The sequence below is a fragment of the Protopterus annectens genome, chromosome 4.part0, assembly GCF_019279795.1.
Source record: "Protopterus annectens isolate FY-2018-M chromosome 4.part0, PAN1.0, whole genome shotgun sequence".
Classification (NCBI taxonomy): Eukaryota; Metazoa; Chordata; order Ceratodontiformes; family Protopteridae; genus Protopterus; species Protopterus annectens.
Genome location: NC_056733.1, coordinates 1,367,002,922 through 1,367,291,279, shown reverse-complemented (window position 1 = coordinate 1,367,291,279; position 288,358 = coordinate 1,367,002,922).

Below are 288,358 nucleotides of genomic sequence, written 5' to 3'. Positions count from 1 at the left end.
CCAAAGGCAGATGTCTTGTCTGGTGGACCCCAGCCATAAACAAACTATACAATAGAAGGAGGAGGCTACTACATGATAGAGCAAAATCCCATAAAGGGATGGCATCTCTGATCAGTATTAGCAAAAAACTAAGGGCACTCATAAAATCGTCTAAGGCCAGCTTCGAGAGAAAAATTGCACAGGACACTAAGGATAATCACAAGGCTTTCTTTAGTTATGTTAGGAACCTGGGTGGGAATTCCCAGATATGCTCAGAATTAGTCCAAAATAACAAAAAATACACCGAACCCACAGACATTGCCAACATCCTAGCTGACAGATTCAGCGCAAACTCCCCCCCGACCAAAAGGGCAAATATCTATCCCAGCAGAGTGCTGCCCCCCTGACATCTCAGATGCTCAGGTAAGAGCCGCCCTCTCCAAAGCAAAAAACACAGCATCAATGGGACCAGACGGTGTCCCGGGCTGCACCCTACATGAACTCCAAGAAGAGTTAAACCCAAACATAAAACTACTGTTCAATCTCAGCCTTACTACAGGATATGTACCCAAAGAGTGGCGTACAGCAACAGTGGTCCCTCTCCACAAAGGTGGTGCCTCAACAGACCCTGAAAACTATCGCCCCATAAGCCTGACTAGCTTGGTCTGCAAAGCTATGGAAAGGATCATCATGGACCTCATAAATAAAGATATTGGGGACCTACAGACACTGGATCCTACCCAGTTCGGCTTTGTTAAGGGCAGATCCTGCCTCTTAAACCTGGTCGACTTCTTTGAAACAGTCACCAAGGCCATTGATGAAGGGAAGGTGGTCCACACAGCCTACCTGGACCTCGCAAAAGCCTTCGATACAATACCCTACTCAATAAACCCCTATGTCACTAGATGGGTTGCAAACTGGCTCAAGGACAGAACCCACATGGTTAGAATTGCTGGAGCCATGTCAGACTCCAAACCAGTTACAAGTGGCATCCCACAAGGCTCAGTCCTGGGACCTCTCTTGTTCGGTATATATTTCCTCGGAGGTACAGGCCAACACAGAAGGACTGTGGCTGACCAAGTTCGCAGATGACTGCAAACTGATCGCCATAATTGACTCTCCAGCCGACACAAGCATCCTCCAAAAGGGCCTCATAGAAACAGACAACTGGTGCCAGAGCCATGGCCTCACGCTAAATGCCAAAAAGTGTATAGCCATCCCCTTTGGCAAAATCAAAGTGCCCACAAATCACCACATAGGTGGTAATCCATTAAGTACAGAAGAAGTAATTAGGGACCTGGGGACCCAAGTTGATAGCAATCTCTCATTTGATAACCATGTGGCCAAAGTGGTTAGAAAAACATTTTATATAGCCCACCTAATCATGAAGGGATTCACATCTAGATTAGGGGAGGTCATCGTGCCTCTTTACTCATCCCTCATCAGGCCCATAATCGAGTACAATGCCCCTTTTGGGATGTACCTTACCAAACACCTGCAGCAACTGGAAAGACCCCAAAAGTACCTCACCAAGAGGATCAAAGGGCTCAAACAGATGCCATATGCTGCCCGGTTAAAGAAACTCCAGCTCTACTCAGTGGCATACCGCCTGCTCAGAGGTGACCTGTGCCTGACATATAAATCCATGTCCAACCCGGAATTAAGGGACATGCTGCACCTCAAGAAATCCAAATCCCATCGAGTTACACGCTCGAGACTTGAACCTCAGCACTGAAATAAATAGGACATGCTGGAGGGACAGATTCATAACCCAGAGGCTCCCTTCACTCTGGAATAAAATCCCAGTCCAGGTTAGGCAGAGTCCCTCAATGACTCTCTTCAAGAGGAATCTTGATGAGTGGAAGGGAGATCATAGGTTTACTCTGGGTATCACTTCTGTGTCACTGTTAGACAGAGGCACAGTATACTAACCTCAAAAAAGGGCATAGCAAAATTAATTTAAAATGGGTGGCGAAAGCCAAACATACTCTGGCTAGGCTTATAAATGCCCTAGGGCAGATAGCCTAGTATGAACCTATGAACTTATGAACCTATGATTTAAAAATACTACTGCCTCGCAGCAATACCTAATCACAGTGAAGTCTTCAGGAAAAATCTGGAGATGGAGCCCCTAAGGCAGTTGAGGTTGTACTCAACCTCACTCTGGCAGTCATACCTCTCAATCTCTTAGTGCAAGAAATCTGGAAAAAGCCTAAAGTTATGGGGTGGGGGGGGGCAGATGCCCAAAAATAGGGGCAGATGTTAAACATTGCTCTTATAAACTTAGACAGTTGTTAGAATAACAAGGATTATGTTAGCATGCATTTTTTGAATAATATGAAGTCTGAAACTGAAATGTATGTAATTATTTAGTGACTTCTGCCCTCAGTAATTTGCCAGAAAACCACAAATGATATGAGGAACATACCAAAAATATAAAGCAAAAACCTGGATATTCATAGGTTCATAGGTTGGTACGAGGCTATCGGAAAATATGTATAATTGAGAGGTATGCTGACAGTTCCTGTGACAACACTGATGCCAAATTGTAATGGCCTTGCCTCGGATTACATCAGTGACTTGGGGAGGGGAAACCTGCTGCTGGACATAAGCTGTTTCTTCAACATTCACTTGCTGAAGCCTGTGCCATGGAGAGAACACTCCAGCTTTGCTTTGTAAGTGGTGACACAACACAGGAAGCAACAGTTACTGGTGATAAGTCAATGCACTCAACTGGCATAGAGTGAGGTGTCTGGGGCAGTTTCTAGTGGTGGGAGATATCCTTTTAACTCACTGGGTAGCTACTAACCACCTTAAGTTGGACAACCCCCATCCAAATAGGTGCTGCCTCACCATGGTCCACTTGCTCCACTGGGTGTGTGAGGATTAGGAAATCCACAACAGGTGGATTGTTAACAATACACCTGGAAAAACAGAAAAAAAGACAACAAAATAATCCAGCCTTTATGAAATATAAGGATGATGACTCCAGGCCTTACTGAAGATCTACAGAACATCAGTGATGCTCAGAAGATAACAGTCATTAACAACAAGCTGTTTCCAGATGGACATTGTAGATCTCCAGGAATCAAGATTGTCATCCATTGACTGTCTCAGAGAGAAGGAGTTTACTTTTTTCTGGCATAGTAAGCTTCCAAAGAGACTGGGTAACATGGTGTCATTTCCATATTCAGAAATAACCTTGTTGGCTCAGTCATACTACCAAATATGGGAAATAAGAGAATGCTGAAAGTTCATCTACAAACACCAGTGGTCATGGTCAACATATTCAGCTTCTATGCTCCTAATTTAACTTCTACCCAGGAAATCAAGATCAAGTTCTGTGATGAATTTAATGCTGCCATCAATGATGTTCTATGAACCATTATTCATTCTTGGTGACTTTAATGACAGAGTTACCAGTGACCACCACAGCTAGCTATCCTGTCTGGGATAGTTTGGAACAGGAAAGATGAATGAAAATGGACAGTGTCGCCTTGGACTTTGTTCCCAATATGACCTCTGCATTGCCAACACTTTCTTCAATGACAAGCTCCAGCACAAAATTTCATGGTGACACCCAGGATTGAAACACTGTCACCAGCTTGACACCAGCTTGACACTGTCCTCACAAAACACAACAGTTTAGGTAGTGTCAGGGCAGCATGCCATTACCACAGCACAGACAGTGATACTGACCACTTGCTCTTGCTTAGTAAGTTGAACATCTTGCTGTAGTTAAATCAAAAGTTGCTTCAACAAAGTATTGGTTTAAGGGTGAGCACACTTATGCAATGAGCTTATTTTATGTTTTTTATTTTTTATATTTTTTCCCCTAACAGATTTGTTTGTTTTTCCATAAAATTGTACAGGTTATAGGTCACATTAAAGGTGGGAAAAGTTTTGAAATTATTTATTGTGGCCTAATTTTTTTATATCACAAAAACCTGGCATTTTAACAGGTGTGTACACTTTTTACACTGTATATGCAAGGCATAGATTTCCTCTGAGTAGTCTGTATGGAATTCACCCCGGGGATCACATCAGTCGCCCTGCTAGACAGGGGCCCAGGGAAGTAAATAGTGTGGAAAGAAATAGCCAGGGAATTGTTATAGCTAGGCTTGTATAGGCCCTAGGACTGATAGCCTAGTACCAACCTATGAACCTGTAAACAGAATAAAGTGACATTGATTTCAGATGATCACATAGGACAGATGCTGAAGACCTTGAATTTTCCTTGTGAGGAATCTTTGTGGTCTCTCCAATTGTAGGTGCTTGGAAAGATACATACCAAAAGGGGTGCTCTACTCAATTGTTGGCCTGTTGAGGGAGGAATACAAAGAGGTTATAACTTCTTTTTTTCTGGATGCAATTCCCTTACTTAAGAGATGTGCAATATAGAATGCCATTATTACCACTGTGGAGACATGGTGATAAAAGATAAGGTTGCTGTCAACCTGTGTATCCAGGTATCTCATCACTAAGTGGATACTTAGGATATTGTTATTGATGTGATAGTTAGCAGGAGCATCACATTATCCAAAAGAGATGATAATACACTTCTTTTTGCATTGAGTTTAAGGATACTCTACAAAAGGGCCTTACAGAAACAGATGCTTGGTGCCAGAGCCATGGGCTCAAGCTCAATGCCAAGAAATGTATTGTTATCCCCTTTGGGAAAAAACATGTATCCATGAATTACCATATAGGTGGCAGTACACTAAACACAGAAAATGTGATAAGAGACTTAGGGACACAGGTGGACAGCGGTCTCACCTTCGATAACCACATCGCCACAACAGTCAGGAAATCCTTCTATGTAGCACACCTCATCACGAAGGGCTTTTCATCCAGAAAAAAGGAGGTCATTGTCCCACTGTACTCATCCCTCATTAGACCCATTATAGAATACAATGCCCCATTTGGTATGTACCTCTCAAGACATCTGCAAATACTGGAAAGGCCTCAGAAATACCTCACTAAAAGAATTGCAGGCCTAAAGCAGATGCCCTACGCTGACCGCCTTAAAAAACTCCAGCTATACTCTGTCGCATATCATCTACTCAGAGGCGATCTCTGCTTAACATACAAGGCCATGTCAAACCCAGAGCTGTTGGACATGCTACACTTAAAGGGATCCCAATCCCTCAGAGCTACACGCTCCAGGGATCTAAACCTTGTCATCACAATAAACAAAACATGTTGGAGGGATAGGTTCCTGACCCAGAGACTCCCCAGACTCTGGAATAGATTGCCCATACATGTCAAGCAGAGTGCCTCTTTGGACCTCTTCAAGAGGAACCTTGACGATTGGATGGGAGAAAGGAAATTCACCCCAGGGATCACGTCAGTCGCCCTGCTAGACAGGGGTCCAGGAAAGTAAATAATGTGGGAAGAAATAGCCAGGGAATTGTTATGGCTAGGCTTGTATAGGCCCTAGGGCTGATAGCCTAGTACCAACCTATGAACATATGAACCTATGAACCATGACTTTGGCACAATCATTTGTTTGTGTAGGACCCTCTTGTAGGATGTTGACATCATTTGGAGATTCTATAACTGCTCCCAGTTTGCAGTTATCAGCAACTTTTTCAGCCACAGACCTTTAGTTTTAGCTTGTACTTTGGAGCAATATATTCCAAACAATAGAGGTCCCAGGACTGATCCCTGTGGAACAACACTGGTTACAGGTCTGCTGTTGGAGGTGGATCCCCTATTTTGACTATATGGGGTCTATCAGTGAGCCAGTTAGCAACCCATCTAATAATACAAGGGTTGATACCTAGCTGGGTGAGTTTGCCAATGATGCCTGAGTGGGGAATATTGTCAAAAGCCTTGGCTAAGTCTAGGTAGGCTGTATTCATAGCTTTCCCCTTGTCCAGGCCCTTGTTGACTGTCTCAAAGAAGTCCACCAGGTTTAACAGGCATGATCTCCCTTTGACAAATCCAAACTGAGTACGGTCAATTGTTTGGAGATTACCTATATCTTTGTTGATAAGGTACATGATGATTCACTCCATGGCCTTGCAGATAAGGCTAGTCAGGTTAATTGGTCTATAGTTCCCGGGGGTAGTGGAAGCACCACCGTTGTGCAAGGGGATAATGGTGGTCATTTTTCATACAGCGGAGATGAAGCCAATGCTTAGACTATTACTGAAAAGAGTACCCAGTGGTGTTGCCAATTCTTGTTTGAGCTCATGTAGGACACAACCTGGGATGTTATCAGGTCCCATAGATGCTGTGTTTTTGTTCTTAGAAAAGGCATTTATGACCTCCTCTTTAGAGACACAAGGTAGAGGACAGGTGGTAGGGATGTCATGGTGGTACATGTGGTGGGGACAGGGAAGTGAAGTTTTCACAGAACCTATCAGCTAACAGGTTAGCTATTTCCACAGGCTCGGTATATGTGGTATCATTAACTACCAGTTTGGCACAAATCTGGGCCTTTCCTTTTAGGTTATGGATGTAACTAAAGAAGGCCTTATGGCTGTCCTTAGTTGAAGAAGCTAATTTGGATTCATAGTTTGCTTTGGAGGACTTCACAAGAAGTCTTATTTGTTTTTTTATGAAAAATTATATGACGTCTTTCTGTTTGTTTCTTGCTGTGACTTGCATTTGCATGCAGGCATACTAAAGTATATTTAACTACTTATTGTGATCAAATAGTCTTATTACTCTATTGTACTGAGTACAATAAATACACCGAGACAACTGCTTCAGTTAATACGCTTTCTATTACATTTTCCTTTCGGATCTACAAGCATGCAATACAGATGCTGTCAGCTCTCTATGGCAAATTCCCAAAGCTTGTTTACTGTTACACTCATATTTACAACAAAAAGTCTGATATTTTTTCTCAGAGTCTGATGTATAACAGTTCTTTCTTTGTATAACAGTTTTCCTTTGTTCCCTTGTCCTTGGTTCTTTGTAGTTTGATGATCCATGGAAATTCAGTCTTGCATTATCTGAAACGTGGTGTACCAGCACTACCTGAAACTTGATGTTGCATCTCTTTACTTCGTTGATGTCCTTCCAGCTACCATCTGTGCAGTTATTTTTACAGACTTTGTTTCTCAATAACATATTCCTTTACATGGATGCCAATATCTAAGCTATGCCAGCACACTTACTACTTCTTATTTCTCAGCATTTTATACTATTTCTAAATTAACCCTTTATATTTCATGTTATTCTTGCAGCTTTTTATTCAAGCTAATCATGCTAACAGTTTAAATGGAGACAGAATACTATTTTCTTTCATTTCCCCATTATTTTATTATTTTGAGGAATGGACTAAACTTCAGTTAAAGAAAAGACTGCATTTGTTTCATCAGCATTGCTATTTACAGCATTTACCACTTTGCTCATATTTACAATCATAACTTGTTACGTTATTGTAACTCTTTGTAACCTGCAGCATATAAAACAATTCCAAGCTGACATTATTATTATCCCTAAAACTACCAACACAGGATGTATTAACTGATTTAGCAATTTGATTCCAGATTATGACCATTCTCTGAATATATTCCACTAATTATGGCCAGTGTCAGCTTCTGTTTTTGTCTTTTACTATTAACACTGGGTTATTTGAAACCGCACATACAAACTGTGGTGTCACTTTAACAAACTTTTTTAAATTTGAAGGCAATATTATTTATTTACATAGCATTTTGTTAACATTAGTTACATTAGTACTAAATTGTAATCTGTTTATCAAAGATACTTGTAATGACTTACTTCCATTGTGCTTGTAAATGTACAATCTGTGAGATATCTTGTTTTACTAGTTTTTATATCAAGCTCTTTTAAATCTGCATTTGGTATTTTTAAAACTTGGAAATGTAATATTGAAATGAAATATTGTTTTTTGGTATTGTTGTCCTATCATAGGTTCATAGGTTGGTATTAGGCTATATACAAGCCTAGCCATAACAATTCCCTGGATATTTCTTCCCATAGTATTTGCTTCCCTGGACCCCTGTCTAGCAGGGCAACTGACATGATCCCCGGGGTGAATTTCCTATCTCCCATCCAATCATCAAGGTTCCTTTTGAAGAGGGCCAATGAGGCGGTCTGCTTGACATGTATGGGCAGTCTATTCCAGAGTATGGGGAGTCTCTGGGTCAGGCACCTACCCTCCAGCATGTTTTGTTCATTGTGATAATTCACAAACCAACTCTTCCTGCGCGTGGGTAATGCACAGCCCCCAATGATAGCAATACAGCAAAAAAACAAGATTGGAGCCAGCAAATAGTGATAAAAAAAACTGTATTAAGTTAAAGCATCACAGCAGAAAAAAACACATACCGGTTTCGGCTTGTAAATTACACAGCCTTCATCAGTGTATTAAAACTCAAAGTATTTCCTGCCTATTAAATATGTAAGCATACAATCCCATTGGTGGAAACTTTATAAATATTCATTAAGTCCTGGAGGGAAAAGCCCACCCAGCTTAATGATCCACTTTGTTTCTCTTCTATTTAGAATCTCATGCCAACCAATTTTATTTCTACGGTCACCCTGAATCACATCAATAATTGTGAATAGAAATATTGCTGATGGGTGTGACAACTGGTGTTTATACAATGCATTCGTAAGCTTTTTCTGTTTAATATTACTATAATGTTCTGAGATACGTAACCTTAAACATCTGGAGGTTTGTCCAATATAAAATGCACCACATTTGCATGTGGCCATGTAAATGGCCCAATCACTGCTACAGTTGCAAAAGATATAGGTTCATAGGTTCATAGGTTCATACTAGGCTATCTGCCCGAGGGCATTTACAAGCCTAGCCCATAGTTTTGTGGCTTACGCCACCCCTTTAGTATGGGGAACTATACCCATTATTTTGCTGTGCCTCTGTCGAGCAGTGACACTGAGGTAATCCCTGGGGTATATCTGCGATCTCCCATCCATTGGTCAAGATTTCTCTTGAACAAAGCCAGCGAGGTGCTCTGCCTCACATATACCGGGATTTTATTCCACAGCATAGGGAGTCTTTGGGTGATGAATCTATCCCTCCAGCACGTCCTATTAATAGCCGTGTCGAGGTTTAAGTCTCCCGCCCTTGTGGCTCTGACGGATCTAGATTTTTGAGGTGAAGCATATTCATCAAATCTGGGTTTGACATGGCCTTGTATGTTAGGCAAAGGTCACCTCTGAGCAAGCGTAGCGACTGAATAGAGCTGGAGTTCTTTCAGTCGGGCAGCATAGGACAGATGTTTGAGACCCTTTATCCTTTTGTTGAGGAACTTTTGTGGCCTCTCCAGCTGCTGCAAGTGTCGGGTCAGATACATTCCGAATGGGGCATTGTACTCAATCATTGGTCTGATGAGTGATGAGTATAGGGAGACTATGACCTCCCTTGATCTAGATGAGAATCCCTTCATGATAAGGTGGGCAATGTAGAAGGTCTTCCTAACTACTTTAGCTACATGGGTGTCGAATGACAGACTACTATCAACCTGGGTCCCCAGGTCCCTGATAACTTCTTCTGTGCTCAGTGGATTGCCACCTATTTGGTAGCTAGGGGTAACCTTGCTTTTCCCGAAGGGTATGACTATGCATTTTTTGGCATTTAACTTTAGGCCATGGCTCTGGCACCAGTTATCCGTTTCTGTGAGACCCTTCTGAAGGATATCTGTGTCAGATGTGTTTTCTACTATGGCCCCGAGTTTGCAGTCATCTGCAAACTTTGTCAGCCATAACCCTCCTGTGTTTGCTTGTACTTCGGAAAAGTAGATGCCAAACAAGAGTGGGCCCAGGACTGAGCCCTGTGGTACACCACTTGTGACAGGCTTTGAGTCTGACATGGCGCCAGCAACTCTGACCCTGTGGGTTCTGTCACTCAGCCAGTTTGCAACCCATCTTGTGATGTATGGGTTAACATTTAAGCTGATGAGTTTTTCAATGATACCCGAGTGGGGTATTGTATCAAAGGCCTTCGCTAGATCAAGGTAGGCTGTATGGACTGCCTTTCCCTCATCAATGGCTTTGGTGACTGTTTCAAAAAAGTCAACCAAGTTTAGAAGGCATGATCTGCCTTTGACAAAGCCAAACTGGGATGGATCCAAAGTCTGCAAATTCCCTATGTCTTTATTTATGAGGTCCATTATGATCCTCTCCATGGCTTTGCAGATAAGGCTTGTCAAGCTAATGGGCCGGTAATTTCCAGGGTCGGTGGAGGCACCGCCTTTGTGAAGTGGGACCACAGTTGCAGTGCGCCACTCCTGGGTACGTATCCAGAGGTAAGACTATGATTAAACAGCTGTCCTAGCTGTGGGTTTAATTCCTCATTGAGTTCGTGGAGCACACAGCCGGAGACACCATCAGGTCCCATGGATGCTGTGTTTTTTGCTTTGGAGAGAGCAGTTCTCACTTGGGCGTTGGAGATGTTTGGGGGGCTGCAATCGCTTGGTATAGATATCTCTCCTTTTGGGGGGGAGGGGGGGAGAAGTTTGCACTGAACCTGTCAGCCAGTATGTTGGCAATGTCTGTAGGATCAGTAATCTTCACATCATTTTGAACTAGTTCTGAGCATATCTGGGAGTTTCCACCCAGGTTTCTAACATAGCTAAAGAAGGCCTTATGATTGTCTTTTGAGTCTTTAGCTATTTTTCTCTCAAAATTTGCTTTGGATGATTTTATGAGAGCTCTTAGTTTTTTACTTATAGTGATCAAGGGTGTCTTACCTTTTAAGAATTTTGCTCTATCTTGTAGTAGCTTCCTCCTTTGGTTGTAGAGTTTGTTTATGGCTGGGGTCCACCAGACTGGACGCTTGCCTTTGGTACAAAGAGTCTTTGTTTTGCTTGGGATTGCCTTATCCATGCAGTCCTGCAGGTGCTGGTAGAAGGCATTTGTAAGTGATTCAGCGGCTTGAGTACTGTTTTCCACCGGCTCGAGGGCCTTAAAGGAGACCACACTAGTCTTTAGAAGTGTGAAGTCGGCTTTCGAGAAGTTCTTTACTGTGGTCTTTTTTATTTCAGGTGGGGGTGGGATGAGGACCTCCAGCGAGATTAGTTTGTGATCTGATCTCACCAGTGAGGGTTATACTTCCGGTGTTGAACATTGTGCTCCCATGTTCGTGATGATGAGATCAAGTATGTTTTCTCCTCTTGTGGGGATGGTGACTAGTTGTTCCATGGCATTTGAGTTTATGAATTCCAGGAACTTTTGGGCTAGGGTGTTTGGGCTTGAGTAGTGTTCCCAGTCTATATTAGGGTAATTGAAGTCACCTAGTATGATGGTGTTTGGTGATACATTTATCCCCTCTAGTGTTTTCAGGAAGGCCATGTGAGGTTCCTGAGTTTGTGAGGGTGGCCTGTAACATGCTACAATTTGCAGAGCAGTCTTGCCTATGGTTAATTGCACCTGGATGGTCTCCGATGCATCGTGCGTTGCCACCAGTCTTGAGGTGTGGGTGTCCTTGATGAATATGGATACCCCCCTCCTTTCTTGATATTGTCCGGATTTTGGGGCCGGAACGCATGATAAGAGGTAAAACCTGATAGTGCTGGGGTGCTCTCAGGAGCCTTGAACCAGGTTTCTGTCACTGCACAGACATCGATGTTCTCCATACTGAGAATATCAAAGACCTTTGAACAGTTGCGACTTGAAAATTCCTTTGTGGTACATATATATTTGCAATTTACACAATGACCACAAGGGAAACAACCATACAGACTGTGTCCAGAAATAGTAGTTTGTATTTTATCCCTGCCCCTCCTGTCCCTAGTTTTGTAATGGTTGAAATAAGAATTCAAGCTTTTGCCATTTCTGTATGAACACATACATTTGTCAGGGATAATCCCTGCAACTTCTGGATCACTCTGCAAAATATTCCAATGACGCTGTACAATATTGACAAAACCAATGGTGTTTCTCCCATAAGTTGTTGTAAGTCTAAGTGGATTAGATGATGTATTGGCCTTATCCTTGTCCTTATATTGAAGCAACTGACTACGCTCCATGCCTTGCACCTGACTCCTAGCATTTGCTACAACCCCTTCCTTATAACCTCTTTGCTTGAACCTATGTATAAGGTCCTCCGAATTTTTATGATATGTTGAATGTTGTGAGCATATCCGTTTGGTTCTGATGAATTGGGATTTCGGGATGTTATTGGCTATGTGTGGAGCATGAAAACTTGTAGCATGCAGCAATGAATTGTACTGAGGGAACTTCCTATATGTCTCACTCTCAAGTGTGCCATCAGAGAGTTTCCGTATGACAACATCCAAAAAAATCATCCTGTGGGTATCATGTTGTTCCGTAAACCCTAGACCCCATTCATTGTTGTTCAAATATTGTACAAAAGCCAACAAACTGGACTCAGTACCCCTCCACACTAGCCAGATATCATCAAGATATCGTCTCCAAATATCCATTTCTGAAAGAAAAGTATTTCTTGTGGAATCATAGATTAACTTGGTTTCGACATAAGCCATAAAAAGGTCGGCGTATATGGGGGCAAAAGAAGCCCCCATAGCCATGCCCTTAATTTGCCAATAACAATTGTCTTTATAATAAAAAACATTGCAAGTAAGGACATATCTAGCCATGTCGACCAAGAATTAATTGAATGTAGAACCATATAGACCTGCATATTCCAACCAATATGCCAAAGCCTGAAGGCCAGCTTGGTGTGGGATATTGGTATATAAGGCACATACGTCAAGCGTACATAAAAACCAATCTTCTTCCAACTGAGCATCAGATATGATTTGTAAAAAACTTGTGGTGTCATTTAATCTTGACCGAAGAAAACCCAACAAAGGTTTAAGATGTTTTGTCAAAAACAAAGACAGGGGTTCAGTTAGATATTTTCTTCCAGACAATATAGGTCTCCCCGGTGGGTGTGTAAGATTTTTATGCACTTTCGGAAGAAAGTAAATGTATTGAGAGTTACAATCCTTAATTGTAAGTTGAAATAAAGTGTCTTTGGAAATTACACCCCTATCCAAGGCATTTTTAAGGAAAAGTTCGATACACTTGGTGAATCTATGTACAGGGTCATTAAGCATATGGTTGTAATATCTAGTGTCTGATAACTGTCTGTAGGCCTCACTGTTGTAATCATCCCAATTCTGTACTACAACTGCCCCACCTTTGTCTGCTGCTGTAATCACAATTTGTTTGTTTTTCTGGAGTTCCAGCATAGCTTGTTTCTCCCTAGCAGTTATGTTATTGTGTTTCCAGGCCAAACTTGAACCATGAAAATGAACATCCCTAAGAACACTATTTTGAAATTGGTGAACCACAGCATTCATAGGTGGGGAGAAATTAGATGGATGATATGTAAATTTCCCTTTTTCAAAATCCAGACCAGAATCTCCAAAAAACATTTTCAGGTTAATCAATCTACAAAAACTAGACAAATCTTGTGCAAATACGTCTTCAGAAATGATGGTGCCAGGTATAAAATTAAGGCCTTTATTCAAGATTTTCACATGTAAATCAGACAAGACATAATCAGACAAATTTAGAATATTGTTAACAGTGTTTTGATTTAAGTCCCCAATGCCAACTCCAATAGTCCCTGTACATTGTGTATTCTTTTTGTGTTTATGCCCACCCCGTCTACGTGTGCTCCTAAAGGGGCTACCCCCGGGCTTCTTTTGGGCAATGGTGATCCTGTTGCTGTCAGGGATTCATTGTCAGTACCTGATGATGTATCATCACATGATGAGGTAACATTGTAATTACTTTTCCTCAAGATGGATCTGGGTCTTTTCCTTTTTTTTTGTCTGACATTGGGAGGTTATTAAATCTCACATGCTTAGATTGAAAGGAAAATGGGTTACCCCGGGAATAATCCTCTTGGTCTCTATTGAATTTTTTCATCTTACGTAACCGTAATTCAGCATCAAATTTTTTCAAATCTTGAGCCACTCTATTCAATTTGCCTTCAAAAGAAGGCTCCTGTTCAAAGTTTTTTAACTTATCTGCCAAAATCATGATTTCAGACAGCCCCTTATCTATAGCTCGATTGTGGAATTTGTAAAGTTGGACCACAAAAGACATTGTGGCCTCATGTTGTATTTATGTCCATTGTGTGGTTAATTCCTCATCTACATCACTCACATGCGGAATAATCCTTATTCTTAATCCCCTTGGGGTAATGTTTGCTGCCTGATAAGCCTTAAAAAGCTTACTATGCCATACATTTGCTCGTAGAGCCCTTAATAACCTATTCAGGTCCTCAATTAACTTTTGACTTGTAATATCTGGGTTACTGTTCCCCAACAGATCTCCATTCCCATCTTTGTTTGGGTTCAAGCCAAAAACCCCTAAATCCTCTCGATCAGCCACTAATCCAGAAATGAGACTCGACAAATCCATAATGGCAGGGATAATAACCACAAAAACTGTGTAGCTGTCAATAATGGTCAATCAATGATACCACGACAGCAAAAATAGGTTATTGATAAGGACAATAACAGCTTCCAAAAATAAAATTTCTGAAAAATGTTTTAGAGAAAACAGCTGCGTCCAAAATAAGACTACTGGGAGATTGATGTGTATTGATGCAGAAGATGAAAACAACCACCCTATAGTAAGAAGCCAAAAAAAGGGGGGAGGCTGTAAAAACCAAAGCTTCAGCTCAAAAACTGTAAATTAGAGTGGATTAAGTTTTGAATTAAACGAAGCTCAAGTGAAAATCAGGACTTACAGTTCTAGTCCAATCTAAAATGAGGACCCCTAAGTATTGGTAAAGCCTCTTGTCCACTTCCATAGATTGTAAAATAATACTATGTTAACCATTAAATTGGTCAATTTTAGTATAATTATGAACCAAACACAATTATGTACCTTAAATGATAAAGGCACAATATATAAAAACACACAACTGTCTAATAGGAAACATATAACATGTAAAGAAAGGCCAATGAATCCTGATCCTGTGGGGATATTTCCTATTACAAAACAAATATAAATATACTATCTTGTAAGTCCATGTCCCAAACCATTATACTGACCATTACATTAATATAACCTATAAAGGGCTTAATCCACCATGAATATCCCAAGTCTGCAATATGTACTTAGAAGTGAGTGAATATTATAATATAATTAAGATATTATTGGTTTGGCCAAAAATATCATTATTCAATATTCATTGTGATGACAAGGTTTAGATCCCTGGAGTGTGTGGCTCTGAGGGATTGGGATTTCTTTAAGTGGAGCATGTCCAACAGCTCAGGGTTTGACAAGACCTTGTATGCTAAGCAGAGATCGCCTCTGAGTAGATGATATGCCACAGAGTATAGCTGGAGTTTTTTTAGATGGTCAGCATATGACATCTGCTTTAGGCCTGTGATTCTTTTAGTGAGGTATTTCTGCAGCCTTTCCAGCTGTTGCAGATGTTTTGTGAGGTATATACCAAATGGGGCATTATACTCTATAATGGGTCTAATGAGGGATGAGTACAGTGGGACAATGACCTCCTTTTTTCTTGATAAAAAGACCTTAGTGATGAGGTGTGCCACATAGAAGGATGTCCTGACTGTTGTGGTGATGTGGTTATCGAAGGTGAGGCCACTGTTCACCCGTGTCCTTACGTCTCTCATCACACTTTTGGCCACCTATGTGGTAACTCATGGGTACATGTTTTTTCCCAAAGGGGAATAACTATACATTTCTTGGCATTAAGTTTGAGCCCATGGATCTGGCACCAAGCATCTATTTCTGTAAGGCCCTTTTGTAGAATATCCACACCATTTGAGGATTCAATAATGGCTCCCAGTTTGCACGAACTTTGCTAGCCAGAGTCCCATAGTGTTGGCATGTACTTCAGAGAAGTAGATGCCAAGCAAAGAGCAGTCCCAGGACTGAACCCTGAGGTACTCCACTTGTCACTTGTCTGGAGATGGATTTGGAGTCGGCTACTTTTACAGTCTGGGTTCTGTCAGTAAGCAAGCTGGAAACCCATTGAGTGTTGTAGGGATTTATGCCCAGCCTAGTAAGTTTATGTATGATTTCAGAGAGGAGGATGGTGTCGAAGGGCTTGGCGGGGTCTACATAGGCTGTGTGGACCACCTTACCCTCATCCACAGCTCTGGAGACTGATTCGAAGAAGTCAATCAGGTTCAGGAGACAATATCGGCCCTTCATGAACCCAAACTGGGTGGAGTCCAGTGTTTGAAGGTTGCCAATGTCTTTGTTTATAAGTTTCATGATAATGCGTTCCATGCCCTTGCAGATCAGGCTCATCAGACTAATGGGACGGTAGTTCAGGGATCCAAGGTGGATGCCCCCTTGTGGAGTGGGATAAATGTAGCTATGTGCCACTAAATGGGCATGAAGCCTGAGGTGAGGCTATGATTAAACATGACACTCAGGTGAGGTGCCAGTTCATTTTGTAGTTCATGTAGTACACTGCCCGGGATGTCATCTGGTCCCATGGATGCTGTATTCCTAGCTTTGGAGAGTGCGATTTCTACCTGTGTGGCTGTGATTACCGGAATTTGGCAATCATTTGGTATTGAGATGGGTCCTTTAGGGGATGAGAGGGGGGTGAAGTTGGTACTAAATCGATCTGCCAGGATATTGGCAATATCCTTGGGATCAGTATATTTAATGCCATTCTATTGTAGCTCAGAACAGATCTGAGCATTGCCATTTAGATTCTTGACATAACTATAGAATGCCTTGTGGTTGTCTTTGGAATCTTTGGCAATTTTACTTTCGTAACTAGCTTTTGAGGATTTTATGAGGGATCTCAGCTTCTTACTGAGACTGGTAAGGGAGTTTTTTGCATCCTGGAATTTTCCTCTTTTCTGCAACAGTTTCTTCCTTCTCAACAACACCACGAACTCAAATAAATATAGCAGCAACGACCACAAAAAAGAATACCAGTGAGAAACAGCTCAACTTTCATATATTTAATACAAAAAATATATTGTACTTCTCTTAGCGCCTCGGCCAACAGCCTTTACAGAGTAGAAAAACAAAAAGCACATTTGAAGTAATATATATAGTAAAAAAGAGACCAATTAATGCATATAAGCAATCAATTAATTATTCAATTATAAAAACTATCTTTTAACCTTTTAAAGTTACACTAATCATATAAAACTATGCCAGTTACATTCCTTATTTAGTCCATAAGGACTTAAAGTGTTATATTTCATAATTAACAAAGACTCCTTTTGTCTTAACACATTTTTTTGAAGAGTAACATTATTAAAATGTAATGGTACATGTTCTAAAATAGAAACTTTCATGCATTTTAAACTACCATCATGTTCATTATTAAAATGTTCTGCAATGGGACTGTTCATCTTTTTATTTTTCACATCTCTTATATGTTCCTTTATTCTCTGAGATAAAGTGCGTTTGGTTTCACCAATATAATATTTCTTGCATGAGCAAAAAATAACATAAATTACCCCCGTACTAAGACATGAGTATTTTGCTCTATTTGTAATTTTTTTTCCATTAATTTCTCTTATTTCCTTATTTATAAAGGGGCATATGGAACATTTATTACATGAAAAAGTGCCCACTTCTTTAATATTAATTAATATGGGGTTTTGCTTTTCTTTATACACACTGTGAACCAGAAAATCTTGTATATTTCTACCTCTTTTATATGATATCACCAGTTCTACATTCTTTAATGAAATAATTTCTTTTCTAACAAAATCCCAATATTGTTTTATTATATTATTAATCATAGGGGAAAAGTTAGTATATTTAGTTACGAAAAATAATTTATCTCCACTCTGTACTTTATTATTATGTTGCCCTGTATTATATTTATTCTTAAATTTTTTATCACCAAACACTTCATTATAGCTATTCATAACATTTAATTTGTTATAACCTCTATCAATAAACAAATTAGCTGCTTTCAAAGCTTCATCAGCTGCTAGAAACGCATCACTACTCAATCTTTTTATTCTGATAAATTCTCCATAGGGGATGGCTTTCAATGTGTGTATCGGATGACAACTGGTGCCACACATTTTCCAATTCATCTCATTGAATTTTCTGTGTATATTTGTAATAATTTTGTTACCATTACATCCAGTTAACGAGATATCCAAAAAATTAATTTTATCTCCTATACAGGTATCATCAAATTTGATACCAAATTCGTTATTATTTAAATCATTAATAAATGTAACAGATGAATCATATCCCCCCTTACATATAAAAATTAAATCATCAATAAATCTATAGTACCCAATGACATGTTTCCTAAAAAAAGAATGATTGTATATGTACTTGTTTTCAAAAAGGCCCATAAATAGATTGGCATAAGCTGGGGCAAACGCAGCCCCCATCGCTGTTCCTTTAAGTTGTCGATATAGGATGCCATTAAATTCAAAAATATTATGGGTCAAACAAAATTCTATTAGTTCTACCATAAAATGTGTTTTAGGGTTATCACCCATAAATGTTACTATAGCTTCTAAACCAAATTTGTGTATTATACTCGTATATAGGCTTACTACATCTGTAGTAATAAAGTACATATTTTCTAGCCATGTAATATTTTTAATTTTATTCAGGAAATCAAAAGAATCCTGAATATATGAAGGCAACTTTACAACTTCCTTTAGAAGATGTTCATGTAGTAAGCCACACAAGTTATATGTAAAAAAATCAAAGGCAGACACAATTGGTCGACCCGGAGGTCTTTCCATATTTTTATGTACTTTAGGTAGGCAAAAAAATTTTGCCACCTTACTATTTTTAACTATAATTTTACTATCCACATCTGATTTAGTAAAATAATGCAATCTAACACCTTTATACAATAAAGTTTTAAAGTCTTGTTCCGCTTTGAATAAGAAAGCATTATTAGTCACTGAATAAGTGTCTTTTTTACTCAAATGTTTCATACACATTTCATAATAATCACTGTTATTAAGAACCACCAATTTCCCACCCTTGTCTGATGGTTTGAAGATAATATCATCATTCTTACTTAGTCGCTGTAATTTATGCCATTGGTCTTTAGTCAAATTAAAACATTGTTTTATACATAAAAAATCTTGTAATTCTTTATCTAGTAAAGTGTTAAGAAAAATCCCAAACTGGGTGGAGTCCAGTGTTTGAAGGTTGCCAATGTCTTTGTTTATAAGTTTCATGATAATGCGTTCCATGCCCTTGCAGATCAGGCTCATCAGACTGATGGGACGGTAGTTCAGGGATCCAAGGTGGATGCCCCCTTGTGGAGTGGGATAAATGTAGCTATGCACCACTAAATGGGCATGAAGCCTGAGGTGAGGCTATGATTAAACATGACACTCAGGTGAGGTGCCAGTTCATTTTGTAGTTCATGTAGTACACTGCCCGGGATGTCATCTGGTCCCATGGACGCTGTATTCCTAGCTTTGGAGAGTGCGATTTCTACCTGTGTGGCTGTGATTACCGGAATTTGGCAATCATTTGGTATTGAGATGGGTCCTTTAGGGGATGAGAGGGGGGTGAAGTTGGTACTAAATCGATCTGCCAGGATATTGGCAATATCCTTGGGATCAGTATATTTAATGCCATTCTATTGTAGCTCAGAACAGATCTGAGCATTGCCATTTAGATTCTTGACATAACTATAGAATGCCTTGTGGTTGTCTTTGGAATCTTTGGCAATTTTACTTTCGTAACTAGCTTTTGAGGATTTTATGAGGGATCTCAGCTTCTTACTGAGACTGGTAAGGGAGTTTTTTGCATCCTGGAATTTTCCTCTTTTCTGCAACAGTTTCTTCCTTCTGTTGTATAATTTGTTTATGGCAGGGGGTCACCAGATTGGCTTCCTTTTTTTGGAGCAGAGCATCTTGGTTCTATTTGGAATGGCACAATTCATTCACAAGTGGATGTGCTTGTACAGTGCCTTAGTGTAGGATTCACCAGTCGAACGTTCAGATCCCGTCTGCATGGGTGTCATAAAGTTTGTCACTTCTGACTTGAGTAGCATGAAGTTGGTTTTGGAGAAGGTTTTTATGGAGGTTTCCTTAAAGGGGGTTGGGGTGGGATGTAGATGTCATGGGTGATTTGCTTATGGTCAGACCTGACCAATGAGGGGGTGACAACTGGTGTGAAGCATCTATATCCCATGTTGGTAATGACCAGGTCTAGGATATTGGAGCCCCTGGGGGGACAATGGATTAGTTGATCCAGGGCATTGGAATTTATGAATTCCAAGAACCACTGGGAAAAGGTGTTGGTACCTGAGTAGTTTTCCCATTTAATAGCAGGGTAGTTGAAATCACCCAGTATTAGGGTGTTTGGTTGTATCTTAATATTTTCCAGTATGTTTAGAAAGGTGTAGTGAGAATCTTGGGACATGGTGGGGGATCTGTAGCAAGCTACAATTTGGATTGCAGTCTTACCTAGTGTTAGTTGCACCTGGAGAATTTCAGATGCATTGTGTTGGGCAACTAACCTGGAGGTGGAAATATCCTTGGTGAATATGGACACTCCTCCACCTTTAGTGTTTTGGTCTTGGTTTGGTGGCCGAAAAGTGTGGTAAGAGTTGTAGCCTGGTATTGCAGGGGTGCTCTCTGGAGCCTTGAACCAGGTCTCAGTTACTGCACAGATATCGATGTTCTGATGTTCTCCATTTCTGAGTGCCTCGAGAGAGTGAATTTTGACATTTAGACTTCTAGCATTGAGTAACATTACCTTCAGATTTTGCATGCTTGTATCTGTTATGGTGATGGTTTTGTCCTTTGAACCTTGCCTAAAAAAGGCACTATAGGGGTGGAAAGAGATTTAGCCAGTAACCTGTATCCTAGGGGTGACAGGTGCAGACCATCTCTGGCAGAGCATCATGGTTTGTCAATCATGTCTTTCCAGGCAGACAGATACTGGATCCCCTTTGAATGACACCAGAAGCTTAACAAATTGTTGAAGTGAATCATTTTGTCCTTATACTGTGGTATCATTCTGGGCAAAGGCAGGATGCTACTCAAGGCTAGAGTCATACCTGCCTGGGCCACATGATCCGAGAGCTCTTTCATGTCTCTTTTCATGTAGTCCGGGGAGGTACATCTCAAGTCATTCACTCCAACATGGACAATGACTGAGTTATATTTGTACTTATTGTGGAGTGACCTGAGTGCATGCATTATGTGGTGGATCCTGGCACCTGACAGGCAGCTGACTGTAATTTTATCCTTGTTCAGCCTGTTGAGTGGGACATCAGTGTGCCTGACTATAGAGTCACCTATGACTAAAGTGTTGGGTGCATTCTCTTGCCTTAGGGGCTGTTGTTGGGTGGCACACTTGTTTTGTGAGCTATGCGTCACTTTGGTTGTGACTGGTGTTTGTTTGCGTTTCAGCTTTGGGAGTCCTTGTTGCTTGGGCAGGTTAATGTTAAGGGACTCCACATATGTGGGTTTAGTGTTGCTATGTGTTGGTGTTGATGATGTCGGTTTTGAAATGCTATGTGTTGCTATGTAGTGCAGGTGTTAACCTTCTCCTCTTGACTGTCTAGCACAATCTTGGCTGTAGAGAGCTTTGCTTCCAGTTTGGCTATATAAGTGCATCTCTCACAGGTTGTAGTGTTGGGTGGTAGGAGGAGAGGGTTGTCTGTGTACATGAGGCAGTTGCCGCATTGCCCCAGTATGCCCAGATTCACCAAGTGGACAGGAGAAATCACCGGAAGCTGACCATTGGACATGTCTGTTTAGGTGCTTTTTTTGTAAAGTACAAGAGCTGTTTTCCCTTACCTTTGCAAGGTGCTTTGCAATTATAGGCTGTTTAGTGCCTACAATTAATTTCTCCTTATTGTCAAGGAGAGTTGTGTGCTTGTATCAGTTTCAAGCTTCCTAGTGCTTTCCAGCAGGTTTTAGAGCAAGTGCTAGTTGCAGGGGTTCAGATTTTAGTGCTACTACTGAGAAACCAGGTAGTTCTAAGAGAAAATTTGAAGAGCAGACTTTCTGGCACCTGGAATAGTTTAACCATAGCCCCGCGGTGCTGCACGATGTGAAAAGTGCACAAACACACACATTTTTAAGCCAGAACATTTAAAGGGATAGAAATCAGCCCAAAAAGGCTAATAAAATTACAATTTCATAGCTGGAAACCACTCCTCTAGTGTTAGATAGGTAGTACAATGCTCACCACTCCCACTGGTAAGCAGTAGGACTTCCCTCTAACACAGCAAGGTCTGGATAGCTCTGAACACAGAAAACAAAGTCCTGAGAGTGATGTGCCACTTTGGTTTAGTGGTAGGATTTTTGGGGTTGGGAGGGGGACCCAATAGTTAAGGTGTTTGCTTTGCAAGCACAAGTTGAAGGGTTTGAGTCTCACAAGGGATAATTGGCTAGGCTTAAAATGGCTCGCAAGGGCAGTTAGCTTAGTACTAATCTATGAACCTATGAGACAAGCAAAGCCTGGGATCTGGACTGTACTGGCTAGGAAAGGTGGGAAATGAGCAAACAAGATAGTATTTTTTTTATTAAAACTGGCTAAACAATGCAATAATACAGTAAAGAAACACATAAAAGGCTAACACATTTGAGTGTGTAGTCCTAAACAGTAAATGCAATTAAAACTCTACAAAATTAGCAATTTTAAACTTTTTAAATGAAGCAAGGCAAGTGCACAACTGGCAAATGATTTAAGAGGCAGTAATATAGTAGAATAAGTAGCTAGTCTACATATACATAGAAGTCTATATATATACAGAAAAGCAGCTAAACACACTTAATTCAGATAGTATAAGTGGATGGTATTTTTACCATTTGATCTGTATGAAGTATTGGACTGTTACCCAAAATGGTAAGTATTTTAACCCATGGTCCTTTTTTTATATTACTGTGTTGTTTATACAAATAAAAAGAGTATTGGTAGAAATTATACCCTTTTCTTCCCCTGTTGAGTTTATTCTTATTTTTGTGGTATTGTCTACACACTGTGACATTTTTGCATGATGTGTTTCCTTGTCAGAACTGTTACATTTTTGAGGTAATGTACAGCATCTAATAGAGATAGAGCTGTTTACTGAAATGTTTGTCAGTCTTTGATTGTTTCTCTACTTTTATGTATGCCTAACCTTGTTTAGCTAACCATGCTGTTATATCTGTGTTAAATGTTATTTCCCAAACGTACATGCTGTATGCTTTCTACAACTGAAATTGTCTTGTGTTCTATTTTGTGTAGCATGTTTTAACTGTTTCATTTGTGAAATATTGTAATTCCCTCTGTTTTGATGTTCAGAATGATGCAAATGGAATGCAGATGTCTGTGTTGAATGTGTGTGCCTTGTCTCACAGCTGCATTTTTATCTATAGTCCTTAAAGCATGTTCCAGACACTGAACATTTAGCTTGTCTCAAGCTGTACCAGAATATATGTATGGTAACAAACAGAAATACATGCATTTAACTAACTATATTATTTCTACATATATTATAGCAACAGATGTGTATATGCATCTATCTAGCAAATTAATGTGCACATGCATTTATACATTTTTAAACATATTTATCACTCTATATATTCCCTCTGTTTTATTTTAAATAAAACTGTCTATATTAGTATGTACATTTTAGTTAAGTTAAATAGTTATTAACTAGAAACACATTGGGAAACAAAAGCTTTAGTTTTCTTTTAATGCAGCAAGTTAACACAGTTTTATATTATCAAAACAGTGATGACAACCTTTACTATTAGAACTGAATGAATCTGAATATGACTCTATACAGTGATGTCTTATAGAGTAATTTATTAACAATACTTGAGGATTCTATTGCAAAGGAATTGCAGTCTTATTTTTTGAAAAAAAAAACATATGCCACAAATGTCAAGCTTTGACTTCTTACTCTATTTACATAGATAAACCTTTTTACTATATACTGTACAGAATATACTTGCTTGTATAGATTGTTTTTGCATTTGTATATGCATGGCTGTAATGTGCACTCAGTCTAGTTTTTAAACTTAGTATTAAACTGAGGCCTGCTAATTACATTACTTGAAACATTAAAAATGTAATTTTGGTATTAACACTTTGCACTTTTACTTGAGTCCCTTTTGCAGTACTGTTTACACAGTGTAAAATTGAAAGTATGCACTTCCCCCTGTAGAATACATCATTTTATTGCAGTATTGTTTATTTGCTTTATGCTGTGAAAATTTAATGTATGCTTGCCCTTTGGCTGTTACCTAGACTGTGACACTTTGGTCTTATACATTTTCTTATTTTTTTCACCATTTTCAAAAACAGAAAATATTTTTATAAAGCTTTTTTCTGTTGCCTATACTGTCAAAGCTGTAATAGGAATCGCTTTTATCCATTTTGAAAAGACGTTTACTGTTACTACTAGCTCTTTGTACCCTCTCTTTTTGTAAAGGGACCTGCATAATTTATTTTAACTGCGTACCATAGCCCATGTACTGACTGTACTCAGTGTAGTATTTACTTGCAAACAGATTATTAATGACGTGTATGCACAACTGTGATATCTTATTACAATTGCTAAACAGGATTAGACTTTTGTGCTTTTTGCTTAATGCTGTACATGAATACTTAACAATAATGTTTTAGAAAAAATGTAAGCCATTTGGCCTGGCAACCAGTCTTATTTCTTTGACCTTATAAATTTCAGTACCAGTAACATTTTATGTTATGCAACATTCTTTGTAACTGCCCATTCCAGCCTGGAAAGATTTGAGCTCACATACATTTTTCTTTCTGCGCATTCCAGACGCTTAACCCATAACTCCTTTAGTACTTACTCGTACTTTCAGTCATTCATTAATATACTTGCAACTTGATATTAGAATGTAGTTGTAAAACTCTTAGAATTATAATAAACATTAACTTGCTTAACTCTGCATAATATTGTTTTTGAATATTGTTTTTGCTGGAGTCTGTGCTATTTTTATGCTATCATACGATTACAAAATATTGTAAGAAACAAAAGAGATATTGGCTTAACTAACACATGCTTAAAACAGATATATTAACATGATTTACATTTGCTGTTGTGTGCCTTTTGCTGCACTTTAGGTGAAAAGAAAATACATGCATGTCAGTCTTGTGATGTCATGTCTTTTCTGCATTTAACTACTTTTATTTGATTTTTATACTCTAAAACTGTTTTGTTATTTGAAATGGTTTTAAAATTGCTATTTAAGTCCCTTGCTTTAACTGAATGAAAATTTGTGCTGTGTACGCTCAACCATTTTTTAAAGGTAGAATACTATGTTGTAAATTATTTTTTATCAGCGTAGTTAACTGCTGTTGTTTTAACTCTTTATTAACCAGATTATATTTGTCAGTATTCTGTTCTGCTGACTTTAAAGCTCTTATGCACTTCTGAAAAAGTGTTTGCATATGCTGTCTGAACTTTTTGAACTCACTCTTTGTCTTAGAAGTTCATTAAATGATTTTGTCAGTTCGCCATGAACCTCATCTCTGTTTTTATCTGTTTTGTAATGCACAGTGGTTTTATGCCACTTTTGCCTAGCAAGATTTACAGAAGATTTTTTTAAATAACTGACTTGACTGATATTGTAATTCTGAAATTAAAATTGTACATGTGGTGACAAGACATTTATGACATTGCACACAGAAAGCAGTTTCATATAACTTGCATAATAAACATTTACTGTCATACAAATGATGTTGATGTTTAAGATACCAGTCAAACGTAATGCATTTATATAAAACATTGACATTAACTTTACCTAGTAAAGTAGTACATGTGCTACAGTTACGTTTATACCAATCTTTAAATCCTGACCATAAATGTGCTGGACTGTTATTACTGTCTACTTGAAAGGTAGTCTTACATTTTACAGTTCTTTTGTTTATGGCATCCATCCTGTAGAATGAGAAACAAAAAGAGAATTACCAGTTTGTGTATGGAAGGTGGCCAAAACTCCCATCGAGAAAACGTAGAAAGCCTCTCGTTGATTTTCCCAAAAGGTGGTCAAACACAGCTGGCAGATTCAACTGAGTGAATGTACAGGACCTGTGGAACTTGCAGAGATGCGCAGTTCTGCTACTGGATACTGTACATAAGAAGGAGGCAAACATTTGCACTGGAGTGGAATGTACTAACTGAATAAAATAAAAATGAAACTATAGTTGTCACAATAAGAAACCATTAGGTCCGTCAACTGTGGCTCACCATTGAAAAGTATATGATGTCTTCTGTTTGTTTCTTGCCATTACTTGCATTTACATGCAAGCATACCAAAGTATGTTCAACTACTTATTGTGATCAACTAATCTTATTACTGTATTGTTATAAGTACAATAAATACACCGAGACACTGCTTCAGTTAATACACATTTTTTACTATTGCATTTTCCTTTTGGATCTACAAGCATGCAACACAGATGCTGTCAGCTCTCTATGGCAAATTTTCAAAGCTTGTTTACTGTTACACTCATATTTATACCAAAAAGTTTGATATTTTTTCTCAGAGTCTGATGTATAGCAGTTCTTTCTTTGTATAACAGTTTTCCTTTGTTCCCTCATCCTTGGTTCTTTGTAGTTTGATGATCCATGGAAATTCAGTCTTACATTATCTGAAATGTGGTGTTCTAGCACTATCTGAAACTTGATGTTACATCTCTTTACTTCATTGATGTCCTTCCAGCTACCATCTGTGCAGTTATTTTTACAGACGTTTCTCAATAACATATTCCTTTACATGGATGCCAATATCTAAGCTATGCCAGTACACTTACTACTTCTTATTTTTCAGCAGTTTATACTATTTCTAAATTAACCCTTTATATTTCATATCATTTTTACAGCTTTTTATTCAAGCAAATAATCATGCTAACAGTTTAAATGGAGACAGAATACTATTTTCTTTTAGTTTAAACCAGGCCAATGAGGAAGTGTTTCCAGTTTAGGGCTCACTCCCTCTTACTCTTAGCAATGTCTTCCTCTTATTGTAAAGCCTGTTAATGGCAGTTGTCTACCAGTCAGGTTTGTTCTTCCTTGAGGAGCTTGTTTTGATCCTATCAGCTACTGCCGAGTCAATGCAGTTATACCGGTGTTTATATAAAGCACTGGTGTAGAACATGGCATATTTGCCAGTTCCATCTGACGGGGGAGATGCATTAAAGCTATTTTACCATTCCATAAGAGGTTATGGTCTGCTTTGTAGAAGTGTTTTAGTTTAGTTGCTGCTGGGGGGTCAGGTCTGATAGTTACTTTGGATATGAGACTGATTTGTGGTCAGATCTCAGTAGGGAAGACCTCATGGTGGGTTGCTACAGTGGTCCCTCATATTGGTAAGCACCAGATCCAGGATGTTGGCACCCCTTGTAAGGCTGTCAATCAGCTGGTCCAGGATGCTGGTGTTAACAAAGTCGAGGAACCTTTGGTCAATTGAGTTAGAGCACAAGCAATTTACCCAGTCAATGGATGGGTAGCTAAAGTCACCCAAAAGCAAGTTGTTCAGCTGTATCTTGATAGACTCAGGTAGATCCAAGTAGGCAGAGTGCATGTTGTCCTGATTCATGGAGGGGTCTTGTAGCTGGCAATGACTTGAATAGGTGTCCTACCAACAGTTAATTGTACCTGAAGTATCTCCAGGGAATCATACTGTTTAACCAATCTGGAGGTATATTTATCTTTAATGAATATCGATACACTGCCTCCTTTAGTTTTCATGCCTTCAGTTTGTGGTCTGAATGTGTGGAAGGAGGTGTAGCCCACTATGGCTGGGGTGCTCTCCACAGCCTTGAACCAGGTCTCTGTGACTGCACAAATGTCTATGTCTTCCAAGGTTAGCAGTGCACTATATAAGCATTTTAACTTACCCTAAAGCTGAATTTTTATTTATATGTCTGGAAAGAGTTTTTAGCTTTTTGCTAGTTGCCTGCAAATGCTATTAATGCTAAGGGGAGATGGTGTATTCATAGGTTCATAGATTAGTACTAGGCTGCCTGCCCTTGTGAGCCATTTTAAGCCTAGCCAATCACCCCATGTGAGAATCAAACCCTGCATATTGTGTGTATAAGGTAAACACCTTAACCATTATGTCAACCTCCCCACATCTGTATTGATGTGTTAGGGGCATTGCTCTATTCTGGATTAATAGATAGTTTATAATAAAAAAAAAATTTGTTATTATCTATTTATATCTAATTCAACTGGTTTATATTGTGTGTATATATCACTAGATTTCCTGAATATCTATTACATAAACGGATGCACTTAAATTTCAAATTTAAAACATTCTTTATATCATTACTACATCTGACCACTAGATGGAGATATTTGAGATTATATATTTATGATATTACTTTTTTTGTACATTACTATTACAATTAACCATTTGATGGAGGTGTTTCACTTTATTTAGCTTGCTGGATTTGCATATATGCTATAGATATTTTCTTTTGATTTTCACATGGCACTGAGTGAATATTTCATGCTTTTCAATATTTATTAATGGAATAAGCACAGTTGGTATTTTCTTAAGGATTGCGACATACAGCCATCTCATACGTAGTTTTGATATTACATATTATCTCCTTTTAAAGCTTAATATCGGCATGATAAATTTGCTATAAAAATAGATTTGAAATGTTGACAACAAGTTCACAATGTGCAGTTTGTCTTCTGTTTAAAACTGCATAGGACTATTTGGATTAGGGAATCACACAATCTATATTGCTTATTTAAAGTTTTTTGGTCTCATGACGTTGAGAAACCCCGGGTCTGTTGTGAGGCATTTGTTGTAGAATGTTCACATTAAATATGTACATTTTTAAATTTATTTGTACTGTTACATTTTATGGTTGTTTATTACTTGAAACAAGCATTATATCTTAGCCTGTGCATCTGTTTGTGTCTCACTCTTACTCTCATCATGCATATATGCATAGGTTCATAGGTTCATAGGTAGGTACTAAGCTATCTGCCCGAGGGCATTTATAAGCCTAGCCAGACTGTGTCAGCTTTCGCTGCCCCACTGATTAATTAACTGAGCCTCTGTCAAGAAGAGCCAATGAAGTGATCCCAGGGTTGTATTTTCTGTTACCCATCCACTCGTCAAGGTTTCTCTTGAAGAGTGTTAGTGAGGGGCTCTGCTTAATGTAGTTAGGAATTTTGTTCCAAAGCATGGGGAATCTCTGTGACAGGAAACTATCCCTCCAGCATGTTCTATTTATTGTTGTGGTGAGGTTTAGCTCACTAGAGCAAATGGCTCGCAGTGACTTGGATTTCCTTAGGTGGAGCATGTCCATCAATTCTGAGTTGGACATGGCTTTGTAAGTCAGGCAGAGATCACCTCTGAGTAAGCGATATGCCAGTGAGTACAGCTGGAGTTTTTTCAGTCGGGCTGCATAGGACATATGTTTGAGGCCAGTAATCCTCTTGGTAAGGTACTTTTGTGGTCTTTCAAGCTGTTGGAAGTGTCTTGTGAGGTACATCCCAAATGGGGCATTGTACTCTATGATGGGTCTGATGAGTGATGAGCAGAGGGGCACTATAACCTCTTTATTTCTAGATACGAACAGTTTAGTAATTAGATGGGCTACATAGAAGGATTTCCTAACTACTTTGGCAATATGACTGTCAAAGGAGAGATTACTATCTACCTGGGTCCCCAGATCTCTTATTTCCTCTTCCGTATTAAGAGGGCTGCCACCTATGTGATAATTCATGGGTGTTTTGTTTTTCCCAAATGGGATGACTATGCATTTTTTGGCATTTAGCTTGAGACCATGACTTTGACACCAAGTGTCCGTCTCAGTAAGGCCCTTTTGGAGAATGTCCGTGTCAGCTGGAGAGTCAATTATGGCTCCCAGTTTGCAGTCATCTGCGAACTAAGTTAGCCATAGTCCTCCTGTGTTTGCCTGTACTTCTGAGAAGTATATGTTGAATAGTAGGGGTCCCAGGACCAAGCCTTGTGGGACACCACTTGTGACTGGTTTAGAGTCGGACCTGGAGCCCACTATTCTTACCATGTAAGTTCTGTCTGTAAGCCAGTTGGAAACCCATCTCGTGACGTAGGAGTTTATGTTCAGGCTGGTGAGTTTTTCTATAATTCCCGAGTGGGGAATGGTGTCAAAAGCTTGGCGAGGTCAAGGTAGGCTGTGTGAACCACCTTCCCCTCATCTATGGCTTTGGTGACTGTCTCGAAGACGTCAATCAGGTTTAGTAGGCATGATCTGCCCTTAACAAAGCCAAACTGGGTCGGGTCAAGTGTTTGGAGGTTCCCAATGTCTTTGTTAATGAGTTCCATGATGATGCACTCCATAGCCTTGCAGACCAGGCTAGTCAGGCTAGTCAGGCTTATAGTTACCAGAGTCAGTTGTGGCCCCTCCTTTGTGGAGCAGAATAACCATTGCTGTGTGCCATTCTATGGGTATGTAGCCTGTAGAGAGGCTGAGGTTGAACAGTGTGTTTAGGTGGGGGGTTAGTTCATTCTGTAGTTCATGCAAGACACAGCCTGAGACACCATCTGGCCCCATTGATGCTGTGCTTTTGGCTTTTGAAAGTGCTGTTTTCACCTGTGTGTCTATGATTTCTGGGACACTGCACATTTCCGTTATTGTTGTGGGCCCTTTTGGGGGTGAGAGGGGGGGTGAAGTTTGCACTGAATCTATCTGCCAGGATGTTGGCAATATCAGTAGGTTCAGTATATTTTGTGCTATTTTGCACTAGCTCAGAGCATATCTGTGAGTTGCCACTTAGATTTTTGACATAGCTAAAGAAGGCTTTGTGGTTATCTTTTGAATCCTTGGCTATTTTACTTTTGAAGTTAGCCTTGGATGATTTTATGAGGGACCTTAGTTTCTTTCTAATACTGATCAGGGATGTCTTTCCTTCTTGGGATTTGCTTTTTTTCTGAACTAGTTTTCTCCTTCTATTGTATAGCCTGTTTATGGCAGGGGTCCACCAGACTGGTTTCCTTCTCTTAGAGGAGTGAGTCTTGGTTTTGCTAGGGATGGCACGATCCATGCATCCTTGTAGGTGCTCATAGAGTGCATTTGTAAAGGTTCCTGCATCTTGGACTCTGTTATCCTTTAGCGTGGCAGCTGTGAAACTTACCACCTCTGTCTTAAGTAAGGTGAAGTTTGCTATAGAAAAGTTTTTCACTGTGGTTTCCTTGGTTGGGGGTGGTGGTGTGGTGTGGACATGCAGAGTGATTAGTTTATGGTCTGATCTAACCAGTGACGGGTTGACCTCTGGTGCGGAACACCTGTCGCCCATGCAGGTGATGACCAGGTCCAATAAGTTTTCACCTCTGGTAGGGGAGTTTACCAGCTGATCCAGGGCATTTGAGTTGATAAATTTCAAGAAGCACTGGACCTGGGAGTTTGTACTTGAGTAGTTTTCCCAGTTAATGGTAGGGTAATTGAAATCGCCCAATATCAGGGTGTTTGGTAGGACCTTCATGTTTTCCAGTGTCTCTAGAAAGGCGGAGTGGTAGTCCTGGGTCATGAAGGGTGATCTGTAGCAGGCCACAATTTGCATTGCAGATTTGCCCGATGTTAGTTGCACATGGATGATCTCAGAGGTATCATGTTGCGCCACTAAACTGGAGGGGTAGGTATCCTTGATGAATATGAATACATCCCCCCTTTTGTGTTTTGGTCCATGTTCTGTGGCCGAAATGTGTGGTATGAGTTGTAGCCCGGTAGTGCTGGGGTGCTCTGTGCAGCCTTGAACCAGGTTTCAGTTACTGCACAGATGTCAACGTTTTCCATACTGAGGAGTGCTTCGAGTGCGTGCATTTTGAGATTTAAACTCCTGGCATCAAGTAGCATAACCCTCATTTTTTTATTTGTGCTGTTTACGGAGGTGGGTTTGACTTTTGAGCCTTGCCTGAAAAAGGTATTATGGGGGCAGAAAGAGCCTTGGCCAGTATTTGAAAGCCTAGGAGTGACAGGTGCAAGCCATCTCTTGTGAAGCAATGAGGCTTTTCGAGCATGTCATCCCAGGCTGACAGACACTGGACCCCTTTGAATGACACCAGAAATGTATCCAATTGTTGAAATTGATCATTTTTTCTTAATACTGCGGTATCATTCTTGGTGAGGGCGGGATGCTACTCAGGGTCAGGGTCATACCTGCCTGGGCTACATAATCAGAGAGCTCTTCCATGTCTCATTTCATGTAGTCCAGGGAGGTACGTCTCAGGTCATTCACACCAACATGAACAATGACAGAGTCGTATTTGCACTTGTTCTGGAGTGACCTGAGTGCTTGTGTTATGTGGCAGATTCTGGCTCACGACAGGCAGTTAACAGTAACTTTCTTCTTGTTCAGTCTAGTGAGACAGACATCAGTGTGGCTGAATATAAAGTCGCCTATTACTAGCGTGTTAGGTACGTTATTTCGCCTTAAGGGCTGTGATTGTGTGGCACACTGATTTTGTGTTTTATGTGTTGTCTGGTTTGTGACGGGAGGTGCAGGTTTTTTGGGTGTCTGCTTTGGAGGTCTCTGGTGCTTTTGCAGGTTTTTATTTAGAGCCTCCAAGTATGATTTCGTGTATTTATGTGTATTTTTTGCCAGTGCTGGTTTAGTATGTCTATGTGAGGTTGGAGGTGTGGTGCAAGTGTTAACCTTCTCCTCATGACTGCCTGTTCCAGTCTTGGGTGGAGAGAGCTTAGCCTCCAATTTAGCTATATAATTGCATCTCTCACATATGTTAATGTTTTGTGGTAGGAGGAGAGGATTGTCTGTGTACGTGAGGCAGTTGTATCATTGCCTCAGAATACCCAGGTTCACCAGCTGGACTGGAGAGTATACCTGAAATTCCCCTTTCGTCATGCCTGAACAGTAGAGTGAGCTGCTTAGTCGCTTGGTTGGTGAGGGCTGAATAATGAGCCTTGCCTTGCTGGGCAATCAAGTGTTGGGGTATATTAGTGCTTGCTATTAGGTCTGAGAAAGTGCTGGACAGTAGGATGCTTTTTAAGTGCTTAGGTTGAGAGTTAGACTACTTTCATGGGAAAAACTGTAGAGGAGACTTGGTGTAGCCAGGAATAATTTAGCCCTAGCTAACTGGCGCTTCCCGGACGTGCAAAGCTGTGCAAACTCAGTTTTTACAGCAGGGAAATGAAAGAGATAGAAATTAGCCCAAAATGGCCTATAAACTACTAACTTCTGGGCTGGAACCACTCCTCCAGGGACAGATGGCTGTTCAAAACTCCCTCTCTCACAGGTGAACAGAGAAACCTCCTTCTATCCAAGTAAGGTATGGGCAACTCAGAAACTTGTAACACAGCCCTGAATTCAGCACTAGCCTGAAAACTGGACTATACTAGCTTAGAAAGATGGGAAACAAGGAAAATTTTTTTTTTGAAAAGATGAGGCAAAAACAGTAAAAAATACACTTAAAACAGCTTTAAATGACTACAAACAGTAAAAAAAAACACTTAAAACAGCTTTAGATGACTACAAGCAATCAGAAAAGGCTTTTAAACAAATTACCCAATTAACCAGTAAAAAAATCTGAAAACCGAGCCCTGTTCCTGTAGTCTTCAATCAGACAAGTTCTAACTGCACACTCCTGCTACTGGGGTGCAGGGGAACCTTTTCCAAAAAAGAAGGCCTGGATTAGTGCTCAAGTTATACAAACAAAGCTAGATTCAGCAGGCCTGGATCTAGTCTATGCTACAGCAAATAAGGCGCACCATTTTCAGTAAGAAACAGTTCAAATATGCAGGCACTATAAGCCTTTAAACAGAAATTCTCAGCTCAGAAGGGCAGCGTACAGCATCTCCTCCCACAGGAGTGCAGAACACAAACCTTCTTAATGTAAAATAACTGCCCTGAACCCCAAGTGCTTAAACCAGAACTAATACACTTTTTGAATAACAGACACTGATCCCTCAATCAGCAGTACTCAACTTAGAAGGATGTAAGCTACCTGTCCTGCCACAACAGTGCAGAACACAAACCTGCTTAATGTAAAACAACTGGTCTGAAGCCCAAGTGCTTAAACCAAAAGGCTTAGAATGATAGCTACACTTTAATCAGGTTACTACCAAGCAGTAATAAATACAATTGAATACTTTTAAGAAGGCCTGGATTAGTGCTCAAGTTATACAAAGTTCACTAGCTATGCCAACCTAGTAATGGCAGATTGGGGGAGAGAAAAGCTATTTTTATTGGATAGTTTTAAGAGGCATGTTACTTTTTATGCTAGGTTTGTAGATGACCTCTTTCTTTTATGGACAGGATCTGATGATGAATTACAAAAGTTCTTTTATGAAGTTAACTCTTTGACCCATTTTTTGAAGTTTACAATGGAGAAATCAGCTTTGGATATCCTACCAAGATGTATACATAGAGAGGATGGACAGTGATTTACTCAACACTGGTGTATACAGGAAATCATGTTACAAAAACTCTCTCTTACACAGAGGTAGTATGCATCTTCCCTTTGTCTTTCATAACATAGTGAGAGGACAAGCTATATGAGCATTATGACTGAATCCCACAGATGAAGGGTTTGAAAATGAGTTATGTCAGCTATGTTAGAGGCTAGTCTCTAGATCGTATACATTAGATGAGATAAACCTAGGGATTGAAGGGATACATCAGTTGAGAGCTCAGTCTGCATGACCATATTTTTCAGGCTCTTTAGATTCGAGAGGAACCCCAGAGATACCTCAAGATAGTACTATGATAACTAGTAAACCTACAGTTAGAATTTCTTTGAATTACACACAAGATATTAGTTATGTGAGAGACATTTTTTATGGAAACTGGGGAGTCCTAACAACAGACCCTAGGTTAAAGAAGATAGTAGGAGAAAAAACTGAGTTTGCATACAGAAATAAGTCCAGTTTGCATAGACTACTTTGCTCTCCTAGAGTTTGTTACATCTGAAGAAGTCAACACAACACAGTGTACTAGACCTTGTCAGAAATGTAATTATTGTCAATTCGTGTCTGATGATACTTGCTTTTTACAACCTATCAAACTGAGACAATTTCGTTTTAATACCACAGCTAATTGTGACACACAACATGTAGTCTATTTAGCTAGGTGCATGGCTTGCAATGCATTCTATGTAGGGAAAACTGATAGATGCCTATGTGAAAGGATACGAGAACATTTGTATAGTATACGTATAAGATCCCCTCATAATGCTCTATCAAAACATGTAATGAACACAGATGATATACATAACTTTAAATTTCAGGTACTACAAATCAGCACTCCCAACTCTAGGAGTGGGGATGTCAGGAATTATACAGAAATAATAGAGGCTAGATGGATTATTATGTTAAGGGCAGATCAGAGACCCGGACTTAATGACAGAGTCCCTACTAAAATCGACCTTGAAAAATAGAAGGCTTATTGCCAGATGAAAACTTTTTAACAGTGAATTTATTTAGATAGAATGTATGTTATACTATAAATTGCATATGTTTTTTTATATAGTGTTTTTTATATGGTGTTTTCTAAATCGTAATGTTATATGTACAGTATTATATATATATATATATATATATATATATATATATATATATACTTACATATAATTTATACATATTGTATGTTCATTTCTTATACTAGAAAATGATTTTTATTATACAAATATACTTTGGGTTTTTTATATGAATATCCCCCAGGTTAATTTGTTATACAATGTTACTTTTAATTATAATTAACAGCAATAGATGAATTAATGATGTCATGAAGGATTTAATTTAAATATTGGTAGCATCTGTTGTGAAGTGTAAAAGGTCTGAAGAAGCCCGTGGGGGTGAAAGTGCTAACCTGAATTGTTTTATGTGCGACTAATAAACTTCTAGTTTACACTTTTTTCTGAGCTTGGATTTTGCTGCAAAATTGAACTTTGTTTTTGCATGTGCTCTTGTTGCCTTGGAGTGCTCTTGTGCTATTTTTTATTTTACACTTTTAGAATAACAGACACTGAGCCTTCAATCAGCAGTTCCCAACTTAGAAGGATGTAAGCTACCTGTCCTGACACAACAGTGCAGACCACAAACCTTCTTAATGTAAAACAGCTGGTCTAAACTCCAAGAGCTTAAACCAAAAAACTTAGAATTATAGTTACACCAAGCAGTAATAAATACAATTGAGTACTTTTAAGATAACGCAAAAGCAAAATAAAATAATAAAGTAGAAAGAAACATAAATACAGTGAAAGCAGATGAATAAAGTGCATTTTTTTTTTTAAAGTGAGCAAATGAGATGGGCCGAGGAGTATGCAAATGCAAATTCACAAGAAAGGTGGGCAGTTTCAAAGCCACCAAGATTAACACCAAAACAAAAGCAGGGAGGGTAGGTGGGAAACTAACAGAAAAATTGGAGCCACAAATTCCAGCTAGATAGTATTCAATGCAACACAAATAAATCAATTTAAATGCTGTATTATTTGAAAAAAAGTGCAGCTAAAGATTTACTTAAATTTACTTATACGTCCAGTTGATTGCAGGTAGGTCTTAGCCAGCCAAAGCTCAGAGTTTAATTAGAAAATAATCCAAAATGTGCAACTTATATAAGGAAGAAACTGAATATTAATGACATAAAACTTCCCCCACTTATCACTGGCTATCCAGGAATTCTAACTAGCACTAAATTCTAACAAGCATTAACTGAAAAAACAACGCCACAACTTCCAGCTAGATAGTATTCATTGCAACACAAATAAATCAAGTTAAATGCTGTATTATTTGAAAAAAGTGCAGATAAAGATTTACTTAAATTCACTTATACATCCAGTTGATTGTAGGTAGGTCTTAGCCGGCCAAAGCTCAGAGTTTAAGCAGAAAATAATTCAAAATGTACAACTTATATAAGGCAGAAACCGAATATCAATGAAGTGAAACTTCCTTCACTTATCACTGGCTTTGCAGGAATTCTAACTAGCACTAAATTCTGACAAGCATTAACTGAAAAAAATAGAGCCACCGCTTCCAGCTAGATAGTATTAAATACAACACAAATAAATCAAGTTAAATGCTGTATTATTTGAAAAAAAGTGCAGATAAAGATTTACTTAAATTCACTTATACATCCAGTTGATAGCAGGTAGGTCTTAGCCAGCCAAAGCTCAGGGTTTAAGCAGAAAATAATCCAAAATGTACAACTTATATAAGGAAGAAACTGAATATCAATGAGGTGAAACTTCCCCCACTTATCACTGGCTATGCAGAAATTCTAAGTAGCACTACATTTTAACAAGCATTAACTGAAAAAACAGAGCCACAACTTCCAGCTAGATAGTATTCAACGCAACACAAATAAATCAATTTAATTGCTGTATTATTTGAAAAAAGTGCGGATAAAGATTTACTGAAATTCATTTATATGTCCAGTTGATTGCAGGTAGGTCTTAGCTGACCAAAGCTCAGAGTTTAAGCAGAAAATAATCCAAAATGTACCACTTATATAAGGCAGAAACTGAATATCAATGAAGTGAAACTTCCCTCACTTATCACTGGCTATGCAGGAATTCTAACTAGCACTAACCTCTAACAAGCATTAACTGGAAAAACAGAGCCACAACTTCCAGCTAGATAGTATTCAATGCAAAACAAATAAATCAATTTAAATACTGTATTATTTGAAAAACATGCAGATAAAGATTTATCTAAATACAGTTATACATCCAGTTGATTGCAGATAGGTCTTATCCGGCCAAAGCTCAGAGTTTAAGCAGAAAATAATCCAAAATGTACAACTTATATAAGGCAGGAACCGAATATCAATGAAGTGAAACTACCTCCACTTATCACTGGCTATGCAGGAATTCTAACTAGCACTAAATTCTAACAAGCATTAACTGAAAAAGCAGAGACACAACTTCCAGCTAGATAGTTTTCAATGCAACACAAATAAATCAATTTAAATGCTGTATTATTTGAAAAAAGTGCATATAAAGATTTACTTAAATTCACTTATATGTCCAGTTGTTTGCATGTAGATCTTAGTCAGCAAAAAGCTCAGAGTTTAAGCAGATAATAATCCAAAATGTACCACTTATATAAGGCAGAAAACAAATATCAATGAAGTGAAACTTCCCCCACTTATCACTGGCTATGCAAGAATTCTAACTAGCACTATATTCTAACAAGCATTAACTGAAAATACAGAGCCACAACTTCTAGCTAGATAGTATTAAATGCAACACAAATAAATAAATTTAAATGCTGTATTATTTGAAAAAAGTGCAAATAAATATTTACTTACATTCACTTATACTTCCAGTTGATTGCAGGTAGGTCTTTGCCGGCCAAAGCTCTGAGTTTAAGCAGAAAATAATCCAAAATGTACCACTTATATAAACAGAAACCAAGGATCAATGAAGTGAAACTTCCCCCACTTATCACTGGCTATACAGGAATTCTAATTAGCACTAAATTCTTACAAGCATTAACTGAAAAAACAGAGCCACAACTTCCAACTAGATAGTATTCAATGCAACACAAATAAATCAATTTAAATGCTGTATTATTTGAAAAAAGTGCAGATAAAGATTTACTTAAATTCACTTATATGTCCAGTTGATTGCAGGTAGGTCTTAGCTGGCCAAAGCTCAGAGTTTAAGCAGAAAATAATCCAGAATGTACCCCTTATATAAAGCAGAAACCGAATATCAATGAAGTGAAACTTCCCCCACTTATCAGTGGCTATGCAGGAATTATAACTAGCACTAAATTCTAACAAGCATTAACTGAAAAAACAGAGCCACAACATCCAGCTAGATAGTATTCAATGCAACACAAATACGTCAATTTAAATGTTGTATTATTTGAAAAAAGTGCAGATAAAGGTTTACTTAAATTCACTTATACATCCAGTTGATTGCAGGTAGGTCTTAGCAGGCCAAAGCTCAGAGTTTAAGCAGAAAATAATCCAAAATGTACCACTTATGTAAGGCAGAAACCGAATATCAATGAAATGAAACTTCCACCACTTATCACTGGCTATGCAGGAATTCTAACTAGCACTAAATTCTAACAAGCATTAACTGAAAAAACAGAGCCACAACTCCCAGCTAGATAGTATTCAATGCAATAGAAATAAATCAATTTATATGTTGTATTATTTGCAAAAAGTGCAGATAAAGATTAACTTAAATTCACTTATACATCCAGTTGATTGCAGGTAGGTCTTAGCCGGCCAAAGCTCAGAGTTTAAGCAGAAAATAATCCAAAATGTAGCACTTATATAAGGCAGAAACCGAATATCAATGAAGTGAAACTTCCCCCACTTATCACTGGCTATGCAGGAATTCTAACTAGCATTAAATTCTAACAAGCATTAACTGGAAAAACAGAGCCACAACTTCCAGCTAGATAGTATTCAATGCAACACAAATAAATCAATTTAAATGCTATATTATTTGAAAAAAGTGCAGATAAAGATTTACTTAAATTCATTTATACATCCAGTTGATTGCAGGTAGGTCTTAGCCGGCCAAAGCTCGGAGTTTAAGCAGAAAATAATCCAAAATGTACAACTTATATAAGGCAGAAATCGAATATCAATGAAGTAAAACTACCCCCACTTATCACTGGCTATGTAGGAATTCTAACTAGCACTAAATTCTAACAAGCATTAACTGAAAAAGCAGAGACACAACTTCCAGCTAGATTGTTTTCAATGCAACACAAATAAATCAATTTAAATGCTGTATTATTTGAAAAAAGTGCATATAAAGATTTACTTAAATTCACTTATATGTCCAGTTGTTTGCAGGTAGATCTTAGCTGGCAAAAGCTCAGAGTTTAAGCAGATAATAATCCAAAATGTACCACTTATATAAGGCAGAAAACAAATATCTGTGAAGTGAAACTTCCCCCACTTATCACTGGCTATGCAAGAATTCTAACTAGCACTATATTCTAACAAGCATTAACTGAAAATACAGAGCCACTACTTCTAGCTAGATAGTATTCAATGCAACACAAGATAAATCAATTTAAATGCGGTATTATTTGAAAAAAGTGCAGATAAATATTTACTTATATTCACTTATACTTCCAGTTGATTGCAGGCAGGTCTTAGCCAGCCAAAGCTCTGAGTTTAATCAAATAATAATCCAAAATGTACCACTTATATAAACAGAAACCAAGTATCAATGAAGTGAAACTTCCCCCACTTATTACTGGCTATGGAGGAATTCTAATTAGCACTAAATTCTTACAAGCATTAACTGAAAAAACAGAGCCACAGCTTCCAGCTAGATAGTATTCAATGCAACACAAATAAATCAATTTAAATGCTGTATTATTTGAAAAAAGTGCAGCTAAAGATTTAATTAAATTCACTTATATGTCCAGTTGATTGTAGGTAAGTCTAAGCTGGCCAAAGCTCAGAGTTTAAGCAGAAAATAATCCAGAATGCACCCCTTATATAAGGCAAAAACCAAATATCAGTGAAGTGAAACTTCCCCCCTTATCACTGGCTATGCAGGAATTCTAACTAGCACTAACCTCTAACAAGCATTAACTGGAAAAACAGAGCCACAACGTCCAGCTAGATAGTATTCAATGCAACACAAATGCGTCAATTTAAATGTTGTATTATTTGAAAAAAGTGCAGATAAATGTTTACTTAAATTCACTTATACAACCAGTTGATTGCAGGTAGGTCTTAGCAGGCCAAAGCTCAGAGTTTAAGCAGAAAATATTCCAAAATGTACCACTTATATAAGGCAGAAACTGAATATCAATGAAGTGAGACTTCCCCCACTTATCACTGGCTATGCAGGAATTCTAACTAGCACTAAATTCTAACAAGCATTAACTGAAAAAACAGAGCGACAACTTCTAGCTAGATAGTATTCAATGCAACACAAATAAATCAATTTAAATGCTGTATTTGAAAAAAGTGCAGATAAGGATTTACTTAAATTCACTTATACGTCCAGTTGATTGCAGGTTGGTCTTAGCCGGCCAAAGCTCAGAGTTTAAGCATGTTTATCCATCTATCTATCTATCTATCTATCTATCTATCTATCTATCTATCTATCTATCTATCTATCTATCTATATACCAGAATATAAAAAAATAAAGAAAACTGCACATTGAATAATATTCTGCTGATCGGCTTACATTAGTGGAATGATTGTATAAAAAGCAATGTTTTTGTGGCGGGGAGGGGGCAAAATGTCCCTGTATCTCCTTACCCTTATGTGCTAACGTTAGTCCTGCCACTGCCACTAAACCCAAGCTTACACATTACCTTGCCAAACAAGAAAACACAAAAAGCAAATGATGGTTTTGTTTTTGTGATTGGTGTAGGTTTCTTTTTCTTTGTTTTTTTCCAAAGATAGTGAATTTTAATGTGCAGTAACTGATGTCATGTGCATTCATATTTCTCATGTCAGTTACTGATAATAGACACAAAAGCCAATGCATACAAATATATTTTATAATATATTTATACACATAATTTTGAAGTGCATAATTTTATGTAAATTGCACACAATGTTTCTATGTAAAATTCAACACAATAAAAGTAACCCATGGCAGTACATATGGAACCCATATATAAGTGTGTATGACTATAATAAATATATGTATGTCTAATGTCTAACTCCTTGAGACTGTTAACAATGTCTGAGTGAGGCATTGTATCAAATGCCTTAGTCATCTGAAGGTAGGCAGTATGCACCATTTTGCCTTCATCCATTGCCTTGTTGACCTTTTCAAAGACGTCTACCATGTTCAGTAGGCATGAACTGCCTTTGACAAAGGCAAACTGGGTTGGATCCAGTGTTTGAAAGTTTCCAGTGCCTACCTTTCCCTGGCTAAGGCCTTTGATACAATACCCCATTCAGGCATTGTAAACAAATTTATGGAATTAGGCATTAGCCCCTATGTTACATGCTTGATAGGCAACTGGATCTTGAATAGGACCTGGGAAGATAGGATAGAGGAGACCACTGCTACAAAGAAGCTATTGCCACTATTCTCTAGTGGCACCCTTTAGAGTTCTATGCTGGGGCCCACTCATTTTTGGCATTAACTTCTAACAAGTCAAAGTCAATGTCAAAAGCCTCTGGCTGACCAGTTTTGTGGATAAGCAGTCATAGAATCCCCTCAAAACACTAAAATCCTACAAGAAGGACTAACACACAGAAATGACTGATGCCAAAACCATGGCTTAAAACTCATGGCAAAGAAATGCAGAATGTTATTCTTTGGGAAGTAAGCCACCCTAGAAAACTACAGTATTGATAACACATCCTTAAGAGTGGACCCAGTAATCTAGGATTTGAGGATGTATGTGGACAGTAAACTGGCTTTCAACCAACATGTGTCTAAGGTAATGAGGAAATCATTTTATATTGCTTAACTTATAAGCAAGGGCATGGCATCTAGGTCTGAAGAGGTCATTGTTCCTCTCTAGCTGGCCCTCATCAGATCCATCGAGTACAAAATACAACCCCCCCCCCCCAGTATGTACCAGAGGCACATGCAGCAACTGGAAAGTCCACAGAGGTTCTTCAAAAAAAAAATACAATTTGCAAACTACATGTCCTATTCAGATTACTTCAAAGCCGTATCTCTGTGCTGTTTCCTACAGTCTGTTAAGAGGTTATCTGTGCCCTGCACATAAAGCATCCTTAGATCCCACCCTGATGAACCTATTGCACATACACAAAACTAATAGCTTGCTACTCAGTTTAGGGACTTGAACCGTGCTTGAGACGTAAATAGGACATATTGGAGGGACAGGTTAATGGCTCGGAGAATTCCCCATCTCTGGAACAGGCTTCCTATCAATGTGAATCACAGTTCTTCCCTAAACCTATTCAAGTGTAATCTGGAACAGTGGATAAGAAACTGGAAATTCAGTCAAGGTCTAGCACAGATGAATCATACTCTTGCTTAAATAACCCCTTAAAATAACCTGATCTTAGGGTCACAGCCTTTTGAAGTTTGAAATTTTGAAACTTTGAGCTTCTGAAAGGAGTCTGAGGGAGAACCACCAGCTGCAGATGGAGGTATGCACAGTATGCCTTGGCTCTTACTAAGAAGCAAAATATAGCACACACAGTCGTTACCTAGGTCAAATCCTAAGATCCTACAGACATACATATTGGAAAATTGATGCCTGTCAGACTCCACAACCTTTATTTAAGCACATAATGGCTGTGTTTTGATAACAACAGAGAGGGACAGCCCCTAAGGATACAACTGCTACCTGCAATAATGAATAGATAAGTGTGGAACATGTTAAGAAAAATAAAGTTATATTACTAATTAGTCTCATATGGAAATATTAGTCTCATATGGAAATACGTATAGAAGTAGAGCATTTGTCTAAGGTGTACAGTTATGTCAGTAATATCTCCCCTGTAAGATGTTTGCAACATACACTTACATATTAAAAATGATAATGTGCACTATCCATAAAACATGGAACAGGTCATTTATACCCTTATCTGCAAAACTATACCAAGAGGCAAGAATGAAGTAACTAATTCTTCCGCTGCTGAAAGGACAGTATTAACTAAAATATGGTGCAGTTCAACAATTATAGAAATAATCATTCACAAATGAGTAGGAACAAGAAATCAACAACTTTTGGTCTGCAACACATACTCATAAATACAATCTTGTGAATAAGATGTTTGTGTGTGTGTGTGTGTGTGTGTGTGTGTGTGTGTGTGTGTGTGTGTGTGTGTGTGTGTGTGTGTGTGTGTGTGTGTGTGTGTCAGACTTTTATGCAACCCTAAGTCAGAAAGACATATGCAAAGGGCAGGACACAGTTATCATCATTTGCACAGAGTTTGACGGGGGTAAGGGGGCAAGGCTAGCAACAAAGAAGTGAGTGTTTGCGATTAAGAAACACATGCATCTTTAGGAGTATACAGCAGTGATAGCCAGTAACAGCAGACATATAGCAGTCAGCAATGCTGTTGTTTGTGTATGTGTGTAAAGTGGTACAGATGAGTGAGTTACATTTTTATATGTATCTGTCGGCGTGTACACAATCAAACACTATGCTAGCACTACATCCTGGCATCCTGAACAGGTGTGAGCCATGCATAGTACACTACTCAGTCCAGCATCATCACCTACAACTATGAGAACCACCTCCACCATGAGCTGCAGTGCTACTTCCATGGCCCTGGCTAGATGTCTGTGTGCTAACTGAATGTGAGCAACGTCTGCTGGCTGATCTAACATCAGAGCTACTGTATATCCAGAATCATGAACCCATAGCCTACTATGGCTGGGTGTGAACACTGCAATCACTGAAGGAGCAGTGGCTACAGTGTCACTGCAGGAGCGCGATCTTACATAGCCACATCTGCTAACAGCAGAAGATGTAGAGGCTCTCCAGCCACATGGATGCCCACCAACCCATAACAAATGTTCCATCATAGAAATGACCCAATACACTGAGTCATTCATCCTTAGAGTTTTCTACATGGTTTAGGGAGCTGCTTACTTCAGAAAGCATGACTTTCAGTAGTCGGCGTACCTCTCAGCTGTACAGATTTTCAAAAAATGTTTAGATTTTGCATCATATTTTTGGTCTTTTCCTCATAAACATTGTATTTTTTGACAAATCACTGGAATGATCTAAGGATTAAAGTCACTAAATAATGACATGCATTTGAATTTCAGATTTCATTATCCTTCAGAAAATGCAAACCCTGTTATTTTATCAACTTTTTAAAAATATATAAGAGCAATATTTAAAATGTGTCCCTATTTCTGGGCATTTGTCCCCAGTTTATGTCAGGCTTTGTCCAGATTTCTTGCACTAAGAGGTTGACAGGTATAATAGTTGCACTATCTCTACTGAGGTCCAAGTGGAAAGTGCCTGTGCCTCCACTAACCAACCCTCCTGTGTGGCACCACTGGAGTAGCCACACTAGTTTGATCCACTGTGCCAACCTCAACTAGTCCTATATCAGAGGTCTCTATGCCCTGGGTATGTGTATTCATACTGACAGTTGTCTGAATCATGAGCAGGAGATGTAGGAGTCACATCCTCAGTGTCAGATGGACCCACTGCATCCCCATACTGTCCCTTTTCATCACCACCACCACCATCATGATCAAAGACTACAGATACTCCAATATCAGGTGGTAGGAGTTCCACATTGTCACTGTTAGGATAATCTATGATAACAAGAAATAAAAACAACAAACAGAAAAATGGGAAATAAAACTGATCACATATTTTCCTTAAATGAAAGGTATGTTCAAATTGTTAACAGATGCTAAATCAACACAAATTTTCCTCTCATACAGACCTGAATCTACCTTATGTACAGTACTAACAATAACCAAGTGTGTGTTTACCATGTACAGGTGGGCTGGCAGCCTGCAATCCAGAAGTGCCTGTATGTGAGGCATGGAAAGGAAAGAAGTCTGCTAAGCATTACAATGCACATGCAACAGAAAAAGAGAACAGTACCCTTCAGAAGTGCAAATTAAAAAGGTTCTCATAAAAAAAAAAAAAAAAAAAAAAAAATCGAACAGATGGATGTGCCCCCCCCCCCAACCCCAAAGCAAACTTCACTATTTCTGTATGGCCGAAGTCTGAATCAGGTAACCTCTGGCTCTATATATGTATAATATATATAAAGACATAACAATGGCACTTGCTTTTTGCATACCTGGAAGGTCTGCTTGTAGAACTCTGGGACTGTCATCCACATCTGCACCAACTTCAAGGATACTGGCAAAACCCTCTGCAAGCTATCTGGATCTCTGACAGTGAACAGTAAATCCTCAGTTTCAGTTAGTGGCGGTTCAGTAGGAGAACCACCCCATGCATCTACCTGTTCTCAGGGAATTGCAGTGCCCCTGTGATGAGAAGAGGTTATTGTGTCAGTTGCCTGGTGTCTTATCTGGAAGTAGGTTTTCCTATGCCCTCTGACAGCATTAAGGTCATCAATCACCTGCTGCTGTATCCTGTTTCAGATGGCTTTGTCACTTCTAGGTCTCCCTAACAGAAAAGCCCCATGGTGATGTAAAGCCTGGATAATTATTACATTTTCTGCATCACTATAATGTGACTTATGGGGTACAGAGTTTCTTGGGTACAATATCCCTGTATGACATGAAACAGAAAGCAGACATAAAGAATTAAATATATAATAAACATACAGAATCACTGTGAGCTAATTTATCTGTGACTGTATGTATCCAACATGCACACAAACAATTTCAATGTGCTAAGTGCTCATTATTGGCTGCACACAAGTTAGGCCTCCTCAGCCCTCCATCAAAGAAAGAAGTATATTTAAAACTCAATTATCAGCACAGATCTCATAGCACTTCTGTAATGGAGGTAACAATGTTTTAACTTTGTAATACATTGCTACTTTAACAATAACAATTATAAATGCAAAGGGTAGCAGAGTGGCACAGCAAATAGCATTGTTGTCTCACAATAAGAGGTTTACCACTTCATTTCTTGGCTGGGGTGCCTTCTCTGCGGAGTCAGTATATCCTCCCTATTTTCACATGTGTTTCCTCTGGGAGCTCTGGTTTCATCCCACATTCCATAGATATGCAGTAGGTGAAATGGATACTTTAAATTGGCCAAAGGCGTTAGTATGCATGCAATAATGTGGTGTAGAAGAACTACTGCAGCAACAGGGCTAGCCACCTAGTGGTGTAAACTTTGGCCATAGGTGACTGTCCACTGGTTAAGTGACACCCCAACACCATATGCAAAAATGGGATAAAGGTGTTGCAGGTGTGTAGAAAACTAACATCAAACTGTTCTGTAATTGCCATTTCCACTGCTGTTGAGTTCAGTCCAGTAGAGATATACCAAGAGAACACGTGTTTTTTTTTTTTTTGCTAACATAGATAAAAAAAGCCAGACCTTATTACATACTTACAATATAATCATCTGCAATAAGTGCACAAATAAGACATGCAAAATAAAATAATTTGTCATGTATCATTTAGTGGCATAATTGTAGAAATGCAGCCATGAGTATGGCAAAGGGAAGTGATAAGAGTTAAAAAATAAATAAAATGATACAAGTGCTTTTCAGTGGTTAGTGTATGTCACATTTTAATGTTAAACTTAAAGCATTAGTTGAGAAATAGCAACATACTTTAATAATACAGTGCTGTAGAAAACAGATAAATCTCCCAAAGTCTTCTTTTACTAGACGTGTCAAGCTCTGTGTTCCAAAACAGTCTCCCGGTATGACACAAGACACATTAGCTACCCAATTACCTTTATACAGTGTAGTCAGCCCTGTGAGCACTGTGAGTATGCAAATAAGGTGTGAAATAATTAGCATTTCTGTAAACAAAAAAGCTGCACTAAGTGCATTGAATGCAAACATGATATAAGAACCTACATTATTACATGCACATGCCCCAGTGATCCAAGGATGAGCATTGAGAAGCATCCCGTGGTAATGGCTTGCAGGTGTCTGATTTCCCTAACTGAAGGAACAACCAGCTTTTACATTCTCCTCCTTTGATGTACATCGATTGAGACTGTGTCAGGAAGAAGAGTCTTAACAAAAAGTCGGAAAGTACACTGAGTGATTTAGGAGATCAACAGTCCTAACATTCAAATGTTGGCTTTAATGACCATAGTTACTGGCCTTTATCAAGAAATGTTGTTCATGTAAAAGGGATTGCTATAAGCATTGCTAAATATAACATATGGCAATAAAACAGAAATTGAATTTCTATTATGAAAGCATAGATTATGAAATGAGCCACCAGAGAGAGAGAGAAATGGATACACTTGCTGTGTTTACCATCTTTGTTTAATATTTTGTGAGAACATACCTATGCTAACTGCTTGCAATATCTCAGTCATCCAGACATTCACTGTTAAATGTGAAAGGACATCTATCTTTACTTGTTTCTTCTGTTGCACTTTCAATGTGACTTGATTCAATGTCACATTATCATTACATCTAACCTCTGTATCACCTTGCTAATATATGTCTTTGTCTGTGGCATCTCTGGGAAATAGAATGAAATGAGTAATTTCAATATCTTTGTTTGAGTGTCCAAATCCATACAGGTCCCCGTTGCATCATAACAAACTTGGTTAAACATGTACATGTAAAGTATTTGATCTACAATAATTCTTTATTTTTTTTTCTTGTATCCTTTTTGCACCACTTGGCTTAAGGATACCATAGGCAGAGCAAACAGGACTGGCAACATTGAATCGGTCGCAGCACTCTGGATAGTTCTCAGGGAAGAAAATACACATCAAAGGTAACTTTCTTTGTGGCACAAGATGTTAAGTGCAGTGAGCTTATAGATAAAAGATATCTGATGCATAGTTTGAATCCACTTACATACTTTTACAGGGGGTTGTCTAAATACATATTTAATTACATTTTGTGATACAATTGTGTTGCTTAATAATCAATGATGTCACTATTGCTAACAACATGGGATCATTATTCTGTACATTTTCACATTATTTGTCATTAACTACAATATTGACAATGTGTTCCACAAATATATGTTGTAAAGAGATGTGAGAAGAAAGAGATTTTCATTTGCATGTACTTTTTAGTCTGGTCATTAATACATCTATGCATGCATTGCATTTCCTTTACTTTCTGTAGTTTTCTCTATCACATATTCCTCTTCTAATGCATTTTCCATTCACTCTCTACTTGGTAGCATACAGACATGGTTCAATACCTAAGGAAAATGTGAAAAATTAAGTTTAGGCTGCCTTAGATAGCTCAAACATGCTTAGCTTCATTGCCGCAACCCCACCCCCTGCATGTACCTGACAGATGTCAAATTCAATGGTACAAGGTGGAACTGAAGTGAATCAAGAAAAATAAAGCAAAATATGCATTGATCAAATTCTGTTTAGAGAACATTTTGCAATTTTTAACAATATTTACTGTCCCTTTTTTTTTCATTTTAACGCACATTTGTTATCCACTTAGCAGTGAGCAAACATGGTTCACTACCTAAGGACAAAAGTGACAAAATTTTGTTTAGGCTGCCTTAATAGCTAAAATATGCCCAGCATCATTACATAGCTCCCAAAAACAAGGAGAGAAGTTACTTCAGTAAATGCATTTGACAGATGTCAGTGTCTGTGGTAAAAGGTGCAACTGGAGTGAATCAAAGGAAATCACGCACATGAATCATTGCTTGAATGTTGCTTAGAGAACACTTTGTAATTATTAACAATATTAATTTTCCAATTTTTCTTTCAATCTAAGGTACTTTGCTTTCCACTTGGCAGCATGCAAACATGGTTTACTACCTTGGGAAAAAGTGAAAAATTTAGTTTAGGCTGTGTTAGATAGCACAAACATGCATGGAAATGATGCAGATTCCTAGAACTCAGGACAGTACTGAAAGGAGAAATTCCACCTATCACAAAACTATCTCTGCAGCACAAGGTGTAAGGGCAGTGATATTAGATAAAAAACACAGCTTGTTAAGGGCTCATGTCCAATTAGAAGATACTTCTTTAAAATGGGTGTAAGAAGCCCATTTCTCACAACTTTTTGAATAGAACTGTAATATAACTCTGTCATTGTCCATGTTGGTGTGAATGACCTGAGACGTACCTCCCTGGACTACATGAAAAGAGACATGGAGGAGCTCTCCGATCTTGTAGCCCAGGCTGGTATGACCCTAGCCCTGAGTAGCATCCTGCCATCACCCAGAATGACACCACATTACAAGGACAAAATGATTGACTTTAACAATTGGCTAAGCTTCTGGTGTCATTCTAAGGGAATCCAGTATCTGTTTGCCTGGGATGACATGATCGACAGACCACGCTGCTTTGCCAGAGATGGCCTGCACCTGTCGCCCTTAGGATTCCGGATACTGGCAAAGGCTCTTGCCACCCCTATAGTGCCTTTTTTAGGCAAGTTTCAAATGACAAATTCACTACTGTAACAGGTACAAGCAAGAAAAATCTGAGGGTAATGCTACTCAATGCTAGAAGTCTAAACCTCAAAATGCACTCACTCGAGGCACTCCTTAAAATGGAGAACATTGACATCTGTGCAGTGACAGAGACCTGGTTCAAAGCTCCATAGAGCACCCCTGCATTACCAGGCTATAATTCATACCACACTTTTCGACCACCAAACCTGGACTGAAACACTAAAGGTGGAGGTGTGTCCATATTCATTAAGGATATCCACACCTCCAAATTAGTTGCTCAGCATAATGCATCCGAGATTATCCAAGTTCAACTAACTCTGGGCAAAACCGCAATCCAGATTGTGGCTTGCTACAGACCCCCCACCATGCCCCATGATTCCCACTCCTCTTTTCTTGATACATTGGAAAATATTAAGGTACAACCCAACACTCTAATAATGGTTGATTTCAACTACCCTACCATTAACTGGGAAAACTACTCATGTACCAACTCTTTTGCTCAATGTTTTCTGGAAATCATCAATTCCAATGCTTTGGATCAACTTATCCACACGCCCACCAGAGGCAGCAATATCCTAGACCTAGTCATCACCAACATGGGTGACCGGTGTTCCACACCAGAGGTCAGCTCATCGTTGGTCAGATCCGACCACAAGCTAATCACCCTAGACATCCACATCCCACTCCCACCCCCCATTAGGAAAACAGCCGTAAAAAATTTCTCCAAAGCCAACTTCACGCTTCTTAAGACAGAAGTGGCAAACTTCACAACACCCATGCAGATGGACAATAGACGTATGACTGCTGAATCCTACACAAATGCACTTTATAAGCACTTACACGAGTGCATGGATCATGCTATTCCTAACAGAACCAAGATGCTATCCTCCAAAAAAAGGAAGCCAATCTGGTGGTCTTCTGCCATAAACAAACTCTACAACAGAAGAAAGAAACTGTTGCAAAAAAGAGTAAAATCCCACAATTTGAGGAACTCCCTGGTCAGCCTCAGTAAGAATCTGAGATCCCTCATAAAATCCTCCAAAGCTAGTTATGAAAACAAAATTGCCACTGATTCTAAAGACAACCACAAAGCATTCTATAGCTATGTCAAAAATCTCAATGGCAACACTCAGATCTGCTCTGAGTTACAGCACAATGACACTAAATATACAGAACCAACTGATATTGCCAACATCCTGGCAGACAGGTTCAGTGCTAACTTTGCCCCCCTCTCACCCCCTAAAGGGCCCATCTTTATAACGGAAGAATGCAAAGTTCCTATAATCACGGCTGCACAGGTAAAAACTTCACTCTCCATAGCCCAGAACACAGCATCCATGGGACCTGACAACATCCCAGGCTGCATTCTACATGAACTACAGAATGAACTGGCATCCCACCTAAGTACCATGTTCAATCATAGCTTCACCTCAGGCTTTGTGCCCATTGAATGGTACACTGTGACAGTTATCCCACTCCACAAAGGGTGGGCCACAACAGACCCTGGGAACTACCACCCCATTAGCCTGACGAGCCTCGTCTGCAAGGTTATGGAACGTATCATCATGGAACTCATAAACAAAGACATTGGAGATCTCCAAACTCTGGACCCCACACAGTTTGGGTTTGTAAAAGGCAGATCATGTCTCCTAAACCTGATAGACTTCTTTGAAGTAGTCACCAAAGCCATAGATGAGGGTAAGGTGGTTCACACAGCCTATCTAGATCTCACCAAGGTGTTCAACACCATCTCCCATTCTGGAATTATAGATAAACTCACTAAACTAGGTATAAATCCCTATGTCACAAGATGGGTTGCCAACTGGCTTACTGACAGAACCCACACCGTGAAAGTAGCAGACTCCAAATCAGACTTCAGACCAGTGACAAGTGGAGTACCACAGGGTTCAGTCCTGGGTCCTCTCCTGTTTGATATCTACTTCTCTGAAGTACAGGCTAACACAGAAGGTCTTTGGCTAACTAAATTGACAGATGACTGCAAACTAGTAGCCATAATTGAAACTCCTAATGATGTGGACATCCTACAAAAGGGCCTCACTGAGACATATGCCTGGTGTCAAAGACATGGGGCCGGATTCACGAAGGGTTGCACGTAGTCTAAAAGTAGAGTAAGACTCCAGACAGCCAATATGTCTGCCGAGCGATCCAGGAACAGCCGGCATGGGTGTGCATGAGGGCTCCTAAAACTACTCTTGCATGGACAGTGTTAGGTTATGCAAATTACCTCATTCGCTGCTGAAAGCTATGCAAATGAGGTAAATTTGCGATCCAGGAAACACTAACCTGTCCGAGTAAGAGTAGTGTTATTTGCAGAAATGTACTCGGTTGGTAACTGAGTACCATTCTGCAAATAGCAAAACAGAGCTATGACAGATCCAAATAAAAGATGCATCCAGTAGAGGAAGCATGCCAATGTCCAAATATAAGGCCAATGGCATTGTTATCCATTGCAAAATAATAAAAAATCATATTTTTTCCCTGATCGCTGATGTTTAAGCGCAGCGCAGCACCACACAAATGTGCGGCGCTCTAAAAACCAGAAAAAAAATAAAATAAAAGGCAAAAATAGGCATTTTATTCAAAATATTCATCTGCCATGCAGGTGAATGGCAGGTTGAAGACAACATGTCTACTGAGTAGTGGTTGCTAAGGGGGGAAGCTCAGTCTGAGAGATGTAACCAAGCATTAGTAGGCAATCCTATGCAAATGAGTATAAGGATAGTGAATCCCAATTTTCCCTACCATGTGAATTATGCCCTTAGAGTGTAAGAGTAGGATTAGGGGAGTAACAGAGTAGAAGATAGGTGACATCTTGAGGGGGTATGTATCAAAGACTGTAAGCTTATTGGAGCAGAGTGGCATGTGTTTGCTGTGAGTTTATTAGGACTGGAAGATGCGTGTCTACAGTTGTCTAAACTGAAACCCAGAAACCGAAGGTGTATGCCGTGGCTATCTCTAAAGTTTCTTGCAAAGCTGCTTACACTGTGTGCGCGCGTGTGCGCACCTGTAAACCCATCTAAGCCTTGTGCGCATGTGGCGCCCGTGTAAGCCTGTGTAAGGCTGTCTAAGCCTGTGTGCGTGGATGTGCACCCGCCTAAGCCTGTCTAAGCCTGTGTGCACGTGTGTGCACTCATGTGCGCATGTTTGCGCTTGTTTGAGCGGCGCTGCCCCCTGTGGAAACAGAAAGGGAAAAGGAAGGAAAAGTAGCAGTAGGAAGTTAACCAAGGAGAACTAGCAGAGCTGCCAGGTGAAATCAATCAGAATCAGCCAATTACACAGGCAGTACACTAGCCCAGCCCAGGCCAGCACTTAAAACTCTGCAAAAATCATTCCCCCATGTTTTTCTCAAAAACACTGCAGCACTGCAGTCTACAAAGAGAAGTGAAAACTTAAAAAACTTAACTGAGACAAAAAAATGTTAGGGGCTGCCATTGCTATTATAAGCCAACATGTGCAAGATGCTGAGGGTGGTGCTATTGCGAATGCTGCTGAGCAACCCACAGTGAGGAGATGGAGAAGAGTGTACAGACCCAGGGTAACCTACCAGGGGCTACATGAGCTGGATATAGTGGAGCGCTATAGAGTGGACAGAGAGCTCCTGCAGCAAACTGTTGAGCTGTGCAGGCCACGCCTCACACACAGAACCAACAGAGGGGAACCCATCCCAGTGGAAACCAAGGTATGTGTTGGCCTAAGAATACTAGCAACAGGTACCTTCCAGAGACCAACTGATGATATGATGGGGATTTCACGGGCATCAGCATCTAGGGTACTGCACCAGTTCCTGAATGCCATGTCAGCACATGTCGGTGATCATGTATATTTCCCCAATTCCTGAGAGGTATTGGCCAGCAATATGCGGCTCTTCCAGCAAATAGCAGAATACTTTGAGGTAGTCAGTGCAATTGACTGCACGCACATACACATCAAAGCACCAGCCGGTGAGTGGGGTAGGGCCTACATCAACTGCAAGGGCTTCCACTCCATCAACTGCCAGGTCATGTGTGATGCTCAGGGCATAATACTGAATGTGTGTGCTGGCTGCCCTGGAAGCTACCATGATTCCCATATCTGGCATCTGACACAGCTGTACCAGACATTTGCCAATGGGTACATCCCTGACGGCCACCTAGTGGGGGATGTTGGATACGCACTAGAGCCGTGACTGATGACACCCATCAGAAATGCACACACACCGGAACAAGAACTCCATAATGAGACACATGCACAAACATGAAACGTAATTGAACGTGTGTTTGGGATGCTCAAGTAATGGTTCCGGTGTCTGGACACATCTGGTGAAGCCTTGCAGTACTCACCAACTACATGTACCCAAATTGTCATGGTATGTGCAATGCTACAGAATCTGATCCTGTGAAAACAGCTGCAGCAGGAACAGCATAGGGCAGGGCCAAACAGCCCCCCACCATTGCCAAGGCCTGCACAGGCACAGCGTGACTCGGAGGAGGAACAACCTGAGCCTGCCCCAGTAGGCAGAAGGAGGCGTGCCCAGTATGCCTTGGCCTTGGAAAAGAGACAACGCATAGCACATACACTGGATCAGTAGGAACCCTGGAAATGATACCTCTCTCTGACTCACACATAAAATAAAAGGGATGCCTAACTTGACACTATCTGTTTCCAAACATGTATAGGGAGTGTAGTATGTGCATCCGACATAGGCAGCCCTGCAGCACCACCTGAGGCATGATTGCCATGTTTTAAGCAATATATAGCAGTGTTAAGCAGCTTTTACCAATATTTAGTATATGTAAACAAAATTGCCCATGCTAACTAGCACAACATCAGGCAACGCTGAGCAATGTTGGGCAAGGTCAGACAAAGCTGAGCAAAGTCAGGTAAACATGCTCATATTTGCTTTACTGTTCCTTAAGCAGTCTGGTCTGCCTAGCATGAAAATAAAAAGCAGTGACAGGGCTCGAACCCAGGATACTGTGTACTATAGTCACAGTACTGAACCACTAAGCTATGATAGCATTTCAGTAGCATTGACACAGCAGGACAATTGTACACTAATGCAAACACAAAGAAATGCTGTATCATGCCCCTAAAGAGGCATATGGGTAACCTCCCCCACAGGTCTATGCAGACAGAGAACATCAGGCCAGGCGGTGTGATTTGGATTGTGTAGGCTATGAAGTCACAATGTAATATACCTGACATTGGACGCTAGGATCTGTAGCACAGTAGTATGCCTCAAGCCAGTACAATAGGAAACAGTACAGACTGAAATGGTGTACCGTACATAGCAGTGCAGGCATAGCAAATGTGTATAAGTATCAGTTGAAACCCTCATCCTATGTACACCCACAGTAACAATCAGGTGTGCCCCCAGGTAGAAATGTACAAAGAATAGCTGTCCCCCCTGTATGTAGAAATGTTGATATGTCTATGCAAAGTGTCTCATGGAAGCCCTGCAGGCACAGCATGATCCCTGTTGATCTATGACACAAAGGTGAGCCCTGCTGTAAAAATCCAACTTGATTTTCCATACACATATAGTATAAATGTCTATACCGGGTGTGATCACACACACTCCAACAAATGTAGTGGATTTCATTCAGCATCACACTGAAAGGTCATAATGGGCATGCTCACATACTTGGGCTAAAAACGGATGTGATAATAAGGGATCTATGGAAAAATGTGGATAGTCATCTCTACTTCCAGAAACACATTCACAAAGTGGTCAGAAAATCATGCTATGTGTTTACACAAACTGCCAAGGTCTGTGCATGTAGGTCAAAGGAGGTTCCCACTACTCAGCAGTCATCAGACCCGTCAGAGAGTACCACAACACACTTGCAATGAATCTAACTAGGCACCGTTCAGCAGCCAGAAAGACCACTGAAGTACCTTAACAAGAGGATTACTGGCCTCAGATAGTTGCCCCATGCAACAAGACTGAATGTAACCCAATCTGTACTCTGTTGCATACTGTCTACTCAGGAGATCTCTGCCCAACAGACAGGTCCATGTCATGGTTACGCTCAGATCTCTTCTGAGTTACATCTCAATGGCACAAAATATACGGACCCAACTGATATTGCCAACATCCTGGCAGATAGGATCAGTGTTAACTTTACCCCCCTCTCACCCATGACAGAGCACATCTCTATAATGGAAGACTGTAAAGTTGCTGTCATCACGGCTGCACAGGTAAAAAACACTCTCCAAAGCCAGTATCACAGCAGCCATGGGACCAGATAACCTCCCAGGCTGTGTAGTATCTACTTCCCTGAAGTAAACTTTAAAATGGAAGGCCTGTGGCTACTGAAGTTTCCAGAGGATTGCAAACTAGGAGCCATAATTGTAAACACTAAAGATGTGGACATCCTACAAAAGGGCCTCACTGAGGCAGATGGCTGTTGTCAAAGCCATGGGCTCTAGCTCAATGCCAAAAGGTGCATCATCATCCCCTTTGTTACAAACTCTGTAGCCAAGAACTACAACATAGGTAGTAGTATACTTCACACTGAAAGTGTGACAAGAGACCCTGGGTCACAGGTGGACAGTGGATACAACTGTGATAATCACATTCCCACAGTAGTCAGGAAACCCTCCTATGTGGCACACCTCATCATAAAATGTATCACATGCAGAATAGAAAAGGACATTGTTCCCCTCTACTCACCACTCACTAGAACTATAATAGAGTACAGCGCCACTGTTGCTATGTACCTCACAAGACAACTACAACCACTGGAAAGCCTGCAGCCATACCTCACAAAGTGCATTAGCGGCCTGAAATACATGCCATACACAGACCATCTCAAAATGCTCCATCCGTACTCCCTTGCATATTGCCTACTCAGAGGTGTTCACTGCCTAACATACAAATCTGTCAAACACAGAGCTGTTGGACATGCTCCACGTAAAACACTCACAATCCTTCTGACCTTCTGTCCCCAAACCATGAGTGAAATACAAAAGGAAGGGGTGTACCCATTTACCTTATGGATACCCACACCTTCCGGTTAGTGACATAGCATGAGGCCTTGGAGACCATGCAAGTGCAGCTAACATTGGGCAAAGCTGCTCATCAGATTGTAGCCTGCTACAGATCATGTACGTTGTCTCAGGAACCTCACTCAGTATTCCTGAGAACAGTGGAAAATATAAAGGTCCTATCAAACACCATTATATGAGGAGATTACAACTACCCAAACATTGAGTGGGAGAATTACTTGTGTACAAAGTCCTTTGCCAAATGTTTCCCAGAGTTTAAAAACTCTAATACCCTGGAACAGCTGGTCACCATGCCCACTAGAGGTGACAGCATAGTGGACATGATCATCACCAACATGGGGTACCAGTGTTCAACAACAGAGATAAACCCCTTGCTGGTAATATCAGATCATTAAGTAATCACACTGGACATTCACACCCCCCCCCACCCAGTCAATGAAACCACTGTGAAGACATTTTCAAAAGCAAACTGCACACTTCCCAAGACCAAAGTGGAATGTACCAAAGACCTCTTGCTATAGGATAATGGTATACAATCTGCCGAATCATTTACAAGTGCATCCTATGAGCATCTACAGGGATGCATGGAACGAGACATCACAAATAAAACCAAGATGCACTCCTCCAAAAATAAGACAACAATCAGGTGGTTGTTGCCCATAAATAAGCTAGATAACAGAAGGAGGAAACGAACACATGATAGAGCCAACTTCACTAAAGGAAAGGCATCACTGATCATTATTAGGAAAAAACAATGATCGCTCATAAAATAATCCAAGGACAGTTTCTAAAGGCAAATAGCCAAGGAATGTAAGAATAACAACCACAAAGCCTTCAGTAGCTATACCAGACATGTAGGTGTCAACTTCCAAATATGCTGTCAGCTACTGAAAAATGGAAAGAAATACACTGAACCAACTTTCATTGCCCACATCCAGGGGGACAAGTTCAGTGTAAACTCCCCCCCATCACCCCCTAAAGGGCCTGTGTCCATCACAGAAGGATGCAGAGCCCCAGACGTCATGGACATGCAGGTAAAGACAGCCCTCTCCAAAGCTAAGAACACAGCATCAATGGGACTGGATGATGTCCCAGGCTGCATCTTACACTAGGCCCAAAAGGAACTACAGCCTCACCTACATACACTGTCCAGACTCAAGTGTACCACAGGCTATGTACCCACAGAATGGCATACACTAACAGTCATCCAGCTCCACAAAGGGGGTGCCAGAACAGAACCTGGAAACCATTGCCCAATATGTCTACACAGCCTGGTCTACAAAGCTATTGAGCAAATTGTCATGGAACCCATAAACTGAGACATTGGAGACCTCCAGACACTGCACTCTACACAACTATGCCTTGTTAAAGGCAGATCCTGGCTCCTAAACCTAGTTGACTTATTTCAAACAGTTACCAAGGACATAGATGGAGGTGAAGGTTGTCCACACAGCCCACCTGGACCTCACTATGGACTTTCTACACCATTCCCCACTCTGTCATCATGGACAAGTGTACCAGCTTGAACATTAACAGCTATGTCACAGGATGGGTGGCCAAGTGGCTCACAGATCAAACACACATGTTCAGAGTTGTGGGTGCCATGTCCGACTCTAAGCCAGTCACAAATGGCATCCCACAGGTCTTGGTCCTGGGACCCCATCTGTTCAGTAGATACTGCCTAGAGGTGCAGGCAAGCATGGGAGGTGTATGGCTGAAAAGGTTTGCAGATGACTGGTAATTGTGGTCCATAATCGACTCTACGGCTGACACAGACATCCTCCAGAAGTATCTTACAGAAACAGATACCTGGTCTCAAAACAATGCCCTCAAGCTGAATGCCAAAGAATGCATAGCCATCCCCTTTGGGTTAAACAAAGTGCACACAAATTACCACATAGGTGGTAATCCAGTATGTACGGAGAAAGTCATTATGGCCCTAGAGACACAGGTAGATAGTAAACTCCCCTTTGATGATCACATGGCCAAAGTGTTTAGACATTCCTTCCGTGTAGCCCACCTTATATCACCTAATGTAACCTACTTTGTATAGTCTGATGATATCACCATCCTACAAATATACCTGTGGAAAAGATACCTCCCAGTAATGTGTATAGCATGTCGTGTTAATGTGTACTCCTCTAGTATCATGAAGTATTTAAGTAGGAGTTTGAATCCTACACTTGACAAGTGTGTGTTTGTGTGTGGTCTCCTTGGGGAGAAGCAACCATTTTTGAGAGTAGTAAAACTTAAAAGTGGTATACTAATCTTTGTCAAGTCTGAAGATGTCACCATCCTACAAATATACCTGTGGAAAGGAGAACTCCCAGTAATGTGTATAGTGTGTCGTGTTAATGCGTATTCTTCTAATATCATGAAGTAGTTAGGTAGGGGTTTGAATCCTGTATTTGGTGAGTGTGTGTGTGCTCTATGTGTGTGACACTGTTGGTCAATGTGTTGTGGGTTTTGCTTTTACTACTGTATGACATATCAGTATGCATTGCACATGTGAGGTAGCTGTGTGGCAAATACATATACGTACATGTTACCTCAATTATTGCATGTGTGGGAACCCTGCTTTCTCCAAGAACACAGCTGTCATCTTTGCCAGACTGTGCTGCTGCTTCCCAGACCTTAGGTCACATCTGTATGCTTGTGACAAGGCCAGCCACTGCAGTGATCCCTGGCCTAGGTCATCCGTGTCACACACACACTCATTACAGTTTCTATTGAATTGTGTGAGTGAGGGTTTATGGCCGAGGTATATGTCAGACCTGTTCAAACGCAGCAAAGTCTGTCAATGATGACTATTCATTATAGGTGTACAACAATCTTTGTGGATATGCATGCAGACCCCTTATTGCTTATGTGATCCACCAAGGGATTTCAAAATACCTTTGGAAATGTGATTATCAAAGGTGAGATGACGTAGCACTTGGTTGCATGTACACATCGGTACCTGTTCATCATGTTGTTGGCTACTACCTATGTGGTACTGTGGGGATAATATGTTCCGTATAGGTAGATGACTATGCTTAGTTTGGCTTATAGCTTTACAGCATGGGTTTCACAACAGGTATCTGTCTGTATGATACACTTGTGGAGGATGTGTGTGTCATCTGGAGAATGCATTGTAGGCCACAGTATGCATTACCAGACATGGACGGACATATCCCTACTGTGATTGCTTGTACCTAAGAGAGCTATATGCCAAACAGGAGTGGTGTCAGTAATGGGTCCAGGTGAATACCACTGGTTATTGGCATAGTATAGTACCTGAAGGATCCAAATGTTGCTGTGTGTCCTACATCTGTGTGTCAGTTGTCAAGACATCATCTAACAATTGGTTATGGTCAGACTGTTGAAGTTATGTATACTACCAGAATGCAAAACAATGACAGATAGTAACAGTATCACCCACAGCACAGTGTCAAACCATGTCATACACACATGTGTAGTCAGGTTCCGAAATGTGTGTAGTACAATGCATGCTGGCCACCAATAGAAACTATGGAGTGTTACTGTGTAATACAGGCCATGTCACCCTGCCCATGTGTCCACTATGCACGTACATGCAGACAGTGCAACTCCACCATGTTCACAAATCTACACCTGCAAATCTGTGCTAAACACATCCCACACATATTGTCCACTCTCTAACACATGCTGCCAATACTACACACATCAGCCAAGTGGCACGTGGGCGTACTATACACTTTTGGAACTAACCCTGGTGTAAACAATACAACATTGACAATCATAGCTTTAATGCATCAAGCCTGCTCAGCTACACCTTCAAGCATATCATTGCCCTCTACTGCTGACAACATGCTAACACTGCTATACTGCTATAAAGTCACCCTGTTCCTGCATCAATGTTACAGATGACAGGAGGTGGCACAGGTTTCATCATATGCACAGGGTGTGCTGTTGGTTTGCCAAAGGCCTTCAGTGAGCCATCCAATCGACATGTATGTGTGTGTGTGTGTGTGTGTGTGTGTGTGTGTGTGTGTGTGTGTGTGTGTGTGTGTGGCAAGAGCACTGCTATGGGCCAATGCTGATGTAATGTGTGCAGGTATGTGTTAGCCTTAGGTGTCTGGTTTATGTGTGAGTGTGTCTGCATGTACACAGTTCCACCATGTGGCCGCCATATACAGGTATTTGTGGGACAGCCACAGACTGTACCTGCCAGGCTTTACAGATCACAGTCTCTGGCCATGGATATGGTACCTGTGGCTGGCAGGGTTGCTACTGAAAATATCAGGTACTAAGCCAGACTGGGTACTATCCGCAGAGGTAGATGGATGTACACTGGACCTAGGTCCCTGCTGGGACTGTCCAGAGCCATGTGCACATGGTCTTCCCGGATGTTCTATGGACAGCCCACACCCAACATTGCTGGGGCTGGTACTGGCACTACTGGAGCAGCTGTGACTTGATGGACGTCCGCGGCGACTGCCAGCTGCTGATGTTTCTGGCATACATCCACATCGACAACTCAACCGTCTCGCACTGTCCTGACACGTGGACATGACATTGTGGAGGACATCTAATGTCTCTTCTCAACGTCTATCAGTGACCTCGGTATAATTACAGATGGCACCTGCTAGGTCATGGATACTGTCAATGACGGTGGTATGTGCCCTCTGTGCCCTTAGTCCCTGTCTGGTGTACCATTCCATACGTGCCTGTGCATCCATGACAGCCTGGAACATGCGTGGGGTTGTAAGACCTGTGGCAAGTTTGCCAGTGGCATGATGAGCAGCAGTGCTCCGACGAGAACCCCTGGACATCTGCCTATGTGGTACCCTTCCAGACATCTGGGTATGGCTGCTGTGTCAGGATGCATGTGCCATGGATACCACACTGTCCTGGCCAATGCTGACTGTATGCTGTCCCTCAGCTAAGGGCATTGGTGATGGATGTATTGGCAGTATGACTGTGTGCATGGATGGGGTGGACACTTGTGTACTGTCGATTGGTGGCCCAATGACAGACCTTGGCAAACATGCTTGTGCTTCAATACACCTATCATCAGTATCACTATTTTGCTCAGTGACATCAGTTTCCCCTGCTGCAGTGAACCAGCCCAAAATCAGCACCTGTGAGAGGAAGACAGGAAACACACTTTATGACCTGTACATGATGCCGGCACACATGCACACATGCACACATGAACACATGCACACATGCACACATGCACACGTGAAAACATGAACACATGCACACATGAACACATGCACACATGAACACATGCACGCATGCAAACATGCACACAAATGCACTCCTCACTAAAACGGAGACACACACACACACACACACACACACACACACACATACACACACCACCAGCAATCCAGAACATACTCAATAGCGGGTGATGGTGGGGTACTGTATCACAAAGCAAACAGTTATGTCACATGTGTCAGCATGCAGGATGTGTGTTTCTCAACAGCATGCAGTGCGGGTGTAGACAGCCCTTGCTAATAACAGTATACATGGCTTTGATGCATGTGTGTTGTTCAGTGATTGGCCTCACCCTGGAACGCACTGTGTACATGGACATGGCATTGCTGTGCAAGTATTAAAAGCTCTGCAATGTCCTGTGCACCATCACTTGCAGGTATACATAACATGGCTGAATGTGTATCTGTGCGTCACATAGATATTCATTTCTGATTAGAGCATCTGTGTCTTTAGCAGATAATTGTGGACACAGGTTTAGCATATGCATGCTATGTATACACACAGGATGAGTGGTGCATTTATACCTGATGGAATACCATTGCTCAACATAGCCATTGTACAGTGGTTATGGTGAGTGTAGGACATATTGTGGACATGCCAGTGCCAGACATGACATGGCATGCTACAACACAACTGCAACATTAAACATCACACATACACAGTGTGTGTCATGTGACCTATACACTCAATAGCATTACAAGACATATATGTGTCACTTTGTGCAAATGGTGATTGCTATGCATATTGTCTATAGGTGCATATGTTTGCACACACAGAACATTGAGGTGCATAGCAGTTAATGCTATTTGTAGTACTGTGGTCACAGTAACTGGACGGGGTGTACTACCATGAGCCATCATCATGCAGCATCATGTGGTCACTCAAGGCTACTAATGTGTGCCAGACAGGCACATACCATGCTGTACCAGAACTGCAGTACCATGGCTACATTCACCATTTCACAGCCAGTTGTTACATGGGTTTGTAAAGTGCCCAATAGGGGGCATTGCCTAACATGAATGTGCTATGTGTTGAAGACTGTCACACAACCACATGTGAGGCATCTACCCCTCAGTTATATTATGTGTGCTGTGTGGATGACATTTGGGATACTGTAGTGTGACCTTACAGCAATTGTCTGAATACGCCATGTGTAGCATGCTAACGTGTACTGCGTATGACAAAGTTGTGTATGTTGTGTGCATGTGTATCGACTCTGCCTATCCAATGTCCACTACAGTGTTGCCACAATTGTGTGTGATGCTCTGTGTATTGTATGTGTTTTAGGCAGCTACCCACATTACTCGGATGTGCATAGTCTCACAGCAAACATACACAGCATGCATTATGCGTAGGTGTGTTACGTGTACATGGCCTACACCTCACCTATGACATGCACATTTAATTAGCAATATTAAATGTAGAACACACTCACCAGCATGGGTCTGATGCCTTGCTGTCACACCAGAGGGACCTACAAGGATATGAGACACTTAGTCAGTGGCAACAACTGTGGCATTGCTACTGTGTGTTTGCAATCTTACAGCAGTACAATGGTTGACAGTCACAGGCCTACAGATTATATTCCTAATTATTAGTATTGCAAAACACTAGGCACCACATTGTCTAACTACACAGTACACACATCAGGCTCTGGCCTCCATGAAGATACATGTTACTTGTTGTTGTTGTTGTTGGCCAGGAGCCACCTGGGTCAGGAGCAGCTCCTCCACTCTGGTGAGGGGGGGATGGATGGCTATCCCCCCACCTGTGGCAAGCTGTTGTCTGTGGATATCAGATGCATGCCGCAGGACATGTCTAATTAAATCACTGCAGTGATGGCGTACTTGCTCCTATGTCCGGTTATGTATGCCTATGTCATTTACCCTACGGACAAGATCTTGCCACAGCATAGTCTGCTCATGCTGGTCCTGGCTGGTTCTGGAGAACAGCAGGGCATAGTGCTGCACCATGCTTGCCATGATCTGTTCCTCCTTTGCCGTGCTATAGGCAGGATTACGATGGTGGGACATGACCCTGGAAGACAATGAAACAATATGTGTAAGCAAGTCATGTGGCACACGTAAAATTCTAAAGTACAGATATCAATTAACTGCTATATATAGCAACCTCTTGGCTGTCAGAAGATACACACTTTCAATACCACATATCAGCTCTCAGCCCACAACTGCCTGACAGTGCCTGGCACACTCTATATATCAGACCATGTTATGCACAGCAACAAAGTTAAACCAGTATGTAAGACTATACAACAGTACATGGCACACTGTATGTGACACAATGCACCACCTAGCCACAGGAGGTATATATCAAGCTAATGCATCAAGAAATATGTAATCCATTGCAATGATTGTAAAGTCCAGTAACAGTATTACCAGTATACCACACTAGTCGTTGATGGCAGACCCCTGCTAACATATGTGCACATTCGTTAATATAGGTGGCATACTGCTGTACTAGACTATACATGTTGCTAGATACGCACTTATATCCTGTAACACACATATGACCGAGGCCATGGTACAGGCATACCCACACACACATCAGACATACATACCAGACACAAAGGTATGGCAACCCAGGTGACCTTTACCTGTGTACCTTACAGTACTGTGTGTCAGTAGTTACAGACCTTATGCCTGAGGTATGTGATCTGTGAGGACTACAGGGAATACACAAAACAGTGGTTCCAAGAAATGTGGACATACACCATACTGTGCTGTTTACGCATACAGTTTCAGGTAATACTACAGTTCATACAGGAGTTGGATTCACCAGCAGTAGCACTCAATAAGCATACATGTACTGCTTTAGCCTACAATGGGACAACCCAGTCGACAGCAAGGGACTACCTCAGACCACATGACATACTGCTTTTTCTGCCTAACAATTGCCTACACATCTTTTGCTGGGATCACAGCTGGGAGACATAATACCATGACAGAAACAGTTTCCCACTAAGCTATCACACATATACAGAACTCTGACACATTCACCAACACATTCACCATCACACTCAGTCAACCTCACATAGCAATTATTGCAACAAGTGCATGTGGGTGTGTATCGCTTCATAGGTAGGTAATAGGCTATTGGCCCTAGGGCCTATAGATGTCTAGCCATACGCTACCATGGCCTTTGACACACAGGTAACTACATTTCACGTGGCCCTGTCAAGCAGAGCCACAGAGGTGATTGCCTGGGTGTATTCACTATCTCCCATACAATCTTCAGGATTATTTATGATGACTGCTAATTAGGAGCTTTGTTTGCTATGGATAGGTGGTTTGTTCCAGAGTATGGGATGTCTCTGAGATAGGAATCTATCCCTCCAGCATGTGCTGTTTATTGTGGTCAAAAGGTTTAGGTCCCTAGAGCATGTAGCTCATAGGGATTGTGATCTGTTTACGTGGAGCATGTCCAGCAGCTCTGGATTTGATAGTTTAGTATGTTAGGCAGAGATCACCTCTGGGTAGGCGGTATGCAACACAGTCCAGTTGTGGGTTTGTGAGACGGTCTGCATAGGGCATCTGTTTGAGGCCAGTATTACTCTTTGTGTATGAGGTATGTCTGTATCGTTTCCAGTTGCTGTAGATGTCTTGTGAGGTACATACCACATGGAGCATTGTACTCTATAATGGGCTTTATGTGTGATGAGTAGAGGGGAACACTGACCTATATTTCCCTGGATGACACACCTTTTGTGATGACATGTGCCAAGTAGACAGATAACATGGCTAGCGTGGCACTGTAATCATCAGTGGGGAGACTACTGTCCACCTGTGTCCCATGGTCTCTTATCACACCTTCGGTGTTAAGTAGACTACCACCTATTTGGTAGTTAATGGGTACAGAGTATTTGCAAGAAGGGATGCCAATGCAGTGTCAACATTGAGCTTGAGTCCATGGCTTTGTCACCAGGCATCTGTTGCAGTAAATACGACCCTGTCTCTCTCTCTCTCTCTCTCTCTCTCTCTCTATATATATATATGGTTATTGGATATCTCGTTGAGTCTTTAGTTTTTACCGCCATCAACAGTCTCTATCTAATTCGTATTTGACAGACATTTATGGGCATTATCGTTTTATGAAAGCATATATTTTCATATATATATTTTTTATATAAGGATTTTTATGTATTTATCATCTTTTATATAATTGTTATATCCTATGAGGCATGTGCAATATGTATGCGATTTTATTACAGTCAGTGTGCACTATTTCATCGTTTGACATATGTTTCACTATTGCACGCTTTATCGTTAGTAGGAACATTTGAATAGATATGTTAAACTACACTTTGGTTTACATGAAGATTGCAGCTTGTAGTATGAAGCATTGGTGGTTTTAGCGACAAGTTTATGTGGAAACTTTTGTGGTTTTTTATTTTAATTTTTATTCTAGATTTTATGTAATACAAAATGTATATTTAACATAGCTTAGAGTCTGTAGCACTGGCTCTTTAAGTAATGCAACGAGGTTGATAGGAGGAGACCTCTGTAAGCTGTTTTAAATTTGGTGCCTTAACAGCGCTTCATTGTTTGTTTGTCTGAAGAAGCGGCTATCATTTTGCCGTGAAAGCGCTCACAGTAATAAACGTTTACATCATAACCGAATGGTTGGATTTATTGAAAACTATCAAAGGTTTGGCTTGTGCTAATTCATCGAACATTTTTAGTGAGGTTCATTTGCCTACGCTCCTCTGGGTCATTTGGCTTATCATCATATCCTTTCTGCATTTGGTTGGTTTTTCTAATATATATATATATATATATATATATATATATATATATATATATATATATATATATCAAGATATATATATATATATATATATATATATATATATATATATATATATATATATATATATATATGTATATCCATATATATATATATATATATATATATATATATATATATATATATATATATATATATATATATATACACACACACACATACATATAAACATCCATTGGTGTACATATAGAGATATATATAGGCACATATACAGTCCACCTTTCATGGTGGGAATATCAATTACGCAAAGGTTGTGAGGTATACAGTTATGTCATAATATTGCATCTTACATACTCCATTCCATGGCTACCTACTCAGTAGTGGGGCAGTATCATTCCCACGGGCCTCCTGTATCCATTGATTCAGTTGGTCCTGCTTGCGTCTCTTCAGGTCTGCATGGTTGTATCTGTCCTGCTCACCAGTCCGAGGGACGCCTGTGGCACTGGTGAGATCATGAGCTAGATGGTTCCAGGCTTCCACTTTGTACTCAGTGCCTTGAAACTGGCCCTGCAGGAGTCTTGCATCATGATGATGGACTAGGAGCCAAACCATCACTTTTGACTCCTCAATACCCCACCGTTGCACTCGAAAATGAGAGCTCTCTCCAGCACTGGCCATTCTTACGGCAGATGGGAGCTACAACTAGTTATGGCAATTATTCCCACTTATGGAGCTTAAATATGCCTCATTTCCCACACTTATTTGTGATTGGCCGGTTTTGAAAATTCTCAGCTGAGTGCACACCTGCTTAGCACTGAGTAAACTTTGATTAATATGTATATGTATGTTGACAGTGCATGAACAGCAAATGCTGTCATGGCTTAGTGGTTCAGTACTGTGATTATTGTGCACTGTATCCCGGGTTCGAGGCCTGTCATTGCTTTTTATTTTACTACTGGCCTGACCGGCTAGGAGGTGTGGCTGTGTTTAGCTGACTTTGCTCAACTTTGCCCAATATTGCTCTACGTTGCCCGATGTTGCCTGACATTGCCCGACGTTGCGCTAGTTGGCGCTGTGCGGAGCTCCACGCAAACATGTTTTGTTTGCGCTAGTTGGCGCGATGCACAGCTACGTGCAAAGCCATTGTGCTAGTTAAAGCAGTGCTTAGCTATGGGCAATTATTCTTAAATGTGCTTAATACTGGTAAACGTTGCTTAGCAGTGCTTCACATTGCTTAAGATAGGTTACTTATGCATTCATTAGTATGCATGACCATTTCACCTTCTTATATATATTTAAAATATCGTTCACTACTACATAGGCCATTTCAATGCATTTTAATAAAATTTAAAGGTAAATGTCAGAAATTATTTTTATGCACAGATTTCCTACACAAAATGGAAAGGGGAGTGGTGGGACTCGAAGCGGGAATGCCTCCTCTTTGTGAGAAGGCTCTACCATTACGCTACTGCTATTTGGCTTAATTTGCATATACGTGGTTTATTTTCCTCTTTGATGTCTTAACTGCTTACTGTAGCTAAGCAATGGGCACACCTGCGCACACACGCGCAAATACGGGCAGCTATATCGGGAATAATAAAAAAAATATTGTTTTAAGTTTTATTTCATTTGTACAGGGATTTTGAATGTGGGGGAGTGTAGTGTTGGGGATATACACATTTGAGCAGACTCACTCATATCTGGTGACATTTGCAGATTTAGGCACTTGCAGGGGCGTGGATATTTGGACTGCTTTGCAGTCTGACACGTCCCCTGCACTCGTACTCACTCCGTGTTAGTCTTAGAGTTGAGTCAGCATGCCATCATGAATATGCATGGCACGCTGACATCATACTCTTAGGCTGCCGTTTCCGAGTAGGACTTAGTCTTACACAGAGGATTACTGAATCCCCCCCTTGGTCTCAAGCTCAATGCCAAAAAGTGCATTGTCATCCCCTTTGGTAAAAACTCTGTACCCATGAACTACCACATAGGTGGTAGTCTACTTAACACCGAAAGTGTGATAAGAGACCTTGGGACACACGTGGACAGTAGATAAACACATCGCCACAGTGGTCAGGAAATCCTTCTATGTGGCACACCTCATCACAAAAGGTTTCTCATCCAGAAAAAAAGAGGTCATTGTTCCCCTCTACTCATCACTCATTAGACCCATTATAGAGTACAACTCCCCTTTTGGTATGTACCTCACAAGACATCTACAAAAACTGGAAAGGCCGCAAAAATACCTCACAAAGAGGATTACTGGCCTCAAACAGATGCCTTACGCAGACCGTCTCAAAAAACTGCAGCTTTACTCCGTTGCATATCGCCTACTCAGAGGCGATCTCTGTCTAACATACAAAGCTATGTCAAACCCAGAGCTGTTAGACATGCTCCACTTAAAGAAATCCCAATCCCTCTGAGCTACACGCTCTAGGGACCTAAACCTTGTCACCACAATAAACAGAACATGCTGGAGGGATAGATTCCTGTCCCAGAGACTTCCCATACTCTGGAACAGACTACCTATCTATGTCAAACAGAGCTCCTCATTAGCACTCTTCAAGAAAAATCTTGATGACTGGATGGGTAATAGAAAATTCACCCCGGGGAGCACTTCTGTGGTTCTGCTTGACAGGGGCACAGGAAAATAATTTTCTTGGGTGGCGAAAGCCAGGGTACCTTTTTGGCTAGGCTTGTATAGGCCCTAGGGCCAATAGCCTAGTACCTACCTATGAACCTATGAAAACTAACGAAAACTGATAATGTTAAACCTGTTTCTTGCAAGAAATGTACCAGTAAGCTTTGCATAATGAAATTGCACTATAGCACATGTCATTAATGTTTTATAGATAACCTTCATCTAATATATGCTCAGTTTCCTAGACATGACAAAGATTAAAGTTCATATAAAATTCATCATTGCCTCATCACATATCCCAACTATGTGTTTAGGACACTATGTCTTGTGAAATATATATGTAACATAAACTGACCTGTAATAATAAGTGTGTACAACAGCATCCATCTGAACCATATTTACATGCCAAAATAATGACCTTTACATAAGAATACATTCCAAGACCTAATGACAACCACACACATGTAGGTCTCTATGAAATGTATCCCCATTCATTAAGAAATTGTTATACATCAAATTTCTACACAGGAAAGGTAGTTCTCCTGTGGCAGAGTTAGTTAATAAATTAAGTTGCAGTTTTTGCATCCTTTATCCCAAGGGTTCAATTACCAGCTGTTATAATGATATTCTAACATTGTGTAAGCCCCAACGTGAAAGTATATCAAAATTCAACATTTTTCACTTTCTAAACTGTAGCTCTTAAAAGCCATGCCCATTGTTGCATACTGGACCCTGTAATAATGTGTGGAGCATCACACATATCAGAGTTCCATGCCAAATTTCACACCTTTACTGTTATCTGGTGTAGGTAGTGCCAAAGATTCTGCCAAGGAGTCCATCTGCCGTCAGTTCTGCAAATGCAGTTGTCGTGGCTGTGCATGTCTGTGCAATACCAGTAACATGAAATCTGAATTAGGTACCAATTCAGATGTATTTTGATAGCTTTACTTTTGCAGACATGGCTGGTGAGGGAGAGAATGTTGCTAAATATAGACCTAAAAGATGGGGTGTTGAGGAATCCAGGATGTTTGTGGCACTCCTCATGAAGTGCTACAGCCATAGGCTGCTGCAGGGGATTATAGTGGGTCTCAGTAAAAGGGTGAGACTTGGAATAGCTTAGACAACTGTCATTCTACATAATGGAGAACAATGCTGTCACCACTACAGTGACCCTAAAAAGTGCAAGTATACTGATAAATAACCTGTCTGTGATATGGCAGTAATTATCTAGCCAAGTAATGCAGTTACTCATTATTCTAGATAGCTTTTCTTTTTGTGCTATACAGCTGCAGAGGAGATAGAGAACTGCAAACCATGAGGTGCACCAGGTGTGATTAACTCACCACAGAGAGGCATGGGGTAAGTATGATTCATGTAAAAATTCAAGCCGTAATGTTATTTTAATTCCATCAAGCACAAGTATTTCAAGCAGGCATACCTCATCCTTCACCTCAAGCATACATGTCTTCCCCAATAATTCTTACTGCTTGCATTAGATGATTAGACTACCATCTTTACTGTGCGGGGGTTCATTACCCAGAAGCAGCAATTACTTTTTTAATGGATAAGTATTTATAAGATATTAACAGCAGTCCATCAGGAAGAATAATATTGTGGTACTTGTAATTATTTATTTAGAATGCAAAATTCTAACTCATCATAGGGAAAAAAAGGTTTCTATTTCTTATATCAGAGCAGTGAGACTGGTTTAATGACACGTACATACTTTTCCATCCTAAATACAAGTTGAAAAGGTGTGCAATAGTAAAGGAGGGGGGTTATAATTTATTAACAATCCAATGTTTGCTGCTAAAAAATTAATGATCAAGAGGTACACTGACCTCTGCAGCTCAGCCCACCATACATCCACAAATGTCACCACAGACACCTAACACTTCAGAGTCACAACCTTTCAGTGTTGCCTCCACAGCCCTTGCCATTCCTGCTCTAAGTCCATCAGGTAGTTCTACCCTGTCTGCTGGTGCAGTTGTAGCCTCCAGAAGCAGTACTAGTGAAAGTGGCAATTTTGTTGTCCAACAGGAGATGTCAGGGCTATTGGATAATATAACAGACAGGGACCTTGGTGCACGTATCAGCAGGGCAGAAATGTCCTGTGTCACATTACACAGATGATACTATGTCTGGCACTGACCCATGGAGATACTGCAATAGACAGTGATGACAGTTCTGAGAGAGAGAGAGAGAGAGAGAGAGAGAGGACTAGATGCTCACTGATCTCAAGCTGGTTGTGGGTGCATATCCAATGTTCCTGACCTATCTGCAGCCATGGTGTTCCCCAACCTTTTTTCTCCATCATCATCTCTATCTGTCTTGTATGTCCTGTATATCTGCAGATATTTTCTAACCTACCTATGTATCTGACACTCTCCTTTAAGCAGCTTTCCTAACATTCCTCTCTCTCATCATCCCACAATAATAATTACATCCCATATGTATCTCTCCACTTCATCAGTGTGTCATTTTGATCCAATTAATATGGTCCATTTGGTCTTAAAACATTATTCTGTGTGGTCACCCATCACTAGTGTGGTGACTTTACAAAGTCGTGAAATTGAATATGCAACTGTAATTTACATTGTGAAGACGTGGATAGCTGTGTTGCCATCCCATGACCCTCCTACAAATTTCTGTATTCTTTCCCTTGTTTGCCAACTCCATTTTCACTACTGACTGATCAACCCCCTCAACACACATTATATCTAGTCAAAAATAGATTCACAGATAACACACTTGCCAAAAATGTCTCATGCAAAATCCTTCACTTTATGACCCTGGCATTTGTGCAAAATCTGGCATACTGCAGCAATGCTGAGTGACTGTGAAAGCTGTTTAACTTATTACTGCAAAAGCTGATGATTTCAATTTAATCTGCAGTGGTCTAGTTACTGTTGTACAAATTTTCTTAAATCTACTGTGCTTTGGGAATATAGAGTAAAGGAAGACTAAAGACAGTACTGTGAAACAGTTAATGAAACAGTTCTTAGACTGCTGGATGTATTAAAGCAGGAGTTCCTATGTGGCGTGTTGACATAGATACCTTGTATGTAGCCTGAAATTTTTGTATAGTGTCATGGGTTCAATTACTTCATAACACTTCATATTCCTTTTATATATTTAACTGCAGATGTCTATATTTCTCTGCATAAACCCATTTCCTTAATATAACAGTGCAGCAAGACATCATTTCAATAAAACAAAAAAAAAGATTGCAGCCCCAACTGGGAAACTTAATAAGTCAGCTATATCCTGGTCAGGTATTCAGGTTTATTGCACTCCCAGTCCTTGTTTGTATGTATATCAATCAGTTTAGTGTGCAGAGCATGACAAAGTAGTGATTATTTAATAAGTAAGATTAAAACACCATACAGATGTCCATACGTGTCCCACGAAACATATTGTTGCCATTCCTCTCTACATCTGTCTCTAACTCTCTCTGTTATCCCCTTCTGCTTCATTAAGTTGTCGGTGTGCTTGAATTTTGTCAATTTAATGCTGTGAATTTGCAATTAATTTGTTGTGTGTTGAGCTAATGCTCATATGTGTAGAAGGAGTTTTGAATAATGTCAAGGGTTCTAATCTAGCCATTAGCTAACTGTTAATGACTGTTTTTGTGCACTAATTAATGTGTACCTGTTGGCTGCATATTGTCATGAGCCACCAGTATTCTTCTTCTAACATAATCTACTTTGTCCATGCCTCCACGTCACCCTGTCAGTTATTTCTTCCCTTCTGTATCATTAATCTTCCATCTCTTGTCCCTGTCTCCATTTCACCCTGTCGATTTTCTCCTCCCTACTGTATCATTAATCTTCCACCTCTGCATTTGCGCAATGACTGGTGCCAGGCAACAAATGCAACTAAGGCTAAATGAAAATGCACGGCTTATGGCAATAGAGATTTGATTGCCTTCATCCACATTACTTTGTCTAACTTTGTGCCATGGTGCTATGCTAGGTTTATTCAGTTTAATGTAATTTTGAACAAGATGAAGAGTTGGATGTACCCATTACAGTGATTAATAGGGTAGTAAAGATTAATAAATGCCTTCATGTTTGCTGAAATCTGCTGTCAAATAGTAACTATCACAATTATGACTTTCTGCATGTTGTTCTAAGATAATACTCTGGTATACATTTTTTCTTGGCATGCTTTAAATGTTCAAATACATGTGCTCCCTTATACCAATTTTTACAGAAACGTCCTGTATGAAACACATTGATTAGGTCATCCTGAAAAAGTACACTCCCTCTCTGTAATAGAAAGACTTGTGCTATGGCAATTACAAGTCTCACATTGCTCTTTAAATTCTATAACTAGATAGGTTTGAGGTTCAATGCCCTCTGTGAAACTTGTGTGTGTGTATATAATATGTAATGCTGTCCTCACTTCCCCTGAAAAGAATGCATTGAAATGTGCACATAGCTCCCTTATACATTTATTTTACAGAAATATCCTACATGAAACACACTGAGTCCTCCCGAAAAAAAGTTCACTCTCTCTCCTTAACAGTCAAACCTCCCATGTGACACTTTTGACTAGTACATTGCTCACTAGATTATATAACTAAATAGGTGAGAGGCTTGATGCACAACATAAAAAACGTGCATGTGTGTGTCTGGGTGTTTACAGTTAGGTAAGCATGTGCTCAATCAATCAATATTCTGTATAAATGTTTTAAAATGATAGATAACTGCACCATTCTCTAAGCCCACCTATCACATCCACAGCTTCCTTGCAACTCAAAAATGTAGCTATGCATACTGTTTGTACTATAATGATTACAATTTTCTATGCATTACGTAAAGAAAACATTGATTTATTAGGCAATACTATCTCCATAAATCTGTAAATTAATGCTTCAAATAAGTTTCATGTGATGAAAACGATCCATTTAATGTCTGTATATGGAGAGTGATGCAAATATTTGTTAAGTGGACGTGTGGTGGGTAGCATGTTTCCATTCTTTAAATGGCAGGTGTTTTGTGTGGTGTTAATAAGAGCAAACAATTATGGCATCATATTGTCTTGCTACACCTCTGGTCCAGCATACTGATGAGGTCATTGTTTCACAAGTGAACTGAAGGTATGTAAATGTCAGACTTCTCTTGTAGTGCTTGCATGTCTTGCACTATTCTCTAGAATGTTTAACTAGGTAGGTAGGTTGTTTGAATGCTTAACTTCTATAAGTGTAGCTGCCAAATGTGTCATGATTTTTTTTCACAGATTTGTGGAGATAATGTTTTCAAGACCTTATTGTCTGTGAAAATAATGTGACTAGATGTGTTTCCCTGGCAATAAACTGCTGATCCCAAAAAATAGAAGAAAAGCCTGGTGAATGAGGGTTGATCAAATCCAAAAAGCAAAATTAGGCAAAGATATATGATGAAACAACCAAACACAGACAAAGTAGATCTGTTTATTCGAGTGGTGAGCGATCCTTTAAGGAGAGCATTCTAGAGCATATGGGCTATATTCAGAATCTGGATTGCACAAGTGCAGTTTATAAACATTTACATAATTTTGCCAGTCATAGTTTTAGATTTTTTGTATTTCAATTGATTGTACCTGATTTAAGGGGTGGTGATATTAATAATATGGTAGAGTTAGCAGAGGTAAAATGGAAAATGAATTTTTCTGCACATAGAGCCCCTGGCTTGAGTGATAATATACCTATAAAGCCAGCATTGAAGATCCGTGTGCTTCCTCATTAAGATTAAGTGATTTTAAATTTGTTAATTATTTGTATTATTTAAGTGGTTTTAGTTTTTTACTTTTTGTATGGTCTGAAGAAGTGCATTGTATATGCACGGAAGCTCACACTACTCAAATAAACGGATGTACTTTAGCTGTGTTTGGCTAATGTTTTGCTGATGTCACCCATTCATAGATACTGCATGTCTCAGTGTAGTCATTATTCTACTGTGGCACTGCCTACTGATAATGTGCTTTATAGGTAGTCTAAGTGGGTAGGTAGGTGGTTCGAGTTCATCACTGCTTCAATAGAGTGACAGTTATGACTGTCATATACCATTGGCCACCTGATAACCACCCTCATGTAGCCTTCTAATCATGAGATTGAATTACAGTGGAATATTGTGACACTAGAAAATTCTAGCACTGGGGTAAATAACTTTTTGGCCATACAATGATTACAGACTGCTAACATATATGTAGTACAGAATGCACAGTCTCATGTGTTGAGTGACGTTAACAGTGTTCTTTGTACACTGTGTAACTACATATTTAGGATGTTTGACCCCAGCTGTGAGTGTGTGCTTCACCCTTATACTGTGTATACTATTCTGCAAAGACATATATGATGCGTAGCTATACAGTGTTATTGTGCACTTTGAACACCTTTCATCATAAACATCTAGCTACAAAAACAGTGGTGATGTCAGCTATTTAACTGTACACTGTCTCAATTGTACCTCAACTCAGCCAATGATGTTTAGCTTGTGATCCTGGGCAGTTATTTGAAATCCACCCGTTACAGCTAAAATAACATTGCATCAGTGTTATTGTGACTGTACATGTCACTAACACTGTTGTTAAGCACATTTGGCCTTTACAAGTATAGGTGTTGATCCCCCTTAAGAAAAGTTAGGACAATTTTTTTCACATAGCAATCTTTTTATTCAGAGTAATGATGACATTTGATTTCATGTTCCTTATATAACATACGTAGAAAGTGTTATCCCCTGGCACAAAGGAATGAGGAAGCAGACTGGCTGTTATTGATGTACAACAGCAATTACAAGCACACATATCCTTTGCAGAAATAACTTGATGTATTGCCTACACATAACCACATATGTTGCAGTTGTACTGACATTTCTACCATGGTGCATTTATACTGCAACAAATCATGTATTATATGATGTCAAATGCTCATGTGTTGGACATCCTCATTCAGTGCCTGCCATTATTGTTGTGCCTTATACTTTAATTCATGAATGACATGTACCACACTTATAATGTGCCCATTTACATTGCGAGAGTTAGCCATGATCCCTTACATTTCACAGATTGTTTACCATACGTACATACATACATGCAATGTAATAAGTTAGCATAGATAGCATGTTATACCATTTATAAGACTTCCACTGGGGCACTTGTAGTTCATCCAAATGTCATTAGGCAGTGGAGTTGCATGGCTTGCTGTTCAATTCCTGAATGGGGCAGTATTATATGAATGTACTAATGTTACATAAAAAAACATTTTGTCCTGTTATTCATGTCCATTTTTATGCTGGACAATGGTATATCATCACAGGTTGTGACACATTCGATTCAGTTGTGAGATATGCAGTCAATACAGGTGGCTGGAGAGAGCCTTTTATAATAAGCAATGGTTTAAATCTGTTTACATCTGTCTGTCAAACAAATTTGATAGACAACAGTGGTTTACATGCACTTAAAGGGCCATCTTTTTCAGGCATTTTCCGATGAGGTAGGTCATCAATACACTTTAGATGGTATGATAGTGCTGTAAGCACTTCAAGGGTGTTCCTTCTTTAATGAACAATAAGCATATATCTGTAACGACCATGATAGCTATGCATCTCGTTGATATCTGTTCTGGCATGTGTTTGAAAATGACATGATGCAAATGTTGATTCTGTCATTTATTGCTCATATGCATTACCTGCTTACAAGTTAATTATTGTCTGTTTTACAAGACTTCCTCCCCACATGTCTTTAATATTGCAATTGCTTTCATCACACTATAGAGCTTAATGGCAGTTGAGTGATTCCACCTACATTCCTTACTGTATGGTATGCTGCGTGACCATCAGAAACTGTGACTTGTTCTCTTTTACAACACTTTCTATTGTGTTCCTGCTGTTGAATTGTTGTTATGTTACTTTTCCCTGTAATTGTATGTGAGCATGCCCAGTATTACAATGACAGATATGTTCAGCAATGACAAAACTGGGCTCCTGACATGTCATCCACTCTACCTTGTCATTTATGTATGTTGTTTGTTATTAGATTGGCATGAAGCATTTAAATAACCATTCAACACTTGCTTGTCTATTACATGTCCGTATGTGATGAACTCTTTCCCCACAGGTGTCACTGTCATTTCATTGTGAAAATGTGTCTATTTCTGTTTTATCTGACATTACAGCTGCAATGTCCTTTTGTTCTTGTGGTAAGATGGATAATACAGTGGTTCCATCAGCTTAAATACATAATTTCCCGCTGTATATATTTTATATGCAATAACTGCATTCTATGCGTTCATCCCTTGTATCTTCTGCCCTTGCTGTTATCCCAAGTCAGCATTTAATTAACATATGTATTGCATTCTTACTCCCTTTTGTTACACTGCAGCTTTATGTCCCTATTATAATCTTTATTAGTATGCCCAATTTTATTTATTTGTGTAAATGCAAGATTGCTATTGAGATTAAATATCATTATATCAATATTGTAGGATTTATGTAAGAAATGTCTGTTAATACACTTTCCTCACAACTGCATGGTGGATATGAGTACACATTAAACATTTCCCCTTTTCAACATAACTTATTCATTATAGCATAATATGGTGTAACAATTCCCACATTTAATTTCCCCTCATTCTGCACTGTTTCCCTGTACTTGCCCTTAATATGTCTGGGTCACAGAGTGTGCTCATATCTGAGCATTGCCTATATGCGAGCCATTTTGCTTACATTCTATGCTTATGCTTGCATGTACTTTTCCATGGATGTGAAGACTATTGCTGGCCACAAAAAGGTGCTTGCAAATATATAAGAGCAAGGAGCAGCATACATATTCAATTAGCACTCTTGCTCATCACACTAAAATACTTATATTGTGTATGTGTAGCACAACAATGGCACAGTTGTTAAATAATCCAAGGGTACATCTTTATCTAGGAGGTTCTAAGAGAACTTAACTGTGAAGGATTTGGGTGGTACATTTACTTTAGAGGAAAGTTTAATCAAAGCTCTGTGAGCTTTCTTTAGATAATAGAAAATATGTTTTTAGAGGTTCAGTGCCATAGGGATCTAAGCTGTTATGGATTACATTACGTTTTCACCCATTATTATTTTCTGAAAGGCATTGCATCCTTGCATTGTTTCCTCCACATTTGACTTTAGGTCTCCTACTTTGTTCAGTAGTTTACTACTTTTTTACGAATGAAATTCCATGTCCATTTAATCTTTTTACACCTCCTATACATCTCCATCAGGGGAATTTCTATGTCTATAAGTTTCTGGTCATGTTGCTAAAGTAAAAACTTAAAAATGCCAGTCTATTGAAAAGTGTTTGTTAATTTTATCTATTCAGTTTTGCATTTTCAACAGTTTGCATATTAATTCTTGAAGAAAAATGAGCAGAGCCAAATCTAGCACTAGGCAACCTAGGCAGTCACCTAGGACCAACTGTCTGGGAAAGGGCCCCCACTGGCCAGGGGGTTTATCAGATTTACACAGACCTGTTGATTACTTCTTCAATTCCACATTCTGCATATGCTAAATTTAAATTTCTATGCTGCTGCTTCTGTAAAGAACAGACAGTTTATCATTTTTTTAACGTAACATAGGCAATTTAATCTTCAAAGGCAGAAGGCACTGAATTTGTAGGGGAAACAATGAAATATAAAGTTGTTTACTAGCAGTAACCTCTTCATTAGTTACATATCTCTTTAATGTGGGATTATTCAGATGCCTTTTGCTTTTGCAGAGATTGTGCATAATGAATGATATTGGTGGATTGTAATGACAGAAGTTTGAGTAGACTTTTAAGGTTGAAATGTTCATAACTGGACAGTCTTGTCTTTATTGGTTCATATGTTTTTTTTTTATTGGTTACTGGAAAAGGTCAAAACTATAAATTTAAAACACACTGCAACCAGTGGTGCTGTATTATACAAGGAATATAATTTAATACAATCAGGAAGGTGAATTAAAGAACACATGCATGTATGCAGGGAGGGGGAAGGAGATGGCCTAATGATTAAGAAGTTTACCTCACAGACACAAAGTATACTGATTGATTCTCACCTTTCAAGGAATTTAGCTAGGCTTAAAATAGTGCAAAAGTGCAGCCAGCCTTGTACTTACCTATGAACAATAAATAACCTGTTATGAGTGTCTGTAACTTATCTGAAACAACCCATTGTTAGTTTATAACTTGGGTTGGGGGTTAACATAATAGTTGAGGTGATTACTTCACAGACAAGAAGGACATAATTTGATTCTCATCAAGGGGAAATCGGCTAGGCTTAAAATGGTCCACAAGAGCAGCTAGCCTAGCACTACCCTGTGAACATAAAAATGAGTGCAAAGGGTCTAAGATTTGAAAACTCCCCAAAGTTAACTTTTATCTGCCACTGGCCCGATGCATTTTTATTTAATGTGGGTTTCAATGCCATTTCAATGAATGTGAGTTTCAAGGGCAGAGAAGTTTTAATGCTAAGTCTGTTTTCATTGTGAGACTGTATTGTTTTGTTTAAAAAATGTCTATCACTGTTTGTGTTTTAAAATCTGAAATAAAAGTTTTAAATTAAATCCAAATATCTGTTATCATTGTAGAAGGAAAATAGAAAAGAGTTCATATGCCGAGAGGTTTGAACAGTATTATGATAACTGAGGAGAAATAGCCAAGTAATGAGATTTAGGAATGGCAGCAGGAAGGGGCCTGTGTATGAAGGGGGCTGTGTATGGAGGGGCCCAATGCATTACCCTGTCTAGGGCCCCATTTGACCATGATCCAGCTCTGAAACTGAGGACTCTATGAAAGCTCTTCTTAAGTGAAAGTTTTTAGACATTCTAGAGGCTCTTATCTTCTGTCAGGTCAGCAAACCAAAATAATCCAGGTAAGAACAGTGTAACACTGAATATTTAATAAATGACGTTACAAAGTCCTTTCAGTTCCCAGTAGTACTAAAAAATCATACACTTCTGACACAGTTCATGTGGTTGGAACCTAACTTTCATTTCAGATCTGAAGATCTGGAAAGGTATCTGAACACAGCCATTTAGTCAATGGCACTTTGAATTACCTCGAGTAAATCATCATCATTTTCTTGGTCATTATTCTCCAATGCAAAATGAATAAATAAATAAATACATAGATTTTCAATTCCCAGTTCATGCTTTCTTTCTTTCTTTATTTAATTCCTTTACCCAAAGCTGTTTTCATCGCTAATAACTTAGATGGTCTCATAAAAAAAAAAAAATTATTACAGTTACACAACCTGCTTTCATTCCCAACAATATGACCATTTCTACAGTACCTAGATACTGATTAACAAGGACATTTTTTCACTGTTTCGTAACTATTAACTCAAACAGCTCTTGAGTTCATATGCTACACACAAATTCTCTTGAAAGCACACACACACACACACGCACACACACACACACACACACACACACACACACACACGTACTTGCATGGAATGCTAATGTTTTATAAAGTTGCATTTCACTGAAAACTAAACTTTTTCAGAAAATCGTATATAACACACCAATGTGGTGCTCCTGCAGGCAGAATGGTAATTCAAAATATCAAATAAAACCAACTCAGATAAAAGCTAAAAAATTATTTATTAAGTTGAGCGCTTTCGCATAAAACACCGCATCATCAGACAACCCAATAAAAGCATCATGCATTTTTATATACAAATCAGCCAATGAAAATCACATAACAATTATTATAAAGCATAAACTCTTAAAGTGCTAAAACACAAAAATCATATGAACAACATGAAACTATTAAAAGTCAAAGTAAAAAAGTCAATATTTCAAAGACCTTTCTCTTAAAAATGGTTTCAAGGAAACCATATCATTAATACAAGGGAAGCAGTCTGCTTTAAAGAAAAGAATCCATTTCTGCTCACAGACTTCTGTCCTGTTTTTTAATGTTGCCTCCCCTGAAACTTTCATAAATAATTTCTAACACAAAAAATGTAAAATAGTGTTGTGTATTATTAGACTCTACATGTTTAAATAGTGTAATAGTTTATTTTTTATTTCTAATATCTCTTATATATTCAGGCACACAATCTCTCAAACAGCAGTTTGTCTTCCCAATGTAGCAGACATTACAGTATGTGCAAAAAGCATAGCAAACTAAATTCTTTATAGTACAGTCAGCATAAAAAGAATAATCTCCTGTGCACTTCTGCACAGGATGTACAAACTGGTTACCTGTATAAATGTACTTGCATGCACTATACTTCCTACAGGGTAATGTCCCATACCTATGTGAGGTAGGGGCTGATGTTATATCATTGCTTCTATAACATAGCTGTTTCTTAACAGATGCACTGTTCTTAAAAGAAAAACTAGGCTTACTGGAGACTATTTCTTAAAGCTCTTCTTTTGCATACAGAATATTCCAGTTTATATTAATTATATCACAAAAAATACCAACGTCATTCAAGTAAGTTAAAGGAAACCTAATTCTACGTATATATATATATATATATATATGTATATATATATATGGGTGTTTCTACTGGTTGCACTTCATTACATGTCTCAGAAAAGAAAGGCTCATCCTTCTTCTCTCTCTGTCAAGACTGACTGCATACATTCATCTATCGCCCTAGCCTTTTAGCCTCTCTCAACAAAATCTCTTTTAAGTTGATGAAAGGCATCACTGTTATCCCGAATTAATGGGTTATAGAGACCTTTAGAGAAATATTGAACAAGAGCAAGTGCTACTTTAATGTAAAAAGTAACCTAATTTGTAGTTTGGTTGAGATTGTACTAGAAAATAATGTTTTTATTTTTGGTGGTAACTACTAAATACAGAGGGTTGGTGTAGCAATGGGTACTGCTTATGCCAATAGCTACACCAACCTTTCATTGTCTAAATGGGAGATGGATGCAGTTTTCATCTATAATAATTTCAGTTCTTGTATTATTTGGTATAAAAGATTTGTGGATGAAGTGTTTATTTTATGGGGAGGTGATGAAGAACAACTACTATCCTTTTTTGACTATTTATCCACTACCACATCCTTTTTGAGGTTTTCACATGCCTACTCTACTGAACAGATTAATTTTATTGATGTTAAGATAAAAAGATTAAAGTTAAGCATGTTTAGGACAGGGTTGTATAGGAAAGAGACAAGGAAAAATACAGTACCACATAGAAGTAGTATGCACCCATGGCACATCCCTAGGAATGTCCTTAGGGGACAATTCCTTAGGATGGTGAGACTGCATAATAATGAAGAAGAGATGATGGATGCCTTTCATCAACTTAAAAGAAACTGTGTTGTGAGAGGCTATATGGGATATATATTCTTCTTCTTCTTCTTTCGGCTGCTCCTGTTAGGGGTCACCACAGTGGATAAACTGTTTCCATTTCTTACTGTCCTCTGCATCTTGCTCTGTCACACCAATCACCTGCATGTTCTCTCTCAACACATCCATAAACCTTATCTTAGGCCTTCCTCTTTTCCTGTTACCTGGCAGCTTCATCCTTAGCATCTTTTTCCCAATATACTCAGCATTCCTCCTCAGCACATGTCCAAACCAATGGAATCTTGCCTCTCTGGCTTTGTCTCCAAACCTTCCAATCTGGTATGACCCTCTAATATACTTATTCCTAATCCTGTCCATCCTCGTCACATCCAGTACAAATCTTAACATCTTCAACTCTACCATGTCAAGCTGTGACTCCTGCCTTTTTGTCAATGCCACTGACTCCAACCCATATAACATAGCTGGTCTCACTACCCTCTTGTAGACCTTGCCTTTCACTCTTACTGGTACTTGTCTGTCACAAATCACTCCTGACACTCTTCTCCACCCACTCCATCCTGCCTGTACTCTCTTTTTCACCTCTCATCTACACTCCCCATTACTCTGAACTGCTGATCCCAAGTATTTAAACTCATCCACCTCCACCAACTCTACTCCCTGCATCCTCACCATTCCTCCATCCTCCCTCTCATTCACACACATATATTATGTCTTAGTCCTGCTGACCTTCATTCCTCTTCTCTCTAGAGCACATCTCCATCTCTCCAGGATCTCCTCACCTGTTCCCTACTCTCACTACAGATCGCAATGTCATCTGCAAACACCATAGTCCACAGGGATTCCTGTCTGATCTCGTCTGTCAACTTGTCCATCACGATTGCAAATAAGAAAGAGCTCAGAGCTGATCCTTGATGCAATCCCACCTCCACCTTAAATGCATCCGTCACTCCCACCGCAAACCTCAACGCTGTCACACTACCCTCGTACATATCCTGTACCATTCTTACATACTTCTCTGACACTCCCGACTTCCTCATACAATACCACAACTCCTCTCTAGGCACCCTGTCATATGCTTTCTCTAAGTCCACAAAGACACAATGCAACTCCTTCTGACTTTCTCTGTTCTTCTCCATCAACACTCTCAGAGCAAACATCGCATCTGTAGTGCTTTTTCCTGGCATGAAACCTTACTGCTGATCACTAATCATCACCTCCCTTCTTAACCTAGCTTCCACTACTCTTTCCCATAACTTCATGCTGTGACTGATCAATTTAATACCTCTGCAGTTACTGCAGCTCTGCACATCACCCTTATTCTTAAAAATTGGTACCAAAACACTTTTTCTCCATTCCTCAGGCATCCTCTCACTTTCCAAGATTTCATTAAACAATCTAGTTAAAAACTCCACTGCCATTTCACCTAAACACTTCCATGCTTACAGCCTTTCCATTCTTCATCCTCTTCATAGCGATCCTTACTTCCTCCTTGCTAATCTGTTTCACTTCCTGATTCACTATCCCCACATCATCCAACCTTGTCTCTCTCTCATTTTCTTCATTCATCAGCCCCTCAAAGTACTCTTTCCATCTGCTCAACATACTCTCCTCACTTGTGAGTACATTTCCCTCATTATCCTTTATCACCCTTACCTGCTGCACATCTTTGTAACTGCGGTGGTGGTGCTGCGGTAGCATTGTCACCTCACAGTAAGACGTTGTCCTGTTCGATTCTCAGTTAGTACGTCTTCTGTGTGGAGACATGAGCGGTTGTGCGCATAGCGCAGCGCCGGTTAAACAAGGTTAAACTTTTTCTGGGTCCGCCAAGTCTGCTCTTCAAATTTTCCCTTAAGGAAGCTCTACTCTTAGTATAACCAGACTACTCACTATATTATAAGCCTAGCACTTGTTCTCAACACTTCTCTACTAAGTAAGCACTCTCGTACTAAGTAAAGCACTACATCTACTTACCACCCCTGTGAATATCCACTTCCCTTAAAGGTACAGCACTCCTTTATACTGTTCTAGCATGTCGAGTGGTAGATTACTGGCGTCGTCTCCAATTCAGCTGGTCAATCTGGGTATCTTGAGACAATGCTACAATTGTCTCATGTACACAGACAACCCTCTCTTCCTCCCAACAAACACAAATACATGTGAGAGATGCAACTATATAGCCAAACTGGAGGCTGAACTCTCTCACCTCAGGGCTGGCATGACCAGACAGGAGGAGATGGCAACCACACACACAACAATCCCAGTCCCACATAGACCTACCACAACTACAAACCAAACACATAAAAACACAAAGACATACTCGGAGGCTCTAATAAAAAACTTACCAAAACAACAGAGGCTCCCAAAGCAGACATCCAAAAATCCACCACCTCAAAACAAAACACATGCAACACATACTTCAATAAATCAGTATGTCAACCAATCACAGCCCTTAAGGCCAAACACCTTGCTTGATACACTAGTAATAGGTGACTCTATAGTCAGACACACTGATGTCCCGCTGACCAGGCTGAACAAGGAGAAGGTGACTGTGAGCTGTCTATCAGGAGCTAGGATCCACCACATAACACACGCACTCAAGTCACTCCAAAGCAAGTACAAATATGACTCCGTCATTGTCCATGCTGGTGTGAATGACCTGAGACGTACCTCCCTGGACTACATGAAAAGAGACATAGAGGAGCTCTCCGATTATGTAGCCCAAGCTGGTATGACCCTGACCCTGAGCAGCATCTTGCCCTCACTAAGAATGATACCAAAATACAAAGACAAGATGATCAGCTTTAACAATTGGCTCAAGTACTGGTGTCATTCTAAGGGGATCCAATGTCTGTCTGCTGGGATGACATGTTGGACAAGCCACGCTGCTTCGCAAGGGATGGCTTACACCTGTCACCACTGGGCTTCCGGATATTGGCTAAGGCTCTTGCCACCCCCATAGTGCCTTTTTTAGGCAAGGCTCAAAAGACAAACCCACCTCCTTAGAAAACAAAATGGAGAAAAACTAAGGGTAATGCTGCTCAACGCCAGAAGTCTAAATCTCAAGATGCAGGCACTTGATGCACTCCTCAGCATGGAGAACATCGACATCTGTGCAGTAACTGAAACCTGGTTCAAGGCTCCTGAGAGTACCCCAGCGCTACCAGGCTATACCTCATATCATGCTTTTCGGCCCCAAAACCCAGGCTGAACCACAAAGGGAGGGGGAGTGTCCATATTCATCAAGGACACCTACACCTCCAGGTTAGTAGCAACACATGAAGCATCAGAGACCATACAGGTGCAACTAACCATAGGCAAAACTGCTATACAACTGGTAGCATGTTACAGACCACCCTCCCAATCTCAAAAACCCCACTCAGCCTTCCTGAAGACATTGGAGGATATGAATGTATCACAAAATACCATCATACTGGGAGACTTCAACTACCCAAACATAGATTGGGTACATTATTCTAGCCCTAATACCCTAGCCCAAAGGTTCCAGGAATTCATAAATTCAAACGCACTGGAACAACTAGTCACCTCTCCCACTAGGGGAGATAATATACTAGACCTGATCATCACAAACATGGGGACAAAATGCTCCACACCGGAAGTATACCCCTCACTAGTGAGATCTGACCACAAACTAATCACCCTGGATATACATATCCCACCTCCACCCCCAGCACAAAAGACCACAGTGAAAAACTTCTCAAAAGCAGACTTCACTCTTCTTAAGACTGAGATGGTATCCTTTAAGCCCACTGTGCCAGTGAATACCACATCCCACAATGCCGAATCCTTCACAAATGCTTTCTATGGACATCTTCAAAAATGCATGGATCATGCAATCCCAAACAAATCCAAGTCCCTCTCCACCAAAGGTAAGCGTCCTGTCTGGTGGACCTCAGCCATAAACAAATTGTATAACAAAAGAAGGAAGCTACTGCACGTCAGAGCAAAATCCCATGAAGGGAAGACATCTCTGATCAACATTAGCAGAAAACTACGTTCTCTCATAAAAACATCCAAGGCCAACTTTGAGAGAAAAATCGTTAAGGACACTAAAGATAACCACAAAGCCTTCTTCAACTATGTTAAAAACCTGGGCGGAAACCCTCAGATATGCTCAGAGTTGGTTCAAAACAACAAAAAATACACTGAACCCACAGATATTGCCAACATTCTGGCTGACAGGTTCAGTGCAAATTTCTCCCCTCCTTCACCCCCAAAAGAAGAAATACTTATCCCAGCTGAATGTAATCTCCCTGTCATCTCAGATGTCCAAGTGATAACCGCCCTAAACAAAGCAAAAAACACAGCATCAATGGGACCTGACGGTATCCCGGGTTGCGTGTTACGTGAACTCCAAGAGGAGCTAAACCCACACATAAAAATGCTATTTAACCTTAGCCTTACTGGGATATGTACCTGAACACTGGCGTACAGCAACAGTGGTCCCACTCCACAAGGGGGTGCCTCTACAGACCCTGAAACTACCGCCCCATAAGCTTAACCAGCCTGGTCTGTAAAGCTATGGAAAGAATCATTATGGAACTCATAAACAGAGACATAGGGGACCTACAGACACTTGACCCCACCCAGTTCGGCTTTGTAAAGGGCAGATCCTGCCTTTTAAACCTGGTTGACTTTTTCAAACAGTCACTAGAGCCATTGATGAGGGCAAAGCAGTCCATACAGCATACCTGGACTTGGCTAAGGCCTTCGACACAATACCCCACTCAGGCATCATAGATAAGCTCAACAGCTTAAAAGTAAACCCTTATGTCACTGGATGGGTTGCAAACTGGCTAAAGGACAGAACCCATAAAGTTAAAATCGCTGGAGCAATGTCAGACTCAAAGCCAGTCACAAGTGATGTCCCACAGGGATCTGTCCTGGGACCCCTCTTGTTCGGCATTTATTTCTCAGATGTTAAAGCAAACATGGGAGGGCTGTGGCTGACAAAGTTCGCAGATGACTGCAAACTAGGCGCCATAGTCAATACACCAGCAGACACACACATCCTACAAAAAGGCCTCACAGAAATGGACAACTGGTGCCGGAGTCACGGCCTTAAACTAAATTCCAAAAAATGTATAGTCATCCCCTTTGGGAAAAACAAAGTACCTACAAATTATCACATAGACAGCAACCCACTGAGTACGGAAAAAGTAATCAGAGACCTAGGGACCCAAGTCGACAGTGACCTCTCATTTGACACCCACGTTGCCAAAGTGGTTAGAAAAACATTCTACCTTGCACACCTCATCATGAAGGGATTCACATCCAGATCCAAGGATGTCATTGTACCCCTATAGTCCTCCTCATCAGACCCATGATTGAGTACAATGCCCCATTTGGTATGTACCTCACCCAGCATTTGCAACAGCTGGAGAGACAACAAAAGTACCTCACCAAGAGGATTAAGGGTCTCCAACATATGTCTTATTCTGCCAGACTAAAGAAACCTCAGCTCTATTCAGTAGCATACCGCCTGCTCAGAGGTGATCTCTGCTTGACGTACAAGGCCATGTCCAATCAGGATCTGATGGACATGCTCCACCTCAAAAAATCCAAATCCATCAGGACCACGAGAGCTAAAGACTTAAACCTCGGCACAAGTATGAATAGGACATGCTGGAGGGATAGATAACCCAGAGGCTTCCCATGCTTTGGAACAAGATCCCAGTTCGTATTAGGCAGAGCCCCTCATTGACTCTCTTCAAGAGAAATCTTGATGAGTGGATGGGAGATCGTAAGTTTACCCCAGGGGTCACATCTGTGTCACTGCTAGACAGGGGCACAGTAAACTAATTCTATTATATAAGGGGACCTTCATTGTGTCACTACTAGACAGAGGCACAGTATTCTAAATTTATTCTGTACATTTTTTGTACCATTTCATGGGGTGGCAAAAGCCACATCACTATGGCTAGGCTTACAAATGCCCCAGGGCAGATAGCCTAGTACTATACTATGAAACTATGAAACTATGAAATGGGCATATCTTCGCTGAAGGTTGTGCATCAGAGCGGGCAACGCGGCACGTAAAAATCTACTCCAATCATTAGCAAACAGGAGTTCTGCTGTGTTGACCCCTAACCAGAAAAAGCTGAAAGACACAACAACATCAACCTGCTGCATATCTTTACTAGCTCAGTCCCTCTGTCTAGCCAATCGGTACAGGTCCTTTTCTCCCTCCTTAATGTCCAACCTTTCATACAACTCTTCATACGCCTTCTCCTTAGCCTTCGCCACCTCTCTCTTTGCCATGCACCTCATCTACTTATACTCTTGTCTACTTTCTTCATCTCTCTGACAATCCCACTTCTTCTTCGTCAACCTCTTTCTCTGTATACTCTCCTGAACTTCTTCATTCCACCACCAGGTCTCCTTGTCCTCCTTCCTCTTTCCAGATGTCACACCAAGCACCTTTCTAGCCATCTCTCTTACTAGCTCTGCTGTAGTTACCCAGCTATTCAGTAACTCTTCACTGTTACCCAGTGCCTGTCTTAACTCTTCCCTGAACTCCACCTTACAATTTCCCTTTTTCAATTTCCACCATTTGATCCTTGGTGCTGCCCTCACACTCATCCTACTCTTCTTGATCACCAATGTCATCCTACAAACCACCATCCTATGCTGCCTAACTACAGTTTCCCCTGCTACCACTTTACAGTCTCCAATCTCCTTCAGACTGGTCCTTCTACATAAGATATAATCCACCTGTGTGCATCTTCTTCCACTCTTGTATGTCACCCTATGCTCCTCCCTCTTGTTAAAATACGTATTCACCACAGCCATGTCCATCCTTTTTGCAGAATCCACTACCATCTGACCTTCTGCATTGCTTTGCTTAACACCATACCTACCCATCACTTCCTCATCCCCTCTGTTCCCTTCACCAATATGCCCATTGAAATCTGCTCCAATCATCAGTCACTCACCCTTGAGTACAGTTATCACTCCTTCATCCAACTCACTCCAAAATTTTTCTTTCTCATCCATCGCATGCCCAACTTGTGGAGCATATGCACTAACAACATTCATCATTACACCATCAATTTCCAGCTTCATAAACATCACTCTACCCAACACTCTTTTCACCTACAAAACACTCTTAGCATACTGTTCCTTCAGGATAACCACTATGCCATTTCTCCTCCCATCCACTATATATATATATATATATATATATATATATATATATATATATATATGTGTGTGTATATGTATATATATATATATATATATATATATATATATATATATGGTTCCCTATTAGAATCCTGAAACACTATAAGCCTGAAAGTCAAAATCCTGAAAACTAATGACTGAAAATGCAAAATCTCGAAAATGCAAAATCCTGAAAACACAAATAATGCAAATATGTCACTATAAAGACACTAATATCTACCAACTGACCCTGACCCTAACCCTAACCCTAACCCTAAGGTCCGTCACTATCGCACATTCACCTGACCCGCGCCCTAACCCTAACTCACTTAAACCGCCCCTAACGCCAATATTTGTCACTATTGCATACATGCCTAACCTGCGCCCTAACCCTAACTCACTTATACCACCCCAAACCCTAACATAAAACCAACCGCACACTCACCCGGACCCAACGCATGACCTAACACCACAGGGCTAACAATAGCAAAGCCACAATGACGTCAGTAAGTCCATTTTGTATTTTCAGGATTTTGACTTTCAGGATTTTGCATTTTTGAGATTTTGCATTTTCAGTCATTAGTTTTCAAGATTTTGACTTTCAGGCTTATAGTGTTTCGGGATTCTAATAGGGAACCATATATATATATATATATATATACATATATATATATATATATATAGATATATATATAGGACATATATGTATGGGACGTTTCCGTGTAGGAAGTGTAGTGTGTGCAAGTACATTTATACAGGTAGCCAGTTTGTACATGCTGTGCAGAAGTGCACAGTACATTTTCCTTTTTATGCTGACTGTACTACAAAGAATTTAGTTTACTATGCTTTTTGCACATACTGTAATGTCTGCTACATTGGGAAGACAAACCGCTCTTTGAGAGATTGTGTGCTTGAACATATAAGAGATATTAGAAATAAAAAGAAACTAGTGCACTATTTAAACATGTAGAATCTAATAATACACAGCACTATTTTAATTTTTTTGTGTTAGAAATTATTTATGAAAGTTTGAGGTGAGGCAAAATTAAAAACAGGACAGAAGTTTGTGAGCTGAAATGGATTCTTTTCTTTAAAGCAGACTGCTTCCCTGGTATTAATGATATGGTTTCCTTGAAACCATTTTTAAGAGAAAGGTCATTGAAGCATTGATTTTTTTACTATGATTTTTAATAGTTTCATGTTGTTCATGTGATTTTTGTGTTTTACACTTTAAGAGTTTATGCTTTGTAATAATTGTTATGTGATTTTTATTGGCTGATTTGAATATAAAACTGCATGGTGCTTTTAATGGGTTGTCTGATGAAGTGGTGTTTTACAGTGAAAGTGCTAACCTTAATAAATATTTTTTTATGTTTTATCTGAGTTGGTTTTTATTTGATATTTTGAGTTACCATTCTGCCTGCAGGAGCACCACATTGGTATGTTATATACAATTTTATTTGTTCCTTCTTTGGAGCTCCGTTTCCTGGTTTCTGCTGTTTTTATTACTGGTCTATTTTTTCAGAAAAGCAATGGTCTATATTACCAACTGTTACAATGTTATATTTATTTCATTTGATACTAATGTTTTTCCAAAAGGGCTGTACATGCCCTATACCCCCCAGTGTGAGATTTGGCCTTTCACCTCTAATTTAAATATATGCCAAATCCATGCTTGTATGATCCTGGGTAAATGGAAACAGACAGGTCATGCCCATTACGTACCTGTCTTATAAGTAATAAGTGTTAGCCTATCATTGACAAGACAGCCAAAGACCACATCACTGGGATACTACCCAGAACTAATTCTAAGGCATTAGGCAGGATTCACGAAGCCTCCGTGTAAGAGTTATAACTCATACACGGAGGCTGTAGTTAAACGGAGTGATGTCAGCATGCTCTGCATATTCATGAGAGCATGCTGAATCACACCTAAGGCTAACACGGTCCATGTAAGACAGTAGGGGGCGTGTCTGTAGGCTGAGCCCTGTAAGCGGACACGCCCCCAGAAGAGGAAAAGTGCCCAAAGTAAACACCCACGACAGAGTCCATGGAAATGTGAATAAACACAACACAACACATGCCCCCACAGACTACGAACATAAAATGTACAAATGAACATCTCATAATTTTTTTTTAAATTGCAAAGATGTTTAACAGTGAGTGCCCTCATTTGCGCGGGCGTGCCCGTAGCGCAGCCACAGTTAGCAGTCAGTGGGAAAGCATATAAGAACTAAATATGCAAAGGAAGCCAAGAAGCAATAGCGTAGCGGTAGAGATGTTGGCTGAAGAGCAGGCATGCATGGTTCAAGCCCCCACAACACCAATTTTTATTTTTAGCAAAATAAGCACAAAACAAGTCCCTGACAAATATGTACACATAAAATCACATTTTATGTAAAATGTAATGAAATAGCCCATTTATATTGAATAAATGTGAGGTAACAAAACAATAAAAAATGCCAGATGTGCCCATAGCTGAGCTACAGTTTAACAGGGTGAGTGCATCTGCCCATAGGTGAGCAGTGGTTTAACTGGTGCAAAATGAGTGCCCGTAGCTGAGCAGTGGTTTAACACGCTGAATCTATGTGCCCCTAGCTGAGCTGAGCATAATATGCGTGCTGACAGCCAAATGAGGCTTAAACCAGTGTACCCCATTTGCGCGGAGCTGCACACCATGCAAACAAGCTAAACGACGGGCAACGTTGAGCAAGCCGTATCAAAACTGCCTTTACACAGACACACCCCTCAGCTTGTCTAGACAGTCATAAAAAATAAAAAGTAGTGGCCAGGTTCAAACCCAGGATACTATACACCATAGCCAAGGTACTGAACCACTAAGCCATGACAGCAGTACCTGTAAATGCAATAATAGCAAATATATAGGAATGAATACAAACTGGAGCATGACAATGCAGGTTTAGTGAAGTTGATACAATTCCAAAATGGCCAATCACAGATATGTGCGGGAAAAACGGACTATATAAGCCCCATAGGTGGGAATACACAGCATAAACGATTGTAGAACTGACTTGCAGCCAGAATGACAGGAGTAGATGAGGGTAGTTGCTTTCGAGCACAGAGGTGGGGCATTGAGGAGTCCAGGTACATGGTCTGGCTCCTAGTCCACAATCATGAGGCCCAACTCATGCAGGGCCAGGTCCTGTGGGGAGCATATAGGGCTGAGGCATGGGACCGGTTGGCTCATGATCTCACCAGTGCCACAGGGATTCCAAGGACTGGTGAGCAGGTCCGTCACCACCATGCGGACCTGAAGAGACGCAAGCAGGACCAATTGAACCTTTGGATCCAGGAGGCCCGGCAAATGCCCAACGCCCCACTACTGAGAAAGTTACATTTAATTATTTATGTAGGAAATTAAACTAGCTGATATTATGGAGATGTGTATTCCAATATTACTTCATTTATATTACAGCTGCAGGTGTCCGTTCTGCGAACCGCAGAGCCTATGGCGATAGGCTGGTGCAGTTGCGCCACCAGGCAGGTCAGTAATCCACTACCAGTAACTGTAAAGAAATATAAAAGTATGACAGTCAGCAAAAGAGTGCAGTGTAGTCACTAAGTATTAAAATGTGCAAGTAACAGTGTGAAAGTGTTTGCAAGTATTGCTTGATTACAAAAGTGTGTTGCAGTCTGTAATCCAAACAGAAAAATGAAAATGTCTGACATAAATTCTGAAATAAAGATGCCCCACCTGTAAGAAAATTGTACACAACCTGCAGCAGGCTGAAAAGTACAGCTGCAGAAGATGATCAAATCACATGTGTGAAATATATCCCTGTTGAAATACTGAAACATGACAGAAGTGAGACTGCTGGAAAGGATTGTAATAAATACAGGTAAAACATGTCAATAAAGCCTAGAAGTAAGTACCATCCTGAATAGTAAAATGAAAACAAGTGGGAGAGTGTGAGAAAGTGTCATGAATCCAGCAATACAGTAGTAATAACCCCTGAATAAAGTATACTGCAGTCAGTACAGAATGAAATGCATGTGAGAATCAAAACCAAACAGCAAAATCTGTTCAAAGTGTTGCTGCATCTGGAATGTGTATCCCAAAATTTGGATATGTTGCTCTCAGTCTGCAATATGCAGATAGTATGATTGTCTGATATACCATACATCCACACTTGTCTATAGCTATATAAAGCAAATGTAGCAGGATGATGTAGCTGAACAAAGCTAGATATGAAAGTGTATGAAGAACAATAAAATGTATATTGATGTTGCAGTAACAGTCCTATCACCAAGTTGAAGTAGTTATCATATTGGAAACTGTAGTTAGAACAGTAGTGTGTATATATGTGCAGCTATTAGAAATGTACAGCATATGTATTGGTATTTGAAGGTGTTAATATTATTTTCTTCACCCCACCCTATAACCACATATAACCCATTCCACGTGAAAATGGTATGTGCAATCACAATTAACACCCCTGGACATTTGTCCTGTTGGGTCATATATATTTGCATGTCCGTTGATGCATCTGCCCTGTTCATACATCCAAACCTGATGGCCTGTTGCCATCAATCAACCCTGCATGTTGTTGGACTGTGTATTGCTGTTCAAATTATGCATGTGTTATGCTCGCTGTTCAATGGTGTGAATATCTGGGTGTTTGGTTAATGGGAATACTAATGCATGCTGTTACAACTAATTGTGAATGGTATTATATGTCACTAACCCAAACTGTCATGACATAATGCAAAACATTGGACGACAGGGAAGGCGGGTTCCAGCGGACCCACCTCAGCTGGCGAGTGCACCTGGCACTAGTGCCCAGTCTGGACCCTCCTCTGGTGGCCCTGTGCCACCTGCAGGTGGAAGCGCTGCAGGGGATGGGGCTCGCCCCCCCCTCTGCAAGTGTGGCCGGAGGAGAACCACCACTCACCCTCCGTAGCGTCCGGACTGTGGTGCGTAGGGAGATCCGGGACTCTGTTCTCGAGACCCTACGCCAGCTTGAGGCACAGGTAGCACAACTTACGGGCATGCCTGTTGCCCGGCCTACACAGCCCCCAGCACAGCCCCGTCCTGGGCAGTGAAGGAACAGTGGCAACTGCCTATGGGTGGGGATATCAGTTCCACTGTTGCCATCTGTGGGCTCATGGGCTCTGGATATCCAAACTTCCATCTCCGTCAATTGTGTAACCCCCCCCACACATGTCATACACCGCCCCTGTATGCGTCTTGTTTGACTTGTCTGTTTACCTACCCAACCTACCTCCCCAGCTATACCGACTTCCTTCACCTGACATACCACTCTCACCTGAAAAAAAAAAAGGGCACTCTGTACCCACAAAAAAATTATGCCCCACACATAGCTGCCCATTCAGCACACATGTCTGCTGGACATGGAAACTATCAATTAGAATTGGCTGTACAACAAGTATTATTGTTGTCCTGACACCTCTCTCAGGGGTGGAAGGTTTCAAATGTCACACCAAATTACATACATATGCACAGCTGTTGCTGATGAAGAAATGGGCAGCTATGGGCCTTACCTACATCCCTCATGCAAATCCCAAGCTTGTTTCCCTACTGTCTTACCCTCTTTGTGACCCCTTTTTCACCACTTTCCTGTCTCCACATTTTCATTTCTTTCAAAGAAAATAGCGCGGATGTGCGCCAGAGTAAGCACTGTTAAGCGGTTGTAAGTGGGTGTGCATGTGTGTGCGTGGAGCTAAACGCCAGTGCGCATGCGTGAGCTCCGCGCAAACCAGCACTAACCCAGTTACAACTGCTTAAAAGTGCCTTAGTCACTTTGATTGACAGGTCCTGTAGTCAGTTCAAAAGCAAAATAAACTCCCACTGTCAGTCCCGAACCCAGGACCTTGGAAACAGTAGTCTGTATGACCTACCACTAAGCCATGACTCTTATACAAGAACATTGTGCTAAAATAAATATAACATGTAATAGTAGGGATGAATGTAAAGGGAATATAGGATGTGTAGTACACAAAGCATGTCATTTAGAATTACTGTCAAAACTACTGGATTCCCATAATAGTAGTGTGTGAACAGAAACAGCCATGCTAGTTGGTAGCTTGTAGGTAATAATGTCAGTTAATGTACATATATAAATGTATGTATATTTACATATATATATATATAAATATACATCTATATATAGTTGTAGGTGTCATTGTGCATACACACTTACTACAGGGAACAGGAGAGAGGAATGGAGAAATGTGAATCTACAACACAGCCTGAATCATGAGAGAGATACTAACCTTTACACTCACAGAACAGTGTCCACAGCATACCAGCATGGTCCCCACCCTTACAATCTGAAAGGGCAATTCCTATCTCACATACCCTTTTATAGCACTGTCCTGAAATCACAGTGAGAACTGCAATCAGTACACAACTGGCTGCATGCAATTAGCAAATGCTGGCTTACAATTGGTGCAGAGGCCATCACATGGACCTATGCAGATACCTACAAAAGCATCCTGTACTAACACTCCACACATGCAATACATTCATTGCACTGTCTGGAAGCAGACAGAGGGAGAGAGACAGACTGAGACAGAGAGAAAAATAAATAAATAAATAAACACTCGCTACACACTGTGACTCTAAGCTGTCAGCAGTGACAGTAGCAGCAGGAAGCAGAAGCAGTGGTAATGCAACCAGCTGCGACAAACACAGGTAATGCAAAGTAGCAGGTTAATAGTCTGCATACTGTAAACCCTCCAAATGTGTCATAGGTCTGTATCTATAGGTATGTCCATGTGATATGTTGTGTGTACGTAGTTCCTCCAAAAGGGGATGACTATACATTACATGTCAATCAGTGTTAGGCCATGATCCTGGCAGCAGTTGTCTGTGCGTTGCCCTCAGCAATGGCTGTAGTGACTGTTTTGAAAGGTCAGCCAGGTTGAAAAGGCAGGATCAGCCCATCACAAAGGCAAACTGGCTGTGAACAAGTGTCTGCAGGTACCCGGTATCAATGCATATGCATCCCATACTGAATAATTCCATAGCTTAGCAGACCAGGCCGGTTATGCATATGATGTGGTAGTTCCCAGGGTCAGTAGAGGTGCCTCCTTAGTGGTGTGGGGCCACTGTTGCTGTATGCCAGTGTCCAGGTACATATCCTGTAGTATGGCCAAGATTAATTATCAGTCTTATATGCGGTTGTATGTCCTCTTGGAGTGCATGTAGCACACATCCAGGGATACCATCAGGTCACAGTGATGCTGTGTGTTCTGCTTTGCTGAGGGCGGCCCTCACCTGGACATGTGAGATGATAGGGAGGTTACATCCAGCTGTGATAAGTATTTCAACTGGTGGGGGAGAAGGAGGGGGGATACATGCACCGAACCTGTCTGCAAGAATGTTGCCAATATCTGTGTGTTTGGTGAATGTTAAGTAGGTGTGTATTAATGCAGAGCATATCTGAGGCATTTGGTCCATATGTGTAGCATAACTGAAGAAGGCCTTGTGGTTATCCATAGTGTTTGTGGCCATTTCCCTCCCAGAGTAGGCCGTGGCCATTGTTATGAGAGACCGTAGCGTAGTACCAGTGCTGACCACAGATGCCTTCCCTTAATGTGAATCTGCTCTGTCCTGCTGTAGCCCCCTGCTATTGTTATACAATCTGCCTCTGTCTGGGGTCCACCGGACCGGATGCCTAACCTTTGTGCATAGGGTCTGGGTTAAGAATGTGTGTGCAAGTTTCATGCAATCTGTGGGATGTCCGTGATAAGCATTTGCAAAGGGGTCAGCAGTGTGGGTTGTGGCTTCCACTGGCCCAGTGTGCTGCATGGATACCATCTCAGTCCTAACAAGTGAATAACTGTCTAATCACATACATATCAAAGTAGTCTACTGTGCTGGTGGTAGTGGTGGGATATGTATATCCAGGCCGAGTAACTTGTGTCCACATCACACTAGTGGATGGCGTCCCACATACAGTACCTTGGGATGAACCCACAGAGTGAGGTTGTGCATTGGACCTGTCAGTGTGTGCTGACCGATGGGGCATGCTACTATGTTGTGTGGAATGTGGCAGGTATTGTTGCACAGGTGTTGGCTGAGCACTGATATCTGGCCATGTACTTGTGTATCCACCACGAGACACACACATGCAACATATGGGAGTAGTAGTATATCACTACACATGAGTATCATGTATAGTATGCGTGCCATATATTGCTGACATATTCTGCTGATATCCTGTTTGTGTTCTCTTCCAGGGAGATGGCGCGTCAGCGTAATCCCGCCTACTCTGCAGCGGAAGATGAGGAGATACACCAGAGCCTGGTGCGGGAGTATGACATACTGTTTTCCCGCACCAGTCAGAATCAGCAGGAGAGGGCTGCACTGTGGCAAGACCTTGTCCATAGGGTAAATGACATTGGCACGCATAATTGGACATATGAGCAGGTACGACATCACTGCAGTGATTTAATCAGAAATGTCCGTCAGCGTGCGTCGGATATTTACAGGCAACAGGTTGCCACAGGAGGTGGGGTGGCCACACACCCCCCCTCACCAGACTGGAGGGGCTACTCCTAAGTGTTGTGGCTCCAGCCCCAGAACAGCAACAGCAATACACCTGCATCATGATGGAGGCTGGATCCACACAGCAGCATGACATGGAGCGTGCAGGTAATATGCCATATGTACACTTAACTGTTCTGTACACTGTTAGTTTATGCATGTGTAAGGTGTGTCCGTGGTATGTAGCTGTCATCATAGTATGTAATTGTGCATGTGTGATATTGGCAATATCAGCAGCTGACGTGTGAAAGGCAACTGGTGTACTATTGCACTGTATCATATGCAGTATCAATGGCACAGTTGTGCCCACTGACATTAATCTCATCATTTCTGCAGGTCCTTCCGGGGTTATAGCAAGGCAGGCCATCCATGCTGGTGAGTGTGTTTAACAATACCTATAATAGTCCTGATAGTGCTAGTAACACTAGTGTAACTCAGTATTGCTCTGTGTGTATACTGCGGGGTGTGCATGTGTGCATGTGTGCAGGTGTGCCTGTGCCCATGTGTGCATGTGTGCATGTAAGCATGTGTGCAGGTGTGCCTGTGTCCACGTGTGCATGTCTTCATGTGTGCATGTGTGCCTGTGTGCATGTGTGCATGTGTGCATGTGTGCCTGTGTGCATGTGTCCACGTGTGCATGTCTGCATGTGTGCCTGTGTCCATGTGTGCATGTGTGCCTGTGTCCATGTGTGCATGTGTGCATGTGTGCATGTGTCCATGTGTGCATGTGTGCATGTGTGCATAAGTGCATCACTGGTAACAATGTGTGGACACTGTAAACTGTGTTTCCTGTCTTCCTCCCACAGGTTCTGGTGCTGCTCTGGTGTCCTGCAGCAGGGAACCTGAATCTGGTGCCACAGGTACTGGTAATGATGATATCTGTGTAATGGTACAGGAAGGTGTGTCAGGGTCCGCCACTGGTCAGCCAATTGACAGCACACAGCTGTCAACCCCATCATTGCGCACAGTCATCCTGCCAGTACATCCTTTGTCACCATTGTCCCTAGGTGATGGACAGGATACAGTGGGCATTGACCAGGGTAATGTGGTACTTGTGGCACATGATTCCCCACACAGCAGCCATGGGCAGGGGTCTGCGATGGTACCATACAGACAGTTGCCCATGGGTTCTCGTGGGAGCATCCATGGGTGTTCTGCCTCTGGCAGACGTGCCCAAAGAGGTCTGTCAACCTCAGCTATGTTTCGGGCTGTCATGCAGGCACAGTCGCATATGGAAAGGTACACCAGACAGGGTCTGAGGGAGCTGAGAGCATGTCGCACAGCCATGACTGACAGTATGCGTGACATCGTGGATGCTATCCGTAATTTCACCGATGTCATAGACAGACGTTGTGGGGACATATTACAGCAGTTCCACAACCAAATGTCCATGAGCCAGGGCAATGGTGGGCGTTTGTGGCATCGACGTGGCTATATGCCAGCAACAGCAACAGCTGGCAGTCGGCGCTGATGACAACAGGCCTGCTCATGCCCCCATAGTGCCAGCAGCAGCCCCAGCAATGCTGGGTCTGTGCTGTCATTGGAACGCCCCAGGAGACCACGTACACGTGGCTCTGGACAGTCCCAACAGGGACCTGTGTCCAGTCAACACACTCCCGCTTCTGATGACAGTACCCAGTCTGGCTTAGTACTGGATACGGTCCGTAGCACCCCTGCCAGGCACAGGTACCGTGTCCGTGCCCACAGACACTGATGTGTATGACCTGCCAGGTGCAGTCTGTGGCTGTCCACAAACCCCTGTATATGGCAGCCATGAGGTGGAACTGTGTGTGTGCATACACACATGCGAAATGTTAACACCTAGGGCGACCACATACACACACACACACTGCACCAACAGTGCCCCACCCTGTACTGCTGCCCCTCACCAACACACATACACACACATGTCAATTGGTGGTATCAGTGGCAGACTCAGGCATACCTAATTCACACCCTGTGCATATGATGACACTGTGCCACCTCCTGCAATCTCCAACATCATTGCGGGAACAGGTAAACATGTTGCTGATGCACAGGGTGACTACATAGAAGTGTATTAGTAGTATCATGTTGGTAACAGTACAGTGTGCTGATATGACTGTGTGTATATCCCAGCATGCCTGATGCAGTAACCGTATGAATGTCCTGAATTGTCATCTGCACCCATAGTACGTACCAAAGTGTAACAGCTGCACATAATTGCATGCCGGTGATAAGGATGTCAACAGATAGCCGCATACATGGGTAGCACAGGGGGGAAGCTAACGCAAGTAGTGATATGCAATGGTGGACATGTTCAGTAATGGTGTCAAGTTGCCCACAACGACTATGCAATGTGGATGTTTGCATGTTGATATGTGTGCAGTACCAATGTAATCCAAATCACAATTAACTATGACATAATATCAGTTCTACCATGGGCATCTGCTGTGTATTCCTGGGTACATGTTGATAGTGCCTACATATTTGCATTGTTACTTACTGTTAGTGTTACCCCTTCTTTGTTGTACAATGAACTACTTCCAGCCCTGCTTACTGTAGCTTTGTTTGCATGCATGTTCGCTTGGGGTTCCCTGGAACACTGCTTACACTTGCAATGCAGAGTTACAGTGCTTCTGTGGACTCCTAGTGACATCTGCATAGCGTTACACGTATGTCAAGTTTACACATGACAGAACGTCACTGTCCGTCCTGTTCGCATGTACGTTGCCTGTGACACATTGCACATGTCTTACCCGGCATTTACCCACGTGTGCAGTCATATATGCCAGTGCTATGAAACAGTAGCAGTACACCCACATATACACACCTTCAGTATGTTGTTCCCCATTGGCCCTATGTGTTGGTACTCACCATGGCAATCACACTACTAGGGTAGCATGTGCAAAGGTAACCTGTGAATCACCTCTATGGTCCAGTTGTGGTTTATGTGAGTCATGTGGCAATGTCACAGCTGCCACATGTATGCAGTCAGCCATCACCATTGGCCAGGAACGTACAACACATGTGTGGGATGCCACCACATAGCCAATCTGGGGACTGAGCTCTCTGAACCCAGTAATGCCATACCCTGTCAGGTAGCATGTCATATTACAGTGACTACAATACAAGTCAGACATAGACATGCACTGACAGCAAGCTGAACACACTGGGGCATACGTGGGGACTCAGAATAGCATCCTGCCTGAGCATCACACACCTCCACAGCTGGCACACAGGCATATGTTCCATCGGAACAGAGCACATGCCACACATGGCACACACATCCCGTGTGCCACACACTCACAGCCTGTAGGGCTACACAACACACCTGCTACAGATGTGTCAGGTACCTGTCTTGGATGCTGCACTGGGGTCCTGCTCAACAGGCTGTATCTGGTGAAGGTCACAGTGATATGCCTCAGGGGCACTATGGTCCACCACAGAACACATGCATACAGGTCAGTCAGAGAAATGGACACATATGACTCACTCATTGACCATGCCACTGTGGCTGACCTGAGACATACCTCCCTGGACTACATGATAGGGAACATAGAATGGATCTCTCAGCATGTGGCACGGGCCAGTATGCGCCTGATCTTGGTTGCCAACATACCCTCACCAGGTATGCTACCACTATATGTAGGAAGGGTGTTGTATGTCGACATTCTGCACAGTCTCCAATGTCATTCATAGGGTATCCACTGGCTGTCAACGTGTGCTTACATGCTAGGGAAGCCACAATGATGTGCAAGGGTCATCTTGCACCTGACACCCATGGCCCGATGTATATTGGCGAAGCTCCTTGATACACACATACTGCCTTATGCTGCAGGACACGGATTACATAGCCACCTCCACGGGTATCACACAGTTTAGGACACTAACAGTGCTGCTACACAACACCAGCAGTGTACACCGCAAGATGCATGCACTGGACACTGTCCTCAGCACGGTGAACTGCAATGTCTATGCAGTACCAGAGTCCTGATTCATGGCTCACAGGTGTAACCCATCACTGACAGGTTATGCCTCATACCATGCCTGTCGTCCCCTACACATGTAACACACATGGACAGGGGGGTGGCATCCCAAGGCACCACAGATACACACACCTCCAGGTTGTTGGCACAGCACAAAGCATCAGGGCCTAATCATGTGCAGCTAACAGTGTGTCGGACTGTCATCTGGTTCATAGCCTGGCACACACAACCCTCCCATACACAGGAAAACCACCTATCCTCCATAACAACACTGGCAATATGACAGTCTCAAGAACTGTCTTTATATGGCTGGACTGCATCCAGCCAAACATTGTGTGTGAGCATTACTGTAGCTACAACACACTAGTTGAAGGGTTCACAGCATGTGGTCACTGAATTGCAGTGGAATGACATGTTACCACTCCCACAACAGGTGGGAACATGCAGCACCAGTACATCGACTACATGTAGACTATATGGCCCAGACCAGATGTGTATTCCCTGCTGTAGGTATTTTACCATATACACCCACACTGTATAGACACATACCACGTGCCCCTGCACAGTAAGACACAGTCATATTGGTATACATTGCAAATACCATTTATCCACTCGAGGCATGTGTCAGACATGGTAACTACTGCAGGTCACAGGTATTTATGTGTATGTGTCACACACATACATCATGTGTGCAATGCCATTGCTGGTTTAGGCAATGGCATGCATTGTTATGCACAAAGACCCACACAAGGTCATAATGTGTGACACAACCACACATGGCAGTTGTGGGTTACCAAAACATACCTATCTGTACTCTGACAATGGTAATAGACCCAGTAGCAGAGCGCACTATTGGCATTACTGGCCAACTAGCCCTGTTTGGCTGTGCTGATAGTGTGGTGACATCCCCTGTATTTACTGGGGGAATATGCAGCATCTGGTGTATTGTAGTATTTGCCAAAAGGATCTGTTCTCTCACACTTGCATTTACACACACCCTACTACCCCCACACACACGCACACTTGCCATTTTCAGGATTCATACCTCTACCTAACTAAGTCTCGACACATGAGAAAGACGCATTAGCAAAGCGCACTATTCGGATTATTAGATGGTTTCTCTTCTCTGGCTGTACTTATAGGGTGCTGACATCATCAGTATTTTGAAAGGGTAATGTGCATCAGGTAGTGTGATCTCCTGATTGCCAAAACTAACATGTTTTTCATACAGAAATGCACACACACAAACTCCCCACATCCAAACACACACACACTTGCAGGTTTCAAACCCCTACCTAAATATGTTAAGGTACTGGAGAGTGACGCTGTAGCAGGTTGCGCTATTCTGGTTACTGGCAGATGCCTCTTCTCCAGCTGTATGTATAGGGTGCTGTCATCATCACTGTTTGGAAAGGGTAATGTGCATCATGTAGTGTGATCTCCTGATTTCAAAAAAGCACATGTGTTTTATACAGAATTGCACACACACAAAGTCCCCACATCCAAACACACACACATGCCATTTACAGGTTTCAAACTCCTACCTAACTATATTATGACACTCAGGAGAAACGCATTAGCAGAGTGCGCTATTTGAATTACTGGGAGGTTTCCCTTCTCCTGCTGTACTTATAGGGTGCTGACATCATCTGTGCTGAGATAGGGGAATGTGCATCCTGTAGAGTGCTTTCACAGATGCCAAAAGGGACATCTCCCACACACAGACTTGCACACACACTAACTCCTTCCACACACACTGTGCATTTGCAGGATTCAAACCTCTCCCTAACTATGTTATGACACTTGAGATGGACGCATTAGCAGAGCGCGCTATTCGCATTACTGGGAGGTTTCCCTTCTCCTGCTGTACTTATAAGGTGCTGACATCATCAGTGTTTAGAAAGGGGAATGTGCATCCTGTAGTGTGTTCTCCTAGTTGGCAAAAGGGATATTTCTTTCATACAGTCTTGAACACATGCTAACCCCCTCCACACACACTGAGCATTTACAGGATTCAAACCCCTACTTAACTATGTTATGACACTCAAGATGGACGCATTAGCAGAGCGCGCTATTTGCATTACTGGGAGGTTTCCCTTCTCCTGCTGTACTTATAGGGTGGTGACATCATCAGTGTTTAGAAAGGGGAATGTGCATCCTGTCGTGTGTTCTCCTAGTTGCCAAAAGGGATATTTCTTTCATACAGTCTTGCACACACACTAAACCCCTCCACACACACTGAGCATTTGCAGGTTTCAAACCCCTACCTAACTATATTATGACACTTGAGAGAGACGCATTAGTAGAGCGCACTATCCAAATTACTGGGCATCAGTTCTGCACCTGCAGTATTTATAGGGTGCTGACATCTTTATTTCTACAGAGGTATGTACATGTAGTACTACCTGTCAGGTGGGGGATAGCATATATATGCATTTGCAGCCACCTACGTCAGGGTCAGATATGCACATCGCACTGGCAGGTTATGTTCTATACCATGCTTTGTGACCACAGGACCTGTAACACACAACAAAACCAGTCCAGAACACCACACCCACATCCAGGACACACACTTAGCTTCCCTGGGAACAGTGCCGGGATATGCAGGTGTTCACATATACCATTCCAGTTGTTAACATCAGGTACAGGCATATTGTGTGTGAGAACTACTCAGGCCTCTACCACTTTACCCTACAGCCACTACAATTTGTGGGTCCATGTGCTATGACAGAACCACACACCACAGCCACATGGGGGAATACATATTGCACCTGTCCATCTGCAACATGGGTACTCACTGTTCCACACCAGAGGCAGACCACCATTGTTGATATCTGACCATACCCACCTTTCCCTGGACATCCATATCCCATCTCCACCCCCAGGCAAGGTTGTCACTGCACACAAACTGTATTTAGCACAAGCAGACTCTACACTTGTGAAGACTGGGGTGGACAACTTTAGAGGACCCATGCTGGGGGACTATACTGGCCACTCAGCATAATCCTTGACAATTGCATTCTATGAGCATGTGTACGGTTTGCATTGATCATGCTATCCCACATATACCCATGACGGCTCCACAACAAGACACCTGTCAGGTGTACACCAGCCATATATGAGCCGTACAACAGACAGAGTGAGCTAATACATTGCAGAGCTGTAGCCCACAGAGGGAGGACATCTGTGAACAGTTCTGGCACGGCACTTCATTCACACATAATCATTACAACACAGTGTTGACAGTGGAATTGTCCAGAGAATGCAGATAGGGCTCCCCTCAGTCTGTTATTGATGGACACTTACTGTCAGAGATCCTCAGCAACCCTCTTCCAGCACACACTGACAACATGGCTGTGGCTTAGCACATTCAATCCCTGGGACCTCCACGGTGCCCCTGCTTGACAGAGGCACAGCTCACTAGCCTCACATGTTGCCTTCTGTGACCTACTTTACAGTGGCACATGCAGATGCCAAGCACACACTGGCTGAGCTGTCATTCCCTAGGGCAACAAGCCTAGTATTGACCTCTACACCCATATGTTCAATTGTTGGATGCACAATATTTGTTGTGCTGTTCTACTGTTTGCAGGTCTTTATTGCCATAGCATTCCCTGTTCCTATGACCAACTTGTGTATCTGTGGAAGATGTTTGCATATGACGGCGATCCACTATATCACTTATGTCTCTGTAGTCATTTACTGTGTGCACTGGGCAGATTGCTGTGTTGTGGTTGGTTCCTGGACTGACACGTACAAATACCAGATATGTGTGGCCAACTGCTAAAGGGAGATATGGCCTAAGTCTGTGAGCATGCCCAGTTCAGCCTTTCCATGGCATGTTGTCTGACATATGCCTCATTTATCAAAGTGTGCGAGCATGCCCAGTGTGAGCTTTCCATATGTTGCACTCTGAAGTCCACCACATATTTGGGTGTGTGTGAACTTCAACAATATCTCACATTTATGGTTGTGTGTTGGGTGTCATGTTGTGTACTAACTGGCCAACTGCTTCGTGTCTGCCACAACAGGGATTATACTGTGCCTGCAGGGATTGCATGGGATACTTTGCAGACAGTTCTCAACATACTTTCATAATGACCTAACACTGTAGTACCGTATAGTGTACTGGTTCAGTACTTTCACTGTGGTGGACAGTATCCTGGGCTTTAGTCCTATGACTGCTTGACATCTTCATAGTGAGCACAACAGACTGTGTAGGGGCCAGTTGTGCACATATAACCATGTTGCATTATGTTCAGATATGGACTACCTACACCAGGCTCGTCCAACATTGCTAGTGTATTCCACAACATGGGTGGACAATGGCAAACACTAGCAATGTTCCCTAGGCCATTTCTGATGCTAGTCACAGGGTGTGTTTGTCCTTTGACACACATTGTAACTGGAGTTTGCCATGACATATGTCATGGTTAGTATACTGTGCCTCCGTCTACCTCTGACATAACAGTGATACCCAGGGTTAGCCTACCATCTCCCATCCACTCATCAGGATTCCTCTTGAGGGGTGTCGATAAGTGACTCTCTGGCTGACCTGTACCAGGAGTTTACTGAAGAGTGGGGGTGCCTTCTGTGTTATGGATCATTCTGTACAGCTTGTCCTATGTATGTCAGTGCTGGGGTTCAGGTCTCTCATGTGCATAGCTCACTGCCATTCAGATTGTACAAGGTGCAGCATGTTCATTGATTCCAGGTTGGACATGTCTTCATACATCAGGCACAGCTTGCCTGTAGCTGGGCAGTGTGGCAGTGTGTGGGGCTGCAGTTTGTTTACTCAGGCAACACATGGCATCTGTTCATGCACTTTGCTACTCTTGGTGGGGTACTGTTGTGGACTTTACAGTTGATGGAGGTGTCTGCTGAGGTATATCCCACAGGGGCTATTGTAGTCAATTGTGACGCTGATGGAGGATGACTGCAGAGCCACAGTGACATCCCCTTATCTACATCTGCCAACCTTCATGTTTGGGTGGGTATATAGTATATGTTTCTGCGAACACTACAGCCACATGTTTGTCCAGTGCAGGATATCTATCACCTTTTGTACCCAGGTCTCACATTACATGTTAGGTACATCATGGGTTAACACCTGTGTGGTAATTTGTGGGCACTTACTGTATATCCATGGTGGTTGTCTATACACAGTTCTGCAATTAGCTTGCTGACATGGCTATGGCTCCAGTTGTCTGTTTGTAGGTGGCCCTTTGTGGGTTGCTTGTGTCAGCTGGGGGTCGGATATGGTGGGCTGTTTGTACTCCTCTGCATACATGTTCAGTCACAGTCCTTCCATGTTGGCCTATACCTATGGAACATATATACAGAACGGGGGGGGCAGGACCAGGCCTTGTGGGATGCCACTCATATCTGCTTTGTAGTCTGACATGGATGCGGCATGTCTGACCATGTCAGTTCTGTCCTTGGTCTGGTTTGCAACCTCTCTACTGACATAGGGGTATATATTTAAGCTGGTGAACATATCCATACTGAACTCGTACGGTATTGTCTAGAAGCATGTGCACGGTCCAGCTATGCTGTGTGGACCACATTGCCCTCATCAATGACCTTAATGACTGCTTCAAATGGGTCAAACATGTTTAGGGGCAGGATCTGCAGTTACGACAGCCACACTGTGTAGGGTCCAGTATCAGTAGGTCCACAATAGCCTTCTGCCTGCAGTACATACTGATCCTTTCCATAGCTGTGCAGACCAAGCTTGTCAGGATCCTGGGGTGGTAGTTTGCAGTATCCATTCAGGCAACACCTTTGTTGTGAAGGACCACTGTTGTTGTACACTGCTCTTTGGGTACATATCCTGTGGTAAGGATGACATTGGGCAGTAGCGTGATTTGGCATTCCATTATTCTTGGAGTCCATGTTTGGCCTCAGCCCAGGACACCATCACATACCTTTGCTGCTGTGTGTTTTGCTTTGCAGATGATGGCTGTTACCTCAGCATCTGCAATGTCAGGGGACCAGCAGTCTGCTGGGATAGATATTTTGCACTCTGGGGGGGGTGTTTGCACTGCACCTGTCAGGTTGTATGTTAGCAATATGTGTGTGTGTTTGGTATGTTGTTTGTAATATCTGTGTGATTCGGAGCATATCTGTGGATGCCCAACATGGTTCCTACTATCAGTTAGGTAAGCCTTGTGATTATCCTTAGTGTCCTGTACATTTTGAATCTTCATAGGTTCATGGGTTCATACTAGGCTATCCACCCTAGGGCATTAGTAAGCCTAGCCAGAGTGTGTGTGTCTTTCGCCACCCCTTGCTATGTATCTATTATGGCCATTTATGAATTTCTTTACTGTGCCTCTGTCTGGTTGTGACGCAGTGAAGACCCCCAGTATACATGTACGATCATCCATCCACTTGGCAATATTCCTGTTGAGGGGTGTCAGTGAGGGTCTCTGCCTAACATGGATTGGGATACTGTTTCTGGGTGTGGGGAGCCTCTGGGTTATGTATCTGTCCCTCCAGCACATCTTATTTCATTATGTGTTGAGGCTGACATCTGTCACTCTCACAGCTCCAATGGCTTTGATTTCCTGTGGTGGAGCATGTCCATTACTCCTGTGTTGGACATGGCCTTGTACAACAGACATACAATGCCTCTGTGTAGGCAGTCTGTGACTGCATTCAGCTGGGGTGTCTACAGCCAGGCAGCATATGACATATATTTCACACCCTTTATCCTCTTGGTGGGGTAACTATGAGGTCTTCCGAACCGATGCAGGTGTCACGTACGGTACATCCCATATGAGTCATTGTACTAGATTATGGGTCTGATAAGGGAACAGTACAGTGGCACAGTGACCTCTGTTGATGTAGATGTGAATCCTTTCATGATACGGTGTTCAATATCGACAATCCTCCTAGCCACATTGGCATTGTGAGTGTCACATGACAGATTACTGTCGACTTGTGTCCCTAGGTCCCTGATTACTCCTTGCATACATAATGGCTTGCCACCTATGTGGTAATTTATGTGTACCTTGTCTGGTATTTGGTGGGACATTCATACTGTCCAGTGTCTTCAGGATGTCTGGGTGGAGTTCTTGTGTGTGAGAGTGTGGTCTGTCGCATGCTACAGACTGTACAGCAGTTTGGACTACACTTAGGTGCACATGGGTGGTCTCCGCTGCTTTGTGCATTGTCAGTTACCTGGCCATATGGGTGTCTGTGCTACATATGGATACTCCCCCTCCTTTGATGTTTTGGTGCAGGTGTTGGGGCCATAACACATGATATGTGGTATAACCTAGTAGTGCTGGTGTGCTATCACTAGGCTTGCAGCAGGCTTCTGTCACTGCACAGACATAGATGTTCTCCATAATGGGAAGTGCCTCAGGGGCATGCATATTGCAGTTTACACATCTGGCATTGGCCAGCATTACCCTTATGTTTCCTACCACTTATGTTTTCTAGGGTGGTGGGTAGTCTTTTTGGCCTTGCCTACATACGGCTCTATGGAGGTGGCAAAGGCCTTATCTAGTATCCAGACACACAGGGGTAACAGGTGCAAGCCATCCCTGGAACAGCAGCATGGCTTGTCATGCTTGACATCTCAAGCAGACAGACATTAGACCCTCTTGAACTGACAGCTGTAACTGTGCCACCTGTTAAACATGATCATTCTGTGTTTGTACTGTGGCATCATTCTTGGTTAGGGTTGGATGCTGCACACAGCCAGTGTCATACCGGCCTGGGGTACATACTCAGAGGGATCATCCATGTCTCTTTTCATGTAGACCAGGGAGGTACATCTCAGGTCATTCACACCAGCATGGACATTGAGTGCATCATATTTCTGCTTGCTTTGGGGTGACCTGCGTACTTGTGTTATGTGGCATTTTGTGGCAGCCTACAGGTAGCTTACTCTACCCTTTCCCTTGTTCAGTCTGGTGAGTGGGACAGCAGTGTGTCTGCCTATACAGACACCTATTACTACTGTATCAGGCATGTTGTTTCTCCTTCTGGCCTGTGACTGTTTGGCACACCAGCTTTGTGTACTATTCGTTGCATGTGCTATGTTTGGAGGTTGTGGTTGCTTGTGATCTGCTTTGGAGGCTTCTGTTGGTGTGGTGTGTTTGTAATTAGGGCCTCCGGGAATATTTTTCTGTGTTTATGTGTTTGGTTTACAGTTGTGGTAGGTCTATGTGGGACTGGGTTTGTGGTGTATGTGGTTACCTTCTCTTCCTGACTAGTTTTGACAGTACTGAGTTGGTGGAGCTCAACCTCTGGTTTGGATACATGGTTGCATCTATCACATATATTTGTATTTATTGGGGGTGTTGTGGTTGTCTGTGTACTTGGGACATGTGTCACATTGCCTCTGGATTCACAGATTCTACTTCTTGTGGCTGGACTTAGTGGATTGTATGTGTGGACATATGTTATTGCCATACTACTGGTCAGTGATTACTTCCCTTTTTATGTTTGCTCTATCATGCGGTAGCTTCCTCATTCTCTTGCATGGTTTGGTAATGGCTGGAGTCCAGCATGCCAGATGCCTGCGTGTATGGCATTGTGTGTTGTTGTTATTTGTGATTGCATACTCCAAGCATTCCTGGCTGTGTGAATGGAATGCCTGTATAACATGTTCTGTGGTGTGTCCCATATTCTGCACTTGCACAGGGCCTTTCGTGGATTCAACATCAGTTTGGAGGGCTGCAACCTATGCTTTACACATGTTTTTCACTGTGGTATTCTGGCCAGGGACTGGGGTCGGGATGTGTATATCCAGTGTGATTACTCTATGGTCTGGTCTTACCAGTGAGGGATACACTTCTCATCTTGCCATCCAGTACACATGTTGCTTATTATCACATCCAGTATGCTTACCCCTCTTGTGGGAGTGGTACATTGTTCCTGGGCATTTTGGTTTATGGATTCTGGGAACTTTTCTCCTACTGTGTTGGTGCTAGTATAATGCTCCCAGTGTGTGTCTGGGTATTTTCAGTCAAGCAATATAATGTGGTTTGGGGGGCTTGATATATTCATGTATTCCAACATAGGCCAGATGCAGTTCCTGGTATTAGGACAGTAGTCTGCAGCAGGCTATATATTGGGAGGTGGTTTTAGCCATTGGTATTTGACCATGGCTAATCCATGCTGCTTCTTGTTGTGGTACCAACATGGGGGTGTGGTTATCCTTGACATTTATTGCTAGTCACCCTCCTTTTGTAGCTTGTTCCATGTTTTGTGGCTGTACAGCACAGTATGAGGTGTGACCTGGTAGTGTTAGGGTGCTGATGTGAGCCTTTACCCAGTTCTCTATTACAGGACTGGTATCTACATTCTCCATACTGTGTGCATTTACACTGCACACATCTTGCTGTTTAGACTTCTGGCATTGGGTACCATTACATCTAGGTTCCTATCCCTTGTGGTACCTATGAAGGTGGGTTTGTGTTTTGAGACTTACCTATTCAGGGCATGCTGTGGGTACTGACAGCCTTTGCCAGTATCCATGGGGCATGGAATGATAGGTACACGCCACCCCTAGCAAGTGGTGCATCATGTCATGCTCCGCATGTCTTCCCAGCCTGAAACACATTGGCTCCCCTTTGACTAACTGCATTACTTCAGCCAGTTATTGCACTTGATCATCCCATCGTCATTTTGTAGCTTCATGCTTGGTGAGGGTGGATGTTAGTCAGGGTGCTCAGGTGTGCGTATAGTACATGGTGTTACATTACTTAACACATGGCATTCATGCCTCAGGTGGTGCTGCAGGGCTGCCTCTGTCAGATGCGCATATTACACTTCCCTGTACATGTTTGTGAGCAGGTCATGTCATTTTAGGCATCCTTGTTATTATTTGAGTGAGTCAGAGGGGGTATCATTCCCAGGGTTCCTACTGAGCCAGTGTATGTGCTATGTGTTGCCTCTTTGCCAAGGCCAGGGCATACTGGGCACGTCTCCTTCTGCCTACTGGGGCAGGCTCAGGTTGTTCCTCCTCTGAGTCACGCTCTGCCTGTGATGGCCTTGGCAATGGTGGGGGGCTGTTTGGCCCAGCCCTATGCTGGTCCTGCTGCAGCTGTTTTCGCAAGATCATATTATGTAGCATAGCACATACCATGACAATTTGGGTACATGTAGTTGGTGTGTACTGCAAGGCTCCACCAAATGTGTCCAGACACTGGAACCGTGACTTGAGCAGCCCAAACACACGCTCTATTACATTACGTGTTTGTGCATGTGCCTCATTATGGCGTTCCTGTTCAGGTGTGTGTGCGTTTCTGATGGGTGTCATCAGCCATGGCTCCAGTGCATAACCTGCATCCCCAATAGGTGTCCGTGTGGGATGTCCCCATTGGCAAATGTCTGGTACAGCTGCGTCAAATGCCAGATGTGGGAATCGTGGTAACTCCCAGGGCAGCCAGCACACACATTCATTATTATGCCCTGGGAATCACACACGACCTGGCAGTTGATGGAGGGGAAGCCCTTGCGGTTAATGTAGGCCCTACCCTGCTCACTGGCTAGTGCTTTGATGCGTATGTGCGTGCAGTCTATTGCGCCCACTACCTCAGGGTATTCTGCTATTTGCTGGAAGAGACGCATATTGCTGGCCAATACCTCACGGGCATTGGGGAAATATACATGATCACCAACATGTGCTGACATGGCATCCAGGAACTGGTGCAGTGCCCTGGAGGCTGATGCCTGTGATATCCATATCATATCGCCAGTTGGTCTCTGGAAGGTACCTGTTGCTAGTATTCTTAGGCCAACACATACCTTGGTTTCCACTGGGATGGGTTCCCCTCTGTTGGTTCTGTGTGTGAGGCGTGGCCTGCACAGCTCAACAATTTGCTGCAGGAGCTCTCTGTCCACTCTATTGCGCTCTACTATCTCCAGCTCATGTAACCCGTGGTAGGTGACCCTGAGCCTGTACACTCTTCTCCGTCTCCTCACTGTGGATTGTCTGGCACCATCTGCATTGTCACCACCCTCAGCAAGTCGCCTATGTCTCATTATGACAACTATGGCAGCCCCTAACATTTCTGCTCTGAGTGAAGCTTTTTCAGTTTTCACTTCTATTAGCTTACTCCTGTCTTGCAGTGTCTCTTAAGAGAAACATCCTGCACTACTGTTTGCAGAGTTTTAAGTGCTGGGCTGGGCTACTATTCTGCCTGTGTAATTGCCTGCTTCTAATTGTTTTCACCTGCTAGCTTCAGCAGTTATCCCTGCTAGCTTCCTATTAATTCTGTTGCTTCCTTTTTCCTTTCTGTTTCCTCAGGGGGGAGCAACGTGCATACCAGCAGAAACATGCTCACAGTGGCTTACACGCGCACACACGTGCTTACATGGTTCAGAATCTGCTTATTTGGGTTAAAACGCATGCACACCCATGCAAACACTGTTACACGTCTGCCAACAGCCTTCAACATGCTCAGTCTGCCCTACACGGCGCACACCAGCGCAAACAGTGTTAAACATCTCCCAACACGCTCCCACATGCTCAGTCTGCCTTACACGTGCTCACACTGCCCTACTCGCGCTTCATGGTGCGCACACGTGCGCATGCACGCCCAGCAAGAAACTTTGGTGTAAGTAACAGTGTACACCTTCCATTTCTTGACTTTCCCTGAATTATCTAGTGGCACACCTCTTTCCATGATCTGTGTCTGTCATCTGTCATGTTACACTGACCTCCAATGAACTGCATTTCTTTCTACCATTCCCCCCTGTGATGTCACCTATCTCCTACTCTATTACTCCCCCTTATGTATCTCTTACACTACTCAGACTGTGCTCATTTGCTATGTGACTGTGAGATTCAGTATCCTAACCCTCATTTACATGAGATTGCATACTAATGCTTAGTTACATGTCTTAGACTCAGCTTCCCCCCTTAGCAACCACTACATGGTGGCCATGTTGTTTTTGGTCTGCTGGTCCCTGCATTGTCATTCCATGTATTTCATGAAACCCATATTTGTGGGTTTATAACCTTCTTTTTTATGGTTTTATACAGCGCAGCCCATTTGCGCGGGGCTGCGCTGGGTTTAAACATCGGCGATTGCCGGAAAAAGAAATTATATTTTTAATATTTTTGCATCGGGTTACCTTGCCAATGGCCACATATTTGGCCATTGGCATGCTGCCTGAGACATATGCACCCTTTATTTGGAGCTGACATGGCTCCGTTGTGGAATTTGCAGAAACGTACTCAGTTGTCAACTGAGTACATTTCTGCAGCTAAAACGTCTCTTACACAGACTGGTTTCTGCTTCATGGATCGCTAATATACCTCATTTGCATACCTTTTGGCTGCAAGTGAGGTATTTAGCATGTCCACGCCCAGACCATGTAAGAGACGTTTTAGCTGGTCTCTTACACGGAGTTTAGGGCTGTTCCTGGATCGCGAGGCTTGCATGGAGTGTTACACGTCTCTTACACTCCGTGCAAGCCTTCTTGAATCCTGCCCATTGTTTTGCTTACTCCAGTTTAATGAGGTACTGACATCACATTTATGGGAGTAAAAAGTAACAAAGTAGTTCTGTATGAGCTCTGCAGATAGTACAATATGCTTAGATTCCTATTACATAAGATAATTTAAATTTGAATGTCATGGTACTTGCTTCATATGTCATTATCCAAAATGTATTTGATTGTATAATTTTCTCAAGGGTTCATAGGTAAGTGCTAGGCTAGCTGCTCTTATGAGCCTTTTTAAGCCTAACCAATTTTATTTTATGTGCTATTTGGTTGATAATTATATTATTACCCCTAGTGAGAATAACTGGGATCGTACCATAAATAATTTGAGGGGACCCATGCATGGGATAAAGCATTTAGGAGTGGCCTCTGCTCATTAGTAATACTGGGGGCAGTTCTGAGATAACTTTTCTGTTTCCCATCCATAGATATAAGTTGTGCTTGAATATGGACAGGGATGAACATTGTTTTATGTGGATGGGGAGTCTGTTCCAAAGCAGTGGTATCCTCTGTGAGAGATAGCTGTCCCTCCAAAACATTCAATTGATGTTGCAGAAGATGTTTAGATCCCTAGACAGAGTACTTCTGGTAACACTAGACTTGCTGATATGCCATAAATCCATCAATAATTGGTCAGTGGATGCCTTATATGGCAGACACAGATCCCCTCTTAGCAGTCTAAAGGATTCAGAGTATAGTAACAGGTCTGTGAGTCTGTCCATTTTGGACATGTCTTGTAGGCCTTGTATCCTTTTAGTAAGGAATCTCTGTGGGCATTCTAGTTGCTGCATGTGTCTGAACGATACATGCCAAAGGGGACATTATGTTAAAAGACTGGCCTAATAAGGGCTGAGTAAAGTACAATGCCATCCCTAGACATTGACACAATCATTTTGCTATTAAGCTGTGTAGTATAGAAGGACTTTATTACAAAAACAGACACATGTTGGTCAAAAGTTAGGTTACTATCCACATAAGTTCCCAAATGCTAAACAACTGGGTTAACTCGTAGGGTAGTATTGTCAATGTGGTAGGTCCCTGAGGTAGATGACTTCCCAAAGGATAAAATAATTCATTTTTCTTGCATTTAGTTTCAGTCAATGATTTTGGCACCAGTTTTTTATTTGAGACAAACCTTTCTGCAAGAAGGCTAAGTCATTTGGGGACTTAATGACTACTCCTAGCTTGCAATTATCTGCAAACTTCATCAGCCAGATCCCTTTAGTATTGGCTTCAACTTCAGAAAACTAGATGCCAAAGTGTACAGATCCCATCACAGAAACACAGGGAACTCTGCTGGTGTCTAATCTCTTTGTGGAAGAAACTTCCCCTGTTTTGATTATCTGTGTCCCATCTGTGAGTCAACTGGCACTCCAGTGAGTGACATAGGAGTTTATTTCCAGTTTATTTAGCTTTTCTAATATGCATGAATGTGGAATTGTGTCACATGCTTTGGCCAGGTAGAGGTATGGGATGTGTACCATTTTACTTTCATCCAACTGAGATGGGTCAAGTGTTTGGAGGTTCCCTATGTCCTGCTTGATTAATTCCATAAGTCTTTCTGTGGCTTTGCATATGTGCTGGTTAGATTTATGGGTCTATTATTGGTTGGGTCTAGTGAAAAGTTCTCCGTTATGCAGGGGCATGTCTGTAGCTCTTCTCCATTCGCATTGTACAAAACCTCTCTGGAGGCTGAGATTGAACAGTGTTGTTAAAAGTGTGGCTAAATAGCTCTTCATGCTTTTTAAGATGCATCCAGGGATATTATTAGGACCCACCCATGCAGTATTTTTAGCCTTTGATAGTACTATTAGGATCTGGTCTTGTGTGGTAGCTGGATGTACACCAGTTTCAGGTCTATCTTGAAGGGTAGACAGAGGGGAAAGAGGGCTAAAGGTAGAGTTAAAGTTATCAGCCAGTAGGCTCACTATATCTTCAGCCTCAGTCTAGGTAACATCATTCACAATATTACACAATAATCTATAACTATTGTCATAATCCTCCTTTCGACTACTGTAATCAGTGGCTGATTCAAGTGATTACAATGCTATAATAACAAAATAATAATGTCAAGGCAAATTGTGTCCAATTATGGTACAGATTCAATAAAGCATACATGGTCCTCTAAAACCATGAGTGTGGTTCGCCACTACACACACAATAGCGCACAGTTTTGTATGCAGTAAGCAGATCTACGCACCATGTAGAGCTGCACAAATACTGTAAACAACGTTGCATGCTAATTACAGCATAAGCAGCTGAACTGTATGCTAATCAACCAAACCAAAATGGAGGAGCTATTGTCTTAGTGCTGGTGAAATCCAAAGCCTATTGGAATACAGCAATGGAAACTAGTCTAAACAAAAAGAATGTTAGGAACTGATGTTGCCCTTATCCATATGTATGAGCAGAAGGCCCATGTCTGTGTTGCTGCTGTTGCTAATAGACCACAGCCAAGAAGGAGAAGGCTGTTTAGACCCCATTTAACTTTTCACACTCTGCATGAGGTGGAAATTGTACAGTGCTACATGGTGAATAGAAAGACACTATAGGAGCTCTTCAAACTCTGTCATCCTCAACTGTGAGCAAGGGAAAACAGAGTGGAACCAATCCCAGTGGAGACTAAGGTATGTGTAGCACTTAGAACTTTAGCTACAGGAACATTCTAGATATCAAAAGGGGATAGTGCATCCAGGATACTACATCAGTTCCTGAATGCTATGTTAAAACATATATGTTCCCCGTACACCTAAGGACAGAGACAGAACTTTGCAAGAGTTCTACCCTGTAGCACAGTACCCTGAAGTCCTGGGTGCCATAGACTGTAAACATGTAGAAATCAAAGCATCACCTGGGGAACAGGGAAGGGTGTACATAAATAGAAAGGCCTATGACACCATTAGCTAGAAGCCAGGTCATGTGTAACACTAAAGAAATCATCCTGCATGTGTGTACTGACAACCCAGGCAATTACTATGACTCACATATCTGGCACAACTCTTAACTGTATAAGATGTTTGCTAGGGGGGATATTTCATAGGGTCATTTACTGTGGGATGCAGGTTATGCACTGAAACCGTGGCTTATGATACTTAACAGAAATGCACACACAACAACTGAAGAAGGCTATAATGAGGCACATGCTCAAACAAGAACTATCGTAGAGCATGTGTTTGGGATGCTGAAGTCGAGGTTCTGTTGCCTAGATACATCTGGGGGAGCCCTGTAGTGCAATCCCCATACATGTGGTGAAATATTCACTGTCTGTGCCATGATTCACAACATTATACTGAGAATCCAGCTTCAGCATGAACACCAAGGGAATGTGCCACACATCCCACCACCACTGACAAGATCACCACAGCCACACAGGTGAGGAGTAAAAAGGGGAGCCAGCACCTGCTGTGGGTGTAGGCAGACGTTCATGTGCTCAGTATGCCCTCACATTGGCCAAGAGGCAATGTATGGCACATACTCTCACTACCTAAAGGGCTAAAACCTTCATCATATATTTTATATATATATATATATATATATATATATATATATATATATATATATATATATAATATATGTATATATATATATATATATATTTTTATATATATATATATAAATAAATATATATATATATATATATATATATATATATATGTATATATATATATATATATATATATACAGTAACACTGATGCCAGGAAATGTTCGTAACGGGTTACTTACTCATGTAATGGTTGTGTACTGCTAGCATCAGACAGGGTCATCCCTGAACTAAAACTCTTGCAACTGCTAGTTTTCCAAGGTAAGTGTTGAACTTAGAGTAAAAAAATAATTATCTAAGAATACAAAGGAATGGCATACCCTTCCATACTGTTACTTGGTAATGTAAGTATAAGGTGGGTGATTTTTACAGCAGTTATATCAAGATGTGACAGCAGTGACTTATGTGAATACATGTACTCTATCAACTTACAGGCCTTATCTATCAAAGATTCACACATGGGTCCCTGCATGCAGATCACGAGACAAATGCCCATGAGCTACAATGCCAAAAGCAGAAGGCCGCAGCACCGCTAGATCTTAGAGCGGTGCGGCCGAAAGAGAGATATGCTGTAGGAATCTACACAGTCAGGAAAACCGGCAAATGGAGATGTCCCCTAAAGTATATATGCAGGCTCTCACCCGACAGTGGAAACAGTCGCACTACTCAGCCGATCAGCCAAACACGTGTCTAAAAAGGTTGGCACACATGTAAAACAAAAGAGCAACATACCTGTTGCCCTTCACAAGCATACAAATTCTCCACACACAACCCCTACATCAATCCATGCTGAGGGAAGCTGACAGCAAAACCAAAAGAAGCTGCAGCCGCTGCAGAGTGGTACAGTAGTACATGCGCACTGTCTAATCCAGTAGTAACAACACCACAAGCATCTCTGCCTAGATTGGCACAGACAGCCCTGAGCTTTGAAGAATATGCGTAGCCCATATTCCACATACATGTGGCCATCTGGCAATGTAGTGGAACAGCAGCACATAGCGGAGGTAGAAAAAAATGACAGACATTTGAGTTTTAGACTTCGTACCCCTCAGAAAGTACATGCTAATGCAATACCTGTTATTCTATCAACTGACTAAGCTTGTCAGAGAAGATGTACACAGTGTCCTTGTGTGTACCACCATTGGTAATGGCTGTTCCACATGACCAACCCAAAGAGGTGGAGAGGCATGCCTGCAACAGACAGACACTGTCCTGCCAGAGCCCCCCTAGTGAAGTGGCAGATGGGAACATGCCAACCCTGACAAGCACAGACTACCTACCCAATAGTATGAAAGAAACACTGTAGAAGGTAACACTGACACACAGGGGTAGCAACTCACCTCCCAGTCCACAGCAGCATGTGTGTATTGTGGGGGCCGCCAAACCCATCCAATGGTTATTGCAGCTGGGCTACGCAAGTATGCAGGCCCATGTAGATAGACAAGGGTGCTACACAGGGATACCCCCCTATGTTACCTCTACCACTGAAACTGAGACTGGGCCCCACACCCTGATTGGCCAGCAGCGACAGCTGGGGGTTAAATGGGACCTGTGCAGTACATGTAGAACCTGTGGTGCAAGCAAGATGGGTAGACTCCTACCAGACTACAATCACTTGTCAATCCCACGGCTGTGTGAACTGCACATAGAGATACCCTAGCAGACCAGGTAGTAAGAGCAAGGTGGTGTGTAGACAGCTGCACAGGGCCACTGTGGCAGGCAGTGCTAATTCAGAGGGTATAACACAAGGTGGTGTACTGCAACATACCCAAAGTCAGATAGTGACTTGTACCATAGTCATGTCTACATCCTGTTCCCTGCTACACTGGATGTAATGGATACCGAGAGGCCATCAACAAGTGGCGTTACCATGATGGAATCTATGTACCTGTATAGCCCTGGTCAGCTTGGCAACAGATACAGCACAGTGCCCAGCCAATGGGGCAAACCAATGCTGGTAGTGGAGGGATATCTCTACTATTTAGAGTGTGAAGCACCACCTAAATGGTACTGGGCATGTATCAAGTGGAAAGTAAAGGCCTGCAGAGGTTGTGCCATCACTGTTCACCAGGATGAGGAGGAAGAACTGCTGAAATCACTGCCACACCAGCACGGCCCAGGTGCAACAACAGCCCAAGTGGCTACACTGCGAGCAGAACTGCGGCAGAGGGTGGTAACCGGCAATGACCTGCCAAGCCTGGTAATGCAGAGTGTCCTAGGTACAGCAGATGATAATGTAGTACAGGAGATGCCTTGCCATGACACCCTGCATTGTAGCATAACCAGGGTACAGCAGAGGGCACGGGCATCCATGTACACACCTCCAGTAACACTTGTGGATATTGATGTCAGCCAGTATCCACTCCGTCGTGGCAGCTTTATGCTCTGAAGAAAGTCTGATATGGATGGGACTGATTCCTTGGTTCTACTAACCACAGCACAGAATCTGGCAGACCTGTGCAGGTCTGACATCATTCATGGAGATGGCACCTTCCCGACATGGGCCGATATATGCCATCAGCTGTATACGTTACATGAATGTATTGGCACTCCGACCTCAGCAAGGATTGTCCCCTGGTGTACTCTCTCATGACACAGAAATCAGAGTCTGCATACAACAATATGTGGGAGATACTGAAGGATATGGCTGCAGAACGGGGATGCATCTTGGCTCCACAGTATATTATGACTGATTTTGAGAAGGCAGCAATCTGTGCCAGCCATAAGGCATTCCCAAAGAGTATTCTGAAGGGGTGCCTATTCCATTTTGCACAGATCATTTGGCACTAGATCCAGCATCACCACCTTGTGGCCCTCTATGGTACAGACACTGCTTTCTCAATTGTCATCGGCAAGCTGATTGTGTTGGCATTCCTACCACTGGAAGATGTTATCCTTGCATTTCTCGACATTGTGGCTACCTTACCCGACTCTGCTAAGCTTATAGGCATATTTCTGGACCATCATTATGTGTGAGTCCGACTACGGAAGTATGCATCCTTCTGCTCAGCACGGCAATGCCTGCCATCTTCCTACCCTTTGATGTTTTGGAATGTGTGTAACATCTCTGACATGGACTTCCCGCAGACTAATAACCAGGTGTAGGCATGGCATCGTCAGCTGAAGGTGCTACTTTTACACCCTACATTGCAGCTGTCCAACCTTCTGTCTGTTCTGCAACAGGAACAAAACCTGGCAGATAGCCAGAGGGAGTCACTTTTGAGGGGGATGCTTGTGACACCACATAGGAAGGCTATTGCTGTAAGGGGAGCATCTCCTAAAGCACATCTTGCAACATAAGTGTGACTACAGTGATGTGCAGGATTTCCTATGTGCTGTGGCACATTTCTACAAGGTGTGAATATATTTGTGTTTAGTACACACCAAGCACTACACACATCACTTTACATGTGTTAATAAAGGCTTTGCCCACAGCACATGGGTTTCACAGTACCACTTTCATGCCCACTTGGCATCCTGTGATGACCACATGTTCGACTGACAGTCATACATGGTGGCTTCAGGGGAGTGCAGAGTGTATCACTGCGGGGTTTGTGTCTGCCACCTGTGGTTAGGGTGCAGGGGGTTCCTCTATTCCCACAGGGAATTGTCCACAGGCATTTGTCACTGCAGTTAACTGCCAACCTGCCATGTGCCCACATCCAGCTGTCCCACAGTGGGGTGTCATGCTGCCTAGGCGCCTGAACCCTTCACACATTCATATATCTTAAATATACAGATTTTTACTGATTGTCTACAGATTGGCCTCATACTTTGTACTGTCAAATCATTAAAGAGTGAAGTTAGAAAGTAATGACACACATTTCAGTTTCAGACTTTATATTCCCTCAAAAAAAACATAAAAGTAGTAATGCAAAACCTGCTATTCTGTCAACTGTCTATAAGTTTGTAAGACCACAGTTTCTAAAAACTTTCCACATCGCTGGGCCTTTGTCAGACTTTATTTATGGCTTGGTCCAGCTTTGTCAGTCTAAGAGGTTGGGAGGGATGTACACATTACAAAAACCTGGAAGAAAGCAGTACAGTTTGCAAAACCACATCACAAATGCAGATATATTAAGCACAAAGTCAACTATGCTCTCTGAGCATCGGGCAAAAGACTTATGTATCCCTGAATCCAAAAGATAGAAAACAAGGATATGGCACAGTTATCATTACTTGCACAGATGTGGGGGGGGGGGGGCAGGAGGCCTAGGTTGGCACAAAAGGTAGTGAATGCATTTGCATAAGAAAGAGAAACAGGCAGACATTTGGAGAGTGAGTGCATATGAGTAAGAAAGAGAAACAGACAGATATTTGGATAAAGTATGAAATGGCCACTGAGACAGAATGAGCTGTAAGCCTCACAAATGACCCATGTAATTGTTCTATGTGTGTGTCTGTATGGCCACTCTAGGTAATATTGGTGTGTAAGTAACTAAAGCACTACACCCTCTTATACTCCCTTTAAGTACTTGGTTCCCTATTGGTCCTTTTTGATCAGTCAAAAAGTAGTTCCTTATACTATTCTGGCATGTCCAAAAGTCAGTTTCGGGTTTACTCTCCAGTCCAGCCGGTGAATCTGGGAATCTTGAGGCAATGTTACAACTGCCTTATGTACACAGACCATCCTCTCCTCCTCCAAACAAGCTCAAATATATGTGAGAGATGCAACTATATAGCCAAACTGGAGGCTGAGCTCTCTCAACCCAATACTGGCGCATTCAGTCAGGAGGAGAAGGTAACCACACACACCACAAATCCAGTCTCACATAGACTTATTGCAACAGAAAACCAAACACATAAACACACAAAAACATACTCGGAGGCTCTAAATAAAAATCTGCCCAAGCAGCAGAGACCTCCAAAGCAGACATCCAAGCAACACCTACCACGAAACAATATCCACATAGCACATAGCTCACAAAGTCAGTGTGCCACACAGTCACAGCCCTTAAGGCTAAACAACACACCTAATACACTTGTAATAGCTGACTCTATTGTCAGACACATTGACGTCCCACTCACCAGGCTGAACAAGGAGAAGGTCACTGTAAGCTGCCTGTTGGGTGCCAGGATCCACCACATAACACAAGCACTCAGGTCACTCCAAACCAAGTACAAATATGACTCCGTCATTGTCCATGCTGGTGTGAATAACCTGAGACGTACCTCCCTGGACTACATGAAAAGAGACATAGAGGAGCTCTCTGATCATGTAGCCCAGGCCAGTATGACCCTGACCTTGAGTAGCATCTTACCGTCACCAAGAATGATGCCACAGTATAAAGACAAAATGATCAATTTTAACAATTGGCTAAAGTATCGGTGTCATTCAAAGGGGACAGTGTCTGTCAACCTGGGATGACATGCTCGACCAGCCACGTTCCTTCGCTAGGGACAGCTTGCACCTGTCACCCCTGGGCTTTCGAATACTGACTAAGGCTCTTGCCACCCCCATAGTGCCTTTTTTAGGCAAGGCTCAAAAGACAAACCCACCTCCACAGACAACACAAAGAAAAAGAAACTAAGGGCAATGCTGCTCAATGCCAGAAGTCTAAACCTCAAGATGCATGCACTCAAGGCTCTCCTCAGTATGGAGAATATCGATATCTGTGCAGTAACAGAAACCTGGTTCAAGGCTCCCGAGAGCACCCCAGCACTGCCAGGTTATACCTCATACCATGCTTTTCGGCCCCAAAACTCGGACCGAACTTCAAAAGGAGGGAGAGTATCCATATTCATCAAAGATACCCACACCTCCAGGTTAGTGGCACGGCATGAAGCATCGGAGACCATCCATGTGCAACTAACAGTGGGCAAAACTGCCTTTCAGTTTGTAGCCTGCTACAGACCATCCTCCCAAACTCAGGAATCCCACTCAGCTTTCCTGAGAAAACTGTAGAATATGAAGGTCTCCCCAAACACCATTATATTGAGTGACATCAACTACCCACACATAGACTGGGAGCACTACTCAAGCCCCAACACCCTTGCCCAACGGTTCCTAGAATTTATAAACTCAAATGCTATGGAACAACTGGTCACCACTCCCACAAGAGGGGAAAACATATTGGACCTGATCATCACCAACATGGGGACTCTATGTTCCATAACAGAGTTATACCCCTCATTGGTAAGATCTGACCATAAATTAATCCCACTGGACATCCATATCCTGTCCCCACCCCCAGCCAAGGAAACCACGGTGAAGAACTTCTCAAAAGCAAACTTCACACTTCTCAAAACTGAGGTGGAATCCTTCAAAGCCCCCGGGCCAGTGGAAAATATGGCTCAAACTGCAGAATGCTTTACAAATGCTTTCTATGGACACCTACAGGAATGCATGGATCGTGCTATCCCAAATAAAACCAAGACTCATTCCTCCAAAGGTAGGAGACCTGTCTAGTGGACCCCAGCCATAAATAAGCTATACAACAGAAGGAGGAAGCTACTACATGATAGAGCAAAATCCCAAAAAGGGAAGGCATCTCTGATCAGTACTAGCAAGAAACTACGATCCCTCATAAAATAATCTAAGGCCAGCTTCGAAAGAAAAATTGCACAAGATGCTAAAGATAATCACAAGGCTTTCTTTAGTTATGTCAGGAACCTGGGTGGCAACTCCCAGATATGCTCTCAGTTAGTTCAAAATGACAAAAAATACACTGAACCCACAGACATTGCCAACATCCTGGCAGACAGGTTCAGTGCAAACTTCTCCCCGCCTTACCCCCCAAAAGAGCAAATGTCTAACCCAACAGAGTGTAGCCTCCCTGACATCACAGATGCACAGGTGCCCTCTCTAAAGCAAAAAACACAGCATCAATGGGACCGGACGGTGTCCCGGGCTGCGTCTTACATGAACTCCAAGAAGAACTGAACCCTCACATAAAGTCACTGTTCAATCTCAGCCTTACTACAGGATATGTACCCAAGGAATGGCGTACACTAACAGTGGTCCCACTCCACAAAGGTGGTGCCACAAGAGACCCTGGAAACTATCGCCCTATTAGCCTGACTAGCCTGGTCTGCAAAGCTATGGAGCATATCATCATGAAACTCATAAACAAAGACATTGGGAACCTCCAAACACTGGATCCTACCCAAGTCAGCTTTGTTAAGGGCAGATCTTGCCTCTTGAACCTGGTCGACTTCTTTGAAACAGTCACCAAGGCCATAGATGAAGGGAAGGTAGTCCACACAGCCTTCCTGGACCTCGCAAAAGCCTTCGACACAATACCCCACTCGGGCATCATAAATAAGCTCACCAGCTTAAATATCAACCCCTATGTCATAAGATGGGTTGCAAACTGGCTCAGGGATAGAACCCACATGGTCAGAATTGCAGGTGCCATGTCAGACTCTAAACCAGTTACAAGTGGCGTCCCACAAGGCTCAGTCCTGGGACCTCTCTTGTTCGGTATATATTTCTCTGAGGTACAGGCTAACATGGGAGGACTATGGCTGACCAAGTTCACAGATGACTGCAAACTGGGTGCCATAATCGACTCGCCGACTGACACAAGCATCCTCCAAAAGGGTCTCACAGAGATGGATAACTGGTGCCAGAGCCATGGCCTAAAGCTAAATGCCAAAAGTGCATAGTCATCCCCTTTGGGAAAAACAAAGTGCCCACAAATTACCACATAGGTGGTAATCCATAAAATATGAAAGAAGTAATTAGGGATTTGGGGACCCAAGTAGATAACAATCTCTCCTTTGACAATCACATTGCCAAAGTGGTTAGAAAGACCTTCTATATAGCCCACCTTATCATGAAAGGGTTCACATCTAGATAAAGAGAGGTCATTGTGCCCCCCTACTCATCACTCATCAGGCCCATAATTGAATACAATGCCCCATTTGGGATGTACCTTACCTGACACCTGCAGCAACTGGAAAGACCCCAAAAGTACATCACCAAGAGGATCAAGGGACTCAAACAGATGCCCTACGCAGTTAGGCTAAAGAAACTCCAGCTCTACTCAGTTGCTTACTGCCTACTCAGAGGCGATCTGTGCCTGACGTATAAAGCCATGTCCAACCCAGAATTAATGAACATGCTCCACCTCAGGAAATCCAAATCCCTTAGAGCTACATGCTCCAGGGACTTAAACCTCAGCACAGAAATAAATAGGACAGGCTGGAGGGACAGATTCATATCCCAGAGGCTCCCCTCACTCTGGAACAAAATCCCAATCCATGTTAGGCAGAGTCCCTCAATGACCCTCTTCAAGAGAAATCTTGACAAGTGGATGGGAGATCGTAGATTTACCCCTGGGATCTCTTCTGTGTCCCTGCTAGATGGAGGCACAGTAAACTAACCTCAAAAGGGCTATCTTCTGTGACTTACTATACAGAGGCACAGTCAACTAATCTAAAAGGGTGGCGAAAGCCAAACACACTCTGGTTAGGCTTATAAATGCCCTAGTGCAGATAGCGTAGTATCAGCCTATGAACCTATGAACCTTAGTGTCTGCAGACAGGCATTGCACTGGCATGTCCATGCCCATAGTTAGATGCACAGCTGCTACCTGAATGTGACTGAAGTCTGCTGGACAAGCTCTCCTCAAGAATATACTAGGACCATGACCTCATGAGTGGCATAGAAAGGCACACAAATATCAGGTGGTGGGTGAACAGCAGGCCTCCTCTGAACAACCCTAACCACCCTCCTGTATATCACCTTGCTCACACTTTGGCTACGGCCAGGGTTAACAGGCATTGAAGCCATGGTAACACACTACCCTGATCAAATGTCTCACCTACACTTCCCCAATAGTGGAGGACTCACTGAAATGGTTTTGGGTAGGCTTACTGGCTGCATCTGCTGTTATTAAAGAGGATGTCAGAATGTCAACCTTAGTGCCAGATTAATCCCCTGCTCCTCAACTTTGCCTGTGTTTGCCCACCATCATCATCATTGTCTACCAATACTCGGAGATCAGGTTGCAAGAGTCTGACACTTCCACTGTTGGGATCACCTGTGATAATAAGAAATAAATACAGGAAAGAAATTAATACCTCCGCTACTGCAATTTAATATATGCTAACAAACTAACACTAGTGTCACTATCACAGACAGTACAGCAATACACACACAGTCCTGTCACCAATCTCGCATATACAAATAGATGCATATTTCTGTCAAATAGGCATCATTACTGAAATAAAAATGTTGGGCTTACCATGTGAAGATGACTCCATAATTGTTAGGGAGGATGGTCCTGGAAAAAGTTAAGCAAAATCAAGGACATCAACATCACAATAACAGTAACACAGGAGGATTTTGTTTGCCTTTATATGTCCATTGATGATACATTTAACTGAACCTTGGATAACACATTAACCCTGAGCACATGTACAATGAACCAGAATGTGTTGTTAACTGCATAAATCTATAAATAGCCCCCCACACACAAAACATGTATTAAACCAACTTAAGTATTGCTTTCAATATTTTACTATACAAGCAATTATTAATAACTGACATATATAAACTTATCTGGAAGCTTCAACTGGGATATATTTGTCCTCCCTGAAACAGTAGCACCAACATCAATCACATGCTGTTGCACAGTTTCCACTGAGCTTGCTGGATCCCTGGCAATGGACAGGAACTCTTCATTTGGAGTCAGTGGTGGTTATGTAGCAGGGCCCTCTAGTAGCCAGCTGTTTATGGGCCACTGTAGCTGCTCTCCTTAGGACATGGAAATCATATCCGTGGCACTATGATGCACCTGATCATATGTCCTGCTGTGCCACCCCCAACAGCATTGATGTCATTCATTATCTGGTTCCAAGTTTGCATTCTTCCAGATATATCCCCATGTCATCGCTCAAGCAGAAAGGTACCATGTTAATGAAAGGCTTGTATAATCATATCATAAGCTCATAGGTTCATAGGTTGGTACCAGGCTATCGGCCCTAGGGCCTATACAAGCCTAGCCATAACAATTCCCTGACTATTTCTTCCCACACTATTTACTTCCCTGGATCCCTGTCTAGCAGGGTGACTGATGTGATCCCCAGGGTGAATTTCCTTTCGCTCTGCTTGACATGTATGGGCAGTCTATTCCAGAGTCTGGGGAGTCTCTGGGTCAGGAACCTATCCCTCCAGCATGTTTTGTTTACTGTGATGACAAGGTTTAGATCCCTGGAGCATGTGGCTCTGAGGGATTGGGATTTCTTTAAGTGCAGCATGTCCATCAGCTCTGGATTTGACATGGTCTTGTATGTTAAGCAGAGATTGCCTCTGAGTAGATGATATGCTACAGAGTATAGCTGGAGTTTTTTAAGGCAGTCAGTGTAGGGCATCTGCTTTAGGCCTGTGATCCTTTTAGTGAGGTATTTCTGTGGTCTTTTCAGTTGTTGCAGATGTCTTGAGAAGTACATACCAAACGGGGCATTTTATTCTATAATGGGTCTAATGAGGGATGAGTTACTGAAGGCGGGGTTCAGAGATTGGGATGCTGGGGTATCATAGTCCTTCATAACATAAACACAAAAGAAGCACACTACACATGAATATCACATAAATAAAAGTTCTGCTTAGATGCAACACATATTAGAGAAACAAAAAACTTCAGTTATTCAAATATAAAAAAGGTTATGTGGTTGTAACATACCACAGTCATAAACAAACTAAGATTTGATCCAAAACAAGGACTAACTATAGCAAAGCAAATCTGTAAAAATGCTTTGGTTGTGGCAACACAGAAATGGCATTTAGCTTCCCACTCCCAAAACAACAGGCAAATTACATTTTATAGCAAACAAGGAATTACACATCAGTCAATTGCTATAAGAGCTTTCAAACAAACTGTCCCAGAAATATGTGAATGCATGTAGCACAGAACAGTCATTTTTATGCGATTGCCAGTCACATCTATCTGTATAAAGCATTCCCCCAGAGGTGTCTATTGGCCATCATAGAAGGCTAACACCCCTGTTTCATTGACAATACAGAACATTTACAGATCACAGATATAACATAGAAGAGTGTAAAGAGAAACAGTTGTAAGAGTAACACTTGTGATGAAAGTGAATAAGACTGTGTATCTGAGAAAGTAAAATGCCCTGACAAAAATGCCCATGCCATCAGTAAAGTTCTAAGAAGAGCATACAGATAAAATTTGCATTTGTTAATGTATATATATATATATATATTTTTTTTTTTTTTCACTTCAGAAGCTCGAAAGCTCAAAGTCTTGAATTTCAAAAGACTGAAACTAAAATCTTGAAAGTTCAAAAGACTGAAAACTCAAAAGACTGAATCTCAGAATACTGAAAACAGACAGGATACCAACACTTAGTATACTCCAGTAGAAGTAGATACAGAAACAAATACAAGACAAACCATATTATTTTTCTCCAAGTGTAAGCAGGGGAGCAAGCCCCCCTGCACCCCAGATATGGGGGCTGTACCCCCCACACCCCCTGCTACTTAAATATATCAACTTTGAGATCAAACTTCACTATACTAACATAAGTTATGTTGTAGTATTGAAAATTAGAAGGGAACATGACTAAGCTTGCAACAGGCAGTCATGAAACACATAAGGATATGTTTGCCATTTTGTTCTGTGCAGTGCGATCTTGGAGATGATATATTTAAGTAGCAGGGGGTGTGGGGGATGCAGCCCCCACATGGGGGATGCAGGGGAACCTGCCCCCTGCTTATACTTGAAGTGGTAAATTGTTTATCTTTTATTTGCTTCTGTATGTAGTTGTGCTGGAATATAGTAAGTGTTGGTATTCTGTGTGTTTTCAGTATTCTGAGATTCAGTATTTTGAGCTTTCAAGATTTTGGTCTCAGTCTTTTGAAATTCGAGATTTTGAGCTTTCAAGCTTCTGAAGTGAATATCTATATTATATATATATATATATATATATATATATGTATATATATATATATATGGGTCTACTGCATTTGACTGGAAATACACTTCACTGAAAATGAAATCAGTGGGATCACTTCACTGAAAGCCCACTTCACTGAAAACTCATTTACTCATTTTGTTGAAAGTTATATATGGCCTTTTCCCCACTGTATTGTAATTCTGGAGTTAGTATATATATTAAGGGGGTGCAGGGGAAAAGCCCCCCACATTGAGGGTGTGGGGGGTGTAGCCCCCCACATATTATAAACATTTTAAACTATACATGTTGATACTTACAAGTGTAATGAATAACTGTTTCCAGAGGAGAATATATAAGCAACATATGTGAGGACGTCATCCCCCACACCCCCCAAATATATATATATATATATATATATATATATATATATATATATATATATATATATATAATAACTCCAGGATCGCACTACAGTGGAGAAAAGGTCATATATAACTTTCAATGAAATGAATTTCAGTTAAATGAATTTTCAATGAAGTGGACTTTCAGTGAAGTGGTACTAGTAATTTCATTTTCAGTGAAGTGTATTTTCAGTCAAATGCAGTAGACCCATATATATATATATATATATATATATATATATATATATATATATTTTTTCATGGTTACATGTGAGCAAATCCAGTATATAATTGGAAAATTCAATCATACGTAATCAAGATCAGTGGTCTTCTGTGCAGATAAATCCAAATTAATAGCAATCTTCTTCTTTGTCATTCACATACACAACTGTCCTCACCTTCAGATTTCTAACTATATGGTTAAATTTTAAAGTGCGAGTTCAGGCCTGTGAGCATGATGAAAATGCATATGAGGTCTGAATTCATTGGAATTTCTGAATCCCAAATACTTGGCTCAGTGTAGCTGATGTAAACATAGTGCAGGCACTACCGCAGTGTTTGTTGCTAATGGATTGCAACTGTGAATGATTACTGGTAGGGGAAGGAAACCACAACAGCAATTCAGACTCCCTTACCTCTAGTGGGTGTCACTCTGGTTAGACTTACATAGTGTATAAGTAATTGTATAAAGGTTTTAAATGTAAGCAAGCAACAGACATTTCTCAGTTTCTGTTCAGTAATATCCAAACTCCCTGCCTTTGATGAAAACTGTATATCATTGCCATTTAATATTCTCATACATTTTAATGACAATTATAAAAAATGCCTTACAGACTTCATGTCTCAGATTACTGCTCAGGTAAGAGACAGATGAACAGTATACAAAGATAAGACAGAGATAAACTGCTGCCAATAATAGTCATAAATGGTTGAGTGATCACTCATTACATTACATCTGAAATTAACACATCTACAAAGAACTAAGAGTGTACAATGCCATAGGTCTTGTTAACACTATGGATGAAATGGGATCTGCTTGTATGCACAATGATTTGCATTCCTGCTGCAAAGATGTTTCTGTGGAAAAGAGGGATAAGACAACCTTACTATGTATTGTATGTTCATTGGTATAACATTTCAAATCCAGACTTGTGGAAAAATCTTTATTGTGTACTAACATTTATTTTATAATGTTGTTTATTTGATTTTTGTTAAATACCACCTTTTTGTGGCATGTGGCTTAGCACAAACACAGGAAATGAATAACTGGAATAAATTTCAAGTAATGAACTTCAATGATAAACAATATATAAACTACACACATGAATCAGATGAGTGTGTTTAACATATCTGCAATACACCCACACAGTACTGTATATACTATCTGTATGTTATGGTTTAAGTCCCACATTTTTCTTTTAAGGATGAAACATAATAAACATGGTTCACAAGGATATAACAAGATGAGTTTTGTCACTTTGCACATCACTTAACTTCATCAAACTTAAATTATTTGGCTATACACTAAAGCAGACAGGATGCAGACATTATCAGTTTCAAAAAGGATACATTGTTGCATCTTTAGCTTTCTATCCAGCAAACCAACTAAGAGGCATTGAGCGGTGGATAGCAACCTTCTCCAACACCTGCAGGTCTTGAACACCTGCAGACAGCAGACATTTTCAAAGTGGATACCTTGTATCCTGTATGGCTTACCATTGCACAAACATGCTAAGCTGCATTGAGCAGGATTAACAGATATACTTAATAATTAATATGAAAATATGCATCTCTTTCTTAACTGTTCCTGTGGCAGCAGGTGCAAGTGTAAGGCTCTAATCCAGCAAAGACCAAAGTTTTATTCCTGTTGTTCCAGTTTGCTTTATGTTAAAATTAACATGGAAACAATAATCAAACTTAGAAATAACTGTGTACAACAGGTGCATGTCCAAAAAAGAACTTCTTCTTTGGCAAGAAAATCAACTATATAGAGGAATATGTTTTGTCTCTAATGCATTGGTTTGAATCCCACATTCTAAAAATGTATTTTATCAGTGTGTAAAGCTAAACAAAAAAACAGTCAAGTCATAAAATGTATGCCCTCAATACGTGTCTGGATATCTGAATCAACTAAGACTTACATCAGCAACCACCCCATCAACTAATGTCAAATGTCAGGTTAACCTTCCTATTTCAACAAGTCCTTTCCTATCTGTTTGGCACTGTAAATCTTTGCTTAACATCATGGAAACTCAGTTGGCATGGTTGTTCGGGTTTGCAGATCCATAATAAATGCAATAACATGCATTGGTGGGAAATTACTTTTAACTATAGTTGTTTTCCCTGGTTGGACATGTCTGGAGGTAAAAAGGAAGGTGTCCTTTAGAGTGCAGAGCTGGAGTGTTGAGGAGTCCAGAAACTGTACTGGACTCCTTTTAAAGCATTACAACTGAAGACTTCTCCAGGGGGACTATATCTGCTCCCAGTACAAGTCTGAGGCACAGAATAGTCTGGCCAAAGCTGTCCTCAGTGTGACTGGCATTCCATATACTGGAGAACAGTGTAGGCACCACTATAATGACCTCAAAAGGCACAAGCAAGGTACACTCATCCAGTGGCTGGATGCATTAAGACTACTGACATCCCACAGCGGTGTAAGTTTACAGATGCAAAGAATTAGAACTATATAGTCAGCTGCATATATGGAAGACAGATATACTTAATGCTCTTCTCTTGTTCTCTTTTTTATTCCGCAGTCAACCAAGAGATAATGGTAAATGGGGGGGGGGGTCCATGCTGAGCATCTATAGAAACAGTGGGATGTGAGGAGTATGTATGCAGCACAATATAACTATCATTTTAGCTAAAGTATTGCTCTTCTATACAGTAGTAGCAAAGTAAGCATGCATATCCTAGCTGTGTAAGCACATATGCATGCTTCAGTCTGTAGCACAATCCAACTGTAGGAGTCAAGGCTAACACTGTAGTCAGACATCATGGGTTCAGATACCACTAGTAACAAATATATAGCAAAATAGTTTAAAATATTACATGGTAATTTCAACAGAAGTGGCATAAATGCCCCGCTGTTAACTTAATCTGTATAATTTGACCCATCATATGTGTAAAATATGCACATTGCAAGGATTACATTGAGCAATCATTAGTTATGGTTTATAGTTGTTAAGTATACTTAAATGTAAAAGTAGAGATAAATACTTTATTATTCTGATAATGCATTGTGTGTCACATACAATGGTACTAATTATCTTTTTTTTCTCTACCTCAACCCTTAACTCTTTTTTATTTTTCTATGTGTGTTCAAAACGTTTCTATCTCATCCATCTTTGACAAATCACAAAATGCTTTACAGCACAGGGAGGTAGGTAAAACCCCATGGCTCAGCCTGCCCCCACTCTACCGGCTCCAGCACTGAAGCCCAGCACATCTAGGACCCAACCTGGCAGTACTGCCTCCACTGCCCCTGCACAACCTGGACCCTCAACATCTGGTAGCACTATCCCTGGTGTTGTGGTACCTACTGGGAGTACTGGAAGAGGTGGGGATTTTTACACCCTCCAGGAGATGCCAGGCTTGGTGTGTAGGGTTGTGCACAGCACCACTGGTGCACAGCTATGGTGGATAGAGAAGATGCTGTCATTTATGTACTGAGAATATGTTAAGCACTCCAAAAGCCAGTGGAGTAAGGGGACAGTGATGACAGTCCTGCAGATGAGGACTAGATTTTCACTGTCCCCATGTTTGATGGGCATGGGCATCTGATGTCCTCTCCCTAAACCAAATCATGGTGTCCCCAACATGTTGTGACATTCGCCATTCATGTGTCTTGTCTTATTTGTCCTGTTTGCATCTGTTTCCTCACTTACTCTACATTTCTGACCCAGAAACACCTATGTCCCTTACCCAACATTCTTCTTTTACTAAAGTAAAAAAAAATGGGAACCTGAAAAATCATCCCATATATAGCTGTGCTCTCAACTTTCCACACATGTCTTCTCAACACACTTGATTTGGTACAATTGGCTATACAACATGACTGTGTTGTTGTGACCCCTCTTTGTTGAGGTGACAGTCGAAATTAAGCTAATATTATGTACATATTGTCATTTTACATTGTTGAAGAAGTGGATAGCTATGTCTCTTTCCTATCTCCCTCGTGCACAGTCCTATATTGCTTTCCCTTTGCTCCTCTCCCTGCTTGTCCACCATTTCACTATTTTCCATACTACCCTAATTTAACACCTTTAATCTGGTCAAAAATAGAATCACACACTGCACACATAAGTGAGAAAGCTATTGAAACCCTTCATGTTTTGTATTCTGTCTTTGTGTGAAGTTTAGCATCATGTACCAATGGTGTGCAACAGTGAACAACTCTCCTATGATGTGGTTACCTCTGCACAATGCTGATTAAACATTGCTTAAACATGCTGTGCTAAGATAACACACAGTGAAAGTAAAATAAAGAATACATATTTAAAACTATTAGATACACATGGATTCAAACCCTGTATAATCTAGGCTCAAAAATAGATGTCTCAATGCATTTACACCTGCTGCCACAGAATTAGATAAGCAGGAGGTGTGTTTCTTACACTCAGTACTAACTACACTGTTGACTGCTGTGCCTCTCTGGTTAACATGCGTGTATGGATTTAAGCAAAACAATAGAACTCTCATAATTTTAGCCATGAAGCAGAGGCTAGCATTTGCTCATCACTTAGCTACTCACAAACAGGGAAAGCAGTATAAATGCGCATCTCGCATATGCAAACACTTTGCTATCCATCATGCAAACCAGCTGCTCGGTGGTTTGCTATGGAAATTGCACAATAGCATGAATTACTGATGTTTACTGCCCATTTAGTCTTCATCCCATGAAAGTACATGTGAAAACACAAACAAATGGAAGGCAGTTTTTAAGAAAATAATGCATATTTACACTGCAACCATGTGTTACCTGCACCCACACACTTGAAACTTGGTCTGTTAGTACTTATTCCAAAATATATCAAATGCACTACATAAATAAATAAAAATGGTTTCTTATATCCCACATACATCCTTATACTGACAATGCACATTCAGATTTTCCAGTGCTTGTAGTAATGTGGACAGCTGTTTGCATATAGTTTGCAAAGCTATATTTTAAGGTATACCTGCACATTGGAAACACAACAGCAAGTACTACACTTTACACACTCATCAGTATAGTAATATGCAGATATTTAATATCTTGACAGTTGTAAATGGCTAGCTGTACATTTCGGACAGGCCTCCCAACATCTTCTCTCAAACATCGAGAGATTGTGTCATCCAAAATAAATTGTCCTGTGGCATTATAAATGTCAGACTTGTTCTCAATGTTTGTGTTAACTACTAAGGTCTCTAGTTGGTGTACTTAGGTGGGGTTATAACCTTCCTGTACTTAACTTGTGCATGTCTGTGTGTCTGTTTAGTCAGAAGAGCATAACTGTGTATCCTACAATCATCAGTACAATCCCATGGAGTACCAATATTTTAACAGTAGTACATGCCTACACATCTATTTCATTCAGGCCTCACATCTTCTCTCAAACATCTAATGCTGATTTCATCCACTATAAACTGCTCTGCAGAATTGTGAAAGGCAGATTTGTGCTGTGGCACTTGTGTTAAGTATTGATTTCTGTAGTTAGTGTTTAGTTAGGAAGGGGTTCTGTTCTCATTGCAGAGAACTGGTGTATGTCTTTGTTTAGTTGTTTGACATTTAAGAGACCATTTTACTTCTGTGTGTGGGATAATGCTATTACCATCCTCTTCGCAACAGACACTGCTTATGTCATCACTTATAAAGTGTTGTCCAACACTCTTCCAGTCAGACTTGTGTCATGGTGCTTGTGTTAAATACTGAGTTGTTTAGTCAGTGTAATTAGTTATGAAAGGGTTCTGTTCTCACTGGAGTTAACTGGTGTGTGTGTGTGTGTGTTTGTGTGTGTGTGTGTGTGTGTGTGTGTGTGTGTGTGTGTGTGTGTGTGTGTGTGTGTGTGTGAGTAGAGTGTGTGTTAACTTGGTTGACATTCAATAGACCATTTTACGCCTGCATGTGGAACACTGTTATTACCATCCTCTTCTCACCAGACAATGCTGATGTCGTCATCTTTAAAAAATATTCTCCATTATAACAGACAGAATTGTACTGTGGTGCTTTTGTTAATTACTGTGCTCTATAAATAGGTAAGTATGGTTTCTGATCTCAATACAGTCAACTGTGTATGCATTCAACAATCACTATGATGACAATTTTAGGACAATATGTGAGTCCACAGCTATGTCCAACCCTCCTCCAAACATTATATTGTAGTATTCAGTGATTGTGTCATCCTGTGTAACATGCACTCTGACAGTATTGAAGAAAAACCTGTGCTGTGGCAACAACATTAACTACTGTTTGCACAATACGTAATCTACACATATATGTGTCCTAATCTAACCGCAGGCAACGTACGTATATATACATACACCTATCACTTTTGAGACAATTTTACACAGGCATATGACTCCTCATCCATGCCCTACACTCCTCCCAACGTGTTATCCTCAGCATACAATGATGTTATCATACTCTGTAAAGTGCAACGTGACAGTGTTACAGTCAGAAATATGTGGTGTTGCTACTATGACATTGCATGACATTCATATTTCATGCATATACAGGTGTAATGCCTTAATCAAGCCCAGTCTACTGCTGTGTGTTTCTGGTTGGTGGTCCATTATGGTCATTCTATGATCTTTGTAGTAGCTCTTAATTTCACTATCACTTGAGGTGCCTTCCACATAGACCTATGTATCCTCCTATTTCCTCTGGCCACATCACAGCCTTCCTAAAGAGGAATAGGGGTCTGAATGGAAAGATGAAAAGTCAGCAAGCAAAGGAGAGTAGTAGTGCTGAAATTGAATTCGTCCTCAAGTCTTGGTTAGTACCTTCATGAGGTGGACTCTGTTTTCACAAAATCTCACCAAGGCAACACTGATATATAGACTGTATTTATATAGAATATATCATGGATAGAAGTAGGTTAAAAACTAAAAATGATAGCTTGGTTGCACAAGACCCAGGACAAAAAAGTGCCCAATCCTGGTATATAGCTGGGTGCACAAGACCCAGGATAAAAAGTGTCCAATCCTGGTAGGTGCACTGGTGCCAGGACTGGAAAAGATGACAGTATAGAATCCTCAAAATATGGAAACATTACTACAATGGGGCCAGGCCAGGCCCAGGGGGAGGATGGCCTCCTTGTTGTAGAAGGAAGTAGCAGTCCACAAAAATCACAAAAACTGATAGGCCAAAGAAGAGCCATAAAGACGATAGAGTGGACTATTGAGGATAAGAAATAAATTATGCATTGTTACTATTATGCAAAAAGGCCAGAATTTCCAGACACAAGATATACAAAATGATTAAGAGAGAAATTAGTGGAAAGAAAAATACTTCCACAAGAAAAACTGTCAGAAGCTTCAAATGAAAATTTGTGTTCATTAATACAACAGATTTGTGAAAACAGTATGTAGATCAAGAAACCTTAATCTTCTTGGAAAAATAAGCATCTGAGGAAGTGCAAAAATATAAACAACAAAACCAAGAGATATTTGAAAAGTATAAAAAAGAAATATGGACATGGGAAAGAAAGAGAGATTTGATATGGGGCAATATTTATGCAAAGGAGAAAGCCAAATTAATCAATGCAAAGAAGGCAGCCCCAAAGATATTTGAAGTGAAATAGAGGAAAAGGAATCCAGAAATGGCAAACTTTGCAATGCAGAAAATAAGAAGACAAAGAGGAAAAGCAGAATAGGAGATTAGTAATGGAGAAGTTAAAGAAATAGAAATTTAGGTTATGGAGTACCTGCAAAGTGAAGGATTCAGTGTAGAAAATCTAATTCAGAAAGCACAACAGGATAGAGTAATGGATATCCAAATTAAGGGGAAAACAGTAGAACAGAAAGCAATTAGTCAGGTGCCATATGAAGATAATTTGGGGCCCTCCACAGCCAACCAGTATAAATGTTCACTTGAAGCTACACAGCAAGGGAAGGAACAGGAAACTCTGGAAGCTTTGATGTAGTCAATGTTGAGGAGTGATAGGTCAGTGAGTTCCCATATGATAGAGCAATGGATGGCACAGGATGAAATTAAAGAGAATGTGCCACAGGAAGATGCTATAGAACCTTCTATAGAATGCCCACATGAAGTGGAAAATAAGGGATGTGCCCTCAGTTTGGAAAAAAATGAACTAAGAGAAGAGTGACTTGATTTAATAGACATAGACAGATATATCAAGATCAATGAAAGAACTAGACTGCAGAAGGTTAATAAAACCCCAAAAGTCAGAAGCTTGATAAAACATATGAACACAGTAATTAGGACTGTTCATACAGATCCATGCAATATTACAGAAATAAACAGGATATATTACTGTGCTGCTAAATTAATAATTGATAAGGTTCTACCAGAAGAACACATGGGTAGTAAGGGAAAGGAAAGGAAGAAATCGAATGCCATCATGGAAATATCAAACAGAGAAAACTATAAAGCAGTTAAGACAAGAAGTGTCACTGTTAGAAGCCTATAGAAGAGGGAACAGATCAACAAAAATACTAAGAAAGATAAATGTGATAAAAGCAATGCACAGTATTAGAAGAGACCAGGATCCATCATGCACTATCGCAAATAAACTAAAAATTTCAGCATAGGTGGAAAAACGTAGAAGATAAGAAGATAAATATAAATGAAAAGTACAAAATATCCAATACCAAAAAAGTTTTATAGAGAAGTTGAAATTAGGTAAATGGAATTGAAAGACCACCAAAAACAAGAAGAAATAGATCCATTTTGGAGGAGTATCTATGAAGATCCTGTGGAATATAACAAAGATGCTGAATGGATAGAAGAAGCTAAAGAAAGAATAAGAGGTTTAAAGGTACAGGACATGAAATGGGATGAAGTAACAGGCAGAGAGACTGAAACAAAGTTAAGAAAAGCCTCTGATTGGAAAACTGCAGGCTCAGATGCAGTACCTTACTTTTGGCTGAAAGTATTAACATTTTTGCACAAAGATTTAGCCAGTAAGAACTATTTATATGCACACCCCGAACAGACACCAACCTGATTAACAACAGGAAAAACAATGCTCCTACATAAGAGTAAACCTGCAAGCTAACCCAAAAGTGATTAGACCAATAACTTGCCTTCCAACGATGTATAAACTATACATGGGAATTGATGCCGACAGAGTTTATAGTCATTTAGAAGAAAACTCAATTATGGCAGTAGAACAAAAGGGCAATAAAAGAAAGTCATATGGAACAAAGGATTATTTGTTGTTAAATAAAGTTATAATGGAGAACTGTAAAAGGGGAAGAATCTAAGTATGGCATGGCTTGACTACAAAAAGCATTTGATAGTATCCCACATTCATGGATAAGAGAGTGCTCAAAATGTATAAGATACGTCCTACACTGATCAACTACATTACAGTGACCATGAAACAGTGGCAGACCACTTTGCAATTAAGCTATGATAAAGAACAAATTATTATCCCAAGGATAAAAATTAAAAGGGGGGATATTCCAAGGTGACTCTGTCACACTGCTATTCTGCCTTGCCCTTAACCCATTAAGCTGTCTACTTAACAGCTTAGGTCATCGCTATAATTTGGCTCCTAGAAAACAACAATGTGTAAAGACTTCTCATCTTCTCTTTGTCAATGATTTAAAACTGTATAGTTCATCAAATGAGGAATCAAAAGCACCACTGCAAGTTGTCAAAACTTTTTCAGATGATATAAGAATGTTATTTGATCTTGATAAATGTGCAAAAGCAACTTTTTAAAGCAGGAAAACTGCAGAACTAAGAAAACAACAGTTTAGGGCAAGAATGTGACATCAAAGAACTTAAGCAAGAAGGAGTGTATAAATATTTAGGAACTGATAAAGGATCACCAATAAAACATGAGCAAATGTGAATAAAACTTAATAAGGAATACTTGAGAAGACTTAAATTAATCCTGAAAACAGCACTGACATCTAGGAACAAAATCCAGGCTATAAACCAATTTGCTCTTCCTGTCCTAACTTAGAGTTTTGGAGTGATAGACTGGCTCCAAAACATGTTGGATAGATTAGATAGGAAAAAAAGAAGGATGCATCATGCTCACCAAATGATTTATAAAAATCATTGCATACCAAGATTATATATTCCCCATTCTGAAGGAGGGATGGGCCTCCTTGAAATTGATTATATGTATAGATCTGCAATTGTAAAACTCTACATATATCTGCTGTACTCACAAGACCCAAATGTAGTGAAAGTTTTCAAACATGAGGAGAATAAATCTAAGATGACTTCTCTGCTTACTCTTGCAGAAGCATATCGGCATCAAGCAGTAAAGGAAATCAAACCAGAGGTAGATAAAAATCAGGCAGCAACTGAATGTGCCAAAAAAACAAAAGAAAGAATATAAGGTGAAGGACCAGATGAGAAGGCAAGAAATATGGAAAAAGCATAAATATAGTTGCAAGTATAGAAAGCTTCTGGAAGAACCTCATGTTGATCAGGAACAAACACAGAAATGGTTGAGGAGAGGCAAATTCAAACCAAGAGATGAAAGGTTAATATTGGCAGCCCAAGACAGTGGGCTGCGTACACATTGGTTTACAAAGTGCATTGAACTTGTGGGAGAGACAGATACATGTAGGTTTTGTAAAACCAAAGTGAAAACAGTCGCACACTTCATTGCTGGTTGCGACATATTAATGGCAGAAGACTGTATACTGAAAGGCATAAAAATGTGGCACATTTGTTGCACTGGGGATTGTGCAAAAATTATGGTATTGAAGTGGCTAAAAAACACTGGAAACATGAGCCACAAAGCATCATAGAAAATTATAAAGTATATTTCACATGGGATCACCCATTACCAACAGTTCAAAAGATACATGCTAGAAAACCAGATATAGTGGTCCAAGAAAAGAAGACAAAAGTAGCATTGCTCATTGAAATCGCCACACCCAGTGACTACAGTGCCTTCCATACAGAGAGACACAAAGTCACAAAATATCAGGATTTGCAGGCAGAAACAAGAGCAATGTGGAAGAAAGATACCCAGACAGTTCCAATAGTAGTAGGAGCAACAAGTCTTACAAAAAAGAGTCTACAATCATAATTAGATTCTCTGTATGAATTGCAGAAGGAGTCATTACAGGGCACATTGTGGCTGTTGTGAAGAGCACTACTGGCTAACATAAAAGACTGAAACAATACTAATTTCATGAACTTTAATTGCACTTTGACTTAGGAATGCGGTCCATTCCCATCACAGTATTAGAAACCCAAAAGATTTGAAGAAATTAAAAAAGGAATGGATGATGTCCTCATGTCAGATATGCATGCACGCATCATGAAGCAGAGTCCTTGCATGAGCCTCTGCAAGCCATTTTCAGACCATTGCATGTGTGATTGCTAATTTTGTCATGGTGTGGTGCACATCTCATATGGACAGTGGCAGGATGTAATGCAATCCAACAAATATACACATACACACAATAGTCTTACTATCCTCCATAATATAGATGTTATTTACATGGTATAATAATGGCTAGGATTTCATGTGATGTTGTCCAATAGCATAATGATATCCTATGACAATATGAACAGTTGATGTGTCAATGTTGCTACCATTGACATGTGCTATACTGAGATGTGGCTTTACAGTATGGCTACAAGAGGGCATTGTAATCTGTGATGTGAGCTAATGTATTGATGGCCATTGATACCACTGAATTACATTCTCCTTCTATAACTGCTGTAGAAATATATACCCTGAAGACTGCTGACATGGTTGATGCACTTGTATGTATATTGTTGGCATATTAAGACATGTGTTGCTGTAGTGGAGCAGATCAACCATCTACACAGTACACATTCCAACATCACAGTGACACTTTCAGTAAGGTATAGGTGTGCATATGTCAACATACCATCATTACATGCTCTGTGACACACATCATTATGAACTCATATTGATTACATGGTCACATATGTCTTGTCTCATAAACATGTTGTTTTGCTGTGATATACACAACAATGTATCACATGTTTTGATACAAATACAACATTGGGGAATTCATTGTATGTGCAGTTGTGTTGCTATGCCCAAGGATTATTGAGGTGGTCAGCAGAACTTTTGTGTGATTATTACCATTTGTGTCTTGAAATGTTATGCATGAGCCACAAACCAATGATCTGTAATATGTCCAGATATGGCATGAGCATGCTCAGATACAGCTTGTCCATGAAACACATATAGGCATATGTTGTGCAACTGATGTAAGTACATGACATTGGTACAGTTGCACAACTGTCTGCATAGTACCAGTGTGCAGAATGTGATGAATGACCAAGGTTATATTTGTAAGTCTTTTCACAAATCATTTATTCCAATGAAGTTGAAATATTAAATGGAATAAACAGCTAAGCACAGATCTGCTTGTGAATGTCACCAGACACACCCAACCAGAGGAAACAGACAATCCACTATCTGACAGTTGCCTCACGTCACTACCCTGTTGCCAATGGCCATCAACCATAGTACACATGCAAACATTACTCAGTTACTATTCTAAAGTGGGCAGCACATCTGTGGTCGCTGAGCCTCTCTCTATGGCTAATAACACAGAATCAAAGGGCCATGACAACATCACTGGTTGCCTATAGCATGCCTCAAAACATGGAGTTACCAGACATGGTTGAATCCATGCTTCAACACAGCCTCCAGATGGACTATGTTACCATAGAAGGGTGTACATCAACGTGCATCTTTATGACTGTGGGGGATCATCACCTGATGTGTGCATATATAGACACATCTTGACTCTCCTCAGCTGTGAGGTAGACCAACAAGCTGTCATGGACATTTTCTAGAAGGACACAGGTCATATCCTGACTATGTGATTTTTTTTGTGACTATATCTTGTCTGTTACATTTATTCTATGTCCACAAGAAGGTCAACAAGGGCTTGTATAATGACAACACTATCATCCTGCGTAACTTTACCTGGCCGAGGCATTTGACTGAAATCCACACTGAGGCATTACTGAGATACTGTCACAAGTGGCCATATACGTCTATATCACCAAGTGGTTTGAACACTCACATACATGACAGATAAATATGTTGAAGTGTGTGAGGTGACCTATATCTAGAGTCCAGTGATCTGGTCCATACTTCAGGTCTCTGTGCTATGCCCTTTACTGTTCACAATTTAAGTCTCAGATGTCAAGAATGACTTACACATCCTTTGTCCAAACAACTTTGTGGAAGACTGCAGATTATGGACAATCATTGAATCCAAGTTTGATATTCGTATAATACAAAGAGTATCAACACACACAAAGGATTGCTACTACAGACATGGAGACACAGGAGATGAACAAAAATCAAGCAGGGATTTGTTATGTTATAAAAGCAAATATACAACCTAATAATGAAATTGACAGCACCCCCCCCCCATGAACAGACCGATTGGCATGTGACTTGTGTACTCAGGTAGATGGTATATGGAATATCCTCCAGCATGTGTCCACAGTGCTGAGTACTCCCTTGTATGTAACACAACTCCTGAGTATGTGTGGAACATCCATATCATAGGGCATTATAGTTCCAAAATTCTCAGGCATCATCACACCAATAAATGAGTACACTGCACCCTTTTTCATGAATTTCACAACACATTTTCAGGGATGAGTTACTCAAGTGTACCACATTTGCCACAGTGACCTCCCACACATGTTATTGGCCATACCAAAGTAGTTTTTTTTGTTGCATATGCATTACTGGTTGATGGTGCCGAACCCCGATCAAGGTATTATACAAGATGAATGTGTAATATGTGCACAGTAAACACATAGCTGATTGTCAACATTGATGACATGGGTTACATTCCAATGTGGATTGTGGCATATATACAAATTACCTTTATATTTAGGCAACTCATTTTGCACAGCTTCACAATATGCACCTAACCCATATTGTATATACCAACCAAGATATATATATATATATATATATATATATATATATATATATATATATATATATATATATATATATATATATATATATATATATATATATATATATATATCTTCTCCAATGTTCATGCCAGGATGATTATATCACAAAGAATCTTCTCCGTTGATATGTCACCTTGTGTGACAGTCACATAACATGTAATAGCTGTGCACTCCAGAGTCTATATCAGAACATCAAATTTGACAATGTTGAATGCTCACATGAGTGAAAAATCACGTTCTCGAAGTTTATTAATTTTGTTCACAGTAGAATGAAGATCATGAGTTTTGCTCTTTCCTCACTGTAGTGCCATATTGGAGTAGGAATATATATTTTGTTGGGGTGATGTAGCGGCGCAGCCCCCCACAATACCGTTGACGAGTATGTGAATATTCGCTCATGTGAGCATTCGATGTTGTCAGTTTCAATGTTCTGATATAGATGTGCAGTCCATACTGTATCATGTTAGTATGAGATTAGTGTTCAAGCTACCACTGTCTTCATTGATATCCCTTCAGTTGCTGTACATTACCATGTTTCGCCTGTCCATTTCCCCTGTATTCATTCCTACAGTTCATCTGCATGTCCCTTTTCAATACACACACTTTCCGTAACTACTTATTTATAATGCAGTCCATGTAGCCTTAGTAATCATTTACACAGCTTTTATTCAGTATGCCTGAAACAGGTTTCCACAATACTCTGCATTGTATATACTTTCATGTAATATGTTAGAACTATATACATTGCTTTATTAATAAACCTGGTCGTCATTGTGGCTTTCTGTACAATCCTGCAGACATACTTTGCCCGTAGATAAACAAGTTTACATGTCTGCTGCTGTCCGTGTTGCTTTACCTGATTTTCTGGCTGGAAACACTGTTGCTGGCCATGAAACCATGCTTGTTTACTTGTAAATGTGATGGTTGATATGCAGATGTAATCATTGCTGCTGCTCACCATGCAAACGTGTAAACTTTGTGTAGGCTTAGCGCAAAGTCTACACAGAATTTATTGATTCCCCAGTTATGCTTTGCTATCTAATAACTGTGTCTTTTTATCTATTTATGTATTTATTTATTTATTTATTTTTTTATTTATAAGATCAACTTAGACATTACAGTTGTATATAGGTAAAAAGTTAACCTAACATTCAGACATCAAAAAGACTTGTCATAGTTTATAGACAAGTAATGCAGAACATCATGCAGCATGTTTTTTTTTTCCTTTCAGCCACAACTGGCATATTCTGTTTTAATAAGCCCACTGTATATTTTTTCTGTCATAACTAGGTCACACCCCTACAACTGCTACAATAACAGTGAAACCTGGTGATAAGTTAGTACAGATCATTGCTACTGTCTGAATGATTTTGATATTTTCTCAGTGTCAGTAATTTTGATTTCAGTCAAGTGGGTCATTTATCAGTGCTACGTAAATTAAATATCATAAACTCATGGAACTGCATCACATTGAGTCTTCCACAGGTAACAGAAAAATGTTTTACAGTGTTCCTGGTATTTCAAAAAAGTATTTGGGATTCCCATCTCAAAAACATATATGCTACATTGTACAGAATAACCCATTCTCCAAAATCATTTTACATTTGATTTGCAGTAAAATGTTCATTACTTGCCTATTATACTTTTGAATGTGGCCTTTTCCTGCATAAAATTAATATAGTTACCTTTTTTTGTAGACAACAGTTTCATATTTGTTTGATCTTCATCTGTGAACCTGTTCTTAATGTTTGAAAATTGTGCAATTATCTCAGCTAAACTGGAATACATTCAAGTATGTTCTCATAACCGAGTATGTCAGATAAAAAGTCTTATTTGATTCAGTAATCCAGTAATCAAATAGCCTTCTCTTTGCATGAAATGTAAGGCATATTTATAGTGAATTAAAAAGATTTACCTACTTTTTACTTGAACAACATTTACTTCACTACTGGGTGATCCTATTGAATCTAACCGAGTCTACTTCATATGACCTAAATTTCATTCGACTGAAATTCATTTGACTGAGACCAAAACCCTGAAAGTTCAAAAGACTGAAAACTCATTTGACTGAAAATCATAACACTGACACATTAAAGTAAAAGGTATATGCCCTTTTCCCCACTGTAGTGTGATCCTGGAGTTAGTATATATAGTTAGGGGGGGGTGGGGGACACAGCCCCCACATGCTTTACACATTTTAAAGCATACACATGGATATTTATAACTGCAATGAATAACTCTTTGCAGAAAACAATATTTACCTAAACTTTGCCCCCCCACACACACACACACTCTGGGGAAAATGAAGTTATGAACATGGTCAGTACCAGCAACAATGGATCTAAGACCCTTGGGGGTAAAACTGTGGTCAACAATATAGAACGGTGGAAGTGTAATAAATTTAGTTTGCATGCTGACAATAATAGTAATGAAAAAAGTATGGAACATATTAATATGTCCCTTTCTGAGTGGTTAAAAGCATTTGCGGTAAAATTATTCAATATGAAAAAAATTCAATTAGAAAATGGATATCACCTCAGAAATATTGAACTGGGTTTAGTACCAAAGGGATTGCGAATGTGGTGGTATCCTAATGGTGTAGACAACAATTCAGAGATGCTTAAAGATGTGCACAAATTATTTGACAATACAGGTATTGCTTTAATGGAGATCATGGTCAAATACAATGGCCAGAAATTTGAACAGTATATGGTAGATCTTGAATGGGAGAATGAGAACATCTTAAATGATTTGCTGTTTGAACAGTACATCACCAATTACAGTAATGTTTTGGATAATGTAGAAAACAGCTGCAAGGCTATTTTTGTAAGAAAACTGAATAAAATTAAAAGTGACATGACGGAATATGCAATGGATAGTGTCTACTCACTTTCCAGAGGTAATCAGGGTTACCAAGACAACCAGGGGAGCTCAACCAATGAGGGAGCAGATCAAGATGAAAAAAATGATGTCAGAGCAAGGAAATTTAAACTACTCTCAGCAGGCAGCAAACCCTTTAGAGGAGGGACCCAGGCATTCAGAGAGGCTGCGCATCAAGGGGCAGGATGCCTACAATTCGACAAGAGAAGAGGAGAGGCAGTATTCACAACAGAGAGCTTGTCCCAAGACTTGGAACTACTCGAAGAAGGTGTACAATGGGTACACTATGAGGCAGAGATGAAAGAAACTGCACACAGCCTCCCTCAAGTAAGTAATATACTCTGGCGCAATTCAGGTCCGGGTTCTGGGAATAGTAGTAATTTATGTAACAACAGACTTGATGTGACTACAAGCTTGAATATTAAAGAAAATTTAGCTACGTGTTTAAACAACATGGCTTAGAGCATATTTTTGAGGAGGACTGGTTGCGTGGCGATGAATACATTGTAAGATAATGGAATTTGCTCATTCCCTACAAAAGGCGAGTTTGACTGTAATATTGACTTAAATAATGAACAGTTTATTGATGAAAATTTGGAATCTAGCTCGTATGTTATTTTTGAGCATTCAGACATCTTGAATACACCTTTTATTGTAAGTAACAACAATAGTGATTTGAATAACAAGTTGAACAGTTCTAAAAGTACTAGTGATAGTTTAATAGAACTGAGTGTGTATTCGATAAATAGTTTGACTGAGATGGGGTGTAATTTTTTTGTTTAATGATGCGGTATTGTCAAATGCTGAATTAAATCAAAATGAGGGAGGGGGTATTCAAGTAATTAATGGAACAGGGTCCTTAAATGCAAATAGCATAATGGATCAGCAATGTGCTTCTTTTACTTGTGTAATAAATGATCGGTCATTTTCTGAGTTTATGCCTAATGACGAATGCTTGGTGTCATATTAATTCCTTGAAGAGGTACAGGAAATTTTTAATTTTAATGTTTTACGAAATCCTGAAATTATCACTAATACCCATGGTGATTACAAAGTGCATAATTAGTCTAAAATCAAACTAGATATTGGGCATGTGAAGTTACTATCAAAAGGATTTACATTTGTTCCATGTAGAAAAGGAACACTTTCAGAAATATTAATTGACCTGAAACTATTTGTTCGTAAGATGAATATAAGGATGTGGTTTCCAGATAAGGGGACTAGTTATGAACAAAAAGTACTGACAAAGCCCAGTAAATTCAACCCCCCAACTAACAAAATGATTGCATTGTTTGAAAAAGCTTGTGAGTTAGACGTAAGGGAACATTTCAGGAAGTCACAGAGAAGTGGGTGCATTAATTTGTCTACTTCTTCTTCTAGCTTTTCCCATTTAGGGGTCACCACAGTGGATCACCTGTCCGCTCATGATTGTCAGTGGAGTTTTACAGTGTTGAGTTGCCAGCCTGGTGCCCAACCTTCCACAGAAGGCACACACATGCACACACTCACACCTAGGGCCAATTTAGAGTGTTCAATCCGCCCACTGCATGTCTTTGGGATGTGGGAGGAAACCGGAGCACCCGGAGGAAACCTATGCAACCACAGGGAGGACATGCAGACTCCGCACAGAAGGCACCCCAGCCGAGGATCAAACTGGAGAACCTCTTGCTGTGATGCGACAATGCTAACCACTGCATCACCATGCCAACCCGCATTAATTAATTTGTCTACTAATGAATATAATTTATTAAGCGATTTGGCTGACAACAGAGAGGTACGAATAATGAGGCCTGATAAAGGCAATGGTGCTGTGGTGGTTGACAAAAATAATTATATAGATGTCATGATGGGTATGTTAATGGAAGACAATTATGTGGAAAGTAGTGCTAATGAAATTAATGTGGCACATTTGAAACTTGACTTAATGATTGATGACATGCTATTTCAGGGCAAATGACCGAAACAGAACATGATTTTTTGAGGAATCCTAATCTAGTGGTTAGTGGAATATTTGGGATTCCAAAATTGCACAAAGGCCTGGATGATGTGAAATTCAGGCCTATTGTGGATGGGAAATAAAGTAAAACATGTTTCATTAGTCAATATTTGGATTCTTATATACAAAGAGGTTTAGGTACCTATGCACATATAACCAAAGATTCTTGGAATTTTTTAGAAAAGTTAAATATGATAACTATTACAGAAGATAATATGTTACTTACAATTGACATCTGCAATTTGTTTTCTGTTATTCCCAATGAAGTAGGATTAACTTGACTGGAGTGCCAATTGATTAAAACTGGCCTGTACAACCAGCATCAAGTGAATGTGTTTGTCACCCTGATGAAAGCAGTATTGTATACTGATTTCCTGTACTTCGAAGGACATTTTTATAAAGTTACTGGTGTGGCTATGGGGGCTGCTTGTGCCCCAATTTATGCCAACTATACAATGTCCTTCTGGGAGCAGGAGTATCTATTTTCAAGTGCCTTCAGCAAGTATATTAGGCAATACATGCATTTCTTTGATGATATTTTTATCATTTGGAAAGGTAATAGTGAACAGCTTTAGGCATTTTAAGATTACATCAACAATACTGTGGGGTTCCTAAAATTTACCTATCAGTACAGTGCAGAAACAATATCATATTTGGATGTTAAATTGGTAATAGAGTTGAAGTGTTTGAGATCTAGTGTTCATAGGACAACCACTTTTTCCAATTCATATTTGGACTACATCAGCTGGCACCCTCACCTACAGAAAAGATCCATTGTTAAGGGTCAAATGGTGAGTGCAGCCAGGATGGTCAGTAATGACCAGGAGTTCCTGACAGAGTTGGAATTTATGACTACGATGTTCAAAAGAGGGGGATACCCTGAAGCCCTGTGTGCGGATATTATGAAAGAAATCATTCGCAAAAGGGAAGATGGCATTTACAGGGCAATCTTGATGGGAGGTTCTGGGTATGCTCCAGATAAGATGGTACTTAATGCTGAAAAAAATTGGATTGGAAAATAAAGTTAAAGTTTTATTGTTTGTCACTACTTTTAATCAGGATGCTGATTGGTTCATGTGGATGGTAAAGAAAAACTAGGGCATCATACAGTTAGACAAGAATGTTGCTAATAAAATGGGTGGTGCCCCCAAGTTTGTTTTTCGGAAGGACAAATCCTTTAAGGAGATTTCGGAGAAGAGATCCCACCACAAACAATTAAATGTTGGGCGAGTGTTAGGTAATTTCAAATGTGGGAGATGCATTACATGTAAGCAAATCATGGAAACAGGTAAGAACATCAAGGTGAATAATTATTTTATTCCTATATTGGGGCATTATGATTGTCATACTCAGAATGTTGTGTATTTAGCTAAATGTGTAGCATATCCCACGTTTTATGTGGGAAAAACTTCCAGACATTTTAGGGAAAGTGTAAATGAACATGTTTTGGACATTAGGCATCTTAGGTCCAGCAATGCCCTAGCTAGGCACATTGCTGGACATTCAGAGCACAGCTTTAAATTTTGTGTCATTCAGCAAATTAAGAATGACATTCAGGGCAAGTTGTTAGATGTCCATTTAGGTATATGTGAATTAAAATGGCAATTAAGGTTGGACTCCCAGAATTACTCTGGTATAAACAACAGTATCAGTATTGCCCCTATTTTAAAGTTAAAACATATTCTGGGTAGGAGATAGTCTAAACTAATTAGGTTAGTTCAATGTATTTTAATTCATTTTTATTTTTATTTTAGGTGAATACAATGAATTAAATGACATGGTATAAATTCAAAAAGTATTTTTTAAAAATTTTGTAATGATAAATAGGATGTTTAAATTGTGTTTCATTAAGTATGGGTGTAATTTAGCTATGTTCCTTTAAATAGTGCATTGGTTAAATGATGAAGTAATTGTTGAACTTGGTGGGTATTTAAATAGGAGTTTTTGTGAAGATTTTATTGTTCTGATGAAGTCCTAGTAGTGCGGATGAAACCTAGGTTAACAATTCGGTTGGATTTATTGCTTTTATCAATAAAGTGTAGATTGGTTTGCTGTTCTCCAGGTGCTTCTTTTTATGTTGTTGTATTTGGTTACAAGTTTATACAGTTAAGTCCATGCTGCTGCTCATTTCACACTAGGTCTGGATATTCACCCATATCATGTGACATAACACTGGGAATTGGACTTAGCAACTGGAAGTCTCCATAGTTTGAAAGGTCTTTGAAGAGTCTGAAACACCTTCAGGATTGGAATCAGACATAGTAACACACTCTGGGATGGAAACAACATTCGATTTGCTCTGAGATTTAGAGTCTGTGTCCTTAAAATGGTATTGTGATGATGATTCTGGTACAGGGAGCATGTCTGTGGTGTCTCCGCTACTCCATACCCTCAGATTCTACATGGCAGGATCTCAGCTCAGCTCAGCCCAGATGCCTGTAACTTGACCAGTCCAGTCAAAACCTTTCACTGTTTGCATTCTCACCATTTCTCCTTCCCTCAATGGATGAAGAAATCTGCTTGATTTGTCGTAACTAGATTTCTGGAGTGAATAATTTTTGAATAGTTGAGCCTTTACAGTTTTGTTGTTCTTAGCTTTAGGTCTTAATAAACTGAAGCAAATAGGTAGCATCATTCTAGTTTGCCTGGACAGAAGTCTTTGAGCAGGTGAGCCTAGAATACCGTCACGGGGTATGTTTTTGAGATTAAGTAAATTCAGAAAGAAATCAATATTGTCACAGTTTGCCCTTTCAGATAATTACTTTGCACTCTACACTGCACTTTCAGCTAGACCATTGGACTGTGGATACTCAGAACCGCTAGTAACACAAACAGAGTCCCATTCTTTTGCAAATTTCTGAAACAACTGACTAGTAAATTGAGTACCACTGTCAGAGATAACTTTGTGTGGACTACTGTAGACTGAGAAATGAAATTTCAACTTAGTAATAATGGTAGTATATATTAGGTTAGGTAGTAAGTCAATCTCAAACCAGCTAGAATAAGAGTCTACCAATGCTAAGTAGTGTTTATTGTTCCACTCAAAGATATTACTGGTTACAGTTGACCAAGGTAGGTCAGGGACTTGACTTAGATGAAGTGGTTCTCTTTGCAGATGTGGCTTAGTACTATTTCATACAGAACAAGAAGAAATTACTTTTTCAATGTCTCTCAGTAATGATGGCCAAAATACGAATTCTCTGGCTCTTCTCTTAGTGGATGATAAACCTGGGTTGCCACGATGCAAAATCTGGATATATTTTTGTTGTAAGGAAGCAGGCACAACAATTTTAAGACCTTTGAAAACAATGCCATCTTCCATCAACATTTCATCTCTGTATGGAAAATAGGTTTGCACTTCAGGTGGTACACTGGATTGTCTTGACAGCCATCCAGCATTAATGTAGTGATTGAGCTTTTGCAAAATTGGATCAGTCCTAGTGTGATCTCTTAACTCATCAAGTCTAGTGGTAGAAAAATTACACACTGCCATCACATCAAAGTCAAAATTCGCTACATCTAGCTGTTCTGTCATATTTCTGGATGATCTGGATAAGGTATCAGCCAGATAAAGTAGTTTGCCTTCCATCTAGACCATTTTGAAGTTGTAGTTTTGCAACATGAGCATCTTTCTTTGTAATTTTGCTGGAACAGAATGCATAGACTTTTTTAGAATAGTAACTAGAGGTTGTTGATTAGTTTCTGTCTGAATAGCTCGACCATAAATATAATCATGAAACTTGGAACATGCAATACTATTGCCAAAAGTTCCTTCACGATTTGAACATACTGCATCTCAGTTTGGGTAAGTGTTCTAGATGCATAGGCTACTGCTCTGCCCTCTTGGAGTATAACTGCACCTAAACCAAATTTTGAAGTATCACAGGAAAGAATGACTGGTTTGTTCACATCATAGAATCTTAACATAGGTGGAGTGGCAATTTTCTGTTTGAGGTCTTCAAATGCCTTTTGGTGATGTTCCAACTATGACCATACAACATTTTTGTGCGTTAGCTCTCTTAAAGGTGCTGTCAATTCACTGAAGTCTGGTATAATAGTTGACCATGCCTAGGAAACATTGTAGAGCTTGAACATTGTCTGGTGCTGACATCTTAAGAATAGCTGCTTACTTGGTCGGATCTTGCCTCAAACCAATACTGGTAAACAAATGATATACATGCATAACTTCTGGAAGCCTGAATTTCCACTTCAGAGGACTGAGCTTCAAATGTACTTCACGTGCTCTATCTAGAACTTTCTTTAAATTTCTGTTATGCTCCACTTCACTATTGCCTCCAGCCAATAAATCATCTATTATAGCACAAGGTTAACCTGAAAATATTTGCTGCATTGCACACTGAAAGACTTCCCTTGTAGAATTTATTCCAAATGGCATCCTTAGGAATCTATAACTGCCAAACAGGGTACCAAAAGTGGTTAGTAATGAGGATTTGTGATCAAGCATCACATGCCAAAATGAACTATTTGCATCTAAAACATAAAAAGTGTCATTCGGTATCAGAGCTGCGACCTCTTTGACTGTGGGCATTGGATGATATGGTCTCCTCAATGCTTTGTTCAGTTCTCTTGGGTCAATACATATTCTGATTTTATCTGAGCCTTTTTTGTGAGCTACCACCATAGACAACACCCATTCAGTTGGTTCTGTAACTGGACAAATTACACCTTGTTGTACCATTTTGTCCAGCTGAGCTTTAACTTTAATCTGCATAGCTAAGGAAACTTTTCTTGCTGGTCTGACCACTGGAATGATCTCTGGGTCTGACTTCATAGAATACATGACTGAAAGTTTGCCCGATCTGTTATCAGAAACATCAGCATACTCTGAGAAAATGGCTTCAGAAAAATTAGCACTCGGCGATGCACTTATGTAATGAACTTTTTTGATAAAAGAAAGTAGATTCATTCTCAGACTATCTTTGAGACCCAATAAAGACTGTACTGGCCTTTGGAATACATAGAATAACAAGTTGTAACAGCTATTGGCCAAATAACATGAAAGCATCATGGAACCTTTGATTTGAATTCCTATAAGCAACAAGTTTCCCACTACTGGTCACACTGAGTTGCTCATTAGCTCTCACTCTAACAAATGTGTCTGCTGATATAATACTGCATTTTCCACCAGTGTTTACTTTAAGCTCTGTGAATTTGCCATTTATCTGGAAAATACAAAATACTTCACTCTTTGCCAATAAATTCACTGCATCATCTCTTTCACCAAGCACTGATACACCATCTACATAGAAAGCTAACTGTTGTGTCTCTACTTGATCAACCTGTTTTTTTGTGTGACCTTTATTTTGCAACTGTGTGGGATTTAATTGATCTGCAAAACTTTTGAAAATGGTTCCATTTTTTTTACACTTGTGGCACTACTGACCAAATGCTAAACATTTCTCTCTTTTAGACATGATTTGCACCACAATTGCGACAGTTAACAATAAAGCTGGACTTGGGTTTTGCTGACTCATGCTTGTACTGCACTGAGGATGTTCCTTTAACTGTACTAGCCATAGAACTTGCTGGAAAGCTATGTAGTTTCCCTGGTGATCTAGCAGTGGCTGTGGCTACCATGTGCTTAACCCTACGTCTGTTTGCCATGTGTTGCATACTATCTACATTTGCTCCAGAGCCTGCTGAAACCATGCTCTTGTCACTCGCAAGCATGCTTGTGTGTTTTTTTGTCATTTCATGGATCTGACAAAACTCTATGACTTTACTCAATGTTAAATCACTGTCACGAAGCAAGATCCTTCTCACAGCAACACTATTAATACTACACATGAGCCTGTCTTTTATGAACTCATCTTTTAAGTCACCAAACCAACACGTTTTAGCTTTGTTTCTCAGGTCAGTTATGTAAGCTGCAAATGTTTCCCCTGGTTTCTGATCTCTCATGTAAAACAAATGTCTCTGTAGTGTAATATTTGTCTAGGAGTTAAACATTTCTCTGAATTTGCACTTCAAACACTCAGGGTCTTCCCTTGATTCAGCTTGTAGAACACTATGATGGTTTTCACCTTCTCCCTCATATACTGCTGGTGCATACACAAATGAACCTTCTCTCTCTATCTCATCTGACCCAGCTAGGTTTAACAAAATGAATGCCTTGGAGCATGTATCTTTATCTGAATAAGCTGCTTGTATAAAAATATCATACTCTTGCTGAAATATTCTCCAATTCTCTGTAATATTCTGATCAAATGCAAGTAGTAAGGGCTTTCAAAATCCATCTGCCATACTAACACATACCAGTGAAGGGTTTTGCAAATAGGCATGAACACATAACATATGCCAGTATTTGTATCTTTGTGCTTCTGAAATTAGGCTTTTGGGCTTTACAGCGAAACAACTCTCTGAGGCACTGTAACACCTTTAAATCACTTTATTGCAAGAAATCACCTCTTATCCATGTAAGAAACATATCAAACAACTGCATGATGCAAGTCTCACTACAATGCAAATGAACTGGGCAGAAGAAACTCAAAGTCAATAACATTTCAAATTATACCATGACCCCCCCAAAACGTGCACGCTGATTGGCCAGCGTGCACATTGTAAATCGAGTTATACTAATGGAAAAAGGTCCGGTCGCCCGGACTTATTTCCATTTGTATAACTACTTTTAAAACACTGTCTCGCTATGTTAAATGGGTTTAACATAGCGAGACAGCTTTAAAATAAACAACGGAGATCTCCGTTGCTTATTTTAGCTGTCTCGCCATGCTAAACCCATTTAACATAGCGAGACAGGTTTAAAACGGAGAAAGCAAGATCTCCGTTGCTTTTTACTGTTCGCTATGTTAAATGGGTTTAACATAGCGAGACAGTTTTAAAATAAGCAACGGACATCTCCGTTGCTTATTTTAAAACTGTCTCCTATGTTAAACCCATTTAACATAGCGAAAACAGTAAAAAAAAGCAACGGAGATCTTGCTTTCTCCATTGCTTTTGCCCACAGCTCTGATGTACTGTGCAGGCGCGCAGTACATCAGAACTGCCGCGGATACCAGACATCTGCGGAAGGGCAGTAAACAGGCATTATACTATGCCATTATTTAAGAAAAGTAATAGTTTCTTTTCTTAAATAATGTCATGGTATAATAGCAATAACCCACTTCTGGGTGTGGGTAATGCTGTATTTACCCACGGTTGGCTTTGTTTGGTCCCTCGGGCTTCGCCCTCGGGACCAAACTACGCCAACCGTGGGTAAATCCAGCATTACCCACACCCAGGCATGGGTTATTGCTATAGTAATTGCACCTTGTGAATAAACTGTACACAGCACACTGAAATCTCCCCAAAATGGGGGTACCTTGCTAGGTAACTCTTTACAGTGCAAGAAACACTTTATAATGGTGGCACTTTGTGAATAGACACACCCAGCACAAAAAAACTTTTTGAAATGACTATACTTTGATTGTACTTCACGAAATAGTCGCACTTTACACACACATAAATTCTCCAGAATACATACACAATAATAAGCACACACTGCAAGCAGTTTTACATACATTTAGATACTTCAAATAACTTTAGTTATACCCTTAATACAATATGAATATGCCCAAACACAGCACTTTGCCTAAAAACATACAGTTGCCTTGCTTTATTTATGCTTAATGTGCCCTTTTTTGCCCTTATTATATTCCTTGTCCTCGTTTAATCTCTCTTCATGCCCATTGTACTTGTCTTGTGCTCATTTTACACTAAACATGCCCGTTTTGCCCTTAAACATGCTTGTTTCATTTTAAACATGCTCGTTCTACTTTTCTGATAATCATTTTTTTAAATATTGTCATTTTAACATTTCCTTTAGTTAAGAAACCTTTCATGCCTCTCGCTTCTTTAATAATACAGTTTCTGCCCTTGTAATGCTCTGTTTTACTTTTTTTTTGAAAGAAGTAGTTTGAGCGTGTTCTCATTACATTGATTCTTTTCTGGCTCTTTTTCATGCTCGTTTATCTTAATTTACCTTCACTGTCTTCTCTGCACCGCATGTCTCCAAATCTGTATTCTCTGCAATCCTGGTCCTGACACCATGTTGCTCTCCTATCATGGACACAATAGAAGACCCTTTGTGGGTACTGTTCAACAGATTTATTTTATAGAAACACATCTTAATAGAAGATTGCTGACTTTAACTTAAGAAACTTATATACAAACTAACTGCAGTATTTATACATGCTTACTCTCTGACTGCACTCTCAAAATGGCACTAGGTATGGCACCTGCTCAGTCTTTATACATGCACATTACATAGGATCATTGGTTCATAGGTGTGCATTAGGCTAATGGCCCTAGAGCCTTTACAAGCCCAGCCCATAGTATTAAGCTGGCATCATGCTACCCGACCTTAGTTCAAAGTGCCTCTTTCGAGTAGAGCCACTGGATTTATCCCTTGGGTGAATTTTCTATTTCCCATCCACTCATCAAGTTTTCTCTTGAAGAGGGCCATTGAGGTGCTCTGTTTGATATGCATAGGAATTCTATTCCATACCATGGGCAGTCTCTGGGTTATGAACCTGTTCCTCCAGCATGTTCTATTGATCGTGGTAATGAGGTTGAGGTTTCATGAGCATGTGGTGCGGAGGGATTGGGATTTCTTTAGATGTAGCATTTCTAACAGAGCTGGGTCAGACATGGCTTTGTAAGTCAAGTAGAGATCACCTCTAAGTAGGCAATATGAAACAGAGAATAGTTTTAGTTTTTTGAGTCTGTCCATATAGGACAAGTGTTTAAGGCCTAGGATCCTCTTTGTGAGGTACTTTTGTGGCCTCTCCAGTTGCTGTTGGTGTCTAGTGAGGCACATGCCAAATGGGGCATTGTACTTGATGACTGGTCTAATGAAGGAAGAGATGAGGGAGACAATGACTTCTTTCTTACTAGATGCAAAACCCTTAGTAATGAGATGTGTCACATAAAAGAATTTTCTGACCACAGTGGCAATGTGGTGGTCAAAAGAGAAGTTGCTGTCAACCTGTGTTCCCAGGTCTCTTATAACACCTTCTGTGTTCAGTGGACTACCATCAATGTGATAATTCATGGGAACTGGGTTTTTCCCAAAGGGGATGACGACACATATTTTGGCACTGAGCTTAAGGCCATGGTTCTGACACCAGTTGTTGGTCTCAGTGAGGCCTTTCTGTAGGATGTCAACATCACCTGGGGAGTTAATAATAGCTCCCAAATTGCAATTGTCTGCAAACTTTATAAGCCAGAGTCCCTTCATGTTCGCCTGGACTTCAGAGAAGTAGATACCAAACAGGAGAGGACCCAGGACCGAATCCTGTGGAACACCACTCATGACTGGTCGGCAGTCTGATTTGGAGTCAGCTATTTTCACACTGTGGGTTATATCTGTGAGCCAGTTTGCAGCCCACCTAGTGATATATGGGTTGATGCCTAGCTTAGTGAGGTTTTGTATGATTCCTGATTGTGGAATGGTATCAAAGGCCTTGGCCAGATAAATGTAGGCTGTATGAACCACCTTGCCTTCATCCACAGCTCTGATGACTGACTCAAAGAAGTCAACCAGGATGAGCAGGCATGATCTAGCCTTCACAAAACCAAACTGTGTGGGATCCAGAGTTTTCAAAGTCCCTATATCCTTGTTTATTAGGTCCATGATGATGCGTTTCATAGTTTTGCATATCAGCCTCATCCGGCTAATGGGGCTGTAGCTCCCAGGGTCTGTAATCGCTCATCCTTTGTGGAGAGGGATGACTGTAGCAGTGTGCCATTTGGTAGGGACAAAGCTTGAGCTGAGGCTGTGATTGAACAGGGCACACAGGTGAGGTGCCAGTTCACTCTGTAGTTCATGTAGAACACAGCCGTGGATATTATCAGGTCTCATAGAAGCTGTATTCTTGGCTTTGGACAATGCTGTTTTAACCTGTGCAGCAGTAATACTGGATGTCTGGCAATCTACTGGTCTTGTGATTGGTCCTTTGGGGGATGAGAGGGGTAAAGTTGGCACTGAATCTGTCAGCCAGTATATTGGCAATATCTGTTGGCTCAGTATAGGAGGTACCATTGTGAAGTAGCTCAGAGGAAATATGGGTATTGCCATGGAGATTCTTTGCATAACTATAGAAGGCCTTGTGGTTGTCTTTACAATCTGCTACAATTCTGTTTTCATAGCTAGCTTTAGAGGATTTGATGAGGGATCTCAACTTTTTGTTGAGGCTGATAAGAGAGTTTTTCCAGTCTTGGGACTTCACCTTATTCCACATCAGTTTCCTCCTTCTGTTGTAGTTTGTTTATGGCAGTGGGCCACCAGATTGGCTTCCTTTTTTGGAGGAGAGCATCTTGGTTCTTTTGGGTATGGCAAGATCCATGCATTTGTGTACATGTTCTTACACTGCATTGGTGTACGATTTGGCAGTCATGCAACTATTCTCCATTTGCATGGGTGCCATGAAGTTAGCCACCTCTGTTTTTAGGAGCCCAAAGTTAGCTTTGGAGACATTTTCCATGATGGTTACCTTTGCAAGGTTGGGGGGCTGGGGAGGTGGGAGGTATGTGTATTTCCAAGGTGATTAGTTTGTGGTCGGATCTAACCAGGGAGTAGTTGACTATTGGTGTAGAGCAATTGTCACCCATGTTAGTGATGACCAGATCAAGGATGTTGCTACCTCCAGTAGGAGTAAGAACGATCTGGTCCAGGGCATTCGAATTAATGAATTCCAGGAAATGTTGGGCAAGTTTATTGGTACATGAGTAGTTTTCCCAGTTAATGGAAGGGTAGTTGAAGTCACCCAGTATGAGAGTGTTAGGTTGGACCATAATATTCTCCAGCGTGCTTAAGAATATAGATTGTGAGTCTTGGGACATGGTCGGGGACCTATAGCAGGCTACAACCTGAATTGCTGTCTTACCCAATGTTAGCTGCACTTGAAGTATCACTGGTGCATTATGTTGGGCTACCAGTCTGGAGGTGTGCGCATCCTTTATGAATATGGAAACACCACCACCTTTGGAGCTTCGGTCCAAGTTCTGGGGCCGAAAGGTGTGGAATGAGTTATAGCCTGGTAGTGCAGGGGTGCTTTCTGCTGCTTTAAACCAGGTCTCTGTTACAGCACAAATGTTGATGTTCTCCATTTTAATGAGTGCTTTTAGCGAGTGCATTTTGAGATTTAGACTTCTGGCATTGAGCAGCAAGACCTTCAGAAAGCATTTGTTTGTAGCTGTTACAGTGGTAATTTGGTCTTTGGAACACCACCTAAAAAAAGAACGATAGGGGTGGCAAGAGCCTTGGCCAGTGTCTGGATGCCCAGGTGTGTCAGATGCAGGTCATCTCTGGCAAAGCATCGAGGTATGTCAATCATGTCATCCCAGGCAGACAGATACTGGATCCCCTTAGAATGACACCAGAAACTTAGCCAATTGTTGAAATCAATTATTTTCTGCTTGTACTGTGGTATCATTCTGGGTTTTGGTAGGATGCTGCTCAGGCCTAGGGTCATACCTGCCTGGGCTACATAATCCAAGAGCTCCTCCATGTCTCTTTTCATGTAGTCCATGGAGGTACATCTCAAGTCATTCACACCCACATGTACAATGACAGAGTCATATTTGTATCTGTTGTTGAAGGATCAGAGTGTGTGCATTATGTGGTGGATCCTGGCACCTGACAATCAGGTGACTGTTACTGTCTCCTTATTCAACCTAGTGATTGGGACATCAGTGTGCCTCACTATCGAGTCACCTATGACTAGTGTATTGGACATGCTGTTTTGCCTTAGGGGCTTTGGTTGAGTGACACACTGTTATGTGTCTCGTGAATAGTGTTGTGTTGTGGTGGTCAAGTATGTTTCTGACTTGGAGCTCTCTACTGTTTGGGTAGATTTTTATTGAGAGCCTCCGTGAAGGTGGGTGTGTGGTTTGTATTTTTATGTGAAGGAAGTGCTGGTGTGTGTTCTGGAGTGCTATGTGTTCCATGTGGTGTGGTGCAAGTGCTGACCTTGTCCCCTTGACCAGCTATTCTGGTCTTGGCTGGAGAGTGCGTGGCTTCCAATTTATATATATAGGTGCATCTCTCACAAGTCTGAGTGTTGGGAGGTAAGAAGAGAGGGTTGTCAGTGTACATGAGGCAGTTGCTACATTGCTACAGAATGCCCAAGTTCACCAGGTTAATAGGGGAAAGCACAGGGAACTAATCTTTAGACATGCCTGGAGGGGTGGGCATTAATAATAAGTACTGGAGCTGTTTCCTTGTAGAACGTTTAGTGATGGTAGCACTTTTGTGTTCTACAATAATTGCTACAAGAAATCTGGTAATGTGCTAGACTAATAAGACAGTAAAAGTGCAGGAGAGGAGAGAACTAGCACATCTTTGACACTTCTTAAAGATACAGAACACACAGCATGTGCACTCTGATCTACATTAATCTACAGTATTCTAAGTGGATTACTATATTTTCATTGTCAGTGTGGGGTCACATGCTTATGCAAAATGCAGAACATGAGCAAATGTCAGAACATGGCACTATGTATGGTAGTTTACAAGGTTACTGAGAAGACAGAACAAGAAAAGCCTTGTTGTTGATATCTCTTGTAGTTTGCAAGTAGATCTAATAATTGCAAGAACCACACTAATAAAGAAGAGTCAGACTGCCAATTTGTGTCACTGGAGACATATCTCTGACACTAAGCAAAAATTCCAGAGGGCAAGATTCTTTCTGCTCTCCGAAACTTGTCAATAATTATTTATATATTTAATTATTTACTTTCTGGGACTTTCTTACTTACTGTCTTACTTTCTGGGAATGTTTCAAGAAAACATGTGACAAGCATAAATGAGACTCAGAGAGTGAAGCACACATTTTTTGGTAAAACAGCATATGTGAATATTCTACCAGGAAGTTTAACAACATTTGTGAGTGAGACATTCATTTCCAGGCAATAAATCTATTTTTTTCCTTTTAATGGAAAAATGAAAATGTATTACTCTTAGCTTAATGAGGTTGAGTCCTTTTGGACATGTCAGATTGTGCAGTAAGTAATGTGCTTGTCTGTCTGTCTCTACTAACTGACATAACTTATGGGATGCAAACAGAAAAGCTACATCAAAGATTAACACTTCTGTCACTGATGATGAAATATGAAATGACTACCACCAGACCAGTTGAAAAGTCAGAACAGTCTCTGATTAAGGACAAGATAGCCCCCCCGGATTCAGCAAGCACACTACACTAGACCTACACGGCTGGCTGACAGCTTCCTGGATCACAAACTCACCTCATTTGCATGATTTTCACCTGCAAATGGAGTAATTTGCATACAGGAGCTGTGTCCGTGCAGGAATAGTGCAGGAGCTCCTGGAGGCAATATGGCCGCCATATGATCCAGTAGTAAGCTGCAGGGATGTGCATGAGTGCTCCTGCACTATTCCTGCACGGACACAGCTCCTGTATGCAAATTACTCCATTTGCAGGTGAAAACCATGCAAATGAGGTGAATTTGTGATCCAGGAAGCTGTCAGCCAGCCGTGTAGGTCTAGTGTAGTGTGCAGAAATGTACTCGGTTAGTAACAGAGTACATTTCTGCAAACTACAAAACGAAGCCATGACAGCTCCAAATAAAGTGTGTATAGTATGTGGAAACCATGCTAATGGCATGGAAAACAGTTGCAAAAATAAAAAAAAAATAACTTCAATTTTTTTTAGCCGATTGTGGCTGTTTAAGCATAGGGCAGAGGCGAGCAAATGGGATCTGGCCGAATATATAAAAAATAACCTGAAATAAGCATTCTAACAAAAATCACTATTTTGCCATTATACTCAATGCCAGGCAGAAGACAACATGGCCAGTGAATAGTGGTTGCTAAGGGAGAAGGCTCAGTGTGGGACCTGTAACTATGCATTAGCAGGCAATCCTATGCAAATGAGGGGAATGATACTGAATCCCAGATTTCCCCTCAATCCTAGCCAGCACCCAACAGTGTAAGTGCAGAAATAGCATGGTTCAAGCCTAAGAGTTAGCTGACATCATAGGGGGGTTTGTCAGGCATACTGTAAGGATATTGGAGCCCTGTGGCTTGAGCTTGTGGTTAGCTTAGCAGAGCTAAGCAAGGGGGTGGTGTCTGCGGCTGCCTAGCACTCTTTACATTGCCTAAGCAGGTGTGCATGCCAGGCACCGGGTTTTAAAGGAAAAAAAAGTAAACCAGGAAATAGCAGCTCTGTGCACATTTGAGCACTGTGTTTGTGAGGCGTGCCTCTGGGCTTAAACAGGAAGGCAATGGGAAGGGAAAACAGCAGTAGAAAGGCAATCAAGGAGAACTACCATAGCTGGCATGTGAAATGTATCAGAATCAGCCAATTACACAGACAACAGCCCATCCCAGCCCAGAACACTACTATAAACTATGCAAACACCTTTCCCTCTGGTTTTTCCCACATAATCTACACCACTGGTGTATACAAGCGGGGAAATTTTAACAAGCAAAAACAACAAAATGATAGGGACTGCAGCAGCTATCATACATCAACATGTGGAAGAGGCTGAGGGTGGTGAGGATGAGAATGCTGTCGACCAACCCACAGTGAAGAGACGGAGAAGAGTGTACAGACCCAGGGTAACCTATCAGGGGCTACATGAGCTGGAGATAGTGGAGCACTATAGGGTGGACAGGGACCTCCTACAGCAAATTGTTGAGCTGTGCTGGCCATGCCTAACACACAGAACTAACAGAGGTGTCCCATCCCAGTGTATACTAAGATATGTGTAGGCCTAAGAATACTAGCCACAGGTACCTTCCAAAGGCCAATTGGGGATATTATGGGGATCTCACAGGCATCCGCATCCAGGGTACTCCACCAGTTCCTGGATTCCATGTCAGGACATGCCAGTGAGCACGTATTTTTTCCCAACACCCGTGAGGCGTTGTCTAGCAATATGCTTCTCTTCCACCAAATAGCAGGATACCCTGAGATAGTGGATGCTATAGACTGCATGCACATATGCATCAAAACACCACCTGGTGAGCAGGGTAGTGTCTACATCAACTGCAAGGGCTTCCCCTCCATCAACTGCTAGGTTGTGTGTGATGCCCAGGGCATTATAATGAATGTGTGTGTTGGCTGCCCTTGAAGCTATCACGACTCTCACATCTGGCAACTAACGCACCTGTACCACAGATTTGCCAATGGGGACATCCCTTACTGTCACCTAGTGGTGGATGCTGGTTATGCAGTGGAGCTGTGTCTGATGACACCCATCAGAAATGCACACACACCCGAACAAGAACTCCATAATGAGGCACACGCAGAGACCAGAATCATAATAGAGCATGTGTTTGAGATGCTCAAGTCACGGTTCCAGTGCCTGGACACATCCAGTGGTGCCTTGCAGTACTCACCAGCTACATGTACTCAAATTGTCATTGTATGTGCCATGCTACACAATATGATCCTGTGGAAACAGCTGCAGCAGGAACAGCATGGGGCAGGGCCACATAGCCCCCCCACCATTGCCAAGGCCTGCACAGGCACAGAGTGACACGGAAGAGGGACATCCTGAGCCTGCCCCAGTAGGCAGAAGAAGGCATGCCCAGTATGCCCTGGCCTTGGCAAAGAGGCAACACATAGCACATACACTGACACAATAGGGACCCATTGAATGGCACCTCTCTCGGACTCGCACATACAGTAAAAGGGATGCCAAACATGACACTACCTGTGCTCAACCATGTATAAGGAGTGTACTATGTGCATCTGACCAAATGGAGTAGTATGTGTTACTTGCATCTATAGTATGGATGTGAGCATGTAAGGGAATTGGGTGGCTGAATGGGATGGCAGCAGATAGTAGACACCTATAGTGGCAGCATGAGATCTGTAACAAATACTGGTGTCACCATAGTAGCCAGTACTACAAATGATGACAAAACCCACTGCAGGAAATGTGCTGGGCCACGTGTGTCTATATGACACACACATGCCAGTCAGGGAGGCTCACATACCCAACAACAGTCTCAGCCAGCAGGACAGGTGTAGGCAAACACATACAAAGGCTGTGTTAAGGCCTCTGATTGATGGCTATGGGTAACCCCTCCCCAGGCCTACACAGACAGACTACAACAGGTCAGGCAGTGGGATGTTAGTTCTGAAAGTTAAGAAGTCAGAAACTGAAATGTAGGTCAATCAAACCTAAGACCTGTAGTACACTGATATGCCTATAGTCAGCATGATAGGTTAGAATACAGAATGGAATGGAGTACCTGACATACCAGTACAGTCATAGCAAATGTGTACAAGTGTGAGGTGTGCCCCCTCCAATCTGATGTAGAAAAGTAGTAACAGTCAGGTGTGCCCCCCCAATCCTATGTAGAAATGTAGTAACAGTCAGGTGTGCCCCCCATTCCTATGTAGACACATAGTAACACACAAGTGTGCCCCCCCCAATCCTATGTAGAAATGTAGTAACAGTCAGGTGTGCCCACAGTCCTATGTAGAAATGTAATAACAGTCAGGTGTGCCCCCCATTCCTATGTAGACATGTAATAACACATAGGTATACCCCCCAATCCTATGTAGAAATGTAGTAACAGTCAGGTATGCCCCCCAATCCAATGTAGAAATATAGTAACAGTCAGGTGCACCCCCCAGTCCTACGTAGAAATGTAGTAACAGTCAGTTGTGCCTCCCCAATCCAATGTAGACATGTAGGAACAAACAGGTGTGCCACCCCATTCCTTTGTAGATATGTAGTAATACACAGGTGTGCCCCCCAATCCTATGTAGAAATGTAGTAACAGTCAGGTCTGCCCCCCCTCGTTCCTATGTAGAAACATAGTAACACACAGGTGTGCCCTCCCAATCCTATGTAAACATGTAGTAACATGTATGAACTGGGGCACAGATTACCTGAAGTGGCCAAGGTAGCAGGATAGATTGTAGCTTGTGTACAATATGCAGGTCTGCGTGTGTTAAGTTGGTGTGTATTGTATATTGTGTGAGAGTGGTCAGTATGTATGCATGGTGAGGTTTGTCCTGGTGGCCATTGACCAGTACTGCTGATGACAGGGCCAAGTCTTCACAAGTGCAGTGCCAAACACAATGCTTCTCAGTATAACACATTCTGGCAGTAAGCCATAGTAAATGTTTGGAAGTAATATGTGTCACCATCTGAAAGATGGACATGGCATGACTGTCAGCCCGGATATACAAGCAGTACACAGGGGGAAGTACCCCCGACAGACAGTGTATAATATGTAACTGTCAAATGGACACACCCTTGGAATTATACATACAGGTTTTCAGCAAATTATCTGGGCTTGTAGTAGGGAATACCAATGTTGTCTGGCCAAACACTGGCAGACCACAAAGGTCATAGGAATGATGTATTGAGAAACAGCTGATGTCCCCGCACAAGCCAGCATAAGTGGAATGCTCCATGCATATCTGTGAGTCAGATGCAAGTAGTGTCCATAGCACACATGCACCCAGCTCACCCAACCACCCCCCACAGATACCTGTCCGGTCATATCCCTACTGTTGGGAATGAGTACAATATGATCCCCACCTGTGTATGGCAGTGGTGAAAGAATGCAGCATGCAGAGCAGGTGTCCCATGCAGGTGTGTCCCTAGCTGTAAGCAGCACCCTGCCAGCATCAACAGCAGTAGATCAATACTGACAGAAAGTATCGGCATGAATATCTAGCACACCTACCCTGTCACCCCAGGGGATTATACTGCATTGCAGTCTGGGACCGCAGTACTGACAGAATGCAGCAGGCTGCTACAGCTGGCCTGCATCACTACCAAATGGCCTACAGTCCACTGCCAAAGGCCAATGTCTCACCTGTACTGCCAATGTATGTTATGTCATGGACTCCCAAATAACAATATAGCACAGTCCACAGAACCCATATGCAAGGCCATGTGGACAAATCACAGTAACATGTCCACCATGTCCTAATGCATGATCTGTGGACCAACACCAAATTACTTCTGTGATGAGGTGATAACTATAGGGGAAATATCAGAGAATGTTTGCATAATGTATAGAAGAGGATGGAATAATAGAGTGGGGGTGGGAGCATGGAGAGCATGGAGTGTGTGAAGTCCAAAACTCAGCTGTGTGCACATACTATCCCTGGCTGAAAACACAAGAATGGGTGGCTACAAACCTGCTCATAAACCACAATGTGTAGGTGTAATGTCCAGAAATATGACCCCTGCTTCTGGGTAACTTGTGTAAACCTGTACAGCTGTGAGGTATTGCCACAGCAAGATATGGCCATACTGTCACGTTGATTGATGTACAAGTATGGGATCCTCAGCCACCACTGTTCCAATGTGCTGAACCAGTTATACAGACCCAGCAGCAAGTGTCTGCAGTTCCCCCTCCAGAATGGCATGAGTGTGCAAGAATATGTAGGCATTTGACCACAATACTGGACATATCTGCATTCACCCTATGTTTCCCAGGACATCACTGTAAGCAAAAATGTCTACCTGACAGTATCTGATGACATAAAACATCACAGTGTATAACAGTACACATGTCTGAATATCTCTACTAATACCAGGACCATGTAGCAGAAGCAACACAGACACAACTACCTACAGCAACTCACTATCCTCTGTCCAATTTGACCCCATATTGTCAACTGATCTACAGATATCCTGCAGAAACAGTTTGCTAGCTGTAGGTGTAGAACACAAAAGTCTGCACTGGAGTACAATCTACCTGGAATGGATTCACACATCCAATACAGAAGGTCATACTGGGAATGCTCCCACTTAGAGAAATGAAGGCTATGTCAGACAACAAAATACTGAAAGGCCATACTGGGTAAAATAAAGCCCAGGTCTGGCAACAACAGTGGACCATACATATCTCACAGTTGCAGATGTTAGTGCAAACACTCCTCAGTATGCACTAGTCATGCTTTGCACACACATTGGATAGGAATACACACATATATCCAAGCACAACACACTATATAATATGCCAAAAGTACACATACATAGATGTGTGGAAGAGTGTGACAGTGACAAAGAGCCATCTATCATGAGGCCTGTCCCACCTGACACATAGCCAGTTGGCTAAAACCACATGATGTGTAAATGTCAATCACCATAGACATTTGCCTCTGGAACCCCTCAGCATTATAGAGTCTGTGGTGCTACTGCTAACTGTGCAACATGACTGTACAGGTCAGTAGTCCTCTAGCAGTTCTATACATGTACCTGCGGAATATAAGTCTGTATGTGCATGAGTGTGGTGTGTCTGCCTCTAGATGGATGGGTTATGGCCCATGCACACACACCCCCTACCCATTGCCCTACAATGGCAAGCCTGCTGATGTCTTCACCTTGAAGTACACCTTTGGGGAAGAAGTAGCCCAGTAATCTCGGTGGTGTGTCCTATAACTATGTAATGCTGTAGTGTGATGTACTAGTTAGGTAGGAATTCTAATCCCAGATGTAACAAGTGTGTGTTTGTCTGTGTAGGGATCAATGCTTTTTAGACTAGTCACACTAGTTAGGTAGGAGTTCTGTTCCCAGACATGGCAAGTGTGGATGTGTGTGTGTGCTAGTTTGTCTGTGTAGGGAGCAATGCTTTGAGGCCTTTCACAATCACTACAACCTCCAGTGCCCTTCTTTGGCAAGCCTGCTGATGTCATTCACTTTGAAATACTCCTTTGGGGGAGGAGTAGTCCATCTCCGGGGCACATCCTATAACTGCATACTACTATAGTGTGATAATCTTGTTAGGTAGGAGTTCTATTCCCAGACATGGCAAGTGTGGATGTTTGTGTGTGTGTTAGTACATCTGTATAGGGAGAAATGCTTTTGAGGCCATTCACAGTCACTACAACCTCTAGTGCCCTTCTTTGGCAAGCCTGCTGATGTCATTCACTTTGAAATACACTTTTGAGGAAAAAGTAGCCAAATAATATCTGTGGCGCATCCTGTAAATGTATAATACTGCAGTGTGATAACTTAATTAGGTGGGAGTTCTATTCCCATCATGGCAAGTAATCTCCATGGTGCATCATATAACTGTGTAATGCTGTAGTGTGACAAACTAGTGAAGTAGGAGTTCTATTCCCAGACATGGCAAGTGTGAAACTCTGTGTCGAAGGAGCAATGTTTTTTCGGCCATTCATAGTCACTACACATACCTACAAATGGAGAACATTGACAATTGTGCAGGAACAAAGACCTGATCCAAGCCTCCAGAAAGCACCCCTGCAATACCAGGTGCAGCTCTCACCACACCTGTTGACCACCAAACCAGGACCAAAATAATAAAGGTGGGTGAGTGTCCATATTCACCAAGGATATTCACACCACCAGGCTACTTGCCCAACAGAATGTGTCTGAAATAGGGTCTATATTAGAACTCCAAACATTTAAAGTGTCGAGTGTTCTAATATCGAAAATATCGAAGAAGCACAAATCCGAATTCTTTCCTAGGGAAAGAATTTGGTTGTCTGTTTCTGTTGCTTTGGTATTTTTAGCGCTCTGTTGGAAAGTTATGGGTGAGGTTCAGGTAAGTGTGCGATTGAGTGTGGGTTAGGTATGTGTGCAATTGTGTGGGCATGAGGGTTAGGGCAGGTTAGGTGAGTTAGGGCGCGGGTTAGGTATGTGTGCAATTTTGTGGACATGATGGTTAGGGTGGGTTAGGTGAGTTAGGGTTAAGGCACGGGTGAGGTGAGTGTGTGATAGTGACGGACCTTAGGGTTAGGGTTTGGGTTAAGGTAAGTGGATAGTTAGTGGTGTGTGTATACTTTAGTGTAGGGTTAGGTGTAAGATTTTAGGTGTATGTGTGTGGATTGCTGTTTGTTTGGTGTGCTTGTGTTGTGTGTATGTGTTTTGGAACAGCAAATTGTTTCCCTAGGAAAAAAATTGCTGTTCTGAACATTCGATGTTTGGTATTTTCGATTGGTAGGGTTTGATATTAGAACACTCAACATTTTGAATGTTCAGTGTTCTAATATAGACCCTCTGAAATACCCCCAGTGCAACTAACAGCAGGTTAGACTGCATTCCACGTTGTATAGCTTGCTACAGATCCCTCACCATGCCCCATGATTCCCAATACAGCCTTTGAAACATACTGTGAAATATCATGATACAAGCAAACACCCTAATACTGGGTGAGTTACACTACCCTGCCTTTAACTGGGAAAACCACGTGTGTACCAACATGTGTGCCCAATGGTTCTTGGAAGTCATAATTTCCAATGCCCTGGAACATGTAATCCATAATACCACTAGGGGCTCAAATATCCTAGATCTGGTCATTATCAACATGGGACATTAATGCTCCACACCTATGGTCACCCCATTGGTGGTCAGGTATGCCCATGAGCTAATCACCATTAACATCAACATCCCTCCCCCTCACCCCAGTAAGGACACCTCTGTAACACACATCTCCAAAGCCAATGTCATGCTACACTTGTCAGATGTGACTAACATCATGACACCCATGCAGAAGGGAACTGAAAGGACAACTGTTGAATCATACATGAAGGCACTGTATGAGCACATCCACTCATGCATGAATTGTGCCATCCAATAGTGAACCAAGATGCTCCCCATCCAAGAAAAGGATGCCAATCTGGTGGCACCCTGCCATAAACATACCGTACAACAAAAGGAGGAAACTCTTGCAGAAATGGGAGACTTTCCAGGTTGCAAAATACTCCCTTACCAGCTACAGTAGAAGGCAGAGACCCCTCATAACATCCACCAAGGCTAGTCGTGAACATTATATATAGCCACAGATGCCAAACACAACTGTAAGCCATTCCATAGCTATGTGAGGAATTTAAATGGCAATGCTCAGAGCTGCTGTGGGCTGCAATAGGATGGTACTAAATCTACTCCTCCCAGGGATATTGCCAATATCCTGGCAGATTGATTCAATGCCAACTGCACCCTCCTCCCACACAGGGCCCATCTCAACATGGATAGATTGTCATATGCCAGTAATAACAGCCACATAGGTAAAAAACACACTCTACAGAGCTATGACAACAGCAACCATGGGACCAGTCAACATCCCGGGCTGTGTACTACATGAGCTACAAACAGAACTTGCACCTCATCTAAGTGCCATGTCTAATCATAGCCACACCTCAGGCTTTGTGCCCACTGTGTGGCGCACAGCTACATTTATTGCAGTCCACAAGAAGGGAGCCACCTTGGATTCTGGGAACTACAGCCCCAGCAGTATGGTGTGCCTGCTCTGCAAGGCCATGGAATGTATTATCATGGAAATTAAAACAAAGGTATTGGCAACCTGCAAACACAGGACCCTAACCAGGTTTGGTTTGCGAAGGGCCAATCATGTCACCTCAACCTGAATGACAACTGTGAATCCATCTCCAGAGCTGTGGATGAGGGTGAGGTGGTTCACACAGCCTATCTGGACCTTGCTAAGCCCTTCAAAACCATCCCCCAGTCTGAAATCATAGATAAATGTATGATGCTGGCCATTAATCCCAATGTTACCTGATGGGCTGCCAACTGCTGTACTGACACAACCCACACTGTAAATGTAGGTGACACCAACCCAAGCTCCAGGCAAGTGACAGTTGGAGTACCTTAGGGTTTAGTCCTGTCACCGTCCTTGTTCGGCATCTACTGCTCTGAAGTGCAGTCCAACAGTAAGGGACACTGGCAAACAAAGGTCGCAGATGACTGCACACTGAGAGCCAATATTGAATCCCCACATGATGTGGATATTCTGCAGAAGGGACTTACAGAAAGACATGTGTGGTGCCTGAGCCATGGCCTCAAGATCAATTCCAAGAAATATATAGCTATCCCCATTGGGAAGGGACATGTATCTGTGAAGTACCACATAGGTGGCAGTACACTAAACACCTAAAGTGTGATAACAGACATAGGGACACAGGCGGACAGTGGTCTCACCTTTGATAACCACATCACCACAACAGTCAGGAAACCCACCTATGTGGCACACTTCCCACTAAGGGCTTTACATCCAGGAAAAAGAGACCATTGTCCCACTGTAGGCATCTCTCAGTAAACCCAGTACAGACTATAACAGCCTGTCATGTATGTACCTCACAAGACATCTGCAACAGGTAGAGAGGCTGCAGACATACCTAATGAAACGACCACAGGCCTAAACCAGATGCCCTATGCTGACCATCTGAAAATCAGCCAGCATTACTCTGTCATGTATTGTGTTCTCAGATGCAATCTCTGCTAAACATAACATGCCATGTCAAGCCCACAGCTGTTGGAAATGCTAAACTTAGAGAAATCCAAACCCTCACAGCCACATGCTCCAGGGATCCAAATCCTGTCATCACAATGAACAACACATGCAGGAGGGATGTGTTCCTGACCTAGAGACTTCCCAGACTCTGGAATAGACTTCACACACATGTCAAGCAGAGTGCCCCTTTGGCTCTCTTCAACAAGAACCTGGATGATTGGATGGGAGATAGGACATTCACCCCAGGGATCATGTCAGCTGCCATGCTAGACAGGGGTGCAGGGAAGTATATATTGTGGGAAGTCATAGGATGTCATGTCTAGGCATGTAAAGGGCCTAGGGCCGATAGGCTAGTATCAACATATGACCCTATGAACTTATGAACTACACCTTCCATTGCCCAACCTTGACAAGTTTGCTGATGTCATTCATTTTGAAATACACCTTTGTGGAAAGAGTACCCCAATAATCTCTGTGGTGTGTTCAATAACAGTGTAATGCTGTCATGTTATATACTATTTTGGTAGGGGTCTATTCCCAGACATGACAATTATGGATGTTTGTCTGTGTATGGAGCAATGGATTTGAGGCCGTGCACATTCACTACAACCTCCATTGCCCTTCTTTGGCAAGCCTGCTGATTTCATTCACTTTGAAATACACCTTTGGGAAAGTAGTATCCCAGTAGTCCCTGTGGTGTGTCCTATAACAGTGTGATGTATTAGTTCAGTACGGGTTCTATTCCCAGACATGACAAGTGTGTGTATTTGTTTGTATATGGAACAATGCTTTTGAGGCCATGCATTCACTACAACCTCCATAGCCCTTCTTTGGTAAGTCTGCTGATGCCATCCACTTTGAAATACACCTTTGGGGAAGAAGTAGCCTAATAATCTCTGTGGTGTGTCCTATAACAACGTATTACTATAGTGTGATTATACTAGTTCGGTAGGGGTTCTATTCCCAGACATGGCAAGTGTGGATGTTTGTGTGTGTCTTGGTTTATCTGTGTTGGGAGCAATGCTTTTGAGGCCATTCACAGTCAATACACCCTCCATTGCTCTTCTTTGGCAAGCCTGCTGATGTCATTCATCTTGAAATACACCTTTGGGGAAAAATAGCCCCATAATCTCCATGGTGCATGCAATAACTGTGTAATGATGTAGTGTGATTTATTAGTTAGGTAGGAGTTCCAGTCCCAGACAGGACAACTGTGAAACTCTGTGTGTGTCTATGTGTTGGTCATTTGTATCCTGTGTGGAGGTGGCTGTGAGTGTGTAACAAATGGACTCATTGGGGAGTGGGTTTTGCAAATTTCTTATATGGTGGGCCTATTATGTGTCACAATTTCTACCTTACAAGGATAAAAGATATCAAACAGCAGAGAGGCTGGGGTTGCCAAACCATAGCCCTACATGTGACATCAAGGCCTGGTGAACAATTTAGGCAACCCTTGCATTACCCAGAGAACACTCTTAAACCATATCTCATACACAAACACACTTGGCTGGGCAACAACTGCTTTGTTGGTAGTTCCCTGCATATTGCCCACAGATAGTAACCATGGTGTGATTGCAGAAGACTACAGAGGTCATGGCACCATGTCCCATTACTACAATAGGCACATAATTGCAGACAGTGCACCTTCACTATGTTCCCCACTGGATGCCTGCAACAAATGCAGTGCCATCAAATGTGACCCACAAAGGACATGCCATGCCTTAAACACATGCCCTGTATGGACAGATGCCACTGACACCAGGAAATACCTGTATCATGCTGTTAATGTAGGTGCATGGTCAACCTGCTGACCATTGTCAGTTCCCACCACATGAAGCCAGGAATGTCACATCTGATGATAACAATCTGTGCACACAACATGGCCCGGACACCCCAGGTACAGTTCCACATGTCACAGAACATGCATGTGAGACATGTGCACATCCTAGACACCACCATGTCATGGATTATGGGACAAATACATGGCAAGCATTGCACAGCACTGGCCACCCACAATAGTAATCCAGATGACTGGATAGTAAATACAGTAGCCACTTGTGTGGGCCAATCCAGACACTACACATCCCTGGGCCACACTGCAGACCATTGTCATGCGGCCTGATGCCAAGGTATACCCTTCACCTAACCTAGTACAGCCTTATGGCACAGTCAACCACTACGCACCTGTGAAGCAATGCACCCATGCATGTCAGTACTGGCACCCTGTATCTGTTTGTGTGGAGTATAATGATTTTGACCCCATTCACACTCAGTACACCTCCCATTGGACTACTGAAGCTTGCCATCTGATATCAAACACATTCACATACCCTTTGCCCATATATCATCCGCATAACCCTGTGGTGCATGTGATACCTGTGTATTACTATATTGTGGCAAACTAGCTAGTTAAGAAGTCTATTCCTGACCCTGGCAACTGTGTTGATGTGTGTGAGTCCCTGAGATAGTGTGGGTGTGTCGATGTTAACACCTGTTCATGTGGACAGGCACGTGTACTACACCTGCCTTATTGCTCCTATATCACTGTTGTAGATGTCACTCACCATCACATATACCTTTGGACAGCCCCCCCCACACACACACATAAGCTATGTAGCACATGCAATAACTGCATAGACATGTGATAACAATACATAGTCAGTCAGGAGTTTGAAACCCTGTACTGGTAAGTGTGTGACACAAACTTGTTTAGATTTTACTCTCCCACCCCCTTCCTGTCTTACTTTGTCTCTGTCTCTCTCACTCCCTCTCTGGTGGATGTGGAGAAGTACACCTGCTGTGCTTAGGTAGCAGCTTGTGTTTTGTAAGTGGTGCCCAAGATCAGCTGATGGCCTCTGCACGAATTTCTGTCTCACTCTAGCTTATTGCATGTGGAACAGCCGTGCTAACATTCCCATAGCCAATTGCATGGAAACAATTTCAATATCTAGGAAGATCATGTGGGTGTTGGGCCTTTTCATTCATTGTGAGCAGGACCTCATGTTGGTGTTTGGCAAACAGCATCACAGATGGTATTGGAATTTACATACACTGTGGTGACAGACCAACAAATAGGAGGGGGATGTGCCAGACATGAATACAGAATGCAAGTGTTGGTTTAACAGGGTGTGTGTAGATATGGCTGGTCTACATGATTTAATATCTGTCATGACAGTGTTATGTGTTTGAGGAAACACCCACCTGTAGGGTTATCTGAAGACTGAGCAGTGTTTGGAGTCATATGTTTCTTGTTTTACTAACACATCATCTATCGTAGAACTGCAGAAGCATAGTCTGAGGATTGCAGTCAGTACATGGTGACAGCCATGAGAGTTACTGACTTCATATCCCTCATAGGACATATGTCACAACAAACCATGTTACAACAGTAAATGTATGAGGGTATCACAGCAACATGCCAATATTGGCCCAGTGATTGTGGTTCCAGCCACAAGTCTGTCAAACTTTGTACATATGTCATGCAGAAAGAGGTGCATATGTTTTGTACACCATTATTTATTGACATCATACCTGATAACAAACCTCAGTGGTGCAGCGGTAGTGTTATTGCCTCACAGCAAGAGGTTCTCCTGTTTGATTCTCAGCTGGAGTGCCTTCTGTGTCGAGTCTGCATGTCCTCCCAGCAGTCGAGTGTTGTTAGAAAGACATGTGTGAATGGGCGTGCCTTCGTTGGAAAGTTGGGCGTTGGGCTGGCACCTCAGCACCATAAAAAAAAAATCGACTGCCAATCATTAGTGGACCAGAGTTCCACCCCTAACTGGGAAAAGCCGAAAGAAAAACAACAGCAACAACCTGATAACAAGCCAGTCAGATATCAGACTGCTAGACATGTTATGTATAGAGGGGGTTATTTCTGAGGACATAACCTTGCCATTCTACAATTGTGTGTACAGTACTGGGGTCTGTGTACTTATGGTGATTGTTGACAGCATGTGTATTGCGAATACGTACCTTGGCCTGTGCACAGACTGTGATAGATGCCATTGTTCTTGGTCCTGTTCTATCTGATGTTACATGCTGCTCCAGTGTATGGTACCCTATTGGCTCACATGTTTGTAGGGCTAAACACACAAGTGTCCCATCCCACAGACAGGCATTGGATCACACTGTGTTGTGACCCAGTTTATGAAGGGTTAGCATGTGAATGGCACATATGGGGATGGTGTTTATCAGGCAGTCCATATAGCATCATATTAAGCTTGTGTACCATATGTGGCTCTGGCTGTGTTCACATTGGTTGTGGGTATGCACTTTCTCACAGGTGTCTGTTACGCTGTGCTGTGACATGTTTGTAGAGCCTGCTATATTTTCAGGTATATGTGTATTCCCCCATACAAAATGTAGTCCAGTGTTGTGTAGTTTGCACAATGCTTTGTTGCATGCCAAGCAGCTTAGTCTAAGTACCCAGTGTGCTATGTCCAGATATTTACAAGACATACTGCTTCCAGGCCACGATAACTGTTGTGTATTTCTGACAAAGCAGTGGGATTCTGTATAGATGTATGTCATTAACTACTGAGTAGTATGTGACCATGTGACCTCTGCACCACCAGTTATTATGTGTCAGGACAGACAAGCGTGTGTGAATGCATAAACTGTGTGGACATATGTAGTCCAGTATTTATGTGATATACCCATGTGCATGGCTGTTAAAATCCACATTTTCAGGCTTGGTCCACATGTCTCACATGAAAGGGATCTGTGTACACCTCTGGACTCACCAGAGACTGCCAGACTGTCCACATATATTGGACATATTTCTGCTGTAACCCGCAGGATCATTACTGTGCTATCAGTGGTACTGTACTATGATGTCCTTAGGATGTCTGGCAGTAACCGATGGTGTACATGTCAAAAGCAGATGTGACCTCCCACACACAACATGTCTGTTAAGACAACCCCTGTTACAGTAGCAGCAGTCTGCATATATACCTGCAATACATACATGACATCCCCTTGCACTATGAGGTTGAGACTATTGGTGCTAATTTAGGACTCTACTCCATGTTCTGGACATATGGTAAACATATATATATATATATATATATATATATATATATAGATATATGTATATATATATATATATATATATATATATATACATATATCTATACTGATATATAGACATATACATATCTACATACATATATGGATATATATATATGTACATATATACATACATATGTAAACGCATATATATATATATACATATACACAGCTATATATGTCTACACATATACAGATGTATAGATATATATATGCACATATAGGTATGGATATCTACATATAGATTGACATAAATAGGTATATCTGTTTAGATATATATGCACATATACTTATAGATATCTACATATATACCAACATAAATAGGTATATCTGTACATACAGGATGTACCTACACACACACACACACACACACACACACACACACACACACACACACACACACACACACACACATATATATATATATATATATATATATATATATATATATATATATATATATATACATATATGTAGAGAGAGAGAGAGAGAGAGATCTATAAATGGCCATGTATATGATGCACTATACAGATGTGTATAAATACATATATATGAATATATATGTGTATGTACATGTAGACATATATCTACATATGTACATGTATATATCCATATCCTTGTCATGTGTAAACATTACTGTTGTGTATACCTTCCCAAATGTATCACATCGTATGTATCTGATATGTATATATTTAAATATAACAACATATGTGATGCAACAGTAATATCACTAACAAGTACTAAACAATTGTGGAAGTCACAGCAATTGTTCAGTACAATGCAATATGTGTATTGACAGATATATTAGGAAAACAACAGCTATCTTTGCAGCTGTCATGGTGTACTGATTAACTGCTGTGACTATAGTGTACAGGCTCCTGGGTTCAAGACCAGCAAGGGCTGTTTATTTTGTTGCTGGACAAAATAAGGGCTGCTGGATACAGAATGGTTAAGGCACTTTTGAGCAGCTTTAAGTGCATTTGCATGAGTTTGCATGAAGCTAAGCAGTGCTAATGTAAGGTTAAATGTATGGGCGCTTACACAGTATAGGCTTCGCTTACCAGTGCGCAAATGTGCTCAGCTGTTATAATGCAGCAATGCTGACACCTAAGCATGGCTCAGCCCTGGTAACCAGTGCTCTCATCCCAGTCTGACAACACAGCAGGGTAATGACATCTGTAATAAGTGTATGTAATGCCATGTACAACGATGTACCTACCGGTTACGGCATACTAAGATTAGACCGGCTAAACAAGAAAGGAGGCGGTGTAGCTATAATATTTAAACAGCATCTAAACATGCAGATCTTAAAAATCATCAGCTCCACAAATAGGCAATGAAGAAATAATATATACCAACCTCAAAATAAACCAAAACAAAATCATCAACACAATTAGATGCTACTTTCCACCTGGCCAAAACATCCCTCCACTAGAAAACCTCCTCAGCTGGTCTACCCATCATCTCCCCCAAGAAACTATCATTTTAGGTGATGTCAATATTGACTGGCAATCCTGTTCTGGCAACCATCCAACCCATCATGTGAACATTCATGGCTTCATCCAACTAGTCCAGTCATCAACCAGGATAAATAAAAACTCCAGCAAGCACACTACCCTGGATTGGATACTAGCCAGTAAGAGTCCCCAGTCATATATAACAGGCTGCCTATCAGATAGCCTCAGTGATCACTCCCCAACATTCCTACTCAAAAAATACCTAGCTAAACCTGTCATCTACCATCAAATACATAAAAGACTAAACTTTAACCCATTCACATTCATCTCATCTCTCAAAGAATGTAACTTGCATCCTCTAAAGCACCTCAGTCTTGATGATGCAATTGAATTTTTTAATACTACCTTCCTGAGCATCCTTAATTACCATGCCCCCATAAGACTTTCCAGAACCAAAGCACAACCCTCCCCATGGCTACAGAAAACCACTAAGTCAGAAATGAAAAACAGGGATAACTGGGAGCACTGGCGCAAAACCAAAACCCCCTCAACTAGACAGAAATTCCTAGAACTATGCAATAGAGTAAAAAAAGCTAATAAAACAAGACAAATTCCAATACTACCAGTCTGCCCTAGACTCCTCCCAACACAGCCCCAAACAATTCTGGTCCTCCATAAACTCCATCCTCCACCCAGGTAAAGTCAGTACCCCTCCTCCTAACATCCCTCACTCCTCAGAAAATATTGCTACCTCATTCAACACACACTTCACACAAATCATACTATCACTAGCTAAACAACACAACCCCCTTCCCCTCCAACCCACACCTTCAACTAGTAATCTCCCCACCACCTTCTCCTTTTCTCCTGTACTGACCTCCAACATAAAAAACTCTTAACTAAACTTAAGCCCACCAAATTAGCAGCAGACAACCTCCCAAGTGAATACCTACAAATTGCAGCTGATGCACTGGCCTACCCAGTATCCATCTTGATTAACCGATCTCTGTCAGAAAGTTACGTTCCCACACTGTAGAAAGTATTACATATAATTCCCCTCCACAAAGGCAGACCCTCCACAGAACTAACCAATTACTGCCCCATAGCTATTGTCTCTCACATCTCCAAAATACTAGAGAGATGCATACACTCTCAGGTCTCAGACTACCTCCTTAATAACAACCTCCTTTCCAATACTCAGCATGGTTTCCAACCAAACCATAGCACCACCACTGCCTTACTCTCCTTTACTAACACTATCCTTCAGCATAAAAACAATGGCTATCTCTCCTCTGCTACTTTCCTAGACCTTTCTAAAGCATTTGACATGGTCCCACACAAACAACTCATCCTTGTCCTCAATAACCTATCCTTCTCTCAATCAGTCACCAACTGGTTACAGAGTTGCCTGTCTGACCACCAACAATCCATTGTATGGCAGAATGACATATCTCTAGCACAAACCAAGTTCTATGCAGGTGGGGGATGCACGGCCCAAACCAAATATCCAGAAAAAAAGACAGGCCAGCAGAAAAAGCAGGAATGATGCAGAGTCAAAAATACAATATATAAAGGTTTATTTGTAAACCCAAATAACCACAGACTGGTTTCGGCAGAATATGCCTTCCTCAGTGTGTTACTGACGAATAAACAGAGGATGAAAAATACATATGCATATATATAGTATGAATTGACCAATGAGCATAAAAACTGCCCTGTCATTCATTAATATTCATGAATAAGAGTAGGGACACCAAAAACAGTGCAATTCAAAATGAATGATACTAGTAATGATAATTTCAAAAAATAATGCAAAACAGTATACATATTTAGATAGACCAGTTATGCTAAAATACGTATGGAACATATTAATAACATGAGAATATATTATAACAGGACAATATATTATAAATATAGCAAATAATGGAATGAATTTGATAACCACCCTGATGTAGTCAAAGCAAAGTGCACAGAAATGTGCAGAGTGCAAAATACAGGGGAAATATTCAATATCCTGCTGTACTAGGTTAGCAAAAAATCTGATAAACATATATCATCATGATAAAAAATAACATTATAAAAATATATGTATGATGGAACCAATTGGTATATGAAGTAAGAAACATACACTGAAGTGAATGAAGTAAGAAACATACACTGGCTGACAAGAAGTAAAGTGATACCTGAGTAACGATGTTCATAGGTATATATAGTCATGATAAGTCGCCATATGAATGTTGGTATGTTCACATGATAGGATATGTAGTGGACAACTGTGACATAAGAAAAGTTATGGAAATCAAGGTTAAAAATGATCATTGAGTCCTGGACTGAAAATAGCTCCCAAAGTAATGATCCAATATTTCTCCTTCTGATTCAGAATGCCATGCCAGCCCTGTTTATTGCTATGATCACCCACAATTCGATCAATAATCATAAACGTAAAAAGTGCTTGTGGATGTTGGAGGAGGTGTTGGTACATAGCATTGGTGGTCCTTTTGTTTTTGATGTCACTGCGATGTTCATTAATCCTGCTTCTAAGTTGTCTGGAGGTTTGACCCACATAGAAGGCCCCACAGTGACAGGTAGCTAAATATATAACCCAGTCACTACTGCAATTGCCAAATATCTTGCATTCAAAAACCTTGCTGGTGTTCCTGCTGGAGAACTGTTTGGATTTGGTAATCTGTTGACATGATCCACAATGACCACATGGGTGTGTGCCCGAGTTCGTGTCCCATGAGGGTTAACTGTTTGTGAATAGCCCCACCAATGCTTGTATGTTTGTAATGAGAGAGGTGTGATCCTAATGTTTTACCCCTTTTGTATGAAAACTTGCATTCCTTGCCTAGAAGGGATCTGAGCTGGTCATTGGCGAGCAGAATATTCCAATGTCTTTTGATAGTATCATGGATGACATTATAATTCCTACCATAGGTAGTGATAAACCTAATGGTAGGTTGCGCAGTGTCAGTAGGTGGATTCTTGTAATCCAATAATTCCGTTCTCTCCGTGTTCTTGGCTCGATTTCTCGCCAGATTGATGTCAACATAACGATATCCCCTGTTCATAAATCTGCGGCAGAGATCTGTACTGGCCATATGATGATCCTCCTGATTGGAGCAGAGACATTTCATACGCATAAACTGTGATACAGGGATGTTTCTGATGGTGTGGCGTGGGTGCATGCTAGAAGCGTGTAAGATAGTGTTATATTGGGGATATTTACGAAAGACCTTCGTGGACACCGTATTGTCCAGGTTTCTGTAGACAGTCACATCCAGAAAGTTGATGGTTTGTTTGTCATAGGTAAGAGAAAATTCCAATCCCCAGATGTTACCATTAAGATATTCCACAAATTCATGTAGATATGCCACACCATCCAGCAATCGTCCAAGTATCGATGCCAAATATCCATTTCCACCAGGTATAGATTGTGGGACATATCATAGATCATGCACTCTTCAAAATACACCATGAATAAATCCGCATATATGGGAGCAAAAGATGCTCCCATGGCAGTACCCTGAAGCTGCCAGTAGCATTCCCCTTGGAAATAAAGGACGTTCTTGTCGAGTATATGTTCAGATAAGCAAATCAACAGTGTGTTAAATCCTGATGTATACAAGTTGGCCCTATCCAACCAGTATTGTAATGATTGTAATCCAGCCCAGTGTGGAATGCTGGTGTACAGTGCTTTGACGTCTAGTGTGCACATGAGCCAGTCGGGTTCCAACTGTATGTTTTGAATGATCTTGAGAAACTGAGTGGTGTCTTGTAATCTGGCCCTGACCAAACCCAAGAGTGGTTTAAGGTGTTGTGTTCGAAATGCTGAGAGGGGCTCAGTTAAAGATCCTATCCCTGACACAATAGGTCTTCCTGGGAGCTTAGTTAATGATTTGTGAATCTTGGGTAATAAATAAAGAATTTGTTTGCGTGGTTCAACAACTTTAAGATGGGACACACACTTTTGACTAATGATTCCCTCCTCACATGCCAAATTCAAGAATAAATCAATTTGACATTTGAAACTGGGAGTGGGATCAAAAGACATTTTCATGTAACATGTTTTATCAGACAATTGTCGGAGACCCTCCAGTATATAAGCATCCAGATCTTAAACAACTACTGCGCCTCCCTTGTCCGCTGGTAATACTGCAATTGTTTTGTTATTGCGGAGTTGTTCCAGGGCCAGATTCTCATTTTGATTGAGATTATTCACCATCATGGTGTGTCCATAATTCTGAAAATGAAGATCCCTAAGGACAGATTGCATAAATATTGATACATGCTCATTCATGGGAGGTTGGAATTCCAATTTACCAAATCTGAACTCATCAGATCTTTGAGAGCATGAATTCGCAAAGAATAATTTGAGGTTTAGATTCCGACAAAAGCCCAAAACATCATTCACAACATGATATTCATGGGAAAAGAAGCCAGGTATAAAGTTCAGGCCTTTATTAAGTAAAATTAATTGATCCCCAGTCAATGCCACCCGTGAAAGACTGAGAACATTCTGATTAATAGTTATTGCTTCATTTAGGTCAAGAAATTCTTGATCAGACCCTCCAGGGAATTGTCTATTATGTTTGTTTTTGTGTTTTCTGCCCCCCCTGTGTTTGTAGCCATGTCTAAAGGGAACTGTTTATTGCTCTTTTTCCTATGTGGAGACCCCCTATCCGTAGAGCTATCATAATCAGTAAGTGAGGAGTCTTCTCCAGAGGTACTATTGTAAGCTCTCTCCCTGTTTTTAAGAATAGACCTGGGTCTCTTCCTGATGCGGTTGGGACCCGGACCCTGACCAGGATCTGCAAACCGAACAGACCGGTTTGTCTCAAAGGGACGACCCCTCTGGTAGTCAGAGAAATCCCTATGAAATTTCTTTATCTTGCGTTCTTTAGTAATCTTTTCGTGATTACTTAGATCTTTGGATAATTTTTTAATATGTTCCTGGAATTTTGGTGTGGATTCGTGTTTCTTGCAATTGGAGCATAAAGTTTTCACTTCCTGGATGTTAATATCCACTATTCTCTCATAATATTTCAACAGAGCGTTCACAAATAACATGGACCCAGCTTGAAGTGCTACCTTCCAACCTTCATTAAGTTTGTCATTAGGTCTACCAACCAAAGGTTGGAGCCGTATTCGCAACCCACGAGGGGCTATATTTTGATTAGCATATGCACAAAACAATTTTAAATGCCAAATGTTTGATCTCAAAAGCTTGAGCCCTTTAGTGAGTTACTGAAAAAGCATATCACTATCTGCTGCAGTATGTTGTTCACTGTTGCCGGAACTATTGCCTGGTGAGGTACCAATACCAAATACTCAAATGTCCTCCCTATCGGCACAATGTTCAGACAATATATTATCAAGGTCCATGCTGTGACAATCTGTGAGTCTAATACCAACAATTGCAGAAACACAGTAGGGTTGGGGATAAACCCACTACAAGAGTGAGTTCTATATTTCAAATTCAGGGTTGTCAGGAGTGAGGATCCTACCAATAGCAGCAGGAAGAACAGACCAAAAGTGGTCAACTAACAATACCCAAAGGATGGATTATATAATCCCAATGAATTAGGGGGTGTCCACAAAAGAACAGTATAAACTATTTGTGATAATTCCAATGTTAGTAAAGATGGACTAATGCCAGCCTTGTTGTGTATTGAAATAACCTAAGCTGGAATGTGATATCCAATAATGTGTATAAAATAATGTATATAGATGTCCCAATATATCTTCTATGCTGAAAAATTCAAAATAGACATAAATCAGTAACAATGTGAGAATATGAACCCCATATATACAAAGTTACAGGGGACAACAGATCATAATAAATGATACATAGATAAATGGCAACTTGTAAACAACAAGAAAAACTGTTGGGTGACAGTATCAAAATGTCACAAGGTTATAACAAAGATCTAATACTACGTATCTCAAAATTACAGGCTTGATGTATTACCAATGCCTAAATGAACATATGTCAATAGGAAACAAATAATAATGTAAACAAATCCCTGATATCAGCACATGTCAAATATTCAAAGGCACATATGTCATCTTTCCATGGAATGAGATCACATTAGCCAAATATACAGTTGTAGAAAAAATCTGTAATGCAATTAAAACAGAAACAAAAAATGATATATTAATTATAATGTGCAACATAAGGCATTTATTGTCCAAAAACAGGCTCTTTCTTATTTTGTAAATTAGAAGATACTAACTGTATGTCCAGAAGTGTTAAACAGTTTGTAAAGTCCCCACGCCGGGCGGCGTTTAGTTTGTATTAATGATACAACAATCAATTTGCTTGTTCCCCGTTGTGCTCACAAGAGATGTTCGAAAGTTCAATGACTGTCAGCATAAAAACGACCCACCATATAATAATATAGTTACAAAAGTAGCACCTATAGTTCACAAGAAAGCTGTATGTTCATGCTGAAATGCCTGAGTGAGTCTAAGATGTTATGCACCAAAAGTCAAAAAAAGGGATGAGAAACCACTTACTTCTGCCAGTGTTCACAAAATGGACATACATGAATTGATGTTAAATGGACGTATATTCCCCTGTAGAAACTTGCACCAAATAGTCCAAAATACGTGATCCAACTGGATGATACACGAAACAAACTGTAGGCCAAACACAAACCCCAGCTGGTGCAGTAAGGACTAGGCCCGTTCTGTCCAACACTTAAAGACAGTGTCCCAATCTAAAGTTTTGCTTTTTAGACAAAGTCCAAAATAAGTGATCCGACTGGATGATACATGAAACAAAGTGTAGGCCAAACACAAACCCCAACTGGTGCAGTAAGGACTAGGCCCGTTCTGTCCAACACTTAAAGACAGTGTCCCAATCTAAAGTTTTGCTTTTTAGACAAAGTCCAAAATAAGTGATCCGACTGGATGATACACGAAACAAACTGTAGGCCAAACACAAACCCCAGCTGGTGCAGTAAGGACTAGTCCCGTTCTGTCCAACACTTAAAGACAGAAGTGTTGGACAGAATGGGCCTAGTCCTTACTGCACCAGCTGGGGTTTGTGTTTTGCCTACAGTTTGTTTCGTGTATCATCCAGTCGGATCACTTATTTTGGACTTTGTCTAAATAGCAAAACTTTGGATTGGGAAACTGCCTTTAAGTGTTGGACAGAACGGGCCTAGTCCTTACTGCACCAGCTGGGGTTTGTGTTTGGCCTACAGTTTGTTTCTTGTATCATGCAGTTGGATCACGTATTTTGGAATATTTGGTGCAAGTTTCTACAGGGGAATATACGTTCATTTAACATCAATTCATGTATGTCCATTTTGTGAACACTGGCAGAAGTAAGTGGTTTCTCATCTCTTTTTTGACTTTTGGTGCATAACATCTTAGACTCACTCAGGCATTTCAGCACGAACATACGGCTTTCTTGTGAATTATAGGTGCTACTTTTGTAACTATATTATTATATGGTGGGTCGTTTTTATGCTGACAGTCAAGTGTTGAACTTTCGAACATCTCTTGTGAGCACGACGGGGAACAAGCAAATTGATTGTTGTATCATTAATACGAACTAAACGCCACCCGGCATGGGGACTTTATAAACTGTTTAATACTTCTGGACATGCAGCTAGTATCTTCTAATTTACAAAATATTAGAAAGAACCTGTTTTTGGACATTGAATGCCTTATGTTGCACATTATAATTAATATATCATTTTTTGTTTCTGTTTTAATTGCATTACGGATTTTTTCTACAACTGTATATTTGGCTAATGTGATCTCATTTCATGGAAAGATGACATATGTGCCTTTGAATATTTGACATGTGCTGATATCAGGGGATTGTTTACATTATTATTTGTTTCCTATTGACATATGTTCATTTAGGCATTGGTAATACATCAAGCCTGTAATTTTGAGATACGTAGTATTAGATCTTTGTTATAACGTTGTGACATTTTGATACTGTCACCCAACAGTTTTTCTTGTTGTTTACAAGTTGCCATTTATCTATGTATCATTTATTACGATCTGTTGTCTCCTGTAACTTTGTATATATGGGGTTCATATTCTCACATTGTTACTGATTTATGTCTATTTTGAATTTTTCAGCATAGAAGATATATTGGGACATCTATATACATTATTTTATACACATTATTGGATATCACATTCCAGTTTAGGTTATTTCAATACACAACAGGGCTGGCACTAGTCCATCTTTACTAACATTGGAATTATCACAAATAGTTTATACTGTTCTTTTGTGGACACCCCCTAATTCATTGGGATTATATAATCCATCCTTTGGGTATTGTTAGTTGACCACTTTTGGTCTGTTCTTCCTGCTGCTATTTGTAGGCTCCTCGCTCCTGACAACCCTGAATTTGAATTATAGAACTCACTCTTGTAGTGGGTTTATCCCCAACCCTACTGTGTTTCTGCAATTGTTGGTATTAGACTCAAAGATTGTCACAGCATGGACCTTGATAATATATTGTCTGAACATTCTGCCGATAGGGAGGACATTGGAGTATTTGGTATTGGTACCTCACCAGGCAATAGTTCCGGCAACAGTGAACAACATACTGCAGCAGATAGTGATATGCTTTTTCACTCACTCACTAAAGGGCTCAAGCTTTTGAGATCAAACATTTGGCATTTGAAATTGTTTCGCGCATATGCCAATCCAAATATAGCCCCTCGTGGGTTGAGAATACGGCTCCAACCTTTGGTTGGTAGACCTGATGACAAACTTAATGAAGATTGGAAGGTAGCACTTCAAGCTGGGTCCATGTTATTTGTGAACGCTCTGTTGAAATATTATGAGAGAATAGTGGATATTAACATCCAGGAAGTGAAAACTTTATGCTCTAATTGCAAGAAACATGAATCCACACCAAAATTCCAGGAACATATTAAAAAATTATCCAAAGATCTAAGTAATCACGAAAAGATTACTAAAGAACGCAAGATAAAGAAATTTCATAGGGATTTCTCCGACTATCAGAGGGGTCGTCCCTTTGAGACAAACCGGTCTGTTTGGTTTGCAGATCCTGGTCAGGGTCCGGGTCCCAACCGCATCAGGAAGAGACCCAGGTCTATTCTTAAAAACAGGGAGGGAGCTTACAATAGTACCTTTGGAGAAGACTCCTCACTTACTGATTATGATAGCTCTACGGATAGGGGGTCTCCACATAGGAAAAAGAGCAATAAACAGTTCCCTTTAGACATGGCTACAAACACAGGGGGAGCAGAAAACACAAAAACAAACATAATAGACAATTCCCTGGAGGGTCTGATCAAGAATTTCTTGACCTAAATGAAGCAATAACTATTAATCAGAATGTTCTCAGTCTTTCACGGGTGGCATTGACTGGGGATCAATTAATTTTACTTAATAAAGGCCTGAACTTTATACCTGGCTTCTTTTCCCATGAATATCATGTTGTGAATGATGTTTTGGGCTTTTGTCGGAATCTAAACCTCAAATTATTCTTTGAGAATTCATGCTCTCAAAGATCTGATGAGTTCAGATCTGGTAAATCGGAATTCCAACCTCCCATGAACAAGCATGTATCAATATTTATGCAATCTGTCCTTAGGGGTCTTCATTTTCAGAATTATGGAAACACAATGATGGCGAATAATCTCAATCAAAACGAGAATCTGGCCCTGGAACAACTCCGCAATAACAAAACAATTGCAGTATTACCAGTGGACAAGGGAGGCGCAGTAGTTGTTCAAGATCTGGATGCTTATATACTGGAGGGTCTCCGACAATTGTCTGATAAAACATGTTACATGAAAATGTCTTTTGATCCCACTCCCAATTTCAAATGTCAAATTGATTTATTCCTGAATTTGGCATGTGAGGAGGGAATCATTAGTCAAAAGTGTGTGTCCCATCTTAAAGTTGTTGAACCACGCAAACAAATTCTTTATTTATTACCCAAGATTCACAAATCATTAACTAAGCCCCCAGGAAGACCTGGTGTGTCAGGGATAGGATCTTTAACTGAGCCCCACTCAGCATTTCTAACACAACACCTTAAACCACTCTTGGGTTTGGTCAGGGCCAGATTACAAGACACCACTCAGTTTCTCAAGATCATTCAGAACATACAGTTGCAACCCAACTGGCTCATGTGCACACTAGATGTCAAAGCACTGTACACCAGCATTCCACACTGGGCTGGATTACAATCATTACATACTGGTTGGACAGGGCCAACTTGTATACATCAGGATTCAACACACTGTTGATTATCTTATCTGAACATGTACTCGACAAGAACGTCTTTTATTTCCAAGGGGAATGCTACTGGCACTTCAGGGTACTGCCATGGGAGCATCTTTTGCTCCCATATATGCAGATTTATTCATGGCGTATTTTGAAGAGTGCATGATCTATGATATGTCCCACAATCTATACCTGGTGGAAATGGATATTTGGTGTTGATACTTGGATGATTGCTGGTTGGTGTGGCGTGCGGATGTGGCATATCTACATGAATTTGTTGAATATCTTAATGGTAACATCTGGGGATTGGAATTTTCTCTTACCTATGACAAACAAACCATCAACTTTCTGGATGTGACTGTCTACAGAAACCTGGACAATATGGTGTCCACGAAGGTCTTTCGTAAATATCCCCAATATAACACTATCTTACACGCTTCTAGCTTGCACCCACGCCACACCATCAGAAACATCCCTGTATCACATTTTATGCATATGAAAAATCTTTGCTCCAATCAGGAGGATCATCATATGGCCAGTACAGATCTCTGCCGCAGATTTATGAACAGGGGATATCGTTATGTTGACATCAATCTGGTGTGAAATCGAGCCAAGAACACGGAGAGAACGGAATTATTGGATTACAAGAATCCACCTACTGAAACTGCACAACCTACCATTAGGTTTATCACTACCTATGGTAGGAATTATAATGTCATCCGTGATACTATCAAAAGACATTGGAATATTCTGCTCGCCAATGACCAGCTCAGATCCCTTCTAGGTGAGGAATGCAAGTTTTCATACAAAAGGGGTAAAACGTTAGGATCACACCTCTCTCACTACAAACATACAGGCAGTGGTGGGGCTATTCACAAACAGTTAACCCTCACGGGACACGAACTCTTGGGCACACACCCATGTGGTCATTGTGGGTCATGTCAACAGATTACCAAATCCAAACAGTTCTCCAGCAGGAACACCAGCAAGGTTTTTCAATGCAAGGTATTTGGCAATTGCAGTAGTGACTGGGTTATATATTTAGCTACCTGTCACTGTGGGGCCTTCTATGTGGGTCAAACCTCCAGACAACTTAGAAGCAGGATTAATGAACATCGCAGTGACATCAAAAACAAAAGGACCACCAATGCTATGTACCAACACCCCCTCCAACATCCACAAGCACTATTTACGTTTATGATTACTGATCGAATTGTGGGTGATCGTAGCAATAAACAGGGCTGGCATGGCATTCTGAATCAGAAGGAGAAATATTGGATCATTACTTTGGGAGCTATTTTCAGTCCAGGACTCAATGATCATTTTTAACCTTGATTTCCATAACTTTTCTTATGTCACAGTTGTCCACTACATATCCTATCATGTGAACATACCAACATTCATATGGTGACTTATCATGACTATATATACCTATGAACATCGTTACTCAGGTATCACTTTACTTCTTGTCAGCCAGTGTATGTTTCTGACTTCATTCACTTCAGTGTATGTTTCTTACTTCATATACCAATTGGTTCCATCATACATATATTTTTATAATGTTATTTTTTATCATGATGATATATGTTTATCAGATTTTTTGCTAACCTAGTACAGCAGGATATTGAATATTTCCCCTGTATTTTGCACTCTGCACATTTCTGTGCACTTTGCTTTGACTACATCAGGGTGGTTATCAAATTCATTCCATTATTTGCTATATTTATAACATATTGTCTTGTTATAATATATTCTCATGTTATTAATATGTTCCATACATATTTTAGCATAACTGGTCTATCTAAATATGTATACTGTTTTGCATTTATTTTTTGAAATTATCATTACTAGTATCATTCATTTTGAATTGCACTGTTTTTGGTGTCCCTACTCTTATTCATGAATATTAATGAATGACAGGGCAGTTTTTATGCTCATTGGTCAATTCATACTATATATATGCATATGTATTTTTCATCCTCTGTTTATTCGTCTGTAACACACCGAGGAAGGCATATTCTGCCGAAACCGGTCTGTGGTTATTTGGGTTTACAAATAAACCTTTATATATTGTATTTTTGACTCTGCATCATTCCTGCTTTTTCTGCTGGCCTGTCTTTTTTTCAGAATGACATATCTCCCCAACTACCTGTCTCCATAGGGGTTCCCCAAGGATCCATCCTTGGACCCCTACTCTTCTCTGTTTTCACCAATAATCTCGCCTCTGCCACCAAAAATGGCACACTCATACAATATGCAGATGACTCATCCATCATCTGCTCAGCCCAGTCCCTACCCAAACTGCAAAAAGTCACACAGGAAGCCTTTTCCTCTGTTGAAACTTGGTTATCCGATGCCCAATTAATACTCAACCCAAACAAAACTAAACTACTCATCTTCCAACCCACCAAACATACTCAAGACAACTCTCACTTTAACATCACAGCAAAAGACAACACCACTATATACCCAACTGAACACACCAAATTGCTAGGAGTGGAAATAGACAATAAACTAAAATTTGATATTCACATATCCATGACCATAAAAAAAGTCCACAAAAAACTAGGAGCGTTATACAGAAATAAGCAACTTCTCATCAAAGCAGCAAAGATTTCAGTAGCAAATTCCCACCTTATCTCCACCTTACTTTATGCCTCTCCAATATATACCAACCTAAGGCAATGTGATCTAAACAAGCTAGAGACCTGCTACAACAAAATTGCCAAATTTGCCACAGGAGCATCCTACCATAGTCACCATTGTCTCTCACTTGCTGAACTGGGCTGGCTTGAACTCCCTCACCTCCTTCAATGGTATCAACTCTCACTCACCCACAAACTAGTAAACCATCCACTAAATGTCCTATCCCTCCAGAATCTACTCCAACCCTATTGCACCACCAGACCACTAAGATCCAGCAACAAAAATCACTTGCAGATCACTAAAGCCAATAACTCTGCTGGTGAAGCACTATTCTCTTGCACCATAGCTAAATTATGGAACTCCCTCCCACCCACAATTACCTCTGTACTATCATTCACCCACTTCAAAACTTTACTAAAAGCGCACCTAAAACATGCTGGATATGCCCCTGCAACTCCCACTCTAATATCACCCATCCCATCCAACCACTACCTTTCTTTCCACTCCACTAACTACCTTGATTATAACAAGCTCAGATGCTCATAAGCCTAGTACTTATTATACAGCAGGAACTTCTTATTGTAACATTTGTTAATGTCTGTTATGTACTTCACAAATAAAGATTTTAGTTGTCTACTGATGTACTATGTTCTTCATCTGTAAATATGTTGTAAGTAATTGCTATGTTAAATTGTAAATTGCTATGTAATCCAATGTAACTACTGTCTGTTTATTTTAACAGTGGAGCTTTTCTCCCCGGGCCTCTGCTGAAAATGGACCTACATTCAGTCGGACACTCCCAGTCAACAAATGTAAATAAATAAATAAATAAATGTACAAAACATGCGTCTATGTGCCGTCATTACAGTAGCAAGGGGTGTGAGTGCCATGTCTAGGACACTCGAGTATATAAGACCTGTACATCACTCTTATCCATGTGACTATGTTACATATAAGGGCAGTAACCCAGGTTACATGCCATCACACTGGCATGTAGTGTATCATGTTGTTACTACTGTTGACAGTGCTTTCCCAGGCAAGAGTAGATTGCTAAATGTAGTACTGGCAACAAGCACCCCCACATGCATAGATGGACTCTGAGGCCTCACTGTCATGTTCCTGGTGTATGAGCTTTGTCACAGTATATATCCCCTACTGGATAATGATCTGACATGTGGAAAGTAACTGTAGACTACTGAATGTACAGCACATGTCAAGTGAGGGTTTCCAACATGTAGTAATGGCATACATATTGGTGTCAGATGCCTATCTTTTGACACATTCATCCTACTGCATAGCTAGTTGGCAAGATGATGTCTGTCAGTCCCTGTACAGATGTGCAGATGGCAGGTATCCAGCTTGGATACATACAGGCAACCTATACTTGACTGACACTGATATGTCTGCCTGTGTCATAACTGGCACAGATAGGACACAACACCCTGTATGCACCACATGCCACGGGAACCTCAACTACACTACCACAGTCAACAGAACATACTTGGGTACAGGTCTCCATCACAGACACTAACCATGTGTTGTAATACATGTTGCATGCATGCCAACTGGATCACCTCAGTGGCCATTTGCAGGAGGCACCCAGAGGATTGGCTGATGCATGTCACTCTCATCCTGAGGGTCACCACAGTGGTGTCTGTCGATAGACTGCCTACTGGCACATGGCAGGTGGCATGATACCACTGTATACACATCCCCTACACTTCCTATCTCTCCATGGACAATAGCCAGGCACACACCTATGACCACCTGTAGCTATGCACCCCAGTACTGACAAATGTGTATGTGTGCATTACTGAGAATATCAGTGTCTGTGTGTTAGTACACCTGTAGTTGGGAATACCATGAGGGCCTTCACACCCACCGCAAAACCCATTGCCATAGTTAGATGTGGCTGCTGATGTACCAGACTTTACATGTACCCTGTTATGCTCCTCTCCCTAACTGCTACCTGAGCCTTGCAGTACCAGCACAACAGTGTTGTACAAATAGGTTGATAGGCATGGGATATCCATTGAGTTCTGGCAAGTGTGTGTATGTGTGCATGTGTGTATATTTGTGGGGTACAGCATTACGAGGCCACATATTTATATTACAATGCGCATTGCTACACAGCATTATGGACAGTGATGTTGCTGCCCATAGGTGAGGCATGACAATGCATCACCCTACTATGCCTGTGGCATGTGCATTAGATGCATATCCCTGTAGTACCACTGTTGGGATGGACAATGAGTTGTAGTGCAGTAGTGGGCAATGTGTGATGGTGGGTATGTCAGAGTGTCATCATGGGTTCCAGTGTGTACAATATCCACAGTGGGGTGTGGGTGCTGTGTACACTGTCATTACACCATGATACCCCTGGTACATGTCCCATGTACCACTGTATGGTAACCACTGTCACCATCAACCATACAGGTAACTGATAACACAATCCAGCCTGGTTTTGCATGTCCTGTGTGTAGGCTACCTAAAACACATTGGACACACTGACAAGTTAGTTAGCCAATAGGCACAGGTCTCTCAGATGTGTGACTGCCTGTTATGTGTCTGTTAATGTGTATATGATGGTATGTCACACTATGTATTGTCCACATACAACCATTACATCCCCCATTACCATACTGTACATGTCTGGGGATGTTCTGCATGTAACATGTAATCCGGAACACACCTCATCCTAAATGCTGTGTGGTGTGTGCAATGAAAGCCACACACATGAGTAGCACTACATACCTAGTTAGGGGTCTAGTCCCTGTGTTGCCAAGTAAGACTGTGCATGTATGTGGATGGATCTACATCAGGTTGCTGATTATACATGTCCCAGGGAGTCATCTGCCCATGTGGCACAGGCAGTAACTGTTATACAGACCTATGACATGTGTTCAACTGTACCCAGGATATGTCACAGCCATGGTGTCATCACAGTGCCATACCCCTTGTGGAATATGATTGCAGACCATCCTCCTGCTGACACATGTACACCTACAATACAAATGGATAACATTATGGAAACCACAATCACTCAGTGTTACTAACAGCTGTATTGTATCATGGCTGGACAGCTACATTACCTGACATGTAAGCATTAAACATTACAGCTGACAACATGTTACACAGCAGTACATTGGTACACTGTAGTACAGTCACCATGTGCATTAGAACCATATTAGCCTGTCCTTACATCATTGCTATGGATGACAGTGATGTGGCACATGTATCATCATATGCACAGGGTGTGTTGTTGGTTTGCCAGAGACTGAGGGTGGGCCATACATTTGACACCATGTGTGTGGTTGAGGGGTGTAATTAGCTGATATGGGCGTGGTGATGTGGTGTGTGTAGGTATGGGGTTGCCCTAGGTGTGCTTGTATAGTGTGTGGGTATGCATGCACACAGTTCTACCATGTGGCTGCCCTATACAGGTGTTTTGAACAATAAAGACTTTCTTCCACAAAAATATCGTATTGTAGAGTCCATTACACTGATATTCCAAAAAAATGATTCCAAGATATATAATTAAAGACATTTATTAAAATAAAAACAATAAAATTAAGCACAGATTAAACGCTTTCATCCCTACACAGCGACTTCATCAGAATCATCTAATAAATGTTCAAAAAACATTTTATACCTTTACACTCTCTGTGATTGGCTGGCCATTTGATACTTCAATTATTTAATTTACAAAAAACCTTTTGGTGTTTCGCATCAAGCATTCTAAACCTTTTAGTTACTTTGTTGTAAAAAATTCCATACATTTATATGTTGCAAGAATATACATAGGCATTACAATATATTGTAATCACAATCTACACTATTAATAAAAAACATTTAAAAAAAGTTTTATATTCCATCAATAGAGCATTATAAAAATAGACTTGTGTGATATGTTTTTATATAAAGAACTATAGCAAAAATAACTGTAAGACCAAATTAATCTTATTAAAGCCCTGAAACTATTATTATTGTATTGATATATCTTATTTACTTTTTATATTATGCCTTTTAGGATCTTCTGAAAGCAGTTTCAGGGCTGGGGTAACAGAAATATGGTCATTCATGCCTTTCCCACTACATGCATCCAGCCTGAGTTGCCATATCATTTCTCTAAATTCTAACCTAGTTTCCCAGTCACCTCCTCTCTCAAAATATTCAACCTCCACAAGTACCCAAAACTTAAAATCAGCTTCTTTACATGTCAATGTGTGTCTATACAAAGCATTATTTTCATTTTTCTTATTTATATCTCTTAGATGCTCATATATTCGTACTCTTAAATGACGTTCAGTTTTTCCTATATAGTACCCCCAGCAGGCATTACAAAATGCCAAATAAACAACACCCTTAGAGTAGCAACTATTATATCTTTTCACTCTTAAAGTCATGTCCAAACTTTGAATCCTTACTTCTTTTAACCCTGCTATAAAGGGGAATTGTGTGCATCTCCCACACTTGAAGGTGCCATATTTCAAACTTGCCCCACCTACACATATTTTCTTTTTCATCTCTAAAATATTTCTCAAATTTTTATTTCTTCTAAAACTATATCTCAAAGTGTTCTGGAAAACATTCACTCTTGTTGGTATCCTGCTAAACATCCCCCAGATGTCATTTATACACATTTAACCATCCCATTCCATTATAATAGGTCAATGTTAAGTATGGTATCTGTACCATACTGTTTTCATTATTGACATTTCCTTTTTTCCCCCTATTGTTTCTTTACTGGTTAGTAGTGGTACATATACAGTTTCCCATCTCTGTATAACAAATTCTTTGATGGGGTCTATTAACTCATCTGGGTACCCTCTTTCTTTAAACATCCTTTGCATGTTTCCTATTTCTTCTAAAAATTCTTTTCTGTCAGATGTCATCCTAGCTATTCTTATCATCTGACCCTTCACTATGTTCATTTTAAAATGATAAGGCTGACCACTCTCATAGTGAAGGTATGAGTTTGAATGACATTCCTTACTGTAGATACTGGACTTATAAGTATTGTTACTATGGTCTTTCTGTAATCTAAAGTCTAAGTAATGTGTTTCTTCTTTGCCATTCTCATATGTAAATTGTAAAAACTTAGTACTATGATTAATGAAATACATAAATTCACTAATCATTTCATCTGGACCATCCCAAAGGATGAAAATATCATCCAAAAATGATAATAACCTTTTATGTATTGGTAATATAAGGACTTAAATATATATTATTGTTCCCAATACAACATAATAATATTAGCATAAATTGGAGCACAGGCTGACCCCATAGCCACCCCATCCTTTTGGTGGTATAGGTTGCCCTGACAAAAGATCTAATTATATTTCAACACCAATTCCATGCTTTCCAAAACAAGTTTAAACTCATCAGCTGTTAAAAACCCCATTTCTATTAACATTTTTTCAAATCATAGTAACTCTTCAGTATGAGGTATAACAGAAAATAAATATTTTACATCTTTAGTAATAAAACTAATATTATCTATATATGGGCTCTTTCCAATTTTATTCAAAAAGTTCCAAGAATCCACTAATATGTTCATTGGTTCATAGGTAAGTACTAGGCTATCTGCCCATGGGCATTTATAAGCCTAGCCACAGAGTGATGGCTTTCACCTCCCCATTAGCTTAGTAACCTAGGCCTCTGTCAACTGGGCTCCTGAAGTGATCCCAGGGTAGAACTTACGATTACCCATCCACTCATCAAGATTTCTCTTGAAGAGGGTCATAGAGGAGCTCTGTCAAATATGGATTGGGATTCTATTCCAGAGTGAGGGGAGTCGTTGGGACAGGAATCTATCCCTCCAACATGTCCTGTTTATTGTTGTACATAGGTTCAAGTCAGTAGAATGAGTGGTTCTGAGGGATCTCGTGTTTTTGAGGTGAAGCATGTCCATTAGTTCAGGGTTTGACATGGCCCTATAGGTCAGGCATAGGTCACCTCTGAGCAGACGGTAAGCGACTGAGAAGAGCTGGAGCTTTTTTAGTCGTGCTTCATAGGGTAATTGTTTAAGGCCCTTAATCCTCTTAGTGAGGTACTTCTGTGGTCTTTCTGTTGTTGCAGGTGTCTAGTGAGGTACATCCCAAATGGGGCATTGTACTCTATTATGGGCCTCATGAGTGAGGAGTGAAGGGGCACAATCACCTCCTTGGATCTGGATGAGAAACCCTTTGTGGTAAGGTGTGCCAGATAGAAGGATTTCCTGACCATTTTGGCTATGTGGTTATCAAAGGAGAGCATGCTATCTACTTGGGTACCCAGGTCCCTAATTACTTCTTCTGTACTTAGTGGATTCCCATCTATGTGGTAGTTTGTAGGTACTTTGTTTTTCACAAATGGGATTACTATGCATTTTTTGGCATTTAGCTTGAGGCCGTGACTTTGACACCAGGTGTTCGTCTCTGTGAGACCCTTTTGCAGGATGTCTGCATCAGCTGGAGAGTCAATTATTGCACCCCAATTTACAGTCATCTGCAAACTTGGTTAGCCACAGTCCTTCCGCCTTTGCCTGTACTTTGGAGAAATATATACCGGACAGGAGGGGTCCCAGGACTGAGCCCTGTGGGACTCCGTTTGTGACTGGTTTAGAGTCAGACATGGCACCTGCCACTCCTACCGTGTGGGTTCTGTCTGAGTGCCAACTGGCAACCCATCTCGTGACATGGGGGTTGATATTTAAGCTGGTGAGTTTGTCTATGATTCCTGAGTGTGGGATGGTGCCGAACACCTTAGCGAGGTCCAGATATGCTGTGTGGACCACCTTCCCTTCATCTATGGCCTTGGTGACTGTTTCGAAGAAGTCGACCAAGTTCAGGAGGCAAGATCAGCCTTTAACAAAGCCGAACTGGGTGGGGTCCAGTGTCTGGAGGTTCCCAATGTCTCTGTTAATGAGCTCCATGATAATGCGTTCCATAGCTTTGCAGATCAAGCTAGTCAAGCTTATAGGGCGATAGTTCCCAGGGTGTGGCACCACCTTTATGGAGTGGTACAGCTGTTGCTGTATGCCATTCTTTAGGTACATAGCCTGTACAGAGGCTGAATCTGAATAGTGATTTGAGATGGGGGGTTAGTTCATTTTGAAGCTCATGTAAGACACAACCTGGGATAGCATCTGGTCCCATTGATGCTGTGTTTTTGGCCTTTGCAAGGGCTGTCTTTACTTGTGTGTCTGAGATATCTGGAGCGCCACATTCTTCTGGGATGGGTGCTAGCCCCTTTGTTGGAGGAGGGTGAAGTTTGCACTGAACTTGTCAGCCAGGATGTTGTCAATGTCGGTTGGTTCAGTGTATTTATGGCCATTATGCACTAGCTCGGAGCATATCTGAGAGTTTGCCCCTAGACTCTTGACATAGTTAAAGAAGGCCTTGTGATTCTCCTTACTTAGAGTCATTGGCTATTTTTCTTTCGAAGTTGGCCTTGGATGATTTAATGAGGGAGCGCAGTTTTTTACTGATGTTAATCAGAGATGCCTTCTTATTTTGGGATTTTGTTCTATCTTGCAGGAGTTTCCTCCTTCTGTTGTAAAGTTTATTTATGGCCAGGGTCCACCAGACTGGCTTCCTCTTTTTTGAGGAGTTGGCCTTGGTTTTACTTGGGATGGCTCGGTCCATGCATTCTTGAAGGTGTTCATAGAATGTACTTGTAAAGGTTTCTGCCGTTGGGTCATCATTTTCCATTTGATTTGGAGCTTTGAAACTTCCCACCTCGGTCTTGAAGAGTGTGAAGTTGGCTTTAGAGAAGTTTTTTACCCTGATTTCCTTGACTGGGGGGGGGGGGTCGGGTTGTGGATGTCCAGTGTGATTAGTTTGTGATCTGGTCTTACCAATGATGAGTTTACCTCGGGTGTGGAACATAGGTTCCCCATGTTGGTGATGACCAGGTCCAGCATGTTGTCACCTCTTGTCGGAGTGGTGACCAGCTGTTCAAGGGCGTTTGAGTTTATAAACTCAAGGAATCATTGGGCTAGGGCATTTGAGCTTGAGTAGTTTTCCCAGTCAATGTTTGGATAGTTGAAGTCACCCAGTAGCATGGTGTTGTGTAGAATATTCATACTTTCTAATGTTCTCAGGAATGCTGCGTGAGGGTCCTGAGACAAGGTGGGAGATCTGTAGCAAGCTATAAATTGAACAGTCAATTTACCCGCTGTCAATTGCACTTGGATGGTCTCAGATTCCGTGTGCTGTGCTACTAACCTGGATGTGTGGGTGTTCTTGATGAATATGGACACACCCCCTCCTTTTTTGTTCTGGTCCTGGTTTTGGGACTGAAAGGTATGGTAGGAGTTTTAGCCTGGTAGTGCTGGGGTGCTCTCTGGAGCCTTGAACCAGGTTTCTGTCACTGCGCATACGTCGATTTCTTCCATACTAAGGAGAGCCTTGAGTGTGTGCATTTTGAGGTTTAGACTTCTGGCATTGAGCAGCATTACCCTCAGTTTTTGTTTATTATTGTTGTTTATGGAGGTGGGTTTGCCTTTGTAGCCTTGCCTAAAAAGGCAGTATTGGGGCGGCAAGAGTCTTGGCCAGTATTCGAAAGCCCAGGGGCAACAGGTGCAAGCCGTCTCTGGCGAAGCAATGTGGCTTGTCAAGCATGTCATCCCAGGCTGACAAGTACTGGATCCCCTATAAATGACACCAGTAGTTTAACCAATTGTTGAAACTGATCATTTTTTCTTCATATGCTGGCATCATTTTGGGTGAGGGCAGGATGCTACTCAGAGTCAGAGTCATACCAGCCTGGGCTACATGGTCAGAGAGCTCCTCCATGTCTCTTTTCATGTAGGTCAGGGAGGTACGTCTCAGGTCATTTACACCAGCATGTACAATAACAGAGTCATATTTGTACTTGTTGTGGAGTGACCTGAGTGCATGTGTTATGTGGCGGATTCTGGCACCCGACAGGCAGCTCACGGTAACCTTCTCCTTGTTCAGTCTAGTGAGTGGGACGTCTGTGTGCCTGATGATAGAATCACCGATTACTAGTGTGTTAGGTGTGTTATTTATCCTTAGGGGCTGTTTTTGCTTGGCACACTGACGTTGTGATGTATGTGTTACCTGGTTTCTGGGTTGCTTGGCTGTATGCTTAGGAGGTCTCTGTTGTTTAGGCAAGTTCTTATTCAGAGCCTCTGAGAATGTTTTTGGTGTTTCTGAGTGTTGTTTTCTGGTGCAGCTATGGCTGGTCTATGTGAGTCTGGTAATGTGGTGCTAGTGTTGCCCTTCTCCTTGTGACTGGTTGATCCAGTCATGGGTTGAGAGAGCTTAGCCTCCAGTTTGGCTGTGTAGCTGCATCTCTCATATATGTTTGTGTTGGTTGGGAGGAGGAGGGTCTGTGTTCATGAGGCAATTGTAACATTGCTTCAGGATGCCCAGATTCACCAGCTGGACTGGACAGCACACCTGAAGTTGTCCCTTGAACATGCCTGAATAAATAGTTGGGACTGTTTTGCTGATTGGATGAGTAAAGAGCCTTATACTTCCTGAGTATAGGGCTGAAGTGCAAGCTGTAAGCTAGTGCTAGTTTTAGTAAGTGCCGGTCTTAAATTGCCTTATTTCTAGTGCTGGGTTGAAGTGTTTCAAGTTTCAAGGGAAAAACTAAAGTGCAGACTTCATGGAGCCTGGAATAGTTTAACCGCAGCTAAACAGCACTGCGTGGTGCACAAACCCGTGCAAAACCGCGCTAAGCGGTTTTTATACCAGGAAGATCAAAAAGGATAGAAATTAGCCCAAAATGGCCAGTGAGCTACAAGTTGCTGGGCTGGGACCACTCCTACAGGGACAGATAGGCTGCTCAGAGTTCCCTCTCTCACAGTGAACAAGAAAGCCACCTAATTATCCAAGTATGATATGGGCAACACAGGAACCTTTACCACAGTCCTGGATTCAGCAAAGCCTGAAAACTGGACTAGACTAGTTCAGAAAGGCGGGAAAACCAGGAGTTTGTTTGTGTTTTTTTTTTTCAGAAACAACAGAAATGCAGAGCTTAAATTACTTTAAATACACAGAGGAGGCTAGCACACTTGAGTGTGTAGCCTGCGACTGTGTTACAGGCAACTTAAATTCAAAAATGACAAACAACAACTTTTTTCAAGTGCAACAAAGAAATAAGTACAGTAAGTAATGCAGATATCACTAGGGAGCCACAGAAGCGCTGAAAAGCCACGTTTTAGGCGGAATCAGTGTTTCAGGGAAACAACAAGCAAAAACAATACTTCATCAAGTCCAAAGTCTCCCTTTTGTTGCTTGGCCACTTGTAGGACTCTGCAGGGCACCACGAGGAGCTTGCTGAGCTGTATACAAGCGCAAAACTGCACTAAGCGGTTTTTATACCAGGGAGATCAAAAAGGATAGAAATTAGCCCAAAATGGCCAATGAGCTACATGTTGCTGGGCTGGGACCACTCCTACAGGGACCGATAGGCTGCTCAGAGTTCCCTCTCTCACAGTAAACAAGGACACCACCTAACTATCCAAGTATGATATGGGCAACACAGGAATCTTTACCACAGTCCTGGATTCAGTAAAGCCTGAAAACCGGACTAGACTAGTTCAGAAAGGCGGAAAACAAGGAGTTTTTTTGTTTTTTTCAGAAACAGAAATGCAGAGCTTAAATTACTTTAAATACACAGAGGAGGCTAGCACACTTGAGTGTGTAGCCTGCGACTGTGTTAAGGTAACTTAAATGCAAAAATGACAAACAGTAACTTTTTTTTCAAGTGAAACAAAGAAATAAGTACAGTAAGCAATGCAGATATCACTAGGGATCCACAGAAGCGCTGAAAAGCCACGTTTTAGGTGGAATTAGCGTTTCAGGGATATAACAAGCAAACAAACAACAAGCATACAATCAAAGCTAGATTCAGCAGGCCTGGATCTAGTCAATGCTACAGCAAACAGGGTGTACCAATTTCAGTAAGAAACGGTTCAAATATGCAGGCACTATAAGCCTTTAACCAGGAAACTCCCAGCTCAGAAGGGCAGAGTCCAGCCTCTCCTCCCAAAAGAGTGCAGACCACAAACCTTCTTAATGTAAAATAACTGGCCTGAAGCCCAAGTGCTTAAACCAGAACTAATACACTTTTAGAATAACAGACACTGAGCCCTCAATCAGCAGTTCCCAACATAGAAGGATGTAAGCTATGTGTCCTGCCACCACAGTGCAGGCCACATACCTTCCTAATGTAAAACAACTGGTCTGAAGCCCAAGTGCTTAATCCAAAAGACTTAGAATTATAGCTACACTTTAATCAAGTTACTACCAAGCAGTAATAAATACAATTGAATACTTTAAAGAATGCCTGGATTAGTGCTCAAATTATACAAACAAAGCTAGATTCAGCAGACCTGGATCTAGTCTATTCTACAGCAAACAAGGTGTACCAATTTCAGTAAGAAGCAGTTCAAATATGCAGGCACTATAATCCTTTAACCAGAAATTCCCAGCTCAGAAGGGCAGGGTCCAGCCTCTCCTCCCACAAGAGTGTAGACCACGAACCCTCTTAATGTAAAATAACTGGCCTGAAGCCCAAATGCTTAAACCAGAATTAATACACTTTTAGAATAACAGACACTGAACCCTCAATCAGCAGTTCCCAACTTAGAAGGATGTAAGCTACCTATTCCGCCAATACAGTGCAGACCACAAATTTTCTTAATGTAAAACAATTGGTCTGAAGCCCAAGTGCTTAAACTAAAAGGCTTAGAATGAGTTACACCAAGCAGTAATAAATACAATTGAGTACTTTTATGACACAAAAGCAAAATAAAGTAGGAAGAAACACAAATACAGTGAAAGCAGATACATTTTTTTTTTTGAGTGAGCAAATGAGATGGACCCAGGAGGAGTATCCAAGTGCAAATTTACAAGAGGGGCGGGCAGTTTCAAAGTCACCAAGATTAACACCAAAACAAAAACAGGGTGGGTGAGGACCTACTGAAAAAACAGAGTCACAACTTCCAGCTAGATATTGCTCAATGCAACACAAACAAATTAATTTAAATTGTGTATTATTTGAAAAAGTGCATATAAAGATTTACTTGCGTTCAGTTGATTGCATGCAGGTCTTAGCTGGCCAAAGCTCAATCAACATGAAACTTCTTTAATTTTGTGTCCACATATATAGCAAGTGGTTGCGTTTTTGATCCTTGTGAAGAAACAATAGCTCTCATGGGTGGGTTATCAAGTGCTTTATGTATCTTGGGAATGCAAAAAATGGCTGGTATAACTGGTTTGGGAACTTTTACAAAGTTATATAAACTAACATATATCAGTCCTTGTAATAGGTTATCCTCTAGAATAAAATCTATTTTCTTATATGAAATATTAACCTCATTCCTTGAAACCAAAGCATAACAGTTATCTTTACATAATATTTCCATCATTCTATTGGTATAGTTCCATTGATCCATAAGTACAACTCCTCTCCCTTTGTCTGGTTTCATAACACAAATGTTTTCATTTTCACTCAATTCTTTAAGTAATTTACCTTCATCTATTGTCAAATTCGCCTGTAATTTATTTTCTTTTTTGTATTCTTTTCTTACCATACTAACAAGACAACTTTCAAAATTTTGTATATCTTGATGTAGGGGAGGGTTGTAGGTACTCCTCTTTTTTATCATATCCCCCTGTCTATTCATTGGCTCATCTTTAAATATATGTGCCAAGTTTAATTTTCTAGTAAAAATCTTGACATCGATTATAATACTCTCAGTACTTGGCTTTCTTGCTGGAACAAATGTAAACCCTTTTGTAAATAATTAAAAATAATCTTCATTAACTCTTGTATCTGTATAATTGAAAATATTAAAATGATATAAATTATATTAACGTGCAAAGGATGTTTAAAGAAAGAGAGTACCCAGATGAATTAATAGACCCCTTCAAAGAATTTGTTATACAGAGATGGGGAACTTCATATTACCACTACTAACCAGTAAAGAAACAAAAGGGGGTAAAAAAGGAAATGTCAATAATGAAAACAGTATGGTACAGCTACCATACTTAACATTGACCTATTATAATGGAATGGGATGGTTAAATAAGTGTATAAATGACATCTGGGGGATGTTTAGCAGGATACCAACAAGAGTAAATGTTTTCCAGAACACTTTGAGGTATAGTTTTAGAAGAAATAAAAATTTGAAAAATATTTTAGAGACGAAAAAGAAAATATGTGTAGGTGGGACAAGTTTGAAATATGGCACCTTCAAGTGTGGGAGATGCACACAATTCCCCTTTATAGCAGGGTTAAAAGAAGTAAGGATTCCAAGTTTGGACATGACTTTAAGAGTGAAAAGATATAATAGTTGCTACTCTAAGGGTGTTGTTTATTTGGCATATTGTATAGCCTGCTGGGGGTACAATATAGGAAAAACTGAACGTCATTTAAGAGTACGAATATATGAGCATCTAAGAGATATAAATAAGAAAAATGAAAATAATGCTTTGTATAGACACACATTGACATGTAAAGAAGCTGATTTTAAGTTTTGGGTACTTGAGGAGGTTGAATATTTTGAAAGAGGAGGTGGCTGGGAAACTAGGTTAGAATTTAAAGAAATGATATGGCAACTCAGGCTGGATGCATGTAGTGGGAAAGGCATGAATGACCATATTTCTATTACCCCAGCCCTGAAAATTCTTTCAGAAGATCCTAAAAGGCATAATATAAAAAGTAAATAAGATATATCAATACAATAATAATAATAGTTTCAGGGCTTTACCAAGATTAATTTGGTCTTACAGTTATTTTTGGTACAGTTATTTTTGGTATAGTTCTTTATATAAAAACATATCTCACAAGTCTATTTTTATAATGCTCTATTGATGGAATATAAAACTTTTTTTAAATGTTTTAAATGTTTTTTTAAATGTTTTTTATTAATTGTGTAGATTGTGATCAAAATATCTTGTAATGCCTATGTATATTCTTGCAACATATAAATGTATGGAATTTTTTACAACAAAGTAACTAAAAGGTTTAGAATGCTTGATGCAAAACACTAAAAGGTTTTTTGTAAATGAAATAATTGAAGTATCAAATGGCCAGCCAATCACAGAGAGTATAAATGCATAAAATGGGTTTAGAACATTTATTAGATGATTCTGATGAAGTCTCTGTGGAGCGATGAAAGTGCTTAATCTGTGCTTAATTTTATTGTTTTTATTTTAATAAATGTGTTTAATTATATATCTTGGAATCAATTTTTTGGAATATCAGTGTAACTGACTCTACAATATGATATTTTTGTGGAAGACAGCCTTTATTGTTCTGGAATTGCACCCTGTGAATTTGTGGTGGTGAACTTTTTTCCTTTTTTGGTTACTGGTTCGTTTTTTCGCACTTGTTCCGGTTACGAGGAGTCTCCGACAAACGAATAATAGTACCCTGTTGAACGAACTTATCAGGGTAATACAGAATCATTCACAGAATGATAATCCACTTCCTGGTTCAGGAGCAGAATTGCTATGCGCGCAGAGTAGTCTGAGGGTAACGGTTGAGGCCGAGATTATTTTAGATGCCAGAAATGAATCAAATCGTGCTACAAGGAGAGAAGAGCAGGTCCAGGAAAATGTGACGATGAGAGGGAACGGGGCTAGTGATCGGCACACCACAAGAACTGAGAATGAACAACATGTGGCACGTAGGAACAACTATCATGTGAATTAGGATTTTAAATTATGGTTGGATAGTTCCTTTAGTAAAGCTGATAAACAAGAAGGGAGAGACCAGTTTGAGAATATGACATACAAGGACAAATGTAAGACATTTAAAACACTTTTGACTAGGTATAAAACCCTAGCACTTGATAATTGGTATTTTTATAAATGTTTAAATGATAAAATTGTACCTAAGGGACTTAGGATCAACAAGTTTCCAAACAATATTGATGTTGATACTGAATTTTTAAAATAATTAGTGATATTTTAAATGAGTGTGGACTGGTCATTTTGAAAGCAACGATAAAAAATAATGAAAATGTGATGGAACAATGTAAAAATGAGATAGAAAGGTTAAATAGAGAAATCAATGCTGATTTACTTTTTACTGTTGCAGAATATAAGAATGTTTACTTTAGAACTTTGCAAGATGTAGACAATATTATTGTTAAAAGTTACAATAGGAAAACCATGAAGTTGGAAAGAGACTTGAATTAATATCGACGGGAATGGCCTATTATTGTGATAACAGGAATAAGAAGGGGCAATGGAGGTCTGGGGAAAGTAATTACAGCAAGGAAGCTGGAGAAAATGGAGGATATAGGAAACAAAATGACTATAACCACCACAAATACAATAAAAATTGGTATAAACAAAATTATGAGGTGGTAGAGGAGAACCTAAATGGGGGTAGCCCTTTAGGGGGAGAAGGACCAAGAAGGTCCGAGAGGATTCGGAACCGAGCCCAACAACCATCCTATACACAAGTGATAGGCAACTACAGCACCTACCAACATGGGAGGAATGGTTACAGATGACTGAGATAGGGACAAATTGTGAGAAGTTAGTGGATGTTGATTCCAATGAACATGGAGTTAATTCAGATAAGAATAAAATTATAGTTTATTCATATAGTAATTTTAATATTTTCAATTATACAGATATAAGAGTTAATGAAGATTATTTTTAATTATTTACAAAAGGGTTTACATTTGTTCCAGCAAGAAAACCAAGTATTGAGAGTATTATACTTGATGTCAAGATTTTTACTAAAAAATTAAACTTGGCACATATATTTAAAGATCAGCCAATGAATAGACGGGGGGATATGATAAAAAAGAGGAGTACCTACAACCCACCCCTACATCAAAATATACAAAATTTTGAAAGTTGTGTTGTTAGTATGGTAAGAAAAGAATACAAAAAAGAAAATAAATTACAGGCGAATTTGACAATAGAAGAAGGCAAATTACATAAAGAATTGAGTGAAAATTAAAATATTCGTGTAATAAAACCAGACAAAGGGGGAGGAGTTGTACTTATGGATCAATGGGACTATACCAATAGAATGATGGAAATATTATGTAAAGATAACCGTTATGCTTTGGTTTCAAGGAATGAGGTTAATATTTCATATAAGAAAATAGATTTTATTCTAGAGGATAACCTATTACAAGGACTGATAGATGTTAGTTTATATAATTTTTTAAAAGTTCCCAAACCAGTTATACCAGCCATTTTTGGCATTCCCAAAATACATAAAGCACTTGATAACCCACCCATGAGACCTATTGTTTCTTCACAAGGATCAAAAATGCAAACGCTTGCTATATATGTGGACACAAAATTAAAAAAGTTCCATGTTAATTATTCACACATATTAGTGGATTCTTGGGGCTTTTGGAATAAAATTGGAAAGAGCCCATATATAGATAATATTAGTTTTATTACTATAGATGTAAAAGATTTATTTTCTGTTATACCTCATACTTTGAAGGGTTACTATGGTTTGAAAAAAATGTTAATAGAAATGGGGTTTTTAATAGCTGATGAGTTTAAACTTGCTTTGGAAAGCATGGAATTGGTATTGAATTATAATTGCATTTTTTTTTCAGGGTGACCTATACCACCAAAATAATGGGGTGGCTATGGGGTCAGCCTGTGCTCCATTTTATGCTAATATTATTATGTTGTATTGGGAACAACAATATATATTTAAGTCCTTATATTACCAATACATAAAAGGTTATTATTATTTTTTGGATGATATTTTCATCCTTTAGGATGGTCCAGATGAAATGATTAGTGAATTCATGTATTTCATTAATCATAGTACTAAGTTTTTACAATTTACATATGAGAGTGGCAAAGAAGAAACACATTACTTAGACTTTAGATTACGGAAAGACCATTGTAACAATACTTATAAGTCCAGTATCTACAGTAAGGAATGTCATTCAAACTCATACCTTCACTATGAAAGTGATCATCCTTATCATTTTAAAATTAACAAAGTGAAGGTTCAGATGATAAGAATAGCTAGGATGACATCTGACAGAAAATAATTTTTAGAAGAAATAGGAAACATGCAAAAGATGTTTAAAGAAAGAGGGTACCCAGATGAGTTAATAGACCCCATCAAAGAATTTGTTATACAGAGATGGGGAACTGTATATGTATACTAACCAGTAAAGAAATATTGGGGGGGGGGGGGAATGTCAATAATGAAAACAGTATGGTACAGCTACCATACTTAACATTGACCTATTATAATGGAATGGGATGGTTAAGGAAGTGTATAAATAACATTTGTGGGATGTTTAGCATGATACCAACAAAAGTGAATGTTTTCCAGAACAGTTTGAGCTATAGTTTTAGAAGAAATAAAAATTTGAAAAAATATTTTAGAGATGAAAAAGAAAATATGTGTAGGTGGAACAAGTTTGAAATACGGCACCTTCAAGTGTGGGAGATGCACACAATGCCCCTTTATAGCAGGGTTAAAAGAAGTAAGGATTCCAAGTTTGGACATGACTTTAAGAGTGAAAAGATATAATAGTTGCTACTCTAAGGGTGTTGTTTATTTGGCATATTGTAAAGCCAGCTGGGGTACTATAAATGAAAAACTGAACGACATTTAAGAGTACGAATATATGAGCATCTAAGAGATATAAATAAGAAAAATGAAAATAATGCTTTGTATAGACACACATTGAGATGTAAAGAAGCTGATTTTAAGTTTTGGGTACTTGAGGAGGTTGAATATTTTGAAAGAGGAGGTAGCTGGGAAACTAGGTTAAAATTTAGAGAAATTATATGGCATCTCAGGCTGGATGCATGTAGTGGGAAAGGCATGAATGACAATATTTCTATTACCCCATCCCTGAAACTGCTTTCAGAAGATCCTAAAAGGCACAATATAAAAAGTAAATAAGATATTTCAATACAATAATAATAGTTTCAGGGCTTTACCAAGATTAATTTGGTCTTATAGTTATTTTTGGTACAGTTATTTTTGGTATAGTTCTTTATATAAAAACATATCTTACAAGTCTATTTTTATAATGCTCTTTTGACGGAATATAAAACTTTTTAAAAATGTTTTAAATGTTTTTTAAATGTTTTTTATTAATAGTGTAGATTGTGATTAAAATATCTTGTAATGCCTATGCATATTCTTGTGACATATAAAAGTATGGAATTTTTTACAACAAAGTAACTAAAATGTTTAGAACGCTTGATGCGAAACACCAAAAAGTTTTTTGTAAATGAAATAATTGAAGTATCAAATGGCCAGCCAATCACAGAGTGTGTAAAGGTATAAAATGGTTTTAGAACATTTATTAGATGATTCTGATGAAGCCTCCATGGAGAGATGAAAGCGCTTAATCGGTGCTTAATTTTATTGTTTTTATTTTAATAAATGTGTTTAATTATATATCTTGGAATCAATTTTTTGGAATATCAGTGTAACGGACTCTACATTCTGATATTTTTGTGGAAGACAGCCTTTATTGTTCTGGAATTGTGCCCTGAGAATTATTGGTGGTGAACTTTTTTTTCCTTTTCTGGTTACTATACAAGTGTTACTTGGACAGCTGCAGACCATACCTGGCAGGGTGTGCAGTTCACTGCTTCTGGCCATGGACATGCAAATTGTGCCTGCCAGGGTTCTATGGGTACATCCAGGTACAGGCCTTAATGTGCTACTCTCCCCTGATGATGACAGATGTCTGCTGGAACCAGGTCCCTCCTGAGACTGGCCAGGGCAATGTGCATGTGGCCTGCTGTGGTGTGGTGTGGACAGCACCCCCCCCCCTGCAGTGCTGGGGCTGATACTGCCACTACATGAGCACCTTGGTGTCTGAGCACGTCCACATTGACCTCCAGCTTTTGGTGTTGCTGGCTTACATCCACATGGCCATCGCCCCACTCCCACCACATGTTCGAGTACTGACAATCCACGGTTGATGAGGCCCAACATGGCACCCAAACATCTGTTCTTGACCTCGTTATAATCACAGAGGGCACCTGCAAGTTCATGAAAGTTGTCACTTACAGATGAGAAAGCAGCCCTCTGCAGCCTCAGGCCCTGTCTGGTATACATGCCTGCGCCCCCATGACAGTCTGAAACATGCACCTGGTGGGACAAGTTTTGACACTTCTGCCAGGGGCATGATGACCAGCGGCCCTCCCAAGAGCACCTCGGTACATCTGCCTATGTGGTGCCCTGCTGGACATCATGTCCAGACACAGCAGGCATAGATACCACACACTCCTGTGCACTGCCACCAACTGCCAACTGTCCTTCTACTATGGCCACTGGTGATGGGGTATCTATAGGCACTGTGACTGTGTGCGGGGTTGGAATGGCTAACAGGGGGATGGTGCAGTTTCAACCTCTGACAACCCCACCTGTGCATCAACAGTCCTATCATCATCTTAGATGTCTGTATGGACACCAACATCAGATTGCATGCAGGAGGGACCCTGACCCACCTTGCCACCTGTGGAGGGAAACAAGAAACACACTTTAAGACCTGTACGGCATTGCATAACAGTACACACATACACACACACACACACACACACACACACACACACACACACACACACACACACACACACACACACACTGATATTCCAGCATAATACCTACCTGTCCCTGAGTTTACACACAGTCCCACGTTTAGTGACATAAGTTCCCCATCCTGCATCACAACTGGTAACATACACGCATTAATACTACTCATTAACGTATCATTTCTGTAAATGACTAGACAAGTGATCACAACACAAGACCTCTTACTCCATTACCTCCTTGACTTGAGTGGAGTAGGTTTTACAAGGCCTCACTGCTGTCATCCAGTGTTCACCCTGGTTATGTCTGGACATCGTGAGCATGCCCCCCATATGTTAGGGGCTACTATGTTCACTCCATAATGTCACGTACTGGAGTGTCATGCATAACTATTGCTCAGTACATGCCAGATCTGCTGCTCAATTAACTTATCATGTGGACAACAGCAATGTAAGGATACACTCCTTGGTGTTGTCTAGTAATTTCCCAATGCATCTGTAGTGCTGCATACATGGGTAGTCATTCACCTTTCTGCTGATTGCAATTTTAAGGGTATACCTGGTGTCTAGTTTCCTTCCCAATGCATGTTCCATGCTACACATCTTATTATACTATCAGCTGTATTGTGAGTACATATGAGACAAGTATTCCTAGTGTCTCATGTGTCAGTCCATGTCCATGTACTGCATGATTCCAAAGAGAAGTACTGATGTATGACCAACCCCACAATCACACATGTGCATACATGGACAACCACACAAACACACACGCATGCACACACACACATCCTACATGCATCAAACCTGCTCCACTCCACCAGACTGCACTTACAGACAAAATACCCCCCCCCCCACACACACACACACACACACACACACACACACACACACACACCTACAGGTAAGGTTGCACAAACATAGTACACACAGTCCTCCCATTACCCATCTGTTAACATGCATAACATATGGTGCTCAACAGCATGAAGTGCAGCTATAGTCAATCCATACTAGCAACAGTATACATGTGTGTGATGCATGGGCTCTGTTAGTAGGTGATGCCCCTTCCCCTGGAAAACACTGCATCCATGTACACAGTATTGCTGTGCATCTGTTCAGCACCCTGCCATGTACTGTGCACCATACCTTACAGGTGTACAAACCATTGCTGAATATGTACTACTGTGTCAGTTATGTCTCCTCTAATGCTCACAGCCCCTATGTGTTTGTCCGACACATACCTGGGATGATATGTGGACAGATGTCATTTGTGAATGCCTGATGTCTGATTTACAGATCTCAACACCAGCAGTGCATGTATGACCAATACAATACCATTACACTGACAGCTGTCAAACCTTACCATGGTTATGGGGAGTGTACACACCCTTATTGATATGACGCACTATTCCTTGATATGCCATGGGACTACATCACCACATATGTTAACATTACATGAGCCTGATATGTGACATATGTCCTGTACAACAAATGTCTAACAAATGTGTTAGGTGTGCAGATACTGACCGCAGTGCATACACTTTGTGGGTGCATATGTGTGCACGCCCTTATCATGATGGTTTGTTGCACCTATTGTTATGTGTACTACAGCGGTCACTATTCCTAGCAGGGGTATACTACCATGGGCCATCAGCATTTGCCAGTATATGGTCAGTCTGCCCTACACATGTCCCCCAACTCTGCATGATTGCTAGGTCTACACATGTTCATATCCGTTGGAGTTCATACACTGCCATCACTATTGATGTGGAGTCAGGGTTACATCTGCCACAGTTCCTAAACCTGACTGTGTGCAGCTACAACCATTCGTAGCATCCTTAGGATCTCTGCTGCAGTGCACCCTTGTGTCATGATGACACCCTCTCTCCACCTTCAGCCTTTTTGCAGATGCTTGACAACTATGGCCTACACATGTGTGACAGTTTGCAGTGTCCCAAACACTGAACACCATGTGTAACAGCCTAGTCCCAGCTAATCACTGGCAAACATAGAGGTGTACACTGGCACTGGCACAGTACAGATGGGGATGGTGGGCCTGAGGTGGGGTGAGGCGTTGGTTGTGCAGCTTCTGTATCTTACATTATACTATCTGTAGGTTTCCAACTTGGTTGTGGTACACCAGTACACATTGCAATACATGAATGTTGGGAACCTCTTCTGTTATGCATACACTACCTGTAGAAAGGCCTGGCTGATGTTTTCTGTGGTACAACTGTCACATCTGATTACACTAACCCATAGGCCACACACTTGCAGAGACCAGACAATTGCTGACATGGGTACAGCACAGCCAGTACTTGCTGGACATTCCTGCTACCCCCTCAGTGTTGTGGCATGTTAGTGGGCAGCCCTCATGACCAGTCTGCTACATGTAACATCATTTGTCTTGGATGGCCATCTGTTTATTTACTACATCATTCCAGTTCCATACATCTTTGCCACATACATGACTGTCTGCACTGTTTGCTGTGGCATATGCAATGGTGAGGTATGGCTAAATGTGCAGCTCATGGGTGCTACCTGTTGGGTATGGGGCCCATGCCATGTCATGTAAGATGTGTACAAGCCATGCCTGCCTTTGTTGCAGGTAAGTGTGCACATTTGATGGCCAAACGTCTTGGACAGCAGACCAATAAGTGCTGTGACATTGGGGACATGTACTTGCTGAAAGGTGCATTTCCATGACAAATGCATGCAGCCAGTACCTCAACAGCTGCCACCACTATATTTTACCTGGTGTGTGCACACATATGCTTCTAGTGTTTGTGAAAAAATGCATTCCCCATATTTGCTGCTTTAACCTACGATTTTATATTACACACTCAGTGCTCATGTTGGGACCACATTGCAGGTGTTAAGGGATGTGGACCACAGTATTATGCTATGCCGTAGTGTAGATCTGTAAAAGTTTCCATTGTAATACTGGTATATACACTGTTGTAGCACTGTGTAAGTGTGGTGTTTCACACATATCTTTACTGTAGGCCATGTGTCCCACCGTTATGTTCATCCCTGTGGACACATTTCACAACGACTGGATGTTAGTTATCTTGCAGGTGTCTGGCATACCCTTCAGATACCCCATCATGGTCACCACTGTGATGCAGTGCAGTTAACAGCAACAAAACGTGAACATGTACTGCATGCATTATGAGTAGGTGTGCTAAATGTGTGCATGGAATATACCATAGCCATTACATGACCGATGTACTGGCAAGCATGAACATAAACTAAACTCACCAGCTACTGGCTGCTGCCTTGGTGGTATACCAGAGGGACATACATAAGTGTGTGAAAGATGTGATGTTAGTAGCCACAGCTGTCGCATTGCTAAAGGGGGGGCAGCATTACAGTACATCAACAGTACAAGTCCACAATACAACAGCTTATGCACATCTGTGTATTACTACTATGCAGCAACAGACTGTATATATGGCATCTCACATATGTATGATCTACCTGTACAGATGCGGATGCATACACAACAGTGGTCTACTGGTGTGCCCTGTGGCCTTACCTGCACGCTCCACATCCGGTGTGTGGGTAGCACCCAGCTTCACTATGGCCTCTAACGATTGTTGTGTGTGTGGGTGGGCAGGTGCCATGAGGCTGGCAAGGAGCTCCTCAACACATGTTAGGTGGGGATGGATGGCATGACCTCCCCAGTTGCAAGGTGATCCCCCTGGACTGCAGCAGCACACTGACAGGCATTGAGAAGCAGGTCACTACAATGATGCCGGACCTGCTAAGAACCACAGTTATGCAGGCCAACATCATTGACCCTGTGGTCTAGATCATTCCACAGGGCGGTCTGGTCTTGCTGCTCATGGGCTGTCCTAGGTGGTTAACAATTACCTCATTTTCATCCGCTGAATACACCGGCAATCGGCCATGGGAAATCTTTCCTGAAAGGCATAAAGATGGAAACAGGTCTGAGCAACTCATACAGCAAGGTTGCCATAGTTCTTAATACACTTCTCTGTCTCCCCCCCCACCATATCTGTGACACCAAACTGTTCACACAACTCAATAGGTATGGCTACAGCTTACCTACCATTGGGACATATATTGTATTGTACCACGCTTTGTGCTATGTGTTTGTAGCCATGTTCCCTGTTGGGACACTATCATCGCTGGCCTGTTATGGACTATTTCACCTGCATGTCATTGTAAGGGCCACTATGGTTCCATATATGCATGTGGTCTGTTTGCTATGGGATTGCTGCACAACAGTAGTTATGTGTTACTGGGGATATCTATGCATGCTATTGAACATATTCCGGGATTGTTTGGACTATTACAACCCACATATGTTCTATAACAGTGACACAATTGCACATTTAGGGAACAGTTGCCAGCAGAACCACCTCTCCCACCTCATCTGGCCATGTTACCAGGCCACATCACATGTGGTACCCACTCTGGGTCCTCCTCATCTACTGGTCCCGCACTACCTTCAGGTGGAACCACCTCAGGGATGGTGCCCCCCCCCCCCGAGGGACACACAGACATGATCCTGTCACCCGAGGTCAGCTCCAGGATCTGTTGCATAGGGGGCTCCACAGAGACTTGTGGGATATGCTACAGCACTTTGAGGCCCTCAGTATACAATCACAGGGTCCACATGCTCCTCCTGCTCAGCATCCAGGCCAGGCACCTTTAGGGCCGTGAGGCTGCTGTTGTGACTAGCAATGGGTGGGGGCCTTGTTTCCATTATTTCCATATGGGGGCTCATGGGGCTTCCACATCACAGACCACACCCACCATCCAGGGTGCTTACCCACCACATGTGCCATATGCCACCCCTGTAGGCTTTTCTCTATATCTACCAACCCTACCCACCTCTACAAATATACCTGCTATCCTTCCACAAATTGCTATTCCCAACATCAGAGACAAGGGCAATGTGGTCCCAGCAAGGGGTTCATATGTGACATAACCATCCATGTTGCACACATACAGCTGTATATATCTGTGTGTATTGCTATGTGTGATGTTCCCTCACACATAGCATGCAGCACTGCGATGAAAATATAGGGGACATGTATTTATATACATATGTGTGTGTGTGTTTGTATATATGTAGACACACACACACACACACACACACACACACATATATATATATATATATATATATATATATATATATATATATATATAAATGGGTCTATATTATAATAGTGAAAAACCCTTTAAGCGAACACGAAAACACCGACACGTATTGCACGAAACGCGAATATGCCAAACGTACTAAACCTCGAAATACAAAAAGTCGAATCCCCATAGTCGGACAACTCCACCACCCACTACATACTGCCTACTCAAACAAAATTAATAAACCACATACATACACTAGCCAAAACCCTACTTCTAACCCTAAAGTAAAGCACCAAAACCCTACGTCTAACCCTACACTAAACCTTACATACATTACTATCTATGCACTTACCTTAACCCGCACCCTAACCCTAAGGTCTATAACTATCGCACACTTACCTTACGGAGCTGTACCACAGACAGGCCAACCATGACACTTCGACTTTTTGAATTTCGCAGTTTAGTACGTTCAACATAATCGCGGTTCGCGCAATACGTGTCAGTGTTTTTGTGTTCGCTTAAAAGGATTTTCGGTATTAGAATATAGACTATATATATGTGTGTGTGTGTGTGTGTGTGTGTGTGTGTGTGTGTGTGTGTAGATATATTTTATGTTGTATATATGTGTTTATATATATATATATATATATATATATATATATATATATATATATATATATATACATATATATATATATATATATATATATATATATATATATATATATATATATATATATATATATATATATATATACACACACATATACATACCTATATGAATGGGGTACATTCAGACATCAGGTCCGCAATCTCTAACTCTCCTTCCTGCACAGCTGCACTGTTCTGCCTTGCTACAACACAGACAGGTGCCACATATGGTCACAGCCTAACATTAGGGGATTTATATAGGACCAGATCACAGATAAGCCTATTACACACCTATGACATTTCAGCATGCTACATTACATGTTAATTGAGTGCCCTGCAAGTGGTGGGCTCTGGAACCCACATGTCCATCATTATGGCATTACTTACACCACCAGCTATTGGCCACAGTAATATACATGCTTTCCATTACATAACACACACTATGATGGCTTACATCTTGCAAGTCAGTGCTGCTCTGCACGATTGACGGGTATGGCCCACTACCCACCACAGGGACAGACTCTATTGTCCATAGCAGTTGTTCAGTTGAACATCATTACAAAAACATCTGATGGCACATATAAATCATTTCACATCATCTATCCCATTATTATGGACCAAGTACTACAGTCAATTACATGCACATATACTTCACATACCTGTTGTGGGAATAAGGTCTGTTCCGGATAGTGTCATTGTAAGGATTTTTTTTCTCCTTTGGCTTGGCCTTTAGCCTGCTTTCTTTCTTAGTTTGTTTGATTGTTTCACTTTCACTTTCACTTTCACTCTCTCTCTCTCCAGGAAATGGATTGAGCTGCTTTGAATAGATTGCAGCATGCCATTTGTTGGTGATGCACATGATCAGGTGATGGCCTCGCACCAATCAGTGTCCTCCACTTGCTACCTGCATGCAACATGCTGTGTAGTCCTTCCTATTACCACTGTCATGGCAATCCACTACCATAAATCCCTACATCATGTGGGCGTGGTCCCTTTACCTTTCCTGTATGGTGGACATCCTTCCGGGGTGTGGGCAGCAGTGTTACAGACAACAGTTAACAATACCTCTTACCAGAGAACTTGCAGACTCAGGCCAGCTACATATTTGTTTGAGGTTCCAGAACTACAGACAGAGTGTGAGTAGTGTTGTTGTGTGCATTGTATAGCACCAGTGTTACAGGGTTTGTGTGTAGATACTAGTTTAACATGGAATGCAGTCTGTCTGCATAGCTCTTAACTGTGGGCCTATCCACTTGATGGCCAGAGGTGTGCCTGTTATATTTTGTCTGCCCACCACACAGATCTTGTGTCAGATATATCACTGACAGTGTGTGTGTGTTGAGTGCTATCTGTACATGGCTACATCTATTTGTGTTTCTGACTTCATATTCCTGACTAAGAGTATGTTGCACACTATCCTGTAACACCAGCAACTTGCTTAGTGTATGACAACACTATTTCACATATGGGCCTGTGTTCCAGTCTCTGTCCTCCACCTACATATCAGGCTTTGTCCATATGACATGCAGTCAGATGTTGTTATGAGGTGGCCTGTGAGTATGTCATGCTGCCATTCCTGCCATCATTCTATTGCTGTTGTAGCCCCCCACACATATTGTGGGGTTGGGTCCATATATATGTGGGCTTCATTTGCACAATACATGTGTGCCCTTCTGCAGTCCAGAGGTCAGTGTATGTAACAGTGGTATATGCCCCTGCAAGTCAGTCTATCGGGGGAATGTACCATAGATAACTTAGGCTGTTACAACATGTGAGGGATGTCAAGAGTAAGCTGCCTAAAGGTAGATGGATGTACATTACCATACATTTCACCTTGGGAAATTGCTGGCTTACTGCTTCCTACCATACAGACTGTTCTGTTTGTCAGTGTGATTGTGATGGTTTCAGTTATACCTTGTTATGTGACAGATACATCCCATTGTGTCAACTGAAGTCTTTTCCCCCTACGGATTGTGTACAGAGTCTAGTTAGAGGCTGCTGGACTATACATCTGCATTACTTACTGTTGATTGAGTGTTATCCTTTGGCCCAGTCTTTCTTTACTGTTATACTACTTGAAGGCCTTGGCCTGGACAGCAACATATGTTATGCTTTTGGATTACTGTATTAAATGATCTGTTTGAAAGTTGCATTAATCTGTTTGCATGTACTTCAAAGTCTAAACAGCTATATGACATGGCATATACAACTGTAATAGTACACAAATAAAACCTTCTCATGTAAGTAAACCTGTGTGTGGTGTTATATCCTTTGACCTCTCTGTGGGTATATGTTTCAGGCAACAATTGTCTTTTGTATAGGTGACTCATACAGTGTCCATTTGATAAGGTGTCAACTGTAGGAATACCGGCTGTTCCGTATGGTGTGCACCCTGTAAATATGTATCTTATTATACATATCTCTGTGTGTGTATGTGTAATTACATATATATATATATCTGCATATATATGTGTGTGAGTATATGTATCTTAGTAATGTTTATTGCTTCCACATTGTTCATTCCCTATGGTAGCCATACTGTACTGCATGATATGTTATTAATACCAGCCTGACATTTTACAGGTGGGATGGAGTACTGTTAATGTCTTGTGCCCATGTTGTGTTGGGTCCTGGTTATGGGACTTGCAACAGTTGGTACTGTATATTGCAAGGCAGATCTGTTTGGCGGAGGGGGGGGGGTTTGATATCAATACGTACAAGACATATTTAGCTTAGGCCCACTCACCCCCATTAACGGTGCCTGTGGTCATATATGTATTTGTTATGTTCTCTTTTATATCTATAGATATATATCTGTATATATATATATATATATACATATATATATATATATATATATATATATATATATATATATATATATATATATATATATATATATATATATATATATATATATATACATATATATTATATTTATATATCTATTTCTATTTAGATATGAATATACACACACACACACACACACACACACACACACACACACACACACACACACACATACACACACACACACATACATGTACATGTTTAAATACATTTCCTGTACTGTTGAATGACTGTGCTGGATGATATGTTTGTGAAAACATCAGGGCTATGTATATTGGACATGGCTTAGTGTTAAATCACTTTGCTGATGGTGTGCAGGGTCCTGGGTTCGAGCCTTGCAAAGGCAGTTAATTTTGTTGCTGGGCAGAACAAGGGCTATTGGATACAGAGCGATTAAGGCACTTTTAAGCAGTTGTAAGTGGGTTTGCATGGGTTTGCTTGAAGGTAAGCAATGCTAACTTCCGGTTACAGTTTCTTATACTGATTTAGCTTCTCAGTTGCTTAGCCTGTGTAGACATTGCTTACCCCTACACAAACAGGCTTAAACCCGCTTACTGCTGCTTAAAAGTGCTTATTCCCGCTTACCCTCATGCTAATTTCTTTAAAAGAAAAGAAAAAGGGTTGATAGGAAAGTGGTGAAAAAGGGGCACAAATAGGGAAAGACAGTAGGGAAAAAAGCTAGGGATGTGCAGGACAGGTGTAGGGAATGTCCATACCTGCCCATTTATTCTACAGCAACAGCCGTGCATATACACTGAATTTGGAGATAGACTTTGATGCTCAAACCCCTGAGAGAAGGTTTAGGACAACAATAATATGTTATGAAGCCAATTAGACCAGATTACATGTGTCCAGTGGACATGTGTTCAAAATGGATAGCTATGAATGGGGCAAGATTTTTTTGGGGAACAGATTGCCCTTTTTTTTTTTCAGGTGAGAGTGAGATGTTGGGGAGGTATAGTAGATATATTTGGGGAGGCAGGTTGGGTAGGTTAACAGACAAGACAGACAAGATGCATACAGGGGCGGTATATGACACATGTGGGGGGTAAACACCTTGATGGGGAGGAGTGTTTGGAAATCAGAAGCCCATGAGCCCCTTAGTGGAAACAGTGGGACTGAGGTCCCCACCCATGAGCAGTCACCACTGCACCTTCACAGCCCCAAAGGTGGCTGTGCTGGGGGCTGAGAAGGAGGGCAAGGCCGACCCTCTAGTTGTGACACGTGGCCCTCAAGCTGGCATAGCAGATCTCTGAACTCCCTGCAGAGCTCACTACGCACAACGCCCCAGACCTGGTGAAGGGTGACAGTGTCCTGTCTACGCCCACTCAAGGGGGGGCAAGCCCCATTCCCTGAGGTGGTTCCACATGAAGGTGGCACAGGATCAACAGATGAGGTGGTCCTGGGGTGGGCCCCAGATGTGCTGGTGCCCGGTCTCATGACCAGCTGAGGTGGGACAGGTGGGTCCACCAGGACCGTCTTTTCCAAACGTGCTATGGTGTTTAAATTTTACAACATATGTGGGTTAGTAATAGTCAAAACATTTCAGGATTAGGTATAACAGCATGCATAGATATTCCCATTAACCCAAACACCAGATATGGAACAGTTGCATAGCAAGCAGAACACATGCATATATGGAACCACAGTGGCCATTACAACTGCATGCAGATACATTGATGGCAGCATGCCATCAGTGTGGGATTATTTCAACATTACACATGCATATATACAAATTTAAATAATTATAAAACAATAGGACATAAGTCCCAACAGTAAATTTAATGCCTCACATACCGATTGAGTTGTGTATTTAGTTTATTGTTGCAGATATGGTGGCGGGGGGAGAAAGATGTCAATTAACAACTAGTATACTCCTGTAACTGCGGTAGCGTTGTCGCCTCACAGTAAGATGTTGTCCTGTTTGGTTCTCAGCTGGTCTCCTGTGTGGAGACATGTGTGAATGGGCGTACCTTAGTTGACGGCTGTGCATCAGAGCTGGCAACTCGGCACGTATAAATCTACTGCCAATCATTAGCGGGCCAGAGTTCCGCTGTGGCGACCCCTAACCGGGAAAAGCTGAAAGAAATAACAACAACATATTCCTGTAGTTCTCATTACTTTCCTAGTCAGTTCTGTGATTTGTACCTTACAGGTATTAGTGCACTACCCTGTCACCTTAGTTTGGACAGTAGTATGCATGTAGACAACTATATACATGAACTGAGTTTCTTTGCAGTATACACCTCTTACCTGGTATACCTGTGGAAGTATTGTTTGTTAACACTACCTAACTGTTTCTACACATATTCCCAGATTCCAGGTTGATGTTATGCACATACCTGTCCATCTCTTATTGCACACACCCTGGGCATGTCTTGACCACATGCAGGTGAACCAGAACATATTTCAACTATTGCCCTCTTAAACCTTTAGTGAATTGTACAATGACAGGTTTGTTTTCACTGACATTTTCCAAATATGTACAGGCCTGACAGTCAGTTATATGACATGAAATGCTGCCTACATGTCAGCAATTAGCACACAGATATGGCAGGGGAACAGGGTAACAGCCGGCAGATATGGGCTGATTAACTGGACATTCTGGAGAATTCTGTACACTTGTGGGGTATGATTCTGCATACAGCTTACTACCACTCCCAGGATTTGAACCATGGCTGTGTCTGCTAAAAATAAAACAATGCCCATCACATTTGAGTGTGCTATATAGATATTGCTGTGTATCTCTTGTCTGATTTTTGTCTATAATTCCCCTGTGGTTTTACATTCTGACCTTGTAATTACAACACTGTTATACAGGATTTCCTAGACAGTTTTATTATGAAGCACAGTGTGGGTGACTGTGATGAACAATACCTTATTATTCAGAGCAACTGCACCACTAACAATGCCATACAATACCAGAGTAAACAGTACCAGTACAGGATATCATTCTTTTATTTCTAGGCACAGTATTCATATCTGACAGACCTGTGGGAGCAATGTTTGTTAGCACTACCTGAATGTTGCCACATAAATTACCAGATTCCACATTAGTATTATGCACATACGTCTCACTCTGTTACTGTACACACTCTGGTCACAGCTTGACAACATGGGGGTGTAGATGGGACATGCTTGTCTTATTACTCTCATAACATTTTGGGGAGTTGCTAGAGTGATAGGTTTGTTCTTATATTTTCTTTGTATTTCTTGTTTGCTGCCTAAATGTCTGTGATTATCCCACTGATTTGGAAGGGGGACAGGGTGACAGGCAGCAGATATGGGCCGATTTACTGGACATTCTGGACATATCGGTACAGTTGTGGGGTATGATTCTGCATACAGTCTACTACCACTCCCAGGATTTGAACCATGGCTGTGTATGCTAAAAATACAACAGCTCACATCTCACTTGAGTGTGCTATTTGGATTTTGCTGCCTGTCTTTTCACTGTTTTCTGTCTAAGTCTTTCTCATTTGTACTACATGACCTCTTGGGATTACAACAGTCATATACAGACATTCCTACACATTTTATTTATGTAGCACAGTGTGGATAACAGTGCCTAATACAACAGTACTATTCCGAGATTGCAGCTCTACATTACCATATGATACCAGAGTAAACACATGCAGTCCAGCAATTAGACCTTTATTGTTGGGCTATTATGCTTTTATTTACATACAACCTATATGAGACTCTTCCTACCATATTCTCTGGTGTATGGAGTACATGCCTTAAACAATACAGGTTTTATGAAGGCAATTCACGTACTACTACTTTTATAGGTTCATAGGTTCATAGGTTGGTACTAGGCTATCAGCCCTAGGGCCTATACAAGCCTAGCCATAACAATTCCCTGGCTATTTCTTCCCACATTATTTACTTTTCTGGACCCCTGTCTAGCAGGGCGACTGACGTGATCCATGGGGTGAATTTCCTTTCTCCCATCCAATCGTCAAGGTTCCTCTTGAAGAGGTCCAAAGAGGCACTCTGCTTGACATGTATGGGCAATCTATTCCAGAGTCTGGGGAGTCTCTGGGTCAGGAACCTATCCCTCCAGCATGTTTTGTTTATTGTGATGACAAGGTTTAGATCCCTGGATCGTGTAGCTCTGAGGGATTGGGATTTCTTTAAGTGTAGCATGTCCAACAGCTCTGGGTTTGACATGGCCTTGTATGTTAAGCAGAGATCGCCTCTGAGTAGACGATATGCGACAGAGTATAGCTGGAGTTTTTAAGGCGGTCAGCGTAGGGCATCTGCTTTAGGCCTGTGATTCTTTTAGTGAGGTATTTCTGAGGCCTTTCCAGTTGTTGCAGATGTCTTGAGAGGTACATACCAAATAGGGCGTTGTATTCTATAATGGGTCTAATGAGGGATGAGTACAGTGAGACAATGACCTCCTTTTTTCTGGATGAAAAGCCCTTCGTGATGAGGTGTGCCACATAGAAGGATTTCCTGACTGTTGTGGCGATGTGGTTATCGAAGGTGAGACCACTGTCCACCTGTGTCCCTAAGTCTCTTATCATACTTTCTGTGTTTAGTGTACTGCCACCTATATGATAATTCATGGATACATGTTTTTTCCCAAAGGGGATAACAATACATTTCTTGGCATTGAGCTTGAGCCCATGGCTCTGGCACCAAGCATCTGTTTCTGTAAGGCCCTTTTGTAGAGTATCCACATCATTTGGGGACTCAATAATGGCTCCCAGTTTGCAGTCATCTGCAAACTTTGTTAGCCAGAGTCCCTTAGTGTTGACCTGTACTTCAGAGAAGTAGATGCCAAACAAGAGCAGCCCCAGGACTGAACCCTGAGGTACTCCACTTGTCACTTGTCTGGAGCTGGATTTGGAGTCGGCTACTTTTACAGTATGGGTTCTATCAGTAAGCCATTTAGCAACCCATTGGGTGACATAGGGATTAATGCCCAACTTAGTAAGTTTATCTATGATTCCAGAGTGGGGGATGGTATCAAAGGCCTTGGCAAGGTCTAGATAGGCTGTGTGGACCACCTTACTCTTGTCCATGGCTCTGGAGACTGATTCAAAGAAGTCATTCAGGTTCAGGAGACAAGATCGGCCCTTCACAAACCCAAACTGGGTGGGGTCCAGTGTTTGAAGGTTGCCAATGTCTTTGTTTATAAGTTCCATGATAATACGCTCCATGGCCTTGCAGATAAGGCTTGTCAGACTGATGGGACGGTAGTTTCCGGGATCCAAGGTGAATCCCCCCTTGTGGATTGGGATAACTGTAGCTCTGCGCCACTCAGTGGGCACGAAACCTGAGGTGAGGCTATGATTAAACATGACACTTAGGTGAGGTGCCAGTTCATATTGTAGTTCATGTAGTACACAGCCTGGGATGTCATCTGGTCCCATGGATGCTGTATTCTTGGCTTTAGAGAGTGCGTTTTGTACCTGTGTGACCGTTATTACTGGAATTTGGCAATCTTCCGGTATTGAGATGGGCCATTTAGGGGTGAGAGTGGGGTGAAGTTGGCACTGAATCGATCTGCCAGGATATTGGCAATATCCTTTGAATCAGTATATTTAATGCCATTCTGTTTTAGCTCTGAGCAGATCTGAGCATTGCCATTTAGATTCTTGACATAGTTATAGAATGCTTTGTGGTTGTCTTTGGAATCTTTGGCAATTTTATTTTCGTAACTAGCTTTGGAGGATTTTATGAGGCATCTCAGTTTCTTACTGAGGCTAGTAAGGAGTTTTTGCATCCTGGGATTTTCCTCTTTTCTGCAAAAGTTTCTTCCTTTTGTTGTAAAGTTTGTTTATGGCAGGGGACCACCAGATTGGCTTCCTTTTTTTGGATGAGAGCATTTTGGTTCTATTTGGGATGGCACGATTCATGCATGAGTGGATGTGCTTGTACAGTGCCTTAGTGTAGGATTCAGCAGTTGAACTTTCAGTTCCCGTCTGCATGGGTGTTATGAAGTTTGTCAATTCTGACTTGAGTAGCATGAAGTTGGCTTTGGAGAAGTTTTTTTATGGTGGTTTCTTTACTGGGGGTGGGGTGGGATGTGGATGTTAAGGGTGATTATCTTATGGTCAGACCTGACTAACGAGGGGGTGACCATAGGTATGGAGCATTGATTTCCCATGATGGTAATGACCAGGTCTAGGATATTGGAGCCCCTGGTGGGACTATGGATTAGTTGATCCAGGGCATTAGAATTTATGAATTCCAAGAACCGTTGCGCAAAGGTGTTGGGACATGAGTAGTTTTCCAAGTTAATGGCAGGGTAGTTAAAATCACCCAGTATTAGGGTGTTTGGTTCTATCTTAATATTTTCCAGTATGTTTAGAAAGCTGTAGTGAGAATCTTGGGGTATGGTGGGGGATCTGTAGCAAGCTACAATTTGGATTGCAGTCTTACCTAGTGTTAGTTGCACTTGGAGAATTTCAGACACATTGTGTTGGCCAACTAGCCTGGTGGTGTGAATATCCTTGGTGAATATTGACACTCCTCCACCTTTAGTGTTTCGGTCCTGGTTTGGTGGCCGAAAAGTGTGGTAAGAGTTGTAGCCTGGTATTGCAGGGGTGCTCTCTGGAGCCTTGAACCAGGTCTCAGTTACTGCACAGATATCGATGTTCTCCATTTTTAGGAGTGCCTCGAGAGAGTGCATTTTGAGGTTTAGACTTCTAGCATTGAGTAGCATTACCTTCAGATTTTGCATGCTTGCACCTGTTACAGTGGTGGTTTTGTCCTTTGAAGTTTGCCTAAAAAAGGCACTATACGGGTGGCAAGAGCCTTAGCCAGTAACCTGAATCCCAGGGGTGACAGGTGCAGACCATCTCTGGCAAAGCATCGTGGTCTGTCACTAATGTCATCCCAGGCAGACAGATAGTGGATCCCCTTTGAATGACACCATAAGCTTAGCCAATTGTTGAAGTCAATCATTTTATCCTTATATTGTGGTATCATTCTGGGCGAAGGCAGGATGCTACTCAAGGCTATGGTCATACCTGCCTGGGCCACATGATCCGAGAGCTCTTCCATGTCTCTTTTCATGTAGTCCAGGGAGGTACGTCTCAAGTCATTCACTCCAACATGGACAATGACAGAGTCATATTTGTACTTGTTGTGGAGTGACTTGAGTGCATGCGTTATGTGGCGGATCCTGGCCCCCGACAGGCAGCTGACTGTAATTTTCTCCTTATTCAACCTGGTGAGAGGGACATCAGTGTGCCGGACTATAGAGTCACCTATGACTAAAGTGTTAGGTACATTGTCTTGCCTTAGGGGCTGTTGCTGGGTGGCACACTGGTGTTGTGAACTATGTGACACATTGGTTGTGATTGGTGTTTGTTTGCGTTTCAGCTTCAGAGGTCTTTGTTGCTTGGGCAGGTTACAGTTAAGGGCCTCTGCATATGTGGATTTAGTGTTGCTATATGTGGGTTTTGGTGGTGCGGGTTTAGAAGGGCTTTGTGTTGCTTGAGATGTAGTGTGGGTGTTAACCTTCTCCTCTTGACTGTTTAGCACAATCTTGGGTGGAGAGAGCTTTGCTTCCATTTTGGCTATGTAAGTGCATCTCTCACAGGTTGTAGTGTTGGGTGGTAGGAGGAGAGGGTTGTCTTTGTACATGAGGCAATTGCTGCATTGCCCCAGTATGCTCAGATTCACCAGGTGGACAGGAGAAATCACCGGAAGCTGACCCTTGGACATGCTTGGTTTGGGGCTTTTTTTTTTTTCCTTTGTAAAGTATAGGAGCTGTTTCCTTATCAAGGTACTTTGCAATTATAGGCTGTTTAGTGCCTACTATTAATTTCTCCTTGTTAACAAGGAGAGTTCAGTGTTTGTATGAGTTTAAGGCTTCCTAGTGCTTTCCAGCAGGTATTAGAGAAAGTGCTACTCACAGGGATGCTTAAAGGTAAGATTAAAAAGAATGCACTCTGCAGTGTGCACTAGAGAAGTTAGATGTGAAAGTAGGTAACTTGAGTTTTACCTGTTTAAAAAGTTAAGGTTTAGTGGAGAGTTACTATTTTTAAAACAGCATGATGGATTGAAAGGGGTGGTCACTTTTGTATTTTGGTACTATGAAATACTGTAGGATGGCCAATAAATTTAAATAATTGAAGGGGTGGGATTTCAAAAATGATGATTTTGTGATTACTCACATAAGCCAGTGAAAGTAGAGAGAAATGAGATATATGGTCAGATTAACATAAGAGGCGGGCAACTAGAAAGACAGTGGTATTTAAATTCTGCCTGACTCAGAACAGAGAGAGCTGTGGTCTCTTTTGAAGTTTTAATATGCTGTTAAAACAGAATGCAAGCAAAACACAAAGTAAAGAAAACAAACTACAGTATTCAAAATATAGAAAGGCAATACAGTAATACAAAAAATAACAGAAAACTAACCTTTCCTTCACAGCAAAGTGTAGCAGAGTCTGGATGAGCCTTTCTGGTAAAGCTCTGAAATGTTTTAGTTTACTCCTTAAATAGAAATTTTAGTTCCTAGCTCCACCCCCTCTGTTAAGTGATTAACCATAAGTGACCTCTTCTGTCTTATGAATGAGTCCTTAATTAATCAGTTCTTATTTCTGCCTGACTCAGAACAGAGAGAGCTGTGGACTCTTTTGAAGTTTTAATATGCTGTTAAAACAGAATGCAAGCAAAATACAAAGTAAAGAAAACAAACTACAGTATTCAAAATATAGAAAGGCAATACAGTAATACAAGATTTAGATTTATTTCCTATGACAGTACATGCAAGAGTATTACTAACCTGCTTCATGTTGCAACCACTGCAGTCTATAGGCATGGGCTTCCTGGTTTGCAGCCCACTCATCTGCCACTGTGAAAGACATAAGAGGAATATTTAGCCATACCTGTCCATAATATACATGAGTTGGCAATTATTAAACAGGTAGTGGACCGATACTTACACATGGCTTGGACATCCCCTGTCCTCCTAGCCTCTTGGATCCACTGATCCAAGAGATCCTCCTTTCTCCCCTTCAGGTCGGCATAGTGATGTGTGACCTGCTCACCAGTTCGGGGCATGCCAGTGTTACTGGTGTGGTCACGGGCGAGAGAGTCCTAGGCTTCCACTTTGCATTGGGAACCCTGGTACTAGCCCTGCAGCAGTCTCTGGTCATGGTCTTTCACAAGGAGTCCTGCTATAACTCTGGACTCCTGGATGCCCCAGCACTATGCCAAAAAGAGCACACCCTCTCCCATACCAGACATAGTGCCTACAGGAGGAAGCTGCAATCAGTTATGAGATGTATTCCCGCCTGTTGGTTTTAAATAGGGCTGATTTCCCACACTTTGCCATGATTAGATGGTTTTGAAAATACTAAGCTATGGGCAAACCTGCTTACCTAGGGCTGGCATTGCTAAAAGGGGTATACCAATGGGCAAACTGATTTACCGGGCCTACACATTGCTTATACCTGGACTGTTCAATGTTTAGCATGGCTTAATTTTTAATTTGCATTATATTTCCTTTTTGACATTGATTTATTATTCATTACATGTTATATATGTGTTTGGTATCCATGATGCATGTGTACGTACACTGTATGGGGTCCTTGTGTTTAGTAGGGGATTTCAACACTTTATTACAATGACACCTCACATCTGGGCTCAATGCAGTACTCCAATTCACATATTTATGTTATATAGTAGGTTATACAACATAAAACTGTATATAGATTCCTTTCACATGTTCAGTTTGAAATTTCTATAGTGAGGATCTGTTTGGTGATACCTCAATCTTGCATACAGCTGTGATGGCTTAGTGGTTAACTACTGTGACTAAAGTGTACAGGGTCCTGGGTTCAAAACCTGCAAAGGCTGCTTATTTTGTTTCTGGCCAGAACAGCGGCTGATGCATACAGAGTGGTTAGGGCACTTTTAAGCAATTGTAAGTGGGTTTGCACGGGTTTGCGCAGAGGTAAGCAATGCTAACCTCTGGTTAAATATGCTTACAGAGAGTTAATTTCAATATTGCTTAACCTGTGTGTGCATTGCTTAACCGTGTGCAAATGGGCTTCGACCCACTTACTACTGCTTAAATATGCTTACTCCCACTTACTACTGCTTATATATGCTTACTCTTGCTTATTAGTGCTTACTCCCACTTACCACCGCACTAATTTAGACAGTAATGTCAAATGGTTCTTGGGAAGATGATGGATTTGGAAACTGTATGGATTTATCATTCATTACACATTTTACATTCTATTTGTATCCCTGATTCCTGTGTACATATACTGTATGGGGCACTTGTGATTATCTGTGTACTTTACAACATTATGACAATGACACCTCGCATCTACATTTAATGCAGTACTACAATTCACAAATATATATTATTTAGTAGGTTATGCAACACAAAATATTGGTCATAAAGGGGTTTGACATGGAAAATGGAATGTACTGGAGTAGGACTTGAACGGGGAATGACTGCTCGTAGGGCGAATGCTCTGCCCACTACACTACTGCAGTGCTGCTTTATTTGCATATATCTTGCTTTTTATCCTCTTATGCCATTTAAACTGCATTAAATGTAGCTAAGCAATGGGAAAACCTGTGCACCTATGGTTAAATTTAATCAGTTTCATTAAAAAAAATGACCTTATTTATATTTCATGTTTTAAATATTGCTATTATAAACTTGAGGGGATGTTGCTGGGGGCATGCAAACACCTATGAGCGTTCTCGCTCATTCTTATTTCTATACTGCTGTTTGCAGGGGCATGTATATACATGCCCCCTGCACTCGTACGCATTCCATGTCCTTTTAGGAGCTCAGGCAGCACGCCTTCATTGATATGCATAGAGCGCTGCCGTCTGCTCCTAATTGTCCGTTTCCATGCAAGACTAAGCTAGTCCTGCACAGAAGGAAAGTGAATCTGGGGGAGCATCTTTTGCTGTTTAGTTTTCATACAGAGTGTTCTGCAGTTCTTTGTGGAAGATGACAAGCACCTTATGCCAATTCATTAACTGGTCTAAAGGAATGTTACTCAGATTACCAAATATATGCAAGGAGTTGCGAAATGAAAGAAAAAAAAACAAACAAAATCAAGATATCATGTGAAGCAGCACCCCTGAATGTTGTCCATATCAATCATTCACATACCTTTATCTCTAGACAGTGCCATGGTCATAAAATCTTTTTGGCTAGAGGAGATAATTGTATGCCATATGAAGATATAAAGGTTTTTTTTAAATAAAAGAATAACCACTAAGTAGTATCTAAAGATTCCCTTGCCGAAAGCTGCATTAAAATAAGAAAAAGCATGTAGTTCACTTGTCTAAACATTAATATAGCTTAGTAGAATGCATACTGCATATATCAAGCATCCATATTACATAAACAGTCAAGAGATATATCTTCAGCTGTCATTTTTCATAGATTATGGCCTTATTATTTTCATTTTTCTGGTCTGTGAAAAAACTTAATGTTTAAACACAAGTGTGTCTGTGAGTTGTTTAACATTAGCATGAGTTTATGTAAAAAGAGATTCATCATAAGTCATCCATTCATTCACCCAAAGCATGTAACTTCATCTTTTTTTTTGCTTTGGAATGTATTGATGGATAGGGTGTTCCCAAATCACAGTGTAAATAGTTTATTTTACCAAAACACTTTTGTTACAGTAATGAAGATTTTCTCAATTAAGTGCCACACATAAAATATTAACAAACATGAAGTGAAAATAAGCTCTTTCCATTTGCATTCATAGAATCTGTGTTATTCCTGCAAGTTTTTTAAAGCTGTACCCCTGTCCAGACATCTGAAATGGTGTTTGTTAACCTTTAAAAAAAGAAAATAGGTAGCTATTAACAAATGACAAGAAATGAAGAAGAAAAATAATATGTTATTAAAATCATGCACTTCCTAATGTTAGAAGAATATGCTTAACTTTGTTGTAAAAAAAAAAAAAAAAAAAAAAAAAAAAAAAAACTTTAGAAAAATGGACTATTGATTAGAGAGTTCCATCTAGTGGGCACTTTTATTAATTGCATTTTTAAAGTATATATTGTTATGATTTGTACCTAATCATGCATGTGTTTGATAACAGATAGGTAGGCACTCAGAAACAGAACAATCTGTTGAGTGATGTAACTTATTAAGATAGCTCTTCTAAGAATTCAGTATTTCAAGAATTTTAGTTGCCTGACAGACTTACTTTTTAGTGGGCCACAGTCAAACAAGTACATTAAAACCAATTGTTGCCCATCAATTGCTGTAATAAATTACTCAAACTCTTTGCAAATTTGGAGTTAGCTATAATGAGCGACTGAATGGGCACAGGGTATGACATTTCCTGATGGAACTTGTTATGAACTCATCCCCCAATGTAAGAATATATTTGGTGAATTTCATTTTTTATTGTATGGGTGTACAAAATATTACTTTATCATGTGAAACATTGTATTATTTTGTTAAACTTCAAATGCACTAATACTGGATATATGCAGAAAATGACAAGCAAATGAAATAAACCTGCTATGCTTATTTTTGGTTTGATAGCACTGAGAAAACAACTTGCTCTGAGATATCTGCACAAGTCCAGATATTTATTCTGAATGGGGATATCAACAGGATGAAAAGCTGATGAAAAGTTGCACATTTTACATTTTCTTAGATTCTCATCCTTCCTAAGAGTTGGTGTTATAGAGAATATTATTATCTCACCTTCTGTGAATTAAACCTGTTGCTGATAATAGCACTTCCAACAGTTCCAAGAACGTGAAGGGATCCTAGAGTGGGATAGGACTGTAGTTAGTTACAAAATGTTACCTACGTGAATATCATTGCAAATTTAGATGAAGAACAGTGTGGGACAAGGCCAAGAACTTCTAACATCATTTTGCAACCATAAATGAAAGAAGCTGAAGTCTGCTTTAGTGCCTAACATGGAGTGCAGCAGTAAAATGGAAGAGCTTATAGCAAAAGAAGTAATTTTTTGAGAACACTGACAGAGACTATGCTATTCACAGGTCTATTTTATTTATATTTTTTTATTTTAAAACTAGATGGAAGTGCATCTTTTTATGAACTACCTGGATATACTGTGTAAATGGTGACTTTGGGAGTCTGACTCAGAACTATGAACTGAAGCTTGTAAGCAAGCTATTGGATTAAATCATCAGTACCTAAATTTCAGAGTTAATTTATATTCACATAAATATACTTGGAAAGGTCTAGCTTTGCTGAATATGGAAATCATACATCCAATTATTATTGTCCTTATTCAGGAGTATAATTTGTATATTTAAAGAATAAAAATAAAAAGGGATAAAATAAAATATTAGACTCATCAGGAAATACAGCCAAGTGTGTTGTCAGTTCCATTATCAAAACAGTGAAAGAACACATGACCCTAAGCTTTTTCACTTTTTTGTAAAGTGCATTTTCGGCATTGGGCATATACAACAACAAAAACAAGCACAGTGAAATAAATATAAAAAAAACGTGAAACGGGGATACCCAGGTCACATAATCCTGATGTTTTTCTTGCTTTCTAAACAATGTTCAAATCTTATTTGACAATTTTTATTTGCTATCTTACCAGATATGTTTCTGTCGAAGCATCTAGCTTTTTCATCTTTTCCAGTCGGATTTCTCTCTAGAGCTTATTACGCTCATCTGCTACCCTTTATAAAACATACGATTTATCAGTCTATCTCTCAACATGAGAGCTTCCTACATGCTGAATTTCATTTATTTATTTATTTGTCTATTTATTTATTTATTGACATTTGTTGACCAGGAAAGTCCACTGGGTCAGAAATCCATTTTCAGTGGAGGCCAGGGGAGAAAAGCTCCACAGTTAATCAAATATGTCAAGAATCTCAATGGCAACACTCAGATCAGCTCTGAGTTACAGCACAATGGCACTAGATATACAGAACCAACTGATATTGCCAACATCCTGGCAGATAGGTTCAGTGCTAACTTTACCCCTCTCCCATCCCCTAAAGGGCCCATCTCTATACTGGAAGAATGCAAAGTACCTGTAATCACGGCTGCACAGGTAAAAAACACACTCTCCAAAGCCAGGAACACAGCATCTATGGGACCTGGCAACATCCTAAGCTGCGTTCTACGTGAACTACAGAACGAACTGGCACCCCATCTAAGTACCATGTTCAACCATAGCCTCACCTCAGGCTTTGTGCCCACTGAATGGTGCACAGCAACGGTTATCCCACTCCACAAAGGAGGAGCAACCATGGACCCCGGGAACCACCACCCCATTAGCCTGACGAGTCTGGTCTGCAAGGCTATGGAGCATATCATCGTGGAACTTATAAACAATGACATTGGTAATCTCCAAACTTTGGACCCTACCCAGTTTGGGTTTGTAAAAGGCAGATCATGTCTCCTAAACCTGATAGACTTCTTTGAAGCGGTCACCAAAGCTGTAGATGAGGGTAAGGTGGTACACACAGCCTATCTAGATCTCGCCAAGGCTTTTGACACCATCCCCCACTCTGGAATTATAGACAAACTCACTAAACTAGGTATAAATCCCTATGTCACAAGATGGGTTTCCAACTGGCTTACTGACTGAACCCACACTGTGAAAGTAGCAGACTCTAAATCCAACTTCAGACCAGTGACAAGTGGAGTACCACAGGGTTCAGTCCTAGGTCCTCTCCTGTTTGGTATTTACTTCTCTGAAACACAGGCTAACACAGAAGGTCTTTGACTAACAAAGTTTGCAGATGACTGCAAACTAGGAGCCATAATCAAATCTCTTAACAATGTGGACATCCTACAAAAGGGCCTCACTGAGACAGATGCCTGGTATCAAAGCCATGGCCTCAAGCTCAATGCCAAAAAGTGCATTGTCATCCCTTTTGGTAAAAACTCTGTACCCATAAACTATCACATAGGCGGTAGTCTACTTAACACCAAAAGTGTGATAAGAGACCTTGGGACACAGGTGGACAGTAGTCTCTCCTTTGATAAGCACATCGCCACAGTAGTCAGGAAATCCTTCAACGTGGCACACCTCATCACAAAAGGTTTCTCATCCAGGAAAAAAAGAGGTCATTGTTCCCCTCTACTCATCACTCATTAGACCCATTATAGAGTACAATGCCCATTTTGGTATGTACCTCATAAGACATCTACAACAACTGGAAAGGCCACAGGAATACCTCACAAAGAGGATTACCGGCCTCAAACAGATGCCCTATGCAGACAGTCTCAAAAAACTCCAGCTTTACACTGTTGCATATCGCCTACTCAGATGCGATCTCTGCCTAACATACAAAGCTATGTCAAACCCAGTGTTGTTGGACATGCTCTACGTAAAGAAACCCAAATCCCTTCAAGCTACGTGCTCTAGGGACTTAACCTTGTCACCACAATAAACAGAACATGCTGGAGGGATAGATTCCTGTCTCAGAAACTTCCCATACTCTGGAACAAACTACCTATCTATATCAAACAAATCTCCTCATTAGCACTCTTCAAGAAAAATCTTGATGATTGGATGGGAGATAGGAAATTCACCCTGGGGATCACTTCTGTGGCTCTGCTTGACACGGGCACAGGAAAATAATTTTCTTGGGTGGCAAAAGCCAGGGTACCATTTGGCTAGGCTTATATTGGCCCTAGGGCCAATAGCCTACTACCTACCTATGAACCTATGAACAAATATCAAGTAAAAGAGATATACATACATTAGCATATTGTCAGACTGTATGGATACATGATAACATACTTTCAGTCCACAAGAGAGTAATCATAAACCTTAGTAAATTGGATATATTGTAGGTAGGAGAAACAGTCATATAGAGGAGGAAGAAAATATAAGAGAGGGTTAAAGAGTAGAATCTGAGTAGTTAAGTGTGTGAAGTTAAGGGGCTTACAAAATATTTCATGGGTACAGCAGGGATTATTTAAATAGTGGGTTTTTAATACAGCTTTAAAGACTATTAGGGAGTCAAATTGAGTAATATATGAGGGGAGGCTATTCCATAGTTTGGCAGTGTTATAGGAATATAGGCATTGTCCTGCTCTTTTATTGGGTTTAGCTACATTTAAAAGTGTCCTTTCTGAAGAGCGGAGGGTTCTAGTTGGGGCGTATATGTGCAAGACTGGAGTGCAGGACACCTGTCAGGTTTGAAAATTAGTTTATGAGCAAGTGTTAATTGAGTATAATAGAGATAGTTGTGAAATTCAAGCCAGTACAGGTTTGACATAGCTTTGCAGTGGTGTAAGCAGTTGGGCACATTAGAGGTGAATTTTGCTATCTTGTACTAGCACAATTGCAGCTTATTATTGAGGGATATATGGAGGTCGGTGAAAATGGGGCTTCTATACAAGAGGGATGGGATAAGTAAAATGTTTGCTAGTTTTATCTTAGTTTCTTTGTCTAGGTAGAGTTTATGTCGGTATAGTTTGCCCAGTCTGAAATGGGTTTTCTTTACTGTATTCAGAATGTGTTATTCAAAATAGAGTTTATTATTAATAGTGATTCCTAAAAGTTTTGCAGACAGCACCTGTTCTATTTCTGTATTGTTATGTGAAAAAATCTTGAATTCTGCAGCTGGAGGTTTTGATAAAAATAGTAACAGTTCAGTGTTTTTGGGGTTCAGCATTAATTGAGCATCATTTAGCCAGGTGCCTATGGGAGTGAATGCATCTTCTGGTGGTTAGTGAAATTGTTGGAGGAGGAGATGATAGTTGAATCATCCGCATATTGAGTTAATTTGTTCCTATTACTTGATCGACATTTAGGTTAGCAAATACCTAAATGTCAATCTGGTAATAGCAAAAGCAAAAAACCACAAACAGCTGATTTAATGCAGTAAAGGAATTCCCTTGGTTGTTATGAGGATTTTGTCCCTTGCCTGAGGGGGTGTGGGGGTGAAGCCCCCCACTTTATTTTGATTTAAATTATTATTATTTATTTATTTTTTTTTGCGGCTGAGGGAATTCATTCCCTACATTAAATCGGCCATTTGCTGTTTTAATTTTTTGATGTTACCAGGTTGACGTTTAGGTATTCGCTAACCTAAACTTTTGATCGGGTAATATAAATGCAAATTAATATGCTTTATTGGGAGGCTTTATTAAGATCCTTAATGAATACATTAAAGAGTATTGATCCTAAAATGGACCCTTGTGGGACAGCTATGTTGTTTGTTAGATACTCTGATTGTTGGTTTTGCCATTTAACCGATTGTTGTCTATCATTTAGGTAGGAGGAAAACCAGGCTAATATGCTTAGAGAGCATCCAAGTTTTTTTAAATATTGTAATAATGTAGGGTGTGATACTGTGTCAAAAGCCTTTGATAGGTCCAACATGAGTACAGAAGTTGATAGGCCAGCATCAAGAGCTTTTTTCACAGTATCAGTGAAGGAGAGTAAAGCTGTGGTTATGCTATGACCAGGGTGGAAACCATGTTGAGTGGGAGTTAGGAAGTTGTTAGTGAAGTGACTTAGTATTTGGGTTTGTATGTATTTTTCTATGATTTATGATAGTGGGGAGAGAATGGAGACTGGCTGGTAGTTTGAGAGATCGTGTGCATTACCACCTTTGTGAAGTTGAGTTATAATGGACTTTTTCCACAACTGGGGGACATAAGAATCAGAGATTGAACAATTAATAAGAATACTTACAGGGTAAGCTGTAGATCTGGCAGCAAGTTGTAAGTATTCAGGTGGTAAATTATCAGCAGGGAGTTGGGAGGGCTTTAGTTTGCACACAAATACACACAGCAACAAGCGATCCTGAACACAATGAAGGACGTCTTCTTTGATAAAGTCAACGGCAGCCAGAAGTAGACAAACGAAAACAGTTTATTGAAGAAAATTACTCATCCAACCCTCAGATTAAGCGCTATCATCTCCAACACGGAGACTTCATCAGAATCTAAGGTAGCACAACACCACATCTCTTATATACTAAATACATCCAATTAGCTGACATTTAATTAGATAATAAGTAAATAAGTTAATGAATCAATAACCTCATTTTGTCTTAAAAGACCATGCCACAAAAAATGCATGCTGACAAATCCTGGAGACATTGTAAAAGCATTTGAAAACCTGTATGAATAACAACCTTGAGAAATACATAGTAAGTAGGAATAAAATCATGATAAATAGAAAGAATCATAAAAAGCGTATGCCATACTGTTGTACCAGTTGTACTGTTTAAGTATATTGTTTAAAAATATTGTTTAAAAACATATGCATGTAAAGCAATATGTCAAACCTAAATATATGTAAAATATATATATATATATATATGAATATAAATATATAAAAAATGTAAAATGCATAAATATAAATTCAGGTACATAAAAATATATAAAAGTGTATAAATGTATAAATATATAAATATATAATTTCATAAACATATCAAATATATATATATATATATATATATATATATATATATATATATATATATATATATATATATATATAATATGAAACATATAGTACTTTTTCAAATGTTGTAACTTAAAAAATGATGTAACTTAAAAAATGAAAGACCAATGACTATATACGTGTATTTAAATATATGAAAATCAATCCCACTAAAATTGTTTCCAATAAAAGAAACATCCTAAGAAACATAAGAATAAGAATAAATAATAATAAATAATAAATAATAAAAATAAAATAAAAATATGAATATTACTATACTATGCATATTTATTTAAATGAACATTATTAGAGAACAATAATCACTATAGATGTTGTTTTTCTCAAGTTTTGTTAGGTTTTTTACATTTCTTATTTCCCATAAAAACTGAATAGATGTATATATTTTTAGTTGTGCCTAGTAATACACATATTGTTGGTAATAGTTCAACCTTTTTATTCAACTGTGCTTTATTTTATTGGAAACAATTTTAGTGGGATTGATTTTCATATATTTAAATACATGTATATAGTCATTGGTCTTTCATTTTTTAAGTTACATCATTTTTTAAGTTACAACATTTGAAAAAGTACTATATGTTTCATATTATATATATATATATATATATATATATATATTTGATATGTTTATGAAATTATATATTTATATATTTATACATTTATACACTTTTCTATATTTTTATGTACCTGAATTTATATTTATGCATTTTACATTTTTATATATTTATATTCATATATATATATATATTTTTTTTACATATATTTAGGTTTGACATATTGCTTTACATGCATATGTTTTTAAACAATATTTTTAAACAATATCCTTAAACAGTACAATTGGTACAACAGTATGGCATATGCTTTTTATGATTCTTTCTATTTATCATGATTTTATTCCTACTTACTATGTATTTCTCAAGGTTGTTATTCATACAGGTTTTCAAATGCTTTTACAATGTCTCCAGGATTTGTCAGCATGCATTTTTTGTGGCATGGTCTTTTAAGACAAAATGAGGTTATTGATTCATTAACTTATTTACTTATTATCTAATTAAATGTCAGCTAATTGGATGTATTTAGTATATAAGGGATGTGGTGTTGTGCTACCTTAGATTCTGATGAAGTCTCTGTGTTGGAGACGAAAGTGCTTAATCTGAGGGTTGGATGAGTAATTTTCTTCAATAAACTGTTTTCGTTTGTCTACTTCTGGCTGCCGTTGACTTTATCAAAGAAGACGTCCTTCATTGTGTTAGGGCTTTAGTTTGGTTAACAATTTTAGAATTGGGGATGTAAGTACTGGTTGTAGTGAGAAAGAAGGATTGGGTGGATTATTGTTAGAGAGAACCTTAGTGTGTATTGAGGTAGGTAACAGGTCCATTTGTGTGGTATTTTGGGAGTTAGGGTTGCTTTTTTGTGGATAAATCCTTGACTAGTTTTTGAAGGGTGTCAATGAAATGGGTGTCAAATATTTGTGCTAGCCGATGAGGGTCTTTGTCGGGAGAGGCTGATGGATTTTGAATGTTACCTGGATTGAACAGGGAGGATGCAGGTTTCCAGAATTTTTTTGATTATTACTTTGGGAGGATAGTTGCGAGGAGAAACAGGTTTTCTTATCAGTTATGATAAGTTTCTTTTGTAGTATTTTGAAGTTGTTTATAGCTTTGTTCATTTCCTTCAGTTCTACATTTTTTCCATATTTTCCAGGTTTTGTCTCTAGACAGGAGGGTTTGTTTGGTATGGTTTGTTAGCCAGGGGGCATGGTTAGGCATTGTTTATTTTGTACGAAGAGTTGTTAAGCTGTTTAATGTGCTAAGAAAGATGTTATGAAATTAATGTACAGCATCATACAGAGGCAGTTATTTTACTGGGGACTAGTTTTGAGCTTGTAGGGTAGTGAAAAATATTTTTGATCAAAGTGGGTAAGGTTCCTGGCAGATTTGTATGTGTGAGGTTTGGTGATTTGTATTTGGATCCTATGGGTGTATGCAGGTAGGTGGTTGCTTAAAGTATTTGGGAGGGTGCCGGTATTGGAGTAGTAGTGGGGGTGAGAACCTAGAATCCAATCTAATGTAGATTCTGCTTGGGAGTTTAAAGCACATATAGGCTCTGTGATAAGTTGTGTGAAACTATGGAGGTTAATGCTGGTAGCAGGAGCTTTGGATGCTAGGTTTTGCCAATTAATGTTAGTGTCTCTTAAAATAATATTTTCTTGGGAAATATTTTGGTTAATCCAACATAGGAATTCTTCCAAATGGGGCGTGTTTTGACCTGGGGGAATGTAGATAGTGGCAATACAGAATTTTTTATTAGGGTTTATATGGAGGGATGTTATTAGGATTTACATGCTACTGAAAGCGGGGATGGGTTTTGGATGGTGGAAGGATTTTGGTGTCGGATATATGTGTTTTAAGCCAGGTTTCAGTTATTGCTACTATGTCTGGTGAATGGTGACAAAGCCAAGACTGGAATTCAGAAATTTTGTTGCAGAGGCTTCATGCATTAATTGTTGCAAAATATAAATCTTGGGGTTTAGAGGATTAAGTGGTTTTTGGCATGTTATTTGGACCAGGATTGGGTTGGACAGTTCCACGTAATGCTAGGAGAAGATGTAATAGCGTCTGTGGTTGGAGTGTTTTCAGCAAAGGTATAGGTGGGTAGTGTTGAGTTAATTTCAGTTTAGTATTTGTGAGGGAAGGTACTGGTTTGGCTAGATATAGTGTTGCTTATTTTTTAATTTCTCCAAATCTTTTGGGTTTCTAATATCATGATGGCAAAGTACGATTAAAGTTCATGAAGTTAGTATTGTTTCACTGTTTGATGTCAGCCAGAAGTGCTCTTTGCAGCACCTGTAACGTGGCCAGTAATGACTCCTTCTGCAATTAGTATGGTGTTACATGTATTAGCAGCATGTCTAAATATGATTGTAAACTCTTTTTTATAAGACCCGTTGCTCCTACTACTATTAGAATTATCTGAGTATCTTTCTTCCACATTGCTCTCATTTCTGCTTGCAAATCCTGATATTTTATAACTTTGTGTCTTTCTGTACACAAGACACTGTAGCCACTAGGTGTGGCGATTTCAATGATCAATGCTATTTTTATCTTCTTTTCTTGGACCACTATATCCAGTTTTCTAGCATCTGTTTTTTGAACTATTAGTAATGGATGAACTCATGTGATGTAGACTTCATCATTTTCTATGATGCTTTGTGGCTCATTTTTCCAGTGTTTTTCAGGCACTTCAATAACATAATGTCTGCACAATCCACAGTGCAACAGTCTTGCCACATTATTATTCCTTTCACTATACAGTCCTTCTGCCAATAGAATGTCACAACCAGCAATGAGGTGTGCGACTGTTTCAAATTTGGTTTTACAAAACCTACATTTGTCTTTTTCTCCCACATGTTTAATGGACTTTGTAAACCAATGTGTACGTAGCCAAATATATTGGGCCACCAATATTAACCTTTCATCTCTTGGTTTTAATTCACCCCTCCCTAACCATTCCTGCATTTGTTCCTTAACAACATGAGGTTCTTCTAGAAGTTTTCTATACTTGCAACTATATTGCTTACTAATAGGGACAGTAAGATGTTGGAGTAGCTATTTAAATTGTGTTGTAAGTGAGTAGCTATTGTTGTGGATGTTGGAGGAGGTGTATTTAATCTGGAGTGTATGGTGGTGGAGAGGAGATAATAAGAGTAGTAAAGTAGTAAGGACAAGTGAGATAAATAAGAGTCTTATTAAGTGCCTCATATTGGATTCTAGAGATTGGAGCTGGTTGTATATGCTAAAAGAGGTGGTGAGAAGTGTTGTGTTACAGGAGGGTATGTGGCAGGGATGAAGGAAGAGGGGTTGTTAATGATATTAGGTACAGTATTGGTCAAGGTGGAGAGATTGTGGAGTTACAGGAAGTATACATGTAATGAAAGTGGGTGTGGGTGGGAATGGGGTAAGTTAGGGGAGCGGAGTGAGCCAGTAGTGAAGTGGAGGGTGAGCGTAGTGGGTTGCTCTCACTTTCAAGTGAAGGAGAAAATAACTATTTCCATGAGCCAGCAAGCAAAGGTAGGAGGAACAACAGTAGTAAATGCTAAAGAATTTCAAATTATTTCTCTTTCTGAAAAATGTCACCAACAATTGCTACACTCTTAAAAGCTAAGTAAAGATTACTGTTGTATCATCAATACTGACATCTCAGGCTTTTCAATGATTCTGCTTCACAAGTTTACAAGTGTTGCTTGGCTCAGGATCTTGCCTTTTTTAAAACTTTCTTTGAAACCCCACTCCCCCATGCTGTATAGTATTTTATAGTGACAAACCTTCCATGATAAATATTTGCAAATAATATCTCATTTTGTTTTTCTTTTGTGTACACTTGATAAAACATTTTGCATGCCTTGTCAGGTTTCCAGTAGTGGTTTTGTTCTTTCTTTCCATGCATGCCACCTGAATTAATATTACATACAGTATTGATTCACTGAAGACTCTACCTCATGAGTTTTTCTTAAGATATCAGCTACCTGTACATTATACGTAATATGTAAGATTATGCATACTTTTCCTGTATTTTTACAAATTCTGCAATTATGTTGGCTGAAAGCCTGAGACAACTGGATCCAGGATGTAGGACTGATTTCTTTGTTAATCCATGTGACCTCCTGAAACTCATACCTGGCCTGAACATCATTTATCACTGAAATTCTTTCTCATATTATTCATGAATTTGCAACTCACTTTGCGTTTCAGTGATGTATTGTTCATCTTTTTATATTATTCATTGTAGGCCTATAGATATAGTGAACACAATAAAACACTCTGATGCATGGAAATAAGGCAACAGAGATATTTTACTTATTATCATCAACCTGGGTAAAGACTAGAAAGTGAGAGCGCAAAGAAAGATGAAGCAGGACAGTGTTTGCAACAGACAAAAATAAAATAAGGCTACAGCTCTACTTTGACTACTGGTTAATAGAAAAAATATATAAAAATACAATTTAGTTCAGGGTGAGAAAAGAAAGATAAAGAACAATAATAATGATTACCTTCTCTTTTGTTTATTAATTCTTAATATACTGCATCTGCTAATAGAAAAATGACCAGAGATGTTCATGGCTGTGTGTTATTCAGAACAATATGTACAAAATAAGGAAAAAAGTATCACTATCTTTCAATTTCTTTTTTGGCTTTGTGACCCTCATTGATTTTTATCAAAATCTATGGCACTCATAGAACACATATTTCTAAACACCTGTATGAGGCACTGAAGCAGACATAACAAAGGCAACTACCAGCATTTACATATGTGCTTACATATTTGTTTACAGTTTTTGACCTAGATATGCTAAAGCTAATAATGTCCCTTTTCAGAGGTATCCCATGGAGAAAATCTCCACATTTAAGCATAATATTATACAAGGCCAACACATGTATACATTGAGGTAAAATAAGTTAAGCATTTGTGCATAATATATGACATTGGAGTAATGGTACAGATTAACAAGACTCCAGTTGTTTAAATTTTGAAATTTGGCTTACTAATGTAACATAAGTAGATATGCATGAAATATTATGCATGTATATAATTTACCTATATTCCTACAGTATAAAATAGAAATTTTGACAACTTTAGTTTGAAAATATTTTGTGTGATTGGCATTGTTATAAGAGTAGAAGACGTTCATAGTTAACATACTTGATTTGAAGAGGAGAGGAGGCAAGTTCTTTTCTTAAGAAATGTGAAGTAGTAGAAATGGCAGAAGGGGAGTATTAATATTTAAACATGAAAAAACAACCAACAATGGAGAACAACTGCAGGGACACCATAAATATGTACAAAACTATTTATTAGTTAGGGGCTTTTGAACTGAACTGCTCTTTTTTAGGAACTGTTAGATATGCACCATAATGCTGTTTTATACACTTAATAACAGTAACATGATCAATTAAACAAAAAATATTTAAACACAATTAACATTATTAAGATAAATCAGTAAAACCTACTAAAATATTAATCATGAATGATAAATAAACTTACTACTTACATTTATTCAAGCTTACATTTCTATAAAGCACCGATTTATAATTTATATTATTATTCAGTTCCTGTGAAATATGTGCATTGCATATAATTTGCCACTTTAACTCTTTGTACTTTAACCCCCCTTTTCTATCACCATTAAAGTCACTGGGAGCAAAATCAATAACTGTAAACAAAAACCTCTTGAAATTATTGCACAGACAGAGTGCTTTCCTATGGCATTGCCTATATATTTTTTTATTTTAACAGTATAATAGTGTTCATACACAAGTTATTTGCTCTCTATTAATTTTACCTATGTAAAATGAATGACAGGTAGAGCATATTGCTAAATAGACCACATATTTCAATGTACAAGTAAAAAAACCTTGAAACACTATATACCCTATCTGTTCTACTATCAATAAAATATGGACTGTCTGACATATATCTGCCCAGAGAGCAATTGTAGCAGTCAAAACTTCCCATTCTACTCCCAGTAGTCACTATATTTTCTCTTTCAAACATATTATTGATATTGCTATCCTTTTTATTAATAAATGAAGGTTTATCTCCTACTACTTTAATAATTTCCTCACTGACACATAACATTCTCCATTTGTTCTCAATGACTGATTTTATAGCCTTACTATCTAAAGGAAAACAAAAACAAGGGCATGAATGCTAACCAATCCCTACTAATCCTACACTTTACTTCTTTCTTCTCCTTACCAACAACTTCCTTTATATAGTTGACTAAATGATCTTGATAAATCCTGCATAAAAATCGTATATAATGCTTCTGAAAAGCTATCTAATAGATTGAAATCCATGGTTAAATGATTTAATCTAACAAACTGTCCTTTGTCAATATTATATTTTACAGAAGTTGGATGCATACTAGTGTAATGCAATATAGCTTTACTAGAAACATTTTTGAAATTAATACTTGTACATAATTTTGCATTACATACTTTCTTATGAACTTCCACATCTAAAAAACTGATCTTATATTAATTATAATGACTCACTAACTTAAAAAATGTGTACTTTTATGTATAATCTCTAAGAACACTTTCAGTTTCACATTTCTGCCTTTACAAATAAAAAAACACATCATCATTTAATCTAAAATAAGATTAAATTATGTGATAACCTTTCAACTGGTAACAGATGACTTTCTGAATATGCCATAACCAAGTTGGCATAATTTAGTGCCATTCTGGCTCCTATTGCTACCCCACTGGATTGATGAAAACAAATACCTTCAAAATGAAAATAATTATTAGATAACACCACTTCAATACATGCTATTAAGGATTTAATTTTACCTAACTAGTAATCTTTGCTCTAATTTAACATATATGCTGTCCATTCCAAACCAATTTCATGAGATATAACTGTGTACAAGGAGCAAACATAAAGTGTCACTGATATGTCATTGTCTTCCACCAATATATATTTTAATTCTGTCCAAAAACTATAAAGAGTCCCTTATAAAAGATGGTGTTTGCTTAACCAATGCTATTAATGCTCTGTCTACAAATTTAGACACTGCTTCCAATTTTGAAGTAGGTGCAGGAACTATTGGTCAACATGGTGGAAAAACTTCAGTCTTATGTATCTTAGGTACCAAACAGTTTAGCAATCTTGGATTTCAGTATATGAAAGTATGATAAATATTTTCTGAGGTTACACCTTCGAATAACTTATCATACAACCAAGCATCAATTTTTCAATAAGCTTTATGAATAACATTACTGTCATGTCAAATTGGGTATCCTCTAATAATTGTAATATACTGGAACTGTAAGCTTTTCTATTAACACTGACCATAGAACTTCCCTTATCTGCTTTCATAATTCTAGTATTACTATCAGTGGATATGTTTTTTAAACTTTGTTATTTAGCACAAGTCAGATTATAAAACTTATTACTGTTTACTGTTCAGGACAGTTCTAATCTCCTTTTCAGAGTTTTCAAATGTTTTAATTATTGGATGTAAAAGAGGGTTAAAAGTGCTGTGTAAAACAAAATCTCCTTTCTATTGAAGTTATCTATCTTTGAAAATGACTTTCAGATTAAGTTTCCTAGTGAAGCTTTTTGAATCAAGAACAGCGTTGACTAAACCAATCTAGCAGTTGGAATGAAAGAGAAAATGTTTTGCAGAAGACTGATATCACTGTCTTCCAAAAATCTGTCCAACATGTAAATTCTATAATTGAATGGAATTGCCTCCTTGGTTGTCATCATTTTTCCCTTTGTAGTCCCCTGCTGCTTGTGTCTTTCTTTTCCAATGGCATTACCTGTACTACTTGTACACATGCTTTTTGAGTACCATCATACTGTTTGTGATAAACATCATTTCTCTGTGTCTCATATGGGACTGTGGTGGAAATTCTGCTGTTTATCCTTTTGTTCTGACCCTTCTGTTGCAACCTTTTCAATCTCCATGGGGAAAAAAATTCTATTGAAGAGAAACAGAACTCTGAACTGGTGCACCATTTTCACAGAGGTTGTCTAATGATGCTCAAGCTGCCTCCTTCTCTCATGTGATGTCTTCCTGGTGGAATCTCTCTCCCTCATATATATGCAGCCTTATCTCTACACATTTTCTTTTATTTCTTTTTTTTTCCCTAAGGTTAAGGTCCAAAAAATGTGTCTTATCTTTAAATGTCATAGAGTCTACTATCAATCTCTTCTTGAGAGGCTTCTTTTTTTATTTGCTTATCTTTCTACAGGGTCAATGGCAGAGCAGGCAGAGGTGAGGTTGTGGCCACCCAGCCTCTGTGTCTCCTGCTGGACACCAGAATACTGTAGTCCTGCCACTTTCCAAGGTAACACTGAGTAAAGTGACCTTGAGGGCCCAGTGGTGCCCTGGCAACATCTACGGTGAATCCTTCCCCACCTCTGACAGGGCTGTGAGAATTCTTCCTTGGTTATGCAGTAATGGATGAGGATCATGGTGGATCAGCAGCTGGATATCCACATTACACCCTGGGGCATCTCCTTGTGAGACAAGGTTTTCAGTGTGTGCTGGTCTGTTCATGGACTGCAGAGCTTGAATAATTATGTTATCTCACGTAAAGTGATGGCATGTAAATCCAGAGAACATGTATTGTGTTTCGCTGTAACATAGTTTTAGATGAGAGCCATAGTACATGCTGCAACCAAGACTTAGTTGTGGATGATCACAGGTATTCATTTTGTCTGGCTCATCTGCATATGCAAACCACATCTGCCAGCAATTCAATGCACAATAACAGTGTATGTTGTATATCTATGGTGTCTTGTTAAGTACAGGACACTATATATCAATGGTGTCCTGTACTTCACAAAAACACAATAATTCAATCTATCTGCTTTATCAAAAAATAAATACAATGACCATGTAAGTTTTTGGTAGATCACAGTGTAAATTAAAAGAAACAGGGGAGAGGATTTACTCCTTTCACTTATACTGCTATCTGATAGTGTTGCAGTTTATCGATAATCACAAAGCAGACAAAAGGAATTAACTCGCTGTTACCCTTTACTCACTTATTGCAATCTCTTGGTATCGCATTTTGCATGTATACTGCAGTGGAAGTGAAGGAGAACTGCAGTTAGTCTGCAGTGATACTGTTCTGCCAAGACTGGTTGATAGTGGTTTAAAGGAGTTTGTCTTTTCTCCAAGGTTGTGCAATCTTGGAGTTAGCATAGTTATAGTTGTAGGAGACTCTGAAGGGAAAAGCATTACATGTGAAGAATGCAGAAAGGTTTCACCCCTTTAAAGACACATAATTAATTATTTATTTATTTATTTTATTTTATTTTACATTTGTTGACCAGGATAGTCCAACAGAGCTGAGTAGCCCTTTTTTAGCAGAGGCCCAGGGAGAAAAGCTCCATGAACTTTACAATAATGGTTAGGCTAAAGTTATTAAACAAGTTATACATAAAATATTTTTTTTTAATAAGTAGTTAAAAATTAAAGTAGAAAGAATATAAGAAGGTAATATAAAATAGCAACAGTGTTGATAAAAGTATAGTGAAGATGCAGTATATAACAGGGAAGGGACAATGCTGTAAATCAAGGAAGGTGAGGTGGTAACAAGGCAATGTTGTAGAGTTCCTAGGGGAGTGAGAGGAGAGATGTGCATTTTTAATAGCAATGTAAGGAGGTAACAGTTCTTGGTTGGGACACAAGCTGTAAGTGTGCTAAGGAAGGGTGGGGGGAGCATTGAGGTAGAGGAAGAGGTCAGTAGAGCATACAATGTAAAGGACAGGTAGGACAGAGTCTGAGGGAAAGTAGGGAAGATTAAGTAGGGTCAGTACAGTGACAGGACCAGTGGCTTTTCAAGTATTCCTTGGTGGCAGCTTTGAATTGTTTAAATTGATTGAGGGACCTGATTTCTATTGGCAGCTTGTTCCAAGAACTGGTCAGATGGTAGCCATAGGGATTACATCCTATTTTGCTTCTGGGTTAGTAGATCTGTAGAAGGTCTTGGTCTGAGCTGCGTAGTGATCTAGTGGGGGAATAACAGGAGATAAGAGGAGATAAGTTGAGGCAGTAGGAGGGTTGATATAGTATAGAATGAATGATTTGGAGCTGAGAGAGGAAGAGCTGGTGAGGTAGTTCTATCTAGTTTAGGCATTTAAGTAAGAGAAAGTGATAGGATTTATATGTCTGGTGTGGTGCAAATCTGGTTACTTTGTTGTAAGTTGATTCAAGTTTGGAGAGGAGAGAGGAGTTGAGATTTGTAAGGATTTGAGAGCTATACAAAAGAGTAGCTAAGAGGTAAGCATGGGAGAGGGTTACTTTAGCTTTCTTAGTGAGAAACTTTTTATTTCTATAAAGGAGGCCCAGTTTTAGGTGAGTCTTGTGGATAAAGTTATTAATGTGTAAGTCTAACTTAAGTTGGCCATCTATAATGACACCTAAGAGTTTAGTGTTAGGCTCAACTTTGATAGGAGTGTTATTGTGACATAATATTGAGAAGGTAAGCTTGAGATGGTTTAGATTTTTAGGTAGGAAGAGTAGGAGTTTTGTTTTATTTGGGTTCATAGGTTCATAGGTATGTACTAGTCTATTGGCCCTAGGGCCAATATAAGCCTAGCCAAATGGTACCCTGGCTTTTGCCACCCAAGAAAATTATTTTCCTGTGCCCCTGTCAAGCAGAGCCATAGAAGTGATCCCCAGGGTGAATTTCCTATCTCCCATCCAATCATCAAGATTTTTTCTTGAAGAGTGCTAATGAGGAGCTTTGTTTGATATAGATAGGTAGTTTGTTCCAGCGTATGGGAAGTCTCTCAGACAGGAATGTATCCCTCCAGCATGTTCTTTTAATATTGGTGATAAGGTTTAGGTCCCTAGAGCATGTAGCTCGGAGGAATTGGGATTTCTTTAAGTGGTTCAGTGTAAGGAGGTTGTTTGAGAGCCATGTTTCGACTGAGTTAAAGGATGCCTTGGTGGTTGAGATGAGTTCAGAGAGGGTGTCAGCAATGGTGATGACTGTAGAGTTATCTGCATATTGTACCAGAGATGACTGAGGACAAGAAGTATATAGCTGATTAGTAAAGACATTAAAAAGTAATGGGCCAAGAATAGAGCCTTGGGGACTCCCCATTTCTACAGGGAGAGAAGGGGAAAGAGCAGAATGCCATCTCACAGATTGGAATTGAATTGTGAGATAGCTAGAACACCAGGCAATGGTAGAAGTGGAGAAGTTAATGTTTGTCAGTTTAGTAAGAAGAAGTGAGTGAGACACAGTGTCAAAGGCTTTTGCGAGGTCTAAGAAAAGGCAAAAGATGAGTTTGTTTTTATCTCTGGTGAGAGAAATAGTGTTAAGAAAGGATATGAGGGCAGTAGTAGTACTGTGTTTGGGGCAAAAGTCATGTTGTGTGGGTGTGAGCAGGTTAACCTGTAGAAGGTATTGAATGACTTGCTTGTGTATGCATTTTTCCAGTACTTTGGAGAATGGAGATAGGATTGCAATAGGTCTAAAGTTAGAAATGTCTGTGGAGTTGCCACCGTTATGTATAGGTATGGTGCTGAAATCTTTCCAGATAGAGGTGACCTTTGACTCAGAAATAGAGCAGTTTATCAATATAGATTCTGGAAAAGCAAGTGAATCAGCAGCTAGTTGGAGGAAGTAGGAATGAATATTGTCTACTGATGTGGAGCAGGGTTTTAGTTTAGAGAGTAAAGATTTGATATGGCTAGTAGGAATGGATGTGAGGGAAAAAGTAGAGGAAGAATTTGGAGTAGGAGAGGATTCAAAGGAGTTAGTCGCCTGGTTGTTTTTTGTTTAGTTCATGCTATTAGAAGAGGGGTCAGGAGTAATCATTTTTGATATAGATTCAATAAAATAGGTGTTAAAGATGGTAGCAGCTTCTTTGGGTGTCTTGATAGGCCATGAATTGGGAGAGGAAGGGTTCCCAGGATGTAGTATTTGGTTAATGGAGTTCCAGAGTTTTTTGGGATTTGATCTTTGAGAGGTAGGAGGGTTACAGTAGAACTCTTTTTTGTCTTTAAAAACGTATTTTTTGTCAAATTTCTGATTTCTTTATATTTTTGTAAATCGGTGGGGAGTTTAGTTTTCACCCATGTTTTCCATGACCTGTCTCTAGATTTCATTAGGGTTTGAGTAGCATGGGATAGCTATGAGAAGATGTTTGATTTTATACACACTGTGCAGAGAGGTACAAGGCTGTTGAGAATATTAAGAAGGGTAGGGTTGAAAGAGTGGACTGCTTCGTTGAGGGGGAGTTGGGTCAGGTTAGTCCAGTTAATTCTAGAGAGAAGGTCCCTAAAATTCTATGGGCAGAAGTTAGTTAGTTTACAGCATGTTATATATCTGTGAGGCCTGTTGAAGTGAGGAGTAAATCTAAGAACTTTTACTGTGCAGTGGTCACTTAGGGAGTTGGGTATTGTTTCAGGGTTATGATATTTACATGGATTAGAGGCAAGTATCTAGTCTATAAGAGTGCCAGGGTTACTAAAATTACTGCTATGTGTTGGATCAGAAATAAATTGAGTAAACCTGTATAAGTTAATGTTAGAGGCAGAGGTACGAGAGCAGAGAGATAGCCAGTTGATATTAACATCACCAAGGAGGATGGTTCCATTCGGGGTGTTTTGTGAGAGGTATGCAAGAATGTTTTCCAGTACAGAAATGTTGTCTCCTGGAGGAATGTAGATGGCTGCTACAGTAATTGTAACATGGGTATTAAGTTTATAGTCAGCTGTCAGAATTTCAGCAGTTGGAAAGTGTGGGATGAGTTTGTTAGCACTTGTTAGAGTGAGCTGATTCAAATATACTATTGCAACTCCACCCCCTTTTTTCTTTTGTTGATTTAGACAAAGGATGTTATAGTCGGGGGGAGTATTTCTGTATTAGGGTTATGAGGTTTGAGCCAGGTTTCAGTAAGAGTAATTATGTCTGGAGTATAAGTAACCCAAGCATGGAGGTCACTTATTTTGTTGAGTATGCTTCTAGTGTTCATTGAGTAAAATGAGATATATTTCTTGGGACAAGTAGGGTGTACTATATTGGAAGTGGTAGTATTAATGTGTTGCACTCTTAATGTTTACAAAGAAAATTCAATGTTTTGTGTCTGACATATTGAATCTCAGTGTTATTTCAGACTGTTGTAAATTTTATGTATTGCATGCATTGTTACAAGTGGATGGTGCATTATACTAACAAAATATATATATATATGTATATATATATATATATATATATATATATATATATATATATATATATATATATATATATCAGTTTTAAGTTATATTGATAGAAACAATCTAATGGATTTAGTTAATCCACTTTGATTCTGTTATGAAGTATTGGATTTCAATATTAAAAAAATGATTTAAAGAAAAAAAATAATTTAAAGATTACCTATAGTACCAGCAACAGTCAAGGGAAATCCTTTATGTGTCAGTATGAGAAGAATATGCTGACAGGCCAGTCTGCCTACCAAAAATGCACTAAACTTCTCTCTCTGTTTTTCTGAATACTGGTTAAACATTTGCAACCTTCACAGTTCCAGTTTTAGGCAAAGCTTGTCTCCTGGGCATGCCAACTTAGTGAATTTCAGTTCAGCTTACATTACAATATGGCAAACTTCTTTATATCAGACCTTTGTGTGCGCTGTCTATCAGGTCTAATCCATTAAATCTATTCTTCACCTCAATTAAATGTTTGGTTGGAATATTATTACTGTCCTTCTATAAAGGCAATCTCATTCCTCAACATGTGATCAGTTGGACTAACAACCTATGTACTGACCACAGGCTTAAGTTTCCTGCCAAAAAATGTGGCATGGATTTATTCAGCATTCCCCATTTCATCCCATATTAAGTTCACAATCCTAAAAACTGATAATGTCCAGAAGACCCCGGGCACCTTTGTCAACAGTGAAGTGTATTTTCTCCATCATTTCTTAGTCTTAGTAAGCATAACCTTTAACATAGCACTGTTAATTTCCACAGGCATTATCTTTGCATGTAAGGAACTCATGATCCCTCTGTATAACGCCCTAATTTTATACATTACAGAATACACAACCCAGTTTAGTTCAGTCATCCAACCTGAAAGGCCTCAAAGATTTCTGACCAATAAAATTTCTGGTATAGACTGACTAAACTATAATGAAAGACTAAAACCTCAACTCACTGTATTTTGTTTCATACAGGTTCCATCATGACAATCTGTGCCTGGCTTACGTGCCATGGAAGACCCTAACCTGATTGGTATTCATAGGCTCATTGAAGTACAACTGCTGCAGTTCCACTGGTACACTCAACTAGTTATTTCCTCTACTTATAAGAGATATGGGGTTAGGCTTGAGATAAAGTTTCAGTTTGTTATCCATTTGTTTAAGTTAGATTTGAAGACAGTGAGGGACATACTTTAAATTAAAGAATTGGAAGTTTGTTCTAGAGATGGAAAGTTAATTGGGAGATATATGTGCCATGCCAACAACTTCTATTTCTGTTACAATACAGATTTATGTTCCTTGATCTTGTATTTATGTTAATACCAGATTTATGGATATGTAGAAGATCAAATATGATTAGGTTATTTACAGCTTTGTAGATCAGGCATATATTGTCCTGTAGCAGTCTATAGGAGACAAAGAAGAGAGACAGGCCATTTAAACACTCTGAATAGCAAACCGTGCTCATATCTTAAGTTATTTTAGTGAGAAATGACTGGTATTTTTCAATTTGGGTTAAGTGTTTGGGCAGGTACATACAGAAGGGTAAATGTATTCTAGTATGGTTGTGATGAAGATGAGGATGAGTACAGGGGAATGATGACATTTTCTGATCAGTAGAAGATGCAATTAGTAATCAGTTAGTTGGGTAAGGTAGGTTTTCCTAATGATAGTGGGCACGTAGAGGCCAAAACAGAGTTATTTATCCACAAAGGTGCTTTCTACTCAAATGTAAAATAAACAGCACCATGACTACCACTTGCATTAAATTTAGTGACTCATAAGTAGTGTTTTTTTCATGACTTTCCCGGTTAACAAATGTTAAATAAAAAAAAAAAATACTGTTTCTTAATAAAACAATGCCCTTCTTATGGAATAAGCTTCATTTGCATGTCCAACAATGCAACATGCTGACCACATTCAAAACTACACTTGGCATTTGGATGAGTGAACATTTATTCACCCCTGGGATATGGCACTCACTGATTGGGGATTCACCCCTGGTATATGACAATCACTGATATGGGATTCACCCCTGGTATATGACACTCACTGATTGGGGATCATAAATTTTCAACTATTTTCAGGCTTAGCTTGCTCAGCTGCCCAATGGCTTTTTGAATTGCAAGCCTAGAATATACTTATGAACCTATAAGGATGTAGGAAACAAAATCAATGCCTACTAGATTGACATCAGCCTAACACATTGAAAATCAAAGTAAAAAAACACAATATGGCAGAAGAAAAATGAACTGAAAAATCAGGCTGCACAGTACACTTACCTGTGCAAAGCATTTATCTATGTAAATGTTGTTTCACACGGGGAAGGGTTTATCATCTTGACCATGCACAACATACAGTAGATTTTATTCTCTTTTCCACCAAAAATGTTATAACCAGTTTCAAAATCACAGTGTGTTGAGGAAAGGAGCATTCCTCCCATTTCACTGACTAAACTTAACACCACTGTATTTTAGGTCTGATTTCCATAAGTGGATGTGCTAATACGGGAGCACTTTATAAGCTCGAAATACTGAAATCTCGAATTTCAGAATCTTGAGCTCATAAATTGGAAGGATCGGAAGATCGTAACCTCGGAAGCACGAAATTCAAAATCTTGAATGCGGGAGATTTTGAATTAGCGGTTCTAGTGCTGCACTTTGTTCGTGGATTCAGGTAAGTGTTTATGTGTAAGGGTGTTGGGTAGGGGCTGTAGTGTGTGTTAGTGTGTGTTGTTACTGTGATGTGTGCGCGCGAGAGGAATGTAGTTTGTATGGTGGTATTTTGTGTGTGTGTGTGTGTGTGTGTGTGTGTGTGTGTGTATGTAGTGCGACCTTGGAGTTAGAATATTTAAGTGCGGGGGTGAGGGGGGTGCAGAATGGCTTGCCCCCATGCACATAATAAGGGTAGGTGTGTGTGTGCATGTTTAGTTGTGTGCGTGTGTGATGTATTGGTGTTAGCAAGTGTTGGAAGTTTGAATTTCGCGTTTTTGCAGTTTCGGGATTTAGGGCTTCGTGATTGTGTGGTTTTGGGTATTTGGATTTTCCACTTTATGGCCTCCAGATTCTGAAATTCAAGATTTAAGAATTTTGAGCTTATAAAGTGAATCCATTAATACACATGGAAACAGACTGCTGTTTTATAAATTTGAAATTGCACACATTAACTGAAAGTAAAGTATAGCTAGTGTATTTTCTTTCTTTAACAAAGCTGCTTGTTTATAACTTAATTATAGAGGCTTTTGAGATCACTTTTTCATTTGCCACTCAGTGTTCAAAATGACTTGGATTATTGGCTATTTTGACTACCTAAAACTTAACTTAGGGATTAAGAAACACCATGACTGTCATTACAGCCAAACCAGCACTATTTATGCTGCGTGCTTGATGATGCCCACGGTAATACATACATGCATGGCTAAGCTGACTTGCACAATGAACACCTTATCATAGCTGCAGCACAGCCTCATGACTTCATTGTCTTAGGTCTACTCACAGGCATGGTTAAGTATAAGCATTAAATATATATCTATATATATATATATATATATATATATATATATATATATATATATATGGGTCCTCTTCAAATTACCGAAACGTCAGTTCGCCGACACGCGGAAGAGGAGCGCGAAAGGACCGACAATGCAGTTGACCGACATGCTGAAATCCCGACAGCTGGAAGACCGACAAGGGGAACGTGTAAGCGCGACTTGGTAAGTATGCGATAGTGAGGGATTTTGGATTAGGGAGCGGACAGGTAAGTGTGCAATAGTGAGGGATTTAGGGTTAGGGTGTGTGAAAGGTGAGTGTGCGGTAGTGTCAGAGTTAGGGTTTGGGTAATGTAAGTGTGTGTTAGTGACGGGTTTATGTTTTAGGGTGGGTTAAGTAAGTTAGGAATAGGGTGCAGGTAGGGTAACTGCTTGGTACTGTCGGACCTTAGGGCTAGGGGTGGGTTAAGTGAGTTAGGGTTAGGGTGCAGGTAGGGTAAGTATGCAGTAGTGTCAGACCTTAGGGTTAGGGGTGGGTTAAGTGAGTTAGGGTTAGGGTGCAGGTAGGGTAAGTGTGCGGTATTGTCGGACCTTAGGGTTAGGGGTGGGTTAAGTGAGTTAGGGTTAGGGTGCAGGTAGGGTAAGTGTGCGGTAGTGTCGGACCTTAGGGTTAGGGTTTGGGTTAGGGCTAGTGGATATGTAATGTAGTGTAATGTGTTGTTTACGTTTAGTGTGTCGGTGTAATGGTGTTCGGTGTTTTGCGTTGTCGGTATTGTGTGTTGTCGGTTATTTGGTGTCGGTGGTTTGTTTGTCGGCGAACTGGCGTGTCGGTGTTCTAAAGTAGACCCATATATATATATATATATATATATATATATATATATATATATATATATATATATATATATATATATATATATATATATATAGCTGTGTGTGTGTGTGTGTGTGTGTGTGTGTGTGTGTATGTTATGTATGTATGTATATAACATATGGATCCCTGTCAGTTGATCTAGTTTTAGATACTTAAAATTCATATTGGCGAGATGATATGATTGAAATTCTGAAAACCCAAAGCTTTTGAATGGAGGTTACAGTACAGGGATGATCAGGAAATTTACAATTTTTCTCAATGTAGTTTGATCTCTGAGTTGTTATATATAATTAGTGGGGCAAGCACAATGGGGCTTGCCCCCCCTGCAAAACTGTAAAAAAAAAAAGTAGATTTTTTGGGGTTTTTTTAATGCTTGAATTTTCAGAAATTTGATAATATCATCTTGTCAACATGAATTTCGAGTTTCTGAAAACTCAATCAACTGGCATATATATATATATATATATATATATATATATATATATATATATATATATATATATATATAAATATATATATATATATATATATATATATATATATAGGCTCATAGGTTCATTGGTGTGTACTAGGCTAATGGCCCTGGAGCATTTACAAGCCTAGCCCATAGGATTATCCTGGCATTGTGCCACCTGACCATAGTTCCTAGTGCCTCTGTCGAGTAGAGCCACTGAAGTGATCCCTGGGGTGAATTTTCTATTTCCCATCCACTCGTCAAGATTTCTCTTAAAGAGGGCCAGTTAGGTTCTCTGCTTGACATGTATGGGACATCTATTCCATAGCATGGGCAGTCTCTGGGTTATGAACCTCTCCCTCCAGCATGTTCTGTTGATTGTGGTAATAAGATTGAGGTCTCTGGAGCATGTGATGCAGAGGGATTGGGATTTCTTTAGATGTAGCATTTCTAACAGAGCTGGGTCAGACATGGCTTTATAAGTTAAGCAGATATCGCCTCTAAGTTGGTGATATGAGACACAGAATAATTGGAGTTTTTTGAGTCTTTCCATATATGACAAGTGTTTAAGGCCTAGGATCCTCTTTGTAAGGTACTTTTGTGGCCTCTCCAGTTGTTGCAGGTGTCTAGTCAGGTACATGCCAAATGGGGCATTGTACTTGATGACTGGCCTAATGAGGGATGAGTAGAGAGAGACAATGACCTCTTTCTTCCCGGATGCAAAACCCTTAGTAATGATATGTGCTACATAGAAGGACTTTCTGACCACAGTGGCAATGTCGTGGTCAAAAGAGAAGTTGCTGTCAGCCTGTGTTCCTAGGTCCCTTATAATGCCCTCTGTGTTCAGTGGACTACCATCAATGTGTTAATTCAGGGGAGCCAAGTTTTTCCCAAGTGGGATGACGACACATTTTTTTGGCATTGAGCTTAAAGCCATGCCTCTGACAATTGTTGGTCTCATTGAGGCCTTTCTGTAGGATGTCAACATCACTTAGGGAGTGAATAATAGCTCCCAACTTGCAATCATCTACAAACTTTGTCAGCCAGAGTCCCTTTGTGTTGGCCTGGACTTCAGAGAAGTAGATACCAAACAGGAGAGGACCCAGGACCAAACCCTGTGGGACTCCACTCTTGACTGGTCAACAGTCTGACTTGGAGTCAGCTACTTTCACACTGTGGGTTCTATTTGTGAGCCAGTTTGCAACCCACCTAGTAATATAGGGGTTGATGCCCACCTTAGTGAGTTTTTCTATGATTCCTGAGTGAGAAATAGTATCAAAGGCCTTGACCAGATCAAGTTAGGCTGTATGAACCACCTAGCCTTCATCCACAGCTCTGGTGACTGACTCAAAGAAGTCAACCAAGTTGAGAAGGCATGTTCTACCCTTCACAAAACCAAACTGTGTAGGATCCAGAGTTTGAAGATTCCCTATGTCTTTGTTTATTAGGTTCATAAACATTCCCCCAAACCAAAATGCAGCAGACTTACACAGTAGTAAATATTATAATGAATTCATTTCAATTCTTTAATAAATATCCTAAAATTCATTTTGTACTTTCATTTCTAAAATTCTCGTTATATAGAAGCAGGATAACACCAATGCCCTAGCAAGGCATTTGGTTGACAACCCCGATCATAGTTTTAAGTTTGCAGTGTTATGGCAAGTACCATTTGATCCTAGGGTTAGCTCATGGCAATTGGACTTAGAAATCCAAGAATTATGTTGGCAGATCAGAACAACAGCATATGCCCCACCAGGGCTAAATGAGTTTGTGTCCCTTAAGTGTGTTCTAAGGAAATTAGCCATGAAGAGGTGATTTGTTTGAGGTCACAAATAAAATGTTTATAACGAGAATTTTAGAAATCAAAGTACAAAATGAATTTTAGGATATTTATTAAAGAATTGAAATGAATTCATTATAATATTTACTAGGGTGTAACATATTTAATAATGTTTTCTGTTTTTAGTATAGATCATATTTAATCTATCTAATTATATGTATAGTTGAATAGTGTATTTTTATTGTTCTAAATAATGTTTTCGTATGGGTTGTCCATCATTCAAGTCTTCTACATTTTGGTTTGGGGGAATGTTTATTTGTTTATTCTGTTTATTTTATTTTATTCATATACATTTATTCTTTACATACTGAATTTAAATGAATTATAGGAATTTAAATAATAATACAGTAATTTGTTTTAAATTTAAAAGGTAATGGTGTATGTAATTGAACAGGTTATGTATTTTTAGTCTTTAGCTGTTAAGGTTTGTCTACTGTTTAGTTTAAGTCATTTGCTTAACTGTTTCTCTCGTTTTTATTTTCCTTTCTTGTATAATTGGTTAATTGATTGAGATTAATTAACTGCAAGTAAGGTTATATAAGGAGAATTAATTATGTTGCAAGATGTCTGATGAAGGAAAAGTACTAGCTTTTCCGAAAGCGCTTATTAAATCTGCCTTGTGGTTTTATGCGGTCTCCAGTTAATTTTGCCGCTATTTTTGTTTTTTTTTTGCTTTGTTTAACAGTTTTTGAGTTTGTTTGTGGTCGTAGTTATAAGACGTGGCACTCATTGACCTGCTATGCAATACATTACCGAGAAACATGAATTTGTTGTTTGAAAAGCCCTTTTTGGAATGTGTGGGATGTGATAATGTTTTTATTTATTTATTTATTCTGATCAGGCTAATGAATGGAAAGGGTATGGGGGCAGAGATGTAAAAAAGATGCAAGCAGACGGTAAAGCACAATAGTGAGTAAATAAGAATTGAGCATGATAGAGGTGGGTGAATAAGAAAGATAGACCTCAGTAGATTTTAACCCATGACCTTCATAGTGATAATTCACATAGCAGTTTATCAGCCAGGGGAGCCACTGAAGCTCTAAGAAGTCATAAAAGACATATTTCTGGGAAATATAGCTCATTTGTAGACTGATAACAATTAAAGCCTTCAAGGGATTGAAACCCCTGCCTGTCAAAGTCATATTCTCCGTAGCAGTGCATTAGCAAGTATAGCCACGAAAGCTATTTGTAAGAGGTCATGAAAGAAATATATCAGGGAAATGTAGCAAATTTGTAGACTGATAGCAAGAAAGCAAAGATTGCCTTTGAGGAACTGGAACATGTGTCTGTCATAGTCATATTCTCCATAGCAGTGTATTAGCAAGTGGAGCCACTGAAGCTGTCAAAATGTAAGGAGTCATTAAAAAGACACAATATCATAGAAATGTAAGAAATATAAAGAGTGAATACCAAACAGTGTCAAACACTATGCAACCCCCACAGGAGTTGAGCAACCCTCCCAGTACAATGTTACAGTTAAAAACATTTGATGAGTACACTGAGCCATTAAATCAAAATACAGGCATTCACTTAACAGTATTGTACATTTGCCTGCTGATGCACTTGCATGACTACCTCTTTTGAATAACCAATGGCAATTTTGCTTGCACATGTCAAGGAGTTTTCTTCATTTTTTCCAAAGATAAAGACATGTAATTTATCTGTGGTTAGAGATAGTCATTGCTGTTGCTGTCTGTCAACTATCACGCAACATATGCCCACAGAGAGGTGCCTTTGAATTAATGGTGCTTTATGGTCATGTTTGTGTTGTGTTTATGTATGCTTTACAAGATTATAGGTTGGAAATGGGGGTATATGACAAAGATGAAAAGATGAAGCAAGCTGAGTACAGAACACAAAGTAAGCCATTAAGGAATGAGCAGGATGGAGGTGGAATAGGAGCATACCTTTTGATGTCTTACAAAATAATCATGATTGCAAATTACAATAAGTGGAATGATTTAATGACTGAAGGACTGAAATCATCAATGATTTGTCAGAAGACTAGATTTTTTTATGATGAACAGTTGAAGCCAGTCATGTACATTAGTCAAATATGTAATGTTGAGAGGTATGGGTGGGAGTATTTTTTCAACTGTGTGTGAGACAGGTGTCACTTTAGTTATTTAATTTAATTTTATTTTATTTAGTTAGTTATTTAGTTATTAACTTTATGAGAATGGAAAGTTGGGGAGGGAAGCCAGAGAGGTAATGAATGGGTAAGAGGGGGAATTTAGGTAGCAGAGAAAGACAGACATGACTAATGCAATGAACAAGTGGGACAGAAGGGTGAAGAAGACATCAGACAAGCAGGGAACACAATTATGATGGTTGGATTGTACCAATTTTGGGGGGAGGCATAGACACAAAAGAGAGGGAAGAACTGGATTTAGGCATAGAAATGGGAGCTCAGAAATGCAGTCTCTGCTAGATTAGTCCCATTTAGAGATAACTCACCATCCTGTGAGAAGTCACCACTGCATCCTTCTCTCAGAAGCTGAAGACAGCAATAGGGAGGGACATGACTCAGTGAGTTACAAGAGCATGGTCTCCATACAGCTGATGCAGGCATCTAGCCTCCTTTCTATTATCACCTCTCAAGCTCTGCCAACTCCTGATGGGTGACAAATATTTCACCTCTACTTACACTGCTACCAGTGGATACTGCTGAATCAACCTCCAGAGGAGGGCTACCTGATGCAGGTGGTGCAGAAAGGGCAGGCAGTATGGAAGCAACTTAAGCATGTGTGCTTGGTGCCTCTGGTGCTGGTGCTGCTGCTGCCACTAGTCAGGGATGGTGCAGCTCACTGTACTGCTGCAGATAACAATAACATAAATGGAGAGAAAAAATAAGTGTATGAAAAATAAAGGGTAGCAACAAAGAGGGTTGGGAACAGACATAAAAAAATGAAATTTCATTCATAACTATGTTGTTACTTATGCCATAAAGCAAAATAATCTTTTTAATATAGGACTTACATAGGTATGTCATCAACCTGTTTGTTTGATTATCCAGGAAACACAACAATCTGAGAGTAGATAGGTTGATGGGAGATACAAGATTAAGGAAGTTTGGTTGCTCCCACATTAGAGATGTCTGCATCTTCTCCTAGCACTCATGGGCAGTTGAGCTACATTCAAGCTGGTAATGGTGCTTGATGGAGATATGTCAAACACCCCTCCCACTGAGGTTGGTCAGCTGTTAGCTGCACCCAAAAATGTGCAGGGTCATTGTGCAGTCACAAGCTAGTTCCACTAGAGCCATAGCATTGATAGTTTGTATGATTCAGAATGTGAAAACTGACTAAGACACGTAATTCCCCAAATGTGTGATTCATTGAAAGAGAGAGAATCACACATTGGACCATGCAGTTTCTTTGCAGGTTCAGTTGTAAGAAGAAAGGGGTTACCCTTGCAACCAGTAATCTGCTACATATATATAAATACAGGGTCTATATTAGATACTCAAAGTTACTGAACTTTGAAAATGATATGGTCGACACCATATCATCAAAGTTCAGTAACACTGAATACCTAATAAAGAAAGTAAAAAAGTCAAGAAACAACATTACTTGCTGTAAGCAGGGGGGGCAAGCCCACCTGCACCCTCCCATGTGGGGGGCACACCTGCTACTTAATTATACCAACTCCGAGATCGTGCTACAGTGTAGGAAGGGGAAATCTTGCCTTTCCGCACCATAGTGCATTAAAGTGCGATCTCAGAGTTGGTATATTTAAGTAGCAGGGGGTGTGGGGGGTGCAGAGAGGCTTACCCACCTGCTTTAACCCATCACAGTACGTTTCCTTTGCTTTATTTATTTTCTTTTTATTTTGAATTTACTGAACTTCAATGATATGGTGTAGACCATATCGTATTCGAAGTTCAGTAACTTCGAGTATCTAATATAAACCCTGTATATATATATATATATATATATATATATATATATATATATATATATATATATATATATTAGCCAGCATGACCATAGATGAAGGTGATTCTTCTGCCACAGTAATAACACTTCCACAGGAACATCGAATATTGAGATGTCTGTGTCCAAGATTGGCCATCCCTGGGCTTGTGGTCATTATAATACGGGCACATCAGCTAACAGATATGATATGGCTCCAGCATCACAACAAGATCAAGAAAGTTTGTGATACAGCCACTGAAACTCCTGTCAGAAACAGTTCTCATGGGAGAGGGTGCGGTCTGGTAGATAAACCCTCTGGCATCCATTCTCTGGACCTGTCCAATAGGCTATGCCATAGTATTGAATACTGAAGTATATATTGAGGCTGTGTCCCTGCATATACACACACACACACACACACACACACACACACACACACACACACACACACACACACACACACACACACACACACACATAAAACCACAGCCCCCAGGATGCCACGCACACCCAATGACCCTGGTCCTTTGTCAGGTTATCATCACCCAGGCAGGATCTAACATACCTATACATGCATTGTTTAATTTACAACACTTCAGTATACAGACTCATAGGCTTCACTGTGAGAAGACATGCATTCTGGTACTCCCTTCCTCACCTGTGTAAATGATGATGACTGTGTCCGACCCTTTGTATATTGTTACTTGGGTTGCCTAAATCTGATGCAGAGTGTGGCCAGCCTATGCATGGGTAAGTATAGTCTGGTGTTTTGGAATGTGTCATTTTTATGGTAGGTATATGTTTAGCCTTTGCATAGTTATGTTGCTATTCTGTGGTAATGTGCTGCATTTTTAGTGCAATGCCATGTTGTGCTTACCTACATCTGGTAGCAGCATCCCCTGCTGCTGGATCCTCTGACTCCACCTTTTTGTCAGCTGCCACTGCATGCAGTGCTGGGAACTGTAGTCCGCACACACAGCTAGTATTTGTGCACATGTGGACAGATCATTCTGTAGGGCACCAACAGATGTATCCAACAAACGTATGCATTTCAAATCACCGAGCAGCAGGTAGAATGAAACCCTTTGTAATTCACGTCTTTCCAGTTCATTACATAGGGCCCTTATTTCAATGTGAGTCCAGACTATTGTCCCTAGAACTTCATGGAAAAGGGTTGTGTCATAGGACTCTTGCACAGTGTTGGTTTCTCCTGTGTAGAGCATGAAAAACACACATGTTGCCCCACCTGTTGAAGCATGGCATTGAAGAACTGGCAACGTATTCTCAAAACAGATACCTAAGATATCCCTACCATGTCCCCACAAGGTGGGACACAAAGCAACGCATACCTTATTATCCTCTAGGATAGATACTCCTGCAGAGAAGGCTGATACATGGCTATAATTTCCTGCATTGCATTCTGTACACATGTAAGCAGTTATGTAACATCATGCACTGTTTTACGCTACATGAATATAAGCACATCGCCCTGAACAAATCTAATGCAACATAATCATGCTAAGTGGCATTTAAATATTTCTGAATCACTCCATCATGTTTTTTTGTCTCATTGTCATACATGGTACTTAATTATGTGGTCATTAACATATAACTCAATTGAACATGCTATTTCAGATGGCTGCTTCATGATGCTTTTTTTTAACTGCACAGGTCTTCCTTGTTTCCACTCATCAAGCAATTGAGTGATGCAGAAAGTTTTTTTTCTGAATCAGGTCCTCAGTATCCTCAAACTCAACAATACTTTCAAAAAATGTTCTTAAATTATTTGCTGGTTTGCATTTCTTTGTCAGCATTACAGTTGAATGCTTGTAGATGATTGTAAATTTAAACGTAAAAATATTTATAGTTGGAAACTGCAAAATCTAATTACAAAAAACATTAAATCTGCAATGTTGTTTCCAGCTTTTTAAATTTACCACAGTTTTTGCTCTCTGTGATGAATTCTCAGTCCTGAGTTGTCAGTCTAACACTTTTAATTAGTGCTTTGGTTTTATCACTTATTTTCATTGTATAGTTATAGTTTGGTAGGTATCAAATTCTACTCCTTTCATATTTTCAGACAGAATTAGTGAATTTTAATATACATTACTAACAAGATTTTTTTTTAATTTGGGATGACCTCTTTGCCTGAGTGAATTTTTACAACAAACATGCTCATATGTGGTAGTTGAATCCAGGTACAAAGCTTCTGCTTTGTAACTACAGGATGTGAATTATTTTGTCACAATTGATGGGGACGGCACTAATTATCTGTTGGTCTCAGTCTTCCTGAGGCTGTGACAGCTGAAACATTACTTCGTTGGTGACTATGTAACTGTTGCCTATAGTTTGAAGATAAAAACTTCTACATATAGCTTAGCACATAGCACACAAATTAGCAGACTCCACTATCAGCAAACGTTAGGGGCACAACAACTGTATCCACAAAACATAATAATGTTTGCAACTCTACAGCCATCAGTTCTGGTTACATTCCCCACAATAGTAACAGTAGCTACCCATATCTCTTTTACAAAAAAGCAGTCTTTGAGGAATTTATTAAATACTTGAGGTAATTAAAAATGTTTTCTGATAGAACTTGAACCCAAAAGACCACCAAGAGCAGTATTCTTTGACACATTGGACAAAGGTAATGCAATTCTATGCAAAATAGTATCAAGCTTTACACAACAGAAAGCAGGTAGTAAGACTAAACTAAATTTGGAGATTTTAAGCACATATTCAAGGTCCATTGCCCCTTCTGTTGCTAAGAGCATGTTATGTCACTATACTAAGATATTATTTAAATAGCTAATGGATTGTATGTTACAATAAAGGTAATGGGCTTGATGAAAATACTGTTTGTCACCAGAGCAGTAATTGAAGCAGGGTGATCTCAACGGATTTAGTGTTACTTAGTTTCATAACCTAGAAGAGCCACATGCTTTTCTTTCCTCTTTGAATTTATTTCCTAATTATGTTTACTGCAGTCCACTATAAATGCTGTAGGTAATTATATTTGTAGTCACTGAACTGTGAATTTGACAAAGCATAATGTCCTTGGAAGAAGCCCAAGTTCAGCTGCTTGAGGGACAAGTGGCAATTTAAACATAATGGCATTTTGGGTCAGATCATTTAATGCTCCATTTCAGGCACTGTTTCTTAATATCCTCATTTTATGTTTGCATTTTGCAAGATGACTTTGTCCCTTTAAGCTGATAGATCTGTGTGTAAGAAATGCATTGTTACACCATTTAAAAAAAATCTAATCAGGTACTACTAAAAGCTAGCAAGCATTTGTCAGTGCAAAGTGTTTAGTGAAGGAGAAAAGTGAAAACATGCAACAAAGACTTTTGGAGTGATGGCTTTAGACATGAACCCTTTCTCTCAGGAGGAATGGATCGATGATAAACAATGTAGTATCCATACCTCAAGGACAACATCTGAATGTATGAATGAACTGAGAAGATAACTAATGCGCTATAAATAAGTGGGTGTCTATATGCATCACCAGTGAATTTACGGTTATTGTTAATAGCATTAAAATGAACAAAATGAGCTCAAATGTCAATAAAGTTCGATGATGTCCCATCATATTAACAAAATTTGCTTTTCACAACTATGTCTTCCAAACAAAGCTACTGTTGTCCAGGATATGATATTGCATATCAAATGTCAAATATCATTTCTAATTGAAAACACTTAATATCAATGCTATTAGTTACTAATCAAGCCTTCTGGCTAAGATCAGTTGTAGTGTGTAACATACCGAACTCTGCAGGAGTTGTAAGATTATTGTTAACAAACCATATGCTGCTTTCTAGCTTTGGTGTTTTGCATAATTTGTCTTGCGGATTGCTGTCATATTTTAAATGATTATAAAAAGTGATGTTTGATGTCATGATGTTTGCTTTAATTCAATATTTTATGTTAAATAAGCATCGTAAGCAGGTTATCACTATACTTCACAAACAGATTAATTTTTTTCTGAAAAGGTAATTTTGTTGAACAGAAACAGAATTAACATCTGCCAGAGAACTCTATAATGGCAGCGTTGTACTGCAACAGACTGTAGCATGTGTGTAAGTTTGAAGTTTTCAATGTTAGGAGCAAGCATTTTCAGCTTAAAACAATGTTATCATTTCTTTTTTGTTCTCTATTATTGTGGAACGAACACTGAATGCACAATTTCAAATATGACATTGTGATTATAAAATTCCATCACCAGTGTTGATTCAGGGCTGATAAAGACAATTAATATTAAAGTAAAATAATTCTACATAAAATGTGAAAAGATCTGTGAAGCAGTCTATCATAGAAATCATTGCTAAACAAAAGCCAGCTTATTATAAAATTGCATGAACTGTACTTAAGTCCCAAAGTGTTTAAATTTGCTTTAAATGTATTTATCAGAGCAATGTGGCAAGAAAAGACACTTGCACTTATTGCCATTTTAACCAAAACTTTTTTTAAACATATATAACCAGTTAACTGTTTAACTTGCAAATACCATGTTCAATTGTCAGCCATATTCGGATACCATTACCAGATGACACTAGGCCACTTAGCATTCACTACTGCTCCCCCAACATGCTCTTCCAACTTAACTTGCAAATAACATGTTGATTTGTCAGCCATATTCAAATGCCATCACCTGATGGCACCAGACTGGGTAGTGTCTACAACCACTACCCCAACATGCCCATTTGTACTGGTGCCCATAGGCACAGGCCTTTTTAGTACTGATCACCATATAGTGCCACTCACTCCCCACCAAACAACAAGCAACTGGCCCAGGAAATCTTGGAGAAAGTTAAGGGGAGCAAGCTACCCAGCAACCAACCAACAGGCTCATTCACTGCCTGTTGGCCCTGATTTCTGGCTGTATCTCATAAAGTCAGCTGACATATTGGCAACACTGATAACAGCAACGCATTAATTGCTTTATGATAGACTACCTATAAAATGAAAGTCCAGAAAATACACAATTACAAATATTATCAGATCAACTCCTATGAATAGCTCCCTTTCTGCCTGTATATTACATATATATATATATATATATATATATATATATATATATATATATATATTTGTCTTTCGGCTTTTTCCCGGTCAGGGGTCACCACAGCGGAACTCTGGTCTGCTAATGATTGGCAGTTAATTTTTTTTACGAAATGCCGAGGTGCCAGCTCGATGTCCAACCTTTAACGGAGGCACACCCATTTACGCACGCATGTCTTTCAAACGCTACCCAACCACGGGGAGGACATGCAGACTCCACACAGAAGGCACTCCCAAGTCAAGCTGAGAATCGAATGGGAGAACCTCTTGCTGTGAGGTAACAACGCTACCGCCGTACCACCGCGACATATATATATATATATTTTTTTATAATATAAATTGTCGTGAAACATTGGGGTCAAATTTTGACTGAATAAATAAACCTACATTCACATGGAACAAATATGAATTGATCTGAGACAACTGAACTCCACCTGAAGCAAACCATATGCGATTCCAATCTGTAAAGTGCCAAAGTTCAATAATACTGATCAATGTACCATGAAGGAGTGACCCACAATGGCTGCCCTCCCACCTGTTAACAGAAGAATAAAGGTATTAAAATATGTAATTTACAATGGAATGGAGGAACAGTGCCCACGCCTCTTTCTACACTGCACAGATTTGGTCTCATTATCCAAATTAGATGACCTACTATAAAAAAGGAATGTGACGAATACCCAATCAAGAGTACATATTTGATTCACCAGTGCAGTCCACAAACACTCATCTATGTCCTTTGATGTCACATGTCACCCAGAGAGCAACGTAAAAAGTAATCGTGTAGAGAAGCAGAATGCAAAATGTTCCAAAGGGTATGAAACAAATGAACTGGGTTTCATAGGGAGAGAGTACTCATCCAACCAAACTTCCTTACCCTTACTCCCTCGGTCAGTTTTAGACACTCTGTATAGAAACTGACTTAAAGGTGAAAGTCATGTCTTGTATAGGTAGGGTTAAAAGCAATTACCTAGCCCTAAAGACACCAACAATCTAAAATTTTGTGAAACCCTAAGAAAACTGCTTGCAATAACTTTTTTCCAATGGGTGCCTTGGCATCTCAGAATTTGCCCAGAACCCTCTCCCAGCCTTTTAGGATGCTACTGATGAACCAACATTTTATAAAATCTGGCATGCCAAAAACTTTGGATGTAGCACTGAGAGCAGTCAAGTGGATGCAAATGGTCCTAACTGCCTTCCTCCTGCAGCACCTAGACCACACAAATTGAGCCACTAGAGAGGGGGGCCATGTGGCATACTGGAGGAAGTCCTACACAAAAATTTTGAAAAGCCTATAATGTACCCCTCTATGCCTGTCTTACATTATCATCCCATTATTTACATATGACTTAAATAATCATTCTTCTTGAATCAATCATAAGCAGGGCAGAACAACTGTACATTCTGCCTAAACATCCAGACCTAAGTGACAAAACAAGAGGACCTGTAAATGAAAAACTGGTAAAGTGATGAGTTTTTTTCTACAACATATTTGTCTTTAAGTAATTACTTGTTAAGCTGTATAAAACTAAAACCATTGATAATGATTGCACACAGATAGACGTTGATGAATTTGTAGAGAGAACAAGAACCAACACATGGTAATCTGTGTGGAAAATTATTTCCTGGTTAGCAAACAAGAGTGCCTAAACCACTGATTTTACCCAGATTGGAATATTCTACTTATGTTCATGGACCACGAATTGTCCAGGGCTCGGAAAAAAACTTCCTTGACAAACAGCTCCCATGCCCAACCCAACACTCCCATCTGTGAAGAATTGCAAAGAAATCAGAAAACCCCTACTCCTTCACAGAGGCACACCATTAAAGTTGGCCAAATATACTTCCTAAATACACAGACCTTTCTTGACTCTAGTGGTCACTCTTACTGAATGATGTATCTGCTTGCTTCACCTTAACATGTTAGCAGCAGATCTGGTGAATGCCCTGTCTGGGGCAACTGCCCAATATTAACTAGTTTCATTCACTCTGACCTTTTTTGCCATTGAAATCATTTAAGGATTTCTTCAACCATATGAGCTTGCAGCTGATAACTGAAAAAATGGAAACTTATGCATCAATCTCCAACACTAGAAAACTACAGGTTATATTAGGCCCACCAGTTTTTCTGTCATTATGGAGACCTCAACTTCTTCACAGAAGAACATGAATGCTTTTAGACCTTCTTCCACACCAGCTTAGTCCAATCCTACTATTAAGAAATCATCTAAGTAGTGAACTGTGGCAAGTCAGCAAGCCAGCTGATCCCAGCACCATTGCAGCACAGTGTTGATTATTTCAGATGCTGTACAGCATACTGAATAGCTCATTGACATCACTTTATAAAACTAAGTCTGACCAAAATGAATCCCTAAAGGGGCCAGTCATTAACCTGGACAGGGACTAAGCAAAAGCAGCCTCTATATCCATATTACAGAGTCATAGATCCTAAAACCTACCCATTTCATTGATAGTATCATCCAATGTGGTATAATGCACATTGGAGTCTGATTCACCTATGCCACAAATAACAGGCTTTCTTTTTGGCACTAAACTTACTGGGGCTATCCTAAAATCCTAAAACGGAGGAGTCTGAAAAGGACCCAACATCTGGCCTGCCCAAACCTCTTTATAAATTAACTTCTAAAGAATCTGCTTCATATCATTCAACCTGTAGTCACTGAACATAAGAACAAAGGCCAATGAAAAGAAGGAAAATACAGCAAAAAATGTGGGCATCTAATTAGCATAAAATATGAATACCAATTAGCACATAACTCTTCCTGCTTCCAGTAAGAATGTGTAATACTACTCAAAATGCATTTAAAAAACAGCAACAAAAATTATGGAAAAATATAAGCACATTATCATAGGTTCATAGGTGTGCATAGGCTAACAACCACAAGGGCTTTCTTAAGCCTAGCCAAGCATCCGAATCCTCTAACAAATTCTGATACCCTTGATAAGTGTAACCAGGGGCTTGAGAGATCAAACATTTACAAGCAGGCACCTGGGAGATAAATTGTTTAAAGGCTGCCTGTTTCCATTAGATGCAAAGGTGCCAAACCGAAGATGAATTTCCTGTTCCTCATCAAATTGTCCAAGTTACACTTGAACTAAGTGAGGGAGGCACTGTGCTTCACATAGATGGGGACCCTATTAGAGACAAGCAGTAGTCTCTGGGATACATACCTGTCTCTTCAATTCCTTTTTATATCAATGGCAAGGTTTAAGTCTTTATCAAAGAGAAAGTGTAAAAATCTATACACTTTAGTGAACAGTATTGCAAAATTTGACTACACAATCTGTAGCATAGCTAGGGCAGGGTGAAAGGGCAACTGACCTAGGTGCAAAGTGTTTGGGAGGGGGTGATCAGCCAATCTCAATTGCCTAATAATACATACCAATTTTTAAAAGCTGGTATTACATTTGTGGTCAAATATAAGAGCTGTAGCACTCCATACATAGTCTAAACTGTTTAAAAGTATACATTTGTAGCAAAGAGTTTGCTATAGTTTAAAAGAAAAAAAAGTCTTTTTTTTTTCCTAAAATGGGATGAAGGAGGGTCAGGGTCAGGCAGTATAAATGGGACCTGATTGGCTGGGCAGGAAGGGGGGGCATGTTGTGTAACAATGGACTTTTTTTTTGTTTTTTCTTTTTTGTTTTTTTGAGCTGGCTACACCTCTGCACACAAGGTCATTTATTTTTGCTTCAGAAAAAGGAAAATGTAAGATGTGTGACCTCTTTCTTTAAATGGTTGTTGCCACTAGTCATGTAGTATAGTTTTGCATGTAATAAGCAGCTTCAAAAATCAAATATGATGGAGGGAATTCATAAAAGTGTGTGAAGTGGTAAATTATACCTGGAAACTGGGACTACTTTCAAAAATAGTGACATCCTATGCAGGGGCAAACCTGTCCTGAAAATAGGAATGTCCTTCCAAAATATGGAAAAAGAAAAGTCTGATCTGCTCCTTTCCTGGTTTGTGGATAGATTCATATAAACACAGTGGGAGGAGGAAGCTGAAGTTTTTGATGAAAAAAATAGCTGTAAAGCCTAAAACAAGTTGGTCTCTAGCTGCCTTATTTGGGTAATGTTGCAAAAGTAAGGAAGTTACTTCAGCTTTAACTGGAGAGAGGGAAGGGCTACATACACTGTTGACCTCTGAGCAAAACCGAACGGCCTTAAATAGCCAGTATTTAAAACAGTGTGTACTTGTTTGTGCAAAGTTGCATTGAGATAGGCCTTCTGCCATTGCTCTGCTGTGATACTGGAAAAAAATAAGTGCTTATTTTCAACTGTTTTCTGCACTTGTGATTTACTAAAACATTTGCTGCTTATCTGTTTTAAACTGTGCAACTGTTTTTTAGACTTAGTGAATTCACTCTTTACCTCTGTTCTGATCTTGTGAATCCCACCTACCTGCCCAGCTGCTGTTGTGGTATTAAAAACTTAGTGACTTTGAGTCGCCTGCCTCTAGTTTAAATTTGAAATTGGACACTCCCCTTCAGTCCCGTTACATCAGCTCATTCTACTGTGTACAGTGAGATAAGTTGTGAAGGTCCACCCCTATAGCTTCTCAACCTTGAATCATCTTCTGTCTCCTCACTTTCTACTAACAGAAAAAAAAATTGTGCTTCTTCCTACTTCATTTTGCTGCTTGTACTTAGGAGTTCAAATGCATTTAGTTTGCCACATTTATTACTGCTTGTCGGTAGCCTTATTAAATTGATGGCAGTATTCTACTGAATTTCTGCTTTATTTAAGATGTCTTTTTCTGTTGTGATTGTGAGCTAATTTATCACATTTGCACTATTTTAAAGCAATTTACTGATTACCTATATTTAATTGCTATCTACTGCAATTCATTACTGTTTAACTGCATTTTGCTGCATTTTGTTACTGTTTAACTGTATTTTTTTCATACTGTGAGTTCTGTGCTGTTATTTTGTGTTAAATAAAATTCAGAATTCAATACACAGGAGGTTCAGATTAAAAAGTTTACTAGTGTACACCAGGAGGCAAAAAAACATACAAGTACAGAATTTTGTCTGACATGAAACAGGAAGCACACAATTTTATATAGGTTTAACATTTAGCTATGCCCACCTTTCTAACGTGATATGTTACAGGGCATCTACATCACTTTAGCTTACAATTCTACATTTATTAAGTGTGCTGATGCTGTACATTTAAAAAAAAACTTTTCCTTTAGATACAATACGGCCTTGCTATCCAGCTGGTCAGTCATAATGTCTTTCTGTAAAGTTATTTATTCAAGGTTTCATATCAGTTCGAATACAATAGCAGCTTCAGTCTTTTAATGCATGCCTTTGTTCTGTTACACTTTCTCACACAGCTGCGTGATATCTAAGTAACACATATACAAGGCCATCTCATTCTTACAGGAAGAGCAGAAGATTTCATTATTTCACACATTTAATTTCCTGACCCAGCAGATAATCACTTGTGAAAAGCATAAACATTAAAACTTGCTAAGCTAGCATTCTGTCAGGGTCAGGGATCAGCTTTTGCTTCAAGCCACACTGCAGTTTCAAAACTACTTCACATTTAGACATGAATTAATTTTACTACTATATGATTAATAGAATAAAATGCATTATATACTACTTTGCTTTTAAACTAGCATTTCTCATGTATTCAAATACACATTTTTCTAACATTTTCCCCCTATTAATACTTTTTATTCTATTTTGAAGTATGCATAGTGTCATTTCATCTCCTAGCCTTTTCCGCTCAGGATTTTAAGCTAGGTGAGTCATTTAATCTATACTTCAGAGAAAGCGTCATCTGAAATCAATCTTTCAATTTCAATATCTTGGTAGAAAGTTTCAGTAACAGATACATCAACAAAATCTTTGATTAATCTTTTCATGCAGGGAATTCCACAGCAAACACATGCTCCTATTAGGAGTATTCCTACACAAATGGCAATTAGAATGTTCATTAGGATGGAATCCCACCCCCCAAATAAATTCTGGAAAAAGTCCGTCAGTGGGTTTGGGCCTGGTTCAGTCATGGCTGATACTTGCTGAATTACCTCTAGGTGGTTATTTATCTCGTGACGATTGTCAGGAATAAAAGCACAGCATTCTTCTTTGATAAGCGCGCACGTACCACCTCTCGCCGCTAGGGTGAAATCAAGAGCCATCCGATTTTGTAGCACAACAGTTTTCATTGCATTCAGTTCATCAGTCACCAATTCTAGGGTGGAAAAAGTTGCATTACTCATTACTTCGAGAAGTTTCGACAACTTCCTCAGCTCCCAGATCAATTTGACTGCTCCATAAGCTGGGAGTATTCCTGCCCAGGATATAACACTGTCACTCAAGTCCATATGAGTCAATTCACTTTTGTCTTTTACTGAATTATGGTCTTTTCAACCAGCTTCGATCTTCCCAACTGGATTCACAGGTTTCTTAACTGGACCTTCAGATTTTTGAACTGTTTCCCTTACGTTTCGTATCTTACCCAAAGGTAATTCTGCAGTATGTCTTATTGCCGGAACCAAGTAACCCAAAAAACAACTGCCGGACCAATTCTCAGGTAACCATTTATATGCCTTTTTCCCCACAAATAAAATAACAGTTTTCTACTTTAGTACTAATACACATCAGCCCTGCATGAAACATTTTTTGATCTATAACTGACAATTGTTTAAACAAAACTGGATTTTTTTGAATGTCACTCATAGTTGTTTTCAATGAGTTTAAATATGAGTCATAATTAGTATTGCAAAAAGTATTGCCATTACTATTCTTAATATAACATCGGTAAGATATGGTTATATTGCAATGGCTCCAGCCCACCTGGAGAGTGTCATTTTTGTAGAAACATACAACTCCTTTTTGTGTGACAGGTAAAAATAAAGCTATTTTGTCCTGTGATCTCACAGTTCCTGTGTCGAAAAGTAAATTCTCCCAAGTCTCATTTATCCCCAAAGGGACAGCGGACATTACCAGTCCTCCATATGCTGTTGGTATAGCTGTACAAACCCAGCAATTTGAAATGTTCATAGTCTCTGCATACACACGTTTCATGGCCAGGTATGTGTTAAAATTTGGATGCCAGTCTATAGACGTTTCATCACGCCTTCCCACTTTCACTTGTGTGGTTGTGTGGAGGATAAACCACAGCAAGAGGAAAATTGTCACAATTACAGTTAATAAATGTACACACAACAAAATGATTATGCAACATCTCTGGGGTTGATCTAGACTTCTATTCACTTTGTTTTTGGCCATCTCAGTCTGGTTGTATATCAGTCACAAAGTTTTTATCAAGTTGAAAGTTCTTTACCGGTTTACAATGCGTTAAATGAACCCAGGACGTCCTCTCAGCCACTCTGACTGCAGCAGGCGTTGCCAACAAAACCTGGTATGGTCCCTCCCACTTTGGACTCGCCCAATTCTTCCTTTTTGTCACTTTCACCCAAACGTATGTCCCAGGAACCACGACTGCTTCCACCGGTCTGGTCTGTTTCTTATCTGAAAAAGAGTTAAACTGCAAAACAGATTTATTTGTTAACAGTTTTTTCATGTAACTAGCTAATGAACTGTCAGCCTCCTGCTCTTCAGGCATGAGAGCTTTCCACTGAGGCACATAATATGCTCTCCCAAAAATAATTTCAAAGGGAGTCAAACCCTTTGCATTTAGAACTGTTCTCATACTCAGCAGTGCTAAAGGCAGACAGTATATCCAATTCTTTTGGGTCTCTTCTATTAGCTTCCTTAACTTGTTCTTTAGGTACCATTGTACCTTTCCACCAGTCCTGCTGACTGTGGGTGGTAAGCACAATGGTTCTTCAAGGAGATACCAAAAAATCTCCCAAGCTGGTGAATCGTTTGATTCACAAAATGTGTGCCATTGTCACTATAAATCCTTTCCGGAATGCCAAATCTAGGGATTACTTCTTTTATCAAGGCTTTTGCTACTGTTGCTGCATCCGGGTTTTTGGTTGGAAAAGCTTCTACCCATTTAGAAAACATGTCTATAATAACTAAACAAAACTTTTTCCCTTCACATTTATTCAATTCTATGAAATCCATACAAATAGTATGGAACGGGTATGGTGGTATAGGAAAAGTTCCTTGCTTGGTTTTAAATGCTCCTTGTGCATGATGCTTGTTACAAGTATGACAAGCTGCACAAATTTTTTTTGTGTAGTTTATGTATCCATATGTTTGGAATATTTGATTTACTAACTGTACCATCCCCCCTGTTGAGACATGGCACTGCCTATGGCTCAACAAAGCTGCATATCTAAATAAATTAGACAGCAATATCGGTTTTCTTTCTTTGGAAATGTACAGTCCATTCTCAAGAATTGCACCTCATTTTACCCATTTTTGTTTTTCTGCTTTTGTAGTAAGCATTTGCATTGTTTTTAACATGTCTAAATCTAAAATCTCAGAGGGTTGTAATTCCTCATTTAAAAGTAAAGTTTCTGAGTCTGAGGCTGCTTGCTTTGCAGCTGCATCAGTTCGTGCATTGCCTTTCGAAATCTTATCTTGTTGTTTTGTATGAGCTACACATTTACAAATAGCTACTTTGGTAGGTAACTGAATAGATTCTAATAACTCCAAAATAAATTGCGCATGATTAATAGGTTTTCCACTGGATGTTATCATTCCTCTATTTTTCCATTGTTGTGCAAATACATGTACTATAGAAAAAGCATACTGACTATCAGTACATATGTTCACACACTTGTTTTTTGCTAAAGTACAAGCTCTCGTCAAAGCTATCAACTCTGCTGCTTGTGCAGATAAGTTGTGTGGTAAGGATTGAGCTTCTAAAATTTCAGTGTCTGTAACTACTGCATATCCCACCAGATTCTTCCCTGTAGGACCCCTTCTGCATGAGCCATCCACGTAATATGTCACCTCGGCATTATCCAAGGGCATATCTGTAAGATCTTGTCTAGGTAAAGCTAACTGTTCAATTTCCTGCAGGCAGCTGTGTGGTGTGCCCTCCACAGGAGTTGAAAGTAATGTTGATGGATTCAATGTCGTACATCGTTCAATTGTCATATGAGGTTGGCTCAGCAGTATAGTCATACATGAAAGATGTCTAGCAGGAGAAAGGTATGCCATTTTCTCTTTCAGTAAAATTATTGCAACTGCATGAGGCACTCTCAATGTGAGAGGGTGGAATAACACCACTGAGGCCGAAGCCTGCACTGCCATTGCGGCTGCAACTACTGCTTGTACACAGTGAGGCAAAGATCGTGCCACTGGGTCTAACTGTGATGAATAGTAGGCTATGGGGCGTTGCTTGTCCCCATGTTGTTGCATCAATACTGACGTCATATATCCTTGCTTACAATCTACTGTCTGAAAGAACCGTTTGTGATAATTTGGAAGTCCTAAAACTAATGAAGAAGCTATCAACTGCTTCAACCTGCAGAAAGCCGTTTCTGCTTCAGTTGTCCATTGCAAAATATCTTGTGCTGCCATTGGTGTCTTATATATCAAATCAGTCAGTGGAGCAGATTCCAAAGCATAATTTGGTATCCAGCTCCGACAAAAATTAGTTGTACCTAAGAAAGACATAATTTCTTTCTTGGTTGTTGGTTTGGGTGCTTGCAAAATCGCTGTTTTTCTTTCCTCATCTAGTATTCTACCTTCATTGGATATTACATATCCAAGGTATCTAACTCGTTTTCTCCAAAGTTGTAACTTACTTTTGTTTACTTTGTGTCCTTGTGTTGCTAAAAATTTCAATAATGCTACTGTATCCTCCCTGCACTGTTGCTGGGTGGGGGCTGCTAGCAAGATGTCATCTACATAAAGTAGAATTTGACTACCTCCCGGTGGGGTAAATCCTGGCAGGTTGCTAGCCATTTCTTGTGCAAAAATTGTTGGGTTCTCACAATATCCCTGTGGTAGTCAAATATATGTATACCTTTTTCCCTGAAATGTAAATGCAAACCAATATTGACTATCAGGATTTATAGGTATTGAAAAAAAAGCATTGCTAATATCTACCACAGAGAAATACTTCTGTTGCGGTTCTAAATCATTTAACAAAGTATGTGGGTCTGGCACCGTAGGTGTTCTAGGTATTACTGCATTATTTACAGCTTGTAAATCTTGTACCATCCGCCGTTCCCAGTTTGCTTTTTTAACAGGAAATAGGGGTGTATTACATGGTGAATCAGGAGATTCTACCAGTACTCCTTCTTTGAGTAATGCTGCTATTATAGGCTTAATTCCTATTTCTGCATCCTTTCTCAAAGGGTATTGTCTTTTCTGTGGTCTGAAAGCTGACTTTGGGGTAATTGTAACTGGTCCTGCTGTTCGAATAAGTCCTACATCTGACTTGCCTGTTGACCAGAGAGTTGTTGGAATTTTACATAAGGCCTTTTCTTCTTCTTCTAATAAAAATGCTAATCAGCTGTCCTCGCTAGATTGCAAGTGTACAGCTGGATGTGTCTGTGTCAACCAATTCAGTTTTTGTTTTTGTATCCCTTGTTCTGATAGTTCTAAATCAGTCTGTTTCTCCCATCTTGTTACTTTTTCTCCTAAATCTGCCCATTTAACACTTTTGTTCTTTGTCAAGCTGACATGTGGTAACCGATTTGATCTATACAATGCAAGAAATTCTTGAGGTAACGAACAGCTAACTACACTGTTTCCTTCAGTATCCCAGTACAAAGTGCGCAAAACCAATCTAGTTGCACGATTTCTAAACAGTTCTTGCTCATACTCTCTATCAGGTCCTGGTGTAGTAGAGTAGTATAGAGTACAGTGTAACAAATGCTGTCGATCAGTGTCAAGGGATGGGGCTTTACTGATGGCTACGTTCATCAGCTCCTCGGTCACTGCCCCTGGACCAGTCGTGACTAGGTCCTGGCTGTACCAATAAAAGGTTTCACCCTCCGATTGCACTACAATGGTATCCATTTATCTCTGTGCCTCCATACCTTGTACAGTTGGAACTACTTCTATGCCAAATATCTGCATAAGGTCCCTGCCCAATAGGTTTACTGGAAACTTTGCAGACACAACTATTTTACTTCTCTGGGTCATACCTGAAACAGGGTCAGTTATTGCTATATCATGGGAAAGTGGTTCCCTGTATAGCTGTCCATTTGCGGCTTTTACTAGTATATAATCAGGTGATTCTGAATGTTCTGGTAACTTGGAGGGGTATATCAAAGTCCGTGACGCTCCTGAGTCACACAGGAATTTGACTTCCCTTCCCTCCACCAGAAGTGTAACTTCCGGTTTCGTATCTGCCAAGTAGAGCTCTAAGCTCAATAATGCTAAGTCCAAAATTTCACTTTCTTCATCCTCTATATCTATTTGCACTTCCTCTACTCCTTCTATCACATTTACATTTATTTTCTGTTTATTAACTTTTCCTGATGATTTCTGACTTTCACTTGATGTATCCTCACTATCATATAGTCAGTCCTCATCTCCTTTATCTTCTGCAATTACCTTTTTGTTTTGCCTACAATCCCTTGCTAGATGTCCTTTTTTCCCGCATTTGAAGCATTCACCTTTCTTTTTCCTCTCTTCAAAATCTTCTGATCATTTATCAGACTGTTTGTTTCCCTGGGCATTCTTCTTGCCCTTTTTACCTGACTGTAATACAAATACTTCAGCTCCGTCTTCAGCAGTGAAGACTTGTGCCTTCTTTTTCTTTTTACTATTAAAATGTCTCTCAGCATGTCTAGCGTATTCGAGTAAGGCTTGTAGCCTCCCTGTTCGATGATCTATCATATGCTTTGTAATGAAGCTACTAATAGGTGCAATGCAACCCTTCAAAAATGCATTTTTTAATTGTTGTTCATACGGGGAATCATTTGTTTGGTTCTCAGGAACCGACATACCACTATGATTATTAAAACATTCTAATAATCTAGCATAATATCCATCTATTGTCTCATTTCCTGTTGTATGCATTGATTAATGCAAGTCCAGTCTGCTCTAGGTTTCCATTTCTCAGAGATTCGGTCTGTCATACCTTTCACTCTGTTGTCTAACTCTGCGTCACTATGTGGGAGTGGTCTGAGTTCTGCATTATGAGGATTCCAGGCGCCACAAATCATGTGCCAATCTGGACCTATAATTTGTCTTACTACTTTTTCTACTTCTTCCCCATTCAAGTGGTAACTTAACCTCATGCCTTGTAAATCTTCTAAAAATTTCGTTAAATTAACTTTCAGATGGGGGATTCCCTCAGTAGCCTTCCGGATGTCTTCCAGTGTCCATGGTCTATATACTAAGAGTGTTGGATCCTGCCCTTCCTGTCCTGCCTGAGGATTTGGAACTTCTATAAGTGGGCATATTTCTTCCTCACTCTCATCCTGTAGATTCCTCTCTATTTGGAATGATTCTGTGTCCCTATGTGTTTTACGTGTTCGGGACCTAGTCTCAATAGGATCTCTAACAAATAGTTGTGGTTTCGCCGAAACTTCAGGATAACGCGGAGGTGGACCAGCCTGTCCACTCGCTTCATATCCTGAAAAGGGTAAGGGAGGGGGTAAGGGAGGAGGAGGAGGAGCTGTTGCTATTACCAAGTTATTATCCTCTTTGTCTAAAAATAATGTTTTTGAATTTTTAAGCTTCTATTCTCTACGATTTGCTTCCTCAATCCACCTGTGTGCTTGAGGAATGCCTAGCTGGCGTTGCTTTTTTGCCTGACCTCCTGCATCAGATTTAAGCTGTTTAAGGATTTTAACTAGTGAAGGTTTATGTAGTTTACCATCAAATTCATACTTATTAACCCATTTCGTATAATACCTAACGTTATCAGAACGCTGTAATTGCATGTATTTTGCGTCTTCGGTTAGGGGCGGATCTCGTGAGGTTTTAGTGCACTGATTACCCATGTCAAAGAAAATGTTACGTAACCCTTTTTTATCACGTGATATTAAGTTCTTAGTTCCTGTTTACAGTTTATCTAGAATAACTGTCTACCTTATTCTGTTACCCTGATCTATGACCAAATATACAGTACTTCCTTTTGTCCCTGATCTGCAAAACAAATCTTGACAACAATATACTGTAACCTAGTCCCTGATCTAAAACAGAAAAAAGGCAAATTCTTCCTACCTGAGCCTCCGGTATTGAAAAACGTTCAAATTCCGCTCTTCGGCCACAGATCAGAAAGTGGCCAGCCTCTTTACACATGACAATTCAGTCGGAGGTCTTTTCACTCAAAAAGAACCATTTCGGTAACTTCTCCTGCACAGTATTCGACCACCGATATGCTCTGATCTGCAGCTTACCAAGGGATATCCAGCTCGAAGGACCAAACTGTTAAATAAAATTCAGAATTCAATACACAGGAGGTTCAGATTCAAAAGTTTACTAGTGTACACCAGGAGGCAAAAAACCATACAAGTACAGAATTTTGTCTGACATGAAACAGGAAGCACACAATTTTATATAGGTTTAACATTTAGCTATGCCCACCTTTCTGACGTGATATGTCACAGGGCATCTACATCACTTTAGCTTACAATTCTACATTCATTAAGTTTGCTGATGCTGTACATTTAAAAAAAACTTTTCCTTTAGATACAATACGGCCTTGCTATCCAGCTGGTCAGTCATAATGTCTTTCTGCAAAGTTATTTATTCATGGTTTCATATCAGTTCGAATACAATAGCAGCTTCAGTCTTTTAATGCATGTCTTTGTTCTGTTACACTTTCTCACACAGCTGCGTGATATCTAAGTAACACATATACAAGGCCATCTCATTCTTACTGGAAGAGCAGAAGATTTCATTATTTCACACATTTAATTTCCTGACCCAGCAGATAATCACTTGTGAAAAGCATAAACATTAAAACTTGCTAAGCTAGCATTCTGTCAGGGTCAGGGATCAGCTTTTGCTTCAAGCCACACTGCAGTTTCAAAACTACTTCGCATTTAGACATGAATTAATTTTACTACTATATGATTAATAGAATAAAATGCATTATATACTACTTTGCTTTTAAACTAGCATTTCTCATGTATTCAAATACACATTTTTCTAACATTTTGTCTTTAAGTAGCTAATCTGTGCTTCCTTATGAGTTTTTTACTGTGTTCTTAACCTTAAATTGAGTAGCATGGCCTTGATACAGGTTTGCTGAATCCAGAGCTTCAGCTGCATGTTTTTTAACCATTTTGAGGTATTCCATCTGCAAATTTCCCCTTTGTAGGACTTGTCGGATCACCTAGTAGTGCAACTCTTAGACCTTCCACCCTTTACCGTCTTAGCTCTCTCTTGCCTCACTCCCTCAGTTTCTGACAAATATGGATGGACAATTTCTTATGTTTTCTCCTGCCAGTCTGGTTGATATGGGCATTCTGAGAGAGTGTAGCAAGTGTCTCTTGTACATGGACAACCCTCTACTACTACCACCTAGGAACACAATTTGTAAGAGATGCAATTATATCAAGCACCTAGTGTTATTGCTCTCTCCCCCACAAGCTAGCATATCTGGCTCTGAGAAAGTTGTCAGCACAAACACCACACCTCAAACACCACCCACACCTATACAACACACCCCCAGATATGCGTAGGTCCTCAAAAAAACATACCCAAACAAAAGAGACCTCTGAGGCAAAAGCAAATGTGAACTCCATTGCCCACCACACATACCACACATAGTCCACACACATGTGTTTCATAGCCACTAAGGCCTAAACATAAACCCAACATATTAGTCATAGGAGACTCCATTGTGAGACACATAGATGTGCCCCTCACCAGGCTGGATAAGGAGAAAGTCGTGGTTTGTTGTTTTTCATGTACCAGAATCCCCCATATCACCCATGCACTCAAGTCTCTCAACAGGTAATGCTATGACTTTGTCATAGTCCATGTTGGCATGAATGACTTGGGTCCTACCTCCCTGGACTATATGAAGAGATACATGATCGGACTCACTGAATATGTGTCCCAGGCAAGTATGTTCCTAACCTTAAGCAGCATTCTACCTTCACCAAAATAATGCCTCAATACAAACAGAAAATGATTGACTTTAACAACTGGATTAGTTTCTGGTGTTGTCATTCCAAGGGGATCCAGTACCTGACAGCCTAGGGTGACATGATTGACAAACCACAATGCTTTGCCAGAGATGGCCTGCATCTGTTTCTCTTGGGCTTCAGGCTCCTGGCAGAGGCTCTTGCCTCCTCCATAGTGCCTTTTTAGGCAATGCCATGAGGTCAAAACTACCAACATGAAAATTTCATCAAAAAGTAATTTAAAGGTCATACTGCTAACCTGCTACCTGGACCTCTTTGAATTTATCAATATTCAACCCTTTGCCCTGATCCTGGATGACTTTAAACTATCCAACTGTAGATTGGAAGAATTACTCATGCCAAAATAGAAATGCCCAGAGATTCCTTGGTTTTTGTCAATGCAAATGCCTTGGATCAGTTGGTTGACACCTCCACAAGAGGTGAATATATCTTGGACTTGGTATTAACCAACATGAGTAATCACTGCAGCACCACTACAGTGTCATCATTCCTGGTATGATCCAACCACAAAACAGTCACTTTCAAAGTCACCATTTCCCCCAACTCCCCCTAGCTAGGATCAAACAAAACAAACTTCTCTAAAGCTGATTACAACCTCCTGAGGGAAGGCATAAACAGCTTCAAAGCTCTCTCCCCCTCCATAGGAACTGACATATGTCCAAACCTACACCTTAGTACTATATGAGTATTTATATAGCTGAATGGAATCAGGCATGCCCGACAGGACAAAATCAACCTCCTCAAGGCAGAGTAAGCCTGCCTGGTGGGCATCTGAAATAAATAAACTCCATAATAAAAGGAAAACATTGCTGCCCAGGACCAAGAAGGAGCAGGTGCCTACTTGGAAGCAATATCTCCTTAGCCTGAACAAGCAAATAAGCACTATTGAAATCCTACAATGCAAACTTTGAGTCCAAACTGGTCACATCTACTAAAGACAATCATAAGGCCTTTTTCACATGGAAGCATGCAGATCTGTTCAGAACTGGTGGTCAAGGACACCACATACTCAAATGCTGTAACTATAGCCAACTTGCTGGCAGACAGGTTCAGTGAAAACATCACCCCTCTGTCCCCCCATCAGTAAATCAGACCATCCCCAGTACCTGCCCCTCCCTTTATCTCTAGGGAGCAAGTCATCACTGCCCTCTCAAAGGCAAAAATATACAGCCTCCATGGGACCTGATAACATCCCAGGCTGCATCCTACATAAACTCTGGCAGGAACTTGCAGCACCATTAGGCACCCTATTCAAGCAAAGCCTGAGTACCGGCTTCATCCCAGCCAAGTGGAGGACAATAACTGTCATCCCTTTGCACAAAGGTGGAGCATCCATCGATCCAAGAAATTATAGACCTATCAGCCTAACTAGCCTGATCTGCAAGACCATGATGTGGATTATCACTGAACTCATTAACAAGGACATTGGCAACATCCAAACACTCGATCCCACTCAGTTTGGTTTCATTAAGGGGAGGTCATGACTGTTAAATTTGGTTGTCTTCTTTGAGACAGTCACCAAAGCCATGGACGAGTGGTAGACAATGCACACCACCTACCTTGACCTGGCCAAAGCCTTTGATATGATTCCCCACTCAGTTATAATAGATAAACTCTCTCAACTAGGCATCATTCCATATGTTACGAGATGGTTAGCAAACTGATTCACTGATAGAACCAACTTAGTCAAGATAGGAGAAGCCACCTCAAGCAGTAGACCCTGTCGATCGGTCTTGGGGCCTCTGCTGTTTAGGATATACTTTTCTGAGGTGCAGGCCAAAACCAGTGGGCTATGGCTGACCAGGTTTGCAGATGACTGCAGGCTGGGTTCTATCATCAACTCCCAAAGTGATGTGGACATCCTCCAAGAGGGTCTCACCCAAACAAATGACTGGTGTCAGAAATATGGCCTCAAACTGAATGTAAAAAAAGTGATCACCATCCCCTATGGGGAGAGTGACATCCCCACAAATTATTGCATTAATAATAAGGTCCTCAGCATGCAATCAGTCGTGAAGGACTTGGGTACCCAGGTTGATAGAAGACTAACTTTTGGACACCATATTGCCTCCATTTTAAGGAAAGCTTTCTACATGGCCCACCTCATTAGTAAGGGTATCTCATCCAGGAGCAAGGTGGTCATAACATCCCTGTATTTTTTCCTTATAAGACCCATTATTGAGTACAATGCCCCTTTCAGCATGTACCTCACAATGCACATGCTGCAGCTGTAGAGACCACAGAGGTTCCTCATCAGGAGAATCCAGGGCCTCAAACATCTACTATGGACAGATAGGCTAAATGCCCTGTCCATCTACTCAATCTCCTACAGAGTCCTTAGAGGTGACCTCTGTCTGGCATACAAAGCAATCTCAAACCCTGCCTTGATGGGACTGCTGCATATCCGCAAGCCAAGCTCCATTCGAGTAACCCGCATGCACAACCTCAACCTTGTCTGTGACATCAATAGGACTTGTTGGCGGGACAGATTTGTGGACTAGACACCCTCTCCATGTCAAGCAGAGTACCTCATTAACCCATTTTAAGCACAACTTGAATAACTAGATGTAGAGCAGAAAATAAACCCTGGGATTCCACCTGTGTCCCTGCTGAACAGTGGCATAGAGTGTTGACTTGTTGGAATATGGACTAAATTCTTGGCTAGGCTTGTAAGGGCCTCAGGGCCAATAGCCTAGTAACTTCCTTTGATCCTATGATCTGACTAACTGTGACCCCCCCCCCTCGTGCTTCCTCACTGGTCTGTTTACATTACTCTAAGCTCTCAGCTTATGTTTGCTCTTCCAGCTTACCTGACACTATATTTGTCATCTTGACCTATTTAGACCAACATTTAGCAGATGGGTGACTTTTTCTACAAAAGGGACAGGATTGGTGAAAGTGGCAGACTGGCCAGGAGCAGTGACCCTTATTAAAGGCATAATATGGCTTAAGCTTATTCCTCTTCAGCACTGTGATGGCAGAAAGCCTGAGCATGTTCATAGCTAAATACTAGGCTACCTGCCCTGAAATGTCATTTCAAGCCTAAACAATAACCTGAGGTCAGAATCAAAGCCTGTACTTTGTGTCTGTGAGGTGAATACCTTAATCATTATACCAAACCGATTGTCAAATGAATGATACGGTGGCAATGTAATCTGGAAGCAAACAAGCCTGACTAGTGTTGAACACTTTCCTCTTTGCATAGCAGAGGATGGTTGGGATCCATCAACCTCTGATGGGCCCAGCACATGTATGCTGTACCACTCGGCTGTCTTTCATAACACTAAGCTATATACCTACTTGATGCTATTCCCATCTTAGGTCCTTATTGTTTGCACAGAACGTCTGAAATTTTCAGACATAATTAAACCATGCCAATAGCCACCCCCACCTCTGGGTGGTAAGCCTTCATAATGATAAAATAATATGACAGAACTAGGAGGGAATGATAAGGTCCCTTTTGTTAAAACTCCACCCTCCAATTGTCCCAGTTACATACTCAAGAGCATTAGGCTTGTTTCTCCTAAGGCCACCTATGCTACTATGCTTCATAACATCAAATTCCAATATGCTTTGGATGCCATCCTCATCCACAAATCAAGTGCATTAAGAAAATCACCTTTTAAAATCTTGCTCTTAATAACTGGTGGGATATGAACTATAATACATGGAGTGATGTGTGCAATGGGCACCATGGGGGGGGGGGTGGACTCAGCTGGCTGCAAAGCCTGATTGGATGATACCAAGGATCCTACTCTAGTGGTATGTGTAAAGAAGTTGAGACAGTGCCTATCCCTGGCAATGGGACTTGCATATCTTTTGTCAGTATACCTTGCAGCAGTGGGGAACACAAACCCTTCTATACCATCAAATCAAAAATTATTTGACTTCCCACCCTCCAGCAATGCATCTAAAAATTCACCAATGTATAACCCCTGTAACTGATCATGACCTACACCTGCCTCCAACTCTTGGACATCATTTTGCTTCTGCTGATACTGCACACCTTTATGGAATACTGGTTAAGGTCAATTGGTGTTACTTCCAATACCCCTTGAGCTACCTGTGTCTCATTCTCTTGGCTGAAATGCTGCTCTCCTCCATACCACCGGTTGGATACAATACTTCTTCTGTTGGTCTCATGGGCATTAAAGCTGTAATGGCCTGTTTTCTACCTCTTGGAAAAATCATTAGCTAGTTAAACATAGATCCTCCCTGCATTTGGATTAGTTATCCCTAGCTGGCATAGTAAAACTTGTCCATTCTAGCCTGAGCTTAATATTTATGAGAATAGATCCTGGGTGCTCACATCTTCATTATTTATCTTTTTTATCTGATTTATGTATAAGAATGATGTGTCATGCCATCAGCACAAAGCTACTTTGCTGATCACTACTCTCCAAAATCCAGTCTCAAACCATCTTCTTAAATTGTGAAGCATTTCATCTCATAATAGTACAATGACCAGCGTGAAACCTGCTTTATCTATTAACAACTACCACTGAGACTAACCTTCTGAAGTTTCCTACATTTACAGTTCTGTTACCATATATGACCTTCCAGCCATATGCGAAGACATAGTGCCCAAAAGGCAAAGCAACACACATTCTAGAAACACTACTGAAGAAGAGGTATGACACCAAAAAAAAAACACTTTTCCCAGCATCAAACTCACAACATGCACATCCAAAGTTAAACATTAGCACCTCCACACAACTTGTAGGTGGATGCAAATCATATAAAACTGCTCAACAATGCAATGCATATGGGGGGCAACAAGGAATTTCCCCTTTCCTTCTTGTACCTTAATTTTCATTTTCTTTTAACAGTTCCTGTCATATAGATGCCACGCAAAACTCATCAAGCCACTCAGCAACACAACACCTACTTACCCAACAATCCCTTCTTTTATGCCTCCTATCCCTTAACATACTATCTTTTTAAACAAAAAAAAAAAACTATCCTGCAAATATAATAAGAAACACCAGGTCCTACTTAACTAGTCATTCTCTGTATTATAATATAATAAAAAAGGCTTTAACCTCACAACTCTTGCACTAAAGGCTAAGACAAACATCAGGTGCCACCAAGTCATATAATGACAAGC